At 39.8% G+C, this 266,903-nt stretch overlaps 11 protein-coding genes and 2 pseudogenes across 51 annotated transcripts; 10 read left to right on the plus strand and 3 right to left on the minus strand.

Moving 5' to 3' along the window:
• Nucleotides 1-7,900: 7,900 nt before the first annotated feature.
• Nucleotides 7,901-36,951, minus strand: hs3st1l2 (heparan sulfate (glucosamine) 3-O-sulfotransferase 1-like 2). The gene is made up of 3 exons (XM_040050902.1): nt 36,606-36,951; nt 9,767-10,152; nt 7,901-8,579 (listed from the first exon to the last, which is right to left on the minus strand). The coding sequence occupies exons 2-3, from the start codon at nt 10,019-10,021 to the stop codon at nt 7,914-7,916; spliced, it is 921 nt and encodes a 306-aa protein (XP_039906836.1). The 5' UTR covers nt 10,022-10,152; nt 36,606-36,951; the 3' UTR covers nt 7,901-7,913.
• A 45,162-nt stretch (nt 36,952-82,113) lies between these two features.
• Nucleotides 82,114-84,862, plus strand: LOC120745483 (nuclear factor 7, brain-like). The gene has a single exon (XM_040050385.1). The coding sequence runs from the start codon at nt 82,947-82,949 to the stop codon at nt 84,360-84,362; it is 1,416 nt and encodes a 471-aa protein (XP_039906319.1). The 5' UTR covers nt 82,114-82,946; the 3' UTR covers nt 84,363-84,862.
• A 16,212-nt stretch (nt 84,863-101,074) lies between these two features.
• Nucleotides 101,075-109,102, plus strand: LOC120745480 (E3 ubiquitin-protein ligase TRIM35-like). Of its 2 annotated transcripts, XM_040050381.1 has the most exons (3): nt 101,075-102,558; nt 107,696-107,703; nt 109,045-109,102. In XM_040050381.1, exons 1-2 carry the CDS (start codon nt 101,385-101,387, stop codon nt 107,698-107,700), a joined length of 1,179 nt encoding a protein of 392 aa, XP_039906315.1. In that variant the 5' UTR covers nt 101,075-101,384; the 3' UTR covers nt 107,701-107,703; nt 109,045-109,102. The 2 variants fall into 2 exon arrangements, with proteins under 2 accessions (XP_039906315.1, XP_039906314.1); XM_040050380.1 differs by lacking the exons at nt 107,696-107,703; nt 109,045-109,102 and having other exon boundaries at nt 101,075-103,313.
• Nucleotides 107,703-109,856, plus strand: LOC120745481 (nuclear factor 7, brain-like). The gene has a single exon (XM_040050383.1). It carries the CDS (start codon nt 107,863-107,865, stop codon nt 109,279-109,281), a length of 1,419 nt encoding a protein of 472 aa, XP_039906317.1. The 5' UTR covers nt 107,703-107,862; the 3' UTR covers nt 109,282-109,856.
• Nucleotides 109,857-120,105: 10,249 nt separating this feature from the next.
• On the plus strand, nt 120,106-122,724 carry LOC120745482 (E3 ubiquitin-protein ligase TRIM35-like). The gene has a single exon (XM_040050384.1). It carries the CDS (start codon nt 120,256-120,258, stop codon nt 121,672-121,674), a length of 1,419 nt encoding a protein of 472 aa, XP_039906318.1. The 5' UTR covers nt 120,106-120,255; the 3' UTR covers nt 121,675-122,724.
• A 5,245-nt stretch (nt 122,725-127,969) lies between these two features.
• LOC120745889 (E3 ubiquitin-protein ligase TRIM35-like) lies at nt 127,970-129,373 on the plus strand. The gene is made up of 2 exons (XM_040051099.1): nt 127,970-129,227; nt 129,278-129,373. The coding sequence occupies exons 1-2, from the start codon at nt 128,163-128,165 to the stop codon at nt 129,371-129,373; spliced, it is 1,161 nt and encodes a 386-aa protein (XP_039907033.1). The 5' UTR covers nt 127,970-128,162.
• Nucleotides 129,374-130,711: 1,338 nt separating this feature from the next.
• Nucleotides 130,712-134,619, plus strand: LOC120745890 (annotated as a pseudogene).
• A 1,811-nt stretch (nt 134,620-136,430) lies between these two features.
• Nucleotides 136,431-137,977, plus strand: LOC120745479 (annotated as a pseudogene).
• A 544-nt stretch (nt 137,978-138,521) lies between these two features.
• Nucleotides 138,522-148,239, plus strand: LOC120745477. Of its 4 annotated transcripts, none has more exons than XM_040050375.1 (13): nt 138,522-138,633; nt 139,243-139,932; nt 140,490-140,557; nt 140,797-140,877; nt 141,387-141,476; nt 141,586-141,675; nt 141,946-143,818; nt 144,135-144,215; nt 144,915-145,187; nt 145,695-145,865; nt 146,251-146,526; nt 146,693-146,842; nt 147,587-148,239. In XM_040050375.1, the coding sequence occupies exons 2-13, from the start codon at nt 139,290-139,292 to the stop codon at nt 147,883-147,885; spliced, it is 4,095 nt and encodes a 1,364-aa protein (XP_039906309.1). In that variant the 5' UTR covers nt 138,522-138,633; nt 139,243-139,289; the 3' UTR covers nt 147,886-148,239. The 4 variants fall into 4 exon arrangements, with proteins under 4 accessions (XP_039906309.1, XP_039906307.1, XP_039906311.1 ...); XM_040050373.1 differs by lacking the exon at nt 138,522-138,633 and adding an exon at nt 138,657-138,906; XM_040050377.1 differs by lacking the exon at nt 138,522-138,633 and adding an exon at nt 138,658-138,906 and having other exon boundaries at nt 145,695-145,847.
• Nucleotides 148,240-148,768: 529 nt separating this feature from the next.
• On the plus strand, nt 148,769-160,474 carry si:dkey-13n15.2 (protein transport protein Sec24C). 2 transcript variants are annotated; one of them, XM_040050378.1, is made up of 21 exons: nt 148,769-149,058; nt 149,374-150,069; nt 150,164-150,222; nt 150,508-150,561; nt 150,857-150,968; nt 151,111-151,238; nt 151,372-151,507; nt 151,986-152,095; nt 152,204-152,316; nt 152,397-152,585; nt 153,458-153,554; nt 153,673-153,771; nt 153,901-154,068; nt 154,589-154,685; nt 154,765-154,913; nt 155,090-155,228; nt 155,985-156,106; nt 156,227-156,406; nt 157,130-157,382; nt 159,344-159,433; nt 159,939-160,474. In XM_040050378.1, the coding sequence occupies exons 2-21, from the start codon at nt 149,421-149,423 to the stop codon at nt 160,202-160,204; spliced, it is 3,210 nt and encodes a 1,069-aa protein (XP_039906312.1). In that variant the 5' UTR covers nt 148,769-149,058; nt 149,374-149,420; the 3' UTR covers nt 160,205-160,474. The 2 variants fall into 2 exon arrangements, with proteins under 2 accessions (XP_039906312.1, XP_039906313.1); XM_040050379.1 differs by having other exon boundaries at nt 148,820-149,058; nt 157,130-157,327; nt 159,939-160,205.
• A 4,386-nt stretch (nt 160,475-164,860) lies between these two features.
• On the plus strand, nt 164,861-241,707 carry camk2b1 (calcium/calmodulin-dependent protein kinase (CaM kinase) II beta 1). Of its 35 annotated transcripts, none has more exons than XM_040050845.1 (25): nt 164,861-165,155; nt 172,478-172,572; nt 181,328-181,387; nt 181,888-181,942; nt 182,400-182,465; nt 190,668-190,740; nt 200,356-200,458; nt 200,870-200,953; nt 201,120-201,214; nt 203,452-203,574; nt 203,782-203,865; nt 206,086-206,128; nt 208,958-209,053; nt 215,850-215,887; nt 218,113-218,145; nt 221,850-221,918; nt 226,748-226,792; nt 228,899-228,947; nt 232,606-232,695; nt 233,341-233,484; nt 234,271-234,447; nt 235,051-235,126; nt 235,216-235,310; nt 235,598-235,831; nt 236,994-241,707. In XM_040050845.1, exons 1-24 carry the CDS (start codon nt 165,094-165,096, stop codon nt 235,828-235,830), a joined length of 2,088 nt encoding a protein of 695 aa, XP_039906779.1. In that variant the 5' UTR covers nt 164,861-165,093; the 3' UTR covers nt 235,831; nt 236,994-241,707. The 35 variants fall into 35 exon arrangements, with proteins under 35 accessions (XP_039906779.1, XP_039906778.1, XP_039906780.1 ...); XM_040050844.1 differs by lacking the exon at nt 190,668-190,740 and adding an exon at nt 197,224-197,296; XM_040050846.1 differs by lacking the exon at nt 208,958-209,053.
• Nucleotides 241,708-243,075: 1,368 nt separating this feature from the next.
• Nucleotides 243,076-245,705, minus strand: LOC120745751 (nuclear factor 7, brain-like). Its single transcript, XM_040050884.1, has one exon. It carries the CDS (start codon nt 245,550-245,552, stop codon nt 244,107-244,109), a length of 1,446 nt encoding a protein of 481 aa, XP_039906818.1. The 5' UTR covers nt 245,553-245,705; the 3' UTR covers nt 243,076-244,106.
• A 2,598-nt stretch (nt 245,706-248,303) lies between these two features.
• On the minus strand, nt 248,304-253,526 carry LOC120745750 (nuclear factor 7, brain-like). Of its 2 annotated transcripts, XM_040050882.1 has the most exons (2): nt 251,252-253,526; nt 248,304-248,465 (listed from the first exon to the last, which is right to left on the minus strand). In XM_040050882.1, exons 1-2 carry the CDS (start codon nt 252,530-252,532, stop codon nt 248,313-248,315), a joined length of 1,434 nt encoding a protein of 477 aa, XP_039906816.1. In that variant the 5' UTR covers nt 252,533-253,526; the 3' UTR covers nt 248,304-248,312. The 2 variants fall into 2 exon arrangements, with proteins under 2 accessions (XP_039906816.1, XP_039906815.1); XM_040050881.1 differs by lacking the exon at nt 248,304-248,465 and having other exon boundaries at nt 250,025-253,525.
• Nucleotides 253,527-266,903: the final 13,377 nt, after the last annotated feature.

Below are 266,903 nucleotides of genomic sequence, written 5' to 3' on the forward strand. Positions count from 1 at the left end.
AGTTGTTATACACCCACACACTACTTTCACACTACTGCTTCACCAATCAAAACTGGATATTATCATATTTGTAATATTTTGATTACTCTCTTTTTGTCTCTACAATAAAAGATATAAGGTTATTTAAGTGAGCACACATAAACAAATCAGGCTGATGTAGAATATAATTGCAAATGAACTATTTATTCTCAAGAACAATACTATATTAGATAACATCCCGCTTCCTTATATCATTTAACTGTAATGGTCTCAGTTTGGCTCATGATGTGATCAGCTTTCTACAAAGTTTGCAGTTACTTGCAAATTTGTAAATGCAAGTTCTGTATAAGTTGTCTTTGGTGATATCTCCTATTTATTTATTTCAAGTTACTCTGCTTCTTAGTTCTAACTAGTTTAGTTTAGTTCTACTAAAGTGGAATTTCTGAATAAAAATAAAAATGTAGTCATGTATTAATTACAGAAGAAGTGAGAGTTTTAAAAAGGATCCAGTTGTTAAGTAAACCTCATACAGTGATTGGCAGTTTTCAGCTCAGCTGGGGAGAGCACACACCTCTCATGAGAGCAAAAACTTTCCTAGAGGATATAAAAAGAAAATATCTAATATTTTTTGTGACACAAGGTCAACTATGGCATCTTTTTGGTCTTTTGCTTACAAACCCATCAGTTACTCTAATCCGCCTCGCTCCTGCTTCCTGTCATACCCCATTCATCCACTAGATGTCCTCAGACTTCTGTTCCAAGTCCTCTCTCCACCATAAACCATCTTACCTTTCCCTAATTTTCCCAATCACTGTCTAAATATTTGCCATTTTTCTTTCTCCCATACTAGAGTATTAGTTGAGTTCTCAGTCACTACTCTGATTCCTGATCAAACCTATATTTTGTGACAATCTGAGGGCAAACCTCTATCTAAGAATACAGAATAGAATAGAACTGAATAGCCCTTTGTTGTCATTGTACATCTACAAAAAATTATGGGTGCTCAACAATTAAGAGGGATACATGCAAAATAGGAGAAATATATTCCGAAATAAGAAAAAGGCACACAATAGAGAACAAGATGTACAGTGCTTAGAAGTAGTGAAAGAAAAAAAACTTGGTCTGAGGTGTTACTCATGAGTCTGAAGGTTTGGGACCTGATTGGCCTAAGCTTGAGTTATGCATTTTTTGCATGTTCCTCATTGCATGTGGGGTTCATGTCAATACCGGGGAACGCCTCCCTGCACAAACCATGACAAATACACTACCAGTTTTGAAATCATTCAAAACTCTGGAGAACATGCTTTTTGTTTTCTTGGTGAGAGTTGGACTGGCAAACTGGAAATACTCGACCATTCTGACTGATGACTGTGACCATAACCCCGTCGTTTTTCATAGGGCTGCTTAAGGATAGCTGTTTCCATATACTTAGATGAACTTAACCCAGCTTAGGTCTCAATGGGAAGCCTTGAGTTATCGCTGTCTTGATGTCATCCTGGTGTGTTTATGCCAGACATGAAGATCAAGGGGTGGATCTAACTGCACAATCATATGATTTTATGCTACTTTATTCTTCTTTTTGACAATAATAGGTACCATAATGTACAAATAAACAATATGCATTACACTCTGAAGTAATGCCTATTGTCCATTTTTTTAATGTCTATTCTAGCCTTATGTTTCCAAATAAACAGAGAAAGCTAAGTATTTACCCAGTCATTAAAAACCTCATTTTTTTGCAGTGCTTTTTTATTTTTCTATAATCCCGTATGACAAGCTAGTTTTATGTTTTGTATCACCACAACACCTCATTGTCGTGCTCATCTCATTATTTTGCAGTTCCCACAGGCTGAAGCGTCAGATAATATCTTTTGAACTGCAAATTACATGGAAGAGACGAGTGATGAGACGGCAGAAGATCAATCACCTCTCTGCGTGACAGGAACAGAAGGCCAGTTTATAAAAAAAAAAAAAAAAAAATCACAGATACTTCTGAACTTTTGTTTACTTATGTCTGACTCAGAGGTGTAATGACTCTGAAATGATGAAACGCGTTGCTTCGGATGTGTGGTGGCTCACAGGATCTTATTACATTGCTAACAGGGCTGACCTTTGCGGACAGTTCTCGAATACACCGAGACACTTTTTCTTTTCTCTGTACACGACAAACCTAAACTGAGTCACGGCGTTTCATTATTTTTTTGCCCATTATCAGGTCCAAATGAAAGTGGAACAAAACATCTTTCAAAACAGTGTCAGGCAGTGGATGCTTCTCAAAATACATGCGTTACCCTTTTTTTTAACCAAAAGACTGAAGGCAGATGCTCTGAAAAGGTTACAGATTTTAATGAGGAAATTGCAAACAGAACAAGTGAGAATGATGCAAAAACAAACTCTCGGGGGTCTGGCTCAATCTCTTCCACAGGATGAATCTGCAAGGATCCACACTCAGATTATTCATTTAGAAGTAAAAGAATCAAATCACTCGAGAAGCGAGATCCCCAAAGTAGTTCAGCCAGACCTTCAAATCAGACTCTGCTCCTCTCCCAGGTTAATTAGCCTGGAGCTCAACACAAAAGTCCAAATCTCCATAAAACTTGACTCTTAGGTTCAATGCTAAATATCTCCCCAGGCTCCACTCTCCAACTTTTCCCACTATTCACCAATAGTTCTTGTAGATGGGCTTAGAGCCAGCCTTCTCCCCAAGCAATCAGCTGGCCCTCCAGGAATAAATCTAAGCTACAAGCAAAGGTAAGTAAGACTGGAAATGGGAGCCCAAGTGATACTACCAACAGCATAGTATAACAAATTGGGAGCGAAGGACTAAGAGAGCCTGGTTTAAATACTGCAGCTGATAGTGATGAGAGACAGCTGGAGTTCAGGTGGCCACACCTACTCCTGGGAGGAGATAAGCAGGTTTTTCTGCCCATACGCGCCCACGTGGAGTTGTAGCAGGGAGACGGAGAGAAAGGCAGATCAGCACCTTGAGCACAAGAGGGGTCGTAATGTCCTGTGGTGCTGTATTTAGGTACAGTCATGAATTTCCAGAATTTCTTTATATTTTCCACAACATTCTATCGACTTCCATTTTCACTTTTTTCAGAGCGTGATACCTAGATCATTAAAATCTACATCCACATTATCCCTGCATTTTTGAAAAGGTCTCCAATGAACAAATATCCTTCTGAATCTTTTGGATCCTATTTTATTTGTTGATTTCATATCGCATATAAAAGTGCAAATTTGTTCTTCTTTTGGCCTGATGCTCATTGCTGTCTGATTTCATCATTGTTCAAGCTTCTTCCTCTAACCTCGCCTTCACAGTGTTTTATTTCTTGGTATAATGTTCGTTGTCTTTTAATAATTTCTCTGTATTAATGTTGGCTCTGAACTGAGCTGAATAATAACAAATTAAACTTAACATTTTTGACACATTTTGTAACACTTTTTCCCCAGCAAGGACAGGCATGAAAAGTCTGTAAATAAATGTAAATAAAAGTCTTCTTTCTAAGTAATGTCACTACTTTCCTGAAGTGGAAACAAAATGTTCTGGACGAAACAAGCCAGTGATAATCAACCGTCTCTAAGACCTGGTATCATTAGTCACATATTGAGTGATTGAGCTCATGGGTGGGTTAATTTAACACTAATATCTTTATTAGGTGAGAATGATCAGAAAGCCCATGAAACCTGAGAAATATGTTTTTTATTGTGTTTTTTTTTTTTCTTTCTTTGTTTTGTTTTTTGCAGTGCATTTGTAGCTTTGTAGCAACTTCACACAATTCTTCTTCTTATTGTGTGAAGTTGTAGTTCCCAAATGGTGCAGAGGCACACTGTTGTACCTAGAGATTTTGTGTCAGTCTTAAGTCCTGCAAGTGCACAACAAGTAATGAATTACATTTGAATTTGCCATATTTGTACACATCAAAGGGTGTGACTGATAGCAAGGAGGATCACACCATGTGCGCGGGTGTGAAATGCATCACTTTCATGTGCACAGTGAGCCACAGTTTACTCGAAATTCTCAGTGTTATGAAAGGTTCCAGCACTGCAAATATGCTATCAAAGGTGCCTTTATCTAACATTATAATCAGAACAAGAACTGATTATATTTCAGAGGACAAAGTATATATTTTTTTGCAAAACTGAAGACAGCTGTGACTTGAAATGTCACACACTTTCTTATTTTAGAGATACCCAGAAGCTCAGCCTCTGGGTCTAGATTTGGTCATACCCATTGCTGACCCATTGCTATGGCCTTACCAGGAGAAAAGTGGTGGACTAATGAAAATGTTCATCCTTACAGCTAATCATGTGGCCACAAAGAGCAGCATTATTGTAAAATATCTGCAAAGGAACTCTTTGATTACCATCAAATATGATGGCAGATTACTCCTTCACCTTGTCCATCAAATCCTCTAAAATAAACCTGATGTTCAGACTTTCAGGTAAAAAAAAAAAGTTGGTTATGAAGCAGCTGCAAACTCAGGAACTCCAGCACATGAAGTAAAGATTTCTGTGATTGAGAGTGACATCAGATGTATTGTCCACATGAATGTGGGCCTCTGTGGGAACACATGAAAGCCAGCGCTGCCTCGCATCTTCAAAGAGTAAGAATCATTTGTTTATTCTTACATCTCCCTTTGTCTCCTTCTTTACAGTTTTCTCCCGAGGATGGTGGGAGTGTGACAGCCAGAGGTCAGCCTTCAGCTCCCATTATATTCTGCACTGCCTGAAATGCACCACACAAAACGGGGACAGCTTACATGGTAAGAATTCAGAAATTCTTTTTCAACTTGTTTCTATAGTTTTCAAACCTGTAAATTCCTGAAGTTATTCAATGTAAAAAAACTTCACGCATTCTAACAAAGCGTGAAGGATTCCACATTACTTTTTCCTTGAAGAAAGTAAAATACGGTCTAGACTGTTAGTATCTGGGGGAAACAAAAAGCAGCTCCTGAAGATATTTTCAAGTAAAAAGATTGTCACAGTATGTGTTGTTATGTGATTGTGTGCAGAAGGTGCAGTATCAAGAGAAGAGAGAGACACAATACTGGAAAAAAAAGGAAATGCAGGGATGGTTGATTTAAAGCTACACTAAGCTACAGTGTAAATTAACCAGGCACTAAATAAGATGCTTTAAACTCCTCTTGGAATTTTTTCTTGGTGTTTTGAAATAAATAGTAGCCTCTTTCAGCTCATGTTTTGGTTCAGAAGAATGCGTTCAGTGTCACTCACAATGTGTTGAGCTACAGAAAGCAGCCGTTTATGGTGTAAAACAACAGCTAAGAAATCATTTTTTTCATGTGGTGACTAGTTTATCTGAATTAGCTTTTTCCATGTTTTGACTGTATTATTCAATTCATTAACCTCCTAGGACCTAGCGTCCACATATGTGGACATCACATTTTGGGATGTCTTGACCAAAATACAAAATTTTACTCTACAAGGGCCTGATAACCACTTACGAGGACATTATACTGCAAATGTTTGATTGAAATGTAAAACAAATGTCCTCGTATGTCAATCTTATTTTTGTCAGAGATAAAATCAGGTATAAAAAAAACCTGGAAATTCTTTGTTTTTATATTCATCAGGTCCCAAACAGCCCAAATAGCAAAGAGAATTTAAAAATGCATGCCATGAAAGAGTTTGGGTCTTAGGGGGTTAAGCACACACAACCATTCATCTGGTACAGTTAGCAGAGGGGCCGTCTCAGCTCACAGTGGAGAAAGGATATTTTCAGTATACCCAGGAGTGTACAGTGCAGTCAGCCAAACACAGTGAGTCCTAAAATATTCACACAGTCCCTTTCTAGAAACTATTTAATAAAATATTTAAATAAAAAATAAATATAAATATAAATAAATATTTAATAGCAGAATAATTATCATATTTAATTTAAATGAGGTATTAAATCTGCATGTGCCCAGTTGTTAGGATATGCTATACTGGATATATATAGCATATCCTATTGTCCTGACAAAATATCTGAAGAGACCCTTGTCACCTTTACACTCTCAAAAGATAAGGTAAGCTCACCAAAACACTGACCTCTAAGGTACCCTTTACACAGGGAATTTATCTGTATCACACTAACCCTCTTAGAGAAGCATATTACTGCCAAATTATGATCAGCGACTCACATAACTTACATTGCACCCTAATATTGCAAACATACGTGTATCTTTTTGGCACTCAAAATTAGGATATTCTGATGCTGGCCGACACCCCAAACACTGCCCGTTTATCTATAATGTACCTACCTTCCCTACTATCTTTGTACTTGTTTCTGTGTCCCATCCTTCCTTCTTCTTTCTCTGTTTGTCATCCTCTCTCCAGGGGGTACCAGAGAGATCTTCCATTTATGGGAGCTGCGATTGATCCACAGTCAGGGCTCTAAGAAACCACAGCCTCCAGTCTACTTCTTTGCTTTTCTGTCTTTTTTCTGCCATCTTCATTATTAGTAAACCTTTCAGTACCTGCTTTTGAGGGTACAAATAGCTACCTTGAAGGCCAGTAATTAGCTCTAGGAGGAGCTTTTGTGTAAACTGGAACTGTAGAGACAGGTACAATGGAATACTGCTTTGATCTGAAATGCTGTGCAGCTACTACACAGTTGTTATTAGTTGTTATCCAATGAAACACTTACAGATTTATACCTTTTACTTCTAAATTATTGAACAATTTAACTAAATTAAATTAAATTATATTTAATTTTGCCTTGTGGAATGTACGTTGAAAGTGCATCAAACTAACATCAAACTAAAGACATGTCTGGGTTAAAAGCACCCTGGATATCCTTTAATCACAAGGCTTTTATTTTATGTACTGATGCTATGACTTGTCAGCCTTTTTAAGCCCTTCCAGATGAACTGGATTAAGGTAAGAAAACCATTTGAATACTGTCAGGAACTGAACAGCCCTTCTGGTGACCTACAGGTGTCGTTCGTTGCGGTGTGGTGGTGGTGAAACTGAAGGTAACACCTACACAGGAATAACTTAATAATGAAAAGAGACGTACGCTTGCTTTGATCTTTGATGTAAAGAACATGTTCAATAGACACTGACAGGGAACATCTTCATCCACTTCGAGGGAGAGGTGTTTCCAGAGAGGCCTGTCAGTGAGCCTATATCACCGTGTCTTTATGTTTGACATTTTAAATCCCTTTAAACCTCGTAGCTGGAGTTCAGGGAACAGACTTTACCACTGAAGACATTTATTAGAAGGACATCTTAAAAAATAACACAAACTAGCAATAGCACTATGCTGGCCTTGAGCGTAAAAAAAAGCAAAAAGCAGGTTTTCAGTGAGCCTCTTCCAAAAGAACTCGTGAGCATCTATTCAGTAAAATAGCCCAAAATAGCCATGAGGAAAAAATTAAAATGTTTTGCTAACACAAAAAGTTTTACAGTTGTTCAGAAAAATCAAAGCAAGGACTTGTTTTCTCTTTAAAATCGTTTGCATTGAACCTTGATTGACTTTTTATGCAACTGGAGTTCATAGTGCAACAATAACGCGACCATCTTTTGACCATTCATCTATTTCTACATCACATCAAAGTCGTCACATATTCTTTTAACGGCCCACACACGAGAACTAACAGGGAGTTAGTTGTACTTTCAGTTTCAGACTTGTGTATGGCACGGCTGTTGTAGCTTCAGCAAGTGAGGTTTTCCCTGGAGACACCAACATGGTGTTGGTAAAGGTTTATGTTGGCTACGGGTTCAACATCAGCAGTTTGTTTTCTTCACATGTGCTGCACATGTTGGCCACATTCATACCTGAGTAGGTATCAACAAAAAGAGATTTTTTTTAAATGTTCCCACTCATCTAGCTAGAAAAACACCGTTTTATCTCTCCCTCTGCGTCCCTGAATGTGTCGGCACTGTTCAGGAGGCGTTTCATCGTCACTGTTGCTCTGCTCAGTGGATCAGCACCAGGCAAATGACCTCCCCACCATTTCAAAGAATAACTTGTTTGGCTTTCTGAAGTACCGACAAAGCTTCTTCAAGGCTTGGGTACTCAGTGGAGCATGTGGCCTGCCTTTAGACTCGTCCAGGCACTTGTCGTGTCCAGCCGACAGGAGGCAGTAGAAGCCCTTGGTGGTGTTGTAGTAGAAATTGCTTGGGTTGATCCTGGGCGGCAGGTCCAGAAACCTCTCTGCCTTCCTCAGCTCAGGGAAGGGATCCCGAATAAGCGCATCTCCGTCCACCACGTGGATCTGCTCCCTGGGGAAGACCTCCAACCAGCGGGCAAGGTGCTGGTGATAGAGGCTCCTGTGCAGTGCCTTGTATCCAGGATCAATATGGCCTTTGTGGAGTAGGAGCTCCTCTAGGGGCTTGTAGGGCTTGTGTCGTGTTAGGCGGTTGTGCAGAACCTGGGTGTAGTCAGAGATCAGCCTCTCAGCTGGGTCCCGGACAATGAGTAGCAAGCGGACAGCAGGGTTCATGTCCGAAACTCGTGCAGGAACCTGAGGAGCTGCGAAGTAACCTGGGGTCTTTTCCACTGTCAGTTGACCTGGGACTGTGAAGGGCATCTGGGCTCGGTACCAGGCCAGACCTCTGCGGTAGTGCTCCTCCACATTGAAATAATGCACCTGTCAGAGGATGCAGAAGGTATTTAGTGATGTAGATGGGGGAAAAAAGCAGGTCTTCATTCATTTTTATACCACTTGTTGACACTGTTGTTTTGAAATTTTTGTTTAAAAGGAAATTTTGGGGACATCTAATAATTTCTAAACCTTTTTACCATCTAAAACACTTTCAGCTTTTTTCTTCATTTAGTCCCAATCTTGTCTAAACCAATCTATTCTTTGGCACCAGCTTTCTAACTTCATAGTCCTCATTTTAAACTATCCTGATTAGGATTTCTCTCAGTGCAGCTTTTCAGGACAGGCCCGTCACCATTCATCATACTTACAAATGTACATGACAAACTACACAGAAACTCAACTCTCTTTGCTCTGGTTTCTTTACTGCACTGAAGAAGATGCAGTACGTGTTTGGCCTGAACTAAACTTTCAGAAAATCCTCACGCATTTGATAATTAGACCGCCTCTGTGCCCTCTTGGTCTTGCCTGAGTTGCACCTCCAACTTTCCGAGTGCAGAGTTTTACACTTTTACAGTATATATTTGCACCTGGGGCATTTTGTTAGCTCCATTACCTTGAGATTGAATTTTTTGCTTCAGTGCAGCTCTATATTGTTAGAGCTGAGTCTGTTAATACATATTTTCAGACACAGAAGGTCTATCCACAGTTAGAATCATTATTACTTACTGAATTTTCAACTAATTTTCAAGTACTATGTTATTTTCTTTGCTTGGAGTTTTCAGATTTTTCATGGCCAACCAATGTCTGGTTCTTGGCCTGGAGTTTTGCCACTCTAAATACAAAATCCTGCGAGCTTCTCGAGGTTGACCTTGCTATTCTTTGAATACCATCAGGTGGTTTTGAGGCACACTGATGAAATTTGTACAATTCAATAAAAGCAGATTTTTTTTTAAAGGATATACAAGTGAAAAGAAAAAAAATGTTGATGTGAGATTTCACATAAGGGTTTCAACAAAAACTACAAATGAATTTTTGACACGTATAAAAATAGATTTTGACGTCCATCATATATTTAAGAAGAAAACAGACATTTTTCTGAATGGGAACATTTTATCCCAGTTTGACGTTAGAGTAGAGAAGATGAAACTACCTAACAACGCTTAAGTGCTTAAGTGCAAACTGAGTAATTATTGTCCGCAGCTGGTGATAGTGAAAAGTGTTTTGTTTATCACCTCAGCCTTTGCCACTTCCACATCTGGGTGCAGATTGAGCATCTCGAGCAGGGCTCTGGTGCCTCCTTTCCGCACGCCAATGATAATAGCTCCGGGCAGCCGCTGCTGGGTAGCATTGTAAAAGGAGGAAGAAGATGATGGAGGGGAGTAGACGGAAGAACTGGAACCCCCAGAGCGCAATTCCCTTAAGCACACAGACAGCTGAGTCTGCAGCAGCAGAAGCACCAGCAGCGCTAGTAGCACTGTCCACAGCATGGTGCCACACGCACACACACAGAGGTGGAGTGATGGTTATGAGCACACTCTCATGAAGCTCCCGGACCAGTACGTTGTGCTTGTTATGAGTCAGCGGGGGGTCTCGGGAGGGAGCCCTTCAATTGGACAACCTATGAAGCAGGAAAAAAATAAAGGTTATCATCCACTTTTACTGTCTCACTCTGCCACTTTCTTCTTTAATAGCACCAGTGTAGCAGAAAGGTCGCAAAGTGATACACTTGTCAAGAAAGTTGATGATAAATAAGCAAAAATTAATTCCGTCTGAATATAAATTACTGTGAGCAATCGTTATTAAAATTCAACAGCATGAAAACTGAAGGCTGAACTAAGACCTTTAATGTTTTGTTTTTTTTATCACTTTTATTGCAACCTCATAACACATTTTAGGCTGTTATTTACTGTAACTCAAGGAAGCTGCAGTCAGATCAAAACAAGGAAAAAATGTTTTAGCCTCAAGCATGAAAAAAACATTTTGAAAAATCGAATGTATTATTAATAAGTGGTTTATAAGAGTTTAAATAGAACAATAGGTGCAATGAGGCAACTATTTTTGATCATATGTAGGTTAACTTTAAATGTGGTACATTTTTCTGTCTGCTGCATGTACTGCACATATAACTGTATGCTTTAGGAATTCCAAGTTAGCTTGAAGATGGACACGTTTGAATGTGTGTGTGTGTTGAATCTGCACCAAAAGAATAAAAATCTTTAAGAAAGGATGTCGAGTCGGCAACACTCAGATTATGACCTCAGTCACAGTGCAGTTTCTTTTCATCCCACATAGCTAAAGCTCATTGCTACATGGTGCTTGCTCGACTGTTTCGTGATCCCATACAGTATGTCTGAGACAGCTCTGCACACTAATGTGTCAAGTCCAGGCCAAAGTAGTGCAGGTTTGGAGCCTCAGATATAGGGCTGCAATATGAATGTAGACAGAAAATATTAAAATATTAATCTATATCTAAAGCAGATGGAGGAAATGCATTGGAAATTTATGCTGTTATGGGGTTTACAGTCTCCCTAAGGAGCGCTTACACCCATCTGAGTTCAGTGGAACCATTTTTACAGTGGAGGAGACGAGCCGCAGAGATCCTGAAATCCCAAATGTGGAATTTTGTCTCATTGGGTTGTTTGAGTTTAATCTGGTGGTGAGGTTTTAAATTAGCATAAAATTTTGAATGCTCGTGTTAAAAACAGACAAGGTTTCAAATGATGAGTTCAGAGTCTGTACGAGGAGTCCCCGTCGGGGGAGAGATCAGACCTCAGACGACCTTAAACACTCAGGTTCAGGTTTTTCAACTCTTGACTCTTTATGCTGACAAAGAGAGCAGATATACCTCATATAGTCATGTAAAACAAAGCCAGATAAAAATCAGATTTTGTGCTACTAGAGTCCAAGAATAAAAATATGGAGTTGCTAAACTTGCAATGAACATTTTAGGTCCCCTCTAACTGTAAGAAAACGTTTTTTCCACTACTGTATCTAAAGGAGTCCAGAGATCTTCCATCCAAAAAAATATCTTTGCAGGTGCCCCCCCCCCCCTTTTTTTTCTTTACATAAATAAATAATATGTATCCAGGCACAGTATACAGGAAAACTCTTCTTAAAGAAAAGACAAAGGAGAAACTAAAGAGCAGTTTAACTTCAGTTCTTTGTGGTGAATTTGTTTTGAAGATGTGAGTTTAATAGTTACTGTTTCAGATTCACAGCAGGATTTTTACAGAACTTCTGAGTCCTGACCACAGTGATCAATAACCTATGAAGGGTGCCAAACAAATACATGAATAAAACATACTCAGATGGAGGAATAATGATCGTTTTGTTCGAAGCATGCTTATGGGCTTTAGTTTTAAAATAAAATGATTGAAATATCTCTCATATTACTGGGGTAAGAATAAAGTGAGGAAGTGAAAAAAAAATTAAACGTAAAAACAATAATGCAAGGTCTGTAGAGCTTAAAAAAAAGAGGCAACTCTACTTCTTTAAGTCTTTGAAGATTTCAGCTTTCATCTAAGAATATCTTCAGTTTAAAACCAAGCGGTGGAAAGTCCCAGGTATTTATACCCGAGTGAGGGTTGTTCCCTTGGGCACGAACCTGAAGGTCACTGACCCACTACTGATAATATGAGTCATCACGTGGTCACGTGAATAAAAAGGTGCAGGCCATTCCCATCACTGCGGGTTAAAGGTGAAGCCACTGCGAAACCTTACCCCACAGTCTGCTGTCGGCTGTGAAAGACCGTCATTGAACAAAAGTGGAAGCTTACAACAGCAGCTATCAGCCACTTGCAGTGAAGTCTTCAGATCCCTTCCCAGGAGCTTCAACACTAACACCTTTGTCCAGGTGAACTCAATAGGTCACATGATAGTGTGAGGCAAGGTCTCACAGGGGTTTCACTCTGAACCCTGGTGAAGAAAATGACCCACGCTATTTTTTCACACCTTGGCTATTGATCGGTTAGTCAATGACCCTCAGGACAGTATCCGAGGGATAACTCCCATCAGCTTTTAAACAACTTTTTGTTCATTGCCCTTTTCAAGCTCCCTAAGATGATTGAAAACCTACACAGAGAACAAACTGCAAGATCTGAAAATTAGTATTATACATGTAGCTGTAGAGGTTGGACACCAATGTTCAATTCCAGATTTAATCTTCCACTTTATCACAGTCATTAAGCTGAAAAGGTCATTCCACACCTCCCAGTTTGATGTGACAAATGAGTGCAGATTACCTGCATATATGGCATTTAAGGAGACTTATGTGAGAAATTCATGTTTAACTGGTTTCTGTTTTATTTTTTCATAAATGTTATAGTGTTGTTTTTTACTTGTTGCTGGATGTTGTGTGGACATGTATGCAAATAAGAATCCAGAGAACTCAAATGCTGTGAATAGCATTTCTGTGCACAAACTTTCCTTCAGTTTTTATCTGTTTTGACTTCAGAAATTTGATTTCAGGAGCTTTTTCCCAGTAAACGTGTTGCTTTCTGCTCGTCAAACCAGCACGATCTCAACACAAAAACATCAGATGTTTAACAACTCAAGCCAACGGCCTCTTGCGGTTTAATAAATGCAAGTAAATTCACTACTGTTGATGCTACAATCAGTCCATTTGATAATTCCAAAGACGTTTGTTGCACATGAGAAAAGACTCCCATCGGCGCTTTGTTCCACAACAACATGTAGTGAACACTGTGAAAGAGTCTTGTTTTGTGAATAAACAAAATAAAGTAGTTTAGATGCTTTAACCTAACAAAACAGCAAGTGAACATGAAGACAGAAAAATATAAAAACAGCGAACAAAGGGTAAAAACAGCGTTCCCACATACTAAGCTTCTTTGTTTGGCAAAATGATCACAAACTTCTGGAAAAGGAGACTATATATCGTTGTATCTCCAAGCAATTTATCATTATAATTTGAGCAGTGATACTGATCCAATCACCCTGATTATACTCCACTGGGTGGTCCAAAGTGCTGGTAAATTTGCACCAGTATGCTTTGACATGTCAACTCCAACTGTAGAGTGAAATATTCCAGTCAGGAGAAGGTAAGAATTTTATTGAAGCCATGTCAAAGCTCTCACACTGTAGTTAAAAGCACCCGCACATTTGATTTGCAGTGCCCAATTACATTATTATTATATCATCATATAGTCTACAAATTTTAAAAGATTTTTATTTGTATGGTACCAAATTCTGTGCATGTGAGACTGTGACAGTTGTTTTACAAACTGAAATAATTGGTCCATTTACATAAAATGATTGCTTACTTATACATAATAAGTTATATCATAAGATTATAAATAATATTTATAATTTATCTGATTTTTGCTGAAAATGATTTGACTTTGACACGTAATATTTAAATTTTGATGCCTCGCTCTTGGCACAAGGCGGCTGTGTAATTTTTTAACACTTCCACAAGATTTTTTCCCACATTCAGCACTTTCATGCTTGACGCTTTGACCACATTTTGTCGATTCAGCTTTTATTTATGTGATATTTTGAATGCAGCTCTTGCTGCAGAGTGCTTTTACACTGAAATATTAATCCTTCTACTAATGTAAAAGAAGGCCAACAACAAAAACTAGCAATGTTTTTTTCTTTAAAGAAAATCCAGTAAAGAAAAACAGCTTCATCACTTATAAAGAACTTTGTTTCTTGCTTTGGCAAAACTGTGTTGATATATGTAGACTCAGGCATTACATGACATGACCACAGTCATATGGCGGGTGGATTGCATTATGGCGGTTTAACCAGAGACACTCACTTTTATTTTTCGGCGTTTGTGGGAAGCTAAATTAAAGGTCAGGTTGTGTTTGTGTAGGAAACTTTTAGCGATCACTTGTTTTAATTAAAACACAGCTTCTTCCTGTTCCTGCTCTTGTTGTTGTTGTCGTTGTTGAGCTGAAGTTGCAGTGACGCGACTGAGTTATTAATTAGTGTAACAATGTTCTGGTTCAGAGGAGGAACCCTGTCTAGCATTGTTCCTGTAGCGACTCACTAATTGCACCTTCAGGGAGCGTAACTGCACCCCGACCTTCTGTGCTATCCTCTGGCTTAGTGACGCTGGCGTCACACGTCCCTTGCTGGCTGTGGATGGGACTCCCAATGTACATCAGCAACGTGTGGACGTTGTCGGCTGAAGTAGGTGTTGTGGGTGACGTCATCGCTCATTATTATGTTTCAGAAGTGAGAGTAAACAGGTTACTTTTAGAAAATGTTCAAAGGAACATTTCTGCAGTTTTAGATGACTTTTTTGTAAAGAATCACTGGGATTGGATAAAATTAAGTACAGTCATGTAAATTTAAATAAAAAAGAAACATCTTAGACTTGTGCAAAAAATGCATATTCAATGTACATTTTCATGACGGTTATGTCAGCACTGACATAGAAAGAAAGCTGAATCAATCTGCCCACTTTGTCAAAAAAGTCCAAATTCTACTCATTCAACTTTAGTCAAACTACAGCTAACAAACCACATTTATTAGCCCTAAGCTACTCATTTGATTCCAAACTATTTGTAGATAATGCCACAATGATCTCTCTGTTATCACTCATTATTATATGCAGCTCTGAGCTGAATGAATGTTGTTTTGTTGTTTTATCGCAAATTCTGACCGGTTCCAGCTTTTGACTGAAAAATATATTCTCCGTTTTTGCAAGCTCAGATAGATGAACAAGATTTTCAAGAATTACACAGGGATTAAAAAGTTGCATCTGCAGTGATTATTATTATTCCTGTGGTGTCTTATCGCTTTGTACAAAACCAGAACATTCGAGTCGACTATTACCTCCAGCCTCACACTGTTCAGTGATTACAGCCCCTTAATAATTCAGCCAATAGCAACTAAAATCCCCGGCTCCTATACATTAGCTGCTTTAAGCAAGTAGCAAGATTTCCTGATTCAGATTCCCTACAGTCATGATTTTGATGTAAAGTGGCAAACTGCGTGCTGACGCCAATCAATCACAGTGTAGGGCATGTGCAATTTATGTGAGTATGTGAGCAACCGAGACAAAGAAAGTAATCCTCAGTGAGGTTTATGTGTGTGCGCGCTGCACAGAGACACGCATGCCTTGCATTAAGTGGTTGCACGAGTCCCTTGTGACTTCTCTGTAAGCTGGAATATTCCCCTGCTGTCAAGTCGCTTCGCTTCCACTTCACCTCGTGACCTTCCTCTCCCTCTTCCACCTCCTTATTACCCTCCTTCTCACCTACACTCATCATCTTTCACCCTCACCTCTGCTCTTTGTTTCCTCAGCCTGTTCCTGACTCTGTCTTCCTGAGTTGTTTGAATCCTTGCGTGTTTATGTGGATCAGCAGCACATGCAGCACCATGCTAATGGGGATGCCCTGCAGCAGCCTCTTAGCGGCTCATAAATAAAACACAAACGCACCTTTCCGCCCAGAAATATTTTTGAGTCAATGAACTTTTAATCTTGATGAACAAAAAATGACACAGGATTGCAGTTGGAAATGGGAAATAGTTCCACGGATGTAAAAACCCGGCACTGATTAAAAGTTATTTCAAGGTTTAAATAAGGTTATTGCTGTTTGGCTCAATGTCGTGATGGAGCACACTTTGAAAAGTAAACCAAAGAAAACACTGTAAAAGTACAAAAAGGGCAAAACAGCAATCCATTTTTCATATTGCTCATGTATTTCTTGGTTCTAAATTATTTGTTTGAGTCTTTTACTTGCAGACAGATTTGCAAACTTGCAATCGGAGTTCCTTTAAAAGACAGAAATCTTTGGGATAAATGGTATGTCTGCTGAGTTTTACTGAGAAAAGTTTTTGCTTCCACATAAACCTTCAGGGAGATAAACATCAAACACACAATAGCTCAACGTGGCTGCAAAGTCAAGCTCAGCCACAGTCCCAGCCAATCAGCTGATTTCAGTGACAGCCCACATCGGCTGATACCTTCTACACTCATAGTAAGTTCTTTCAGCCAGTCTACAGTTGCAGCACATCTGCAAGCCACTTTGAAACCCACCTCCCCTCTAGCTCCATCATTTATGCAGTTCTGACTTTCAGCATTATGTAATATTACTGATTCTTGCTTTATTGAGACGGGGTCTTGCTGATGTGCTTTGGCTTTTCATCTCTGGTGGGGATTTCCCAGAATGGACCTACACCAAATGTAAAAATGAATGCAGATAGAACTCACAATTTTCTATTTATTTTTTGACTACAGTGGTTCTGATTGAAATTACTTTTTTCAGTTTGCACTTTGCTGAAAATTGACTAAAACCTAACATGGACGTTCTCTTCATTCAGTGCTTATTAAAATGTCCCTGTCCCCTGTTAATGATAAAAATAAGCAAATGATTTTAGGATTAAAAAAACTGAGAGATTTCTGTTTAGCAACTGGCTGGACTGTTTTCTTTTTTTATTGGCACCATATGAGCAGCCTCTCAGCTCTGCTCAATGAGCCTCACATGAATCATTGCAAGTCCTTGTCTTTCCCTGCTCATCGCTTCTTGTGATTCACATTAGCCAGCATGCAAAGGGAGAACAAACAACAACAACAACAATGCCAAGATTGCCAATGACGCATGAATTCTCCATACTGACAAACACACGTTATCTAGCCAAGCTGCAGACGATAGAGATGGAGGGGAAAGGAGAGAAAAGGGGGAAGGGTGGAGTGTAATTATCTGTGAAAGGCAGATGCTTCCATCTGCATTTGGGGAGAGTACCAGTGTCTTATAAGTTCTGGTGTGAGTGTGTTTGTGTGTGTCTTGTGTCATCTGCATGTGTGCAGAGCCTTAGCCTTTTGTGCAGACACCCAGCATGTGACTGCTAGTGATCCAGGCCCCTGGAAATATCTTTTTACAGAGCGATGGTATTTGGGGGTGGGGGAGGGATTATCCTGTACAGAGAGTCAGAGGGTGGCAGGGAGGGAGGAGATGGGTGGTAGGGGGGAAGGATGAGACTGAGGTACAGTTGTTGTGTGTGTGAGGCAGCAGGAAGATTGTCTCTGGTAGGGGGTGGCATGGTGAAACGCTTTGGATTGCCAAGCCTGTCATATCACCAAGGCTGTGAAAGTCTGATAAAACTCTCTCTGTCCTCCTTCCTTTTCTTTCTTCTTTCATTTGCCCCCCTCCCCATCCATCTCTTTTTCAGACTCTACTCACCATCCTTTCCTTTTTTCACCTTGGGTTTCACCTTCATTTACCCCAAACTTCCCACACATTTTCTTAGTTTTCTATCTCTTTATATACCTTCTTTAATCCAGCTCCTGCTCAGCCAATCACGCTTGCTGATTACAGCGAACATACGCCGAGCTGATTGCCTTTCAGAACAACAAAGGAAATGCAACAAGGCTGTTCCTATTCCCCATCCCTTTCCCATTACCCGCCTGGAGAGGAGATGGCCAACACTCAGAGGGGGGTCTGTAATCAAAATAGATGGAGCTGAGACTGCAATCGGTCATACTTCCAGATCACGCCGACCGCCAGTTTTCCTCGAAGCCTCAGACAATAAACAGTAAGACTGAATGCTTCATGTCCATCTTTTTGCTTTTCCCAAAAATCCTTTTAACCCCATAGAAGCTGATCTGCTGCCAGATCTTTCAAAGTTTATGCATAAGATGAAAGAAACATCAGATGTGAACAAAAAAGTGAAAAGTCCTCTTCCGTATCTATTGAAGTTCAGGAGTTTCACCTCTTTCAGGCATTCTGTTTTTCTGCGTGAGTAGTTTGAGGCACCTTGCACCAGGTACTCAGCCAGAGGAAAAAATGCTGAACTCAGAAGATTTGATCTATTTCTGAGAGAACATGGAAAGATGAAGCAGAGGGTGAAAAAGAAGTGTCTGAGAGGTTCTTGACAGGATCCTTTTTCTCCCTTGTTATCTCTTCCTCGTGGGTCTGTTTCTGCTGTAAAACTTCATATGAGAGTTATTTAAAATATCCAGAGATGATATAATCTCCAAATTCATCACATATGATCACGACTATTTTGCTTTACATTTGCGTGCAGCAGATATCCTTTAGCATGACTTTTGAACAAGGTTACTGTTGTGTTACTGTTGTTTGTTTTTTTAGCTCAAACTATAATCTAAACCCCAAGAAGCAGACAGTTGCCTAAACTTAACTAATGCGTGCATTGTACAGAACAATTGTTTTGCTCAACCAGTGCATATCAACTTAAAACTAACTAAATAAAATAAAGTAAAATAAAGCTCCACAGTCAAATGAGTGTGGAAGTAAGTCCTGAGTTCGACTCCACCACCTGGTTGGAGCCTTTCTGTGTGGTGTCTGCATTTTCTCCCCATGCCTGCATGGGTTCCGGCTTCTTCCCACAATGTGAGTGAATGGCGACCTGTCTAGGGTGTACTTTGTCTCTCACCCTATAGGTGATAGGGATAGCCCCTGTGCTACCCTGACAAGCAGAATAGGAGCTACATGTGCTTTACAGTATGAGCGTGCCCAGGAGATTTAGTAAGAAGTTCATGCCTTGGTTTGCACTCACTTAAGAGCTATTATGTTTCTTATTTTCTATCCCCTGCATATATACTGTTACTGTGGTAGATGCTCATTTAAACGTGGCCCAAAATAATGAGCAGCTTATGTACAAGTAATCCCTGTGAGCCAAAAGATCAGGATTTATACTGCTCTAAATTATGTCAGTGAGAGTGAAAATCCTTAACATGCCCATACACAGAACTAGCTGTGAGAGCAGAAGCCCCTCCCACCTTGTGTTGTTTGCAAAAGGCAGCCAATCAGAGAAAAGTTCTGCCTGACAGTGGGTGATGAGAGAAGCTGCATGAATATCCAGTTTAAGATAAACAATGGTTATTTATGAATCATGCAAAGTAGTTGGAAATAGGGGAAAACTTAAAAAGGAATTATGCACAGAATTAAGTTTACTACATGCCACCAAACTGGTGCTTAACAAATGGGTATAATAAGGGGAACCAGTGCTTTCTGTAGGAAATAAATTTCATCGAATATAAGTGTTTACTTCAATTACACAACAGAAACGACACAATTATGAACACAATGTGTCAAAAAGTGTCAAATGTGGTCTAATAGTAGCCTGGACAGCAAACAAACATAAATTAGACTTTATTTATTAATACAGTGTGACTTCACAACCCAGATGTTTTCAGAACACACAATAAAGTGTGTCATGCAGGCTGACCTTCGCTGATGTCTGTCCATCTTTTACTCATCAACCCCCAGCTGCTTTTCAAATTAGACTAAAAAAAGGTTCCCGGCAGCCGGCAGTCACTTACCTTTCACCCGCTTATCATCTTATTCATTCACACATGCACTACACCCATGTAAGCCCCCTCCTCTACCAACCCCACCCCCTCCTCCTTTATCCTCCCTCCTCCTCACATCCTTAGCCATGCACGCGCCAAAATCTGGGTCAGCCATATCAAACACTAAAGTGTGCGTCTCTGATGTGTGTTTACTGTGTGTGTGGATGTGTATGCGTGGCGTATGAATATTGAGTATTAATATTGAGTCTGGAGGGGAAGAATTTGGGATTCTACTGTTGTTATTTTATCAGGCGCTGCACTGGGGGGAATGTGATTAGGAAATGCAGTTTTATCAAAGGGATCTTTGTGTGTGTGCATGCATAAAAAAAGCAAGATGTTTCTGTAATAATGTGTGTGGTGTGTGTTTTAGAGAGAGAGGCAAACTGAAAAGCAAAGCTTGGAGGGGCTGTGTAAATTTGCTCTAATTAAAAGGTTTTTTGGCCGGAGCGTCTGGGCATTGCCACTGGCATACATTCAACACTCATGTTTGTGTGTCTGTGTGTGTGTGTTTTGGGCCACTTGGCACAAAGCCTGGTACAAGCCATTTGGATTTAGAGATGAGAGAGAGAAGGAGAGCTGGTGTTTTCCTGACCCAGGTACAGTTGGGGTCTGAAGTTTACACACAGTCATCATGGGCATGAATGTCGTGGTAATTTGGGGTATTTAATGATTTCCTTGAATCATTCTTTTAAAATGGTGGAATGATTATAAGATACACATCTTTAACAAGTTTGAATTTATTGTTGAATATTGGATTTTCCCTAATCTGTACTGTCAAAGTCAAAGTACACATCCAGGTTCAAACATATACATAGACCCTCACTAATACTTTAATATTTGGTTAAATGTCCCTGAGCACGTTTCACCTCAATCTGACACTTTTGGTTGACATCAATAAGCTTCTGGTAGAGAGTTCATTGAAATTGGTTAGTTTCCTGGCACTTATATTGGTTTAAAGCAAAGTCTACAAATTTTTAGTTCGGATGAGGCTTTTGGTTTTGGAAAAGTCATTCCAGAAGTCTAATACAATAAAGCTAGCCTGCTTTATCCATTCCAAAACAATTTTTGATGCATGATTGGGATCTTTTTCCTGTTGGAACACCCAATCCTGTCTAAGTTCCAACCATCTAGCTGCTGATTTGAGGTGACATTGAGGGATTTGGAGGTAGCTCTTCATTATTCCAGTTGCTTGTGCAATGTACTGCTACCAATTACTCCAAAACAACACAAAACCATGATGCTGCCACCACCATGCTTAACAGCTATTACACTGTTGAAAGATTCACCTTTACTCCTTCAAACATGTAAAACTTCATGCTGGTGTTCCAGCAGTTTTAAGTTGCTTTTCTGGAAAATCCCAATAAATTTACTCTCAACTTGGTAAAAGTTTGGATCTTCATCCAGATCTTGGAAAAGTGGTGACATAATCGAAAAACTTGTATTCAGTACAGTTGTTTGAGCTGATGATCTTGGAATTCGGACTTGTTTTGAGTTCCTTGGACTTTCCCTTTGTTCTCAATAGTGGTCAGTCGAATGAGTGATGTCAAAAAAACAAAACGCTTTTTATGCTGGGGAAGAGATGATGACTAAAAAAATGTTAGTAAGCCTTTTAAAGTTAAAATACATCACTTAAAAGATAGACCATGTGCAGAAAATCCAAAATTAAAACGTACGCATCCAATTACTGTTTATTTTTTAAAGTATTCAAATTTCTGCTGTATATGCTGATTTATGCTGTATAATCATTCCACCAAAGAAATCATTAAAAGCCCCAAATTACGATGACATTCATGCGCGATGCATGCAAACTTCTGACCACAGCTGTACATGATAAAAGATATGTTACCCTTCCTGTTTCACTCTCTTGCACGCAGGTCTTCTAAAGTGGACTTACTGCTTGTCTTTTGTCATATTATGCTGGCAGTATCATGCACACTCAATGTGACTCTAAAGGGGTACGTGATGGAAATTTTATGAGAAAAGAGTCCTGACGGATCTGCAACAAGAATGTTTTTGTTGCAAATATTAAAAATTAAAAATAAAAAAACCCTTCAGATAGGAAGGATGGCAGAAAGTCCTGCATCAAAACCTTTGACTGTTATGTCTCAGCAAAAATGCCTAACAGATTGCCTCATAATGTAATTTAAGTTGAAATGAAATTAAGGTATTCGTAACAAACATAAACACAGAAAATTAACAAATGAAAAACAGCAGAGCCACAGCAGATATTTCACTTATGGCTATTTGAGGTAAATTGGATTAAAATGGTGGTTGAGCTCGCTGACCACACACATCCTCCTTAATTCACACCCCTGTCCCCACCCTGCTGCCAGGATCCTTGTTTACACACTGATACGCCCACATTATCAGACATAACATATGTGGGCTTTCTCACAGGCAGCTTGGTCTGACAGTAAGAGGAGTCTGACCTGTCAGAGTGGATTTAACCCAACTGTCACTGAAGGAAAGCGGGACAGTCGCGGGGTGCAGGATGTGTAAAATAGCAGGGTGATGGGAGGATTATGGGTGTGTCCCCCCTTCACAAGGTCAGAAGCTCCAGGGCAACAAATAAATCAAATAGTTTTCTGGGTGAATTCAGTGTCATTTGCTGTACATGTGAGTGTTAAACTTGTGTACATAAGGGCGTCTGGAACAAGGGCAAGCTGACAGATGGGGCGAGCAAGTTGTGTCTGGTCAATATCATCATGGTCCAATGAGCCCAAATATTAACTGGGTCCTGAACTGTGGTTTTTCTGGGTTACAAACTGTACAGAAAAAAAAAACCAGATGGTGTTTTTGTAAATGAAGAGGATTTAATGGATGGAGGTAGGGGAGAGGAAAGTGAGTGACTGATAAAAAGGGATACCATAGGAGAAAAAATGATTTTCCAGCATCGTCAGGTGTGTTTGGGCTCCTGCTGGCAGTTTACCACAGCAATGATTGTTAAGTCTGATGTCACCTGGGCAGTAGACCCCAGGGATGCCAGTTTGTTAAAGCGCAGAGGTGAGGGAGGAGGGGGAGATAAAATGAGAGGCTGTGGAGGTGCGGAGGGGAATCAGGGGATGGAGACAGGGTGGTGGTGGGTACAGATGATGCCACAGTTGGTGTGGTGTTGCAGCCAAACGGTGCCCTACGGCGACAGTAATAAACCATCCCGGCTGTTGGTGGCTTTGTTGTCCAAAATGGACGATTAGTCTGATTTGTGTCTAAAGTGTTAAACCCTAAAGACAACACGGAGAGAAGGATACCCAGTTTAGCAGCACAAATCACAAAGTCCCTTACTTCATAAAAGAATCTCCGCTTTTCTTTTAGTTTGAATTCAACAGACAGTAATTCACCTGTGAGACAAACAGAAATGAGTAAGATGTGTCAGAGCAGCGAGGGTGCTCAGCTTGTCGCCTCCAAGCAGCAACCTCTGGGGCTGAAAAATGAAGCCAGTGTGGGAGTGCCAAAAAATGCACTTGATGCAGACCGCGCGAGGCTTCAAAAGTAATTCAGGCCCTCATATTAAAATGCCCAACTTCAGAGAGTAAACAAAAAGGTACGGACACGACTTTGGGATCTGTAGTTAATTTTCTCTCTTTGTACAGGTGGTCGGGTTTTTTTAAATGCTTCACTTGACTAAACACTTCAAGGCTGAAAGCTTGCGTGATAGGTAGATGCCAACACAGATGTGACTAACCACTAGCTGCCTGCTAAGCTTTACCTCAGCTAATCTGAGACACATGGATATCTCTCTCTGTGCTTGTTCTGTTGGTGCCTTTTGAAGCAATTTAATACAAAAATTTGGCAAATAATGTCTTTTTTTTTTTTTTACTGTTAACACTACAACCTTTGGTAAGTGGAATTCTCGTATTTAATTTCTATGCTACTTAGCGCTAACTAGCATGTATCTTCACCTATACAATCAATGCCATCTGCTAACCAGACTGCAGCTAAAAGCATAGTACTCACCCAGCTCCTCTATATGGTTGCTTCAGTATGCAAGTCCACAAATCTTGTATATACAGTCTGTGTTTAAAATATAATGACCAGGCAAGTGAAGAGTCTGCAGTAACTCAGTTCAAGCTGCAGTTTATGTGGAACTTGTCAATTAATAATGAGCTTCCTGGTAGGTACTTGCACCTGCATTAATCAATATTTTACTCTGTTTAATGTGCTAGTATTGTTGACAGAGTTTTCTAGTCTCTTTCGGCAGTTCTTCTTTGTTACCTCTATCGAGTATCACGACTTTCAGGTAGCTGTATTTCAGTAATGTTGAAAAACAAGCAGCCAGAGTTATTGTTCCCAGCCTATCCAGTGTGAAGCTGCAGATAGAGAAATTGAATGCGTGAACACAATAGAGCTCTGGAGTGATGCACTCTTTATCCTGTTAGATTTAGAAACAACACAAATGTTGCACAAATGCTGGTTGCGCACAATGTGATGATGCAGTGTTCTTGTTCAGCCATTTGATCATATTCCCATCTCTTTTTTTAATAATTGGCATGTTTCCTGTTCCTCTGTGGGTTTTGTTTCTGCACATTTGTGCTTGGCAAAACAGACGTATTTACAAATGACACCATTAAAGTGAGCTAATGAGTCAACAAACCAGGGAAGAAAAGTTTCTGGCTCACAGGGTATTGTCTGAGCTGGATAAAACTGTAGAATTGTCTCTGTCTTGTGGAAGAATCCAAATCAGTCTGTAAAACAATTTGGCAATTTAAGCAGTAAAAAAAAAGAGTATCTGCAAGCAGAACAAGAAATACATAATGGACATGGAGTCCTGCAGAGGCTTCAAATTGGGCTGAAAATCTGGCTGAGGCATAGAAATAGGTGCAAATGCATGCACATGTATTTGCACGCACAAACACGCAAACACATTGTGATGTATCCAGACAAATTGCACTCTAATCACTGCATCTGCTGTGTTGCTATTTTCACACAAATCCAATGGTGATGCATCCTTTCTTTTTGCCTGCCTTTCTTTCTCTCTTTGAGCACAGCATCCCACTGCCTCTCCAGACTGGCTCGTTCACCCCTTTGGCGCACACACACAAAGACACACATTAAAAAATATAAGCACACATGGATGCACAGGCTCATTTCCCCAGATACACAGAAACCCATCAGTGCATTTTGTAACTCCTCTTCTTACATCCACACACACATACATATCCACACACACACAGTACCATATTTACACATACATGCACATACACAAAATCAGAGGCAGACATGAGGTGCCTAGCAGGGGGTGGTTTTGATTGACCAAGCACTTTATGACTCTTAAATGGCTTTATTGCCTTCCTACTTAACCCACACACCCCCTCCTCCTTCCTCTCTGTCACAGCACAACAGCACAGATACACACACATGCACGCACCATCCTCAGGGGGTCTCTGCGACTGGAAATTAATGAGAGCCATCACTAACTGCGCGCACACACGTGTGGTGCCACCCAGATTGCAAACTCCCTCCTACTGTCTGGAATCTATCAAGGTCACTCCACAAAACTAAAGCATGGTTCCTCCCTCTGGATTCTTTATCTCTGCCCCCTATGACCTTGCTTTGGTACTTTTTCTTTAAATTTTGGGAGAGAGCCAGGATTCAATCCTAACGACTTTGTTACTATACATAGCAGGTCGATGCATGGGAGATTGGGTTGATTGATTATAACTGGCAGGACACCAGGAGGCGTGGGGGGGGGGGACGCTGGAGTCCTGTCAGTACAATGGAATGAGAACTTCCCTGCTGGGATATTTTGAAGGCTCCTGCTGATCATGTTGTTATCGTTTGACCTCTGTCATGAGTAGCATGACGAATATTAGAAATATTTTGTTTCAGTGATAATTCACCATCTTTTTGTCATTTCCAGGGTCAAATATGGCTATTTTTAAAGCCAAAGTATGCACGACACGTTGTGTTGTGTCTGTGTTTGATCCACAAGGTTTAGGCAACAGTAAGAGACTGCAGGATTACTTGTGGTTCCTAATGTATTTAAAAGTAGAATGGGAGGCAGAGTCTTCAGTTTTCAGGCCCCTCTTCTGTGGAACCAGCTTCCAGTTTGGATTCCAGAGACTGACACTGTCCCTACTTTTAAGATTAAGCTTAAAACCTTCTTCTTGCTAAAAAATGTAGTTAGGGCTGGATCAGGTGACTCCGAATCCTCCCTTAGTTACACTGCAGTAGGTGTAGGCTGCTGAGGGATTCCCATGATGCACCTTTTCCACTCACTATGTGTTGATACACCTCTCTTCCACAGCATGTCTTTTGTCCTGTCTTCCTCACCTTAACTGGTCATGGCAGATGACCCTGGTTCTGCTGGAGGTTTCTTCCTATTAAAAGGGAGTTTTTCCTTCCCACTTTTGGGGTTTCTGTCTGTTGTAGTATTGTAGGGTCTACCTCAAAATATAAAGCACCTTGAGGCGACTGTAATAGTGATTTGGCGCTGTTTAAATAAAATTGAATTGAATTGTTTTTAAACCTGGTCTGTGTAGTGCGTTCTAGTAGTTCAGTCTTTACTGCTATTTAAGTGAGACATCAGCAGCTCCCAGATTACAGAGAGCGAGGTGCAGCAACAGCTTGAAAAGAAAGAAACCTTTGAAACTGGGGAAACTCTGCAATATCTTTACTGTAAAACATCTGATTTACTGTACAGACATCAATCCAGCCTCCTAATATGGACTTTGAAGCTCTTTAAAAGAGGACAGATGGCTCGTGCAAGGTGTCAAGACACTTGCTCCAAAAGACACAAAGTGTTTGACACTTTGGGGTGAGAGCACATCTGATTCGTATACCACGCAACTGTTCATATTGGCTCAAACACGCAGAGTTAAACACTGCATCATGTCATAAGTAGACAACACTTTACACTTGATTGCTGTAACTATTTGCGGGAAAACTTTCTGAGATTTTCTAGTACACTAATCGCATCAGTATTCCTCTCAGGGAAAGTGAAGAAAGATGTTCCTGTTATGGTGAGTGGGAAGATCATCTTTCAGCCTGAAAACTTTGGCTCGAGCCCAGTGTGTTGACAGACATCTCATCCTGCTGATGTGCCCTTTAGCTACTCACTGAAAACTTGCCAGCCAGAATGACTGCTCTGTAGCTGACCTCCCAGTTCTGTGAGCAGAAGGCCAAGTGAAAGGAAAAAATCCCTCCAGTGATCAATGCAGTATTAATTAACAGAGCTGAAATACAGTGTGTGGGCCAGAGTATGAGAATATGTAGCCCTGGAATCTGTTCGAAACTTTGGCTGTTTAATTAATAAACACAGCCTTGTTTACAGTTTAATTCAGCGCAGTAGCTGTTCCTGAATGTATCACACAGTCATCGTCAGGAAATAGAGCTGGTGACCAGTCGTGGTATAAGAGCTAAACTACTACAGTAACTTTACCAAGGTCTTTTTTTGCCACAAAATTTCAGTTCTTTCATTTCGATTTTTTGCAACTCTAAAACATTTCTTACTGATAGGAACGTCGAGTCCATAAGTCATAACAAAGAGGAGTTTTCATTTCAGCCATTAGCTTTGAAGTAAGATCGTGTATCACGTCAGTGTCTGCAGGACGGTAAACTCTGCGTGGCCCTTTTATTACTCATGTTGCCGGGATGCGACTCTGTTTGCAGACATAGTTTTGTGACCTGTTTTGTTTCCAGGGACAAAATGCAAGCGCCCGTAACATAATCATTAAAGTTTAAAGGGACAGTTCACCCTAAAATCTAATATGGATGATTTTAAAAAAAAAATCCTCTAGTACCAATATAACATTTCTCAGTTTTGAACGTATCAACTGTAGACATGTCACTCACCTGATGGTTCTTAATATATATTTGGAAACTCAGCCGCAATGTCTCTTTTCAGAAATCAGGACTCACTGACTTAAAATTAATCTAAAAACTTGGTGTAAGCAGTTTCATACAGGAACTATTTTCCTTCCGCTGAACAACATCCCGGCACTGTGAAGTAAGAAGCACGCACTGACCCATGTAAACATGCACATGCTAGTGACTGTGACAGGATATGAACAATATTTTTAAAAACATTTCCAACATGGACCTGATGACACAGACAAAGAGAATATGAATATATTTCTGGCAGAGTGACCTCTACATTTCAAAATATTTAAGAGAACAATTGTTTCTATGGGAGATATCTCAAAAACTGTGCAAATCTGACTAAAACAATCTAGTTCGTGCCTGGGCTGCTATGGAGGGCTGCACCAATAAGCTGAACTGGACTGTGCTCACTATTAATGCTATCTTTTTATAAGCTTATTGGTGCGACCCTCCACAACAGTCCCAGTTTCTCATGGTGCGACCCTCCACAACAGTCCCAGTTTCTCATGGTGCGACTCTCAACAGCAGTCCCATCTCATGCCCTTTGGGAAAATTATTTGCCCATCCCTGGTCTAGTTGGATAAATATCACTGCAGGCCAGATAAAAAAAAACAACAACTTGACTTTCTAGACTAGACTTTCAGGTAAACTTTCCCTTTAAGGTGAAGGAATGTATTAACCTTATTTTAGGGTGCGCTAATGCTAGAGTAGTATTAAATATATGAGCTTAAGTAGCACTACAGATATCTCTGTTGGTTCACTCAGAAGTCAATTGCTTTTAGTTGTTGTCAAGTTTCTCTTAGATGAACATGATTAAATAAATTGCACTTCATTCATAAACCCTTCAGCTAGATTCTAGTTTAGGGATTGAGGTGGGAACTTTACTTTACTCTTATACTTCAGCATAGCAATGCATGTCAATAATATATTAATTCAGGAGGAAAGAGTGTTCCAGATGGCACAGGGGGAAACAGAAAAGAGTGTATCTGTGTCCATCTGCCTGCCACCAGGAGTTCTTGTCACCTCAGAGGCGCTCAGAGGTGTAACAACCACTTTTTGTGTGTATTTTCCTGCTCAGCTAGAGTCGCTGTGAACCTTCACCCTGACAGAGCGGCCGGCTGCCAGGCTGATGACCTCCTACCCCAAGGTTTTGCAAATACAGTTAACACTGACCCCCTAGGTGCATGGCCTCCCTCCTGCTGCAGCTCTTTAACCCTCTCAAGGCAGGCGTTGCAGATTTGCAACAGTTAAAAGCTAACAACCTGATTACCCCACATACATATTTTATGAGTTTTTTTTACTCAGAAGTACCACTGCAGGTATTCTTTTGTGCATTAGCAACAAAAACTTAATTTGAGCCTGAGAGGGTTAAAAACCACTCACCACATCCCGAAATAAGGCAGCCAATAAAGACATTAAAGGAACACAGTGGTTTGTATGCTTTTAGCTAATTAACAACATGTTTCTAGCTAACCGCTTCAGTTTAGAAGGTGCATTAAGAAAATTATCCTGCATATAATATTCGATTAAATAAATAAAATACAGAATAACTGTAGCAGTTACAATAATGAATGGTTATAATGCAATAAAACTTAAAGGGCTCATTCTTGTTGTTGCTGTGTGACCAATGCAATAAAAAATGTAACACCAGTCAAGATGAAAGAGACATATTAGCCTCCATGCTTCCAGCTGTCTTTATAATCTAAAATATCAAAATGGACTACAGAGAAATCATATTCTCAAGGCCGTATTGCTTTATTATGATGACTGAAGGACAGTTATTCAAATAATGTTCAACATTTAGCTTTTTTTAAACTGCTGAACTACCTCTTTCCATCCTATTAAAGCAATTGTTAGATTAGCCTTTTTGTATTTAAGATTCAAGAATTCTAACTTTTTAAAACATCAGTAGTGACTAAATCCAAAATATGCTTTTCATGTCAGTGTTTCATCATGCTTATTTAACTTGGAGGGCTGATTTCACAATATTGTATGTATACTTCCTGTTGAAATCATAAACTTCTCTGATTCAGCAACAAATAAAATTTTGGCTTCTCTTTCCTTCAAGGTCGTCTCCTTGGGCACCTCTGGACTGTTTCCAGTGCTGCTGCTCTATTTATCTCCCTGGAGGTCCTGTTCTGAACACTTGCTGTAATGCATTTGTGATGTGCACTGGATCTCCTTCAGCGTGTCCAAACGCCAACCTTTCTTTTCTTTCTTTCTTTTTGGTGAACAGTGTGCAGGGTGATTAGCTAGACTGCATACATCACAGTTCAGGTGGTTTTACCAAATGTTCTTCCTCAGCACCTCGGGACATAACAGTAAGAACTTGGCATTGACGGTTTTGCCCTGCAGGATGAATTTCATGATGCATAACCCACTGAATGTCCAAAAAAACCCAAAAAAGAGATGAATACCCACAATAAGCATGCAACTCATACTCTGCCTTCAGGCATACGGCGTCTTCTATTGAAGACTTGTTTGTAAAATGTGATTATGAATATGTATTTCGGGTCATTTTGACATAGAAGTTGTTGTTCGATATCCATACTGGTTTGATTTATGATAAAATCAAAAAGCACACATGCAAGTGGCCAGAAGGAGATTTAAAAGTAGCAGTTTCTCTGTAGGATGTCCAGATGTGCACAAAGATGGCTTGAAATTGAAATTTTAAACCTGGTTATGTTTTTCTTTTCTTTTTTAGTGGGTAGAGTTCTGAAATTTATGACAAACCTCCTATTACCAAGAAAAAGCTTTTCAAAGTCCATCTGTTCATGATTATTCCAGTTCATTATTCTCTTCACTAACTACATGATGTAAAATTCATTGCAGTGGATTACCTAGTTACAGAAAATGGGTTATTTGTTATATGTTATTGTGGATAATTGCCTACAACTAATGAAGCTTGACCTTGATAATATGGGTTTAATTATGTCAACAACAAAAAAAACATTATCCAATCCACCCCCAATAAACCATAGATCACCAATTTGATATGAACACACTCATGCTGAGCTCATATGACTGTGTTCCCTGCAGTCATATCTGAGATTTGTCAAGTCATATCTCGTCTCCGGAATAGAATTAGTATGTGAGAGAGGAGGAAATTCACTTGAAGAGATAAAACTCTGAGAAGAGGCGATCATGAAAATGTCACTTAAAAGTTTTGATTATGAGTGTGTAAGTTTGTAAATGTGTCTGAGGGAGTGTGTGAGCTATAAATGGGCTCATTGGCTTCCCTATTACTCCTAAGGATTGTTCAGTGGAGTGCACTGATTGTTTGATGTCACCTTTTTGTGTCGACCTGCACAAATGTCGCCACGAAACTTGTACACGCACACACACACAGATGTATCACCTTTTTGTTCAAGCACTCAAAATCACATAATTTTGCAAATTGTTTTTCCATATAGGCACATTACTCATGCTGACAGTACATAAATCCATTTTTATATTGTGGGGAGAGACTCACTGTGACAAAATAATTAAATATCACGGCTTGGTTAGGATAAGGTTAGGTTTTGGATAAAGAGAAGGCTTGCCTGGTATCAGTTACGATTAGCTTCATGTTAAGTCTCTAGAAAATTAATGAAAGCCAAAGCAATGTCCTCTGAAGTGACAGAAGCATGACTGCATGTGTGTAGCCTGGTTTAGGGTGCTTCAGAGGACGTTTGCACTCTGCTCATAAATAAAAGCCATGTATTATTCAGGGCTGCTCCTCCAGTTAATGCCCCTTAATGTGCCCAAACAGCCATAATGTACTCTGCTAGCAAAGGTGGCATAGACCCCCTCACTCACACAAACACACCAGCATGAGCAATCTACCCTTTAATATCACACAACGTCTTTGTCAGTGTTACTCTCGACCTCTTATCTCACTCTCAAAAAAATCCTAATTTTCTAAAAGATCCATTTTACTTTTCAAACAAATTGCTCCTGCTCACACAGTCTCGCCATGTTTCCATCAAACTTTTCTTGATTCATCCCTAATTCTCTCCCCTCCTCCCCTCCTAGCTACCCCTCGCTGTTTCTTTCTGTCTGTCTCTTTGTTTTATAAAAGCACAAATACAGAATACAGTTATGAAAACTCTACCTCTCTTCACAGTTGGGAGGTGCCAGCTTTCCGCCAAATTTTGTCTAAGCAAACTGAGAAGCTCCAGCAGTGAAGCTTCCTAAGTACATAATCTTAATCAGATTTTAGAGGAAATTACACCAGTGTAATTTCCTCCAAACTGTTCCCTGTTTACACAGAGGTAAACAGAAAACAGTGTGAAGTAAAATTAAAAAAGCCGAAAAATCCATAAAATCAGTTTAAGGTGCAGAATTTATCGCTGCTGCTTTGCTCGTCCGCATTTTTATGGACAGTGTTTTATGTTCTAATCACTCTGTAATTGATTTGCCTCTTTACCATCTGTGCTTTTAATTGTTTCGGCGGTTTGTGATCCCGTTTTGTTTTGGTCTCTCTGAAGCACTGTGTGTAAAATCACTTGGGCTTTAAATTTGTCATTTGTTATTATTACTTTTTAAATTTTCTGTCCCTTTTCGGGGGAGCTGTCTTGAATTCTGTGACTTTCATGTTGATATTGCACTGTTTCCTGAGCAGTTCTGAACAGAATCAGTGGTTTTGTTTGGTCAAAGTGTTGCATGACGTTCACTTTGAGCAGCAGAAAGTTAACGTGGTAGTCCTTGACGTTGTTTTTTTTATTCATTAATTGCTGTCGTTTGTCATGTACGTTAAAGCTTCTCTAAGCCATGCAGCTGTATTGACAAACCCACAGAGAACCTATAGCCTCCTTCAGGTCTGATGAGCTTTGTAGCAACTTTACTTCACTGCTGTTGCTTTCTGGCCCAAAACTTTGCTGTTTTGATTCATTCTTGCTGTTCTCAAAACAGTGTTATCATTCACAGCAGGCAGCTGTTTTAAATAGAAACACTCCAAGCACCAAACAGTAGGCAAAATTGGTTTCAAGCAACTAGTTTGAGAAAAAAATGGAAGACTTGAAATAAATGACAGTGCTACTTTGTAACTGTTTAGGAGCGAGGCTGTGATTCCCTCAGGTGAGGATCAGTGGTTTGTTTTAAATATTAAATATTAAAGCAGTTTCTATTTGTTTTAGACATCCGGGGGATGATTAATGGCTTAGCGAGCTATGTCAAGCTTAAAGTCTGAGTTTTTTCTGTGTCATGAAAGTAGCACTCGTGTTACCGAGCTAAATGATCATGCTAACTTATGCTAAACATATAACCTGAATGGGAGCAGGTTATGTTTGAGGTTTTGTTTTAAAATTGGCTGACAGCGCCGTGTTTTCACTGGTTCTTTCATTCACAGCATGTTTGAAGTTCATTATACATTCTCTGCTGGGAAATACTTTAGTTGGTGAGCCATACCTTAAATATCGCTATAGTTGAATTTAATGTGCTGCTAAGTTTATTTTAGTCTGCTGGAAATGCTGCTACTATAACACAGAACACACATTAAGAATACTTTACAGGTCATTATAATTATTTCACTTTGAACTGCCAACAAACTGATGCGATGCTGGGATATGTGCACTTTTTGATGTTTGGATGTTATATATATTATTTTGGATAAACTGTAAACTAAGCTAGCGTATTAGGCTTCAGACTACAATGGTTTTTCTATTTTTAAAAATCTTCTTCAGCACCATGTTGTACCATGGCTGTGAAGGCACAATGCTTATATATTTAGCCAGTTTCATTTAGCCTGTTTTGGAAAAAGAGAAGCTGCTCATTTTGTGTGTGAAATAAAACCCTTCCTACAAAAACATTATATGGCTCTCCTTCAGTAAAAGTACAACAGTGGCTTCTTCTCTGGGCCCTGCAACAGCTAGTGCACTTGTTTGTTTACACAGGAAGTAATCCGCTTGTTGCACATCGCTTTATTGCTCATAGCTGGTGCTACCGAATATACCAAGCGCTGGTCGCCTAGGTAACCTTCTAATGTATTTGACACACAGTGATATGTTACTCAAAGGTATCCTTAGTGGTTATTTTGCCAGGCTTGAAGTTGCTGACTGTCACTGACTTTCTGTGGTCTCTGGTTGCCACACTTCCTTTGTCGATGCCCCTTAAAGAGGACAGAAGTTAGAAGAACAACACAGCTAAACTCATAGAACAACAGTATAGATACTTAATAGTTATAGATTTATAGATTATGAAGCAGCTTTTTATTTTGGTGGTGGGTCAACAGGTGGAAAAGATATTGAGATGTCTGCAGTGTGCGCATCAATGCAGGAGATTTGTTTTGAGAATATAAAATGATGCTGTTAAGTTGATCTATAGTTTGTTTTGTTTTTTACGTCTACATCAGCAGCAGCAGAAGTTTGGGTTCTGTTTAACATCTTAGTGATAAGTGTGTTCCATATTTATCCTTACGCTACTTGTTTATTTGTACTTTGGAATCATTTGTCACAGATTTCTAGGTTTCTGTTAGTCTGACCTTTAATGTTGGCTAAAGTTCAGTCGGTGCTCAGACAATCCAGTGCATAAAATCACTCTGACTATGAACAGATGAAGTCCAGAAGTCTTTGTTTACAGTGTTCAACACTGTTACCAAATGTTACCAGAGCAGCCTTTGCTAATGTGAATGTTTCTGCGAATATTGTTATTGTTACCGAGTCGTTTAATGCGATTTCTTTGATTACAAGACGGGACACATTTTGGTGTAACATTAACCTCTCACATGTCACCGATTGCTCAGTTTGTTTTGTGACGTGCAAAACACACCCCCTGACTAAGCACACACACACACACACACACACATAGAAACACACACACGGACACACTAGACAATGGGTTCATTCATTCATTTTCCCACTTTGTTCCTTCTTTCTTTCTCTTTTTTTGTCTTATCTTCTTATAAACACAGTGAAGCTCAACAAACCAACACACACACACACACACACACACACACTAACTCAATCTTTTCACAGACTCTTGTGACCTGGATTCACTCCAGTTTGTCTTTTTACAGACTGTTTGACTGTTCAGATGTACCAGAGCAGGAACTATCTTTCCTGGTACCACTTAAACAAATTATTTGGGAGTGGCATGCTCCTGAACAAAAATGACTCCCTTGTTTTAGGAAGTCATGTGTTCACAGTATTCTACAGACATGCAAATAAAATGTGTTAATTGAGCACAGAAAAACACCACTAAGTGGAGGACAAAGGATATTGCACATGTCAATAAAGGTGGCTATTACTAATCAAGTGTTTCATTTTATACGCCATAAATAAAAAGGTTTTCACATTACATTAAGCACGGTACTACAGGAGTTAGCTGTGGCTAAAACTGTCTTATATTTGGCTACAGTTTGGTTGGAGAGCACCACAGATTAAAAGCTCACATGCAGTCATTTTTTTTCTTCAGCCTTTGTCTTTGATGTGAAATAACAATAGTATAAGGAGAAGAAGCTGTTAACTACATACAAGCCAGGAGGTGGCTTAAGGGCTGACGAATGAAGCTATCGCGGCCTTTACCAAATCCTTCACTTCCTTAAATGCTCAGCTACTGTGAAAGCGAATTAAACCTGCATTCTTTCAGGTGGCCAGCAGGGGGCACCTACTGTAACTACAAAAAGAAATCTGAGTGCAAAAAAGTGTATGAGAAAACAACCCTTCAGCTCACTCCACTATTTAAACATAATATACAATTTGTGAAAGATAGTAACCAATAATGGTAAACCAGGGTATAATTGGGGGTGGGCCTATCTTGTGGTTGATAAATAATTGTCGCTGTTAGCTTTCAGGGATTTGAGTGAGGATCACCCAGCATTTTGTCAGTCTGATCCACCAATCCCTCAAAATATTCAAGTTAAAAACATTAAGATGCAGACAGTCATCAATATAAGACTTCAAGATGAGATTTTTACATTTATCATTTGCTAATGATAGTGCTGAAAATTGCCAGTTCACAGGTGGTGCAAAAGTGATTTTGGCCTCATTTATTTGACTCATCAATTTAAATTCGATTAAAGCTGAAATATTCCTTTCCCTTTTGTTATTACAGGCATGGCTACTCCTGACTGACAGACACCAACACATGCCACTATTTCTTAGGCATCTGTTTGGGTAACTCAATGGACATCATGGTCATGTTTGTGATGTTGGTGGCTTTCTGGAGCATTTTAAAGGAATTATCTGATAAATAACTTGGTCTGAACTTTGATTATTTGTACTAACAGCCTGCCCTAGAAGTATGTATTCTGGTACTGGTGAGTGAAATTCAAAAATATATCATTTGTACCACATTTTGCACAAATTAGGGAACAACTCTGTAACCATGCTTGCTGCTGTTAGCTGATAAACAGGGGCGGGGGTTTAAGTGTTAAATATGGTCTAAAAAGAGGCTTCAAAACTGGACTGCACAAACTTTTAACTTCTTTAACTTAAAGATATGACACTGTGTCCTGGCACTGCAGAACTTAAGATACTTGAGGCTAGTTTCCGTGTTAATCTGTAACCTTAGTAAGCGCAAGTTATAAAGAGACGTTCTTCTCTGAGACACACTCTATGGAAAGGATCTTTGAGATACTGTTTTATTAGATTTTTACTTCCTCTGAAGTTTATTCTTACTCTAAATTAGTACAGAAAACATGTTTCAAACACACAAAATTATACCCTTGAGATCATTTATGCAGCTGTTTTTCTATAAATGCACAACATAAAAGTTCACTGCAGTTTAATTCTGCAGTTTTACCGCCCTTTCCTGCAGGTAAAGAACAAATAAAAAGTCTTTCATAAAAAGATCATAAACTTAAAAGCGAGACATGAGGTCACGTGAGCCTGCTGGTACAGAGTCAGGTGCACAGTGTGTGTTTTTATTCACACTATGTGCATGTTACACTCAACATTTTCTGTGCTGTGTATGTGAGTCGGTTTTTCAGTTTCAATATGAAAACTAGTTCTACGTAAAAAGGGAAAGATAAAAAAAAGTGGTCTTACCTGAGTGAAGTTTTATCTAAATTTGTTCCTGTGTTTCTCTCAGGATATTTTCTCTTCTTCTTTTACTTCTTGTCTTCCTTTCTCTGGTGTTGTTTTCTTCCTTCCTTCCTTTCCTTTTTCCTTCAGCTCCGCGGCCGTCACTGAGAAGGTGTGCGTGGAGGCGTCTGAGCTTGTGTGTGCGTGCCGCGGCAAAGTGTGTCGGTGTGTGTGTTTCTGGAGGCTGGTAAGAGAGCGACTCTGCTTTGTGCTGCCGATCTCGGTGAGTGTGTTGCTGCAACTGACTGAGTGACTGCGAGAGTGAGAGAGAGAGGGAGGGAGTGTGTGTCTGTGAGTGTGTGTGAGAGAGAGAGATAGAGGGAGAGAGGGAGATTAGTTCATACACAAGCACATCTCCGCCTTTAGGGAAACACCCCTCTCCTTCTCTTTCTTGCTTCTCTTTTCTTCTTTTCTTTATTGCTTTCACATCAGGTCTGCTCTTTCATCTGATTACGCTGAAGGGCTCATGATGGAGCAAAACATTTCCAGTCCTCCTCTTCCATCTCCCTCCTTTCAGCACCCATTCGACCGGAGCAGATCCTCCTGCTTGATTCTGGATTTTTAACCTTCTCTTTTGTTGTCCTCCCTCCTCATATCCCCCCCTTTCAGTTTGCCGTTGCAAGTCCCCCGAATCATAAATAAGTTACAGAGCAGACACGAAACAGCACAAAAGCAACAAAACAACTCAAATATCTCTGACTGGCTTCTCTTTGTGAGCTTCTGTATTTTGTTTGACTTCATATCAGTGAAAATATTTAATGGTTTAGCATTTGCCATCTATTTTCTGCCTTTGAATATGCAAAGACATTTAATTGAATAGCGAAGCAGTGGGTGGAAAGAGAAAGGAAGCTTTTCGCTTTTCAAATCATTTCAGGGACATGCTGCTTATTAGAGAGCCACTAACAGAGCAAATCTAAAGTTTTTTGGTTAATGTTGTGATGTTGAGTCAGAGAATCAGCCGTTAAACAATAACACAGTTGCAAACAGTTAAATATTAATACAAAAAATAATTCCTTTTAAACCTTATTTCCATAAAACAAGTGCAAAAATCCATTATTGTATTAAAATATGTCTGGCTGCTATCAAAAGGAAATAACTTGTTTTTGTATCCTTTTGTTTGGAGAAGATAATGTTCAGCTTTGTTCCTTTAAAAAATAACTCAATTACAGAGAAAATGGACTTCATGAAAAGTAGATTTTCTTTAAACATGTTGTCCAAATCAATACCTGAACGAACATGTTGCAATAACACAGAGGAAATGTCTGAATGAACACTGACAGGTAATTGAAAGGGACAGGCATCACTTTAACCTTGAGAAGACCCCCACTCAGTTTTGCCTAAGCCCATCACAGCGATTACAGAATTTAGTTCTAGCCTCCTAATCTGCAGATCCACATTAAACTGCTCCTCAGGAGGCTGAACAGAGGGGGGTGTTTTTGTAGCTGAGTATTAATACAAAGCTCTATCGCCTGAGTTTTCCGAGTTGGCTCATTTCAACACTTTTATTTTGGTTAGAATTAAACAATGATCATAAGGTGAAGACGTGGATTTTTCGATTTAATTTGAGGGCGTTCACATTTGCTTATTGGGAATGTAACCGGTTTTGTGCACTAAAGATACAAACAGCCGTGAGCCTTACTGTTCACGAAATATGGATGTAAACAAAGTCAAATATGCTGAAAGCTAAAAAACAAAGGGTACTTTAAATCTTTTTCAAGATTTTAAAGTACTCTGTGCCCTAATGAATTATTCCATGTGGTATAAGCAATTGCCAACACATTCATTCTCAGCCCAGGCTGCCAAAGCTGCTGTTCATTCATATCATACTGGCATCTCAGAGATACGGACAGGGTGCCCTTCAGCGTTGCTGCCTTGAGGGTGCTGCATTATTGGACAAGGAGAAACACCAGTCTTCTGTTGAGGAGAGAGACACGGACAACATGAGGAGGTTGATTGAGTGCTGAAGGAATAATTCTTTGTTCACACCAAATATGTAGCAAAGTTTTAGCACAGAGTGATTACATGCAAGGTTTTTGAAAAAAGACAATATAACAGGGGCAAATCTGCAGCCGTGCATGTTAAACACACTTCAGCATAAGTGAACCAACCTGAGATTCTCCCGGAGACTAGACTATCCTGATGCTACTGACAGAAATTCATCAGAAACAGATGATGAACTTATTGATAAGGGCAGCTAGAGCTGTTAGTTCAACTTCACTGTTAAAGACAGAAAAGCAAAAAAAGAGGTGTACTTGAAGAAAAATGGGCAAAAACATTGAGCACTATTCTAAAAAAATGTAGGTACACTTTTGAATCAAAGTATTCCAGGATACGGGCAGTTTCTTTAGGAGAGCCGGATAATGCTGCAGGAGGTCTTCAACCCATCAGCAGTGCTGGTATCTGCTTCTTTGTGCAAGCAGGAAAAGGATGAGCACTGCCAGAGCCCTACAAAATGACCTACAGCAGGCCACTGGTGTGAATGTGTCTGACCAAACAATTAGAAACAGACTTCATGAAAATACCCTGAAGACCCAGTGTCCTGTAGTTGGCCCTGTGCTCACTTTGCAGCACTACGAAGCCCGACTGGCATTAAACATATAATACCAGTATTGGCAGGTCCACCAAGTTGACCCTGAGAACATGTTACAGACATGAAAGTGTCTGCAGAAGCCATGAAGGACGTTGTGCTGCCTTTAACATCATTCAGCACGACCGGTTTGTTGGTGGGTTAGTGATGGTTTGGTGATGCATATCTATGGAGGGACACACAGATGCTGACTGCCACTGGGTATCAGGATGAAATCCTTGGACCCACTGTGAGACCTCACACTGGTGCAGTGGGTCCTGAGTTCCTCCTGTGCTTGACAATGTCCAGAGTCATGTGGTGAGATTAATCAAGGAGTTCCTGGAGGATTGACTGCCCCCCACACTTGCCTGACTTAAATCCAATAGAACACATCTGGGACATTGTGTTTTTGTCCAGCTGCAAGGTTGCACCTCAGGCTGTCCAGGAGCTCAGTGATGGCCTGATCCTGATCTAGGAGACCCCCGTGGACACAACTCGTTGTCTCATTAGGAGCATGTTGTCTGCATACATACAAGCACTCGGGAGCCAAACAAACCACCGAACACCACGCTGAATTGCTGCAGTGAAATTTTGATTAAATATCCTGCTGTGTCATTTTTCCTTTTGATTCTCTTTTGAAAGCTTTGTCTCTTTGCTTTGTTTCTTTTTTTGTTTACTTGTTGATTTGCTTTTTTGTTCAGTTTTTAGCTCATCTGACCAACGTTCTGATGAGCTCGTGAGATTCACTCCTTTTAAAGCAATGATCAGCTTTGAGTAAAACCCTGACACAGTAATAACTTAAGAAGTCTTCACCCAAACTGTGCTCAAGGTCAAGGTCACTTTTCCATTTTAACACCACAACCTGCAGAGGTTTTGCAAATTTACATGCAAAAACTAATAAAGAAGGTGCAAAAAAAAAGCGATCCCCCTTTCTGTACTTTACATGCACATCAAACAATTAATTGTGACAGACCAAGAGCCAGATGAGCAACTGATTTGATTTAAGCACCCAAAGGAAATAATTTTCACTTGAGTTAAAATACGCCAGTTCATAAAATCAAAATTATGCTCACACATCAGCTTTAATCGTGACACCGGAGAGTGTTTTTCAGTCTCCTATATGTGACGAGTCCAGATTGACATACCTGTCTCACTTGGCAAATTGTTGAGAGACGCCCGCAGCTAAGCAGTTATAGCAAAACAACAGAATGTGAACTGGGAATGGAACACGATTAATGCTCATACTACATTTTTTTTACATCAACATAACAAAGAAACATTCATATCAGACAAATCTGTTACTGTGTGATCCCACAATATCTGCTTTAGATTCTAAAGAATTCTTAACTTTTAAATGGTTAAGTGTGTTGTGATTATCTATATGTTTTTCTTCAGTCTTCCAATCCATTATTCAATTCTTCAAGACTTCCTAACTGTGTTTATGGCGCTTAGTCCCAACCCCCTTGGTTCCAATAAATATTTAAAAAATAGGTCACAAATACGGAGTTGTCTTTTCTTCCAACAGGCTAAATAATTCCCTGTACTTTTCTATCAAAAGCTTTTCAAAGAAGAAGAAATGATACATTTTAAAGGAATGTTTTCAGCAGTTGATCTATGTGTAAAATGAAGGAAAAAGTTAAATAAAAAAAATGTGTGTATCTTTTATGATGAAGGAGAGTGTCACCAGTACAACAGGCTAGTTCACTGAGAAATATGAAGATATATGAACCTTTTTGTATTTATTCTAAATAACAACATATAGTATTGTGCAAATATCTTGAGACCCTGTTATTTCTTTAAATTTTGCCAGGAAATTGGCAAACAGGTGTGGCAATATAATAAAACATGTGTACACATGCATGGAAATACAGTATATGAGGCAAACAGAATTTGTACATTTCGAACAATAGTTGGTGTGACCACCTTTCTTCAACACAGCCCAAACTTTCTTAGTGTTATATTGTCTTTAAATAGTCTTCAGGGACAGTTCTCCAGTCTTCATGAAGAACATTAGAAGTTCTTGTTTGGATGTTGGCTGCCTTTTGTCCATTCTCTGTCAAAATGATCCAAGACTCCTTCAATAATGTTGAGCTCTGTGGAGGCCAATCCATGACTAATAGCTTCCCATTGTATTTTTTTTGTATCCAGCTATGCTTTTACTAGCAGTGTGTTTGAGATCATTGTTACACTGAAAATGAAGCTGTTGCCAATCAGATGCTTTCCAGATGGTGTTTCATGGTGGATCGAAATCAAATGGTACTTTTTTCTGTGTTCATAATTGCATCAATTTTAACAAATCTCCTACCCAACCCAAAACACGACAGAGCCTCTACCATAACTTACAGATGGCTGTAGACATTCACACTTGACCTTATCTATACATAATGACAATGATTTGAACCAAAATTTAAAATTTTAGAGCAGGGGTGTCGAACTCCAGGCCTCAAGGGCCGGTGTCCTGCAGGTTTACATCTCACCCTGGGTCAATACACCTGAATCAAATGATTAGTTCATTACCAGGCCTCTGGAGAACTTCAAGATATATTGAGGAGGTAATTTATCCATTTGTGTTGGATCAAGAACACATCTAAAACCATGACACCGGCCTGGAGTTGAACACCCCTGCCATAAGACCTATTACCACTGATTTTCAGTCTGGTTCTTGTCTAATTTGGCGTACTTTAACCTTTTCTCCACATTTTTCTTACTGAAGAATGGCTTCTTGACAGGCATCCTTTCACAGAGCCCAGTGAAAGGTTGGCGTATTTTAAATGTATATCAAACATAACACAGTAATGTGTTATGATTTAACTTTTTAATAGATTCAACTAAAGAAATGGGGGTAAAAATTTAAATTGTCCCTATAAAGATACATTTTCAAAATAGTTCTTTGCAAAGCCATCTGGTATGTACAATCACAACACTGGTTGATTGCCTTTTTTATGCTTGACGGATTCATAGGTCAGTGGCCAAAACAAACAAACAAACAAACAAAAAGAACCCACCAATCATCTGAAAATGGTTAGGTACAAAAACTGGGCAGAAAATGAATGAAAAATTGGACAACGTCTGAAGGAAAACTTTGAAAGACGTTCAGAAAGCCAAGACAACAAAAAATATTGGGAAATAATTCAGGGTGACTCAAGACCTTTGCACAGAACTGTACCATTTCCGGATTTATCTATGAAGAATGCAATCTGTTTAAACAGATGTTTTAAACATCGCAGTGTGAACCGAGGTAAGAGATACGAAATGTTCCTTTTCAATATTTAACCAATACCGTGATCTTTTCCTGATCTTAGCCAAGATTTTTCTCTAAAGTTGTCCCAAATGTCAGGTCTCTTTCTTTCTGCAGTGTAACAAGGTCACTCTATGACTTATTTAGCAAAGCAAATATAGAAATGTGTTTTGTTGCTCTTGCAGATACTTTTGGCAGAGTTAGAAACATTTGCTCCAAATTTAAAGCAAATACTTACCTAGAGGACGGTTTTAAAAATGCATTTCTCGTGCGTTTCTAAACCACTGATGTTATTTGTTATTTGTTCATAGTGTGTTTGAGTTTGAAAATTTCAGAAACTCTTCGGGAAACTTGATGGAAATTGTAATGCCGCCTCCTTTCTCCGCTCCCACTCCGTGCTTTACCTCGACTCATGCCAAGAGAAAGGTGCATATTCCTCACTGTCGTCCAATCAATGTTAAATGAACTGAGAACCTCTGTTTAAGATAAAGTAAGCAAATCGATATTTATCGATAGAACATTCACTAAGTGCATTAAAGCGAATACACAGTATGCAAAATGAGAGTTAAAGGCAAAAGAGTAAAAGGAAGAAAGTGAAATTAAAACTAAAAATAATCTCCATGAAAAATATTTAAATTTGTAACATTTTTGTGCAGTTTTTGTGCATAAATCTTTATCTTTAGAGAGAATAAATTTTCTGACTCTTTGAAGAAGAAGTGAGTGTTAGAGGGGTGAATGGTATCAGGTAAAAGGGGGATTAACTGTAGGTGACAACAGTCACTGGGCACAAAAGCAAAATGGTGCTTTGCCCCCTCCTGAAAAATGGAAGAGGGTGTTTGTCTACAGTGAACATCTGCATAGGATCCTAAATGATAAACCAAACGCAGTAGAGGAGGTTTCCTGTTTGTGTGCATGTGGGTGTGGTCGACCTGAATACATTTTGGTGGTCCCTCTTTCACACTTTCCTCCTCGAGCGCAACAGAAACGCAGCATTCATGTCGATAAGTTTGCAGTCCTCTCCGTCCTTTCACATCAACCTGCCATCTCACGTGACTTTATTTTCCATTTCAGTCTCGTGCTTCACAAACTACATCATGATTTATTCAACAAATCTGTTACCTTCTCATGTTTTCCCTTTATGAAACTTTTCAAACTCAGGTATAAGGTTTCAAATCAGACGTCTTGGGGTACAGATCCAAAACAATGGCAAGCATGTCACCAGTACTTACAAGCTGTGTATTTACGTGTGTGTCAATGTGTGTACAATAGGTTGGCAGCATGTGGGGGTGGGAGATGACTGAATTAGAAGGAGCCTCTCGGAACAAAGCTGCTTCGCCAGCTGAAATGTGGAGCGTATGGGCGTCTCTTATCACCACGTTACTGTCGAGGGCGTTGAAGAGGGTTTTCTTTTTCTCCACTAAACAAAAAGCTGACCCCCTGTTGAGCTTCTCTGCGGGCGAGCACTTGCCGAGCCATCTTCCTCTCCCTCCGAGACCCATGGGAGACACTCAACCAGCCCTCCTCCCGCTTTGCCTCCTCCCTTGTTAGTTCCATCACCCCCACCCTCTCCCCAATCTCTCCTCATATTTCCCTCCCTCCAAGGCTTGATTTAACTATCGCTCTGATCGTTTTCTTCTACACTATTTCCCCGTCTTTTATGTCTTCCCTTTGTGCTCACTTCTTCGTTTCTTTCCAGTCCCTTGTTGTCGCTCGACCTCCCCGCCGACCCCAACCTGTAATCTCCCTCCACTTATCTGTCGCCACAAATGTCTTCTTTTTACAACTTCTCGGAAAACGCTACCTTTTCTTTCCAATTTTCCCCTTTTTTATTCCATCTTTTTTTCCTCTCCTACCAAGCAGCAAAGTGATTTGGCACTCACTCCGGCCTGTGAGAAGACCCAGGGGGTTTGTTGCTCTATGAGGCGACATCTCTGAATAAATAAGCATGGGTAATTTGCACCAAACCTGCAGCCCCTTATTTTTTTTTTTTACTCCTTCTTTTCACCCTACTAGTTTAGAGCGAGGAGATAAAGACACAATAAAATAGTGGGAGATACTCACAGAGACTCATTATATGGTTGTCAGCAAAGTTTTCTCACAGGGCTTTGTGACGCCCCACTCTGCTCCGTCTGTTTCTTTTCAGGTCAAATTATCTATATTACATTCCAATTTCCAAAGGCTGAGTATTTGGATAAAACCGTTCTCATTTAAGGAAGTAATGAACTGCCAGTTTTAGCTGAACTGAGGCAGATTATCAAGAAGAAATAGCAAATATTGTCTTACAGAACTAACTGCTATTAGCGCTGTACCACCTCAAACACTCAGCCAATGAGACACTGATGAGGATTAAGGAGTTTATGAGCAATTTGCCTCCGAGAAGCGAGGCTTTATGCAATTAATGGTTATAATGTGTCAGTCCTGGAGCTTGTAGCACTAATCTATTTTCACTCTGCAACACACACACCCAAACACACACACGCACGCTTGAATTCACAGCTCGGTGAACGAAGTATGTAAGGGGCAGGTCAACTGTGAACATCAGGTATTAATAATGCAGGACAGGAAGCTGCCCCTCCAACAACAAAGCTATGCACTCTGACTCTGCGTCTCTGCTCCCCATCCCACCCCTGCCAGCTACATAACCCAACACAGACAGAAAGGCAGGAGAGAAAGATCTGCCAAATGGTGAAACTATGAAAAACTGTTTGGCAGATTTTTGGCTCATCTGCTCTCACGGCGTTTGGAGCCTTTCAGTGAAATTTATGGCAACTTTTGGAAAGTGTGTAACAAATTACACATTTTCTATCTTAAAAGCTCAACTCTTAAGATCTCTAGAATGTCTTGTTTGTGAGAATTTAATCGCAGCCAGAACTACAATAACTTTTCCCTCAATTAAAGCATAACAAAATAAGATCAAAGCCTCTTTTTAAACCCATTCATTTCTTGGTTTTGGTTTTCTGGTCGTCAGCTTTGCAGTTTCGTGTCACTCTCACTGCATTCCTTGTGTTGTTTTTGGCTGCATACTTTAGTGTTCAGCAGGCGGATCAACAAACCAGGATAAACAAAGGAAGCCTCAGAAATATTTCACAGTTCAAGGAACTGTTGGACATAGTACGCCCTTTTGTCTTTGTCTGAGCTTGAGGAATGGTAGATCTTTATGTTTTGTAGGGGTGTTTTTTGGCTTCCACTATGGACTACTTGTGGTGCTTGACAGGTTTTGTAATAAACTATTTCAAAATGTAAAAAATTATTTTTAGTTATTTATTTATTTATTTAAATAATGAAAAAAACGAAACAACAGCGAATTCCGGGCTTTACTGAATTAACCCCTCTGCTACATGATGTAATACAGTACTTTCGAGGCATCAGTGTCAAATATGAAACTTTGCAGTAAGTCATCAACTTGCTCATAGACACCACATCATGCAGAAAAAGAGGTTTGTACAGGATTGCTAAAGTCATGTGTAAACATTAGTACATCCCATGATTCAGTAGCTATTCACTTTCTGACTTCATCAGTTTCTCCCGTTGCTGTGGAGCCCAACTTACAAGTTAGGTGCAGTTCATTTGTTTATGCGCACAGTATTTCAATTGAGTTTCAATGAGGCTGAAGCCTGGATTTTCTTTTTTTTTTTAAAGACCGCTGCTCTGCCTTGATTGGTTCCTTCTTCAGCCTTTTTGTTGTAGATTTGCTGCTACTGCACTTGGGATAATTGTCCTAATGCATCACCCAATTACAGCTAAAATTTAGATGAATTCATGTTTCACTTAACTTTTTATACATGTGTTGATGATTGACTCAATGACTTTGGGTCAAGTGCAAAACATTTTCTGTATTTTCTTTATTTCTGTATGGCATGGTCTGACTTAAAATTTGGTCTGACTTAAATTTGGTGGGACATCCACTCCTGGGAAGAATGTGGCATTTTGTTAACCCTCATTTAAATGTTCCAGATGGGAAACTTCTGCTTTTACAGGTGTTTGTACTCGCTGACTACCAATTAATCAGGTACATTTGAATAGCATTACCTGGCTACTACTTTTCCCCATAACTGTAGAACTATAGAGGGAAGACTGCATTAGCATCCAATAACCAGCTTTTAAATCGCCTCAGAATTTCTTAAATATTCAAGTGGAAATCTACTGATGCTGGATTTGAAACTTTCTTCTAAAACTTAAGCAGCCAAAAAACTCTGATGACTTATATTTGAATTGGGTGAGAAACTAGATGGTTAACTTTAGCAAATTAGAAGTGGTTGAAATTTGGAAACTTTTGGCATAAAAAGTTTGTGCAGAGTAACACATAGCCTGAGGGCTTGTACTGCTTGACCAGGCAAGTTACAGGGAAGCAAGTATTCCCAGTGCAGAATGACAAATTTATTTTTGGAGAATAAGTCTTTATTTTTATTTTACTTTGGCTCAAGAATTAGTTCTGGAGTACGATAATAAATTACACTCGAAAAAGGTGAAATTGGATGTTAACTTGTAATTGGAACAGAATAATTTTATGTTCCTGTGGTGAATGTAATTAAATCATATGCGATTAAAATTCAACAAGTTAACACTTCATGTTAAATTTATTTTTGTTGAGGTGATGTGAAGCAATCTAGCAAGAGTCACAAGATTACACAAGACTTCAAACCACAGGACAATCACTGGGCTATAAGAGGCAGGAAAGCATACACACACCACATGTATGTTATTTATTAACCCGTCAAGGACAAAAATGTGGAGAAAATTTATTATCAAGGTTTGTAATCATGGCTTTCCTACTTTTTTTGTTTAAGCATGTTGTGACAGCTCGGTGGTGTGGTGATTTGCACTGTTGCCTCAGAGCAAGAAGATCCGGAGTTCAAATCCACCAACTCAACTTTCTGTGTGTAGTTTGCAGGTTTTGTTGTGTTGGTTCTTTCTGAGTACTCTGGCTTCCTTCCACAGTCCGAAGACTGGTTAGTGGGGTTAAATGGTGATTCTAAACTCCCCATAAGTGGGAATGGTTGTCTGTTAGCCTTGCAATAGACCGGTGACCTGTCCAGTGCTTCCCCTGCCCCATGACAGCTGCGTAGGCTATAGCAACCCTGAAATTGAAATGAGCTGTATGTTCATGAAAGGATGGCTGGAGTGACAGTTATATGAAGTTTATTATAAATCCACTAATTTGGAATAATAAAAGATGCACATCACAACTTTTATGTTAACTAGACTCTACAGCAGCCAGACTTACACTCAAAAAATAACTTTTTAAATGAACAGAAATTAATCTTGTAAAGGATTTCCACACTAATGAAAGACTTTCTATTAGCATAAGCATTAATTCATTTTGTTGGACTAAAGTAATTTGCATGGGTTGAATTAAATTAAGTTGAACTAAACTGCAGTAAATAAGTTGATTCATTGTTAGTTAGTCAAGTTGCTCCAACTCAAGTACATTAAGTTTTTATTGCCTTTATTTTCTACAGTTTAAATTTTTAATGCTTCCACTCTGCCACCCCATATATTAAAGCAAAGCCATGAATGATAGTGTTTTTAAAAGAAATATAGAGTTTGTTTAAAACAAATAAAAACATAGAGTTCAGCACTTCTTAGAATTTTATCCCTGGTCTTTTTATCGGTGGCTCCAGGTTTCCAAAGATTGTGTATGTTGGATTGCTGAAAAGAGACTCCAGTCGATTACAGTAACAGTGTTTAGAAATAAATCCATATTTCTATGTTAATTGAATTTAAATGTCTTTGTTCTGCTGTGCAAACACAGCCTTTCTTTATTGTGCTTATTTACAAATATTGATTTGGCAGTTTTACTCTACAGCATTTCTTTCTTTCTTTTGTCATTTGATAAGAAAACACAAGTCTTACTCCTCTGCTCACTGATTGAACAAAGTGCTGAAACAGATTTTTAAATAAATGCCAAGGCTTGCAAGGACAACAGAAATTACTACAGTCATATCATCACATTTACCAGCCTGGTATCTTAAAATGGTCGACAAACAAAGTGGTAAGTCATTACATATGTTGTTTAACGCTGTGCAATGACACAAAAGAGCTTGAAATACATTAAGCTGACAGTGTGTCTAAAGTGGCATGCTATTTATACAAGAGTTCCACTTTAAATACTTATTAATTCCAACTTTGTGCTTAATTCTCCATGTGCTCAGGACAGACCTTGGGTAAAATATCATCTTAAGCAGAAGAAGCTGTTGGAGCTGGCAGCAGATAACAGATGTTTCTCAACTAAGTTTCATTTTTCACTCTTATCTTTTTTATTTTATTATGAGCAAAAATTCAATTCAGTGTTAGAACTGTTTTGGATTCCTGGGTGCCCTCTGCCAGTTTTCCCATCTGTTCTTATACCCATATGTCAGCTGTTGACTCATATTTTAAAATAAATTGACCTTTTGTGATGAACTAAAGCACCTGCTGAATGGAGAAAAATACAAAGCACTGCTAAACACATTTTATGCACTGAAAAGATCTGGAAAATAAACTAAAAGGGTTCTTTAGCCTTCTGAAAGGTCCTTCTTACTTCTCTGCTACATTAGAAGTGCCCAAAAAATAAATAGGCTGCTCTTCATCCATTGCTCAGCCATAATAAAGGCGTGTTTCAGGCATCAGTTTTAATCAATAGGAGCTCTTATGATTTAAAACCAAAGCCTATTTTTACACCTTAAAAATTTGTCCTTTTTTACTGCCTGGATTCTGTTTTGGGTTTTGAGTCACCTGAACACCTGAACCAGCCTAGAGTCTGTCAGAGACCATCAGCTGCTGCTGCTGCTCGACTCCCTTAGCTAAACAGCTGGTATAGGAAAAGTGCAGGCCCAACGCCAGGCTTTCTCTCACAGTTGTTGCGCTGTCTTGAGAAATATATATATAAGATGCCCATTGAATGCCTCTTGAAAAGTAACAATCATAAAACAGTTGATTGTACTGAATGTATTTTACCTAGATCAAGAGCCAACCACCAGGACTGAAAAATAAAGGCTGCAAAGAACTGCCAGCAACAGCAGTTGGCTTGGATCACCATTTGAGGCTGGAAATAAAAGTGAAGCAGTCCCTAGAGACTCCCGTGTTAAGATGCCCAACCTACCAGGACCAAACAAACAAATAAAAAAATGAACAAAGTATTTAGCTACAGCTTGGCGCACTAGTTCTCTCATCCTAAAACTGAACGTATTATATTTTTTTTGTTTTTACACCTCTCTGCAATTAATTATCTCTGGCTGTCTTCCACAGTGTGTCTTTGTCCCTTCTTCCTCCTGTAACCTAAACTTGCTCTGCTCGAGGTTTCTTCCTTTTAAAAGATTGTTTTTTCTTCCCACTGTCACCAAAATGCTTGCTAATAGAGGGTCATGTGATTGTAAGGGCTCTCTCTGTTTTCTTTGTATTATTGTGAGGTCTTTACTTTACAATATCAAGCATCTTGAGCCAAGTGTTGTTGTGATTTCATGCTATATAAATAAAAATATATTGAATTGACTGATGTTGGTTTTTTTTAGCTTGTTCATTTAGATCTCCAAAGGTTGATTCTGTTTATCTGGACGAAGCGTTTTCAGTGGGAGAAACGTTTCGTCACTCATCCAAGTGACCTGCAGTCAGCTGAGACTGAATAAGTCACTTGGATGAGTGACGAAACGTTTCGTCCAGATAAACAGAATCAACCTTTGGAGATTTACTTACCTGGATGATTGAGAATGCATCAAGACATTGTTCATTTAGATGATATATTATTTAGATTATATTGCATTATTAGAGGAATCGCTGCTATTCACTGTATGACAGGTGAATGCTGGCAAAACCGCTATTAGCTGTGTGCTGGATTCACCTAATTCATCTTATTAACCTGGATTTGTGGTGTTGGAGCATTTATAGAGTGCAATATTCTAAAATTATGGTCTAATGTGAATGTACAGCTAGTTAACTTTCTTAGACTTTCCAGCAACAGAAAGTTTGTGTTCAAGAATTTTTCATGACAAATTTTATTTCATGACCAATGTTTTATTTAGTTCATGCCAAAAGGAACTAAATAAAACACAAAATATTTTCAACAGAGAGAAGAGTGAGAACATCAACAAAGGCTTACGGTGCAAGTCGCTACTCAAACTCTGGACCTCCAAATCTGGGGCCACATCCTTATTTCACTGAGCCACCTGACTTGAATCACAGGTTTATAATGCTGATTGATGGCAGCACGAATATGGCAGGTGTCCTGCTACTATAGATTAAACAGGAAGCTAGCTGGCATGTAATTATATGTAACCTCAGCTTCTCGGTGAGACACCTGTCACCTTGTAGTCTCATGATACATCACTACCTAATTAACCCTTTCTTTTTCTGACCTTCACCAACTTTTTAAAAAAGGCTAACCTACCGTTTCAGCTAATATCTTTCTGTTGTTTTCCAAGAGGGCAAAACTTACCTCAGTGAGATGCAAGAACTAGATTAAAGAACTGAACTGACTGAGTGTTTATAGCGATTTGAAAACGAAAATTATGAACACAATGCAAACGTTGATATGAAACATTACTGAGTAAAAGGAAGTTTCACAGAGTAATCTACGAGCTGTTAACAGGAACCGAGCACGGCTGAGTCACGTGATGTTAAATTAATTTGTATCAACATGATTTACATTTCAGACACATCTTTTTGTGGAACCGAGATAAACAGCTGTTAGAAAACCCACTCTGTGAACAGTTGGTCTCTGCTGGATTCACTGCAGTCTCCTTCTGGTGCCCACCATGACTCTCAGCTCGCTTTAGAAGCTGCTGAACAACAAACTGTGTTCATTAAGCGCTGATGAGGCGTATAGCTGCAACAAACCAAACTGCAGGCTAATTGGCTGCCATTTGCCAGCGTGGACATCAAGCCACTGTGCTCTTGATGTGTGCAGTCTTTGTGTGGGTTAAGAAAGTAGGAGAGAAATAACTGTAGAAAAAAAACATCCCCAGAACCATCAAATTCAGATTTTCTAAATATTCAAGAAGGTTAAGATAAATTTGGTGCTAAGGCTTTTTGCTTTTATGTTGCATATTTCTTCTGACAGTCAGGTTTGCCACCAAACTGGGCCCTCAGTGCACCATCACTTTACGTGAATAACTGCAAAGCTGCGCAGAGGATGGGAATACATGCACTGTTTTGAGTTGCCGCCTCTGTTCCAGTGAAAAATGATCACTATGTGTGTGTAAAAATAATATACTGGCACAGCTGTTTATGAAAGTTAAATTTATATCGGATCCAAACCAGTCAGTGGTTGTTGTTTTTTTGGTTTACTGCTATTTCCTTATTGTTTATGTAGTGTTTGAACAAACGCACACTCACCTTCCCATAAGGGAGCAACACAAGGGAAGAAATGACTCGAACCAATGCAGTTTCAATAAGCAGCCGCCATAATATTATATAACATATTCGTGAAGCCAGTCAGGTATTGTGATTGGTTCTGCACAAGCAGAAGTGTAAATAGCAGTTGGGTGTCCTTTAGCTGAGATAACTGTGTTAATCCCATCTTACAGAGTCAAGAATTGGAAAAAGCTGTGTGAAGCTGAGCGTTTACTCATAGAGATTACTTTAACTTGACTTATTTAATTTGTAACTTATGGAAGAAACCTGTCTGGTGATCCAATGTCAGGAGAATTTGCACCTGCAGAAGTATTAATGAATCATTGGTTTCTATAGTCTGCAAACAGTGACGCAATCTATTTCTACTGTTTGCTAAACTTGAGCTGTTCTATAAATATTAGAAGTGTGTGGGTGGAAATGTGATATCTGAGTTGTCTGTAATGCATTCAAGCCCATTGATTGTCCAACTATCCAAGTGCACAGCTGATATATTATATATAATATGCATAGACCCCAAGGTAACCCCTAGTTGTTGTTATTATAAGCAGTATTGTGGTTGTTGAACTCATCTTATTTATCACAGTCTGATAGTTTCAGCCTTTTTGTGTCGCGTATTTATTTATTTTAAATCTTGTCCGATAACTGATTTATATTTTTTTGCATTTTAGCCACTTTTTATCGACACATTCTTGTTTTGGACAAACATTCATCCAGGTATATTTAACATCTCTGTAAACTTAAAGACATGCAGTAAATCTAAACTTTATCTCATTATTTTGGTATCTCTTAAAGATGATGCTGGAAGCTTGCTGATGAAGGATACTTGGACCTTGTGCAGTACAACTGCATTAAGCCGCATTAAAGAGAAACGTTGTGATTTGTGACCAGACCTTCAGGAAAATATTTTTTAAATCAGCCATTTCTCCACTTAGTCTCTGTGGCTTCAAGTGCCTGTGATTTCTAACCACCCTGCTGACGTGATGCATTTTAAATAAAACCTCAGCAGCGGGGTGACTGCAAGTGTGTCAGCGCACATGTACTGAAGTCTCAGAGTCTCAGACTAATTACCTGCCATGTGAGCTGCATGTAAGCGGCTCCTCTGGAGAGTAAAACAGACATTTTTGGCAGAAAAAGAGTTCTCACATGTTCAGCTCAGGTGTGTTCAAGTGGCCTGGGACACCGGACCAGTTCACACAGCCAGCCGCTCCCACTGTCACTCGACACAGGCGAGAGCAAAATTACTGCATCAGGAAAGTGTTCGTACTCTTCATGTAAAGATCTGGAAAGCAAGAGTTTACATGCACGTGTTGTCTGGGACTGTGCTTTTGCCAATGTGGATCTGGATTTTATAAAAGGCATGACTTCAGTAAAAACTGTGAAATAAATTTTGTTCCTTGCTATAAATATGTAGAAAAACAAGCAGGCTAGATACAAACGCAGTCGTGGCATTTTTTTTTTTTACCAACTGTGCACATGCAAGTGTTGTGTTGACATTGCTGTCAGTGCATGTTAGTGGGGGATATGTGCCAGATCCTAGAATAGATATGACCTGTCATACCCCCCACAACAAAAGAAGAACAGAAAAAATAACAGAAACAAGCAGCAATTTAAAAGTAAGCACGACGGCCTGCATTGTGAAATACTTGCAGACACACACACACACACACTAATAATATATATATATGAATATATTCTTGTAGAAACACATCACAGGCCAGGTTTTGGAGGCCTGTCAGTGAGTGTGAGTATAAGGTAGGAGGACCAAAATAATGGCAAGAGAGATAAAAAGGATAGCGCACTTCGCGGGGAAAAAACCTCACAATAAAATAGAAAGTTGATAATAATTCATAATGCAACCCATGACTTGGATTAGATTTACCAACACATTGCGTAAACACATTTCCGACTTGCAACTTATTCAGGAACCACATAAAGTGGGAACGCTGAGACTTTTGCCACTGACCTTGCAGTATATGCATTTATGGAATTTCTTAAGATGCAAAAGATCAGGAGGTGAATATTTAAATCAGACGCATTAACTGATTTACCAGTGTTTGCAACACACACTTTACTGCTAATTGTGTTAATATTTAATGCCGAAAAAGCATTTCTTTGTGCTATTTGGGATTCCACCTCATGTGATATTTTGTCACACTTTGTAAATCTGGCTGATTGTTTTTTATACCCACATTTACCAGAGTTCGAAAATTAAGATTTAATATATAGAAGTGAGCTTCGCTTTTACACTCAGCTCCCCTCTTCACCAATATCTCAATTTACCGGTCGATCTACGTCCCTACCCTCACCTATGGCCACGAGCTTTGGGTAGTGACCCAAAGAACGAGATCGCAGATACAAGCGGCAGAAATGAGCTTCCTCTGAAGGGTGGCTGGCCTCTCCCTTAGAGATAGGGTGAGAAGTTCGGCCATCCGGGAGGGGCTCAGAGTTGAGCCGCTGCTCCTCCACATCGAAAGGAGCCAGCTGAGGTGGTTCGGGCATCTGACAAGGATGCCTCCTGAGCGCCTCCTGGGTGAGGTGTTCCGGGCATGTCCCACCGGGAGGAGGACCAGACCCAGGACACGCTGGAGAGATTATATCTCTCGGCTGGCCTGGGAACGCCTTGGTGTTCCCCCGGATAAGCTGGAGGAGGTGGCTGGGGAGAGGGAGGTTTGGGCTTCTCTGCTTAGGCTGCTGCCCCCGCGACCCGGCCAACCAGATGTGGGCCAGGTCTGGCAATGATGGCACTATTTATGTTCCTATTTTCCTATTTTAGTTAGAAGATCCACATACCATGTTGCAATACTTTACTGCTATGGTAGCCAATGTGTCAAATGCAGGTTTGACAGGTTTGTGATGACAGGTTACACTTTATCTAAAACCTAGTGGGGGTTTACTCATCGTTACCACTGGGTGGCTGTAGCTCAGGAAGTAGAGCAGGTCATCTATTGATATTGGAAGGTTAGTGGTTCGATCCTTGGCTCCTCCAGTCTACATGCCAAGAGTGTGAATGTGTATGAAATTAGGAAGCACTCAGTTTAGAGAAAGTGTGTGATTGGGTGAATGTAGCATGTTGTATAGAGCACTCTGGAAAGTGCTCTATACAAAGTGCTATAAAAGAATCAGTCCATTCACTGTTTGAACAGAGTTACGTCATGTTACTTCTGCACTATTATGTTCCAACACATGTTGTAATTACATGGCTTGATTAAAGTACACATTAGGCTGACATCTGGGGCCAGAGCTGAAACTGTTCTGGGCCAACACAGGGCCAGCAGTGTGTCTGCAACTGGCTATGTGCTGGCCCATGTGTGGGCCACCTCTGGCAAACCTTATCTGGGCCACCGAATCGCCACCATTCTTTGCGGGTATGTGGGCCAGATCTGGCCCATACCAATTAGCTATGCGGGTGGGAGGCGATCAAAAGTGTTCACCCAGAAGTTGAAGGTGTTGCTTGGTAAACCTCTAGGCAACCGGTTGGTCACCACACTAACCTGCTATCTGTCACCAAAAGAAATTCAATCCAATCACCGGGCAACCACCGACTTTTTTTTTCTAGTCAAAAGGAGGTTGGCACCAAACTTTAACTCCAGTGTGACTGAGTGGTTACAGCTTATACCAGTGAGAGAGAACCAATCACAGTTAATACCGTCCACATACAGCATGTAATCCAGTGCAGGTTTAGATGACAAAATAATTTTAAATCATTTCAGTGTACTGGTTCTGTATTCTATTTTAAAAACTTCTTTACAATTTTTCTTTAGTTGTATTTTTATAATGGCAACATTAAGCTAATGAGCTAAAAGTCCCCAATCCTTAGGCCCCATGGGGGCAAATTAAGGTTTTTCATACACTGGCAAAACTCTTGCTGGTTCTTAATGACACTTAAAAAGTAGAAAAAGGAAGTATAATTGGCAGTTTTAAAGGAGAGGATATACAAAGTATGTTTAAACAAGAACAACTGACTTCAGTAATTTAGAGGCTGTATTATGATCTTCTTCCTGCTCCTGTGTGAGCTGATAATATTTTGCATCTTATTATATCCTGAATAATGTTATCTGGACTCATTGTCCTCACCTGTTTGTTTCCCCCTCTATTCATCTGTTTCCCATTATTAATAGTTTATAAAAAAGACTCCTCAGCATGTGCTTGACCTTTGCCCTGTTTGGATTTTTTTTTAAGTACCATCTTTATGCACACTCTTCAGTTTAAAAGGAAAAAAAAAGTGTAATTATGCGATCTTTCCACACAGGGCGTTTGCAGATGGTTAGGATGAAAATGATGCTACCATTAACGCTTGATAACATTTAGGTTAAGCACTTGTGATGCCACATGCTCCATTCAGAACCTGACTGCATTAAAAAGTAAGCTAATTATGACAGAATAAAAGCATGGTTGCTGTAACACTGCGCTGCACTGGTGAATCCAGATGGGGAGGTTTGTGCCTGACTCCCCCCTCTCAGTTACCAACAGCTGATAACAATAAAAATCTGCAGTCAGGAACCATAAATACATTTATTAAAATTTAGAATATGAGAACAAACGCAGCTATAAAATGCCAGCATGTATGAGAATATCTTAGTTTAAAAGGGACAGTACACTGATATTTCGTTAGCTTCATAGCATAAGTGCCTAAGTCATTTTTTTGTGTTTTCGGAAAACAAGAAAAAACTAATTTTCTAAATTTTAGAAAATTAGTTTTTTCTTGTTTTCCGAAAACACAAAAAAATGACTTAGGCACTTATGCTATGAAGCTAACGATTTGAATGTTAAATTATTAACTTAAAAATCTCTAAAAAATTTTTTACCAGAAAATGTTTTTGCCTTCTTTGTTTTTGCTTTTTCCAAGTCTCAATCCCAAGAGTTTTATGTTGAAGAGAAAAATAAGTTATTGAACATCAACAATATGCAAAGTGACTATTTAAAGATCACTAAAACAAATCTTCCACTTACCGAGTAATGTTGCCCATTAGTACTGCACCACAGGGGGTTTTACTTTTTTACTCTGACATTTCAAATCTTGTGCTTTTCGCATGAAGGATCAGTTTTTTGACACTGTCCTGCCACCTGGGGGCATAAAATAAATGCTTTAGTCCGTAATTAAAAAGCTAGTTGAAAAGTCAACTTAAACCCACATTGTGTGTTTTTTTTCTTTCCTGTCTAATTTTGTTATGTTTCAGAAATATTACAGAGCAGAAAAGGCCATTTACACTCTGGCACACATACAACTGTTAAACCAGAAAACATTTCATAAAAGTTTAATTATTTTCCTTTGTGCTTTATTTATTGATTGTGTGCTGTTGTCATGGTCACTCTGACCTCCTGTGCCGATCCGCCAGTTCCTGTATTTCTCTCTCTCCCTGGCTGCTCCTTTCCTCTCACCTTGCCTTGTGTTTCAGGGCCGGGCTCATGTCGGGACCCACCTTGTGCTCCATATATCAGCACAATCAACTCACCTGTTCCTCATCAACTTGTCCTGAGTTGAACTAATAAAAGTTAGTTGTTCCTAGCTCATTGTTGGCTCTTTGTTGGTGCTGTGTTTTCCTGTGTTTCCTTTGCCGATGAAATCTTCCAAAGGTTGAGAGAAACAATCGTTGAATTAATTTTCTACATTACATAACACCCTAATACAGAAGCTGTTGCACTTAAATTTGCCAGAGCCGTCCTGAGTGTACATCCATACTATTGCTCTTTTGTTTTAAACCTGTCAGTTTAGTTAAGTTTCCATAACAGCTACATTACAGCCCCAGTGTAGGACGTCTAAAACGCAGACCTTTGGAGAAGCTCTTCTGAACATGTTCAGCTGGAAATCAGCAGGGTGTCTGACAAAAACAAATATGATGTATATCTGCATTTACCGTGACAGCACCAGCAGCAGTACTTAAACCTAACACTGGTCAGTATGTGGCTGCCATCTATAACAATGCATAATACTTTCCATCAGCAGATGCTGAACGAAGATATCTCTCCAGACTTCACAAAGCCTGGAGAAACTACATAATCAATTTTCTGGTCCGATAGAAAAAACAAAAACAAAAAAAGTCACGTGTTGGATACCAAGATTACAGATACAGATGATCCTCTTTGTTCCCAGTGTGAGAAATACTTTTACACAGATTTAATTATGTCTAGATGATTGCCTATATTTTGATATCAGATTAAAGAATAATTTGGCTTTTTAACAGTGTTTAAATGATGATGTGGGATTACAAATGCTGGACAAAACAAGGCTACTTACAAAGGCATATCTTAACCCATTCATACTGTAATTTCAGACAATTTCAGTAGCATGAAGGTAAAATTTTGCATGATTTCATTGGACTTGATGAGGAAAGATGTGACAAATCTCAGGATGTCAGGTACAAGGAACTTGCAGGTTTTCATTGCCAAAAACACCTCATAGTTATATGTTAGCTTCCAATCAAAATCTGTGACTCTATTGTTTTTCTTATTTCTGTTCATCCTTTGTACACCAGCAAAGGATGTCTTGTAAGTGTTCCGTGTTATACTTATTTAAAGCAGGTTAGTATAGAAGGAGAGTGTTTCTGAAATGCGGTGCAGAATGTTTATTGAGCACCATCAAAGCAGCCAAACGAAATGTTTTCTTTGGAGATTCAACTGTTTTCCTGCTGTGTCAGGAGGCCAATTAGCTTTAGGCTCCATTCAGAGAAATTCATTGTTGCAGAAATCCTCAGAAGCAGCATTGCTCTCCGCATGGAAGCATGACTTGAACACAACCACCTCAAGTTCAAAATAACACAGCGGAGCAGCAAATTCTCAATTTTTACTTTGACAATCATTTAAAAGTTTCACAAAGAAAAAACAGCAACACATACAACTGAACAATTTCACTTTTACACTTTAGGTGAACCTTTCACCCCAAAAATCCAAACACTTCAAGGCTCACCACAACAGAAGAGTGACAAATATGCCAGACAGACATGGCGGTTACAGCAAACACATGCTTTGTATCAGATGTGGTCCCATTTGTTCTTTTCAGATCTTTTATGTGATGAGATTGGTTCAGTTTTATAATCAGCGATAAATGGTTTTAAATTACAAACCTGCCTTTCATAGTGAAAAACAGGAAGCAACATCTGGGTGACAGCAAAAAGGAAGCCACAGCAAGATTTGGAACAAAGAGCCGCATGTAAGAGGCTGACTGAAAACACCAAGGGCTGCTTGCTTCTTGGTGAACACATGGGTTCAGCCACACATATTTTGCACACAGGAAATTATTTATAAGGGACTGTGTGTGAAGCTTTCCCATGAAAGTGAAAATTCTCATTGAATGCAACGTCCAATGTCTTTCAGGGCCTTCTCTCTGATTTTTACAATTAAAGGTTTGGACTTGAAAGAGAACATTTTTTTTTCCTTTGTGAGGGATTTGTACAAGTGCAAAAGTCCAGAGAGAATATTTAGGGTAGTAAGGGTTTTCCAAAGATTAGGCGTCACAGGTTCAAACCTTGGATGCACCTCGATTTAAAGCAAGTGTGGAACAGCCCAGATCAAAAGGACACATCAACTGTGGTGAAAATATCTGTGCACATTTGGAGGGGGGAGGTATCCAGATCTTTGAATGTAATTAATAGAAGGATTTAACATGAATCCTGAAAATCAAGGAAGCCAATGAAGGGAACCACAAACAGGGATGATGAGTGAGCAACTGTAAGTTTTTGTTGGAGCAAAAGCTGCTGCATTCTGAATCAATTTAGAGTTGGCTGAGGAAGAATGAAAAGTGAGTAACAGTCTCAAGTTACAGTCTAGAGAGGAGAATATAAACATGTGTGTGGTATTAAAAGTCAAAAGAGTTGTTCACTGACCACAGAGAGTTTTTGTTCTTGTATTGGTTTGTTTCGCTCAAGTTTCAAATTTCGAAAACTTTGTTTCCGCCGAGGCAAACATGTCCAAAAAAGCAGTTTTGTTTCTTAAATCTTTTTTTGATTCCACTAAAATTTTCTTAGTACAGAGACATCTAAACAACATTCATGTGACTTTTTGTAGGGAAGGTGCTGCAGGTGTAGCCGTCAACATCCTGAAATTTCAAATCAAATCTGTCTCAGTGAATCAGTTCACACCCATAAGCAGCCACTGCTCCACAAATAACCACATGAAAAGGTTCTCTTTCTCCTCGTCCTCGTCCTCGTATACGAGGTACCATCTGGGCATAAATTTGTGCTCGTGTCTGCTGAACCTTTGACAAAACGTTGTCTGTATCTTTTGAAGTGTTTTTCAGTTGTGCCAAAACTGTTTTGACAAACAGATTGTGTGTGTCTGTTTTTCACCTGACAAACAGCAGCCAAATAACACATCAAGACCAACACAGCCATTCGGCACTGACGGTCACTTTTTTTTTTTTTTGTCAGCTGAATAAAAAACAAGGACAGCCAGCTTGCTAAAACATCTTTGGTACAAATGAAACATTAAAATTCATGTAGAAGTTTTTTCACATATTGGAAATGACACAGACAGTAATCACACACATCATCTGCTCAAAAATTCACCGATTTCCATTTTCACATTAGTCTATAGATAAAATAATGAACGCTGAGCTCTACATCCTGACGCTCAGCAGGATGTAGTGATCTATTGAACATTATATACAAAGCCAATAGAAACCACACATGTAAACATTGCCCAGATTATTTTCATGGCTGAAAAATGTCAAATGCTTTGCCAAAAATAGCAACAAGGCGATGATAAGATCTCTCCAACAGCTTTGTGACAGAGCACATTCTTTGGCCTCAGGAACAAGCGTGCACTGAGCGCATGCTGTAAAAAACACTATAAGAATAAAACCGGTGGTACAGTTTTCATTTTTATGTCAACAAGAAGCAGGAGCAACGACCAGTTTGTTGTCCAAAACAAACATTACCATTTCAGTTGCATCACCAGTAAGTGCGAACTGCTGCATCTGCCATGTGAAGAAACAGGATATGACTGGATACTGATATGTAAATCACAGAATAAATGCTCACTCTCATAGTTTTGCTTTCAGGAAATATGCAACATGGTGGTGAAGCCTGCGAGATGTGGTTAAAAGCACAAAGTGCATGCAACAACTCGTGTTTAACACGAACCACAAACAAATGAGGTCAAAAAGTGTTTGCATGTGAGCACCACAGAGCGTGTTGGAAACGAGCTGCACAGAGATCTTCAGCTTTTAAAGTCTCGCTCTAATTTTAGCTGAGAGTAAACTTCACTTTGTGCATACAATATCCTGCATTTTCAGCACTGACGTGTTTTAATATCCCACCGCAATGAATTTTTTTTTTAAACTAGAGATATTGAAGTTAAAGTTTTTGTTTCTGTGTGTGCATTCCTGCAATATTTTCTTTGAAGTAAGCTCAGAAGACCCAAGGATTCTTTTTCATGAACAAAAACCCTCCAAGCTCTCTGCACGTGTACTCTTTAAACAAGCCCCTTTTCTGTATTGGCTTCTCCCACGAGGGAATGCAGCCTCTCCACAAGCCAAACTTGACTGAAAGATGAGCCTCAGATTCGCATCCACCACAGATGTTCGGTATTTTGAAAGAAAACAGTTAAGTTCAATCGATACTTGTGAACAAGATTCAGTCAGTCCTCAAGCTCGAGATGAGGCAGATGAGAGGATGCTCTGTGACATCCTTGAGGGATAAAATCTGGAGCTGATCCACTGGCAGTCAACCAGATTGGCTAAGTTTAAGGACTGAACAGCTGTTTGCAGCTTCTTTTTCACAGCAAGGCTCCTCTTTACCTGCATATAATCAATACTGCAGGCCTGTGTGACTGCACTAAAGAGGTTAATGAGCAAACTGCTTCTTCCAGCCCTATTTTTTTTCTTCTGATGCATGTATCTGAATTTTATTTTGATTAGATTTGATTTCATTAGAAGTTAACACTGAAGAAATGCAGGAAAGATCCAAAGTCAGATACTTTTCTGTTAATGATCAGCATCCAAAACTACCCAAAACGAATTTTTACATTTGCATTTTTCTAATTTTCATATCATAAGCGCAGAAAAAGAAGTTCCTACATATAATTAAATGTCTGAACTTTTTATTTACATATGAATTTACCAATTAAAAACATTCCAGTTTGTTAGTTTGCAGAGTTTTTATGACTTTCTTTGCAAACTTTGTGCATCTTTATCACAGATTGCAGTGAAATGATGGATGTAGCCACATTAAGTCGTCCATTACTTTGTTTGCCATCATTTTGAAACCCCTCGGCTTTTTGGCAAGCACCATCTTTGTCTTGGAAGTGATTATAATTAGTCAAGAGGATCATGCTAATCAGCTAATTTAGCTCTAGCTACTTAGCAGGACTTGCCAAACCAAGGGGTGACATCACTGCGGCTGTGAGCTCTTACACGCAGTGCATGCATGGTTACTGACACTGGCAATAGCTACAATGTTATTTTAGGCTGGATAAATATCCAGCGTTCAAACAATTGAATGCTCAGCAAATGAGGACATCTTAAAATCTGAGTTTTACTTTAAATCAAGTAATAATTGACAAAATAAAGCCTGAAAGTAATACTAAGGTAAATTAAGCAGTTGGGACAGTTTCCCAAAAATACACCTCAACATTTCCTTAACTTTCTAAATCACAAGGCTTCATATATCTTTTTAGCCTTTATAGTCTATCCTGTATGAGACACACTTTTAGCCACTATATGTAAAAGAAATCCAACATTTCTGACTTCAGTGCCTTCAATTACTTGCATTAAAAAAATCTTCCTACAAAATATTTATATTTACTGTAATTTACAGACATGGGATTTAAATGTGTCACTTTAGTCAAATCTTTTTTCAAGTAGAGCTCTTGGAAACAACCACAGCTCCTCTTAGAGAATACACGAGGAAACTCTGTGATGTGTTCTGCGCTTATTAATGTTGTTCAATGTTAATTCTCCTTATCTGACTCGTTCTCTCTGTCCCAGCAGAGAGCATTGGGTGTGTTGTGTCTGGAGCCCTGAGCTTGGAGATGCTCCACAATGACGCTCCTCTGAGCCTTTGGTGGCTGAGTGAGAAGGGTGGAAAAAGGAAAGGAAAAAGGGAGAGGAAGGAGGAAATGGGGACAGAAGAGAGGAAATGAAAAGACTGGAAAGGATTTTAGGAGAAGAGGGAGAAGGAAATTACATATGAGGATAGGTAAAATTATAAAGATCAGCATAAATAGCTAAAGAAAAGAAATGAAATATACACAGAGGAGGAAACTAAAGCAGAAGATAAGGCAAGAAAGGGAAATCAAGGACATAAGACAAGTGAAGAAGCAATTAAGAGAGGAAATAAAGAGTGGACAGAAAAATAAAATGCAACAAAAAGAGGATAGAAGTGAAAATGAAGCATGGGGCGGAGATGAGACTTTTTATTATGACCTGACATCATCTGTGAATTTAAATGAGTCACACTGGAACAGATACAGCACCTTAGCCTTGGCTTTGAGTGCGTGAGCCACAAATCGACTGTCAACTTGTTGCTCCAAGCAGAATAAATTGTTCAAGTTATTTATTGAGCCTACACCCAGGTGAAGGCTGCAGCTGGAGAGGCCATTTGGAAACATCGCTCCACGGTCACAGATAAGGCGGGTTTCACAGAGGTGAGATAGTCCAGCTGGTTTGGGACTTCTGTGGATTTGTTTTTCCTGTCATCACAGGATGAACCCCAGACATTTTGAGTGTTTTGCTTGATATGTGCATCTGATAATTCAGCATTAATGAAATAAAGACAAAGTGTTAAGTATTTCCATAAGACTTAGAGTGAAATTGACATTTGATATTGTTACAAGGCCGTGATCTTCACCGAGGCTTTAAAATATGCAAATCCAGAGGAGTACAGTGATGCTGTATGTATAGTTCCCTATGGGCACATGCCAAGAATCATTGGTTTATGCACGTCAAAGCATGGTAAACACTCATTAGCAACTTTGACTTTTAAACAAGTCTGAAGTGTTCATAATAGTTCCCAACTCTTACTAAATGTTATTTAGGAACCACCAATTAGTAAAGGTTCAGTTGCGTGTCAGATAATGTTTTTCAAATGTGGTTAGATATGTGAAGAACAACGTTAGTGTGCTGACTCCCTCATGTTGCTTGATGCTGCATCTCCTGCAGCACCTTGGCTCCTACCTCAGCCCGCGATTCCCATGCGCCTCCTGCCATCTCTGGAGCGGAGCGGCTGTTGCCTACACCCAAGGTCTTCTTTGGTGAGTTGGACAAATGTGGAGGTTTTTTAACTCAGTGTCTGCTTTTTTTTTCTTTTTTTTTTTTCACCTGTGCTTCAGATGCTTCTAAAATCATTTTTATGCTGGCGCTACTGTGCACCTGACACACCCCTTGTTTTAGGGCAGCTTGAGTAAACACAATCCACACATTGACTGGACCCAGAATACCATTGCAGGATGGAGCCTCTCCTCCCATCAGGACTGCCTATGATCAGCTTCGCCAATGGGGCCAGTCCTTCACCAGATCACCCATCTGTCCTCCATGCCATCCATCTATCATGACCTAGCCAACATTTTCCATAAGAGTCTTGATCCTTCTCCCTCCTCACTGTGCATAGACTTTAAAGTTTGTCCAAGCCAGAACAGGAGGTCATGGAGAAGTACATCACAGACTCCTTGGCCCTTGGTATCTTTTGCCCATTCTCATCTCTGCTTTGTGCAGTGCAATCCTGAGGACACTCTTTCAGTCAGCACTTGTCTGTTAAACCAGTCACTGTAGATGCTCACCTCTGTCCTGGAGTCTGCCCTGTTTTCCTTAAGGAGGATTTATGCATGTGAATTGGAGAGGGAAGTCTCTTTTACTGCAGAGTCTAAAGACAGAGTGAAATCTATTGGACCACTGGTTTGGATACTAAACATAGAGAGTGTGGATGTTTTCATTTTCCCTTTTTGAAATACACTGTAAATAGTTTTTTCACATCACTGTAAATTCATTGAACTGCATTCTGTGTCTGTGTTTGAGTCCTTCCTGCTCTTGGAGTACGATAGTACTATACTGTACCTCTGTCTCTGTGCCTTTTTGAGGTTACTCACTCATCTAAAATAAAAACCAATGCCTAAAATGAGATTATAAGGTTTATAAAGCTTTGGGGAAAATTATTGTTAAATGAGTGAAGGCTTTAAAATAGAATAGAACAGAGCAATCTTTTTAGCATTTAGATTTTAGCATTTAGTAAACACTAAAATATGTGCACAAATGGGAGATGTTTCAACCCCTCAAACATCTACTTTCCTGTTTGCTGGAGTTTTGGGTTCTTTGGATTCCTCCCACACTACAAAGTCGTGCTTTTTAGGTTAACTAGTGATTCTAAAATAGCGCTGGTTAGCATCGCTCAGGGCCTCATGACCCTGGATAAGTGGTTAATTAATGAATGGATAGATACCCACATTGTCTTTGTAGAATGTAACAGATAATTTCTCTGCACCCACTTTGAGGTCAACTTCCAGTGAATCTATTTGAACTCACAGGTCTTAAGTTGCTTTGAGCTGTTTTCACACATTATTACAGTTGCCCTTTCTCAAATGTGGCAATCAGCTGGATTTTCACATGCTTCAGACGCATTGTCACTACTGGAAACTCTGTTTGGTTTAGGCGTGGGAGCTGCTTGGGAAGGACGTGCAGGATGCATGACTCCCACTGACTGTCTGTGGATTCATTGAACCTGCAATATTCCCACATCACATAAACTTTGTACTTGAAAGTAAAAACTTGGCGGATTAAAGATCATTTAGTATATAATCCAGTTGCACTGCACATTTGTGTTGTTCCATGTAATGAAAACTTCAGTGTTGCAGTGCACACCGTGGGCTAACAGCTTTAAAGTCTCCTAAGTCTCACTTGTGTTTGTAAGTAAATACTTGCAGACATGCATTTGCCCCATAAGTGTTTTTATTCAGTCTGAGCCCAAAGAGGATTTGGTAGCCAGCAAGTATATCCCCCTATGTCAATTAGCTAACATGTTGATGTCAGCATGGTCAGTATAATCCCCCTCTTAATGTACTATAATGACACCCCCCCCCCCCCCCTCCTTTCCCAGCTCCCCTTTAGTGAGATACTCAGCACACACACAACAATTTCTAAGGGACAACAACATGACAGGATGCTGCATTAGCTCAGTGGTCATAACAACATTAACAGGGGCTCAATGAAACCCTCCAGGGCTTTGACAGAGACAACTTTCTGACCCTGCATACAGCTCTGACATGCAAGCGTTAAATTTAAAGTTCATCTTGATCTCTCTCATACCGCATTCATACTATGCTTCCTCTTAGCGTTGCATTTTAATTTGATTTAACTTTATGAGCAGGATCAGATGCTGGGATCCATAAACTTTTAGTTTTTCTTTTTTCTTCAGGAAAATTATCACCATTCAGGAAAATCTAAAGTTGCATGAAATCTAATAAAAGAGCAAAGGGAGGCTTTCTAAAACGATCTAATAGAATCAAATTCTACAGTCAGGCTTGTGGCTTGGAAATTGAACAAAGCTGATGCGAGCTGAAGGCTAGCGTGCAAATATTCATCAGGTATAATGTTTGCCATTGTAACGCACACCATGTTTGCTGAAATATATGAAAGTGGTGACTGATGTGGCTTATGTTCATCATCCTTTGAAGCAAATAAAATATACCCCTATCAGGTTTCAGTTTCTCTAACATCTGCAATCAGGCTAATACGCAGCCACATGACAGTGTATATGCACAAATAAGCAATCGCGTGCCACTTTATTAGGTAAAGCCTGCTAGTACCAGGTTGGACACATTTTTTCTTCACAGGTAACTTAATTCTTAGTGGCAATAAGATTTAACAAGATCCAGGAAAAAAATCCTGTTTAAATGATGCTTAACTGGTACAAAGGGACTCAAAGTGAGCCAAGAAAATATTCCCTACACCATGACAGCAGCACCTAAAGCCATGACCCGTCAACATAAGGCCAGCTATTTGCATCTGGCAGAATGAGAACTCCCGCTCACTGGATATTTTCTCTTTTTTGGATAATTCTTCATAAACTCTAGATTGTTGTGTTGGGAAATTCCAGGAGATCAGCAGTTTCTTATATACTCAGACCAGCCTGTCTGTACCAGCAACCATGCCAGGCATATTAGTATCATTAACCAGTCATTAAGGCATGTGTAGGTCTGATTATAATGGCACCTATGTACTAAATTAAGTTAATGACTTGCAAGGTGTATTATTATGGTATTTAAGACAGTTTGAACCCTTTGGTTTCAGCTACAAAGTGGGCCCACTTGTAGGTCTCCAGTAAAAAAGGAAAAAAGAATTTGTGTTTGAGAATGTCCAGCAGGACAAAATGAAACAGGATTAAAATTTGCTGTGCTGATAATCTGTATCTCACTGAGGTTCATCAGGGAAAACGGAGGATTTAGATGGCCTCTAAAAACGAGTATTTTAGTATCTACACAAGTCCATCAGATCTTCAAGAAATGGGGAGGAATTGTCCAAGGAATTAACTGGTCACCTTCTATGGCATGATGGTGATAAATGAAATTTTTGGTGATTACGCTGTCCCTTAAATTTGTATTTTTTTTTATGTATGTATGCATTTATTTATTTATTTAATGACACAAAATGCATCATTGTTCAGTGAAATGAGGAGTTTAGAGAAGGGTTTTACTTTTGAGCTGAGGGTAGAGCTATCCTTTCTGGACAAAGTGCCAGCTACTGCTAAGACTAATGCCTTTTTAAACATTAAATTTAAATATGTATACTAAAAAAGGGGACTTTTTTTGGTTCATTGTTAAAGAGAATCATGGTAAAGCAGTGCGTCTCAATTGTTGTCCTGTTATCAGGCAGTTGCAACTCATAATACCCTGTTGGTCATTTGAATTGAGTGGGTTAGAGCAGGGATTGGGATCAGCTATTGAGAGCATTGAGTGATGGTATGTGTAAGCAACCTGCAATGTGAAAGCAATGTGTAACCATGCACTAATATTAATTTGCAGGAAATGAGCATGAGGGCTTTTCATGGGAGGAAAGAATGTGATTGGACAGTTAGGGTCATAGTGTCACTCCACTGGTGAGGGCAGTGAACTTGACGAGAGTGACAGGGGTAAGAGCTGACCCCAGAATCAGGTCAGAGGAAGCGTCAGGAGATCAGGGGTCACTTAAGCAATAGTGTGAGCATGTAAATAGGGATGTGTGTACACACAATGCAGAGTAGATCATCTCAGACACATACAGACACACACAAACACACACAGTCACACATACAGTGTAACCCATGCATGCATGAACACAGACAGAAACACACACACTTATTTGTTATTTGTTACTTGGGGGTGGCTGTGGTTCAGGAGGTCAAATCATCAACTGATTGTAAGGTTGGTGGTTTGATTCATGGCTGCTCCAGCAATGATCCTGAACCTCAAGTTGCTCCCGCTGTGTTCACTGGAGTTTGAAAGCGTGTGCGATACAATTACTATGAGTATATACAGAAACCTATGATATTTTGGTACCCTACAGCACATTGTTGCTCAGTGAACGAACCAGTAGAGAGGTTTTATGTGTTTATCACTTATCTTGGAGTGTGACAGGTCATTAGCAGGTGTCACCATGGCAATATACCCTAGTAACATGTGAACCACTATCAACCATCCAGTGCAGACTTCAGTTCTGCTTCTGTTTATTCCAAACTACCAGTCGTCTTGAACTTCAAACACAGTGAAAGACTTTGTTTGCTTATTGTGTTTACTGATAAACATTCATCAGGTTTGTAGGATTACTGTATTTCATTTCATTTTGACCTTCACAGCTAAACCAACAATAATGATGTCCAGCAACACAACCACAATGAAACGTTATCCCCTCACGTCAACATTAATTGGCCTCCTTCTCGCTCTACAGGACTCAGCAAGCGTCTGGGCCAAGATGGCGGCTAATGATGCCTAGCTTGCCAAGGGACTCAGACAAGGCTGCCATTTCAGCCAGGGTAACGGTCCAGTCAGAGTAGCACACGCATCCAAGACAGCTGGTCGCACAAACCCAGCTGTCCAGAGGATCTGATAGTCCAGACATCCCGCTGGACAATCAGCAATGACAGTCAAGGCTGGTCCTGGAGGTTAATGTGTGGCTATGTTTACCATTAATGTCAAACTCGTTTTTGTTTATGAGCCACATATTTGATCTCATGTGACTCAGATCAGTAAAACTAATCCATAGTAAGCTCTAAAACATACTGTCTCTAAATGTTTCCATTCCTTTTCAGTCTAAAGAAGAAAAAGCACACTCTGAAAATGTTCACATTTAATGACGATCACGTATAAACAGATAAAGATCAGCCTGCAATAGTTTTAACAACAATAAGTGCAGTAAGCAACAATATGTCTCTTCTTCCACATTCACTCTCCTGTCAAGAAAAGAAATGCTACAGCCATAAATCAAAGAAGGAAAGCAAGAAGTCGACATGGCTCATTAGCTTAACCACCTAAGTTCTATACTATTGCAGGAATAATGTCTTTGCCAGTTAGGAGGCAGTAATGATTAACACATTTAATAATAAATAACTAGTGGTGCAAAATACAGCATAAAGCCATCCTTCTGTACAAGATATCATTATCTATAGCGACGGTTTCATTTCAGAAGTTATTAGGGAGTCCTGCTATGCTTACTTTTTGCCAAGCACTTTTTTCTGGCTTTATATAAAAAGAAGCTTGAAGGGCGTACGGTAAATGTTCTTATATAGCACTTATACAACATGCCTCATTCACCTATATATTCATACAAGCTCTATTTATTTAATTTTCACTCTGATTAAAGCACCGGAGAGCAATGTGGTATTCAGTACCTTGCACAAAGATACTTTGGGATACAGACAGGAATCAAACCCCCAACCTTTCTATTACTAGATGCCTTGCTCTACCTCCTCAGCTACATCCACCCTGGTTTTTCGTGGGAGAATCTCAGCAGATATTCTTTCACAGCCCATTATTGCAAATAATTTGGGTAATATTTACAACTTGCACAGATGTTTGTTTACTATGGTATTTGCATCTGTGTGCATCTTTGCTGCAGTCATGTTTGCCTCATATGATTCTCCAACGAGCAGAGAGACAGTGTGGGTTTGTGAAATCTGAGCTATCAGCTCATACAGTGAAGGGGTCGTGTGTATGCATGACAAAAAAAGGTGGGCAGTTGGTGACTTTGAAGTAGGCTATAGGTTGCCTAGTGTACGATGTAATGCAAGCATATTCTGTCTTTTAGTTTTTACATTTGCTGAACTCTTTTTTTTTTTCTTTACTTTTTACTGCATGAACAAGACACATGTTTGGGCGGGCTCAGACCACGCCTGCTCACAGCTATCTCCGGCCCGGGTCTCCAGTGAGCTGCATGGTGAGGGCAGGATATGAATATTAACATCAAGCCCTGAGGAGGCTTTCCATGCGTGTGCAAGTAGGAGAATGCAAGTTGTGCAAAACGGTGCCCAATACACAGCACGTATTAGCTGACGGTTGGTACTGTAAGTGATTAATAAAGCAAAAACTTCAAGCAAACAACAGGATGAATTAAGTGTCTCACCTGGCCTCAATGACAATCATGTGTATGTGTGTGTGTGTAAGGCAGGTTGCTTTGTTTCATACACATGAGAGTCCTCCAGGGGTTGAAGTATCTTTTCCACCTCATGTCTCCATGGTGAAACAAATTAGCTTTCTTCCCTGAGAGATCATTGAGGAGCTGTGTGTGTGTGTGTGTGTGTGTGTGTGTGTGTGTGTGTGTGTGTGTGTGTGTGTGTGTGAGAGAGAGAGAGAGAGAGAGAGAGAGAGAGAGAGAGAGGTGGTTCCAGGTGTCTTTTGCAGATCGCAGTGGTCGGGTAGCGACGCCCGTCTCATCCCTGCTGTCTGAACGCACACTTGTTTGTTATTACACATCTGTCTGCTGAGCTGCACGCCTGCTGCAACTGAATAATGATCATAAACATACACACACACACAAACAGACACACGCACACAAATTATCTTTAATTGGGAGAACAAACTCGGCTCATTTGTTCAGATGAAAGTATGCATTTTGTTATTAGATGTTGTTCTTAGATACTCCTCAGGGTGGTCTGTTTGATAAGCCTAGTATGTTTATGTGATCCTTCTCCTGGCTTATTTGTGTGCCAGTGTGTGTGTGTGTGTGTGTGTGTGTGTGTGTGTGTGTGTGTGTGTGTGTGTGTGTGTGTGTGTGTGTGTGTGTGTGTGTGTGTGTGTGTGTGTATGTGTGTGTAGGCATTGTTTGCATGAGTGTGTTTTTGTCTGTACTAACTAAACTAAACCTGTGAGAGTTTCACTTGTGGCCTTGATTTACGTCTCCCAGCGCTACTCTGAGAAAGAGAAAAAAACTGTTGAATAATTCAGCTGTGTTTAAAAAGAATAAACCGCGATCCTCCATGAATATGACCTGCTACTCCCTAAAGATGCCTCGCCTTTCTCGTTCTCTAGTTTTATTTTCATCTTCTCTTTTCCTTGACTTCAGCCCACTCCACTGTCAGTGATTGAAAGCTCTTCTCTTGGCTCTTTTCTCAGTCACCACCGATGTTTTCACTTAAAAAAAAAAAGAACAAAATCAGGTCATTTGCTGGTTTAAACCTTTTTCTTACATGATTTCTCAACATTATAATAAATATACTATCCTGTAGTGAATGATTATTTTTTAGTTAGCAATGCATCTATAATTTTAAATACGTTCTGTTTGTACTCACCCATATCCACCACCATGTGACTTATTAGCAACTGAAGTCTGATGATGAAGCCTAAACGGGACTATTTTGGCAAGCTCTAAGGTATGATCCACTTTAATGTCCTTTTTGATTCTAATAGAGACCTGATTTAAAAACCCAACATCATCTCGTGTCAAATAAGAATTCAAAATAGAGACTGAGACCATAAACATGTCAGGAAAGTGTTTACTGATGTCATAATTTAAGTGAGAAGCAGGGTTTTTTCTCTCATAGGCTTCTGTGTAAGCAGACTTTGTTTTAATATCAGAGGAGTCGCCCCCTGCTGGGCATTGGAAAGTTAATATCCTGTTTCTATGCTGGCTTCACTCGTTTTGTTTTTCTCTGGTGCATCAATAACATGTCTTATCTACAACATATTTTACTTTTCTATGTAAAAGTGATTCATAGCAGAGAACATTTTCACTTTTGATTTCAGGCAACAGTGAAAGGTATTTTCACATAATTCAATTCAAAAGTAAAAGTGAAATGAGTCTTAATGTGAGTAGTGTTTTCAGATAACATGGTCACTGTTGGTCTTTACCCATGATTAATGAGAGCTTTTAGCTTATTTCTGCCTCAGAGAGTTTGCAACCCTCAGACTGAGCCTTCGCTCTATGTCTACTCATTAAAGAGACATTAAGAGAGGAATACGTTGAACTTAAAATTGCAAGAATGCATCATTAGAGAAATCATACTTACTCCAAAGAAAAATATCAGCTAAAGCCTATAAACTATCACGTCACGTCCAAGGTGCAGATAGGATGTCGAGTGGTTAAGTGGAAACAAATTTTCTCTGAATAGTTATTGTCATTATTATTGTTTTTATGAGCACAGGCACAAACTTCTCTGCTCAGTGCTGATGACAGAGGAGTCGCTTCCTGCAGGTCAGCAGGTGTGACAGAAATGTGACCTCCAACTCACAACACAGCCATCAACAACTGCACTCAACACATACGTCAATAGTAAAATGAATTAACTCCTCTTTAAACGTTTGACCCCTGCTGATGAGCTCTGTGAAGGCCTTTACATCAAACATTAATGCTGATGGTAAGATGATTTATACCTTGATATCATTTATGCAGCAGAGCCTTAATATAACAGAGTGGAATGAAATGTAATGCAAAGCTGTACAAGGCTGAGCAGCAGGATATTGTGCAGCAGCAGAGAAATAAAAGGCTTCCCCCTGCTGGCAGTTCGCTTCAATCACAAGTAAATGGAAAAAGTCTGCAGTTCAACTCAGAATTAATGTGTGATCTTCAAGTCAAACTTTGCTGCTTAACTTTGCTGAATAGTGACAATTATAGGACAATGATAGTGTCCTGAGGCAACTGTTGTTGTGATTTGGTGTTATATAAACAAAACTGAATTAAACTGAATAGAAATAATAGAATTTAAAGAAAAGATTGAACAGTTTTTAAAGTGTCACTTAGTCTAGACAAACTGCTGTATTACAGATGAAGCTACTGAGAAATATATAAGTAATTAAAATAATTAATATCTGCAAAATTAAAGAGATATACAGCTGAAAAAAAAATCTATAATTGTGTTCAAATAATATGAAGTGAAAAGTGGTATTCATATCAGATTTTTGTTAGTACTTGTGCATCACAGTGTTTCAAATAAAAAAAAACATGTTTTCCACACTCATCATCCTCTGCAGTAACAAATCTCTAAAGTCTTGTTGTTAATTGTTACTTTTCATTGGTAATCATATGATCTGATTTACTACTCCTACATTATATCTTTTCTTGCTCTAAAATACGAGTGCAAATGATTTTGTACCTCCTCAAAAGACAAAGAGCACGAAGACAATATCATGGATTTTTGGATTAAAGACTTTTAAATTGTGTGTTTTTCCAGGTGTGGGCAGAAGAATCAGTGTTCAAGGTTTTCAGTTACCTCTAGATGGTAATGAGACCTGGTGGGATCACAGTGGTGGTAATAAATCACGAACACTGGAGCTGAAAGACGAGCCTTCCTTGGTTTTCACTTCCATTTCACTCCAGTAACAGGCAGTACTCATTCTGATATCATCGTCCCCTCTCACTCTACATGAACAAACACTTGCTGTAACTATCACTGTCATGGTCCCGGGGTTTGGTACTTTTGTGCTTTGGGGTTTTGTGGATTGATTTAGAATTTTTTTTATCATTTATTTTTTTTATTATTGTCATGCTTTTAGTTTTGCGGTTCACAGTCTTCACCAGTGTTTCCTTTTCTGTAAAGTTGCTGTGTTGTGTCTTCCAACTCTGTATATTTGTTACTTCCTGTTTTAATTTGACACAAATTTTTTTGGTCTGGTGTCTAGATCTACTGCTCTCTCCTATGATTAGGTTAATTGTCTTCAGCCGCGCTTTCACCTGTTCCACATTTCCCTCATTATCTGGTGTTTATACTGTCTGAGTCTTCCTCTGCTCATTGTTACATCATTGCTGTAGGCTGTGTGCACCCTTGTTCAGTGTTCTAGTTTTGGCTGTCTTGCGCCGACTCTCCTTTTTTCTTTGTATTATTTAAAGGTATTCAGTGATACCTATCAAAATAACATCAAGCTTTCTGAGTTTAAGAACTGGGTCCATAACCTGTCTGCCACACAGCCAAACCATCCAAACCACAATGACAAAAGGCATATGAGGTGCTTTTTTTTTTTTTTTTCCAGCATCAGATTTTTTTTAATTGCTGTAAATTACAGATTTTAGCCACTGCACAGAAATCTAACATTTTCAGAGTTTTTCTGATGACTCTGTGCTGGTTGGATGCATCATCGTGGGTGATGAGACAGAGTACCTGGCTGTGGTGGACTCCTTTGAGTCTGTGAGCAGAATCATCTGCAGCTCAACGTGACAAAGACCAAGAAAATGAATGTGGACTTTAATAGGACCAGGAAATCTGACTCCTGTATCAATCCAGGGTCGACAAGCCATCATCGTGGATTCCGTTACTTGTTTACTTCTCCAGGCTTTTTGTCGTGACAGGTTCTTCTGCAGTCGGGGCCCCCAGGGAACGTTCTGGCTCCGTTCCTCTTCACCATCTACACTGCAGACTTCTCCCACAATTCCACCCAGTGCTTCCTGCAGAAGTTCTCTGATGACTCTGCAATAGTCGGCCTCATCACTGATGGGGACGACAAGGAGTACAGAGGTCTGACCCAAGACTTTGTGGACTGGTGCCAGCTGAACTACCTCCAGATCAACGCCAGTAAAACCAAGGAACTGGTGGTAGACTTCCGCAGGCACAAGCATTCTCCACTGCAACCACTGAACATCCAAGGTATGGACATTGAGGCTGTGGACAGCTACAGGTACCTTGGTGTTCATCTGAACAATAGACTGGACTGGACTCATAACTCAGACGCCCTCTACAGGAAAGGGCAGAGCAGGCTGTACCTGCTGCGGAGACTCAGGTCGTTTGGAGTGGAGGGCCCACTCCTGAAGACCTTCTATGACTCTGTTGTGGCTTCTGCTATCTTTTATGGCGTGGTCTGCTGGGGCGGCAGCATCTCTGCTGGGGACAGGAAGAGACTGAACAGGGTGATCCGAAGGGCCAGCTCTGTTCTAGGATGCCCTCTGGACCCAGTGGAGGTGGTGAGTGACAGGAGAACGGCGGCTAAGCTGTCATCCCTGTTGGACAACATCTCCCACCCCATGCAGCAGACTGTGACAGCACTGAGCAGCTCCTTCAGTGGGAGACTGCGGCACGGTGTGGGACGGAGAGATGTACAATAATCCTTTCTGTCATCGTTGTATTTTTACTCAGTTGTATATAGTATTTGTATTTGTATTCTATTTTTATCTTATTGTATATTTATTCTATTTTATTCTACTGTATATAGTATTTTATTCTATTCTATTCTGTACAGTTGTGTACTGTATTTATTCTTATTGTATTCTAATTTTTGCCTCATAACTTTTGCACTGTCCACTCCTGCTGTGACAAAACAAATTTCCCACGTGTGGGACTAATAAAGGTTATCTTATCTTATCTTATATCATGGCTTACCTTGGTGTGGTTTGCAGAGTGCTTCAGAAAGATGAGGAAATCTTTCTTGCACCCATCCTGATTTATTTCCACTACCAATACTTCCTACTGGTCCATCTCTGACACAGCACAGTGGTCTGCATAATGTATGTGTGGGAACACAAACAGTGAGGAATTGTGTTGCCAATGGCATTAACCACAAATGCGACCAGTGACCTCTCTCTTGCTGATGTCGTTGCGCCAACTTGTTTTAATATAAGTTAAAGTAATAGTGTGGTAAGTTGTAACATCTGCATTATTGTTACAACTAACCCAGACTGTTTGCGGTTACAACTGACCCAGACTCCTATAGCCATGAACTAGCTAACATTACAGCCAACAGCTAAAACACTAGCTCTAAAGACTCTACACAGAATATATCCCCAGAGACATACAAATAACATAATTTAAGTTTGACGAGTTTAAAACTGCAAAGCAGATAATGCTATTACAAATTGAAATAAAGTAGAAAAACATAACTTTTTGGCATATAAATTACTTTTTTTCGTGTAAATTGTCTGTGTTTGACAAAATGTGCTGATTTTTCACATTGATAGCAGAACTGAATTGGGCATTGCACAGGATAGTCACATCATTTGAAACTTAGCCCTGATTGGAGAAATTGGAAGTGTTACAACTGACCCACGTTACAACTATCCCCGGTCTCCCCTACCACACGGTGTGTGTGGACTTCCCCTGTGCAGAAGGCGACTACAAATGTTGTGGGTGCTAAATAAACAGAAAAAATTGATCCCTGTTGTCTTTGCTTACTGATTGTTTTCAGTGGTGATAATCCACATTGCTGGCATTGCATCTTTCAACATGTTTGTGGGTAGATTTGGATGTACCCGGGGTAAGTGCAGCCACTCAGCCTCTACTCACTGTGATCATAGCAGCAGGTGCAGATGTGTCACAAGTTAATCTAGTAGTAGGCTATGGTAGTAGTGGACTGACCTCCATTTGAAACTGCTCCAGCTGCTGTGTGATAGTGGATCTGCTACAAATTGAAGATCATATGGAAGTTTTGGAAATTAACCCTTGTATTATGTTGAAGAACAAACAATTGACATTGATTTTGTTGCGGGTCATTTTGACCCATACTGTGTAAATCCACTCAGAATTATCCAAAAACTGCAATAAAACAATAGCAACTTTATTTCCCATCAGATAAACATGTATAACACAGACATACAACAGTTAGACTTTCCATAACTATTTTAGGAACAATTTGGTTTTTCGTTCTTATAAACACGTATTTTGAACTTGCCCAACTTTCTCAGTTTTTCAATGCTCAACATTTTCGATTTTGTCCACATGATGGACAGAATGTAACTGTGTGCTTTCTGCAGATGTACTTCTTGCATTTCTCACAAAAAGTGCTTGTTTTCAAACAGGAACCTCCTAACTAAGATTTGAAACAAAAGATTTCTACGTCTCCTCCAGTCTCACAAACAGATGACAAACCAAGCGACACACCTGAGTCACTGACTTTCTTAAATCCACTCACTCTCACTGGCTGTTTATTACTAATCACTGTGTAACTGCTGTGAATTCACAGTAACTGCCGTCTCCTTACAAATGTTCATTACATTAACCACACTTATACAGACTGTATATAACTACCAACTCTCCAGCCATGTTGATGGATTGCCTATATTGGCTGGAAATATTCATTTCCAGGGAAAAGACACAGACAAACGATGCTTACAGGATGTGATGTGACAACACTAATGAAATATTGATGTGTCATATTTGTCCAAGGCGTATTTCATTGTTATGGGAAAAGAGAATATTAAAATCATGATGACCAATTGGAGTGGTGATTTCTATGACTTTGTGTATATAATTTGGAATTTTGTACAAATGTAGGCCAATAAGGAATATATGATATCATTTCATTCATTTCAAAGGTTTATTTGCATGACGCACAAACAGACACAATTGAAAGGTACAAATGTGCATGACACGAATTCAAACGTGCTGCAGATGTGTGTCACCAGTTGATCTGGCTGTAGGCTGTGGCACTTGGCCAGAGGTGGCGCTGGTTGACTCGACTCCATGTTAGTGCACAAAGTAAACTGCTCGCTGTAGTTGTGAAGCAAAAAACGCTGAAACCGGAGAAATAAACCGTGCGAGGGGAACGATAACGACGACAAGAGTCTCCCGATCGTTTACTCTTGCTGTCCCGTGAACAACATCGGCGTGGTGTTAATTGTTTGCTGTTTTCGCGATCGCGTCGCGCATGAGGATATCACCAGGTAAACTCGCCACATTTTTATACATTTTGTTGTTCAACAGCATCAAGACTGACGGAGTGTGTTTGAGACAACCTCACAAGTGTCACAGATGACACATTTGGCGTTTTTTTTGCTGGTTTGTCGGTAGGAGCTACTGAAACGCAAGACTGCCACACATCTGTTCGACCAACGCCAGTTGATCTAAACGCCAGTAGATCTGGAACACCGGCGGCACATGCTTCGAGTCACGAGATGAACAAATGCGGTGCTACAATGCGGTAGAATGTAACTAAAGCCGCGGCCAACATCAGAATCGGAAAATAAACATATTTAAGGAAACTTACTTCCAGTCATGAACTTAACACTCGGAGTATCACCGTGAAGGATGGCAACCAGGAACACAGCTTACGAGGTAAACAGAACTAACACTGAAAAAAATCTCCCTTTCTCGAGTAGCATCGCGATACCCCCAACTTCTGCCTACGTCATTTCCTACGACTCCACCCCACACAATATTGCAGAACACAGACATAAAATCCCAGAGCCTTTTCTACAAGATGTGTAAAGCGCTTTGGGGTCCTTAGGGACTAGTAAAGCGCTATACAAATACAGGCCATTTTACCATTTTTACCATTTGAAGTGTTGGAGTGTGGACGTTTCAACATTGTTTGAAAAACTGCCAGCTATTTACGTCTCTCACCGGTAGGCGAAGTGATTTTTAGCCAATTACAAGTTGAATCATGTAGTTGGGGTTGTTAGCTAAGATACTGTCATTAAGAAGTGGCACAACTAACATGTCTACTCGAGCTAATTTGCGATGTGCACCGCTGGCCTGGCCGTAGATATTTATTTTTAATGCACGTTTTCAGATTAAGTCATTGCGTGTCGTGCCATCAGGGCCAGCTGTGGTTAGAGTGCCCAGGGTTGCCAAGCCCTGATCTATTGCTTTCCTCACATCAAGAAGCTGTCAATCAAAATCAATACAGCTCTTCCTGCATCTGGAGCTTGTGAAAGACTGTGTGAGACTCCTGTTCACTGCTGAACAGTTACAGCTTCACAGCAAGAACCTTGAGAGCAAACTGCTCCTGAAGCTCAACCATGACCTTCCTGTGTGAAATAGAGTGAAGAAATAGTGCATTTTTGATAAATATGCAGAAATTGATGCACACCCACACAACTTATGATAAAGTGAGCTACCTTGTATGTACATATGTTGAAGTTGCCTCGTTCTAATGTTTTTTTCTGAGGCTGCTGTGCCATTTGGAGTAAAAGTGAATATAATGTATACAGCACATCTTGTCACTGGAAATGGTTTGCACTGTTCATATATTTATATTATTTATTGTAGTTATTGGTTAAAAAGCTTTATGTTGTGGAAAACTGAAATCTGGAAATTCTGGATCCTGTGCCTTATTTTGTTAAAGATTTTACATATTCTATTTGAAAATACTAAAATTTGTATATTCATTTATTTATTTATTTATTTATTTTTGTTTGTTTGTATGATAGCATTTTTTTAAGGTGAAAAATAAATCAGACATTACAACCAGTTACTCAGTACTTGATTAGTCTTTTCACCAACTACTTTACTCTTGCTTGATTAATTATTTGGACGACTACTTTTCACTTTTACTTCTCTGTAGACTGGTGCGTAATAAACAAGCAAATAATGCAGAAAACAGATTTTTCATGGGAAACTGGTCTCTGAGTTACTGAGAGAGAGAATTCAGTTCAATTCATATTTTATATAGTGTCAAATCACAAAAACGGTCACCTCAAGGAAGTTTTTGGGAGTCCCTACAACTCTAACCAAGTATAACACCATAGTTATTGTCTTAATTCACATGTCATGGTCTGAATAAAGTCCGTGTTTTGTGTGGATAGTTATGCTACAATCATGGCCAATAATCGGTATACCATCCTCACGTTGCTCCACGTTACGTAAAATATTTTATTTGGTGAAAGTAACGAGGTTAGGATTGTAAAAAAAAACAACAAAAACTGAATATTTCATTAATTCGGTTTATACAACCTGATTGGATCCCTCCATCCTGATGACTGCTGCTGTGGATAATGGACCCAGACCATCCTCTGCATCTCCTACTGGACCTGCAGATAAACATTTCCTTCAACAACTGTTTCAGCTTCACTGACACAAAGATACAGAAAATCTACACCTCACACCACAATCCCTGTACTCAGTTTAGACATAAGCAGTGGCGTGTCCAGTGGGGTGGCCTGGGGGGGCACAGGCCACCCCCCCAACCAGACAGGCCACCTCATGTCCCACCCCGAAGCTAAAACAATAAAATTCAATCATATATCAAATGTGCGATTATGTTTTCACGGTGAAGCTCAGATATAAGATAAGATAAGATAAGATAAGATAACCTTTATTAGTCCCACACGTGGAAAATTTGTTTTGTCACAGCAGGAAGTGGACAGTGCAAAAGTTATGAGGCAAAAATTAGAATACAATAAGAATAAATACAGTACACAACTGTACAGAATAGAATAAAATAAAATACTATATACAGTAGAATAAAATAAAATAAATATACAATAAGATAAAAATAGAATACAAATACAAATACTATATACAACTGAGTAAAAATACAACGATGACAGAAAGGATTATTGCACTTAGTATTATTGCATATGTATGGATGTGTGTGCTTGATCAGTTAAAGTCTTTATTATGGAGTCTGACAGCAGTGGGGAGGAAAGACCTGCGAAATCTCTCCGTCCCACACCGTGGGTGCCGCAGTCTCCCACTGAAGGAGCTGCTCAGTGCTGTCACAGTCTGCTGCATGGGGTGGGAGATGTTGTCCAACAGGGATGACAGCTTAGCCGCCGTTCTCCTGTCACTCACCACCTCCACTGGGTCCAGAGGGCATCCTAGAACAGAGCTGGCCCTTCGGATCACCCTGTTCAGTCTCTTCCTGTCCCCAGCAGAGATGCTGCCGCCCCAGCAGACCACGCCATAAAAGATAGCAGAAGCCACAACAGAGTCATAGAAGGTCTTCAGGAGTGGGCCCTCCACTCCAAACGACCTGAGTCTCCGCAGCAGGTACAGCCTGCTCTGCCCTTTCCTGTAGAGGGCGTCTGAGTTATGAGTCCAGTCCAGTCTATTGTTCAGATGAACACCAAGGTACCTGTAGCTGTCCACAGCCTCAATGTCCATACCTTGGATGTTCAGTGGTATGCGAGTGTAAGTGAATGCAGCATCGGCTTCTGCACTATGTGCATCATGTTAGCAAAGGTAGGAGAGCCAAGCACAAAAGACGGCACCGCAGGAAACAATTTTTCGGTGAAAGAAAATGAGGACAGAATAAATGTCCCGGTAAGTAATATTAAGTTTGTTGAGTTTAGTAAACTTCTGTGAAATTAGAATACCAAGGAAAAAATAACACTTAAAGAATTATTGCAGCCGTGGAATATTTCTGACAGTAGGTTACTGAGGGCAGCTAACATAAGAGTTATGAGTTATAAGATATAATCCAAGTCGTAACATTGCTGTATGGAGCTGCAGATTTCGTTGCAGGTTAACATAGCTGGACTGGCCATCGGGCATACCGGGCATGTGCCCGGTGACTTATTTATTTATTTTCTTTGTAACGGCATGAACAATGAGAGGTGGTGGATTGGCCAGATGCAGGTCGATATGTAAAAATAACTTAGTTGTTTGGTGGTGGCTATGGCGGGGCTTCCACAGAGGCCAGCAGGTGGATGAGGGAAGGGGAGGCAGGAGGAGAGCCCCAAGGCAGCCGCCAGTCCAAGTGTCAGGTGAACTGACACAAAGATACAGAAAATCTACACCTCACACCACAATCCCTGTACTCAGTTTAGACATAAGATCCTTATTGTGTCATATTATGTATTGATTTATTGAACACTTCACTCTTTGTATTTTTTCTTTCATTGGCTTCATTTAATGCATTTATAAGAGCTCTACAATGTTTTTTTTGTCTTTTTAATTATTTTTCAAGAAAGTGGACGTGATTGACACCTTCGAGGCAGTAATACCTTAAACATGACTTTGACCAGAATCTGATTTGTGACATGTGACTGTAAATTCTTCTGTGTTGTCATAGTTCAGTGTCATATTATGTCATATCAACAGTTTATATCAGTTTTATTTTTTTATTATTAGCATTTCTGGTCTGTTCACTGTGATTTTTCTCTTTATCTTTCATTATTATTTCGGTGACATCTCTCACACTGGTCAGCTCATCACATTTCAGTTCATGACAAACTTGAAAGTTGGAGTCTAAAGGTTTAAAATCTTGTGCAGGTTTGAGGCCACAGCCCAGGTAGTAAAAGCAGATATTGTGTTTGGTGGTTATTAATTAACTAGAACAGGTGAGCTTTCTAAAACAACTTTGCTTTCTTGAAGGACTGTAAGGTACAAGCTGTAAAGATGTGACATTTGATGAGTGTAGAAACTTTCCTGAACTGTAACGTGTTCAGAGACATTCAGAGATCCTGTGTCCCTGAACTCGAACTACTTACAGGATGTAGTCAGTTTACAGTAATACAGTCATCTTTGATTGAATCTGGTCAAAGGAAATTAACTTCACTGGTATACATTTAGTTTATAACAAGCATATTTTAATGATGTATTATTTGAAAAAAATTAACTTTTGATTTTATGTATTTCAGCTGCATTTTACTCAGAATTATTGCTTCATGTTCATGAGGGTCAAGAATTTTTCTTTGTTTTGAGTGTGAGAGCAGAGGTCTGGCAGGTTGACAATCTAAACCCTGTGATGAATCCAAATTTATGTCTTTGGCTGCAACGAAAACTTTAGTTCAAACTGCAGATAAAAACTCTGAGAACATTCTGACTTTTCCTACTTGAACTTCTGAAACACCACAGCTTCACCTTCTTTGTGTCATGTTTATGTTCTATTTAGGTTTCGTTTTTTAAAAAGGAGAAGTCAAGATTTTCTACATTTTTCACTTTGGTGTCGTTTTAAGGAGCACAAACTGAAAACTATCTGAATGACACAGACAGCGCCCTCTGATGGACACAAGTGTTATGTGCGTGTTTCAGTTTAACACGTGATTCATGAAAATGAAAGTAAATTCCGACACTTTTGAACTGAGCTGAGACGCCATTACAGGGAGTCAGATCTCTGCTGAAAAACACACGTTTGGAGGATTTTAATCAGAAAGTTCGAGAGACACTAATTTGGTGAGTTAAAAATACTTAAAGATCAAATGGCTGAGAAAGTCAGACTTTTTGAAAATTACCTGAGCTGCCATGTGTGTTCAGAGACTTTCAGAGATCCTGTGTCTCTGAGCTGCAACCACAACTTCTGTTCAAGCTGCCTGCAGAAATTCTGGGAACAAACTAAAAACAAAAACTGTCCCATTTGTAAAAGAAAATCTTCAAAGGATTATCCTCATGTCAACTTTGCGCTGAAAGAACTTGCTGATTCATTTGCTGGGAGACAGAAATCTGGATCATCTGAGACAGAAAAGAGAGAGAAGAAATTAACAGTGGTGTGCAGTAAACATGAGGAAGAGCCAAAACTGTTCTGTGTGGACGAGCAGAGAGCTGTGTGTCCTGTGTGTGACTTTCCTCTCCACCAGAGTCACAAAGTGGTTCCTGTAGAAGAAGCAGTCAGTGTCCTGAAGGAGCAGCTGAAATCTGACTTAAAGTCTCTGCAGGACAAGAGGAACAAATACAAACAAGTGGAGAAAACATACAATGAAGTGATTCAACACTCCAAGAAGCAGCTGTTGTCCACAGAGAGGCAGATCAGAGCAGAGTTCAAGAAGCTCCAGCAGTTCCTGAAAGAGGAAGAGGAGTCCAGACTGGCAGCTCTGAGGGAGGAAGAGGAGCAGAAGGGGAGGACTATCAGCAGAGAGATGAAGATGATTGAGGAGCAGATCTCCTCTCTGTCAGACAGCATCTCTGCTGTTGAAGAAGAGCTGCAGAAACACAGCGTGCCATTCCTCAGCAGTTATAAAGACACTCAGAGCAGAGCCCAGAGCTCAGTGTCAGATCCACAGCTGGTCTCAGGAGCACTGATAGATGTGGCCAAACACCTGGGCAACCTGTCCTTCAGAGTGTGGGAGAAGATGAAGGAGAAGGTCCACTTCAGTCCTGTCATTCTGGACCCAAACACTGCAAACCCCCGTCTCTGTCTGTCTGATGATCTGACCAGTGTGAGGAATGGAGACACAGATCAGCAGCTTCCTGATAATCCAGAGAGAAACATTAAGTATGCCACTGTTTTTGGCTCTGAGGGCTTCAGCTCAGGGAAACACAGCTGGGAGGTGGAGGTGGGAGACCATCCTGTCTGGAATGTGGGTTTAGCTAAAGAGTCAGTTGACAGGAAGGGAAAGCTTTTTCCTTTACCAAAATATGGAATCTGGTGTTTATGGCATAAAAGTGGAAAATACATTAATGGTGTTGGTCAGACTGTGACAGTGAAGAAGAGTCTCCAGAGGATCAGAGTCCAGCTGGACTATGACAGGGGGGAGGTGTCCTTCTATGACCCTGAAGACATGACTCACATCTACACTCACAGAGACACTTTCACTGAGAAACTCTTCCCATATTTCAGTGTTGGAGAGGCAGGAGACGCCAAAACCTCTGATATCAAAATCTGTCAGACTGAGATTTGATTGTAAAGTGATTCTTTATTTTAACTGTTTTTTCAGTACAGCAACAGGGTTAATTTTAGGGAAATTATTAATCACACTGTCTAACTTCATTATCAGGTTTTATTTCATTTTGTTGTTCTAGTGGAACTATTAGCAATTCAAGGAAACCAAAGCAACTTTTTCATGTGAAAATCTTGTGACCGACTCGAGTTTCTGTAAGAAACTTTTACATTTTTTTTCTTGTTTCTTTTAAATTAATATTTTCAGAATATTTCTCATGTTGTTCATGTAAATATTTTTGATAGTTTTAAAATCTGAATGATGATTTCTTTGCTTTTCAAAGTTGTTGAGTGTGAACAGCAAACTGTGACACTTCTTAAAAGAAGGATTCATGATTAAACATCAGCAAGAGTCAACTTTACAACTACAAGATTTAAATTTCCTGATTATCAGCATCTTGTTTTTAGTTAAATAACATTTGAAAGTAACACGTCTTATTTAAAGTTTTCCAAATTCAAAGAAATGACCTCTAAGTTGTGACGCTGTCTCATCAGTGTAACTAGGCAAGGCAAGTTTATTTGTATAGCACAATTCAACAACAAGGTGATTCAAAGTGCTTTACAGAGACATTAGAAACAAAAACAAATAAAAAGCATGATTTAAAATTGATTAAAACAAGCAAACAAAACAGTATATAAAATCAAAACAGATAAAATCAGAACAGTAGATAAAATCAGTAGTTAAATGTAAGTTTTGAAATTTAAGCTTAAAAGTGTGGGTTTGGTGCTTTATTCAAATGCAGCTGAAAATAGGTGAGTCTTCAACCTGGATTTAAATAAACTGAGTTTTTCAGCTGATCTGAGGCTTTCTGGGAGTTTGGTCCAGATATAAGGAGCATAAAAGCTGAATGCAGCTTCTCCGTGTCTGGTTCTGACTCTGGGAACTGATAAAAGACCAGATCCAGATGACCTGAGGGATCTGGAAGGTTCATACTGGGTCAGGAGGTCATTGATGTATTTTGGTCCTAAACCATTCAGAGCTTTATAGACCAGCATCAGAACTTTAAAGTCTATCCTCTGACAGACAGGCAGCCAGTGTAAAGACCTCAGAGCTGGACTGATGTGGTCCACTTTTTTGGTCTTAGTGAGGACTCGAGCAGCAGAGTTCTGAATGAGCTGTAGTTGTCTGACTGATTTTTTAGGTAGACCTGTAAAGATGCTGTTACAGTAATCAAGCCTACTAAAGATGAATGCATGGACTAGTTTTTCCAGATGCTGTTGAGACATCAGATCTTTTATCCTTGAAATATTCTTGAGGTGATAGTAAGCTGACTTTGTTATTGTCTTAATGTGTTTTTCTAAGTTTAGGTCTGCATCCATCACTACACCCAAACTTCTCGCTTGGTTTGTGGTTTTTAGGTGTATAGATATAAGTTCTCTGGTGACCTGTAATCGTTTTTCTTTGGCACCAAAGACTATTACCTCAGTTTTGTTTTTGTTTAGCTGGAGAAAATTGTGGCACAACCAGTCATTAATTTCCTCAATGCATTTACCAAGAGCCTGTACAGGGCCTTGGTCTACTGGTGACATTGTGATATATATTTGTGTGTCATCTGCATAGCTGTGGTAGTTTATTTTATTGTTCTTTATCATCTGTGCCAGTGGGAGCATGTAAATGTTAAACAGAAGGGGTCCCAAGATGGAACCTTGGGGAACTCAAGTCAAGTCAAGTCAAGTCAACTTTATTTGTCAATTCTGCCACATGTACAGGACATACAGAGAATAGAAATTTCGTTACTCTCAAACCCTAGATGAAATAGGAAATGAACATTTAAATATAAGAGAGTGATTAAAAAATGCAAATAAAATAATTAAAAAGTAAAAATTTAAGTAAATACAATTTTACGTATAACAAGAAAGCTATGCAATATACAATATACAATATTCAAGTAAGGGTAAATGACATTGAGTGTAAACCAGGCAGAGTAGTGCAAATAAGCAAATAGTGCAAATGGAGATTTAGTAATATACGGTAAGAGATAGTGTAACAACAAAGTCTTATGAGGTAATGGCAGTCCAATGCTCCACAAAGTGACTGGTAACTGGTGCAGGCCAGTGAGTGAGTCAGAGAGTGTGTGTGTGTGTGTGTGACAGAGTTCAGTGAGACCGTGGAGGAGAGAGGGGAGAGGGGGCAGAATCGGGAGGGAGTTAACCTTCCTGACAGCCTGATGGATGAAGCTGTCCTTCAGTCTGCTGGTCCTGGCCTGGAGACTCCACAGTCTCCTCCCTGACGGCAGCAGCTTGAAGAAGCTTTGCATTGGGTGCGTGGGATCAGCCGCTATGCAAAGGGCTTTTTTAGTGAGACGGGTGCTGTAAATGTCCTGGAGGGAAGGGAGAGAGACACCAATGATCCTCTCTGCAGCCCTCACTATGCGTTGGAGGGTTCTATGACAGGACGCATTGCAGGCTCCAAACCACACAGTGATGCAGCTCGACAGGATGCTCTCGATGGTGCCTCTGTAGAAAGTGTACATGATGGGGGCTGGTGCTCCTGCTCCTCTTAGTTTGCGGAGAAAGAAGAGACGCTGCTGTGATTTCTTGGCCAGTGCTGTGGTGTTGTACGTCCAGGAGAGATCCTCTGTGATGTGCACACCCAAGAACTTGGTGCTGCTCACTCTCTCCACAGACGCTCCGTCAATGGTCAGAGGAGCATGTTGGGTGTGCATTCTCCTGAAGTCCACGACAATCTCCTTCGTCTTCTCCACATTCAGAGAGAGATTGTTGTCAACACACCACGTGGCCAGGCGTCTCACCTCACTTCTGTAGTCGGTCTCATCCCTGTTGCTAATGAGACCCACCACCGTTGTGTCGTCCGCAAACTCCGCATGTGATACTTGTCTGCTCAGATGTGAAGTTACCTATTGATACAAAGTATTTCCTGTTTTCTAAGTATGTTTTGAACCAGTTTAGTACAGTTCCTGAAAGACCTGTCCAGTTCTCCAGTCGTTTGAGTAATATGTTGTGGTCAACTGTATCAAATGCTGCACTGAGATCCAGTAAAACTAAGACTGACATTTTTCCACTGTCTGTATTCAGACATATGTCATTGAACTCTTTGGTCAGAGCAGTTTCAGTGCTGTGGTTCTGTCTAAAACCTGACTGGAAGGCATCATAGCAGTTATTCTGTTTTAAGAAGCAATATAATGGTAAAATGGCCTGTATTTATATAGCGCTTTACTAGTCCCTAAGGACCCCAAAGCACTTTACACATCCAGTCACCCACCCATTCACACACTGGTGATGGCAAGCTACATTGTAGCCACAGCCACCCTGGGGCGCACTGACAGAGGCGAGGCTGCCGGACACTGGCGCCACCGGGCCCTCTGACCACCACCAGTAGGCAACGGGTGAAGTGTCTTGCCCAAGGGCACAACAATCGAGACTGTCCAAGCCGGGGCTCGAACCGGCAACCTTCCGATTACAAGGCGAACTCCCAACTCTTGAGCCACGATCACCCCCCTAGGGTGAATTGAGCTGTTGAGAAACTGCTTTTTCAATGATCTTACTTAAAAATGGGAGATTTGAGATCGGCCTGTAGTTGTTCATTTGTGTCTTGTCAAGATTGTCCTTTTTCAGTATAGGTTTGATTACAGCAGTTTTTAGTGATTCTGGAAACACACCTGACATTAAAGAAAAGTTGACGATCTGTAACAGGTCTGACTCCAAAGTCTTTGAGACCTTTTTGAAAAAACGTGTTGGCAGGACATCTAAACAGCAGGAGGAGGAGTTCAGTTGACCTAAGATGTCCTCCAGGTCTTTGCTGTTAATAGGGTGAAACTGTTTCATGGTGATTAAACAGTTTTTCAGTGGACACAGTACATATTCTGGATCTACTGTTGATGTACCAACTGCTTGTCTAATCTTTTGGATTTTGTCTGTGAAGAATTTGGCAAAGTCATTGCAGGCCATGGTCGAATGAAGTTCAGCTGCCACTGACACAGGAGGGTTTGTTAGCTTATCAACTGTAGAAAATAAGACCCGAGCATTATGGCTGTTTTTAGTGATGATGTCAAAGAAGTAGGTCCTTCTTGCACTCCTCAGTTGTAAATTATAATTGTGAAGTTTCTCTTTATAGATGTCATAGTGAACCTGGAGGTTTGTTTTTCTCCATCTGCGCTCAGCTTTCCTACACTCTCTTTTTTCATTTTTCACTAGTGTGGAGTTTCTCCATGGAGACTTTTTCCTTCCAGAGATAACCTTCACCTTAATGGGAGCAATAGTGTCCATTACATTTAACATGTTAGCATTGAAGCTATTGACGAGCTCATTGACTGACCCTCTGGACAGGTCAGGTGTTAATGGGAAGACCTGGTTAAAAATCGCACTACTTTGTTCAGTTATACACCGTTTTGTGATCACTGCTGTTGATATATTTATGTGGGCTGAGATTTTACTTTCAAAGAAAACACAGTAATGATCAGACAGGCCCACATCAGACACAGTAACCTTTGAAATGCTCAGGCCCTTGGAGATCAGTAGGTCAAGAGTGTGTCCTCTATTATGTGTGGCCTCTGTTACATGCTGAGTCAGCCCAAAGTTGCTCAGAGTGTTACTCAGGTCTTTAGTCCCTTTGTCCCTTTAACATGGATGTTAAAATCCCCAACAATAATTACACAGTCAAAATCAACACAGATCACAGACAGCAGTTCACTGAGATCATTAAAAAAGTCTGTGCAGTATTTGGGAGGCCTGTAAACATTAAGAAACACAACTTTGGATGGGGCCTTCAGCTGTAAAGCCACGTATTCAAAAGACTGAAAACTTCCAGGAGATAGCTGCTTACATTGAAATGATTCATTAAATAAGACAGCAACCCCTCCTCTTCTGCTCACCCTGGCCTCACTGATAAAACTGTAGTTAGGAGGGGTCATCTCGATGAGAACAGCTCCACTGTTACTTTGGTCCAACCAAGTTTCAGTTAAAAACATAAAATCAAGGTTGTGCTCAGTGATTAAATCATTAATTAAAAATGTTTTCCCAGCTAAAGATCTAACGTTTAATAAAGCCAACTTAAGTGTTTTAGAGGTATTACTTCCTGTCTGACAGACGCCAAGTGGTCAGACTGGGCAGCATCACCTCATCCCCCATCACACTGAACACTGGTGCTCCACAGGGGTGTGTACTGAGCCCTCTCCTATACTCACTCTACACCTACGACTGCACAGCCACTAACAACTCCTCCATACCTGCTTCATACCCTGGAGGACGGGGCTGTGGCTCCCCACACTCCCTAGCAGATCGTTACATGGAGAAACCTTTGGAATGCAAGCATGCTGATCCACACAGGTATGCACACAGGTGTACACACGGGTATTCACAGACGCGGACTACAGCTTTCTTGGCTGCTGCCTCAAAGCACATTGTGCGCTGTCTATCTTGCGTGCTGCACAATATCGTTTATTATTTGGTATCTACTGATATCTACTGCTAGCTAGTTTATTGTGATGGTGCCGTTTTTTTTATTATGTTGCTCTTTGTTGTTTGCTTTCTCTTCTGTTTTTTTTCTCCATACAGGTGACCCAGGTGTTTTTTTTTTTTGTTGTTTGGTTTTTTTTTTCTTTCTTCCCCCCCTTCTCACCGTCTCTTCTCCCCTTTGGTTTTCTTTCTCTCCCTCTCTTTCTTTCATTCGTTCTCCCTGTCCTATCCCCCAGTCATGTCTGTCCCGTTTGTAGGAACTGAAAATAAAATAAATTCACAATTATAATAAAGGTCAATCAAATGGACCAATATGGCAAGGCCATGATGATCCACTCGGTAAAATAAATCCGCTTGGCATCTTTCTTGGCCTTAAGACAACAATTCTGATGGCTATAGATCCAAACGGGACACAAAAAAAAAAAAAAAAAAAAAAAAAAAACAACTCCAACATCATTGTGAAGTTTGCGGACGACACTACAGTGGTAGGTCTTATCACCAATGGTGATGAGACGGCTTACAGGGAGGAGGTCAGCGCCCTGACCCACTGGTGTCAAGACAATCATCTCACCCTCAACGTCGCAAAGACAAAGGAGTTGATAGTGGACTTCCGGAGGTGCAGAGAAGTACACACCCCCATCACCATCAACGGCGCTGCTGTGGAGAGAGTGAGCAGCTTCCGGTTCCTTGGTGTACATCTGGCTGAGGATCTTACGTGGTCAGTACACACAAACAAAACAGTGAAGAAGGCGCAGCAGCGCCTCTTCTTTCTCAGGAGACTGAAAAGATTCGGCATGAGCCCCCGCATCCTCAGGACCTTCTATCACTGTGCCATTGAGAGCATCCTCACTGGATGCATCACCACCTGGTATGGCAACAGCACCGCCTACAACTGCAAAGCTCTCCAGCGAGTAGTGCGGTGCTCTGAACGGATAATTGGAGGTGAGCTTCCCTCCCTCCAAGACATCTACAGGAAGCGGTGCCTGAGGAAAGCGGGGAGGATCATCAAGGACTCCAGTCACCCCAGCCATAAACTGTTCAGACTGCTTCCATCAGGAAGGAGGTTCTGCAGCATCCGGTCCCGTACCAGCAGACTGAGAGACAGCTTTTTCCATCAGGCCATCAGACTGCTGAACACGTCATAGACACCTCAGCTTCACTACTGGAACTTCAACATTATGCACTCCATACTGTACAGTAATGCCACTGTTTTGCACATGTCTCAACTCTGTATATTTTTATATATTTTATTTATTGTTTACTCTATTTAAATTGTAAAATATGTGTACACACACACACACACACACACACACACGTAGAAAAATATTAGTATACACATCCAGAAATGCATATACTATTATATATTGTACATATATTTATTAGTTTCAGATGTAGCCATTCTTGTATTTTGCTTGTTTACATTATTGTATTTTGCACAACTCTGTTGCTTGTGAAGCTCGCACACAAGAATTTCACTCACATGTACTGTACCAATGTACCTGCACATGTGATGTGACAATAAAAGTGATTTGATTTGATTTGATTTGACTTGTCCCCTCATGTTTGGGAGCAGTCTTTGGCACACAAGGTATGTTTACTATATTTAAAGATCTTTTAGAGTGCAGCTCTCTGTGTTTTGACCAGGCCACATGTCTCCTTCTGTCACCTAAAAGTACAGAAATTTTAAAACCTTCTAGTAAACAGGGTCCCAGCTTCTCCTGGGAAAAGTCACCGCTGCCATAATCCTCGAAGCCCAGACCCTTCACACATCACACATCGGACTATCAAACTACACTTGATTGATTTCATTAAAATGTTATTTCTTGTGTTGTTTTTAACCTTAATCAGAAGCTGACATCTCTCACAGTTTGAAAGATTTCTGGATCTTCTCATGTTTCATAATTAGGTTTTAATTTGATTTTCAAACTTCACTCTCAGTCTCAGTGTTTCAATGAATCACCTACCTTTGATTTGTACTTCAATGTTATTCTTTAACTGCTCTCTTTGATTATTGAGTTTCTGTGAAGTGAAACAAATCAATTCAGTGATTCTGTTGTTGTTGTGTTTGACAGTAAATCAGCTTTTCAGACACAGTCATTAGTTCAGATTCATTTAACTTGGAAACTCACTTTGATTGTTGTGTTTACATTTAACTGACTCCTTAGAATAAAAGATTATTTGCTTCTATTAGTTTGTAAATATTCTTGTTGTGCTGAAGCTGTTTTATTGAAACAATCAGCAGATTTTATAAAATCAAGAATTTATTTTAAGCAGCTACATTTTAAATCTTTTTTTCAGACCAACATTCACATTTAACCCCAGACAGAAATCAAATGTGATCATTGATAAACTTTACATTCTCACAGCTAATCTGTATGTGTCACGGTCTGGCTGGCAGACCGTGGGGATGTGAGAAATGAGGACCCAAAATGCAGGACTTGGCGCTGAAGGCAGTGCGTTTATTTACAGTGGTGACAATCCAAACAACAATAAATTCCCCGTGCTATCCCAACTCCCGTTCCGTGTCTTCTCCTTTATCCCGTGCTCCGTGCTGTCTCCGTTCCCTGTGTACTGTCCGTGTGCTGCCTCCTGGTCGCCACAATTCCTCCTGAGGAAACACGCATACAAAAGGCAGCCGTGAGTACAAAACCTAACGGCAGACTTGCACTAACCTTGCACAATAAACTAAGACTGACGGGAAGTCACTCAACGATCCAGCGTCGAGGAGCTCTCAGCCACACTGTTTTGAAGCTCCTCTGACGAGGCTTGATCGGCGCCAGGTGTGTGTGGATTCCTGGGTGGGACCGGTCAGCTGGCAGGGTCACACCCACCAGGCCTAAAAGTGCCTGCCACGACCGCACCCTCACATACACAAGCACACACCCATAAACACCTGACAGTACACCAACACGGAAAAACATGACAGCAGACACAACCATAATAATGATAATAATAATAATAATAATAATAATAATAATAATAACTACAATAGTAGTCCACACTGCTCACGGACCCCGAATCCCTGGAACTGGGTCCGTGACAGTATGTTTACAAACTCAGAAAATAGTTTGAATGAACAAAGCTGCAGAGATTTCAGATGAAGGTGCAGCTTTATAATAGTGGTGTTTTATTTGTATATTATATTTACGCACAAGATGGAGACAAAGTTCAGATTTTCTTCTCTAGTAAAATGTTTACACTGTAAACATTTACACTTATCCCATTTTTAAATGTAAATCATTAAATGTTAGAAATGACTTCACTTAACAGATAAACAGAACACTAAGACTGAGCCAAGTTCATCTGTAAATATTTTAAATAAACAAATAAAATGTCTAATCACACTTTCACCTCAGGTCAGTGTCAGTCTGATCAGCTCAAATCCAGAATCCTGCTGCGATAAAGCAAATTGTCTCTTTAGGATCAAATCAAACTGCTGCTGCTGATGTGGTCGCTGTAGTGTCTGTAAGTTTGAGTCTTGTGTGTCATCTGCAACACCACACATTCAGAGGGGGAGAGAGGGCAGCACAGGCCTCGACCAACACCCACAAAGCTCTCCTGCGGGGAAAGAATCTGGCCAAAACTCCACTGGTTAAAATGTCTCTGCTCTCTGGTGTCACTGTAGTGCAGAGGCTTCAGAACTAGAATCCTCTGGTTTAAAGATTTCTTCAACATTAAATAATCCAGTGACAGTTGTCTGTATTTCCACCGCTGCACGCAAACAATAACTGTTAACAATGAATTCAGCAAACTTTATTTTTCAAATTGTAAACAAATACAGTTTAAAACAGCATTTCTGTCGCTGCCACAGTGTAACTCACATTAGGACCCCGTCCTCGTTTGGGCTGTTAAAAGTCAATTTACTCGCTTGAGCAGGATTTCTCTCCGAGAGCAGGAAGCTGCCCGCCAGAGCGTGAAACTGTCACAGCGCGTGTAAAGGAGACACTGCTCTGGTCTGTGATCTCTGGTCTCCCACTCAGAGACACAGGTTCCTGAGTGTCTAGCATTCCTACAGCTATGGGAGGCGCTGAGAACACTCTTCGTGTGAGAGAAAATCTCCTCACGCAAATATGTAGAGCCAAATACTGTCAATGATGCAATGTTCTTAAGACTTGTCAGGTAGTCGAGCTTTTTAGTTCAATCAGCTGCATTTCGATGTCTTCTGTGTCCAGCCAGTTAAAGAGAGACACATCCAGCTGCTCATTAAAGCTTTCTGACTTGATCAGAAAAGAAAACATTGGTCCATACACCCGAAAGTCCTGAACATGCATAGTGATTTCTGTCTTGAGTCTTCAGATGTATCCGTGTATTTCCGTGGTGCTGATGCTGCGCTGAGTGGGCAGCACCTGAAGCATGAAGCGCCTCTGTCAGTGCGCCCCAGGGTGGCTGTGGCTACAATGTAGCTGCCATCACCAGTGTGTGAATGTGTGTGTGAATGGGTGGATGACTGGATGTGTAAAGCGCTTTGGGGTCCTTAGGGACTAGTAAAGCGCTATACAAATACAGGCCATTTTACTATTTTTACCATTTGAAGTGTTGGAGTGTGGACGTTTCAACATTGCTTGAAAAACTGCCAGCTAGTAACGTCTCTCACCGTTAGGCGAAGTGATTTTTAGCCAATTACAAGTTGAATCTGGTAGTTGGGGTTGTTAGCTAAGATACTGTCATTAAGAAGCGCCACAACTAACATGTCTACTCGAGCTAATTTGCGATGTGCACCGCTGGCCTGGCCGTAGATATTTATTTTTAATGCACGTTTTCAGATTAATTCATTGCGTGTCGTGCCATCAGTGCCAGCTGTGGTTAGAGTGCCCAGGGTTGCCAACCCCTGATCTATTGATTTCCTCACATCAAGAAGCTGTCGATCAAAATCAATACAGCTCTTCCTGCATCTGGAGCTTGTGAAAGACTGTGTGAGACTCCTGTTCACTGCTGAACAGTTACAGCTTCACAGCAAGAACCTTGAGAGCAAACTGCTCCTGAAGCTCAACCATGACCTTCCTGTGTGAAATAGAGTGAAGAAATAGTGCATTTTTGATAAATATGCAGAAATTGATGCACACCCACACAACTTATGGTAAAGTGAGCTACCTTGTATGTACATATGTTGAAGTTGCCTCGTTCTAATGTTTTTTTCTGAGGCTGCTGTGCCATTTGGAGTAAAAGTGAATATAATGTATACAGCACATCTTGTCCCTGTAAATGGTTTGCACTGTTCATATATTTATATTATTTATTGTAGTTATTGGTTAAAAAGCTTTATGTTGGGAAAAACTGAAATCTGGAAATTCTAGATCTTGTGCCTTATTTTGTTAATGTTTTTACATATTCTATTTGAAAATACTAAAATTTGTATATTTATTTATTTATTTTTGTTTGTATGTGTTAGGGAAAATATTCTAAAACACTTCTTCAGTAAAGACTCAGAGAAAAGAAACACAGAGTTCTTGCTAGCAAGGGCAGCTCTCTACTGAGAGACTCCAGAGAGGAACCGCCCCTGTCTTTATTTTTATACTCCATTGAACGTATGTGTGTGTATGTGTGTGTGTATGTGTGTGTGTGTGTGTGTGTGTGTGTGTGTGTGTGTGTGTGTCCTGCTGGTCAAAGGGTCATAAAAGGTACATCCTTGGTCAGGAGAAGGGTGAGGAAGTCCAGCAGTTAAAGCACTTAGTCTAAAACAAACGTAACTACGTTAATCCTACCATAAAACAATAAAACAAGGTACGACCTTTTCCCATGCCCCCAGGATGTAGGTGTGGAATACACACCAAGCCTTTGTAGCCTGTTAAAGATCACACAGCCTCACTACACAATTGATTATACACCTCTAAAAATATATGGTTAAATATTTCCTAATACAAATAACTACATGCAGTATTCTACCATATGCAAACTTATATCACTAAAAGATTATACTGACTACTAAATACAATTTTCCATTGACAGTATGTATGATAGCAATTTTTTAAGGTGAAAAATAAATCAGACATTACAACCAGTTACTCAGTACTTGATTAGTCTTTTCACCAACTACTTTACTCTTGCTTGATTAATTATTTGGACGACTACTTTTCACTTTTACTTCTCTGTAGACTGGTGCGTAATAAACAAGCGAATAATGCAGAAGACAGATTTTTCATGGGAAACTGGTCTCTGAGTTACTGAAAGAGAGAATTCAGTTCAATTCATTTTTTATATAGTGTCAAATCACAAAAGCGGTCACCTCAAGGAAGTTTTTGGGAGTCCCAACAACTCTAACCAAGTATAACACCATAGTTATTGTCTTAATTCACATGTCATGGTCTGAATAAAGCCCGTGTTTTGTGTGGAATAGTTATGCTACAATCATGGCCAATAATCGGTATACCATACACACGTTGCTCCAGGTTATGTAAAATATTTTATTTGGTGAAAGTAATGAGGTTAGGATTGTAAAAAAAAAAAAAAAAAACAACTGAATATTTCATTAATTTGGTTTATACAACCTGATTGGATCCCTCCATCCTGATGACTGCTGCTGTGGATAATGGACCCAAACCATCCTCTGCATCTCCTACTGGACCTGCAGATAAACATTTCCTTCAACAACTGTTTCAGCTTCACTGACACAAAGATACAGAAAATCTACACCTCACACCACAATCCCTGTACTCAGTTTAGACATAAGCAGTGGCGTGTCCAGTGGGGTGGCCTGGGGGGGCACAGGCCACCCCCCCCCCCCCCCCCCCCAACCAGACAGGCCACCCCAGGTGCCACCCCGAAGCTAAAACAATAAAATTCAATCATATATCAAATGTGCGATTATGTTTTCACGGTGAAGCTCAGATATCCGAGTGTAAGTGAATGCAGCACCGGTTTCAATCTCATGGAGATTGAAAACTGTGCAGCGCAACTCCACTGAGGAGATGAAGAAATCAAAGTCAGCTTTTCAAGATAGCCCCAAGACTCTTTGCAACTTGTGTTCAAATGCGAGACAGTTGTCAGGTGATGAATGCAAGGAAGCTATGTAACTGATGAGGCATTCAACTGACATGAAACTTGTCAAAGAGAAAATGAAGGTGACATTTGAACATAGGCAAAAAGTGATTCAAGATCCAGCCACAGCTTCTTCTGTCCTGGACCTTTTCCCGAGATTTCTGGATACACAGGCTTGGTAAGGCATGAAATGATTTACTGACAGCTTTGTGGTTCGTTTGATTGTTTGCTTGTTAATGCGTTCTTTCTATTGTTACATTTTGTGTTTAAGATTGACCAAGACTTCACAATGCCATTTGGAAGTGTCTGGTAAATTCCTTGCGAAGTGGCCAACATTCTTCAAGCCAAGAATCATCAAAGATTGTAAAAATCTGTCTCAGAGTACAGAATTGGATGAGCTGCTCATTTCTTCACATGGTGACTCTTATGAGGGTGGTAAGTGTAAATTGGAGATGGTAGATTTCACATGCCTTTACAGCATTTTCGCAATTCCCACAGCACAGTATATTAGTGGACCATACCATTAAACCTAAACATGTTTTGGCACCTTTACAACAGCTGTTAATTTTATAAATCACATTTCAGTATGGTGTGAAAATGAATTTACAAACATGGTAAACCTGAAACTTTAATGGCATTTAAAGTTTGACAAAAAAAATTACATAATGTTACTATTGTTATGACTCAATATATACATCACTTGGTGGCCCGAAGATTTGAAATCTCTGGAAATGAATTTTCATACCATACTGAAGACAATGGAAAACTGCTGTTTTTTTTGTTTTTTTTTAAATTATCAGTTATCTAAAATGTCATCATGGCATTGAATAACATTGAAAAAAAATGACTGCTGTGGACCTTTAAATGACAGTCATTGTGATTATCTTAATTCTTATTCTGTAGTATGGGACTGCGAGTTGGCTGCCATTCTTCTTTTGCTGCTTCACTTGTTACCTCCAACATCTAAAGGAAGGAAGTCTTTAAAGATTAGCACATCAGATGCTGCTCACGACCTAATGAAATTCATAAAGGTATGATTTTTAGAAATGTGTTAAAGTAGCTTTTTCTTTTGATGAGAACAGATGCAGATGTTTTAAGAGGGCAAGGGGCTCCACCGTGCAGCAGATGTATCTATGCCAGACAGGCTTGGTGTTGCAGCACCGGCATGTCATTGTTTCCATTAAAACTAAATGTACAAATTGGAACAAAAATAATTGTGCGCCCGTAGTAAAACATTTTAATATTGTCTTAATTTTAGGCAGCAATGCTGCCACTCAACATCAGATTACCAATTTTGTTTAATGTGAATCATTTGGTTTCTTTCACTCCCTCAGGTGGGAGGTAGCATGGAGACTTTTCTTAAGGCTGGCACCACTCAGCCATTCCTCCTGTGTGTTGGAGAAAGAAAGAACATCATCCAGAGTTTCTACATTGTCCTAGATCAAGAGGTCATTCCCTGTGTGACGCAGACAGGAGTTGCAGCGTTTGATGAGCTTTTCAAATGTTAAATGGCCTGCATTTGTATAGCGCTTTTCTAGTCCCTAAGGACCCCAAAGCGCTTCACACTACATTCAGTCATTCACCCATTCACACACAGGCGATGGCAAGCTACGTTGTAGCCACAGCTGCCCTGGGGTGCACTGACAGAGGCGAGGCTGCCGGACACTGGCGCCACCGGGCCCTCTGACCACCACCAGTAGGCAAACATGGGGTTAGTATCTTGCCCAAGGATATTTGGCATGCAGCCAGGAGGCAGCCTGGGATCGAACCACCGACCTGATTAGTGGCTGACCTGCTCTGCCACCTGAGCTACAGCCACCCACAAGGCACATTTTGTATTTGCTGTGTCCTATGACAAGGCATTGCACAACTTCTACACATTCATCCAGACCACCGTGTATGGCATTGATGTTGGCAGCGTGAAGGAGAGTCCTCGGGTCAGGGAAATCAGAGCAAGAATTCTTCACAGTACAGTCTAAAGACATCGACTATGACCGAAAAGGACCGGAAATGTTCATCTGTTACTTTTGCAAGATACACCACACAAGTTGCTCAGTGTTATTTAGACATGTCAAGTTCCAGCATGGTTTGTACGCAGGGAAGTTTTTACGTTTGACCTGTGGAGAGCCTAGATGTTCATCTCTTTGACAAGCAGCACCTCTCCCAAGCTCAGGGAGACTTTGTTGACTCAGAGGTCATCAGTAATTTTTATTTTGAGCCTGCACCTTATGATGGAACCTCTGTTTCACAGCCTGTAATTGTAGCTAATCTCAAGACAGGCAAATACTAGACATGTACAGGCCTGTTACTTCTCAACTACAATCCTCAAAAGTTCTGAAAGTAGCGTTTAGTTGGTTCATTGGAGGAAAGGGTTAATGACATACAAGCACATGCAAAACAATCTGTTGTTGAATGTTTGTCATCAAGAGAAACCTCGGATAAAGTTGAATGTTTTGATCAGCTTGAAAATCCATCGTCATATCTTAACAGAATCTAAAGGATGAGACATTTTGAGCAAAAATGGAAAATAGTTGAACCTGTAGAGCATGTTTTCTTGTGTGTTTTGATGTATTTAAAGCCGCTTGTGCATGATCTAAATAATTTAGACTGAAGAAATGATCAATGGTCACTTAAATGCATTTGTTATTGAGGATAAACTGGATGCTGTTGCACTGATCCATGTAGATAATGTTGTGTGTTATACCTTACAATGGGCAATTTTCTAATAACAACATGTAGATTGTCCAATATTGTAGTTTTGTATATTGTTATGCACGGTTTATTTGTGGTGTATCTGCTGTTTGAATACAGAGTATTTTTGAACACTCTTGTTTTGTTTTTGGGTTTTTTTTTGTTTGTTTTTTTTAATGGGTAGAGTGTCTGTAGCTGTGAATACATTCTAATTAATTGTAGCAGTAGAGATATCAGAGATTATTTATTGTAATCTGGGAGTATTGATGATTTGACTGACACTAGTGTTTGTGTTAGAAAATCAACACTATTCAGTGTTAAATTTTTAAACACCAGGGCTAGTGTAAAGTACTACCTATTTGGTGTTAATTTTTTAACACTTAACACCAGTGTAGAATATTGTTGACACTGGTCAGTGTTAATCTTTAACTCTGTACAGTGTTAAAATAACACTAGGGCATTGTTAAAAATATAACACTTTGAAAAGTGTTAATTTAACACTCACAGTGTCAATTTGACACAGGCGATTTTGCTGTGCACCAGAATATGACTCATGACATGTGACAGTAAATTCTTCTGTGTTGTCAGTTTCAAGTATTTGTATTGCATTTTCATTCAGTAGAAAGTCCTGACCCTCTACTTGATAACCTACAGAAGATGAACGTTTCACAAACATGACTACAAAGGCACAGTCACACACAAACACTGAAACAAATAATAATTTAGTAATAATATCTTTGTTATTTAACTGTCTTCATCATCCATCACTGAACATTCAAATACAGCAGAAACACACAACGATCATTAATGTCATGACATATTAAGTTATATCAACAAAGTTTATATAAATTTATTTTTTCATCAGTATTACTAGTTTCTCATTGTCCACTGTCATGTTTTTAGTTTTTATTTTTTTATTTATTGGTATTTCTCACACTGGTCAGTTCATCACATTTCAGTTCATGACAGACTTGAAAGTTGGAGTCTAAAGGTCTAAAGTTTTATTCAGGTTTGAGGCCACAGCCCAGGTAGTAAAAGCAGATATTGTGTTTGGTGATTATTAATTAACTAGAACACCATTACAACAGGTGAGAGACTGTAAGGTACAAACTGTAAAGACGTTACATTTGTTGAATGTAGAAACTTTTTTGAACTGTAATGTCTTCAGAGACATTCAGGGATCCTGTGTCCTTGAGCTCAAACTACTTACAGCATGTAGTCAGTTTACAGTAATACAATTGTCACTTTAATGAAATCTGATCAAATGAAAAGTTCTTGATTTGTATACATTTGGTTTATAACAAGGATATTTTCCTTAATGATTTATTCTATTTTTGTATACATAAGCATTTGATTTGATATGTTTCAGTTGCATTTTAATAAAACATATTATCTTTTTTTAGGGGAGGAGATGAGAGCAGGGGTCTGGCAGGTTGTCAATCTCAATGTTCAATCCAGATTTATGACCTTGGCTACAACCACAACTTCTTTTCAAGCTGCAAACAAAAGTTCTGAAAATAAGCTGACTTGTGATAATTGAACTTGTGAAACACCACAGCTTCATTTTCTTTGTGTCATTTTTATGTTCTGTTTAGCATAAAAAGCTCAAAAGGTAAACATTTTTTACATTTTGGCTTTTATGTTTTTCTATGAAGCACAAACTGCAAAACTATCTGAATGACACTAACAGCGTCCTCTGGTGGACACAAATATTATGTGCGCCTTTCAGTTTAACAGGTGACTGTGATCCATGAAAATGAAAGTAAAGTTCCGACACTTTTGAACTGAGCTGAGACGCCATTACAGGGAATCAGATCTCTGCTGAAAAACACGCATTTGGGGGATATTAATCAGAAAATTGAAGAGACGCAAATTTGGTGAGTTAAAAAAACTTGAAGATCAAATGGCTGAGAGAGCTCTTCTTGAAAATTTCCTGAGCTGCCATGTGTGTTCAGAGATTTTCAGAGATCCTGTGTCTCTGAGCTGCAACCACAGCTTCTGTTCAAGCTGCCTGCAGAAATTCTGGGAACAAACTAAAAACAAAAACTGTCCCATTTGTAAAAGAAAATCTTCAAAAGATCTTCCTATTGTCAACTTTGGACTGAAAGAACTTGCTGATTCCTTTGCTGGGAGACAGAAATCTGGATCATCTGAGACAGAAAAGAGAGAGAAGAAATTAACAGTGGTGTGCAGTAAACATGAGGAAGAGCCTAAACTGTTCTGTGTGGACGAGCAGAGAGCTGTGTGTCCTGTGTGTGAGTTTTCTCTCCACCAGAGTCACAAAGTGGTTCCTGTAGAAGAAGCAGTCAGTGACCTGAAGGAGCAGCTGAAATCTGACTTAAAGTCTCTGCAGGACAAGAGGAACAAATACAAACAAGTGGAGGAAACATACAATGAAGTGATTCAACACTCCAAGAAGCAGCTGTTGTCCACAGAGAGGCAGATCAGAGCAGAGTTCAACAAGCTCCAGCAGTTCCTGAAAGAGGAAGAGGAGTCCAGACTGGCAGCTCTGAGAGAGGAAGAGGAGCAGAAGGGGAGGACTATCAGCAGAGAGATGAAGATGATTGAGGAGCAGATCTCCTCTCTGTCAGACAGCATCTCTGCTGTTGAAGAAGAGCTGCAGAAACACAGCGCGCCATTCCTCAGCAGTTATAAAGACACTCAGAGCAGAGCCAGAGCCCAGAGCTCAGTGTCAGATCCACAGCTGGTCTCAGGAGCACTGATAGATGTGGCCAAACACCTGGGCAACCTGTCCTTCAGAGTGTGGGAGAAGACGAAGGAGAAGGTCCACTTCAGTCCTGTCATTCTGGACCCAAACACTGCAAACAACTATCTCTATCTGTCTGATGATCTGACCAGTGTGAGGAATGGAGACACAAAGCAGCAGCTTCCTGATAATCCAGAGAGAAACACTAATTATACCACTGTTTTTGGCTCTGAGGGCTTCAGCTCAGGGAAACACAGCTGGGAGGTGGAGGTGGGAGACCATCCTGACTGGAATCTGGGTTTAGTTAAAGAGTCAGTTGACAGGAAGGGAGAGTGTTTTGCTTCACCAAAATATGGAATCTGGTGTTTAAGTCATAAAAGTGGAAAATACACTAATGGTGATGGTCAGACTGTGACAGTGAAGAAGAGTCTCCAGAGGATCAGAGTCCAGCTGGACTATGACAGGGGGGAGGTGTCCTTCTATGACCCTGAAGACATGACTCACATCTACACTCACAGAGACACTTTCACTGAGAAACTCTTCCCATATTTCAGTATTGGAAAGGCAGAAGACGCCAAAACCTCTGAAATCAAAATCTGTGAGATTGAGATTTGATTGTAAAGTGATTCTTTTTTTTTTAACTGTTTTGATTTTTTTTTTCAGTCCAGCAGCTTAATTTTAGGGACATTATTCATCAAACTGTCTAACTTAATTATCAGGTTTTATTTATTTTTTGTTGATTTAGTGGAACTATTAGCAGTTCAATTAACCGAAAGCAACTTTTTTTATGTGAAAATCTTGTGACCCACTCGAGTTTGTGTAAGAAAATTTTACTTTTTATATTTCTTTTAAATTCATGTTTTCAATATTATTCATATTGTTCATGTGAATATTTTCGATAATTTTTAAATCTGAATGATGATGATATATTTCCTTTTCAAAGTTGTTGAGTGTGAACAGTAAACTGTGAGACTTCTTAAAAGAAAAAAGGATTAATCATTAAACTTGTGTCACATCAGCAAGAGTCAACTTTAAAACTACTGGATCCTAATTATCCTGATTATCACCATCTTGTTTTCAGTTAAACAACCATTTTAAAGTAACACGTCTACTTAAAAAAAAAAATCAAAGAATTGACTTCTAAGTTCAAAAACTGTCTCATCAGTGTAACTACACTTGATTGGATTAAAAATGTTCTTTCTTGTGTTATTTTTAACTTCAATCAGCAGGAGACGTCTCTCACAGTTTGAAAGATTTCTGAATCTTCTGATCCTCTTTTATAATCAGTTTTTTGATTTTTAAACTTCGCTCTCAGTCTCAGTGTTTCAGTGAATGAAAATAGGTCCTACCTTTGATTTATTATTTTAAAGTTATTCTTTAACTGGTTTCTTTGATCACTGAGAATCACAAAATGTCTCTGTGACATGAAATAAATCAAATTAGCTGATTCTGTTGTTGTTGTGTTTGACTGAAAATCAGCTTTTCACACACATTCAGTCGTTAGTTCAGATTTATTTAGCATGAAAACTCACTTTCATTGTTCTTTTTACTTTTTAACTGAGTCCTTAGAACAAAAGATTATTTGCTTCTGTTGGTTTGTAAATATTCTTGTTGTGCTGAAGCTGTTTTATTAAAACAATCATAATCAGATTTTGTTTTCAGACCAACATTCACATTTAACCTCAGCTCTCATAAACTGAATATCAGAGACGACTTGTACAGTTTGCTCAGATGGAGTCACTGATTTTCACTTTGGTCTGATCCTCAGTGTGAAACATTAGCAGGCAGAAATCAAACGTAATCATGGATAAAGTTTACACCCTCACACCTGATCTGCATCTTTATAAACTCTAACTTAAGTTGCTTAACAGTACATGTAATATTCACATTGACAGAGCAGAGCTGGAAATAGTTTGTATGAACAAAGCTGCAGAGATGTCAGATGAAGGTCCAACTTTATAATATTGGTGTTTTATTTGTATATTATATTTACTCCCAAAATGGAGACAAAGTTCATATTATCAAAGGTTTTTTAAACTTTTTATTTCCAGTTTCTCAAATTTTTAAATGTAAATCATTAAATGTTAGAAATGAATTCACTTAACAGGTAAAACAGAACATTAAGACTGAGCCGAGTTCATCTGTAGTTCAATGCGAGTTTAAACACATTCATCACAGAAATTTCTAGCTTTATTGTTGTTTTTACATTTAATTGATTCCTTAAAATAAAAGAACATTTGCTTCTGGTGCTTTTTAAATTTCCTGTTGTGCTGAAACTGTTTTCTTGAAGCATTTGTAGCACTGACGTCACTGTAAACAGATATATAAGATACTGGACTAGTTCTAGGTTCACAAGAGTGATGGAGCAAAGCACAGTGAAGAGACCCAGAAACCTTGAAATGAAAAGCCGCCATCTTTAATAAAACACAAACACAATCAGTTGATGTGTAGTACATCACACTAATCCTTCCATCTGTTCCAAATCCAACACCTCGGTTGTTTCTTTAACCTCCTAAGACATGAACTCTTCCACAGCATGCATTTTTAATTTCTCTTTGATATTTGGGCATATTGGGGCCTGATGAATGTAAAAACAAAGAATTACCAGATTTTTTTTTTCCTGATTTTTTTTTAAGAAAAATAAGAGCCACATATGAGGATATTCGTTTAAAATTCTGATAGAACAGTAGCAGTATAATGTCCTCGTAAGTGGATATCAGGCCCTTGAGTATTTTGGTCTAAATAACCCAAAATGTGATGTCCACATATGTGGACGCCAGGTCCTAGGAGGTTAAACTGTAGTTTTTGATATAAGAATCAGAAACCTTCAGTCTCAGAATTTACTTCTTTAAAAGACTTTAAGAGAATTCTGTTCTGTGAAAAACAAATAAAGCCAATTTAGTGTTATGAGCTCATTTAACTTGTGCTCATTATTAGTCACTCTGACTAGTTTCTGTCTTGCATGAGCATTCAAATGTGATCAAAACCCATTTTTGGTGTGTTGAGCCTTTAATGCAGAGTTTCTGTAGAGAAATAAAAATAAATTTACTCGCATGAGTAGGATTTCTCTCCGAGCACAGAGAGCTACCTGCGAGAGCGTGAAACTGTCACAGCGCGTGTAAAGCAGACACTGCTCTACAAAAAGGTCAAAACCACACAAAAGTGGCATCAACACATAACCCAGTGTTTTTAACAATTGTAGCTCTGGTGTCCAGCCGGCCACCACAAACACTCTGTTCACACCACGGCAGGGTATCGATTTCTATTTCTATAACTGATTCGATGCCGATTCACGAGGTCAACCGTCAGAAATATTATAATTATGATCATTTATCAGTACATTTATCCATATTTTTATATCTGTGTATTAAAACAAAGCTGACACTTGCGAGACTTTATCAAAGGTGTAACTGAGGATAAAACACAGAAAAATATGAAGGAGATTTTCCTGGCCTGGCTTTCTACAGCACACAACACTCTTGAAATATTCTGCAGTAGAACAAAAACACAAGAACACCAGGAATCAAAATATGAACATTACCTGATGTTGCTGAAGTGAAGCAGAGCAAAGTTACAGAGGTTTTATTAGAGACACAGCTAAGATTTTTGTAATTTGGCATAATTTGTAAGAGTTTATATTTCTTCAGTATTGAACAGCAGAAATGAAACTTTCTTGTCAGAGGCCAATTTTGAAAAAGCAAAAGCACTGAACACAACTGTAGACTGGTGCGTAATAAACAAGCGAATAATGCAGAAAACAGATTTTTCATGGGAAACTGGTCTCTGAGTTACTGAGAGAGAGAATTCAGTTCAATTCATTTTTTTATATAGTGTCAAATCACAAAAACGGTCACCTCAAGGAAGTTTTTGGGAGTCCCTACAACTCTAACCAAGTATAACACCATAGTTATTGTCTTAATTCACATGTCATGGTCTGAATAAAGCTCGTGTTTTGTGTGGATAGTTATGCTACAATCATGGCCAATAATCGGTATACCATCCTCACATTGCTCCACGTTACGTAAAATATTTTATTTGGTGAAAGTAACGAGGTTAGGATTGTTAAAAAAAAACCCAACGAAAACTGAATATTTCATTAATTTGGTTTATACAGCCTGATTGGATCCCTCCATCCTGATGACTGTTGCTGTGGATAATGGACCCAAACCATCCTCTGCATCTCCTACTGGACCTGCAGATAAACACTTCCTTCAACAACTGTTTCAGCTTCACTGACACAAAGATACAGAAAATCTACACCTCACACCACAATCCCTGTACTCAGTTTAGACATAAGATCCTTATTGTGTCATATTATGTATTGATTTATTGAACACTTCACTCTTTGTATTTTTTTTCTTTCATTGGCTTCATTTAATGCATTTATAAGAGCTCTACAATTTTTTTTCTTTTTTTGTCTTTTTAATTATTTTTCAAGACAGTGGATGTGATTAACAACTTCGAGGCAGTAGTACCTTAAACATGACTTTGACCAGAATCTGATTTGTGACATGTGAAAGTAAATTCTTCTGTGTTGTCACAGTTCAGTGTCATATTATGTCATATCAACAGTTTATATCAGTTTGTTTATTTTTTGATTATTAGCATTTCTGGTCTGTTCGCTGTGATTTTTCTCTTTATTTTTCATTATTATTTCGGTGACATCTCTAACACTGGTCAGCTCATCACATTTCAGTTCATGACAAACTTGAAAGTTGGAGTCTAAAGGTTTAAACTCTTGTGCAGGTTTGAGGCCACAGCCCAGGTAGTAAAAGCAGATATTGTGTTTGGTGATTAATAATTATCTAGAACACCATTACAACAGGTGAGCTCTCTAAAACAACTTTGCTTTCTTGAAGGACTGTAAGGTACAAGCTGTAAAGATGTGACATTTGATGAGAAACTTTCCTGAACTGTAACATGTTCAGAGACATTTAGAGATCCTGTGTCCCTGAACTCGAACTACTTATAGGATGTAGTCAGTTTACAGTAATACAGTAATCTTTAATTGAATCTGGTCCAAGGAAATTAACTTCACTGGTATATATTTAGTTTATAACAAGCATATTTTAATGATGTATTATTTGAAAAAAAAAATAAACTTTTGATTTCATGTATTTCAGCTGCATTTTACTCAGAATTATTGCTTCATGTTGACGAGGGTCAAGAATTTTTCTTTGTTTTGAGTGTGAGAGCAGAGGTCTGGCAGATTGACAATCTAAACCCTGTGATGAACCCAAATGTATGTTTTTGGCTGCAACGAAAACTTTAGTTCAAACTGCAGATAAAAAATCTGAGAACAAGCTGACTTGTGCTACTTGAACTTCTGAAACACCACAGCTTCACCTCCTTTGTGTCATTTTTATGTTCTGTTTAGGTTTCGTTTTTTAAGAGGTCAAAGTTTTTTACATTTTCTCTTTTGTGTCTTAAGGAGCACAAACTGAAAACTATCTGAATGACACAGACAGCGCCCTCTGATGGACACAAGTGTTATGTGCGTGTTTCAGTTTAACACGTGATTCATGAAAATGAAAGTAAATTCCGACACTTCTGAACTGAGCTGAGACGCCATTACAGGGAGTCAGATCTCTGCTGAAAAACACACGTTTGGAGGATTTTAATCAGAAAGTTCAAGAGACACTAATTTGGTGAGTTAAAAATACTTAAAGATCAAATGTCTGACAAACTCGGACTTGTTGAAAATTTCCTGAGCTGCCATGTGTGTTCAGAGACTTTCAGAGATCCTGTGTCTCTGAGCTGCAGCCACAGCTTCTGTTCAAGCTGCCTGCAGAAATTCTGGGAACAAACTAAAAACAAAAACTGTCCCATTTGTAAGAGAAAATCTTCAAAGGATCGTCCTGGTGTGAACTTTACACTGAAGGAACTTGCTGATTCATTTTCTGGGAGAAAGAAATCTGGATCATCTGAGACAGAAAAAGGAGAGACGAAATTAACAGTGGTGTGCAGTAAACATGAGGAAGAGCCTAAACTGTTCTGTGTGGACGAGCAGAGAGCTGTGTGTCCTGTGTGTGAGTTTTCTCTCCACCAGAGTCACAAAGTGGTTCCTGTAGAAGAAGCAGTCAGTGACCTGAAGGAGCAGCTGAAATCTGACTTAAAGTCTCTGCAGGACAAGAGGAACAAATACAAACAAGTGGAGGAAACATACAATGAAATGATTCAACACTCCAAGAAGCAGCTGTTGTCCACAGAGAGGCAGATCAGAGCAGAGTTCAACAAGCTCCAGCAGTTCCTGAAAGAGGAAGAGGAGTCCAGACTGGCAGCTCTGAGGGAGGAAGAGGAGCAGAAGGGGAGGACTATCAGCAGAGAGATGAAGATGATTGAGGAGCAGATCTCCTCTCTGTCAGACAGCATCTCTGCTGTTGAAGAAGAGCTGCAGAAACACAGCGTGCCATTCCTCAGCAGTTATAAAGACACTCAGAGCAGAGCCAGAGCCCAGAGCTCAGTGTCAGATCCACAGCTGGTCTCAGGAGCACTGATAGATGTGGCCAAACACCTGGGCAACCTGTCCTTCAGAGTGTGGGAGAAGATGAAGGAGAAGGTCCACTTCAGTCCTGTCATTCTGGACCCAAACACTGCAAACTGCTGTCTCTATCTGTCTGATGATCTGACCAGTGTGAAATATGGAGTCACAGAGCAGCAGCTTCCTAATAATCCAGAGAGAAACACTAATTATAAAGATGTTTTTGGCTCTGAGGGCTTCAGCTCAGGGAAACACAGCTGGGAGGTGGAGGTGGGAGACCATCCTAGCTATTTTGTAGGTTTAGCTAAAGAGTCACTTGACAAGAATGGATCTTCTATATCACCAGAATGTGGAATCTGGTGTTTAAATTATGAGAGTGGAAAATACTCTAATGGTGTTGGTCAGACTGTGACAGTGAAGAAGAGTCTCCAGAGGATCAGAGTCCAGCTGGACTATGACAGGGGGGAGGTGTCCTTCTATGACCCTGAAGACATGACTCTGATCTGCACCCACAGAGACACTTTCACTGAGAAACTCTTCCCATATTTCAGTGTTGGAGAGGCAGGAGACGCCAAAACCTCTGATATCAAAATCTGTCAGACTGAGATTTGATTGTAAAGTGATTCTTTATTTTAACTGTTTTTTCAGTACAGCAGCAGGGTTAATTTTAGGGAAATTATTCATCACACTGTCTAACTTCATTATCAGGTTTTATTTCATTTTGTTGTTCTAGTGGAACTATTAGCAGTTCAATGAAACCAAAGAAACTTTTTCATGTGAAAATCTTGTGACCCACTCGAGTTTCTGTAAGAAACTTTTACATTTTTTTCTTGTTTCTTTTAAATTAATATTTTCAGAATATTTCTCATGTTGTTCATGTAAATATTTTTGATAGTTTTAAAATCTGAATGATGATTTGTTTACTTTTCAACGTTGTTGAGTGTGAACAGCAAACTGTGACACTTCATTAAAGAAGGATTCACGATTAAACATCAGCAAGAGTCAACTTTACAACTACAAGATTTAAATGTCCTGATTATCAGCATCTTGTTTTCAGTTAAATAACATTTGAAAGTAACACGTCTTCTTTAAAGTTTTCCAAATTCAAAGAAATGACTTCTAAGTTCTGACGCTGTCTCATCAGTGTAACTACACTTGATTGAATTCATTAAAAATGTTCTTTCTTGTGTTGTTTTTAACCTCAATCAGAAGCTGACATCTCTCACAGTTTGAAAGATTTCTGGATCTTCTCATGTTTCATAATTAGGTTTTAATTTGATTTTCAAACTTCACTCTCAGTCTCAGTGTTTCAATGAATCACCTACCTTTGATTTGTACTTCAATGTTATTCTTTAACTGCTCTCTTTGATTATTGAGATCACAAAATGTTTCTGTGAAGTGAAATAAATCAATTCAGTGATTCTGTTGTTGTTGTGTTTGACAGTAATTCAGCTTTTCAGACACAGTCATTAGTTCAGATTCATTTAACATGGAAACTCACTTTGATTGTTGTGTTTACATTTAACTGACTCCTTAGAATAAAATATTATTTGCTTCTATTAGTTTGTAAATATTCTTGTTGTGCTGAAGCTGTTTTATTCAAACAATCAGCAGATTTTATAAAATCAAGAATTTATTTTAAGCAGCTACATTTTAAATCTTTTTTTCAGACCAACATTCACATTTAACCCCAGACAGAAATCAAATGTGATCATTGATAAACTTTACATTCTCACAGCTAATCTGTATGTTTACAAACTCAGAAAATAGTTTGAATGAACAAAGCTGCAGAGATTTCAGATGAAGGTGCAGCTTTATAATAGTGATGTTTTATTTGTATATTATATTTACACACAAGATGGAGACAAAGTTCATATTTTGTTCTCTAGTAAAAATGTTTACACTGTAAACATTTACACTTATCCCATTTTTAAATGTAATTCATTAAATGTTAGAAATGACTTCACTTAACAGATAAACAGAACACTAAGACTGAGCCAAGTTCATCTGTAAACATTTTAAATAAACAAATAAAATGTCTAATCACACTTTCACCTCAGGTCAGTGTCAGTCTGATCAGCTCAAATCCAGAATCCTGCTGCGATAAAGCAAATTGTCTCTTTAGGATCAAGTCAAACTGCTGCTGCTGATGTGGTCGCTGTAGTGTCTGTAAGTTTGAGTCTTGTGTGTCATCTGCAACCACCACACATTCAGAGGGGGAGAGAGGGCAGTACAGACCTCGACCAACACCCACAAAGCTCTCCTGCGGGGAAAGAATCTGGCCAAAACTCCACTGGTTAAAATGTCTCTGCTCTCTGGTGTCACTGTAGTGCAGAGGCTTCAGAACTAGAATCCTCTGGTTTAAAGATTTCTTCAACATTAAATAATCCAGTGACAGTTGTCTGTATTTCCACAGCTGCACGCAAACAATAACTGTTAACAATGAATTCAGCAAACTTTATTTTTCAAATTGTAAACAAATACAGTTTAAAACAGCATTTCTGTCGCTGCCACAGTGTAACTCACATTAGGGCCCCGTCCTCGTTTGGGCTCGCTCACTTAAAAGTCAATTTACTGGCGTGAGCAGGATTTCTATCCGAGAGCAGGGAGCTGCCCGCCAGCGCGTGAAACTGTCACAGCGCGTGTAAAGGAGACACTGCTCTGGTCTGTGATCTCTGGTCTCCCACTCAGAGACACAGGTTCCTGAGTGTCTAGCGTTCCTACAGCTATGGGAGGCGCTGAGAACACTCTTCGTGTGAGAGAAAATCTCCTCACGCAAATATGTAGAGCCAAATACTGTCAATAATGCAATGTTCTTAAGGCTTGTCAGGTAGTCGAGCTTTTTAGTTCAATCAGCTGCATTTCAATGTCTTCTGTGTCCAGCCAGTTAAAGAGAGACACATCCAGCTGCTCATTAAAGCTTTCTGACTTGATCAGAAAAGAAAACATTGGTCCATAAACCCGAAAGTCCTGAACATGCACAGTGATTTCTGTCTTGAGTCTTCGGATGTATCCGTGCATTTCCGTGGTGTTGATGCTGCGCTGAGTGGGCAGCACCTGAAGCATGAAGCGCCTCTGTCAGTGCGCCCCAGGGCGGCTGTGGCTACAATGTAGCTGCCATCACCAGTGTGTGAATATGTGTGTGAATGGGTGGATGACTGGATGTGTAAAGCGCTTTGGGGTCCTTAGGAACTAGTAAAGCGCTATAGAAATACAGGCCATTTTACTATTTTTACCATTTGAAGTGTTGGAGTGTGGACGTTTCAACATTGCTTGAAAAAACTGCCAGCTAGTAACGTCTCTCACCGGTAGGCGAAGTGATTTTTAGCCAATTACAAGTTGAATCATGTAGTTGGGGTTGTTAGCTAAGATACTGTCATTAAGAAGCGGCACAACTAATATGTCTACTCGAGCTAATTTGCGATGTGCACCGCTGGCCTGGCCGTAGATATTTGTTTTTAATGCACATTTTCAGATTAATTCATTGCGTGTGGTTGGATTTGAAGAAGGTGGGGGGGCCAACTTCACTCACATCTGATCAAAGGGTCATAAAAGCACACAAGCAAACATCCTTGGTCAGGAAGAGGGTAGACCCCCCCTCATCCTAGAGAACACCGTGAGGAAGTCCAGCAGTTCATTTATACACAAAAAGCACTTAGACTAGAACAGACGTAACTACGTTAATCCTACCATAAAACAATTAAACAAGGTACGAACTTTCCCATGCTCCCAGGATGTAGGTGTGCATTCTAGTGTGGAATACACACCAAGCCTCTGTAGCCTATTAAAGATCACCCAACTTATCACTACACAATTAATTATACACCTCTAAGCATCCATGGTTAAATATTTGTAAGCATAAATGACAATCAACAATACAAACTCTAACACCATCAGTGCCAGCTGTGGTTAGAGTGCCCAGCATTGCCAAGCCCTGATCTATCGCTTTCCACACATCAATAAGCTGTCAATCAAAATCAATACAGCTCTTCCTGCATCTGGAGCTTGTGAAAGACTGTGTGAGACTCCTGTTCACTGCTGAACAGTTACAGCTTCACAGCAAGAACCTTGAGAGCAAACTGCTCCTGAAGCTCAACCATGACCTTCCTGTGTGAAATAGAGTGAAGAAATAGTGCATTTTTGATAAATATGCAGAAATTGATGCACACCCATATAACTTATGGTAAAGTGAGCTACCTTGTTTGTACATATGTTGAAGTTGCCTCGTTCTAACGTTTTTTTCTGAGACTGCTGTGCCATTTGGAGTAAAAGTGAATATAATGTATACAGCACATCTTGTCACTGGAAATGGTTTGCACTGTTCATATATTTATATTATTTATTGTAGTTATTGGTTAAAAAGCTTTATGTTGGGAAAAACTGAAATCTGGAAATTCTGGATCTTGTGCCTTATTTTGTTAATGTTTTTACGTATTCTATTTGAAAATACTTAAATTTGTATATTTATTTATTTATTTATTTTTGTATGATAGCATTTTTTAAGGTGAAAAATAAATCAGACATTACAACCATTACTCAGTACTTGATTAGTCTTATCACCAACTACTTTACTCTTACTTGAGTAAGTTTTTGGACGACTACTTTTCACTTTTACTTGAGTAACAATATTGTAAAGTAATGCTACTCTTACTTGAGTACAATTTTTGGATACTCGACCCACCTAAAATATTGTCATTGGCCTTATAAGCTATTAAGCTATAGCTTAATATGCTGGTTTAATATGTAAGATGACCTGATAAAAATATTATTACTGTTCAAAAATGGGTCAGCTGTTCAAGAATCTGATGGCAGTGGGGAAGAAGGAGTTGTTGAGTCTGGATGTTCTGGATTTCACACTTCTGAACCTCCGCCCCGAGGACAGAAGTGTGAACAGTCCATGTCAGGGCTGTGTGGGGTCTTTGAGGATGGAGGCAGCTCTCCTCTGGACTCTGCGATGGTAGATGCTCTACAGAGAGGGCAGCGGAGCTCTGATGATCTTCTCCACATCTGCAGGTGTTTGTGGTCCATGGCAGTAGTGCTGCCGTACCATGCAGTGATGCAGCTGGTCAGTGAGCTCTCCACAATGCAGCTGTAGAACCTGCTGAGGATTTTGGCTGACATACCAAATTTCCTCAGCCTCCTCAAGAAATACAGCCGCTGCTGAGCCTTCTTGACCAGCTGTGTGGTGCTCAGTGTCCAGGTGAGGTCCTCAGAGATGTAGACACTCGTCAATGTCCTCGCAGTGAGGCTTGCAGAGTTCCGGCCAATCTGCGCATTCAAAACAGTCTCTCAGGCCCTCACTGTATTCCTCAGACCACACCCTTATCACCTTCTTCGTAGTAAAAGCAGATAGTGTGTTTGGTGATTAAATAAAACACCATAACAACAGGTGAGCTCTTTAAAAGAACTTTCTTGAAGGACTGTAAGGTACAAGCTGTAAAGACGTTACATTTGTTGAGTGTAGAAACTTTCCTGAACTGTAATGTGTTCAGAGACATTCAGAGATCCTGTGTGCCTGAGTTCTAACTACTTACAGGATGTAGTGAGTTTACAGTAAGATTATAGTCAATCTGGTGAAATGAAATGTACTTGACTGGTATACATTCAGTTGATAAAAAGGATATTTCCCTTAACATTTTATTTGTATAAATAAACCTTTGATTTTATATTTTTCAGCTGCATTTTAATCAAAACTATTATCTTTTTTTAGGGGAGGGAATGAGAGCAGGGGTCTGGCAGGTCGGCAATCACAATGTTGAATCCAAATATATGACCTTGGCAGCAAACACAACTTCGTTAAAGCTGCCTAGAAAAAATCTGAAAACAAGCTGACTTGTGCAACTTGAACTTGTGAAACACCACAGCTTCATCTTCTGTTTTATATTCTGTTTAGCATAAAAACTGGAGAGCTGAACATTTTTTACGTTTTGGCTTTTTATGTTTTCGAATGAAGTACAAACTGTAAAACTATCTGAACACTAACAGCGTCCTCTGGTGGACACAAATAATATGTTCGTCTTTCAGCTCAACACGTGACTCCAACTTTATAATATTGGTGTTTTATTCGGATATTATTTTTACTCACAACATGGACACAAAGTTTGTATTTTCATTTATGGAAACATGTTTTTTAAACATTTTATTTCCACTTTCTCACATTTTTAAATGAAAATTGTTAAATGTTAGGAATGGCTTACCAGGTAAAACAGAGCGTTAAGACTGAGTCAAGTTCATCTGTAAATATTTTTAAATAGACAAATAAAACATCTTTTTCTTGTATTTCCATAAACAGTGGGTCTAAATAAATAATTTGTCAGGAGTTATTAAGAAATGTTGAGTTACTATAATTGTCAGAGAAAGATGATGAGTGATTAACTAAAAGTCAGTAAAACTTCATTTATTCATTTTGCCAATTGAATCTTTTTTTACCCTGCAGACATGCAAAAACCTGTGATATCAAGTCAGACTGAGATTTCATTATAAGGTGAACATTTTCTTATGGGGGAAAAGTTGCAGTGGCAAAGCTTTATTGTAAACATTTGGTTGTTTTTTTAACTTTCTTCTTATTAGCAAACATATTGTCTATGGTTGATTAATATTTTACTCATCAGCACCTGCAGTGATTTTATTGTTTGTTTGTTTGTTTTTCCTGAAAATCCTCCTTCAGACATTTAACCAAGCATGTAGTTTTATTTAATTCAAACTAGTGATGTCAAATGATTAAAATTTGTAATCAGATTAATCACAGGATTGCTGTGGATTAATTTTGATTAATCACGATTAAATATCATTCATTTTTTGTCATGGTCCTTGTGGCTGCCTGGCCAGCCCAGCGCGGCCGCAAGTATTTTTGTTTTATTTTTGTCTCTCTCTCTTCTCTCCTGCTCTCCCGCCCTTGGCCGACGCACCTGCAGCTGATTACCGATGATTCCTCACAACTGTTTGCTGACTCTTCCTAAGGCAGGGGCGCTGAGCTACTCCTCGCTGGAATATTGAGTAACTCTAGTTAGTATTGACTGGCTCTGTAGAAAGCAATCATTTCTTGTGCGTACCTACGAGTAACTTTCGTGTTTGTGTGTAGATTTCCCGGACCTGTGACCCAGGACCTCTGAGTGCGAGTGGAGCTGTTCAGCGTGGAGTTGTGTGTGCGAGGAGCGTGAAGAGTGGAGCGTGTGTGAGGACCTTGTGTTTCCCTACCCTGTGGATCCTTTTCCCCCCCGCGTGTATATAGAGCACCCGGTGTGGTTAATAAAGCTCAGTTAAACTGTGTTTCTCAGTCTGGGCCCGAGTCCGTTCCATTCATCCTGACATTTTTAGTCGGTATAAATCGCATTTCATTTTGTATGAGCAAACAGACTCAAGAAAAAAGGGAATGTTGCCTGCAACTGAGAACAGTCTACAGTTGGGATTTTTCCCTCAGTTTCCCACTCATGTGCCACTGTTAACAAATGTTCAGCACATGCCTCTGAGAAGTGACGCTCCTCTGTCTTCATTATTCTCAATGCAAACGACTTTAATTCCTATGCAGCAGTAAGTAGATGTGCAGTAACACCAAGATAGTTACTGTTACTCACAGAAGTCCAGTAGTCACCTGTCAGGGCGACATGTTTGGCTACAGCTAAGCCCTCGTGCTTTTTTTTCTTTTCAGTTTCATAGAGCCCATGAATCTTTGACATTATTGTTGGAGCCTTGTTCAAAGCAACTTGCAAAACCTTTGTAAAGCCCGTGTCCTCAACGATATTAATAGGTCTGCGATTTGTTGCAATCCACTTGGCAATTGTGTCAGTCAATTTGTCCAAGGTAGGTTCACTGAGTCCCGATGCTTCGTGAGTGGTTTGTTGCAAGCTGGGCGACAAAGTGCTAGCAGCATCCCCGACTAACGTATGCTTCGTGTTAATCTGATATTTTGAGCTTGAAGTGCTTTGGTGAAAACAAAATTCTTTTCCTGCACAAAGCGCATAATACTTTATGTCGCTCGACTGTTCCGTCTTGTTGTTTTTATACTCAGATTTCCCATTGAGAGGGCCAATGTGCTGTTTGTCATCTTGCATATTGAGTTGGTTGGTTCAGCTGCCCGTCACCAGATCAACTGCTCATTTGATTCTAGTTGGACAAACTGCCCGAAATGTGTTGACAGAGACATTCCAAGGATTTTGAGTCATTCTGCTCTTCAGATGGGTTAACTGCGTTAAAAATGTTAATCAGATTAATCATGATGATGGATTAATCTGCATTAATGAGTTAATTTAGACAGCCCTAGTTCAAATGCATTCATCACAGAAGTTTCTACTTTTATTGTTGTTTTTACATTTAATTGATTCCTTAGAAGAAAAGAACATTTGATTCTGATGGTTTTTAAATACTCCTGTTTGGCTGACACTGTTTTCTTGAACCAGTTGTAGCACTGATGTCGCTGTAAAATAGATATATAAGCTGCTGGACTAGTTCATGGTTCAGAGGAGTGATGGAGCAAAGCACAGTGAAGAGACCAGAGCCAGAAACGTTTCAAATGAAAAGCAGCCATCTTTAATAAAAACAGAAAAACATCAACATGATCAGTTGATGTTAAGTAGCTCACACTTATCCTTACATTTGTTCCAAATCCCACAGCTAGGTTGTTTCTTTAAGATTTAGTTTTTTATTTAAGAATCAGAAATCTTCAGTTTCATAATTTACTTCTTTAAGAGACTTTAAAAGAATTCAAGATCAGTCTGTTCTGTGCAGGACTAATAAAGCTAATTTAGTGTTATAAGCTCATTTAACTTGTGCTCATTATTAATCACCTTGATTAGTTTCTGTCTTGCATGAGCAATCAAATCTTATCAAAACCCTTTTTGGTGCATTGACCCTTTAACACAAAGTTCCTGTAGAGAAATAAAAATAAATTTACACGCGTGAGCAGGATTTCTCTCCGAGCACAGAGAGCTACCTGCGAGAGCGTGAAACTGTCACAGCGTGTGTAAAGCAGACACTGCTCTACAAAAAGGTCAAAACCACACAAAAGTGACATCAACACATAACCCAGTGTTTTTAACAATTGTAGCTCTGTTGTCCAGCCTGCCACCACAAACACTCTGTTCACACTAGGGCAGGGTATCGATTTCTGTTTCTATAACTGATTCGATTCCAATTTACAAGGTCCCAATTCGAGTCGATTCAAGCTCGACTCAAGCTCAATTCAATTTTGACTCCAACCGTCAGAAATATTATAATTATGATCATTTATCAGTACATTTATCCATATTTTTATATCTGTGTATTAAAACAAAGCTGACACTTGCGAGACTTTATCAAAGGTGTAACTGAGGATAAAACACAGAAAAATATGAAGGAGATTTTCCTGGCCTGGCTTTCTACAGCACACAACACTCTTGAAATATTCTGCAGTAGAACAAAAACACAAGAACACCAGGAATCAAAATATGAACATTACCTGATGTTGCTGAAGTGAAGCAGAGCAAAGTTACAGAGGTTTTATCAGAGACACAGCTAAGATTTTTGTAATTTGGCATAATTTGTAAGAGTTTATATTTCTTCAGTATTGAACAGCAGAAATGAAACTTTCTTGTCAGAGGCCAATTTTGAAAAAACAAAAGCACCGAACACAACTGTAGACTGGTGCGTAATAAACAAGCGAATAATGCAGAAAACAGATTTTTCATGGGAAACTGGTCTCTGAGTTACTGAGAGAGAGAATTCAGTTCAATTCATTTTTTTATATAGTGTCAAATCACAAAAACGGTCACCTCAAGGAAGTTTTTGGGAGTCCCTACAACTCTAACCAAGTATCACACCATAGTTATTGTCTTAATTCACATGTCATGGTCTGAATAAAGACCGTGTTTTGTGTGGATAGTTATGCTACAATCATGGCCAATAATCGGTATACCATACACACGTTGCTCCACGTTACGTAAAATATTTTATTTGGTGAAAATAACGAGGTTAGGATTGTTTAAAAAAAAACCCAACGAAAACTGAATATTTCATTAATTCGGTTTATACAACCTGATTGGATCCCTCCATCCTGATGACTGCTGCTGTGGATAATGGACCCAAACCATCCTCTGCATCTCCTACTGGACCTGCAGATAAACACTTCCTTCAACAACTGTTTCAGCGTCACTGACACAAAGATACAGAAAATCTACACCTCACACCACAATCCCTGTACTCAGTTTAGACATAAGATCCTTATTGTGTCATATTATGTATTGATTTATTGAACACTTCACTCTTTGTATTTTTTTTCTTTCATTGGCTTCATTTAATGCATTTATAAGAGCTCTACAATTTTTTTTCTTTTTTTGTCTTTTTAATTTTTTTTTCAAGAAAGTGGACGTGATTAACAACTTCGAGGCAGTAGTACCTTAAACATGACTTTGACCAGAATCTGATTTGTGACATGTGACAGTAAATTCTTCTGTGTTGTCACAGTTCAGTGTCATATTATGTCATATCAACAGTTTATATCAGTTTGTTTATTTTCATTTATTATTAGCATTTCTGGTTTCTCATTGTTCGCTGTGATTTTTCTCTTTGTTTTTCATTATTATTTCGGTGACATCTCTAACACTGGTCAGTTCATCACATTTCAGTTCATGACAAACTTGAAAGTTGGAGTCTAAAGGTCTAAACTCTTATGCAGGTTTGAGGCCACAGCCCAGGTAGTAAAAGCAGATATTGTGTTTGGTGGTTATTAATTATCTAGAACACCATGACAACAGGTGAGCTCTCTAAAACAACTTTGCTTTCTTGAAGGACTGTAAGGTACAAGCTGTAAAGATGTGACATTTGATGAGAAACTTTCCTGAACTGTAACATGTTCAGAGACATTTAGAGATCCTGTGTCCCTGAACTCGAACTACTTACAGGATGTAGTCAGTTTACAGTAATGCAGTAATCTTTAATTGAATCTGGTCCAAGGAAATTAACTTCACTGGTATACATTTAGTTTATAACAAGCATATTTTAATGATGTATTATTTGAAAAAAAAAATAAACTTTTGATTTTATGTATTTCAGCTGCATTTTACTCAGAATTATTGCTTCATGTTCATGAGGGTCAAGAATTTTTCTTTGTTTTGAGTGTGAGAGCAGAGGTCTGGCAGGTTGACAATCTAAACCCTGTGATGAACCCAAATGTATGTTTTTGGCTGCAACGAAAACTTTAGTTCAAACTGCAGATAAAAACTCTTAGAACGAGCTGACTTTTCCTACTTGAACTTCTGAAACACCACAGCTTCACCTTCTTTGTGTCATTTTTATGTTCTATTTAGGTTTCGTTTTTTAAAAAGGAGAAGTCAAGATTTTCTACATTTTTCACTTTGGTGTCGTTTTAAGGAGCACAAACTGAAAACTATCTGAATGACACAGACAGCGCCCTCTGACTGACACAAGTGTTATATGCGTGTTTCAGTTTAACACGTGATTCATGAAAATGAAAGTAAATTCCGACACTTCTGAACTGAGCTGAGACGCCATTACAGGGAGTCAGATCTCTGCTGAAAAACACACGTTTGGAGGATTTTTATCAGAAAGTTCGAGAGACACTAATTTGGTGAGTTAAAAATACTCAAAGATCAAATGGCTGAGAAACTTATACTTTTTGAAAATTACCTGAGCTGCCATGTGTGTTCAGAGACTTTCAGAGATCCTGTGTCTCTGAGCTGCAGCCACAGCTTCTGTTCAAGCTGCCTGCAGAAATTCTGGGAACAAACTAAAAACAAAAACTGTCCCATTTGTAAGAGAAAATCTTCAAAGGATCGTTCATTTGTGAACTTTACACTGAAAGAACTTGCTGATTCATTTTCTGGAAGAAAGAAATCTGGATCATCTGAAACAGAAAAAGGAGAGAAGAAATTAACAGTGGTGTGCAGTAAACATGAGGAAGAGCCCAAACTTTTCTGTGTGGACGAGCAGAGAGCTGTGTGTCCTGTGTGTGAGTTTTCTCTCCACCAGAGTCACAAAGTGGTTCCTGTAGAAGAAGCAGTCAGTGACCTGAAGGAGCAGCTGAAATCTGACTTAAAGTCTCTGCAGGACAAGAGGAACAAATACAAACAAGTGGAGGAAACATACAATGAAATGATTCAACACTCCAAGAAGCAGCTGTTGTCCACAGAGAGGCAGATCAGAGCAGAGTTCAACAAGCTCCAGCAGTTCCTGAAAGAGGAAGAGGAGTCCAGACTGGCAGCTCTGAGGGAGGAAGAGGAGCAGAAGGGGAGGACTATCAGCAGAGAGATGAAGATGATTGAGGAGCAGATCTCCTCTCTGTCAGACAGCATCTCTGCTGTTGAAGAAGAGCTGCAGAAACACAGCGTGCCATTCCTCAGCAGTTATAAAGACACTCAGAGCAGAGCCAGAGCCCAGAGCTCAGTGTCAGATCCACAGCTGGTCTCAGGAGCACTGATAGATGTGGCCAAACACCTGGGCAACCTGTCCTTCAGAGTGTGGGAGAAGATGAAGGAGAAGGTCCACTTCAGTCCTGTCATTCTGGACCCAAACACTGCAAGTGGCTGTCTCTATCTGTCTGATGATCTGACCAGTGTGAGACAAGGAGACACAGAGCAGCAGCTTCCTGATAATCCAGAGAGAAACACTAAGTATCACACTGTTTTTGGATCTGAGGGCTTCAGCTCAGGGAAACACAGCTGGGAGGTGGAGGTGGGAGACCATCCTGTGTGGCTTGTGGGTTTAGTTAAAGAGTCAGCTGACAAAAATGAGTCATTTGTTTCACCAAAATATGGAATCTGGTGTTTATTGCATCGCAGTGGAAAATACAATAATGGTGATGGTCAGACTGTGACAGTGAAGAAGAGTCTCCAGAGGATCAGAGTCCAGCTGGACTATGACAGGGGGGAGGTGTCCTTCTATGACCCTGAAGACATGACTCACATCTGCACTCACAGAGACACTTTCACTGTGAAACTCTTCCCATATTTTAATATTGGAGAGGCAGGAGATGCCAAAACCTCTGATATCAAAATCTGTCAGACTGAGATTTGATTGTAAAGTGATTCTTTATTTTAACTGGGGTTTTTTTTTTTGTCTTGTTTTGTTTTTGGGGTTGTTTTCTTTCAGTCCAGCAGCTTAATTTTAGTGAAATTATTAATCAAACTGTCTAACTTCATTATGAGTTTATTTTATTTTATTGATTCAATGAAACCAAAGGAACTTTTTCTTGTGAAATTCTGACCCACTCGAGGTTCTGTAAGAAATTTTTGCTTTTAATATTTTTCTTTCTTTTAAATTAATATTTTCACAATATTTCTCATGTTGTTCATGTAAATATTTTATTAATTTTAAAATCTAAATGATGATGATTTCTTTGCTTTTCAAAGTTGTTGAGTGTGAACAGCAAACTGTGACACTTCTTTAAAGAAGGATTAATGATTAAACTTGTGTCACATCAGCAAGAGTCAACTTTACAACTACAAGATCTAAATTATCCTGAATATCAGCATCTTGTTTTCAGTTAAATAACATTTTATAGTAACACGTCTACTTTACAGTTTTCCAAATTCAGAGAAATGACTTCTAAGTTCTGAAACTGTCTCATCAGCAGGTTAAAAATGTTTAAACAGATAAAATTACAATATGTTTACTTCAGCAGCATCTTCATTTCAGTTGATTATTGAAAAACACAAAATGTCTCTGTGAAGTGAAATCAATCAAATTCAGTGATTCTGTTGTTGTTGTGTTTGACTGTAAATCAGCTTTCAGACACATTCAGTCATTGGTTCAGATTTATTTAACATGAAACTTCACTTTGATTGTTGTGTAAACATTTACTGACTCCTTAGAATAAATGATCATTTACTTCTGTTGGTTTGTAAATACAAACATTCACATGTAACCTCAGCTCTCTTAAACTGCATATCAGAGAAGACTTGTGCAGTTTGCTTTGATGGAGTCACTGATTCTCACTTTGTTCTGATCCTCACAGAAATCAAATGCAAATGTTGATAAAGTTTACATTCTCACACCTGTATGTTTATAAACTCTAACATATGTTGTTTAAGAGTAAAAATAAAATTCAGACGTATCCTACAGAAATATTTACACACCGACAGAGCTGAAAATAGTTTGTATGAACAAAACTGCAGAGATGTGAGCTGAAGGTCAGATTTTATAATATTTCTTTAAAAACATTTAACGCCTAAACAGGACTGCAAAACTAATTTTCCTGACATGCTGCCATGTATGTTGTTGTGAGACTTTCGGAGATCCTGTGTCTCTGAGATGCCATCATAGCTTCTGTTTAAGCTGCCTGCCAAGATTCAGGGAACAAGCTAAAAACAAAGTCTGCCCCACTAGCAGCAGGCAGCCATCTCTGATAGTTTGATCTTCTGATGATTTATAATAAGGCTTTAATTTTATTTTTTACACTTCACTCTGAGTTTCAGTGTTTCAGTGAATCAAAAGTTATTATAACTCTCATTTCTATTTTATTTTTAGCTGAGATGTTAGAATATTGATCACAAAACTGTTCAGCAAGTTGCTGAGGCAACAGTCAGAACAATCAGCAAGTTTATTAAAAACATTACTAAAACTGTATGAAAAATGGGAAAAACATGAGAAGACATATCTGACAACTGCAGGAAGCCAACCAAACCCACTAAACAAACATGTAAACAAATTCTATCACCAGAAAAAGTGAGTGAATTCCCAGCATGCCAATAGAATCAAAACATTTCAGAGAATAAAACTATGAATCACTAAGTAAAACAATATATCAGTACAGAAACAATAAAACATTACAATATCTAAAACAACTAATAATAAGTCCAACATTTTGTTGGTCCCTTCAAACTACATGAGTACGGTGGCCCCTAGAGACAAAGCACGTACAAACTCCAAAACACTTGCAAACTCCAAAACACATGCAAACTCCAAAACACATGCAAACTCCAAAACACTTGCAAACTAAAAAGCACATGGAAACTCCAAAACACGTACAAACTCCAAAACACTTGCAAAATCCAAAACACTTGCAAACTAAAAAACACGTACAAACTCCAAAACACTTGCAAAATCCAAAACACTTGCAAACTCCAAAACACTTGCAAACTAAAAAACACGTACAAACTCCAAAACACTTGCAAAATCCAAAACACTTGCAAACTCCAAAACACATGCAAATTCCAAAACACAACGGAAGTGCTCCAGGACGCTAGGGGCAGTGTTGAGCTCGATTTGCAAAATAAACGGCAAGTTTGTCTGTATGGGACGGTCTAGTCTCCGTCGCGCTTCCCAGGTTGCCTAGCAACCATGATACTAACCGCTGGAAACGTGTCATACAACTTGGTTTGACAGAAATGAGGGAGAACATATTTTGTTCATTTGTTTGTTTCTACAAGAGTTCTGTGTGATTTGATAAGTATCTGAGGCTGAGACCACAGGACAGAAAAACATGATTTTTGGGCTTCATTTCTGTACTGAACAGTCATTTAAGATTAGCTAGTAAATAAGAATTAGCTGATGTTGTTCATGAGACTAAAGTCATTATCACTTTGGTAATGTAAATATAATATGGCCAATATTATAGTTATTATATTAATCATTATTAGCTATTACAGCAGTGAACATGAACTCTGTGTCAAATACTGAGCTTCAGTACAGATTCAAGTTGCAGTTATTTATATGTCTTATCACCTTAAATCTTCACTCAAAGACAAGTATCTTTGACAGTGCATATATAGGTGTATCATATATAAGAGACAAATGTTGTTCCTTCAGTATGTTGGCATTACTAAATTTGGCTCATTGCTTACATATATTTATAAAAAGAAAATGTACAAGCTGTGATAACTGTTTCTGATAAAATGAAGAGTAGACTGACATATTAAATATTCCTTTATTGGGTGAGAAAATCAGACCATGTCATAACTGCTTTAAGCCATACAGAATAGATATCAGAGCCTTAAACAGGCTGGCTTCTGCTAAATGGGTCAAACTGGGCAGAAAGTATACAAACACATAACATCCTTATAGAATATGATGTAACACTATAGATCAACTTACCTCAGAATATATAAAGCATATAAACAATTACAGCAATATGATGCAACAAACACAGCAGTGCTACTAATCCAAAATACTCAAAGTTTCATAGAACTGAAACAAACATTTATTTTTAGGTCCATTCTGCTGCTGATACATACTTTAGGTTTCTGAATATTACACTTGTTGCTGCCTTTCATAGTGTGTAACTTGAAGGCCCTGAGTACTTTCTCCCACACTGAAAACACTGGAATGATAAAATGATTTGAACATTACCTAATAAGACTGATTCAGGACAGACAATTAGTTATTTTAAACTTTTCTAGCAGTCCTTCACAAACAGGGAACAGTCTGTCTATTCTCTCCATCTGTCAGCTGCTGCTGGCTCTTCCTCCTCCTCTTCCTCACACACTGTTGAGTTTGTCCTGGTGGATCATCAGGGGTGCAAAGCCTCACAGATGATGTGCAGCAGTGTGTCCCTCAGTCTGTCCTCACTCTGGACACTTGCAGTTGTCACACATGGAAATCAAATGTGTGATAAGCTGCAGGATTCAAACACAAGTGTGACTTATAAACACATGTTCATACTTTTATTACACAATCAGAGAGAAAGAAACAGAGAGCGAGTGCAGGACAGACAGACAGGTGAAAGTCTCAGGTGTATACACTGCTACAAAACAGCACAAAAGAAGGAGGATTTAGTGTTTGTGTTATTACGAAACAAGAAGAGTTCCCAGATGGTACAGTGAACACATGTGTGACTCCTGTGATTAAAGCATCTTTCTTTCAGCTTAATGAGTGAACCGTCAGCTCGTTCAAACACACGTTAAAGTCCGTTTGGCTCGACACCACCGAACAGAGGCAGCAATATAACATAGCTAACATTAACAGTGCAGTGGATCCTGCTTGTGCCGTGATATTCAGGACTGCAAACCGAGCAGCATCACTGACTTTCAGCTTGTTGTGTTTGTGGATATATGACTGACTTTAATTATCCACAAAATCATCACAATCTCTGTAAGATTAAGGTCGACTATATATATACTTTTTAAAGTAAAGGCTTTAAAACCAAGTTAATTCTGAAAGTACAGACATCGCTAATGTCACATAACTTTCCCGACATGTGGCCAACAATAATGGTTTAATGTTCTTCATTAAAAAAATATTTGCGCATAAATAAGTGACATAATATTCAGTACTTACTTCTGAAAGTTTACTCTTCCTCCGCTCCGCTTCCACCGTTTTTTTCGGCAAAATTATCCACACCACCACCGCACTATGAAGTCTGGGATATGTTGGGCCATGAAGGCTACACCGACCCATCCTTAAAATTCAGGGAAATTAAGGACGCATTTGAGGGCCGCATGTAGAGCAGCCTTTGAATTGGGACAGCCTTCTCTTGTCGCTGTGACGTAATCGGCCTTAAAATGCAGCCTTTAAGGCTGCAAACCCCAAATCCGGTCATTGGTACTTCCTGGCTTGTGTAGTTACTAGGTAACAAAAGCTCAACACTGCCCCTAGCGTCCTGGAGCACTTCCGTTGTGTTTTGGAATTTGCATGCGTTTTGGAGTTGGCAAGTGTTATTGAGTTTGCAAGTGTTTTGGATTTTGCAAGTGTTTTGGAGTTTGTACGTGTTTTGGAGTTTGCAAGTGTTTTTGAGTTTGCAAGTGTTTTGGAATTTGCATGTGTTTTAGAGTTTGCAAGTGTTTTGGAGTTTGTACGTGCTTTGTCTCTAGGGGCCACCGTATAACACCAATCTAAATCTTATATACAGAAAATATCAACCCGTTCTCACTCCCAAAGCGTAACATTTTACGCTAGGTGACAAATCGTCACCATATTACGTTTTCGGCTACCCACCACGTTCCCAAATGACGACCTCGGAAAAAAGAGGAAATATGAGAACCGTCTGGAATGAATCTACACATGCTCGCTCTTTTTCTTCAAATCGCTTACAAACACGCTATTTAACATCATTAAAGTCCTGGTTAAGGTCAGGAATAAGGTTATGGTCAGGGCTAGGGATAAGGTTAGGTTTAGGGCTGGAATACAGGGCTGGAACGTCCATTACCGCGGGAGCGTCATTGCACTGGATTCCAGCCATAACCCGCCGCGTACCATAAGAACGCCGAAGGTCTCCTTTCGCGTTCCTCAGGAACGCCGCGGGACGTGACAAAACGTCGACATGTTACGCCTCGGGAGTGAGAACGCTCTGAAAATATACAGGATTGCAGAAATGAAATGAAAGCCACAGAATGTACATAAGGTGCAGTTGCAGTCTAGCAGTGTGAAGCAATGTGAGACTTAGGAGGGAGATGGTGAGGGGAAAGAACATGTTCCTGTGTCGGGTGGTCCTGGTCTGCAGGCTTCTATACCGTCTGTCAGAGGGCAGCAGGTCAAAAAGTCTGTGTCCAGGGTGTGAGGGGTCTGTGATGATTTTCCCTGCGTGTTTCCTGGTTCTTGAGAGGTGCAGGTCCTGGGTGGAGGGCAGGGGGGCGCCGATGATCTTTTCAGCTGCCCGTACAGTCCGCTGCAGTCTGCTCCTGTCCTGTTTAGTGGCTGCACCATACCAGACTGTGATGGAAGAGCACAGGACAGACTCAATGACTGCAGTGTAGAACTGGATCAGCAGCTCATGTGGAAGACTGTACTTCCCCACTTGTCTCAGCAAGTACATCCTTTGCTGGGTCTTTTTAAGATCTTGGTCTCCCACTTCATGTCCTGGGAGATGGTGGTACCCAGGAACTTGAAAAACAGTCTTATAATACAATTTATTTTCACTCTGTGACACTTTTTAATATGTAATGTTATTTGCTTCTAATAGATTAATCTCTGAAAATATTGCAGATACATTCATTAAAACCCGGTACTGTGTCTGAATATGGTAGCGTGGTGGCAAGAAGCAAGAAAGTCCTGAGTTTAAATCCACAAAACTGGCTTTCTGTTTTCCTGGGTTTCCACCAACTACTCCCACAGTTACCTGATGATTTCAAATTGCCCGTGGGTGTGAATGTGGGTGAAAACGGTCGTCTGTCTCCTTGTGTTGGCCCTGGGGCAGACTAGACTGTCTCGATATGACAGCTGGAATAGGCATTTTGTAACAATGTGTCTGTTTCTGACTTTTGTATCATCTTGATTAAAACATGACTGCTCTTTTTTTAGCATTTTACACTTTCTCTTTTGGTTCAGTCTTGATTTGGATTTGATCAAAAAAAAAAATAATATAATATTATTATAATTATTAATACAATATAATTTTCTTCTTTCATTTTCTTTCTGTATGGAAACAAAACTGCCAAGATCTTCTAAGATTGTATTACGACAACACCATCGCCTGGTTGACTTGTTTTTAACAGTCATGAATGAAAACATTTCCGCACTGTCAAACAGACTTTAAATTCCACTGCAAGGTGTGAGATCTCCTGCTGAAAAATACGACTACGAAGAACAGAAAATTCAACAGGAATCTGGTGACTAAGAAGGAAGATCAAATGGATGAAAAAGTTCTTGAAAATTCGCTGAGCTGCCATGTGTGTTCAGAGACTTTCAGAGATCCTGTGTCTCTGAGCTGCAACCACAGCTTCTGTTCAAGCTGCCTGCAGAAATTCTGGGAACAAACTAAAAACAAAAACTGTCCCATTTGTAAAAGAAAATCTTCAAAGGAATTTCCTCATTTGAACTATACACTCAAAGAACTTGCTGATTCATTTACTGACACAAAGAAATCTGGATCATCTGGGGCAGAAAAGGAAAAGAAAAAAACAACAGTGGTGTGCAGTAAACATGAGGAAGAGCCTATACTGTTCTGTGTGGATGAGCACAGAGCTGTGTGTCCTGTGTGTGAGTTTTCTCTCCACCGGAGTCACAAAGTGGTTCCTGTAGAAGAAGCAGTCAGTGACCTGAAGGAGCAGCTGAAATCTGACTTAAAGTCTCTGCAGGACAAGAGGAACAAATACAAACAAGTGGAGAAAACATACAATGAAATGATTCAACACTCCAAGAAGCAGCTGTTGTCCACAGAGAGGCAGATCAGAGCAGAGTTCAACAAGCTCCAGCAGTTCCTGAAAGAGGAAGAGGAGTCCAGACTGGCAGCTCTGAGGGAGGAAGAGGAGCAGAAGGGGAGGACTATCAGCAGAGAGATGAAGATGATTGAGGAGCAGATCTCCTCTCTGTCAGACAGCATCTCTGCTGTTGAAGAAGAGCTGCAGAAACACAGCGTGCCATTCCTCAGCAGTTATAAAGACACTCAGAGCAGAGCCAGAGCCCAGAGCTCAGTGTCAGATCCACAGCTGGTCTCAGGAGCACTGATAGATGTGGCCAAACACCTGGGCAACCTGTCCTTCAGAGTGTGGGAGAAGATGAAGGAGAAGGTCCACTTCAGTCCTGTCATTCTGGACCCAAACACTGCACACTGCTGTCTCTATCTGTCTGATGATCTGACCAGTGTGAGACATGGAGACACAGAGCAGCAGCTTCCTAATAATCCAGAGAGAAACACTAAGTATCACACTGTTTTTGGCTCTGAGGGTTTTCAGCTCAGGGGACAAGGCTGCCATGTATGTTTTGTGAGACTTTCGAGATCCTGTGTCTCTGAGATGCCACATAGCTTCTGTTTAAGCTGCCTGCGAAGATCAGGGAACAGCTAAAAACAAATTCTGCCCCACTACAGCAGGCAGCCATCTCTGATAGTTTGATCTTCTGATGTTTTATATAAGGCTTTAATTTTATTTTTACACTCACTCTGAGTTTCAGTGTTTCAGTGAATCAAAAGTATAAACTCTCATTCTATTTTATTTTTAGCTGACCTGTTAGAATATGATCACAAAACTGTTAGCAAGTTGCCTCTGTAACGTGAAACAAAAATCAATTTAGGTGATTTTTTTGTTGTGTGGTCCACACTGCACAGAGACAAGCATGAAACACGATAGTTTATGGAACACTTTAGTATTTGACAGGAGAGTTCACCATTCCTGCCTACTGCACACAGTACAGACAAACAAACTTATTAGAGCAACAGAGGTTTCTGTTGCTCTCCGGTGGCACACCGAAAGAATCCACGAGCAACACATGAAAGGAAGAAAAATAGGATAAATAAATAAAAACAGTAAGACCGGGTAAATGACACAGAGGCTTCAATAAGAAGCCAAAACAGTAAGTGCAGATTAAGTGCGTAACTGCGATTATTAAAAACATACTAAACTGTATGAAAAATGGGAAAAAAAGAGAAGACATATCTGACAACTGCAGGAAGCCAACCAACCCCACTAAACAAACATGTAAACAAATTCTATCAGCAGAACAAAGTGAGTGAATTCCCAGCATGCCAAAGAATCAAAACATTTCAGAGAATAAAACTAGAATCACTAAGTAAAACAATAACAGTACGAAACAATAAAACATTACAATACAAACAACAAAAATAAGTCCAACATTTTGTTGTTCACTTCAAACTACATGAGGAACCCAGCACACGTCAAAGGAAAGGCTACAGGTAGTTTTCACCTATTATCCACTTGTGCTCTACTTGGTTATTCTTCTGTCTGGAGTGGCTTTGCTACAACTGGCCCATGACGTCCCAGGCACTATAACACTGGGAGGGACATGACTTGATTTATGCAGGGGACAGTGGATCTGAAGTGGTGATTTTCTGTTTTCCTTTAATAACATTGTCTACCCTGCTAGGCCTTTCCCAGCATGTTGTGAGGTGATTCCAAAATTCCAAAAATGAAAAAAAAATGAAAAAACAAAAATCTGAAACTGAGATTTCTTTAATCTCAGAAAAAAAATTGTTCTTATAATTATCTCATCCTGCCAATGGACAGCACAACCTTCATGCACACTACTTTATAATTACCACACTGACTCCTGAGTACTGCAATGAAACCTGATCATGTGGACGCAACTGTGAACAGTTTTGTTCCTGCAAAAACCACAAGATGGAGACAAAGTTGATATTTTCTCAACAGAATCAGAACTAGAATTGTTTTTTATTGGCCAAGCATATGCTCAAACACATACAAGGAATTTGGTTCCCGTAGAAATGGTGTCTCTCAAGCACAGTAATGTAAATCACAACAATATGTAAATGACACAATACACAAAGGTGTGTAAACCAACCATATAACACCAATCTAAATCTTATATAAGAAAAGATTCTGAGCTGCAGCCACAGCTTCTGTTCAAGCTGCCTGCAGAAATTCTGGGAACAAACTAAAAACAAAAACGTCCCATTTGTAAAGAAAATCTTCAAAGGAGTATCCTGGTGTGACTTTACACTGAAAACTTGCTGATTCTTTGCTGGGAGACAGAAATCGGGATCATCTGAGACAGAAAAAGGAGAGAAGAAATTAACAGTGGTGTGCAGTAAACATGAAGAAGTGCCTAAACTGTTCTGTGTGGACGAGCAGAGAGCTGTGTGTCCTGTGTGTGAGTTTCTCTCCACCAGAGTCACAAAGTGGTTCCTGTAGAAGAAGCAGTCAGTGACCTGAAGGAGCAGCTGAAATCTGACTTAAAGTCTCTGCAGGACAAGAGGAACAAATACAAACAAGTGGAGGAAACATACAATGAAATGAGGGAACACATGAAGAAGCAGCTGTTGTCCACAGAGAGGCAGATCAGAGCAGAGTTCAAGAAGCTCCAGCAGTTCCTGAAAGAGGAAGAGGAGTCCAGACTGGCAGCTTTGAGGGAGGAAGAGGAGCAGAAGGGGAGGACTATCAGCAGAGAGATGAAGATGATTGAGGAGCAGATCTCCTCTCTGTCAGACAGCATCTCTGCTGTTGAAGAAGAGCTGCAGAAACACAGCGTGCCATTCCTCAGCAGTTATAAAGACACTCAGAGCAGAGCCAAAGCCCAGAGCTCAGTGTCAGATCCACAGCTGGTCTCAGGAGCACTGATAGATGTGGCCAAACACCTGGGCAACCTGTCCTTCAGAGTGTGGGAGAAGATGAAGGAGAAGGTCCACTTCAGTCCTGTCATTCTGGACCCAAACACTGCACACCCAGTTCTCTATCTGTCTGATGATCTGACCAGTGTGAGACAGTGGAGACACAAAGCAGCAGCTTCCTGATAATCCAGAGAGAAACACTAAGTATGCCAATGTTTTTGGCTCCGAGGGTTTCAGCTCAGGGAAACACAGCTGGGAGGTGGAGGTGGGAGACCATCCTGAATGGAATGTCGGTTTAGTTAAAGAGTCAGTTGACAGGAAGGGAGAGCTTTTTGTTTCACCAAAATATGGATTCTGGTGTTTAGCGCATCGCAGTGGAAAATACACTAATGGTGTTGGTCAGACTGTGACAGTGAAGAAGAGTCTCCAGAGGATCAGAGTCCAGCTGGACTATGACAGGGGGGAGGTGTCCTTCTATGACCCTGAAGACATGACTCACATCTACACTCACAGAGACACTTTCACTGAGAAACTCTTCCCATATTTTAATGTTGGAAAGGCAGGAGACGCCAAAACCTCTGATATCAAAATCTGCCAGACTGAGATTTGATTGTAAAGTGATTCTTTATTTTAACTGTTTGGTTTTTTTTCTTTTTGTCTTGTTTTGTTTTTGGGTTTGTTGGTTTTTTCTTTCAGTCCAGCAGCTTAATTTTAGTGAAATTATTAATCAAACTGTCTAACTTCATTATGAGTTTATTTTATTTTATTAATTGTTGATTCAATGGAACCAAAGGAACTTTTTCTTGTGAAAATCTGACCCACTCGAGTTTCTGTAAGAAATTTTTGCTTTTCGTATTCTTGTTTCTTTGACATTAATATTTTCACAATATTTCTCATGTTGTTCATGTAAATATTTTATTAATTTTAAAATCTAAATGATGATGATTTCTTTGCTTTTCAAAGTTGTTGAGTGTGAACAGTAAACTGTGACACTTCTTTAAAGAAGGATTAATGATTAAACTTGTGTCACATCAGCAAGAGTCAACTTTACAACTACAAGATCTAAATTATCCTGAATATCAGCATCTTGTTTTCAGTTAAATAACATTTTATAGTAACACGTCTACTTTACAGTTTTCCAAATTCAGAGAAATGACTTCTAAGTTCTGAAACTGTCTCATCAGCAGGTTAAAAATATTTAAACAGATAAAATTACAATATGTTTACTTCAGCAGCATCTTCATTTCAGCCATTTCAGTTGATTATTGAAAAACACTAAATGTCTCTGTGAAGTGAAATCAATCAAATTCAGTGATTCTGTTGTTGTTGTGTTTGACTGTAAATCAACTTTCACACACATTCAGTCATTGGTTCAGATTTATTTAACATGAAACTTCACTTTGATTGTTGTGTAAACATTTACTGACTCCTTAGAATAAATGATCATTTACTTCTGTTGGTTTGTAAATACAAACATTCACATGTAACCTCAGCTCTCTTAAACTGCATGTCATAGAAGACTTGTGCAGTTTGCTTTGATGGAGTCACTGATTCTCACTTTGGTCTGATCCTCACAGACATCAAATGCAAATGTTGATAAAGTTGACATTCTCACACCTGTATGTTTATAAACTCTAACATATGTTGTTTAAGAGTAAAAATAAAATTCAGACGTATCCTACAGAAATATTTACAAACCGACAGCTGAAAATAGTTTGTATGAACAAAACTGCAGAGATGTCAGCTGAAGGTCAGATTTTATAATATTTCTTTAAAAACTTTTAACGCCTAAACAGGACTGCAAAACAAATTTTCCTGACATGCTGCCATGTATGTTGTTGTGAGACTTTCGGAGATCCTGTGTCTCTGAGATGCCATCATAGCTTCTGTTTAAGCTGCCTGCCAAGATTCAGGGAAGGAGCTAAAAACAAATTCTGCCCCACTAGCAGCAGGCAGCCATCTCTGATAGTTTGATCTTCTGATGTTTTATAATAAGGCTTTAATTTTATTTTTTACACTTCACTCTGAGTTTCAGTGTTTCAGTGAATCAAAAGTTATTATAACTCTCATTTCTATTTTATTTTTAGCTGACATGTTAGAATATTGATCACAAAACTGTTCAGCAAGTTGCCTCTGTAACGTGAAACAAAAATCAATTTAGGTGATTTTTTGTTGTTGTGGTCCACACTGCACAGAGACAAGCATGAAACACGAGTAGTTTATGGAACAACTTTAGTATTTGACAGGAGAAGTTCACCTTTTGTTCCACCATTCCTGCCTACTGCACACAGTACATGACAAACAAAACTTATTAGAGCAACTTAGAGGTTTCTGTTTGCCTCATCTGGGGTCACAGAGATCCACTAGCAGACACATTTGAAAGGAATAGAAAAATAGGATAAATAAATAAAAACAGTAAGACCAGGGTAAATGACACAGAGGCTTCAATAAGAAGCCAAAACAGTAAGTACAGATTAAGTGCTGTAACTGGCTATTTATTAAAAACATTACTAAAACTGCATGAAAAATGGGAAAAACATGAGAAGACATATCTGACAACTACAGGAAGCCAACCAACCCCACTAAACAAACATGTAAACAAATTCTATCAGCAGACAAAGTGAGTGAATTCCCAGCATGCCAATAGAATCAAAACATTTCAGAGAATAAAACTATGAATCACTAAGTAAAACAATATATCAGTACAGAAACAATAAAACATTACAATATCTAAAACAACTAATAATAAGTCCAACATTTTGTTGGTCACTTCAAACTACATGAGGAACCCAGCACAGTCAAAGGAAATGGCTACAGGTAGTTTTCACCTATTTATCCACTTGTGCTCTACTTGGTTATTCTCCTGTCTGGAGTGGCTTTGCTACAATCTGGCCCATGACGTCCCAGGCACTATGAACCACTGGGAGGGAATGTGACTTGATTTATGCAGGGGACACTGGATCTGAAGTGGTGATTTTCTGTTTTCCTTTAATAACTTTGTCTACCCTGCTAGGCCTTTCCCAGCATGTTGTGAGGTGATTCCAAAATTCCAGAAATTAAAAAATAAATTAAAAAATATAAATCTGAAACTGAGATTTCTCTTTAATCTTCAGAAAAAAGAAATGTTGTTGCTTAATAATTATCTCATCCTGCTAATGGACAGCACAACCTTCATGCACACTACTTATAATTTCACCAAACACTGACTCCTGATGTACTGCAATAAAACCTGATCATGTGGACGCAACTGTGAACAGTTTTGTTCCTGCAAAAACCACAAGATGGAGACAAAGTTGATATTTTCTCAACAGAATCAGAATCAAAATTGCTTTTATTGGCCAAGCATATGCTCAAACACATACAAGGAATTTGTTTCCGGTAGATGGTGTCTCTACCAGATCACAACAATATGTAAATGACTCAATACACACACACACACATCTATTGCAGTCTAGCAGTGTGAAGCAATGTGAGACTTAGGAGGGAGATGGTGAGGGGAAAGAATATGTTCCTGTGTCGGGTGGTCCTGGTCTGCAGGCTTCTATACCGTCTACCAGAGGGCAGCAGGTCAAAAGGTCTGTGTCCAGGGTGTGAGGGGTCTGTGATGATTTTCCCTGCGTGTTTCCTGGTTCTTGAGAGGTGCAGGTCCTGGGTGGAGGGCAGGGGGCGCCGATGATCTTTTCAGCTGCCCGTACAGTCCGCTGCAGTCTGCTCCTGTCCTGTTTAGTGGCTGCACCATACCAGACTGTGATGGAAGAGCACAGGACAGACTCAATGACTGCAGTGTAGAACTGGATCGGCAGCTCCTGTAGAAGACTGTACTTCCCCAGTTGTCTCAGGAAGTACATCCTTTGCTGGGTCTTTTTAAGATCTTGGTCTCCCACTTCACCTCCTGGGAGATGGTGGTACCCAGGAACTTGAAAAACAGTATTATAACACAATTTAGTTTCACTCTATGACACTTTTTCATATGTAATATGATTTGCTTCAGTAACCTTAGTTCACAAGTAAAACAAAAAATCAAGACTAGTTTCTGAAAATATTGCAGATACATTCATTAAAACCTTGTACTGTGTCTGAATATGGTAGCGTGGTGGCAAGAAGCAAGAAAGTCCTGAGTTTCAAATCCACAAACTGGCTTTCTGTTTTCCTGGGTTTCCACCAACTACTCCCACAGTTACCTGATGATCTCAAATTGCCCGTGGGTGTGAATGTGGGTGAAAACGGTCGTCTGTCTCCTTGTGTTGGCCCTGGGGCAGACTAGACTGTCTCGATATGACAGCTGGGATAGGCATTTTGTAACAATGTGTCTGTTTCTGACTTTTGTATCATCTTGATTAAAACGTGACTGCCCTTCTTTTTTTTTTTTTTTTTTTTAGCATTTTGCACTTTCTCTTTTGGTTCCGTCTTGATTTGGATTTGATAAAAAACGTAAAAAGATTTCTTTATTCTCTATCCATGTTGATGTTGTTGTTAAGGTCATGCTGGGAAAGTGTTTCCTGTGGCAGTTGCTGAAAAACAAAAATGTTGTAAAACAGGTTTAGTATCTGTCAGTTGAAATCCTCCTCAGCAGACTAAAACAACTCAGATTTCTTCATCTTTCTGTCATTTTTATACTTTATTTAAGTAAAAGCAAATCCTGAGAGCTCAACATATAATTTTCTTCTTTCATTTTCTTTCTGTATGGAAACAAAACTGCCATGATCTTCTAAGATTATATTACGACAACACCATCGCCTGGTTGACTTGCTTTTAACAGTCATGAATGAAAACATTTCCACACTGTCAAACAGACTTTAAATTCCACTGCAAGGTGTGAGATCTCCTGCTGAAAAATACAACTACGAAAAACAGACAATTCAACAAGAATTTGGTGAAGAAGGAAGATCAAATGGCTGAAAAAGTTCTTGAAAATTACCTGAGCTGTCATGTGTGTTCAGAGACTTTCAGAGATCCTGTGTCTCTGAGCTGCAGCCACAGCTTCTGTTCAAGCTGCCTGCAGAAATTCTGGGAACAACCTAAAAACAAAAACTGTCCAGTTTGTAAAAGAAAATCTTCAAAAGATGTTCTATTTGTCAACTTTGCACTGAAACAACTTGCTGACTCCTTTGCAGGGAGACAGAAATCTGAATCATATCTGACAGAAAAAGAAAACGAAGTGGCGGTGGTTTGCAACATACATCAAGAAGGACCGAAACTGTTCTGTGTGGACGAGCAGAGAGCTGTGTGTCCTGTGTGTGAGTTTTCTCTCCACCAGAGTCACAAAGTGGTTCCTGTAGAAGAAGCAGTCAGTGACCTGAAGGAGCAGCTGAAATCTGACTTAAAGTCTCTGCAGGACAAGAGGAACAAATACAAACAAGTGGAGGAAACATACAATGAAATGAGGGAACACATGAAGAAGCAGCTGTTGTCCACAGAGAGGCAGATCAGAGCAGAGTTCAACAAGCTCCAGCAGATCCTGAAAGAGGAAGAGGAGTCCAGACTGGCAGCTCTGAGGGAGGAAGAGGAGCAGAAGGGGAGGACTATCAGCAGAGAGATGAAGATGATTGAGGAGCAGATCTCCTCTCTGTCAGACAGCATCTCTGCTGTTGAAGAAGAGCTGCAGAAACACAGCGTGCCATTCCTCAGCAGTTATAAAGACACTCAGAGCAGAGCCAGAGCCCAGAGCTCAGTGTCAGATCCACAGCTGGTCTCAGGAGCACTGATAGATGTGGCCAAACACCTGGGCAACCTGTCCTTCAGAGTGTGGGAGAAGATGAAGGAGAAGGTCCACTTCAGTCCTGTCATTCTGGACCCAAACACTGCAAACTGCTGTCTCTATCTGTCTGATGATCTGACCAGTGTGAGATGTGGAGACACAAAGCAGCAGCTTCCCAACAATCCAGAGAGAAACACTCAGTATTTTAAAGTTTTTTGGCTCTGAGGGCTTCAGCTCAGGGAAACATGGCTGGGAGGTGGAGGTGGGAGACCATCCTCGCTGGAATATTGGTTTGACTAAAGAGTCATCTAACAGGAAGGGAGAGCATTCTGCTTCACCTGAATTTGGAGTCTGGTGCTTGCTATATGGCAGTGGAAAATGCTGTAATGGTTTTGGTCAAGCTATGACAGTGAAGAAGAGTCTCCAAAGGATAAGAATCCAGCTGGACTATGACACAGGAGAGGTGTCCTTCTATGATGTTGATGGCATGGCCCACATATACACCTACAAAGACACTATCACTGAGAAACTCTTTCCATATTTGCATATTGGAGAGCCTGGTAGCATAAAAGTCTGTCAGACTGATATTTCCCCCATAGTGAGAAAGATTTTTGTAGTATAGTCAGTGTATCATGCTTCTGTGTACTGTATGCACTCATGACAAGTGTACTTAACTGTATGTTTATACACTACATGGACTGCATTAAACACAATTAAGATGACTGTATGGAGATGACTTACATTTGTGACTTTTTTATATTGAAAATAGTCTGTGACTGATTAGATTTTCTTTCATCCCACAAAAGAAATGATTCGTTGCTTGAGAAATTAGATATATTTTTGTTTTTTAAAAAAATATGTTAATGACGATGATAATAACTGTAAACAAAAGGAATCTTTCTTTTTTTGAAATGTACTGAATGTATTTTGATGAGATTTATCACCAGTAGGGGGCTGTCTATGGGGAAATGGTCAGCCAACAAACTGATCTTAGGTTGATAAGTTGGAACAGCACATATCAGATGCTACATGGCTACATGATGAGAAAGAACCAGTCTGGGTATCTCTTGCTTCTCTTCCAACAGATTTAACGTCACTTACGGCTGATGAATGTGACATCGTAAGGAAGGATGCAGTAACATTAATTTAAAAAATGACCTTTGTTTGCTCGTTATTGAGCTTTTACAGCGTGGCAGGAATTATTTTTAAATAAATACAATTTCTTCCACCTTTGGCTCATTAAATTTTTTTTAAGTGAAAGTCCAATTTATTTTATAATTGTAGAACTGTATCTTATTTTGGAAAAAAATAGACGGAAGTTTTACTTTCTCAGTGATGCTGTGATGTAAACAACGACCACTACTTCCGGTTATGGCCGCAGGTATGGTTTTTCCTGATTTCTAAAGCGGTTTGCGGGAAATTAAATAGATTTTTTTGCACACTCTGTTTATTTCATATCACTAATTTTAGAACTAGTATCAGTTTTACGGATATTTTTATGGTTTTTGGTGCTGAGCGCGCTAACAGCTAACAACTAGTTAAAAAAACTGACTTGATAGCACATTGTTAAGCTAGTTACGTTTTTCTCGTTTCGACCGCATTTGCAGCAGTTTAAACGCAACTGTCCATTTCTCGCTGTAAACATCAATGCCCAGTAAGTATTCCTTTTTTAAAAATATCCTGCAGAGACTGATATGTTATTTGGTGCGGTGCAGCTTCAAGGGTCGGTGACCCACTCAGCTAAAACACATTTTGGTGATAAGCTGACCTGTTTTTCGTAAAGCGAAAAGCTGATTTCAGTTACTACATTTTCCCTTCTTCCATGTTCTTACGTTTGCGTTTTCCAAAATGTTTTGGTATTGATTCGTTATTTTATGATTTTTCTATTGTCTTCTGCCCGTTTTCAGCTTTGAAAACCTGAATTAAAAATTCAAAACACACCACAGAAAAGTAATGAAATTTTGGTATTATAATGTTCTATTTCTGTTAGGACCTCTACTCAAGGAAGTAAAGGAGACTTTCAAGGAGTGAACTTTGATGGTGATGGATAACCCGACAGCAAATAAGAGCCACATTCCCTGTCCGTCTTGGATGGCCCAGAATGGCTGGTCAGCAGCTTCATCTCAGAACCCGCTCGTCAGCCTTCTCCCCACCTCCTATGAGCACATGCAGGCACCCAATCAGAGTTGTACTAACAACTTGAACACTGTATCTTCCAGAAACAACCCTCATGCTGACATGTATAAAACCTCTCATATTGGCAGCATTCCATCATCCAGCTCGCTGTTTGCCACAGATATCCCAAATCTCTCTCAAGGTATTTCTTTTAATCAGCAAAGCTCTAACCTTTCATCGATCATGGTATCAGCGAACCAAGGAAAAAATGTTACCCCACCAGCTCTTCGACAGTCAAACCAAGGACTTCAGCTTTGTGGGCCCCAGGATTTATCTGTTCTCTCATCCCACAATGCCTTCAAAACATTTCAAAATCCAATATCCAGTCAGGGTTTGTCAAGTGGGATTCAAGGTCTACCCCCCCGCCTGCCGTCATGCAGACAACATCAAGCTGCTTTTGACGGAGAAAATGTGGAGTCTGCTCATGGGGCAGGAAACACTCAAAGCTATACCTCATCCACCTCTCAGGAGCAGCCTGAGTGGTTACCTTCATCACATTGCAGAGGTAAGCTGTAGCTTTATTACATGCATGTTACAATGTATTTTTTCACATCATATTAATGTAGGTACGCATGCAAGGTTGGATTTAAACTCGGTCCAAAGCAGTGTTTAGTATTTTAGTTGGTGCATTAGTTAAGCGGCTTACATAAATGCAAATAGTTGATTAAGTGTTAGGGTTTTGAGGGGTGTTGAATCATATTCTTGCTATCACAGGACAAGAGAACAACACTGTATGACAAAGCTAACAAATTAAATTCTTGAATATCTTATATTTAAGGAAAGCACTTGTTTTACTTGTTTTTTTTGTTTCTGTTTTGTTTTTGTTTTTTTGGAAGTGTAAATGTTTTTAAAGTCTTTTAGCTCTTCCTCACACAGTCTTTAAAAATGCTAGCCAAAATTTAAATTTAGTTACGTTAGACTGATCTAATTTGTCTGTTGTGGATTGTCATACTTTAAAAAAATTTAAACTAAAAAGTTGACCTTGTTTCGCCTGTCTAAACAAGTGTTTGCAGAACTGTTTAACACTTTGTGTGTTTGTTTTTAACTTTACTGTCTTCTCTGCAGGAGCTGTGAATGACCCCGTCCCAAAAGCAGCTGTTCAAAACAAAAACACAAATAGATCTACTACGGTGAGGAAAATAACAGCAAATGTTGTTTGATGGATGATTTGAAGATATTTGCATTTTTCCACACCTTTTTGCTTTTACAGAGGTTTACATTTTAAGTCCCTTTTAACTGTAGCACTGCAATAAAGGCAAAATCTTCCCTTTTAACCGACATCATGTTAAAGAGCCTTGGAGATTTTAGATGATTACTACTATAACTATTATATTTTGTCCTGTAAAGGTTTTATTATGTCTGCTTTCAGGCCAGCAGTGAAAAGCGGCGTTCAGATGTTTTACAGCAGCGTGCTGAGCTGCTTAAACAACTGGCAGAGATGGATAAACTTGTAAGTGGGTTATGGCTTTTTTTAAATAAAATAAAGAAGGTAATTGATGCTTTTAAATAGTTCCCAACAAACATAGTTGAAACCCTGATAGCACATCTCTGGTCAAAATTGTGCGCAGTACAACAACAAAAACAGAACTGTGAAGTGGTGGACACACCGATTAATTTGTTAACTAAGTAGTCGTGAACAGATGGGGACACGTTTTCTCCATGTACAATAAGTAGAATTACGAGAGTCTGTTATTGTTATTTGCGTTAACATACATCGATTTTGTCTCATATGTTGCAATATGAACTTAAGTTAGTTCCCCCTGCCCATAATGTCGACGTCTCCCAGACTGAAAGACGTGGTGTTTAATTTTCTTTCTTGCTAGAAAGTGTAATGATGAAGTTGATGTTTTCTCAAAGTCAAAATGTTTGCTGGGTTGTTATCTAGTATTAATACTTTAAAATTATTAAAGAAAATTCTACACAGTTGCTCCCTGCTTACTTCACTTTCCTCCTGTTAAGCTGAAAGCATTGCCATCAGATAACAGCAGCGATGGGCAGTCGTCAGATGATGAGCCACCTCAGTGTGAACAGACTGCTGCAAATTCAAAGGTAACTGCACAATAAATTATTGCCTGAACATTCTTTGGGCTTTTCATATGCTGTGTGATTGTCAAGGTTGTTATCACATCATATCACCTTTTAATTATTTCGATTACAGTCACGTAATTCAGCAAATGGTTCTTCACCTTCATACTATGACGAGGAAAATGATGCTTGTGATACGCCAGAGTCACCCGCAGAATCGCTGGTATTTACCTGCATTTTTCACTTTGTTTATGATATTAAATTTTGCATGCTGATTACAGCATGTTGGATTTTTATTATTGTATTACATTAGAAATTGTAAATTATCATTAATAATAAAAAGTGACCATAACCCCGTGTTTTGGGGAAACCGAAAAGGACTTTTTTGAAGGGGAAAATGTTTGAGATTTTTAATTTGTTTATATATGTTTTTTGTTGTTGTTTTTGTTTAATCTTAAGTCAAGGAAAAAAAGATTTATTTTATTTCTTTCAGAAAAAGGAAGTTGTTTCAGACATGTCAGGGGAGGACGATGATCAGGATTACTCACCAGGGAGTGATGAAGAGTTCAAAGAAGGTTCTTCAGATGAATCTAGTCATAGCGATCCAGAGTCCCCCGTGAGTGAAGAACCGCACCAAGAAGAGCAGAACTCAAAATCAGAAAATTCTTCAGGAAAGGATAAAGGAGTCACTCCTGTAAAGAGGAAACCTGTGATTAGTCAGGCAGAAGCGTCACAAACGCCAGTGTTGCCAGCTGTAAAACGACCAAATTCAAAATCTCGATTTTATGACAAGAAGAATTACTGCTTGTTTTGCTCCAAGCCGGTGTTAAAACTGTCACGGCATTTTGAGTCAATTCATAGTGACAAACCAGAGGTTGCAGCTGCATTTCAGTATCCCAAACACTCCAAAGAAAGACAAAATATATGGAAAAAATTAACAAATGAAGGAAACTTTGCACATAATAAAAATGTTTTGAAAACAGGAGAGGGAACTCTTGTCGTACGACAAAGACCGAAAGTGCTTGGACAGGCCCGTGACTTTCTTCCTTGTCTTCACTGTCATGGTCTTTTTGTGAAGAGAAACCTGTTCAAACACATGAGGACGTGCCCAGCGAAAAGCAAGATTGAAAAGGATTCAGGTATTGGAAAAAAGCGCATCGCATCAATGTGTGTGCTGGCAACTGTGGACTGTGAAGACCGTGGCATAAGTGATGTCGCTAGGAGCATTCTGAATGAAATGATATACGATGATGTGACGCGAGCTGTCATGGATGACAGGATTCTCTTGCAGTTCGGGGAATACATGTACAATCATTATGGCCGTGATGCGAAAAAGCACCCATATATAAGACAAAACCTTCGTCAGATAGCAAGACTTGTGCTTGAGGCTCAAAAAACGACCCCAATGAAGAAGCTGGAGGACTTCTTTCACCCTTCAAACTTCCAGCGTGTGGTGTCTGCAGTGAACGTCCTGGCAGGCTATGATTCAGAAACCAAAATTTACGCCGCTCCTTCCGTTGCAATCAAGCTTGGCCACAGCCTGCAGAAGACCTGCAGTATTGTTAAGGAGAACGCGGTAAAGTCTGGTGATACAAAACAGGCAGAGGCTGCTAAAAACTTCCTCTCTGTGTACCAAAAGAAGTGGACTAAGCTTGTTTCTTCGGCCGCATTAAGAAGTCTCAGAGAAATTAAATCAAAACGAGCAAAGCAGATACCACTTGTTCAAGATATGAAGCGCTTGCATTTCCACTTGGAGAAGGTTCATACTACAGCTGAGAAGAATCTACGAGACAGTCTTTCTACAGAAAATTTTGTCGCTCTGGCCAGAGTCATGCTTTCCCGGATAATCCTCTTCAACAAGAGAAAACCTCGAGAGGTTGCAACGATTCAGCTGACGGAATTCATGTCACGAACAAAGTCAGATCCGCCTGATGACTTGGACCCGTCTGTCACAGAGTTGGAAAAAACCATGTGTAGGTTCTTCACCAGAGTTGATGTACGTGGGGACTGCGGGAGAAAAGTCCCTGTTTTACTGAAGCCCTCATTTGAGTCGGCTCTGGAGCTTCTAGTGGATTCTCGTGAGGCATGTGGGATCACCAGTAAGAATCCCTTCGTCTTTGCCCGACCAAATGCTCTGTCTAACTACAGGGGGACAGATTGTCTTCAAGGATTTATCAAAGAATGTGGAGCTCAAAACTCTGAAGGTCTGACATCAAAAAATGTCCGCAAGCATTTTGCAAAAATGCTACAACTGATGAACCTGGATGAAAATGAAGCCAACCAAATTTTTGGGCCTAATAACAAAATCCAGATCCTGCGGCAGTGCAATGACTCCACATTGGATGATATTGAAATGGATTCTGAAGGTAATAAGGCTTATAAAAAGTAGGCCTACACTACTTTAGACTAATTGGCACTGATTCCTGACTCCCATCAGTAGCTATAAATATAAGAAAAAAGTAAGAAAGTTGGATATTTTTAACTGGTTAAAAAAAACGTACGCCATGAGCTACTCAGTTGTGATTGTTTGCAGAAGGCAACATGCTGAGTGAATTTATAAAGCTGGAGTCACTCAGTTAAGTTAAAAAAACAAGTGTGTGTAAATCCTGCAATTTATTTGAAGAAATGTGTGTATACGTGCGGGGATTGCTGAGAGAAAACATCTTTTTGTCTTTAATTCAGCTGACTCGTGGGATCATAGTGAAGGCAGACCGGCATCTCAACAAAAACATGGAGGAAAAAGTGCCAACAAATCTATCAGAGGTAATCATGGGGAACTTTAGAAGGCTTTCTCTTCTTTCTTTTTCATTTTTAGCCAAAAAAAACAGGACAGAAGAAAAGTAATAAATGGCAGTTAAGTCATTAAAAAAATAGCAGGTCATGAAACAGTAAAAGAAGCAAAAGATTTGTTAAGCTGTTGTGTTCAAAATGTTCCAAAAGAGGTGCGCTCATGGGCTTTTTTGCTGTTGAAAAACCTGAACGTAAAAAACATTCTCACTGTCATCAACTGTCAGATGATTCTGTCCTCGATTATGCTCTCTGCATCCGTGAGTGCGCTTGGGTCCAAGTGACTTAATATTCATGATAAATTAAAAGGGTCTGTGCAGACGTCCATGTGCGTTGTGTTTTGTGACTGTGTTGATTCTTTCTATGCATTTACTGCTTAATATCTAAGCATGTTTGTAAATATGTAAATGTGTGCAAATTGCTCCAATATGAGATTTGACATCGACTGTATCAATAAATAAGTGAGAACTGAGTGATGGTGGAGGTGTAGCAGGAGAGGATGGGATTCAGAGAATCTGTGGAAGAAAACCTGCCACCAAGCAGGTTGATTTCAGTCTGTTACCCCAGTAACTGTCAGAGAGTTTAACTTGGTTCTGTTTCTGGAACAGAAACTCCAGACATTTCCTCTTCTCAGGATTAATGTGAGTTCTCTTTTTTTTTTTTTTATTCTGTCAGGCTCCAAATGTACACCCAAACACGTATGGGGGGATGCTGAGGTTCGTGCTGTAGAAACACACATGATGCGCTTCATTCAGGAGCACAAAGTGCCCCAGAAGGACGACTGCGTCAAGTGTCTTGAAGCTGAGGCAAAAGCACTGAGGAACCGCACGTGGAAAGGTCTAAAGAACTACGTCCGAAACAGGATCACAACTCTGAAAAGACAAAATGACTCTTCGCAGGATTCTCCGACCAGCTGCAAAAGGCCCAGAGAAGCAGAACCACAGCAAAGTACTGCACATTACCTACAGCTATAGATGTGATATGTTGCTGAAGGCCAAACCTGTTTTTTTTTTTTTTGTTTGTTTTTTTGTAAATGTCTTCAACAACCCTTTTTCCTTATTCTTTGCTATTCTTCCTTTGCTTATTCTTTACCTCCTTCTCTCACTCTTCGATCTCTCTGTTCAGCTTTTTTTTTTGGTATCTGTCTCTTTCACAAAGTCATGAGTGTCTTCCTCTATTAGAATGGCCAACAAAAGCTAATAATTGCCCACCACTTTAACAATACCAGTCTGTTCGTTTTATGAGCACAGCAGTTTTCATCGTGGTGTTGTTTCAAATAATCCAGCTGATTTTTTTTGAATACTCACAGTTTTATGCTGTACCCTTAAATGCTGTTTTAGGATACAGATTAGAATCACAGTTGTAGTAAATGTTGTATTTGCATGTCTGTGTATATGTGCTGGGATTTCTAAGGTGAACATAGACTTACTTACTTATTTACTTATTTATTTATAGCGAGACAGCCTTCGAGTGGACGACAAGCTGACTCACAGGATCACGATGAAGGCTCTACTACAGACAGTGGAGAGGCACCTTTTAATCATCAAAAAGCACATGGAGAAACAAGAAGCTCCAGCAAGACTACACGTCCCAAATCTGTCAAATCAGGTGGACAAGCTAATAATGGTAGTCTTTAAGACTGACACGGTATTTTTAGGTAATATCATGTCATGCTAGCTACTACCTGCTGCAGAGATGTTTTCATTACCAGACTGTCAGACTTAATTTTACTTACAGTATTTTACGTATTTTACGTACATTAGTAGAATTCAGTTGATCTTTTAGACCTCCATGGCTCTTACTCTGTCATTGCGTGGCTAGCATTTTAGCCTAGGTTTTAGGGATACCTGCTTTTTATCAATGCAAATTAAATAATTAGATTTTATTTTTGGTTCTGGGCTTGCACACAGATCACAAAGAAGTTCTCAGAAAAATATTCCTATACTCCAACTCTGCCCAAGATGCATTTTAATGTCAGGATCATTGATTTCTTTTTTTTTCTTCCTGACAGGTTCCCTTCATAAAACTAAACACACGTGGGAGGAGGCAGAGGTCCACGCTGTAGAAAGACACATGATGAGTTTCATTCAAGGCCACAAGGTGCCTCAGAAAGACGACTGCATCAGGTGTCTTGATGCTGAGCCAAGAGCGCTGAGAAACCGCACGTGGAAAGGTGTAAAGGACTACGTCAGAAACAGGATCACAACTCTACAAAGACAAAGCGGCTTTTCCATGGATTCACCGAAAAGCAGGAAAAGGCCCAGAAAATCAGCAGAGCCACAGCAGAGTACTGCACATTACTAACCGCTGTAGATTTGATATGATGTTGTTTTCTTCAACATTCCCTCTTAATTGACTTATCTCTCCCCCTACTCTCCCCATTAAGATTCCCAGTAAAAAGTAATAAAGTAATAATTTTCCTTATATGTATATATGTTTTGTCTTCAATACAGTGAGACAGTCTGCAGGTGGAGAACAAGTCAGTTCATGGGATCACAATGACTCCTATGCAGGTGGTGGAACAGAAATGTTTTGTCAACAAGAAGATGAAGAAACAACAAGCTCCAGCAAAACGAGCAGATCTGTCAAATCCAGTGAGAAAGGTAATAATGGTCACCTTTAATATACTTCCTGTCTATTCATTTCTGTTTGCCTTTGGTTTAGATTGCCTTCATCACAATAATGGGACCGTCACACAAACTTATAATAAATTAATAAAAATACAAGAGTCAAATTAGTAGGCCTACCACCTTTTATGTGTTGCTGAAGGTTCAGGACACCTTACATCTTTCTTCATCTGCCTCGTTCATCTTTGCAAATTTTTGGAATGTTAGCTTTTTACCACGATGAATGAAATAATTACATATTTTCTCAAACAATATTCAAGCTATTTCACAAGTAAACCCACCAGCCTCTAGCAGCACAGTATATTAACACAATCTAGACATGGCGGTCCTACGTGCAGCATTTTAGGTGAAAAGAGCTCATGGAAAATAAACAAATGTAAGCAAATAGTATCCAAAATGGAACACAGTCTGTGTGTGGAGCATTTTACTTATAGCCCTTCCAGTTCAATATTATATATTTCATAAAAAGTAAAGTAGTCATTTATATTTAACATCTAAAAATAAACGGAATAGGTGTGCCCACTTCTTTGTTGAGCATGATGGAGGCACTTTCTCAACAGGCAGTCATTAGCATCCGAATGAAACAGTAATCTGGTATTATCTATAAAAACAAGGTGGGCAGAAATACAGCAAATAATACATTCAGTTGCATGATAGAAGCATCTACAGATGGCCCCTGACAAAATCATATATTGTTATGTTTTTTTTTCATCCTCATAGGTTCCCTTCATAAAACTAAACACACGTGGGAGGAGGCAGAGGTCCACGCTGTAGAAAGACACATGATGAGTTTCATTCAAGGCCACAAGGTGCCTCAGAAAGACGACTGCATCAGGTGTCTTGATGCTGAGCCAAGAGCGCTGAGAAACCGCACGTGGAAAGGTGTAAAGGACTACGTCAGAAACAGGATCACAACCCTGCAAAGACAAAGTGATTGTTTCCAAGATTCACCAAAAAGCAGGAAAAGGCCCAGAAAATCAGCGGGACAGCAGAGTACTCCACATTACCAACAGCTGTAGATTTGATATGATGTTAATATTCAAACCTGCAACATTTCACATCCTTCAGCTGACTTATTGTTCTTTAATCTTTCTGTCCATTTGTATATCAGATGTGAGAATATCTTTCCATTATAGTTCTCAGTTTTTGTTTTCATGTTTTTTTACGTTTTATTTTATCAAGTTTGTTTAACAGAGACTGTTCATGAATACTGAAAAATTACTGTTTTATTTACATTTAGATAAAAGGTTTTTTTTATGGTGTTCCTCGGTACTGTGACCAATTTTGAATACAGTATCTGGTTACATTGGTTGGTATACTGGCACATGATGCTTTGTTAAAATAAATGTTCAACAGTAAAGTCTCAAAAATAATATTGTAGCTTTTTCTTTTTTTGGTCAGGGAGGCAAAACCTTGTGTCTTGATGACACATTATTGTACACCGAGAGTGTACAGGAGTGGTAGGAAAATTAGTCATTCAGAATGTTTGAATTTGATCAAATATAAATATAAAATGTTCATCAAAACAGTATCTTAATTTCTCAAAAAGAAAGTACTTGGTGACAGAACTGCACTGTTCATTCTTAACAGTAACAGAGAGATCCATGGTCAGTCTGACACTCAGCACTCTGATATTAATATTATATTGCAACATTTAAAAAAGTAATGAAGCATTTAAGCACGTGTTTAGTATTGTAGCTTCTTGTTGGCTGACCTTATTTCATTTACCATATATGTATTTAGTTAGTTTTCAGGTTTTCTGGGCATCTTCAGCTGGAAAGAATTAGCAGCTACTTTTAAATTATTTAAATAAATGTGCAATAATCTGAATTTCCGCACAGATGATATAGTATATAAAACATTTTCATCTAGTCCCATTGTATAACTCCAAATTAGTAACCGAATTAAATATGTACGTTTTGGAGGCTTTTACTGTGAAAGGACATACGGAAACGTTAGACTTTCCAGCGTGATGACGCTTCCATTGCAGTGAGGCTCAGGTGTATAACGGGAACCGGGGATGCTGGAGCTACTAACAAACGCTTACAAAACTACTATTATCGCATTCGTGCATTTTTCTACATTTTAATATAACGTAAAGCATTTCGCTTCCGGTGTAGGGGAGGCGAAAATGAGGACGCAAATGTTCAAGTGCTGCATGCGGAGCCCGCCGTTTCCTTTGATGTCCGAGGGTATTAAGTCTTTTATAACCGAATATGAATTTGTTTCTTGAGTCATTGGTGTTTTATCTCATCATGTTTTCTTATGTGTACTGTTACTGATCTGTTTCATGATCATTTAGATCCGGTGCTATCCGAAGGACAGCTAGCGGTTATGTAGACTCGACAGTTTCTGCAAAAATTTGCTTAAAAATCATAGAAACTGAACTCATAGCGAAAAATATGTGTTTTTGAAAATGCAACGTATTCCAAAATATAACCTGTGTCAGTGGAGAGCGCAGGATCACATTACAACCCTCCTGATATATTTTTCTGTTTTCTCTTTAGGTAACGCCTCCAAAGAGAAATACACCTATCAGTGATGGTTATGGGGCATGATGGACGTCCCCTCAGCCAATCAGAGCCAGACACCCTGCCAGCCGTGGGCGGGTCAGAAGGACTGGTCCACAGCTTCACCTCCAAGACACCTCTTTGACCCTCTGCCCAGCTTTCAGCATCTCAACCTGAGTTCTCCTTCTGATTACACTCCCTGCTACAACCACCTCCAGATGTCCAGCTCCAGCTTCCAGAGAGACTTCACTGTATTTTCACACAATAACAACAATCCTCATAACAGCTTGTTACATGTTAATAACACTGACCACAGTGTGCAGCCAGTCATTCCTGATGTTTCAGCCACGATTCCAGCTGCAAGCCGAGGAAGTAACATGAATGAAGACATTCATCCTTGTGACACCCAATGGACATCACTTCATTCCCCTCACAACCCTTACCAAGCTGTAGCTCAACATTTCCAGCATCCCTACACACAGCAGGATTTAGTAAATGGACCTCAGTCACCACATCAAAATCATTTGCCCATTAGGCCTCCATTATATGGAAACGAGAGTCCACAGTGTATACCTCAGCCTGGATTTGAGGGAGCAAATGCCAGATCATCTGCAGTATTTACTCACAATCATGCCTCGCCCACCTCTCCCATCCAACAGCAGCCTCAGTGGACACTTCCAGCACACTCTGGAGGTGAGTTCATTTATTATTAATCAGATGTCATGTGCTGTAGTGTGAATAAAAATAGACCACTTATTACTATTCTGGATCTCCCCTTTCTCCCCAGAAAACATAAACCAGTTTGTTCCCACTGCAGCTGCACAGGTCAAAAGCTTCACACCTCAGGTGAGGAAACATCTAATATTAAATATGCAAATATATAATTCTAATAATTTATAGCGAAATAATTTCTTAGTCTTTAGAACCCCATAAATTTAAGGAAGTTGTTTATAAGTTTCTAACATTATAAGCTAACTTCTTCATGTGTGTTTACTCTGCTGTAAAACTGAGGAACCTTTATTCAACCTTTCAGAATCAGAAAATAGGTTGAACATCAGCTCGTGTTGACTCTGTTATCACCCGTGTGTCATCTTAGCTCTGAGAATGAGCTTTTACCTTTCCTCTCTGCAGTCTCTTAACTCTGAATCTCGTTATGGTCTGGACCCAGAGCTCCTGCCTAGCGCTGTAAGTTCTTTTATCCTCTTACCTTTCTGTCTTTTCCTAACTAACTCCTGTCTGCTCCTTTAAAGTGAAGAACAATTTTCTCTTCAACTTCTCACAGGCTTTTAGTCTGAAGGACGATGCATGTTCTCTCTAATATGTCTAATGTCCATTAATGTAAAGTGTCGTTAACTATTTCTGCTTGTTTCCTTTGCAGCTTAGTATTTATCCTTAATTCCATGCATTTACACGTATATGTCTTTCCTCTGAAATGTTAACATATTCTTGCTTCCACCTCTTGTTTCTCTCTTGGCCTTAGGTGAAGGTGATGACGGAAGACAAGGCTGAGTGGGAGGGGAAGGTTTTTACCTCTGAGCCTTTTTCCAGTCTTCCTCCATTGGCAACTACTTCCTGTATCGTAGAGGACAGAGGTGAACACACACAAAACTGTCTGTATTCCTAAATTTATTTTATCCAGCACTCTGGTTGCAGATGGCATATTCACCAGTGCATCACCATTACTTAAAACCTGCATCCCATCTGTGATCCTCTGTGTGCTTATATCTGTTGTAGGTAATGCAAGTCCTTTTGCCATCCGCTCCACTTCGTACTGTGTGCCCTGTGAGGGTCAGGCCGCTCTGCTTAGCCGTCTGCCACTGGGCGCTCTGATCACCCCTCTGGTAAAACAAAGTGCTGAAGAGGTTAGTTTCTCGCTGCTCAGTTTGCTTCATATTCTGTTAAAAATGGAGATGAAGCTACAATACTGTTGCTACAATTAACTAATATGGCATTTAGATATTAGATGCATTAAATGTGTTTGTTTGTTGCCTCTAGAAGCCTCTCCCACTGTGCAAAGAGACAGAGTGTGTTGTGGGCTGTGGGGGGTGTGGAGCTTCCATGTGTCCAGCGATGGGCTGGCAGGATTGTGGTCAAAGGTTTTACTGCCCCTTCTGTGGCAAACTCAGTGAAGGTAAGATTTAACAGAGAGAAGGTAAACTCACAAATACCAAAAATACAAAAAAAAACTATATTTGATTAAATTCAAATACAGTAAACTTCATCTATGCAGTAGTTATGTGGTCTGTACAAACACTGAGGTCAGTCGTGTATTCCAGGGGTCGAGCTCGATAATAAACTCCTTGCTTTCACTTTAAATTAAATTAAATTTGTGCTGTCTTTTGTTTCCTTCAATAGTTTGTTTTTTTAGCAACTTTTTCTACACTGTACTGTTTATTAACAGAAAAATATTTTGTGTCTTTTTGACCTGAAGACTTTATGGATTTATGGAACGTACTTGTTTGAGTAAAAATACTTAAAATATTGGTGGAATGAAGACAAGTAAGAAGTTTAAAAGCCATTTCAGTGTATTGAACTGCTCTGGACAAACTGAGTGTAGTTTTGTTGCTTTTTGTGTAGCTGCAGTTTGTCTGTCTTCTCTTGTGTTTCAGTACCATGGCAGCACTACCAGCCCACCAATGGTGTGAACGGGGTTCGGGTCGATAAGGAGAAGAGGCCTGAACTCAGCACGGGGTCATATGAAATCCTCAATTCTCAGAAGGTTACCCATTTACAGTTTTGTTTGCACGTTGATGATCATTAGCTGCTCTTGAAAACAGGCTTTGTGAAATTTAAGTACAACTGTGACACGCTTGTCATATTGTTTCAGGGGGAAGCTGCTGCACTCCTTCTAGCCATAGATGTGTCTGTCTCAGCACTGAGAGGAGGACACTTGGAATTTGTAACACAACAAATACAAATGCTGCTTAACTCTATGAACAGGTAAAACAGTGTTCAGTAGTATTCCTGTGCAATTTTGATAAATCCTGGTTTGTCTTTAAGGTTTCATCCTGTGTGTTTAGGGAGGATGGTGATGCTTTAGATGTCCGTGTTGGTTTGATGACGTATGACAGCAGGATCCACCTCTACGACCTCAGTCCTGAACTGTCCCGCCCACACATGCTGGTCATCACAGAGACAGAAGACCTGCAGCTTCCTGTGAGGGAGGGACTTCTGGTGCCCCTCAAAGACTGTATCAGCAGCATCGACAGGTAACAGAGATGCTAACAGTTTTTTCAGATGTATTTTGCCGAGTCTGTATGACGAACTGATGCAGTGGTGCTACTTTGTTCATGTCAGTGTTTCTTGTATCACTCTTTCAAGTAATATTTTATCTTTTATTGGTAGCAAAGCAGGGAATCAGCACAGGCAACCACAACGTTTGAGGTCCATGTTGGTAAAAAGCTGTGGAATTTGGCACATTTGTCATGATCTCATTCTCATTCAGTGGCCTTGACCACTGTGGTGCCACAAATGCTGCAGTCACTATAGTGAAAACGCTGGCTGGAGACTATAGAACAGGCAAAATAATTGCAAATGTATGCAATAAACCTGCAATCGTGTTGCCTTTGAAATGATTGCTTCAAACACAGGTACCAGGTCTGCGACCATGTGGGGTCAAGCTGGCATTTACATGCAGGCTGTTTCTGATAATGCAGCAATTAACTTGACCCATCACAAACAGGCGAACTCTGTCTTATTGCCATTTTATGTCTCACCTTTCCTCGTTTACAAAAATTAAACTCATGAGCCGCTTTTATGGCTTAATAAGGTAGATAATAGCCCTATTACCCTAATAACCCTAACCCATGGTAGACATGTTTTTAGGAAAACAATGCTAGTATGCTAATTACCACAAAACCCTGGCAGGCAGGCGGTTAGGTGTCATTTACATTCAAGTTTGTTAATGCACTTACTTAGGAAGTCACCCAGGAATTTCAAATTGATACCATAAGTGCATCTACTAGGAGGCTGATTGGTAGCACTTGCAGGTGCCACTGTTTTTAAACTCTGATGTAAGTATAGTCTTGTCTTGATGTCTTTCATGAGTTTCACAATCTGTTTGTCTCTGTTCTTCATGCAGCGTGTTACAACTCGTTCCTCAGTTCAACACAGAAGGAACTGACTCCGGTGGAGTTCCCATGGAGCTGCCTGTCAAAGCAGGACTTGCTGTACTACAGGTTTGGCATAACTGCACTAAACTTCATCAGGCTAAATGTCACAATTAAAGGTTTTTCTTTGTGCGATGTGGCTGCATTAAATATTGATAAAATCATAATTGACTGTATTACAAACTAGGGTCTGGGTTGTCCTGGCAAGCTGCTGATCTTCCATACTACCTCTCTGATAGAGACTGGACACACAAGCTCAGGCTTCTTTGGCACCAACAAACCAAAGGTAGACTATCTCAATGCCATAAGGTGTAAACACCTGTGGGTACTAGGGTCGCAATGTAACCGTTGAACTCATCCTTTGGCGAATGACCCCTCTCCATATGTAAATTTCTTTCTCCTCCTCCTCCCACAGTCCATCTTTCAGCCATCAGAACAGACCGTGTCAGTGGTCAAGGAGTGCGTCCATCAGGGATGTGGTGTTCATCTGTTTGTCCTCTCTCACCAAGATGTGGGTGGGGCTTGGCCAGGCGACATTCCATATTTGACAGGTGGAGCTCTGCACACTTACAGCCACCTCCAGGTAAATCAGCGGCTTTTCCTACTGTTTCACTGAGAATTCCACAAATTAAATGGTTAAAATCCTGGATGTTGAATAATACTGAATTAAGTGATGGTTGTAAACACCGCAACATCAAACATGGCATATTTATAACCATGAAGGTTGCCACATGGGAGACACAGTAACTAAAAATGACACTACACTAAAGTCCAGCTCAATTTAAAGCCTGCAGCCTGCAGTTAGTTATCCTAATGGGGTGACAAATTACGTTCTGCTTCACTCTTACAAATCCTGTTTAAAATGTGTGTAAATACATGTGACAAATGGTGCTTTTTAAACCAAGAATAAAAACGAGGTCTAGTTTCTTACATCAGCAGACAAGCAGATGGAACTAGAAAAAAGCCATCTGGAGAAAATTAAAGAGGCCATCAGATTTATCAGTACTGCAGGAGGTCTTTTATCTGTATCTGTATAATGACGATTTGGAAAATGTTTTGTGAGGTCTGGTTGTAAACTGGTATTTTTTTTATATGCTCCACAGGGAGAATTGGACAGAGAGCGTTTCAGCACTGATCTAAAGAGGACTGTAGAGACGCACACAGGCTACAAGGCTGAGCTCAGGATATTTGTCAGCAAAGGTGAGATTTATTTCTTAGTTAAGATTTTGCAGGGAGTGCTCTGCAGAAATGCTTCCATTACATGTACGCGTCTCACTAGATTTACGCGTGTCCGGCTGTTACGGGCTGTTTGTTCCTGGTTCTAACCCTGGACGTGTCACCTTGGCCACCCTCGACACGTGGACCACACTGGCTGTGGAGCTCGCACACACCAGAGCTCTGGATGAGACGAGGGGCGTAGCCATACAGGTGGGTCTGTCATTTAAATCCATTATGGTGACAATTTTAAAGCTTTTTTGCTGATGTAGTTTACAAATAAGGTGATATCGATGTATCGATGAAACGGTAACTGCACATACTGGGAACCAGTTTACATGTTAGCTGTACACTAAACCTGTTTCTTTTCCTTTTGTCCTGTGTGTCAGGTTGTTTTATCTTACACCCTCCAGACAGGAGACCGGAGGACCAGGGTTCACACTCTGACCCTGCGGTGCTCACGTCAGCTACAGGACACCTTTCGTCACTACCAGGCCCAAACACTACTCACCTTCTACTGCAAGAAGAGTAAGGAGTTTGCACTGTTCACGGGTAGACTATTAGAGCTGTCTTTGATCTTTTCTAACTTTATAACAATATGAATTATATTGTGTGACAAAATCTACCTACACACAAGTTAAAGGAAGGAGTCCTGCTGGGATTTCAGCTCTACTTTCATGTAATATGAAGACTCAGAGAGCTGCAGCCTTCTGTCACTCGATAAACAGAACAGGACCGGAGCAGAGAGCAACACCAAGGAAACGAAAGTCAGATTAAACAGCTTTCTGCTTTTTAAGACGAATAAATAACTAAATCCTTAAAGTGAACAAATATTCAAATACTAAAATATTTAGGTGAGTCAATCCTAAACATAATGAAAATTGCATGAAAACCTGAAATGAATCAATATACAATTATCCTTAATATTATTATTATTAATAAAAATATGACGTCATTAAAACCACCTATCTCGTGCTATTAATCATCTGTTTGCCAGTTTTATTTGGGGGTTTTTTGTAAGTCTGTGCAATAGTAAGTTTATCTCTTTAAAAGCTTATTGGTGCAGCTTTACAGTCTCTCATGTGGCATCTTGGTAAAATTATTGACTCGCCCCTTTAAAGTGACGGCATTTACACTGAGGTCTGAATGAAGCTTGATGTAAAGATTCTGAGGTATTGATGTTGTCTTCTCTTCTTTTAAATAAAGGCACCAACATCCCCATAAATATTGACATCTGAAGCTACCAAATGATATTCAAATGATGCCTTCGTTCTGTCTGGTCAGTGTACTGTGCAGTACAGGAGCGCCCCCTGCAGGAGCTGAGGGAGGAGCTGCAGACGGAGGTTACGGAAGCGCTGGCGTCCTATCGAAAACACTGCTGCTCTGCTTCAGTGTCCGCGGGGCAGGTGAGAACATTGCGCACACATGTACGTCAATGCCGCTGTTTGTGGTTTTATTATATTGCACATAGTTGAATTGTTTTGAGTCTCGCTGACCATACGTACTGCACTGTGTGCGTCCTGTAGCTGGTTCTTCCTCAGTATCTGCGAGCTCTTCCTGTTTACATCAACAGCCTGAGGAAGAGTGAAGTGCTGCTGCCAGGCTTGAGGAGCTCCATCCATCAGCGCCTGCAGCAGCGCTGCCAGGTGCTGCGCATGGACACCTGCAGCACTGCCACACACTTCTACCCTCTGCTGCTGCCTCTGGTCAGTGCCATCAACACATGGGAGTTTGTCTTACATGTCTTTATTCTGTTAAATAAGGGTGTTCTTGATCAGAGTGACACTAATATGTCAGGATAAAGTTGCGATGAAGTAACTTCAAAATAGTGTCAGATGCTCATTCGGATGAAGCAGAGAGAAATGGTTAGAATTTATGCTCACATGTCGTGATGAGATATTCTAAAAGCAAGAAGAATTTATTCTTATGGTACAATAAGCGTCACTAGCTGTATTAAAAATTATTTATTTTTAATTGTACCATTACTGTGATTTTTAAATTTAAATATATATTTAAATGCAGGGAGGTTTCAGCAGAAAAACTGGCCGCACAGTTTAGTTTCTCATTCATAAAACGAAAGGAGAAAGAGAAAGGATTGATTTCCTGTTTCATGTAGCAAACTATTGTCTATTTTAAGAACAGAGTGCAGTTACAGCCCGGCAGCACAGGCCACGGTGCTGATGAGTCATTGACAAACTAGTATTTCTCCAGCCCTGCATTAGTGCTGAACTGTGACCTCTTTTTCCATTGAACAAGTCAGCATAGAGATTGCGCTTAAAATAGCAACGCTATGTATTTAGTAAGTGATTGCTCCCTTTAAATAGTCACCATTAGCTTAGCCTTTGCACCATTGGACAGTTCCGCTTGTGCCATTTTGAGCTTTGAAGACTTTTACTAAATTCGGCTTTTCACTCCTCCGTCACCTGCAGCCTTTATCAACTGATGGCTCCAACCCTCCGAAACCAGAGGAGGCACTGCGCTGCTCTGCAGCTAGCCTGGAGCCCAGAGGTCTTTATTTGGTTCATACACCCCTCACGCTGCTGCTATGGGTGGGCACCCAAGTCCCAGCATGCACACTGGTTGAGCTCTTCAACACCAGCTGTTTTTCATCCCTGCCCTCTGGAGAGGTGAGGATTGAGGAAAGATATGGATGCATAGAAGAGATCATGTCAGATTTTAGTGGTATTTAAATTTTCTTTCTTTATGATGATAAATATATTTATTACTTTATTGTAAATAAAATGTGATCACTGTAATAACTGATTTACAGAGCAGAGCTTTGTTATTTTGATGGAAAGGGTCACAGAGGTCTACCATAATGTAATTTCTGCTCTCATTTTTGATGTACTCATTAAAATGAGTCATATTTAATAACATTACATTTTCAAAAACAACTTCATTACAATAACATATACACAGAAAACACTATGCATTTATGAGGGCATGGAGATAAAAGATAAGAGACACACCGTACGGTCGCTTCCCACGTCAACACCACATGAATCGGATGAATGATTTATTTTCTGCAGTTACAGCAGAGACTAAAGCGCTGCAGTCGTCGTGCATAAACAGGCAAACATGAACTAAAGGGACTGAAGCTGGCTGCTTATTTGAGTGAAATTAAATGTATCAAGGGAGGTTGCTGCAGAGGCAATGCTTTTTTCAGTTTTACATCTTCACTGTTTTATTTCTTTCTGACCGCTGAACCCTCGCTCTGCTGCCCCCCTGGACACTAAAATTGCCGTCAACATTTCAGCTAGTTTTATAGTCGGGCAATATTTCTCCCATGGAGGTGATCACAAGTCAAAAACCTCTGAGCGTGCAGCTTTCTAATCCTGCAAACACCTCACAGAGAGCGAAGAATGGGGTATCTGTTATAAGAGTGCAGAGAAGATGAATAGAGATGCACACCGTGTGGTCACTTCCCGGTGGAGCAGCACATAAAGCAGAGATTTTCTAGCCCATTGTGACCATGGAGGCCATTAAAGCAAAGCAGCCACCGTGTTAAAAAATAAACTAAATGCACTTAAACTGGAAGCTCGTCTGATCATCAGAGATTACTCCAGAAACAAATGCCATTCAGTGTAACATGAATGCTTGTCTAACCAGAGCTCACAGCATAATCATCTGGGTTGGGATGCACGCTCAATAATCCGAGTAAAACCCAGGAAAGTTGATTCTGTTCATCTGCAGCGCTTTCACTCATCCGAGTGACTTCTTCAGTCTCAGCTGACTGCAGGTTTCACAGCCTTTTGAACAGTACAGCTGCATAACAACCGAGACTATCACCTCTGACTAACAATGAGCCATGAGCTCAGTCTCTTTAAACGTATACTTTCCCATCAATTCAGAGTTATCGAATCACATGACAGAGAAAACAAGTCGAAAAACTCCACAGAGAAGGGCCCAGCTGTAACTTTAAATGTATGATTTAGTGTCTTTTCTGATAATTGAACTTGTCTGGACTCCACCAAAGAACCACCTAAGTTTCCTGATCCTGCGAGCTCGTTTCTTCTGGAGGAAATCCTGAAGCATGAGCGTCGTCCACACCAGGGTGCAGCTGCTTCACTCTGTAAAACTTAGTGGCCACAGATGCACTCCAGGACCTTGAGGGAGGATTCAGCAGTGTCATGTTGGATGTTAGGAGTAAGATAGACCACTGATGCTGCGAGCACTGTTTCTGACAGTCCTGCTTGTTTATTTAAAGGTGCACTAGCTCACCATCAGTGTTAGTGAGCCTTTTGGTCATATTTCAACATTCAGCCAGTTTGCATGACTGAATTAACAAACAGTAAGGCCATCATTCTGTAATCATTTTAATATGTGTGTGTGGGGGAGGGAGTTTAACTGTCCTACTCTGTTGAGTCAGTAGATGTTAGTCAAAAGTGGCCAGAGTAAAAAAACAAAAACACAAAAGCCCATAAAACTGTTAAATCTCAGCTCTTTTAGTAAAAAAAAAGAAGGTAAAAAAAAAGATGTTAAGTACATAAAGTGATGATTGCTTTTGTTTGTAACAAAGTGCTATAAAAACACACCTATGAAAATTTCATCCACAAAGCAGTTTATGTGGAATGAGAAGTTCTTTTTAAAAAAAATCTTTTTCAGGTGTTTCTTTTTAATTTTTGTTCCGTTTTTTCCTCCAGACCAAGCTGCCAGTTCTGGAAAACCATCTGTCCATCGGTATCCGATCCCTGATCAACACACTGAACTCAGGGGCATCGTGCACCCGCAAGGTGAGCGGCTGTGTCAACTGCAGCTGAAGGCTGAGTTTATTTGTTCAGACAGCATCACCCCAGTATGATGACCTTATGTTACACATCTGCTGTCATCTCAGCGAGTTCAGTCCACATCTGTTCCCAGCTCTCATTTGAGCTATAAACCTGCACGCTGAGATACACTGCTTCTTTCAGGAATGGTGATGCCGTTTTGTACAGAATCAGTCAGGCAACAGTTTTGTAGGGGCTTATTTATTATCTGGAACATAAACTCCTCTGGAGAAGGTGAGTTATGTATCAGCTGCAAGCTGAAATCTTGCAAGAGAGTTTCCCTGCAGAGCCCGATGCCTTCTTCACGGCAGCACCCTGTGATTTCAGGTCATAGACACAGACGGGGTTAGCTGCAGAAACTCGTGTTTTGAGTCTTGGTGTGTATATGTAATGCAGCTGTGTACAGATTAGCACGACTTAAGACCGGAGACGCTTTCGAAAGCGTAACCTCCTGCGTATCATTCTTTTTCAGCTGTGGGTGGTAAAGCAGGGCGACAGTTGCGAGGAGGCCCTGCAGCGCCACCTTGTGGAAGACAAGAGCCCCAATGGAGGCGCGTCCTACGCAGACTTCCTCTACCATCTCCACGTCAACTCTGTCCGCCTGCTGCAGTGACACACACACATATATTTTCAGATGTGGATACAATGTCTTTAACACAAGACGAAACCACAGAGTATCCACCTCAAACAACAACCACAGGAGCAACAAAGCTCTCATACAGTAATGTAATCGAGTAATGAGGAAAGTCTATAGTCAGATATATAAGGAATGCATGGAGACATTTCAAATGATGCAATATTTGATCTGTTCAAGGACTGCTGTGATATTATTTATGTTTGTGTGACTTCTTTTGTTTTGAGTGGACTGTTCATTTATTCCTCTATCGTGGAAAGTCTCTAATCTTTGCCTGAGATTTTTGTGTACGTGTGTCTCAGTGTGTGTGCGATGCCCAGAATGTGTTTCTGTGTGAGAAATATGTCCAATAAATAAATGAACTCAGTCAAGAAGGGAAGTTTCAGGTGTCATCTTGCAGCAGCAGATTCATTTGTGACTCAGGAAGCCAAAGGGGCAACTGTCTAATGAGTCCACGTGGCTGATAACATTAATTCACAGCAATTATGTTGCTACAAGCAACACTCAAGCATGTTGCTGAAGCATGGGCGAGGGGCTGCGGGGGGCACGTGTAGTTTGACACACTCTGTGAGGTTGTAGTTAAGCCCTGGGTGCTTTGAGCTACATGCCAACAATTGCTCATTGGCTGTCAACAGAAAATATGTAAAAAAAAAATGTTTCAGGTTTCTTTCATAAAGTGCATTGGACCAACAAACCATGGTGGTGCTACTGCAAAGAATACGAGAACAACGGAGTTTTCTCAAAAAACAGCAAATATAAACCTTGTGATTTGGGTGAAACTACACAGTGTCATAGAATTACTGAAGGTATTGTCTTCATTCTTTGAAATATCTGAGATTACTTATTTCAGACCAACACCTCTTGTGATCTCTTCTTGTGAGGAAAGGTTTTATTGACAGAAGTGCTTAAGTAGAAAGAGGTGCTTATTTTTAAATAACCTATGAAGATTTGATCTCATAACGACAGAGTTTAAAAGGTCAGTGCTGTAATATTATTTCTCCTGCAGCGAATGGTTTCTTTCAGAGGTAATCTGATTACCAGCAGCCATCTGGGCCTGCATCAAACTCTGTCTCATTCTTAGTCCTCGTGTCTCTGATCTCACAGCTTTTATTTTTAGATCTTGTTACCTTCTTATCCTCCCAGATTCTCACGATTAATCACAGTTACTTTTTTGTGTGCATTTCTCTGAAGAGTATTTGTTTCTGTTCTAGCCCATTTCAGGCTTTGCCGGCCAATTTCACAATGTCCTCTGTCCAGGTCTTGAGTCCAGCTCATTAAGAAAAGACGCAGATAGAACATTCAACATTCATTATTAGTCAGCGTGTCCTTCCAAGAAATCTGCTAACTGCTGAGTTGATGTCTGTAGTTTTTATTGGCAGTGTGTAGGCTTTTCACGCATTTTGGGTAGAGCTCAGATCAGTGAAACCATTTTCACTAAAGAGGATGTGGACCTCAAGAGTAGAGGTTAAACTGCAACCAGTCATTGTCCAACACTATCTGAAAGGAAACTTGACTTCTTGGGAGAGTCCAGACGGTGATGAGGGACAAAAGCTGTGGATAATCTGAATCCTCACAAATAAGTAAAATAAACAAAATTTAAAATAAAAACAAGGTGGTAAAGAAGGTATTCAGATCCTTTACCTAAGTTAAAGTGCCAAAACTGCGCTTTAGAAATAAGCTATGAAATATATACTGAGGTAGAACACTTTAGTAAAAGTACTTTTACATACGCTTAACATTAAAGTAACCAGTACTAAATACAGTTTTGCACTTTTTCATACTTAATGAGAGTTTTTTATTGTATTTCCTGCACAGCTGTGTCCATTACTTGACACATATTTGTTGTTTTGAGGAAGTCACGAAGATGCTGATGTAACTCTTTCTCAAACTTGAAGAGAAAACTTCTATTTACTGCACACATAGCGGCACGTTTTGACAGCAGAAACAAGCTCTCTCATATTTGCCCCTATTTGGAAATAAGCACCAAGCCCGCGGGAGGTGTGTTCGATTACGTTGTCGCGCTTGCCGTTGGACTGTTTGTCCACCAGAGAGCGACAAAGAGTCGAAGCTCCGCTGCCGCTCAGGAAGCCGCGAACCAACTCAAGCTGACTCCGTCAATTTAGCCGAGCTGATCAGCACCAGACCGGAAATTCATTATTGCTGTTTTCATAATAGAATCCAACATCGTTTCTTAGACGAAAATAAAGACGGAGGCACTCATTTGGATGAGATAGGTGAACTATGACATTTAATTACTAATCTTCACAAAGGTGCATGAATAAAATTATTAGATTTAAGGATAAATTATATGCTACCCAGCTCTGTTTTCTGTCAACTTGCATGCAGCTAAAAAATAGTCCTGATGTGGTGGCATGACCAAAGCGATGGTGAGAGGAGTGGTTTATTTTCTCTTATTTTCTCACTATAATGCACGTTTTTTCAAAAAGCTTCAAAATTATTTTTTGTAAGTAATGAATTTCTGATCAGTTCTTCCTGCTGGAAAAGGGTCCATCTGGTTATATAGCCTAGCCCTTAGCCAGGCTTATCCCACTTTTCGGGTGAGCTTTAATATTTTAGGTGAACCAGTCAATAGTCAGTAGCAATGTTTAAAAATCAAATAACTCTGGGCACTCTTCTTTTTCAAATAGCTAAAATGCTTTTATTCTCATAAGACTGTAAAATAACATGAAAAAAAATAATTTCAGCATACAATCCATTTCATGGAAACAATGGCTGTTTGCTAGTGATATTTTCCATTTGTGCTTTTCCACCGACTGGAATCTTCCACTTGTGGTAATATACCAATAGGAATCATCAGCTTGGAAAATGTGTAGGAATCAAAAAATATGTTAACTTCTAAAAAGCTTTTAGCTGATTGAAAATGCTGCTGAAAGAGTGCTAACAAACACTGGAAAGAGAAGTCATGTTTCTCCCATTTTAGCTTCTCTTCATTTTCTCCCTTTTAAATCCTTCTTTTCACATCGTGCCAATTTATCCTAACAGTGCTCTTTGCTCTTGCACTGCAGACTTACATGTGGCTCCTAGAGTTTCCAAAAATAGAACAGAAGACAGAGCCTTCACCTCTCCTCTGGATCCAGCTCCCAGTTTGGGCTCGGGAAAAAGACAGACCCTCTCTACTTTTAAGATTAGACCTTTTTTTTTCTATATAAGCTTATTAGAGGTGAACCAGGTTAGTGTAAAACATCCTTTAATTTTTCTTTCCTGTCTCTTTGCTATTCTACTTTATATTCTTTCTCCCCTCGCCCTCAGCTGGTTACATATATGGGTGCTGAACACGGTTCTCTGTTGGCATTATATTGACAGGCAGCTAAGGATAGTTTGATCGCCTGCAGAGAGCATTTGTTGCCAGATGCAGGCTGTGTCCAAAGTATATGGTACAACTGGTCTTGCTGTCTCTCTTGTTCTGTTGTTGGTCCATCAGCCACAGAAACTGATTGTTAAAACAATGGATTACTGTATTTTTTTTTGTCTATCTTTGATGTTTTTTCATGTTTCTTCCAATCACGGAGGACTCTGGAATGGGGGAAAGCCTGATTCCTCTCCCTGCTCTGGTTCCACCTTTCAACAAATAAGTATTCAGACTACAAACAGCACTACACACTGTTGTGTTTTCAGAGAACTGCATGGGAGTATGTTCGAAAAATACCTACTCAAACAGACACAACCACAAAACGATACCCCTTCCTGACTCTTCGGTCCATCCGAAGGAGTCTTCCTGTTAAAAGGGAGTTCTTCCTGCACACCAGGAAGAACTATAGTATTTTAGGGTCTTCATAAATAACATTATGAACAGCATTAACATAGACAGTTTAATTGTTTCTGTGGTACTGGTGACATAACCACCTGAGCCCTATGGTCCTGTTTGGGATGCATGGGATGCAACAGGTCTATGCAGAGCAGAATGATGAGGTAAATAAGGTGCAGAAAACCCAAATGTAATGTTCTCCTCTGAGGGTGAAGGGACACAAGAAGTAGCAGTAGAGCATTTTTTCCCTTTATAGACAGGTTAGCAGTGAAGACTAGACAGGGAACCGAGTGCAGGGGAAGAGACACAGCAAAGAACTGGGGTCAAACTTCAACCTTGTTTTAACTATAGGACATATGAGTACCTGCTCAACCAGTGAGCTAAACTGGTGCCCAAATATGGGACATTTAAAATCTCTGCCAGACTGCTTCCAAACAGCAGCAGAGACAAAAAAAAACCCCAAAACAAAACATTGTGACACTGTAGCCAAAGTGCTTGCTCACAGGGGGTCATATGATTGTTGGGTTTTTCTCTGTATGTATTATTGTAGGGTCTACCTTACAATATAAAGCTCCTTGAGGCTATTGTTGTTGTGATTTGGCGCTGTATGAATAAAACTGATTTGAACTGAATTGAATCCTGGAAACATTCTTTCTCAAATAATTTTTAATGGAAATATAGCTGAGTATAATATCATTTAACTCATGCAAATACTCCAGTCAGTTTGTTCTTACCATTGCATGAACTGGCATCTTGTTTAAAAAATGTATATAAAACCAACTTTATGCACTTAGTTGGCTGGTCAGGGGAAAATGCTAAAGCAGTGCTTAGGCTAAATAAATGGCCGTTTAATAGAAAACCAAAAGTTGCAACTTTTTCTTTTTTGAACGTAGACAATGTCAAAGCTTTTATTGTGAAAATCGCAAAAGGAAGTGGCTTGTCGTAGCTCAGCTGGCTTGTTTATAGGAGCGCAGAGCGCGGTAGCTGTCAGATAGTGCAGAGAGAGGGAGGGAGAGAGAAAGAGAGATAGAGTGAACACCCACCCAGGCTTCCTCGGCTCTTTATATCAAACCTCCGTCACTCGGCGCCTCCTAAAAGGCACTTCTCCGCTCCACCGGCCGTCTCGCTGTTGGGCGGACCTGCACTTTTTTTACGCACATTCAGCCCGAACTAACCGCGAATCTTCGGAGTTCATTAACAAGAAGAAGCGAGAGACAGGGGAGAGACATGGCCACGACAACCTGTACGCGATTCACAGATGAATATCAGCTGTACGAGGAGCTGGGGAAGTGAGTATCTGTCGCTGTTTCTCTGTCAAAATTGACGTATTTATTATTTTAGTTGTGCATGTTTGCGGTACAGCTGTCTGCTAGAAAGTGTAGTGTAGTTGAAATGTAGGAGGGGGGCAGGTTTCCAGGCAGTGCAGAGCTGAGCGAGTCTGCAGGCCAGCAGTGCTGAGCGTGTGCGCGCGCTCTGATGGTGCGCGTGTGTGTGCGCCTTTTCGGGGATGACAGCTCTCAAAGTACACCCCCCCCCCCCCCACGCCTCTGTTTAAGCTCACCAAGTGTTTTGTTTGTTTCCTGATCATCACGAGAAACGGACGTCAGAGGCAACAATATTTGCAAAAACGTTGCCGATGTTTTTGACGAGTTCGCTCGTTTCACGGTGAAACACGGAGAAACGTGGGGTGTCAGCAGAGTCCTGTGGTGTAACCATTTGAACCACAGATGAAAAGAAGACATCTGCGGTTTATGGAAAGTGCAGTTGCACGCTTTTTTTTTTCTTTTTTGAAGACGGAGAGTCAAAGTTTACAGAGAAAAACTAAGGGTTTCACATATGACAGTTGCGGGTATGACCAAATATCAAATTCCTGTCTTCTGCAAAGCTATGCAATAAATATCCGATCAAAAAACCCTTTAAGACTGCATCTCGATTGACCATTTTGTCCTGTTTTATTGCATTGGTTTGAAGTGTGTGTGCTTTACTAACCTTTATATGAACAAACAGCCTTTTTTCCCTAGAAGACATTTTTTTGCAGCACTATGGTGGCAGATTACACCAGATAAGATATTCTGCAGTGCAGCAGCAAGCAAAAAAAAAAAAAATCCATCCGATAAAAGCCGATCTGTCAAAACCATAGGAATCATACGTTATCATACTGTAGGAAAAAACAATCATATGGCAGTGCATATGCAAAATATATTCTAGGTACTATTGTTGTTGTGGAAAGTTTTGATACCATAGGGAATTAAAAGTACTAAATACGGAAACTGAACTCATATTGTTTTATTATTTGTGTAACTAAATACTTCTGTGTATAATAACAGATGGAGGGAAGGGAATAGGTATGTAATATGTCTGAACCTAATCTTTGAACATGACACACGGTGTGTAGTGTGTAGCCCTTAAAAGGGCTGGGCAGTTCATTAAATGTTATTTTAAGTTATGGTTGTGGTGTCCCGTAATTATAAAAAACAAATTATTCGTGATTTAAAAAAAAAAATACAAATTAATTGTTTTGCATCGATGTTCTCATTTTCTAGTCATTTAATGACCCAACACACACTTTCCTGTCCAGCAGTGGCTGTTGCTTCTTCCCAGAAGCATGTTTAGTTTATTTGTTATGTATAAATTTTGTTATATTTTCGTATTTAATTGGAATTCTACACACCAGCCACTTTGTTAGGTACACTTGTTCACCTGCTTGTTAACCCAAATGTTTAATCAGCCAATCACATGGCAGCTACTTGAATTACGCTTGAAGTTGAAACTGGGCAAAGTCACCTCTAGGGTTTACAGAAGATGGTCCGAATAAGAGAAAATATCTAGTGAACGGGATTCCTCTGGATGAAAATGCTTTGTTGATGCCTGAGGGCAGAAGAGAATGAACAAGTGCCTTTGAGTTGACAGAAAGGCTACAGCAACTCAAATGACCGCTTGTTACAACCTCTGAACCTTGGAACGCACAACATGTTGGACTCGAAGTAGATGGGCAGACACAGAGTTCCAGTCTTACCAGCTAAGACGAGGAAACTGAGGCTACAGTTCACAACCTCACCAAAATTGGCCAACAGAAGACTGGAAAACTTCTGGCTGGTCTGATGAGTCTCAGTTTCTCTTGCAACATTCAGATGTTAGGTTTAGAATTTGGTGTAAACAACATGGAAGCATGTATCCATCCCGACTCATATTAACAGTTCAGTAATTGTGTAATGGAGCAGGGGCATATTTTCTTGGCATACTCTGGGCACCTTAGTACCATCTGAGCATCCTTTAAATGCCACAGGCTATCTGAGTATTGTTGCTGACCACTTCCACCACTCTGGGACCACAGTGTACCCATCTTCTGACAGCTGCTTCCAGCAGGATGGTGCATCATGTCAGTGCAGCTCAGATAATTTCAAACTGCTTTCTTGAATGTGACGATGAGCTGAGTGTGGTCAAATGGCCTCCACAGCCACCAGATCAGAATCCAAGATAGCTCCATTGGGATGTGGTGGAGCGGGGGATTTGCATCATTGATGTCCAACTGTGATGCCACCGTGACCAAAATCTCTGAGGACTGTTTCCACCACCTTGTCTAATCTATGCCACCAAGAATTAAGGCAGTTCTGAAGGCTGAAGGGATTCAATTTGGTTAATCAGTACTCATTTGAAATAATCACAATTTAATCACGATGATTATGAGAGATAAAAAAAAATTAATATAGAGGCAAACAAAACTTTTGGTGATTTCATTACAGTAGGTGATCTACACTTGGCACGGGGCAAAGGAGTAAAGGGGACAATTTCAAATCATCCTTCTGTGTCTATTGTTTACTTTGTTGCTGCAGCCCGTCATGCATCTTGTACTGGCATTATTTGATTATCATTTATATCACTCGTTATGTACTGCTAGCTTGATTTGCCTAATGCTGTTTATTCAGCCACCACAGTGATGACAACTTCAATGAGAACACAGAAACAGCCAAGTTATCTGGAGTGAAGTGCAGTTAATGTTGTGTTAGCTTTGTGGCTCTGACAGAATAGAGACTGAACTATGCTGTCATTGAGGAACACTGGAAAAGACCCTAGTGCAGGGCTGTCAAACATAAGGCCTGGGGACCAGAATTGGTCGGACAAAGACTTTAATTTTTTTTTTTGTTTTTTTTTTTACAATAGATCCACAGTTAAAAAACCAAAAAAAAAACTGCATTTCTTTCATTTAAGTGGTGCTGACAGATTTATTTAATTTACTACAGCAGCATTTCTTTATGATGTTGAAAAATTGAGATGTGCTGTTGAAATTGCACTTCGTTTTCTTATGTTAAGATCTCTCAGTGAATAAATGTTTAGTTAATCTTCTTTACACAGACAGAAAGGGGAGTTTCACTGGTCTGGCCCACTTACGATCAAAGTGGGCTGTATGTGGCCCTCGATGTAAAATGAGTTTGACGTCCCTGCTCTAATGTAATCCACCTCCGTGTTCCAAAGATTATATAATGAAAGATATTTTTCTTTAAGTTTTATTAGCTGTTGCATGATGATGTATAAACATGGAAATCGTGTTTTTCTTGGACTTTGTTGGCTTGAATCTTTAATCTATTTAAAAACAATGGGAAAATGAGCCATGTTAAAGTATTCTTTTAATCTATTAAGTGTTGTCCTAGATTTATATTATTTACAGGCCTGTGGAAAGATAGCAGGATTATTCATAGGTGCGGAGAGACTTTTTAAACATGACGGCATAGTACTATTTTGTACATTTGGAGTGTTAACAGGTGTTTGTGACAGCTCATTTGATATCTCTCTTCAAAGGCTGGTAAAATACGCACCTAATATGCAAATATGTCAAGAAAAAGTCAAGATTCATTGAAGGATTAATAAAAGGAACTGAAAAGATGCGTCACTAGAAGCCTTTGATTTTGAATATTTACATTCACTCCTTGCTAACTTAACTGCCATCTTTTTGAGCCAGTTTTATCTGTGATTGATAATGAGAAACAGAAAGTTAGATAAAAAGCATATCTGGTGTTTAACCATATCGTGGTGATGATGGGTTTTACAAAGCACACTTAATGCTGGGACTTGTAGCAGAGAGGTAAATTAGTGATTAGTTTATATGAATATTTTTAAGTCATGAATTTAGGTCGCCATTTCAATTTCATGCACTGCAACTGCTGTGAAGCTAATCTAGCCACGGCTGCCATCCATAGTGAAGTGCAATCTATGAATTCTTCAGAGTCTTCACTTACAGGAGGGGAGTGTATATACTCAAGTCCTGTTTCCTTGGTGGGTTATTGTTATTGAGCGAGCATAAATAGACAGAGTCATCGTCTATGTGACTGACTGCTGTAGAAGACACGGGGCTCAGACTAATTTACAACACTGCATCCCTCCCATTCTCTTTTCATCCCATAAGTAATAAATACTGTTCGCAGGGATCATTATGCCAGCGTAGCTCCAATGCCTCCTGAACCCTATGAGATTTCATTCTATGGTGCCGGCTGTTGATTTGGAAAAAAAAAAAGACATTATAAAGACTGTAACTTATCAAATGCATTTGCTTTTCTGTGTTGAGATAAATCTCAACTTCTACCAGAAACTATCGGCTTTGAAGCTCTGGGTGCATGAGGGACTAAGCTGCACCCCTCATGCAAAAAGCTTTTTCTGTAGGCCCATCTTATTATTCACCCAGGCACATAAAGCTTGGAGGAAAGAGTGCAGGTGTGAGTGGCTTGGCATCCTTACGGTAACACTCTCTGGAACTTTGTAATACTAATCCAACATCTGAGGAGAGCTAATGATTGTGTGCTCGCTCTCTGCTGGTGTCACTTTCTTAGCAGGACTTGTGACATTTAAGCTCGCTCCTTTTGCTTTAGTGTGCTTAGCCCGTTTGTTACAAATATTGCCCGGCTTGTTTTAATAGAAACACCACAGCACCGATTGAGGTGTGCTGAACACTGGCTCCTGGTTAGATAATGCTTCTGTGTTTGTTCTTGCACAGAAGTAATGCACATCATTGCTTAAATTGGTCAAATTGATCTCAATTAGAACACCGATAACAAGCTAAACAGCTTGAAGAACAATACCGTGAACAATCGCAGAGGCTTGAGTGTAGCTTGTGTTTGTCCTTCTGCTGCACAGCTGCTAAAAAGAAGTCTGTAACAGCACAAAGGCTTTTGAAAGACTTTTGAAGACTTTTTAAACACATTTTTTTGTTGTTTGTCTCAGTTAGGCTTGAAACCTAAGAGTATAGATTTACACACCACACAGTATTTAATTCTTCCACATCAGAGGGAGACTGTAACAGCATACCAGAAGCTCAAACTTATCCAGTTACAAAACCCTTCACTTCTGCAGGCACCAGTGTTTTTCCCTCAAAAATAGTTTTAGGCATGTTTAAATCTCTCCATGTCAACTTTCTGGATGTCAGACCACAGTCGTGATTCATGACCTGTTACCCCATTTAACCCTCTATGTGTGTTAAAGCATATTTAGTCCAGACGTTAGATACTTACCTCATGGAGTATGAACTTTCCAAGCACAGCTGTGGAGTTTGGTATCAGTAGCATATGTGTTTGTTTGTGTGTGTGACTAGTGAGTTTTTTGCTTCAGGCGAGTTGATTCTTTATCAGAACTCTGATTGGACAGTAATGATCTTGACGTTGGGGCATTAAATGCACTTCAGCTTGTTGTTGAAAAAGTGATGAAATGCCCTTTGTATTCTACAGAGTTTGTGCCTTTTATATAGAAGTTTACCCCAGTGTCAGGTCAGCTGGCCTTCACCTTTGGCACTGACCTTGTTGGCTGTCTGTAACTATCCCAGTGTGAAGGCAGACTAGTGGCACCATTCAACATCAGACTGTTTCACACCCAACTAAATCAAAACCAAGGCTGGACAGGACTATGTAGTCTTGTCCAGCCTTGGTTTGTATAAGTATATTCAAACATTTGTTTTTGGTTGAGCGTTTATTGAAATTAATGTTTATATTTTGCAGAAATGCATAGATGTAATAGCAAAATTTGGCTTTGGACACTAAAGTCAAAGTCAAAGTCAAAGTCAACTTTATTGTCAATTCTGCCACATGTACAGGACATACAGAGAATAGAAACTACGTTACTCTCAATCCCTAGATAAAAAAGCGAATGAACATTTAAATATAAGAGTGATTAAAAATGCAGGTAAAATAATTAAAAAGTAAAAATTTAAATAAATAAATACAATACAATTTTACATAAACGAAAGCTATACAATATACAATATAATGGGTAAAGACATTGGGTGTAAACCAGGCAGAGTAGTGCAAATAGACAAATAGTGCAAATGGAGATTTAGTAATGTACGGTAAGAGATAGTGTAACAACAAAGTCTTATGAGGTAATGGCAGTCCAATGCTCCACAACGAAGGTTTAGATGAGTTGGCAGTAATTCAGTTTTCATTCAGTTTAATTTGATTTATATAATGCCAAATCACAACAACAGTTGTCTAAAGGCACTTTATATTATAAGGTAAAGACCCTTCAACAACACAATACAGTACGGTGTTATGATTTGATTTTGTGTTTGACTAAACGTGCCTAAACAATACTGAACTTTTGAATCTGGTATGTCAAATATATTGTGTGTTAAGTTATACTGGTGGATCTAAAGGGAAAAAAACAAATTCTAAACATCTGTGACGGCGCAGTGAAAAACATTCAGGTATTGGGGCGACATATGCTGTCCTACAGATGGTCGTTCTCTTTTTCGCTCTCTCTCATTTTTAAAATGTATTATCATTAGTTTTGGGGGGAATATTCTGCTTATTTACTTTTTGCTATTTATTTATTTATTTTGGATTAAAGTAAGACCGACAGTATTTGAAGGTACAAAACATAAGGTGCAAAGACATCATGCTCAAATGTCACAATAGGAGACCTGCCCATAGTCCAGACCTGACACCCACTGAAAACATTTGGTAAATTACAAAACAAAGAAATAAAACGTATAACGCAGGAATAAGAACACAAACTACACCAGCAGGTCTCTATGGGTTCCAGGTACAAGACACGGTTGTAAGTGAAACAAATTCTAAGCTTTATGTCCTGACAAAAAGAAAATCATATTCACACATATCAAACAACATAATATTGATATTGATATATCCGTGATGGGCTAGTGTTGGCTGATAATATGGGCTGTGTGACTCTACATCTAATGTGTTTGAGAGACCAGTTTAGCTCTTACATTTTACCAATTTACCTTTCGACATCCCACATGTGTTCGCATTACTTGTATCCTGACTGGAGATCTCATGGGATCTTATTAACTAAGCAGCAAAGTGTTTAATGTGTCCACGGTGAACATGAAAAGTGTTATCAGTTCTGTTATGTTCTGAGTCTGAAAAATGCTCGTTCTGCAAAGTTGTGTGCAAATTTGTTCACTCAGCAAAACCTTCACCATGCTCATTATTACCCAAGGTCCATAACCACTCAAGAATTTGCAAGAGAACAATGGTCCCAACTTGTTAATTTATGATAAAGAAATGAAGTGTTGTTTCAGCTGTTAGTTATTTTTTCCTGATAGAGTTGTCCTATGATAACCATGCATGAAATGTTAGTCAATGGGGTTTTTTTCTGTGTTTTCCAGGGGAGCATTTTCAGTGGTGCGCAGATGTGTTAAGCTGTGCACAGGACAGGAGTATGCTGCTAAAATAATCAACACCAAAAAGTTATCTGCAAGAGGTAAGCACAACTTATTTCAGTGTTATATCACATATGCATCCAGTTCGATTGAATCACAGCTTCCATGGGAGCCAAAGTGTGATCTCAAACAACACCACTGTTGCTATATTTAACTGTTAATTCATGAGCTAAAAGTACAATTTGCAACCATTCAAAAATGACTAAGTTGTTCATAGCTTCTCTGTCCCAGTGGTCACCACCCCCACCTGTAGTGTAGACAGTTATATAAGCAAAATGTAGCAGCAAAATTTGGTTTCCTTCTCAGATGCCACTTCATAGGACAAACTTTTAATTTCTTATAAATCATGTCTGTTTATAAGAAATGGAGGAAGCTGGAAAAGCCCTAGCAGCAGTAGAAACGGCACTGGTATGGGGATGTGACAGTCATACAGTAGGTTTGCTCAACACTGGTTCACCTTTTACTCTACCCTGTTTCTGAGTTGTGTTGAGGAACCCCTGGAGAACAAATTGTAGGGTATTGTTCGTGTGCCCTATATACGACTGCAGGAAAGATCGTAGCAGTAATTGTCTTTAAATCAAGTCCAAAGAGTTCAACGTAAATCAGTCAGGACCATTAAAGTCGAAGCTATTTTCAGCTGCAGTAATTTCTATTTAGCTGTATGCGCTATTCTGGGATCTTCCTGCCCTTCTACATGCATACATGCAAATGTGAAAAGCAAAGGGGGGCAGAAGAGAAGTAAAACTCAGCACAGCAGAACAGAGCAGGCATCACTGATAACCAACCCTATACACACTACTTATCTTGAAACCATCTTGTTTAGTTGTTTAGCTGCAATTCATATTCTGCTGCATGTGTTGCAGGATAATATGGGCGTATCAATAAATCAGTCAGTCTTCAAATACTGGCTTGTATAACAATGTAAAGTGAAAAGGTTTTTCTATCTATTGGGATTTTGTTTCTTCTGAATAACATAGACTCTGTAACCACCGTAATTAGTGTCACATGCTACTCAGCCAGTAATGACTTAAGCCAAAGCCAAGGCTAAATGCCTTTGCCACCAAAGCCAGTCGAGCACCACTGTGGTCGCCGTGGCAATTTACACCACCACTTGCCCAGTGTAAATCTCCTGCTGCCCTTGCAGCCTCGTAACTGGAGAACCACTGCCGTGGCCCTGCCAGGTGGCACCACACTGTCACTTGACTGTTACCCTGCCTTGACATACGCTCACCAACGGATTGTGTGTTAAAATGTTGAGTGTGGTAGAAAAGGCATTTTAACAGGCATGAAGCAGAGGGCTTGATCCTGAAATGTCTGTCCTTATCTGCCTTCTCTCCCAAGTGTTACCCTCAGTTCGGCTTGTCAGTTTGTAGATATTAATTTTCTTACCAAACCATTGTTAAAGTATCAGTGCCGTATGCAGACAATTTAAAAAAAATTATGCTTTGTGTGTTCACGATTATGTGAGCTTCTTAAAGGTCAGGCTCCTGGGTGTAAAATTCAATAATAATGTTTGAAAATATTAGACTTGAATGTTTATATAGTCAGGTTATGTGTGTCCATCTCCTTTACTAGGCAGACACTTGGAAACAGTGCAGTGTAATAAATAAATGAGATGATGTTGTGATGCACTTTTAGCATTGTATTTCAGCATACTATTTCCAGCTCCAGCAGGCATCAGACACAAATGAGCATTGCTACTGTCACTCATAACTCATAACATTTTGTGCAGTGAAATTACAAATGTGTTTCTGATTTCAAACATTACGAGGGTGGTAGAGGGTATATGATCTGAGCGTCTGTATTTATCTTTCTTGCTAAGCCGTAACGAAAATATAGTCTAATATTAAACTTTGCAGACAAGCTTTTTATAAAAATTTAAATTTCTATAAAAAATAGAAGAAGTCGACTGCAACAAACATTGTTCTAATTGTGGTGTCACATTATTCTTGGCAGTAATTGTATCTCATTTTTTGCCTGCATTTTATTGCATTGTGCAGCGTTTAATGAGATTAAACCCATCCTAGATTATCCGGCCTCTATTAACTGCAAGAGGCTAGCAGTTAATTCTAGAGATTGGTTTAATGAGACTTAAAGTTACACATACACAGACACACAGAGTATAAATACACTTCCTATAGATTATGCTATCATTGGACTTCTGCATAATTTCACTCCAGCTGCTTTATCGGGCAGTGCAGCTGCTTTCCACCATTTTTCGGAGGCACAGTGTAACCTCTCTGCTTCAACATTTGATAGGGCGACTGATCTGACCTGACTGAGCGGTGCGCGAGGCCCGTGCTGCGCTCCTTACTAATGGATGAGCCATGTTCTGTGAAATAGCAGGGCTATGCTAGAGCCAACAGAGCTGCTGCATACTACTTCTACTCAGTCCTTTTTATAGCTCCATGACCTTTGTGACATGGGCTGCTGCTGCATTCACGCTTTATGGCAGCCCTGATGGCTTGCTGCTCTACTTTATAAGTGGGATTTGGTTTAGGCCTTTTATGATGTTGTAATATTTCTCAGGCAGCAGGTAGGGTCGGTGAGTTTACAGCCCTGGTTTCACCAACTTAAGAGGAGCGTTTGTTTAGGATCAGCAGATGGAGATGGTAGCTGAGGGGAGGGTGGGGTCATCAGAGCAAAGGCACCCCAGGCATTTGGCAGCTGAGGGCCATGCGCCTGTACGCCTACATGCCTTTAGCACGGGATACTCATCTGACTCTCCCTCTCTTTCTCCCAGACACACACGGGCAGATATTCAGACAGCCACAGCAGAGAAGCAGTGTCTGTGATGCAGGCAGTCAACTGGACAGTGAACTCTATCAAGAAACTATTAGTTACAACCAAAAAGTGTCACAATTCGTTGGTTGTTGTAGTCATAACACTTGGTTCACATACTGAACATTCAAATTTATGAATAGAGTAGTAGTCGGGCTTCTCATTACATCTTCCCACCACCCCACCCTGCCGTTCCCTTTTCCAGCCGACAAACGGTTAATGCCAATCCAACACATGTCAACAGGAAATATAGGGCAGGTCTGCTGGGCAAGGCTTCCAGCCAATCATAGGACTTGTTTATTGGCAATGATCTCTGGACAGTGGATGCCAGAGGTTCCTGTATGGCCATGTAATTATATCATGATAGAGTAGAGCTTGTGTGTCTGTGTGTGTGTGTGGGGGGGGGGGGTTGATGTTCACCTGCAATGCAGTAGAAGTGATCTGACCTGGTTTTGGCCAGTGAGCTTTGTGTCAATGTCACATAACCAGGGCAGATATAGTCAACTAAAGTGATGAGACTTAAACCCGAGTGTGAAATTAAATTACTGTAGCTGCAATTACAAATGTAAATAATTCAAGATGTGTTGGTACTTTTTCTGTCAATTCACACTCTGTTTATATGGAAGTATTTCACCCATTATGTAATTATGTAATGTCATGTAATGAGATTACAAGTTCAGGTGTTTCACTGGAAAAATGATGCTTTCTTAATCATATTACTCTCAGGAATCCACTTAGATTTCTATATACATGCAGCCCCTCTGCACCACCACTGTCATGCTTCACCTTAAACTCAGAGGCTGCTTTTTGATGCTGTGCTTCTGTAGGATCTATAGGATATAGGAAACTTTTCAATCCGCACTCCACATTTCCCTGCTGGTAGGGCTCACGCTGTTACGAGTCAAGTGTTCCGAACAGTGGTTATATCTGGCTGTCTTTGTGGCTGTCTTTTTACATCTCCTCCCTCTCTAGAGACTTAAGTCCTCACTGGTGATGATTAACCCAAATATATTCCTCTCCTCTGCTCTCTTCTCCTTCAGCATGAAGATTCCCACTGATTTCACTGAATGTTGTCCTTGGGTTATCCTACTCTGTGCATGTGTTCTTGTCCTTGCCTTTCTTCCTTACCCCACTCCCTGGTCTCATTTCTTATTTACCCTGCTGCTTCTGACTGACCGGCACTTTGAAAGACTCATTAAATGAATATTTTAAGCAGCCTGCACTAAAAGAGCAGCACGGCCACAGTTGCTGACAGTCAAGTAATTACAGTGAGAACCACACAAGGAAGTTCTCATTTGATCTTGTTTGTGTGTCATGTTTTTACAAAAGAGTACTTTTTTTTTTTTTAAACCCCAGAGCGAATGCATTTTGGACCAGCTTTTACGTTTTCAGCATATAACTGTAAACTGCAATAATTAATTAAAGTCCAGAAACAAGTGTAATGTTGGACACGTTTCAAGATACGTGTTTAGGGTTTTTCTGACTAGAAATGGGCCTTTGGGAGTGAAAGGGTGGGGGTTGGAGCGCCTTACTTAACAGAAATCAGTGCATTTTACATTAGGTGGAGGGCCAAAAAGGCCTTTTTTTTTCTTTTCTCTGTGGAATAAAAATTCTTGGTGTTTTAAATGAGTGCCGTTATGCTCACGTCCTGCTCCGTGTTTTTATTCTGACTCTACTGGAGTAGCTATACACAACTCAGATTTCACAGTAATCTTCATTTATCTTATAATTGGTTGTTTCTTTATCTGAAACGAGTTGTCTCAAATCTTTCGTCCGTTCCTTTTGGTTAACTTTCTTTGAAAACTCGCCACACGTATTTACATCACCAACAGCCTAAAGCCTGTTAATAAAAGGCAGCATTGTTCTGTTCTTTTATCTTATTTATGCCATATTATGATCCTATTATCTAAATGACAGAGCAGGGCTAGTCTGAAGGCCAGGCAACGTTTTTCCAATATTTTATTGTTTAGTTTTGGCCATCCAATCGAACTGTAGCATCAGTGTCCTATTCTTAGCAGACAGGAGTGGTGTCTAATGTGGATTTCTGCTGCTGTAGGCTTTATGCTTCTGTTATAACTTGTTGTGCATTCAGAGAAACCCTACAGGTGGTATTGCGGGAAAAATCCCAGAAGATCATCAGATTCTGAAATGAGACCAGTCTGTTTGGTACCATTTGAACAATGACATGTTCAAAGTCACTTAAATCACCTTTCTTACCCATTTTAATGCTCGGTTTGGTCTTCTTCACCAAGCTTGTCTGAGTGCGCTGAGTTTCCGCCATGTGATTGGCTCATTTGCATTAATGAGCAGTTGAGCAAAAGATGAAATTAAGAGTGAGAATATATTAAAATTGTAACTAGATAACAAAAATGCACATGATAATCTTCTTATATGATCTGCCACTACATCAGCTGTCCCTACTTAGAATAGTTTCTACCTAGCTAAATACGTAAACACAACTATGAAAACAAATGGAGCTCTCGGCCTTACAGTAAATCTATTTAAGTAAATGTTTAGTGTTGCAGTAGCTCTGGCAAATCTCCCACCATTTATACATGAGAGAAGGTACCTTTTATAAACCGGGTTTTTAACTGTCAGTTACATATCAGTTTTATTCTGATACACTACATGCAATACGTAAATAAAATTACATTAATCTCCATAGTTCTTGTTAAACTACGCTGACCCCTCATATGCAGTACTAAAAATACTGTCGTACAGTTGAACCTGATAGCTGACTTCTTCCTTGGTACACACACACACACACACACACACACCACAAGGTTATCACACACACTGCAGACTGTATAGACAGTTATCGGTTGTGTCCTCTTTTATGCAGGGCAGTTGAGAAGAGCATCTGTTATGAGTGTTCTGCCATGGGAAGGTCATCTGTCATACACAATTTTTTGCTGTAGTGTTATCTGCCGGTCTGATAAAGCTCTGATAAAAGACCTGATAAAAGACCATGTTCATTTCAGGGGAGGTCGTGTATCTCATCCTCAGTTATCCTCCATCTGTAAATCATATGATGAGTTTTTTTTTAATTACCTCACCTCACAATGCCAAATGAGTTTTAAGTAGAAGCAAGGCAAGAAAAAAAGCCCAGTAATGACATATGTGTTATATTTCAATAGATCTTTCAATACTTGATATCACAATATTAATAATAAAACTGTCCCACGTAGATGATGGATTGATAACAAAGGCACAGATGGTAGACGATAGATGATGCACCACAGCAGCTACTGTGAGCCAATTCTGTACTTGCAGAGTAATATTAGCAGATGCCACTGATAGAATGAAATGTGATGCGAGTGCCCATGGCAAGTTTTCCAACACTTGACATTAGTATGACAGATAACATCTGGGAGTGCTAAACACAAGCTGAGAGTTGGTAGTTTTTAAGAGTCAGTCAGATACAGTTCAACTGCAGTGAAAGCTTGCACGATCGCGCAGGAATGATAGCCTTATTTAAAGTGCTAATTTGCAATAGGTCTCTCCCAGTAAATCACAAACATTGTAATCGGTGTGTTTCTGAGTAGGTCAGATGTGAATCCATGTTTTGAAAAGATGAAATTCAGTCCCATTAAAATGCAGTTTGTTACACATGGACAAACAAATAAATGGGGAAAAAAATATTCAGTGAGTTCATAGCCTCAAACAAAAACCAAATGTGAAGAATAAATGACTAGAGTTAAAAAGAAAAAAAAAAGTAGCAGGCAGTGATTAGCGGTGTCTTATTGTTTCAACAGAAAGACAGCAACCAGGCTTTGTGCATATTAAACGTCCTTGTATTTTTTCTCTCCTTCCTTTTTCCTCCTCCTCTCCTGTCCCCCTTCAACACTCCTCCACTCCTTTCTCCGCCTCACTCCTCTCATCTTCTGAGACTATAATCACCACGCTTACACTTCACTGTCACTCCACAGTGCCAGTGTGAATGTGTGCACTTGAGTTTTGCCAGTCTGTGTTCTCTTAAACTCGTACAGATTGTACGCGTGTGGGTGCAACCTATGCATATGTACGTTTGTGCTGACAGTCACGCTTTGTGGATCCGGTGATCCACCCCCTGTGTGTATGTGTGTCTGTATGTGTGTGTGCTTTATATGCCTGCTGTGACTTGCACGATAACCCTGTAATGCATGTTGGCTAGCATCAGTAATCTGTTATGTAAAGGGACATGCTGATGTAAATATTTTAGCTGCATACATACATAGTGTGTCTTGAAGTATATATGCTCATATATTTGTACTTCCACTCACAGTAAATTACACCCACCGATCACTTCGTTAGTTGCACCTTGCTATGATCCTCTTTTGTCTTCAGAACTGGCTTAGAGTCAGAGATTTTGGTCTGTGTTGACATGTCAGCATCACACATTTCCAGCAGATATTTTCATCTGAGCATCCACGATTGAACTCTGCTGTTCCACCCATCGACGTAACTTTGTACTGAACATAGGGGGGGTCAAGATCTCTGTCTAAATAAATAAATACATCTGGGTAAATTCCCAGATGATTAAACATGCAACTATTTTGCTGGTAGTACCTGAAAAGAGTAAAGAAAATCAAGAGCCTATTTATGCAAGATCATTCACAATTTTATTGGGGGGGGTTATATTGGTTGGGTCTGATTATTGGGGGGGTCATAACCCTCTAACCCCCCTGGAAATTACGCCCCTGGTTCCACCACAACCCAAAGATGCACTATTAGATTGATTCAGGTCAGGTGAAGGAAACCACCAGACATGATTTCAGCTTTGTGACACTGTATTTTATCCTTAAAGTAGCCATCAGAAGATGTGTAGATAGCGGTCATAAAAGAATAAACATGGTCAGCAGCAGTAGTTGGTATGCTCTGGTGTCAAAATGCTGCTCAGCTAGTACTGAAGCCCAGAAAATATCCCTATAAAATAATTCCCACATCATTTCTTTATTGATATAACACATCCACTGTGGAACCACTGTTTCATGTTGTTTGCACCAAATGTTGCACAGACACACCAGGCAACAAATTTTAGTCTCAAAGTAGTTTTCTTTGCAAACAGGAACGGCAGGCAGTGTGGTCTTCTGCTCCTTCCTGCATTCAGAGATGCTCTTCTGCATATCTTGGTTGTAATAAGTGGTTATTTGAATTACTATTCTCTTCCTTCTGGGTGGAAGAATTATGGCTATGCTCCTTTGAAGTCTGGGAGTAACAAGGTATCTTCTCCTAGTGAACCGCTGCTCATTTTCTCTTTACGGGACCAGTCTTTGTAAACCCCAGAGTTGGTTGTGTGGGAAAATCCCAGTAGATCACGAGTTTCTGAAATATTCAAAGTTCAAAGCCACTTAAACATAATATATTAAATTTATGTTGCATTATGGAGAAAAATGTAACACACACACAAAAATTCAGCAACATTATTTAAATTCAGTTTGGTGTTTTATAATTTGAACAACTTGTATTTTTGCTAAATATTCATGCTCAGTTTTTACATAGACTCTTGAATTCATGGACACGAAAAATGCTTTGTATGGATGGATATTTATTTGATCTTTTTGACCTTTTTTTTTCATTACGTCTTCATTTTTATTTATTTATTTTTAGTGCAGTTTTATGTTTAAGGAAATGCTGCTCTGACTAGATAAGTTATGTTGCCAGTCACCAATACAGAAACTTGCTGAATCTTGTGGGCCTTAGTGAAGATCACCCATTAAACTATGGAGTAAATCAAGAATGTGTTTGTTTTTTTTAATTTATCGTATGTAGCACTGGAATCCACCTCGAGCCTTCTTAGTTTAAAACTTGGAAGAACAACACGCCTTATTATGTTTCACTTTTTCCATATTTTACACCCACTGGGTTCCTTTGCGTTCTCTTCGTCCTTTGTGACATGAAACCATTTTCTAAACTGTTTTTGACACATTTGACTTTATTGTCCTAAAAAGCCGTCTACAATATAGATATAACATATTTATAACCCAAGTTTAACAATAACTCTGACATACCTCTCTCTCTTTTGTTGCGCCTCAGATCACCAGAAGCTGGAGCGAGAGGCTCGTATTTGTCGTCTGTTGAAACACCCCAACATCGGTGAGGACATGCTTTTCTTATTTTCAACCCACTGAAAATAATTTATTTTAAATGAGTTTGAATCCATTTAAAAGTAAAGACCAGTTTAGATTTGATTAACAGTCTTTTATTCCTGATACAGAACAATTTCTTTTTTTTTGCCAAAACACACACTTAACATTTTTTATTAAAAGATCCAATAGAAGTATATAGTTTTATTCATTTGTTGTTTAAACCGAGCCCTGTATTGCCAGAAGCTCCTACCCTATTGTAAACACATATGATGTAAGACTCAATTATTTCGACTCCCTGTGGTTTCTACCCCACGCGCACTCTCACTATCTCTTTATCTCACCTTTTTCCTTTTTTAAAAAAACAACCAAAAACTTAAAATGCAGCAGTCATCCCCAGTGTTTTTCAGAAACTCTTTGAATAACCATCATAGCTTGAATGCTCCAGCTACACAGAGCCCAGGTATCACTTTATCTCTCTCAATCTCTCTTTTTTTTTTTTTCTCGCAGTTCGTCTTCATGACAGTATATCAGAGGAGGGCTTCCACTACCTCCTGTTTGACTTGTAAGTCATCGTCATCGTCGTCATCCTCTCCTCTCTGCTCCTCCTCATCCCTTTTCATCTTCTGCCCCCCTTTTCTTTTAGCTGCTGCCTCTCAGTTTTCCCAGCTCTTCCATATACATATACAATTGCATAACTCTCTCTTATATTTGCCCCACCACCACCACCACTGCCACTATCACCACCCACGCTATCCACATCTATCTCTCAGCAATTCCCTCTAGTTTCCATGGTAACGGTGTGGGAAGGGGGTATGAAGTGAAGGAGGATTGGGGGGGAAGGGGGGAGCTGTAGAAAATAAGAACTGAAGTAGGAATCCTTGATTTGAAGCATTTATAACCACACACCACCATCACTACCTCCTCCTTCCACTCCAACCAGTCCAGCTTTCCTAAATAAACGTGTGTGTGTGTGTGTGTGTGTCTGTGTGTGTGTGTGTGTGTGTTGTCTGCTTTTACAGGGTGACCGGAGGTGAACTATTTGAGGACATCGTAGCCAGAGAGTATTACAGTGAGGCCGATGCCAGGTAGGAGCGCAGCCTTCACTCCTGTATGTGGGGCTTCTCTTTGCCCTTAAATGGTCTTTGTCCTCTGTTGTCTTCTTGTCTGTTTTTTTTTTTTTTCTTTGATTGTACATGTTCTTCCTCTTCTTTTGTGACTCTGCTCTACTCTTCCTTCCCCTCTTCGTCTCACTGTCCTCTCCTCTTACTACTTGCTCTGTGTTGTCTTATCTTGTCCCCTGTTTTCTGCCCCTTACATCCTTTGTCTGCATGTGTTGCTGTTCACTTCTGTTCTTTCTCTGCATTTTACTGTCTTCTTTTGTGTCTTCTTGCCTTTTCTATTCTGTTAGTGGTCTTCCTTCTACTTCCTGTTTTCATTGCTATACTACTACCACTGCCACTTTCTTTGTTCTTTTCATCTTTATCCCCCCTTTGTTTGTTATATTTCTCCTCTGTCCTTTGCCTCTTCCTTTACATCAGAGCACTTCACCCCTCACACTGACACAGGACTACCTTTAAGGTTTGACCACTATAGGTTTTCAGTACCAAATCACAGTAAATTGTGGTGACTAAGATACTTGTATTTTTGTAACCTGTGGTTAGGGTCGAAGTTGCAAACACATACATAACACAAGATATGTGTTAAGATGTTTATATAGCTACAAAATATCTGAGCAATAACAATAACTGTTGTTGCATTGATATGACATCCTTAAAAACACAGTTTACCAAGTTTTTGATGAAAAAGCAAAACATTCTTTTGTTTTCTTTTGCTTCTTTCTTCTGTGAACTTGTTATTATGGAGCTGATTTTTCTGCTAAGTGGTTTAAAGTCGGACCCAGGCGTGCTCAGCAAAATCCTAAATCAGTACTGAAGCATACAGAGAGCAGGTGGACACAAACCAGCTATGGGTTTAGACACTTGCCACAGGACGGAGTTCTGTCTCTGTTTAGTTACAGCTGTTTGTTACAGCCATACATTAAACTCCAGCTGACAACACAGCCATCAAACATGACATGATGCAAGTTTGACATCAAAGTTTAGAAAAACATTTCATTTGCCTTTTAAAGGTGATCAGTCGGCACAGAATAAAGAAGTGGCTTAATTTGGGACTCACTCGAAGTCATCTTTAACCTATTCAGGTCTATACAAACAAAATCTAGGCAGTTTTTTTTTATTACATTTCATATTATTTTAACATAAATGTATAAATCTTAATGTCTTTCAAAACATTTTCTTAAATTAAATCAAAAGCCGTCTGTGTGAGTAACCTCTCAAAATGCATCATCGAGTCTTATAAGGAAAACAGGAAAAAAACATGAAGCCAGAAAAAAGTGGTGTTTGTTGTAAACCTACAAATGGGCTGCAAAGCGTAAAACGTGTCACAGCAAGAAGCTCTCGGCACAAGTGTTTTGATGAATACGTCGTTCGATTTTTTTGTTCTCAAAAAGAAAATAAATAATTTCACTTGAAGTGCAGCGTGTGGTGCTAAAATAGCCTCAAAAGCAGTAATTATTTTCTGGCACAGGAAAATCGAAACCCCAAGATAATGACAGCCTTTGCTACAAAGAACATAAAACTGCATTGTATCTCTCACATAATAGGTTGCTGGTGTTTGTAACTATGTGTAGAACTCTAATTGGTCAAACCTCAGGTATGTTTCTTTCAATGATTCAAATAGCTTAGCTGGTGTGGATGTTCAGGGTACACCTTTACACTCTTATGTTGCTCATTCATGTTCCTCACATGCTTTTCCTTTAAACACTGAGAAATATGAAAACAAGAATATAAGCGTGACCCTGTCCACCTCGTGCGTGTGCGCGTCCTACCTACTTTCTTGCTTTTCTCTTTCTTTCTCTTTTGCTTCCGTCCCCCACTTTACTTTCTTTTTCACCCCCCCCTCTCCCCCTTCCCCCACAGCCACCCATGCCGTTTTATATCTCACACCCACCACTCATGCTGACTCATCGACACACATACACACAGTTTGCTTTTTAACCAATGGCGGAAGAGGAAATGGAGTGGGGGGGTGGACAGACAATAGGCTGAGAGAAGAGTGAGAGAGATGCTTGAAACTGACAGTTGTGATGTGGGTGTTAGTCCATTCAGCAACATTAAAAGCAGAACTGAATAGTCTGCTGTTGTAGAAAATCACACCAGTTTGGCACAGTAAATGGCCAATTTCAGCACAAGTCTCCACTCGGAGTTTGACTTAGTTTGTTTAAAGTGCTTTTACTCTTTAGCATCGACTGTGTAACTGATGGAAAAGGCTAACTTTTATTTTCTGAGGTTTCTTCGAGTTAACGAGGATGGTGAGGGTTCAGGTAATCATGAAACTTTGTTTCTTTGATATCCTTGGGTAAAACATCCCTGACCAGTGAGCTGTTTACACACTTTACTGTCATTGTTTGATTTTTAAGTCAGGAATCATCATCATCAAGTTCAGTAACTCTTGTTAATATTTTCCATTAAAGTAAGATGCACTGTTCTTCCCTGACACCATATATCTCAACCTATATGTCAGTTAAACCACAGTAATCGTGTTATTTTTAATCACGCTATGCTCCATCAACAGGTAAATCAACCCTGATATGGCCTGGTCCTTACGGTCATTCATTTTAGCACTGGGTCCAAGATTAGCTCATAAGATGGACTGGATATGCATTGTCGTCTTTGTGGGTGAATTGTTTTGTTTTTCAGGAAAACATTCATATAGATGTCAGCTGCTAATGTCAGCAGTTACAACAGGTGGCTAAGAGGCACTTATATCACTCACAGCAGAAAGGTCATAACCCACAGTGCTCTGTAATTTGTTCACTTTAATGCAAATGTACCCACTCACAAGTCTAAAATATAAGAGATTTTTTTAAAATCTTTATCTCAAGAAACGATTTATGCTTCCAACAAACGTAAATGTGGTTTCGCTGTTTCAAATGCATCTAAGATTCTCTGCTTTTCAGAAACTTACAGTACGATAGAAATTGTATGAAAAGGCAAACACCTTACTTACTGTCATTACGATGGTCATATATATATAAAGCAATACAGATATCCTATAAATATCCATGCAGGCACTTCCTGACTTTTTTGTTGGTGCTTATCAAATAAAATTGATGAAGGGGATGGAAACAGTATTTGCAGTGAAATAGAAGGAACACACAAGACGGCAAATCCAAGAACTAATTTGTTAAGATGGCATATTGAATTATTATCAGATAATAACGATAACATACATACTCATGCGGATTACAAGTGAATTAAAAGTATACATGATTACTGCCTCCTGCCTTTTTAGTGTTTTTCTTTACTCAGTTACACAGAATTTGTGATGAATATCTTGTCTCATCACAGAATCATTTTATATCGCGATACCACTCAAACTGTAATAGTATCATCTTGTGAGATTTTCTGATTCTCACGCATACTATAATTTATGTAATGAGGGTGACAGCATATCCGAGACATCCAGAGAGAGATCTGCTATATATAAATCTGACTTTCATTCACTAAATTACCATTTTGATGGTGTCAGAGAAAAGAATGATGAAATACCAGATGTAGCTCTGTCGTGATGGTGCTTCTAAATTCAACAGGGGTGATTTTTCTTTTTTTCATTCTGGATTAAATGTTGTCTTTCTACTGGGCATTTTCCATCAGAGGCTACTGTCTCATTTATTGCATACTGGCATCTCACTGCGTGTGTGATGCTTTTAAACTAATAAAACAAAATGCACTTTATTTATTTTAGTGGCCAAGTAAAGGCAGCTGAACTATACTTCCATAACAGGATATAAAGAAATGTTCTTGTATATGTTTTGGAATTTGTAATCTGTTTTGACAGCAGCGATGCAGTGGTTTACTCTTTATGTGTAGGCCGCCAGGCACCTGCTTTATCCTACAGTACACATAAACCCTACAGCATTTGCCACCCACCTTGCAACCCTTGAAATGTTCATTCCTTGTTCATGCACACATACACACACGGACTCACTTTCCTTTCCCCTCCTTTCTGAATGTCACTCATTCAGGCCAGTACCCCCCCTCCCCACCTCCCCCCTCCACCTACCACCCCCACCCCAGTCCTCCCCCCTCGCTCCCTTGGAGACCAGCAAGAAGTGGGACTTTAATTAGCTACGATAATTAGTCTCACTCGCACACAGACCCCAAACTGTGCAGCATAACACCTTGTCGCCCCCCGTCAGAATCGAGTTTCTCTTAAGCAGCGTTTGATTGGATCGAGGCCATCGTGCTTTATTTGATTACAAATAAAGCTGCATTCAGGAATATTTAGGGAGCAGGAGCTGTGGCACACAAACATTGTTGATTTATTTAGTTGTTTTACGTTTAAGGTTTGCAAACCATTTTCCCCACACACTTTCTGAAACATCTTAAAAGTAAAAAATACATAAGGTGTGGGTCATGGATTAATATATTTCCAGATGACAATGCCAGGATTCTTTGGTCTTAGGTTGTGAGAGTGGTTTACAGAGCATGAGGCATCATTTTTATACATGGATTGGCCACCAAAGAGCCCAGACCTTAACTTCTATTGAGAATCTTCTGGATGTGCTGAAGTAGATTTTAGGGGCTTAGTAAAAAAAAATAACACAACTCTGCATGGAAATCAATATTAAAAAAGCTTAAAAGTAGTGCAGTGAAATGTATTTTTTTTTCTTTTGACCAGGCAGATTATGTGAGCTTTTTATACCAGCCAGCAGTTTAGTGAAACTCTCCGTGGAGTGAAATCTGATGCACATGCTCAGACTGTGCAGCCTGAGATTAAGAGATTCAGTTTAGTGTTTAATCTAGATTTGTTCTTGTCATAAGAAGGTAAGTTTAGTCCTGATTTGTAGATCAGCGTTGGACTACGCATCCTCACACCACCCCGCAGCATTAGACATTAAATATATTGTGAACTTTGATTCTGTCTTGTGTGTTTAATATGCAAAACATTGCTCTGAGAATTTACTTTCTGCTTGGCTACAGTGATGCACTGCCACGAATGGTTTGCGCTTTAGTTTCCATGGTGAAGCATTTTGAAAGGTTGTTTTGTTTGTTCTTACTTGTTTTGTTTTTTTTTCATCCTCATCTTTATGTAGCACAAAAAACATGGCAGCCAATCTATTTTTTTCTATGATCCTCTTTTAAAAAAACCTTTTTAACCATGCTCACAAGAGAAAGCACGGTGTAGTTTGAAAGCATCTCAGGCATATGAGAGGTACAGAAGGTGCCCCACGCTTGACACATTCACTGATGCTGTATTTGATTTTCCTCCGAGTGTCACTTCAGTTTCCTGCAGAGAACAGTGGGACGTTATAGCTGAAAGTGCTGAGCAAGTCACATTTTTTTAGCCAGTAAGATGAGCGTTGCACTTTTCCCCCCCTCTTTGCCCCGCCAGGAGTCCATAAACAATCACTCGGAATGACAAAATGGTTTTGGACAGTGAGATATTAGAGGCATGCACAAATGGATAAACAAAGGAGCAGCATGGAGACGCTCCCCTATTTCTAAATGCCATACTCAGTGGGTTTCTGTCAGGCCAAACACTGTGTCCACGCAGGCATGCAGTAAACTTTCAAATCACTGTCACTTTATATTAACTGACAGTCCAAACAGCAGCATCAGGAAGTGTGAAAAAGCAAATATAGAGCAGGTTATATTGAAGAGAAGAAGCCAGACGGTGTGGTGTTCTGTGCAGGTCTTCACCTCTTATCTGAGTAAGTCACAGGCATGTCCTTCCTGAAACAGTCAAACACAAATAGTTATCATAACCACTTAATGATAACTGTTAACTTTGTGACTCATAAAACATCTTTATCTGTGCTGTACACCCACCTATGCTTTTCTGCGGTGCTGCTGTTAAGTCCTTACTCTAGGGTGGATTTACTACATGTAGCGCCCTTTTGTTGTTTCGTCAACCATTCAACTATCATGTATAGAATCTGGAAAACCTTTAAAACATTTTTTTAACATTACATGAAAAACCAATACATGCTTTTAATAGATTATAATTATAAAAATATAATATTTTAATTTTTTTTTTAATTCCCTTTGAGTGTAATTTTAATGACAATCAAACTGCTACTGCAAAGTAACTTTCCTTGATTGTTATGAATAAATATTATATGTTTACTTTGTTTACTTTTACTATCTGACTCTTTGTCAGATGGATTGTTCACAAGTTAAAGTACACTAACAAAAATATAACCGATTATTATTCAACAGACTCTGGCTGAATTATGCTCACTATATTATATATTTTCAGCTGTATATATCTGATTATCCCTCCAAACAAGACCAAAAACCACCTATTAGTGACGTGTCAACATCTTTTTGTCTTATCTAATTGGAGATTAAGTATCAGAATTTCAGGAGTGGGACCACACCTCCAAACACGCACCTTCTGGTTCTTATCTATATAGGTTCCCCCAGTTCTAAAAGCTGTTCATTCTCGTGTATGTGCCCCACCCTCCCTGACCTTTTCAATTCTTTAACTTCTTCACTTCTATTTAGTACATGGGGACCGGCCAGGCCTGGGAGCTGCTGCCACTCCCCTTCGAGGCCTTCCCCAAACTGCGGCTCAATTAATGTCCAAACCATTCACCTTTACCTACTAAAATGCTGTCAAACCTAAAATGAGGACGTGGGCCCAGCTAGTGAAATGCCTATAAAATGTTTTTATTTTACTGATTTTATTTTTAAGGAAAATACATTTTAAGTAAATATTAATGTGTAAATCTGCAGGGTACCATCTAGCTTTTCTGTATTTAATATATCATAACATCTAACTCTTGATGTTGGGTGGCTCCAGGTGCCACACGAACGGAGTTTGGAAACCACTGAGCTCCCGTTTAGTATGCTGCGGGTTAGAAATCATTTAACACAAGAGCTCAGGGCAGGAACTTGTGACTAGGGTTAAATTTTAAACAGTGCTGCACCGATCTTTGATGCTGATGATGGTCAGTTGGTTCATTTTGAAGTTCACTGCAGCAACGGTGCAATGCTGAGCCTGCAGCTTTTTTTTTTAAGTTACTCTTTAAGATTAGAAAAAAGCATTATATTACATCTTCTAAATGCCTTTTACTTTACATACTCAGGTTTCTTTTTTGAAACGCATTAAATGTAATGGTAGGATTACCATGTGGCTGCAGATTGCTTCCAGGATCAGGAAATTAGTGCAGTCAGTAGGATTTACTATAACAGAAATATGCCTTTTGGTGTTGACGAGTATAAAATCATAAGCTAGCCATGTTTTGTTTTTTGATTTTTTTCCCTTTTTGTGTCTGTGTGTGTGTGTGTCTGTGTGTGTGTGTGTCTGTGTGTGTGTGTCTGTGTGTGTGTGTGTGTGTGTGTGTGTGTGTGTGAGCGAGCATGCACATACGTACTGTATATCTCTCTGATTCTCTCTCTCTCAGGCCTCCCACTCATTAGACACTGTGTGGGTGTGGATCCTGCAGGCTGCCTGTCTCCTTGCGCCTGCTATTAGTCACATATTCTGCACATTAAACTCTCTCATTGCACTAAGCCTACATGCACACACATTAAAATACAAACGCACACACATTATAGCGAGTTAGTTTCATGTGTCTCTCTGCAGTGCACACGCATGGTGATGTGTTTTCCTTTTAGTGATGGAAAAATAGCCTGACAACAGCCCACCAGTCTTCTATGATTCAGTTTCATCCTATACATAAGTGTTCCATTTCTCTTATGTATTATTATCATTTTCTTTCTCCTCTGCAGAACATTTTTATCTTCACTTTCAAAACCTGTCATCTTTTTTTCGTTTCCTCCTCTCCTCTCCTTTCCTCTCCTCTGTCAGTGTTTGATGTGTTTTTTGTCTGCCAGGTTGTTCTGCTGTGGCTGCCCCTGTCTCTCATCATGTTTAAAGAAGCAAAACGAAACGTTTTTGTCTCCTCCACCTGCATTCACTCACCCATCCCTCTCCTTCCACCTCTGTCTGCATCAATCTCTCTTGCCTTCTCCTTTCTCCCTCCCACCTCTTACATGACCTCTCTTCCTCCTCCTAACCTGCCCTGTTCTCATCTTTCATTTTGTCTTTTCTCTGTCACTCATTTGGCATCCCTCTTTCTTCTCCTCCACTCCTTCTCTATCATTTCTCCACCTTCACCCCTCTCTATACATTCCTACGGTCCATCCATCTCCATCCATCCTTTCACTCCCCTCTCCACTCCCACCGTCCCTCCTCTCTCTGTTTTGTCTTCACAGTCACTGTATCCATCAGATTCTAGAAAGTGTCCATCACATTCACCAACATGACATAGTGCACAGGGACCTGAAGGTTAGTAAAAGTAGAGAAGCATCTGCATCCCTCACCCTCCTAACGTCCCCTTCCCCCCATCCTTTTGCTTGCTTCCTTCGTTTCTTTTCTCCTTCCTTCCTCCTCAATCTCGTCAGTTCGTGGTGTCGTTCCTGTCAGTTACTGGTCTGATGTCCGCCTGTCCGACTTGTCTCTTGGTATGCTGTTTACGTTTTGCTGTCTTATTGTGTCGTGTTTTAAATTTTAATTGGAGGACCCTGGCCTACCTCACTCACCCTCCCTGATCCATCAGCCCTCCCCTTTCTTTTCAACCTTTTTTTTTTTTTTTTCTTTTTACAGCGCCCACATAACAAAAGCTCCTGTTGCACTGACTGACAGCCAGATCTATTAATGAATGCACTTCAACAAATGTGCACACAGTCACCTGCAGCAAGCACACAACTTTCTGCAGGTGCAATGAATATCCAGGCCATGAAACCATCAATTTCTCCCACCAGGCTCGTTAGGAAAAATCTACAGCTATATTTACTGTTTTCTTCATTGATTTTTTTTTTTCTCTTTTTCTTCCTTCTTTATCTTCTCTTCCTTTAAAATGCCAACTTCTCTTGTATTGATCCCTGAATTTTCAGGACAGCCTCATTTAACCCCTTTATAGAGGTGTTACGGGATCTTAGGCTCGAAGACAGACACAGCAAAATAGGAGCCGAGATTATAAAACAAAGAATATTTTCCTTAATATTTTTGATTTACTTATTATATATTCAATCTGTCTCTTCCTAACGTCACCGTAGTCAGACTCAAAGTAGCTCTAATATAATAAAACGAAACCTTAGGATGCTGCTATAATATTACTCATATGATAATATTAAAACATCAGAGATATCACAAATTAAACCCACTTAAGCAAACTCATTTTAAACACAATTTCATTCCGATATGAAGTCTTAAAGGTGATTTCATAAACAAGTGTAGTGCCTTAAAAAAAGCTTTTATTCTAGACCTTCAGCCGTACAGTACGATGCAGGAGTTATTATTATTAATATTACCGCTCATTCAATCTCAGGTAATAGATATCAGTGCAGTATACTATGATATTTAGTCTAACAAGACATACATCGCTGTAGAATGAAACACTGAATTCATTGTATTTTAAAATGAGGATTTATGGTTATGCATCCGTGTCCATTTGCATAGTTCTCAGGCTATGCTGAGAGAAGGATTATGGGAATTCAAGAGTGTAAAGGCTCTGGAGACAGACTTGTATGGTCCTTCAGTAAGCCAACAGTGTGCCAAAGGTGTGCAATTCACTGCGTGGGTTGAATGGTGATTATTTGAAAATCTAAAGGAGGAATACTGAAGAGCTGACAAAGGCACGGTATGAACAAGAATAGTCCCATTACACTGCCTCTAAGTGGCTGTGAAAAATCTACAACTTGTAGATGTTGATCTATGAATCTCTGCAGGAAAAGACCAACAATCAGTGCAACAGTGCAGTGAGATCTCCACACGGTTGAGTCTACCTGTGGATATAAAAACGAAAAAGGAAGAAAAGATGTTGTTTTCTTTGCTCTTTCCCTTGGACACCTGTTAGAGTCGCTGTCAAACATTGCCTTTTTAGGGAGAGTTAGAGATTAGACTTTAAAAATTTAAACACTGCAACATTGAATGTTGGTGTTAAATGATAATATGTTAAGGAATTTATTAGCATTAGTGATGTTAAAGTAGTAGTGGCAATGGCAATGTGTATTGCTGCCTATAGACTGGAGCATTTAGGGTATCTGATTGCTGTTTTGAGCTCATGTTTCTCAGGTTTAGACAACAGAAAGCATTCTTCTGTATACTGCACCTTTAACTCAAGGCACAGAAGCAAAAATAATTCTGACCAGCTTATAATTTATCAAACGCCTGCTTGTAAATGTACAATTTAAACCACAAGTGAAACATTGTTTTTGTTGTCACATACTGTCATAGTAATGTTTTCTATCTAGAACTACAACACAAAAAAACAAGCACAAATTATTCCTGTCCTGTGGTGCATCTGCTGCTGTGATCTGTCGACCTAATTATTCACTTCCTCTTTGAAGAATATTGTAAATTGGACTAACTTGTTAGTTTGCAGCAGAACTACAAGCAAATGTGGCTTGTTAGAGCAGATTGTATTGCTTATCCACAAAGTGTACAGAAAGCCATATGTGTTGTCTTACAGTTAAACAAAGTTTGGCTGTGTTTGTTTCTGAATCCAGGATAATACTATATGCAAAAACTCCAACTTATATTGATGTTAAATACAAATGCGCACACATATATTCTGTTTGATGCACAAGGATGGCTTGACGAAAGAAGATCTGTTCTCAATTCCAAGTTGTAACATACTAACACTTGCTCAGGACCTGTAGGTATCATATAGCATGCTGGTTACTCGCGTACAGTCATTTTACAAAGTGCAGGGCAGTGCTATTGAGCCAGTAGTCTGTAGTGCTCTGCTTCTGTTGTCACTGCGAGTAACATAAAAACAAAAGAAATGCAAATGGGAGAAGTTTGCTTTAAAACACGTACTTAACACTATGAAAGGGTGTATTTTTACCCAGTAAAATACCCAATAAACACTTGTGATTTGTACCATCTGGCACACCACCTACCTCTCAAAGCGAACTTTTGTAGTTTTCATTGTTGCTTCACTCTAAAAATTACGCTAAAGGGGTTTCCCTTGTAGTAGGAGTCTGTATATGATGTTTCAATGACCTGAAATAAATGCTGCAGAATGCCTGCAAAAATTGGGCATGACTTGCATGACATGACCACTCCTAACAATACCCAATTTTTGCTTACTGGACGCTCAAACACACATACAGACAAGTAAGAGAGCTCAACAGCTGACAAAAGTGTCGGAGGAAGCTTGAAATGTGCATATGCACACAGTCTCTCATTTTGAATTGCTTACATACCAACATATTTATCCATGAACATGAATACAAAAGAGCACAGACACATTTCATGGAGAGAAGTTGTTTTAGCCTTGACCGCACGTTTACAGCCACATGCTGGTGTGACCTGCCTAGTATTTATTCACTGGGAGACCTTTAGAAACAAGACACAGGATTCTAATTTATAGCCCTGAACTTTACAGTCTTGCCAGTCCATCGCTCTCTCTTTCTCTCTCTGTTTCTGTCTCTCCCTGTCTCTTATTTCTCTCATGTTATAATATTTCACAGACTGGCCCGACTCGTGCTTTATTGCACTCTATGGCTGTAATTCAGCCTTCGAGGTTTAACATGACTGCAGTATCAAAACATCTCCCTCATTACAGCTCAGTTTCTGATAGTTGAAATCTTCAGCTGCTGCTATACTGATTTTTTTTCTTTCATTGTTTATTGGCAAGAACATACTGAAAATTTAATTTGCCTACCTGTGCAAGTACGCTTTCACACTGTTGCACTGTTTACAGCATCTGGGATTGAATAAAACATCAGATAGCATTTTAAAAAATACTTGACTTGGTTCCGACTTCTCTTGCACATATCCGGTTTCCAGGATTTTAACCGTATAAATAATGGAGACTTAAAGGCTGCACGCAAGAAATAATCCATCCGGCTGTGGTTACTAAAGGAGTTTGTGTAACGGAAAATCCCACAAACACGATAATGATGATGCTTGTGGTCTTCAGTTCAGTTTTTTTTTTTTTTTATGCAACTAACTTCAAAATAAATGCCATCTGTAAGCTATTTTTTAAATGTTTGGTACATCTCGCACCAGTCAAAATTAATTCTTGAGGATGACCTTGAGAGCAGTGGAGAGAAAAATCCAGGATGTGTGACAAATTATTTGTTGATTAATTGCCAAGCCATTAGAACATACTGTCCTCAAACTAACGAAATAAAAAATGTTTAGAAAGAAAAATGAGGCCAGCTAATTTCTGTCTGACTTTTCAACAAACATCATTTCTTAACCCTTGGCAAGTAAATTCCCTTTGTGAAGCTTTGAGCTTCTCTGTGCTGAGAAATTAATAATTCATGCTTTTTCCGACTTTTGAATGCTTTGAAATATAGGAAAGGTATTTTCTTCTCATAATGTATTTATTACTCTGTATTATCGACAAGGATCAAGTGGTTTTTTTTCCAATGAAGGGAGTTCATTTTCACCTTCTGACTGGCTGCGCAGTGGTAAAAAAAAGGTGCAAAAGCATTTTCATAGTCGCTTTAACGATGCCACAGAAAATATGCTTTAGTTTCATTTCCCAAGTATTAGTGGTGAGAACAAGTGAGCCCAACTTTTCAATATTTCCACTGCCTTCACACTGAAAACAAGCCTGGTTTCAAATGTAAGCAGCTGCTTAGTAGGACGTGACACAGGTGAGGTGGTGAAATATAACTCAGGGTTAAATGAATCAGTGACGTTGAAATGCCGTACTGCTTTGGAAAGATATCTCTGTCTTACTTGTTTTTCTTTTTTCTCATTTTGCAAGAACTGTCAGACAATAGAAATGAAACTTTCTTATTAGAAAATAATCCCCCCGCTAGTTTTAATGCTTTTCAATAATGACTCAATTTTTTTCATTTTGAATGAGAAATCAGGGTTGTTAGTAGAGACAAAAGCCCTTTCCCTTTGCACCCTCAAATACTGGTAACTGAATCTAGTAGATGTTGCATTACATTTCTAATAATACCATTTTTTTTTTTTAATAGTAAACCTGGAATTTTGTTTCTCTCCTCAAAAGAATTTCTGTTTAAAAATAAATAAACAAAAGAAAGGTGGAAAAACGTTGTCAGTGCACAGGAAGCATATATGCACGGTCACAGCAAAACATTTCCAACAGTACATTTGTGAGTGTGTATTACTGCGGCTCTGCATTAATTCACACCTCACCCTGCTGAGGAATATCATCTAATTTCTGCATACACTCACACCTCGATCGCCCCTCAGCGTCCCTTGTACAGTTTTTGGCTTTATTTTTAGTGTCTGGAGGCTTGCTGACATCAGAATGACTACTCTTGTCAGCATAGGCCAGCTAGACTGGCAGTAGACATGGCATTGATCCCAGACACATCTTGTTATTAATTGCACAATGACTCACTCCTTCCCTTACCTCCTTCATCAACGCTTTCTGTAGCCCCCCCTTGGCCAGCCATTTCCTCACACCCCTCTTTCATCACTCAAAGCCTGCTGGCTAGTTCATGGAGGGAGATGGGGTATTGAGAATCCGCCCTTAGCCAACAGTAAATGTGTTTCTTAGATTGGGTTGTCATCTACCAAGAATAGACCACCTAAGACAAAGATCATAGGCTGTATCCATTGGTTATTTGCAGATTAAACTGACTCAAAGGAGTCTTCTGTTGCATACCTCTGACCTTGCAGTCCACAGAGTCAAACTCATGGCTACAGCCAGCCCCCAAAAACTTCACTAATGAAGGTCAATGATGACGTCTGATATGCTGGAAGGTGTTTGTTTCACAGCCACAGTTGCCACCTAAAACTTAGGTCACCTTTTAACTGAGAAGCTCACCATAGATGAGCAAGCCTGAGCAATCCATTTTTTAGTCTTGCAGTCTAAGAAATTAATGTTATAGTAGGTATTATGCCGGGTTCAGCCTATATGATATCAGCCTAGTTATGGCCACAGCACAGGGGCGTCAGTTTGGGTAAAGCGTGAAAAGGGTTGATTATTCAGCAAGACCTGACTGATAGTCAGTCATTTTGTCTTGTGTAGTGTGTCATAATGGACAAAAAACATTCTTGCATCTGGACACTAGGTTGGTATATGTGTTATGATTGGACATGATGTGATCATGTGACCAGCAACATGTAATTTAAGATGCTGTTATTGTCTGATGAAGAGCAGGAGTGGTAGATATCATCAGACATTAAAAAAGACTAAATTGGAGTCTTGTAGCATGCATGCTGTTTTTATGGACACTTCATGATGTCCGCTTTTAACTTCTGTGATGTTGACCAAAAGTAGCACAGAGAGGTCCACCAGCCATTAAACCATTTATTTATTTTTTTTCCCAGCTGTGTGTACACCTGTAAACATCACAAAATGAAAGAGGAAGTGGAATAATGCCAGCTGGCCACTATCACATACACTTTGGCAGTGGTTGCCATTGTCTGTTTACATTCTTTACTTGGAAATAGCCAGCTCCTCCTTCCTGATGACATCATGCGCAATTTGTAAGAGAGCCAGCATGATCGATAGTGGAGCAGTCTACGGTGTCTCTCAGTCAAACAGATGCAAGACTTTATGACTCTATAATCACCTCGAGCAATCACAAATATTGTGTAGTCTGAGCTCGGCATCACATTTGGATCCAGTGGAAATTTGCAAAACTGAACCCTGATTGGCCAGTAAAAGGTCAAAGCAACAGAAGAGCCCTTGCTACCTCTTTTCTAACCCTCTTACCTTCCATAACACCCCCACTCCTCACCTCACACCCTACTCCCTTGGCCTGTGCACGCGAGTGAAGCGCTGCTGAGACTAACATGAGCCCCCTCCTTGGTGTTTGCATGCAGTCATTGCATCCAGCAGATCCTGGAGGCGGTGCTTCACTGCCATCAAATGGGCGTGGTGCACCGGGACCTGAAGGTGAGTAATTAGGATCACCTTGCTGTCCCTTGAGAGTTATATATTCATGTCGGGGGGGGTTGTGGGTGTGTTATTTGTCTGGTCTGGTTTGTCTGATTTGTTATTGACAGACTGTCTGTATTATTTGTTGATGTAATGTCGCTCGCAAAGCCTCCTGCCTTCTGATCTAACTGTAAAACATATAGTATTTACTCAGATTTAGGTAAAAGCTTTTGCCCCCAGTCAGCGCTCTAACAGCCCCTTTAGGCTTTGTGGTGATGACTGAGGGACTGTTAAATGCTTTTTCCAGCTTTTGTCTGGCTCTCTTCTGTCGTACGCAGCCTCCAGCTCTCTGCAGTCACCTTCTTGTTGTATAAACATGACTTTCCCTGGTGTAAGAGGATTTTAGACATGCACGCAGGTCACTCCACCTGACCTGCGCCTTCTCTCTGTAACCTTTTTGGAGCAGGAATTTGTCATTTACACAGCTGTCCCATTTTTATCGATGGATCCATCTAAGTTCTACCAAGAGGATACTTAATCTGATCTCTGGTTCATTTACCAGATAGAGATAGATGTGAACTATTGATTATCAGGCACCCTGTGAGGTTTAGATTGACTTAAACGTGACAGCTCATTTTTTGTAAAGGCCCGTTAATTAACTTGTAGTGTTCTGAAGTTTGCCTGTGTTAGCTGACTGCCAGCTAGTTCAGTCCATTTTAGAGCTGGAAACAGTTAATGCATTTTCACATTGTTCTCACTGCTCTCAGGGATTTTTTTTTTTCTTTTCTCAAGATGCCTTTTAGTTTTCCAAAGCAACACCTTAAATATAAACCATGTGTGAATAAGCATCAGAATAGAAACAAGTCTTTTACCTGTTTGTGTTTTGCATTTGCATGCCTTTATGTTGCATCTTGTTTTACGTGATGCACCTCTGCTGTCCAGTAGACCTTTATGCAAATGTCAGGCATTCCAGTAAAGGCGTGTTGTGTTTATCAGAACTGTTGTGGCTCATGTCTTTATTTAGCTGACACGCCTATCTGGTTTCACACCCGAGCGTTGGAGAGTGTTTCATGCAGTAGGTCATAGTGTGATGGCTGAGGACAGTCTGAGTCACAAGAACCCTCAAATTGGGAAAATGGGATACAGAAAATGTCGGCAACACACTGTGCACTTTCACGTGTGTGCCCCAAAAACCCATATCTATGTACAGACTGTAAAGCAGATGCTATATAGTGTTTTTGACATCTCAGAAATTAAATGTGTACTGATCCCAAGGCTATATGTCTATGTTGCTGGAAACCTCAGCAACAAAAGTAATGAAGGTAACAGGTCTTATAAGATGCATTAATTAAACTGTATCAAACTTAATTACTTGGGTATATAAGACATAACCTTGTTATTTTACTCTTGGATGACTGTTTTTTATGCTGCTAGTTTTTAAACCATCTATAAGATAAAAATCTGTACACATTAATCTCTTTAAGCATTTATGTCACTGTAAAATGAAATAGGAGCAATTTTCCTTCCACACCAGAGCAACATATTTGAAATGGTGTGCTTTCTTATTAGAGGTCTACATCCGTGCTGCTTTATCTAATGGCAGGAATGCCACAGCATCTCCAGATTCTCTACAGGCAAAGAAATAAAAGGGAGAAGAGAAAGCCTGGAATCATACCATTTAAAACACCCACTCATGACCTGCTCTTCAATACAGATTTTTCTGTCAGCTGTATTCTGTCCTTTTCTGCCCTCCTCAACCAAACCAGTTGCTAGTCATCTGTGTGCTGAGCTGTGTGTAGATGTCCAAGTGTATGTGTGCGCTGAAGAGATGGAAAAGGAAGCTGTGCCTCTGCCAAATGCTGATGGTGATTGCTGCTGTTATGTCTGAACGTTTGGCCTGCTTGTTTTGCATCACATTTATGCACCTTTTTGATGGAAGCGGATGCTTCATCGTGAATTCCGCCCACATCCGTTTTCACGGATTATCTTAGTGCTGCAGTGTTGGCAAGTTCTAACTCCCCATTTACAAAAGAGTAAAGCCTAACGAAGTGGTAGAGCCGGGAGAATGTGATGACACAAGGTAGGCTCAGGGCCTTCGGATTACTGCTTCACTCACTCAGTCGCTCTCTTTTACTTATGGCCTCAAAGACTGTGAAAGAACACTTTCAACAATCTGTGCTTCAAATACACAGTATGCCTCTAAACATATTAGGAGAGGGAACAGATAGAGGAAGGCAGAGGATGCGAAAACGCATGCTGCTGCATTGCAGGGGAGTCAGTGACAGAAATGCAGTCTAAATATATTGTCCTCATTCTCATAAAGTTTAGATTAGTGTTGCTGTCTACTATTTAAGGAAACAACTACAGCGACTAATTGGACGAGCAGAGTAACTTAACGGGTGGAGTTAAACGAACAGAGGGAAGGACTTAACTGTTTCTGTCTCAGATTCAGTGTACAGGTTGGTGCGCAAAGCCTAGTATTATCAAGCCTCTGGTTATCGGCTGAAATAACACAGTATGTCTATGGACGTCAATGGAAAAGTTACTGTATTTCCCACCAGAGTGCTTTATTTGACATTCAAGATTGTCAATTGCTTTTACGTAGGCACTGATTAAGTGAGATTGAGAAAGATGTAGTGAGTGAAAGTGAAAAAGAACAGGGACCAGTGGGGATTGCAGCCCATTATTAGAGCCCTCCTCTGACAGAGAATAATGAGGCTGACTGTATTATCTGGGCCACAGAGATGGAGACTACAGGGCCACAGCTCATCACATGAGCCTGGGACTAAAAAACACTGAAAACCAACAGAGTCTCTGCAGAAATGCGGACTAACCTTTATTGTATAATTTCCATGCATGTTGTTGAAATAACATCTGTTTCTGTGTGTGCGTGTGTGTGTGGGCGTGCACGCACTGGAAAAAAGTGAGAAACTGTCCAAACTTTTGCATGCATGCCTAGCTATGTGCCTGCAACTCTTTCTCCTTACTAGGACAGTTTATTTGTTTTGTACCCAATCCTCCATTTCAAAATCTTAATGCCAGTGTTGTTGTTTTTTTTGTCCTCTTTCCCTCTTCAGCCAGAGAACCTGCTCCTGGCAAGCAAGTGTAAGAATGCTGCAGTGAAACTGGCCGACTTTGGCCTCGCCATTGAGGTGCAGGGGGATCAGCAGGCCTGGTTCGGTGGGTACAGTCACATCTGCATTTTAACCCATAAGCTATTGATGGGCTCACAGTGACCGCAGTGATAGAAACGTAGACTGGTAATGAAAGATAAATTTAGCTTCCAGTTCTGAAAAAGCCACTGAACAGAGGCATTTGCACGAGTCAGTCTGGCAATATCAAGATTAGTAGTGCTGATACACCCGTACTGATCAGTGAGTGTGTCTGTGGCATTTCTCAAGGAAGAGATTAGCCAGTGCTTCACAATCAACTCATCTTAAATCCTCAAGATTTCAGTCCTGTTTGGACCAATAGGTCATATCTTACTGAAGATTATGTTGCTTCCTATATAAGCTGATCCACAGATAGCACCAACACAGTCTATTGCCTTGAGCATGTCAATCAATTGTTTGGGTTTTTTTTTTTCTGCAGGATTTGCTGGCACACCGGGGTATCTGTCCCCTGAGGTTTTGAGGAAGGAGGCATATGGCAAACCTGTGGACATCTGGGCCTGTGGTGAGTTGTTCAGAGAAATATACACAAGGCACATATGGTATTTCCTAGATGATAAAAACTGAGAAACAAACTGTCTGAAATCCAGTTTCTAACAAAATGTGCATTTTGTGTGTTTGTGTGTGTGTCTGTGTACTTGTTTGTCCATGTGTTTTTGTGTGTGTCTCAGGGGTGATCCTCTACATCCTGCTGGTGGGCTACCCTCCTTTCTGGGACGAGGACCAGCACAAGCTGTACCAGCAGATCAAGGCTGGGGCTTATGATGTGAGTCTCCTCTCCCGCTCTCTCATTTCTCCCTTCCTGCTGTAATGCCCTCCCCTCCCCTCCCACTGCCCTCTTTCCTTTTTGGCTGCTATTACATAACTCAGTCACCTCATTCATATTTCAGGGGGTGCAAGGGAATGAGCCTCACCTTAGAACACATGGCATGGAGATCAGATTGAGCTCCATGTCAGACAGAGATAGTGAGAGAGAGAGAGAGAGAGAGAGAGAGTCTTCCTGAGTCTGGCAGTGATTCTGGGCTCATAGGACACAGTGTTTATGCCTAAACACAACGGGACCTGATGGGTTGAGAATTTCTTAACAAATTGCTTGGGGCTGTGTTGGACTGGCCTTTTGGTATCGTTAAACAACACATCCGCAGGGAGCCTGAGTGGCTGTAATGTTGGATGGACATCTACTGGCAACATCCTGAGGTCATGTGTGGTCAGGGAGCTGGGTTGTTTGTTAGTCCCTCTGTGTTTCTCTGCTCTGCAGATTTCCAACAAAGGCATGTAAGCTCTAAGTAAAGCTGCTATTTTAACACATCGGGGTGTGTTACATACAAAGTTGCATTTCAGAATTGTAATATATTCTAGATGCACTGCAAGGAGGGCAAGCCACAGAAGTTTCATTGCTGAACAGTCTGGATGTTCACAGTGCTGTGTTGAAGCATTTTAGTGGAAGGTTGACTGGAACAGAAAAGTTTGGATAGGAAAAGGTGCACAAGGATGACCGTAGCCTTGAGGATTTTCACGTAAAGTCAATTCAACAACTTGGGAGAACTTCACAAAGAGGCTGATGATCATCAAGAGCCACCACACACACGTCCTCGAAAAAAGAGCTACAGCGGTCACATTTCTTATATCAAGTCTCTTCTGAACCAGAAGTATCTTACCTGGGTTAAAGAGAAGAAGAACCGGGCTGTTGCTCAGTCGTCTAAAGTCCTAATTTCAGATAAAAGTAAATTTAGTATTTTGTTTGAAAATCTTCCATCTGCTGACAAGCTTCATGGAGATGCTGGTTTTCTTATTCAGCAGGACCTGGCACCCCCCCGCAGTCCCAAAAGTATTAACTTGACCAAGTTGTTACTGTGTTCAACTGGCCAGCCAACTGGTCTGACCTGAACCCCACAGAGAATCTCTGAAGATGAGGTGAAGGCTGCGATCAAAGCAGCCTTAGTAGTGCCACAGCCTGATTGCTTACATGCCTCACCGCTTTTATTTATGGTAAAGGAGCTTGAACAAAGTTTTGAGTATATCAGTTAACTAATTAAATTGGACATTTTTTATTTTATTTTTTTTTTTTATCTTAATGAAATGTTTACTGTGTTTTATTTTTTTTTATATATTTTTATTTATTTACTTTTACTTATTTGTTTGTTTTACTGGTTTTCTGTTATTCACGACCTATAAACTGTAACCATCAGAATGGAAACAAAGAAGGGTTGAAATATTTCACTTTTTTATTGAGTGTCGTATTTATGGAAATGATGTTTTTTTTATTTAATAATGAAGAAACTGCACTTTTTCAGTATATTCAAATTTTTGAGCTACACATCTAAGCAGTACAGCAAACACACGTTCACTCTGTCAAACGAGAGAACGAATGTTGGTTCATCTACATGCATTAAATTTTGTAGTCACACTGTAAAAAAGCATGCCTGAAAATTAGAAGATTTGTACAGGTGAAATACTTACAGAGACATAACATCAAAGAAAATAACTACATAAAGTCATGATAAAAGGCCAAGGCATAGTTAGATTTGCTATTTAAAATCTACTGACTGCAGCATAGATTTAGGAAGGATGTAAGATTGCCATAAACAGCTGGAAATGAGAAGGTAGTCAGAACCACTAAATGTTTAAAGAAGATGAGCCTGAGCTGAGGAGAGCAGCAGAAAGACAGCATAGAACAGAGCAGGCATCAGTAACGGCGCTTATTAAGACAGAAAGGGGAAGAAAAGAAGGAGCTGGGGTAGAGGTGGGTTGCAAAGCAGCCTACGTTGCTAAGGATATGGTAACTTAGAGAGCCAATTGGATAAATAGAGATAAACACAGATGTGTGTTAATTTTTTGAGATGGTGATTATGAAGGATAATTTTGCTCCCCTTATGTGAGGTGTTTAGATGAAGATAGGCAGCAGGTGTAATATGAAAATATGTTTTAATCCATTTAAAGACTATCTAAGGACATTCTATATCCTCTCTGTGAATGTGAGATTTATGTTTTCTCTGCCTCTAGTTCCCATCCCCAGAGTGGGACACAGTCACCCCAGAGGCCAAAAACCTGATCAACCAGATGCTGACGATCAACCCAGCCAAGAGGATCACTGCTCAAGAGGCCCTCAAGCACCCATGGGTCTGCGTAAGTGTCCTCTGCTTGATAGACAAGCAGACAAAAGTTATTTGTACACATCTGGAGTACACTACTGGGTGCCTTAAATGCAAATCTAAAGAAGGCAGACAATGTTCTTTTTATCTTTTTCTTCTCCCTAAATATAATTCTGTATTTGTCACCCTCTTCCTCTACCCACCCCACTCCTTTTCTTCCGTCTCTTCTTCCTTTTCTCAGCAACGATCCACAGTGGCATCTATGATGCACAGACAGGAGACCGTGGAGTGCCTGAAGAAATTCAATGCCAGGAGGAAACTCAAGGTCTGTTCGCATACTCACCCTATTACACTTCTTCCCCTTCTGCTCTAATAAGCTCTCAGTCCTTCTGCTGCTGTCCTCACTCACTTTTATTACCTCATTACTTTAGGGTTCGCCAAAGTGATTCAAGAAAACATAAGTGGGTTTAATTGGCCTGCAGTATAAAATATAGCATTTGCTTCATCTATATGATATTTACATATGCAAAGTCATTTCAAATTTAGATTCAGTGTTATGCATGGTTTCCCTTTTACACTGATTTATTGCTTAGATTTTGTGTGGACGTAACAGCTTAGCCATTGGAGCATGACACTGTTACCCTGCTGCTTTTGGCCACTCTTGGCATGGCTTAAATACCAGCACATGGCAAGCTGAAGTGCAGGTGGCTGCAGGCAAATGTTGCACCATTCAACTAACATGTCAACAGCGTCAAACAATTGTCTCAGGCTTTTCACATTTAAAGTCAAGTGGCAAGGTTAGATGTTTTGCTACATAGTGAACAGAAACTGCAAAACACAACAAAAAATATAAGAAAATCAAAGCATGCACAGTATGAAAAGAGGACAAAATGTACAGACAATCAATCTGTGATTTAGTGCATTTAAATAAAAACGAACACAATAACAAATTTTAATTGAATAAATCCAATTCCAGGTTTATGCTAAAATTTAGCATACTATGATTAACTTATGGTCTTCTGGATACTTCCTAAAGCAGGGACATGTTTTATGTGTTAGTGGTCAATAGAAAAAAATCTACAATAACCTTTCTGCACACTTAATTTTTGCCGTCTCAAATCAAACCAATCTACTGTTTTTAGATTTTAGAAACTCTAGTCCATGACAGGAGGCCAATCGCAAAGAGTTGATATCCAGATTTAACAAGTCCACACAGGAAATAAGAAGGGAGGCCCAAAGCTGATGCATTTCAAGCTGAGAGAGTGGGTTTTAAATTGTGTGTCGAGCCAAAATTCAAAATTGACTTCTTTGTAGTGTGCATTGTCTGGTGAGAGGCTAAAAAACTGAGAGTGAGAGAGTGGAGAGCATCAAGAGGAGGGCTGTTTATTTTCAAGCTTTTTTGTGTGTACTTTGTTTTTTTTAAGTCTTTTTTTTCTTGATTTTACTCCAGTGTAGCTTTAATTTTTTGTAATATGTTGCATAAAATCATTTAGAGATGCAAAAATCTCCTAGACATTTACTGCCTGTTCTTTTCTCTTTAATTCTGAATTTGAGCTGGATGTTTCAGATGTGGACTTCATATCTATTTCTGACCTTTTAGACATTTGTTACTGCCACTCTATTCGCTCTGATTACAGGGAGCGAGAGATGTGTCATGTGTTATCTAATCTGATATTAGGCATATCATCATCCCATCGTCTGTTTGAAATTCCAAACCATTTTTGAAAAGTTTTCGCCTCCAGTTTGAGATGATTTCTCCAGAGAAAAAAAAGTGCTAAGACGAGCTGCTTTCCTCATTGTTCTTTGTTTTTTCTCTCTTCTGTTTTTTTGCTTGTCCTTTGTCTCCTGTCTTTGTATCTCACACATTTTTGTTTGACTAGGACAATACTGCAGAACATTTTCGTGTGCCAGGCTATTATACGGACTCACTTTGCAGTCGTGCTGCATTTTATCAAGTAGTTTTTTTGCTGTTGATTTTCATAGCCTGGCCTTGTTGTCAGCGCTTTAGATGTGAGTAGGTCTGAGTGGGTTACATGTGCAGCTTGGTATTCTTTGTTATTGTGGAGGAAAGTTTTTTTTTTTTCTCTCTCTCTATATAATTTGAATCTTAATTTGGGGTTATATCTTTATTGGTGATAAATTACTGTGTGTATTTTACACTCCACATTTAAGAAATCATTTATAAATCAAACACGAATAGTGGCATCTTTCAATTGACTTTTACCCCTCAGCTGTAAAAGACTAATGGGGTATTATTGTCACCCGTGCTGGGCGGGTGGTGTAGACACCTAATTTTGAGAGACAGGAGGCTGAGGGGTAGCACTGGAAGCTTCCAGTGTGACTTTCACCTGCTACAAATCAGGATTGTTCCAAATGAAGACAGTTTTATTGATTCAAGTGGCAAATATAACACTTTAATCACCTGAATGTTGGTTAAATGATGGCTGTGACAAATCAATTGCTAGCAGAAGAGGGGAAAAATGGGTTTTAATTTCCATAAAAATACCAAAATCATTAAGTTTATGTCCTTTTGTTTTCTTCTCAGGGGGCCATTCTTACTACCATGCTGGTTTCTCGAAATTTCTCCGGTAAGTGCTTCTTGAATCCTCCATTTTTGTAAACCTACCATTCATATCTGTGAACCAACACCTGCCAGTATTAAAATTTCTAGAAGCATTTTTAAATGCAAACTTGTTACAGTCTGTTTGGGACATGCCACTATGTTGGAGGACTCATTCTTTAAAAAATACTCCACCTAAGAACTTGACTTATCCTGTGTATTCACTATTGATCTCTGGTGCCTTCCACCACACATCTTTTCAGCCACAAACAAATTACTGTGTTTCCCACAGAATTACATTCTGTCTGTGAAAAAGCTCCACCTTAAACTGTATTTGGCGAGCGTAGCTGTAGTTTTGCTCTGCAGCACTGACGAACTGCAATGTAGTGGCACGTGAACTACTCTACTCACTTTGGGTTCTGGTTAGAGTGACCCTACATTAACAGCAGATCCCTGGAGTGGATATATGTCGGTGGAGTTGGAGTCTGTTTCCAGGAGAAAAACCTCTGAAGAGGTAGCTTAACAATATCAAGGGCTGCCACATCAGTGACCTGGTGAGGCTGCCGGTATGGAAATATGAAACAGGCTAAAGCCATTAGTATCTGGTTAGCAATGACAAACTTTTAAACTATGAAAGGAAGTGTGAAAAGATTGTCCACTAGTAAATTGGCAGCTGGTGTCATTCTCCCAGACAGGTGAAAAAGAAAACACTTGCTAGTTGTTATTTTATGTCAGTGCAGCCCACTCGAATAAGGTATTTCTGTGGGAAACTCAGTTTTTATTTCTTACAGTGAGAAAACCAAAGCAGGTAAAATGAGGCTGTTGATGTTTAAATAAATGGTGGCATGCACCTGGTAAGCACAGGTAAATGTAAATATTTAATGACAGACTCATTTGTCTCTTTTTCAAGAGTTATATTTTACATAAAGATTAAAGAGCATGCTTTCAGATTCACATTTCCATTTCATTTCGATGCAGCTTCAGTGTTTCCCTTGGTTTTCTTGTGTATGTAGCTGTTAACATGTAATGCAGGATGTTTTTATGAAAAGAGCTGTTTTTATGTGATATTTTTCCAATAATTTCACATTTTAAAACCACATTTAGTCTAATAAAAACAGCTGCACATTGTTTCTTCGCTGCTCTCACGTCCCGATGTCCTGAGAATATTTTCACACTCTGTAAATATGAGGTACAACACCTAAGACCATTTCAACCTGACATTACATTAACATTTAATGACAGTTTTTCAGCTACAGGAAGTGAATCACCCACAGCAGAATCTTAAAGTACAGCAACAATAGTTGGAAAATGATTCAGTCATTCTGTGTGTGTCTTTTGCACCACGCTGAACTGGAACAACAAAATGTGGGGAAACACTGAATTGATCCGCAAGCTGTTGATGTCTGTGTACTTGTCTTTGTATTTGTTTATATCTCTGTAATAATAACTTTATTGAAGTTTTACATGATCTTGAATCTGTGCTTTAATTCAAGCAACATGGTGTACTTTAGCACTCCCTCTTCCCCTCCCAAACTTTGGGATATTAATTTTTTTAAACTGAGAATTTTTTTTTTTTTTACCTATGATGTATTAAATGCAGTAGATGGTTAAATAGGAACTTACTAGGTTGATTTTTATTGGCACTGTTGTGGTCTATGAAACGGGAGCTCATCTACTGTACAATGACAAAATATTTTGTCATTTACTGTGTATGGAAGAACGTTATAGTGCTTTTATGCATTCAGGGTAATCGCTTTGGAAGAATTATACCCTACTGAGTCTTCATTCTTGTACAAATGTGTATTTTGCATATATAAATGTGTGTATACGTCTGTCTATAAGCATGCTGCTTTAGTAAACATGACTCACAGCAGCTGATTTAACACTGCAAGCATCGGCATGGGAAGCAGTCTGAATATCCACTAAACAATCAATCAATTCTTAAATCCCCCCACACATACACACATTGACCCAGGTGTGTGGCCTGCCTGTGCGACCGCTCTCAGAGACCTTTTTTCCTACCATTTTTCCTCTTGTGAGAAAGCAGTACTCAAATATAAGAGTAGGTCAGCAGGTGAATGAGTCAGAGAGAAAATGAGACAGAGTTAAAAAAGTAAAAAGTGAGAGATAGGCTTTCAGAGAAAGATAGCTGTGGCACATTACATCAAGGCAGGATCCAACGTCAGTGCTTTATGCAATGGCTTGCTGTATTTTCAGCATATATTATGAATCATGTGTTACACAAATCAGTTTCAGTGTCTGTGCTGGTACAGAGGTGGTTCTATTTCTCATCACATTTCAATGTGTAACGTACCAAATAAAGATGCTGTCAGGAAAAGATGATGTTTTTTAGTTTAGTTTTAAAAGCACAGACGCTACAAATCTAACACATACTAACTGCGGCTTGATTCTGCATCATCATTGCCATCATCATCCTAACATTAACACTCTTCTCAGGTATTCTTTGAGACAAATGGCAAGATTTAAAGTGTCCCACATGGAAGTAAAGATTTGTGTCACTGCCTGATGTTTTTCTGTGGATTCTTCTGTCAAAGCAGCGACTCCATTTATAAAAATGCTTTCAGTGGTCTGTGTATATAAATTAATCCCCCTTCTAAACTAATGAGCCCCCGTGTGTCTCCGCCCCTTTTGTTCCTCACCTGTTATTTCCTTCCCCCACCCTACCTGCCTACCTCCTGTTGTATCCGACTCCTCGTCAATCACCTTCTTACTAAATATCACTCCACCCTTTCTCCATCTTGACCCCTTGTTCCTCTTTCACCCTTTTCTCACATCCCTTTCCTCCTGGCTTTGTAACTCTTTCTTCACGTGTGACTGGGTATTTGACTCTTAACAGTGGGCAGCAGGCAGACCACCGCTCCAGCCTCTGTCACTGCAGCTGCAGCAGCTGTGGCTGCAGCCGCCGGCACCACAGCGGGGCTGGTGGAACAAGGTATCACGGTGGCTCACCCAGGGCATGCCACCCCTCCCACCCTGCCCCTTGTCTGCACCTGTCTTTGACTCTTTGAACTTCTTCTTCTTCTGTTTTCCCTTTACTCAATCTTCTCTGCTACCCCTCCCTCCTTTCCGAGCATGGGAGTTCAGAGCATGATGGCTGACAACATTGCTAACTACACCTCCCCTCATCTCAACAGCTGCAGTATTAGCTATGCTTCCAGCTAACTATTACCGTGTTTTACATACGACAAATGAAAGAAATTTAAGCTTTTTCCTTTTCACATCTATTTTGTTAATAATTTTTAATGTGAAAGAGTTTTGCTTCTAAAACATGTGTTTAAAATACTCATTTAGTTTCTTTTTGATATCCTGTTATCTGACATTTATACAAATTAGTGACTATTTAATAGATTTTTAATTACAGATACAATATTTGCATATTCTGTTTTCAAAAGATTGCAGTACATTTAAAAAAACCCTGTCACTTTAAAAATAAGCTGAAGAAGCTGTATAGCAATAGTGATATATTTTTACACATAACAATATATTCTTATAAAAATGACTGGAATTTTACAAACTTTAGTAGCACTGACAACACCAAATGTTTCCATATGACACCAAATGTGACATCTTTAAAACCAATTTACAGTCAATGTGCACTATATGCTTTTTTTCCCCCAATGTAAAAGAAAGATACCCAACTTTTAATTTAAGCTAAATTAATTAATAAAACAAGGATTTTTACTTACATACAATGTTAAGATTTTTAGTTATAAAAGTTTAATTGGCGAACCCTTTTGATGCCCCATATCCTTTTCTAGAGGATCCTGAAACACATAACATAGAATCATATTAATACATATTTTAAAAAATCATTAAAAATGCACTGACACAAGAACAACTAGCAGAGTAATATTAAAACAAACACATACGTTCTCTCCCACTATAAAAACTCACACCTTCTGCGTCTGCTGGTAGTGAAAACACGTAAGAAATAAAATAAATAGCCCAACATTATGACTAACTCTGTCTACTCCAAGTATGTTAAAAAGCTTAAAAAGAATGAATATAAGGCCTATTTAATGTTTTAATGTAAGTTTCTTTTAATGTAACTGGGAAGTATTAATGGTGATCTGATCTATTGGTTTATACATATGTCTCTTCTTCATGTTAAAAACACCACTAACTTTAAATTTAATTTGGTAAGGAAGACTGAAAACATTTTTGTTTAATGAGAAAACCAGAAATTAATTTCCGCAAGATGACTAAATATTACAGCTTCCGTCTTTTTCAATCTATGTTTAGGCTGTTAAATTTGAAAAGGACCTAAAGAGTGGAAGCCCAGCTACTGCTGTCATTTACTATGTCAGCACATCTCTCATCTCCTGTCTGGGATTTGATAGTTGCTTCAGAGCCCATCACTGCTCTGTCATTACCACACACCCCTGTTCATCGTATTATCTTCATCTCTGCACAGAGTCACCGAGCATGGCCCAAACGCACTGCTGTCCTGTCTCTCAGTTTCTCTTTTTTTCTCCACTCTTTTCCTGCCATCTCAGTTGTGCCATCTCTGTCATCACTCGTTTTTACCCCATTCCCTTTTTCTGTATTCTGGCATTTTTACTTCTCTGGACATTGTTGATTTTTGAGTCATCCAATACTTTTCCACAACTTCACCAGTTTCACTCCCACTTTCCCTGTTTCCTCAAATGTCACATCTTACCTTTCCCCTCACTCCTCACTCTTCTTTCCCTTTCTCTTCTTTTCTCTGTCTGACAATGACACTGGAAAGTTCACCCCTGTAACTTTAAGGATGGAACTGCCTGAGAGCTGTCGGTGAATGCTGCATGGGGCACTGGACTGGTGCATGCGCTGCAACACAAGGGGACTCTGGTGCATGATGAACACTGTAAATGATGCAAGGCTGGGCTTGTTTTCATGAAGTCGAAGCCTTTTAAAGTTGTTGTTGTTTTTTTTAAGATAAGTCCCGTATTAGTACTTATTCAGTAATTGTGTTGTGAACTGAGCTGTAGGTTTTACAGTCCAGTTTCGTATGTAGCTGTATTGCTGTAACATGTAGTCATTGGTCGTTGGACCAATGTTTTAATTGTAAATGTTGGAGCCTTGTTGTTTTACTTTTCAGACTGAATGTAAGGCTTTGTTTTAGACAACCAGATCTAATTAAAGTCTGTTAACTTCAGCTTAATTTTTCAGTGGTGAAACTGAAAAGTGCTTTCCAAAAAAAATGTCTATTTGTAGTCCTGTAAACTAACCAATCACATTTGAGCAATATTTAGTTGCCTGTACATAACAGTCCACGTTGAGAGCAAGAAGTATTTTCCAGAATCCAAAAACAAGAAATCTTGAACAATCTACATCTGCCCTATCCAGGTATCCTGACTAAGAAAAACTCCAAAAACTTTACAAGGCTAAGTTCACGGGTTCCCAGATTGCAGTTGGCACATGCATTTCTGGATAGTTTAGACCAGATAGCAGTAATTGTTTGGCCTAACCTTGGCACATGCTTGCATGATGCTTTGGTCTACATGTGGCCTTGACTCAGGCATTAACTTGTGGCTCCTTTAACTCAGTCACAACTCAACCACATATTGGTTTGTTCTCAGGTGTGCTGTGGTATTTTTTCCCCCACATCAGACCACAGAAGACTCACCATAACCTATTTCAAGCCCACTATGTGGTGAATCAACACAGTGGTCATGTTTTAAGAAGTTATGCAAGGCAAGACAAAAAAAGACTTCATCGTCTGTCTAAACATATTAAGACAAAAAAATGATAAAACTCTGCAATGGCTGTATCAAGTGGTTCAGGTTGACCTAGCTGCCAAACAGCTGCACATCCAGCTGACGCACAACAGCCTAAGCAACTCCTATGAGCTTTATATCTTCCCTCCTGACAAATGTAACTTAGCTTGTAGCTTCAGCAACCACTTCAAGAAAAATGTCTATCTTACTTCCTCTTTTATTTAAAAGATGTGTTAAGTCTGTTAAATTGAAATGTAAGCTTAAAAGCCTCCCTTCACAGACCACAGATCACCTAAATTTTTTACCGTATCGTTCCTTGATGCCATTGTGCATCGGGGAATGCTCATAAGCTTCTTATCACTGTACATTTGCTTAGTAGGGTGCCCGTTTATGAACAGCAAAGAACTTCATGTGACAATCTAGCATTGAGCTAAGGAGACAGAAACAGTGGCTGTGTCCTTGTTTCTATAATCTACTGGGACACCACCGTCCTCTCTGTGTCCCTCAGCCTCCACGAGACTCCGATCAAATATTTATAGTGGACTGCCTCTCCATATCAGCCTCACTTTGCCTCACTGGATTACTAGAGGCCTTGTTCTTTTACACGTATTCATACATTAAAAGTACAAGTAAAATCTACTCAAACTCACTCCAACATCCTGCAGGACAGCAGCGGACAGTCTTTTAATCTGTCCTGGACTGTGTTATATGAAGAAGATATTGAGGGGCTCTTCATTATAGGCATATCTCTCCATTAGCTTATTCCGTTATGTGGGACTTCATGTGAATCAATGCCCATCCCTGCTTTGTTCTTGCAGTGGTCCATCTTGCATGATTTTAATAGAAATTTATTAGTGATGCCTTTGATTTAATCTCTTCCTCCTCTCTCTTCTTGCTTCATGTGTAATTTGTGGCAAGGTAAGGAGCACCCCTTGCTTCTAAACCTTTGGGTTGAACTAAGCTAATGTTGGCTCTTTTCAGATTTCCACAGCTATGCCTGGAACTTAAAGACATTTTTGGAAGATCCAGTTTGACTGAAAAATGTCACTTTGGAAAGCACATTTGAATACCTTCATCACTTCCACTCATGTTCTCCTTACTCTTCCTCTCTGCTCTCATATCCTCTCATTCTCTGCTAAGCCATCAGAGAATACGAGAGAATGAACTTGACACTATTTCTGACCCCATTTCTTCTCCTCAGTAACAACCGGCCTTTGGAAGGAGACTGAGGAAGAACAGCACAACAATTAAACATGCACATTCATGCCATCCTCACATCCCTCCAGATTACAAAGTGCTTATTTATCACTTCCTATTGCTCCCTTTTTGGCTGCTGAATATGCAAACCTCACTTCAAGCACAATATACTGAATCACTGAGGCAGAAAAGAAAAAAAAAAAGATGTAGTGTGCACACCCTATCTTCCATGTATTTTTCTCTCTTGATCTTTATCTTAATGGCTATTTCAAATGTGCTCTTATAAGGATACAGTTTAAATTTGGCATGGCCTGCAGTGGTCTTTGAAGTGACCGCTCTCTGTTTGGACTTCTGCTCCCCCAAAGAAATCAGCACACAGTCCGAATTCTCATCGACTTGAAGCTTCTGATCACTCAGTGTAGCTGCTTTGGTACATGTTTTGAAATGGAAGTGGGGAAATCAAACAGGAGGTTGATGTTCGGAGAAAGAGGAATGAGGGAGAGAGGGAAGGAAAGAGGGGAAAAAGCAAAAAGAAAAGAAAAAACAGCCAGACTGCCATAAATAGTGTTTTATGTAACATGGCTGGATACTGATGTGATTGCATCTGATTAGACTTGAAGCTGCACTCAGGCTCTTAGCAAAAAGTCACAGCAAGCATCTATGGAAGTAACACTGAGAGGAATCTGGCTTTTTAACTCCCAGGTGATCACAGCTAGATTATTTACTATAAGATAGGCACACTATGGCAGTGATAATGTAAACATCTTTGTACAAGGTAACCTGTATGAGATCTATGTATAGCACTGACATCTATACTAAAGCAAAACAATATTTTTGAGAATCTTTTTTTTCAAAAACAACCCAATTTAAGCATGTTTAAATATATTTTATTTGCCCTTTTGAGAAGGTAGATTTGTGCCTTCTGTATCATGCTCTAGCTATTGTCTTCAGGAGTAATTGAGTAATTAAATTAACTGAGTTAAGTGTTCACTTTGGTAAATTAAGACACCACAGACAGAAAATAATGTTCCTATTGTAAAATAATAATGATGATCAAAATAGGAACTCTAGAAGTCATAACTATGCTCTCCTGAAGTCATTTTTCTATCCTTGTGTTGGTGTTTACAGCTGTAAAATACCAACAAGCAAGAAAGTGCATTTTGGTACCAACTTTAAAGCTGTAGAATTGCACTAATTTGCACGTCCAATCTCATCATCTGGTGTCGTGTTAGTGTTAATCCTCTGTCCACATCCCCACAGATGCAGCCACAGGCTCCACTGACCAGCAAGCCAGAGTCTGGCTCTTACTTTGGAGCCCTCTGGGTGAACATGTAGCTATCTAATGCAATCAGACCACCTTACTTTCTGGGCATTAGCAGTGCAGTCACAGTAAATGCCCTGCGGACTGTCTTCTGTTGACTACACGCACTTTCCACTGTTGTAAAGGATTATGGGTATTATGCTCATCAGTGGACTTTTTCTATAGTATCGTTCTTTCTTTCCTGCTTTCCTCCCTCACCCTCTCGTTCATTACCCCTCATTAGAGAGCAGACTGAACACTAATCCTCCTTTGGGCCTCTGTGGAGTTCTTTAAGGCAGGGCTTATTGTTGGGTTTATGGCTGCCGTGTGAGGCAGCCATCTTTACTTTGACTTCCTCATGGCTTCAGGGAGACTTTAGCCTGAGAATTCATGTGAAACCATGCAAATGGAGAGTATTTTTATTTCACTGACAACAGCGTCTTTGTGCCAACTATTCTTAAGACAAACTGATGTGAAAATTCCATATTCGGAAAATTTCTAGTCTGTCTGCTTGTAGCCTGTTTGAGTGGCTCGGGGACTACAGCGGGCTGGCTTATAATTGAAAGGTTGGTAGTTCAATTCCCTGGCTCCTCCGCTTCATATGCCAACTTCTCTTTGGGAGCAATACTGTTCCCAAGGAGACAGTGAGATTTGTGTGGCTGTTTAAAAGCATAGAACTACAGCTACAGCCGCCTGGTTCAACTCAGCTGTTCATCGAAGCGGTCACACCCCAACCCTGAAGCCTTAACAAATGAATGAGTAAAAACAAAACCCAAAAACCTCCCATCAAACAGTTGCTGTCAAGGGGGGAAACTATACATAAAGCCCCAAACTGTTTTTTACCAGGCTGTAAGCACATTGTTGACTAATATAATGGTGGGCATTTAACATAAGAGTCAGTGGGGATTGACTGGTATTTAAAGCCAGCCTCAATGACCATCTTTAAGTACTGGTTTTTCTGCACTGGCTTAACTTTTCACCCTGCCACTTTGCAGTTTGACTACCTTGACATTAGTATTAAACATCTTTGAGTTGTTGTGCATTTGTAGTTCTATGTAAGCCTTATTAAGAAAGGTTGGTTTTAACTTTACTTTTCAGGCAGTCAAAGAATTCAGTTTTACAGGTACATGCTGTTATGAAATTGGGGGGGGGAAAAAGATCAAGGCGAGTTGTTTGACTAATAGATGAATCAATATACTCATACTGTATCCATCTGTAGACTCTAGTAAATTCAGGAGGTTGTAGTTGTTTAGCTTTGAGTCATTTTGTAAAAACACTTTTTTTTTAAGTTCAGTGTGCAAAAGGTTCCCTTTCTCTTTCAGCCTCAGGCAACCTTTTACTTATCATTACTCAAAATAGACTATTACTACTAAGGTCAGTAAAGAACATTATTTCAGTCAAATCCAGATTATCTCTGAATGCTTCAATGTAGGTTAAGGTTGTAGCTCATACCAAGACTCGCTGAGAAACATGGAGTTGCTATTGCTCAGCTACACCTTTAACTGGTTGTTTTTCCCTGTTTGTCATTGCAGCAGCCAAGACTTTGCTCAACAAAAAGGCAGATGTCAAGGTAAGGGGCACACTCTTACTTCTCTACCTATCTCCTTCCTTGACTTTTCCTCCTTCCTTACATTTTCTGGGCTAGAAACTCTGCTTCTTCTTCCTCTTCCCCATTTTTTTTCTGCTCGATTGTTCATTTCTTCTTAATCTTGCTAGTCTCACTTTTGCCTACAATGTCTTTCTTGTCATGTATGTTCTGTCATTGGATGTTTGTCTAGTGTTACATGTAAAAGTTGTGTTTTTTGGCTTGAGGTGTTGTGTATCAGAATGAGAGCTGCTGGATTTTTAAGTTATTATCTAATTATTTTATTAAAGTGAGTGGTCCATTCTGAATACACATCTGTACACACATCTGGATGTGTGTCTACATGTATGCGAGTCTGTGTGTGCTATGCGTATCAGCCTTCATGCCACTTGCCAGTGCACAAGCCTCGAGTAGCGCATCCTCCTGAAAGGACCTCTTATTTTGATTTAGCATTATTTAGCTCAGTGCCACCTCTCCATCTCCATTATTAAATCTAACCATCTGTCAGCCCTTCACATTTTGTTTTTTCATCACTTCCTCTCTCTCATCCCTCCATTTCTGCCTTTTGCTCCTCTTTCAATGCTTCTTTTTCCTCCTCACCCCATCTGGTCTTTAACCCCACATTCCTGTTCATCCATTTAATGAAGATCTCTCACATCCCACGCTCTCACATGCACACGCTGCAGTAGCACATCCCACACACAGCTATCATGAATGTGTCTGTGTGCGCCACGTACATGCAACGTGCTATTCATGCTTCTCAGCATTATACATTATATTAGGCAAAGGTTTGGGCACATGCACGTGGACATGGAGGTATGTGTGTGTTTGTAAGACTGTGTGTGTGTGTGTGTGTGTGTGTGTGTGTGTGTGAAAACATCCCATTTGTTTATCAGCTTGAAAAGAGACTGAACGTGCAAACGGGGCTGTGAGCATGCCTGCACACAAGTGTGCGTAAGCGTGGGTGTCCATGCGTGTGTTACACTCATGTGCAGCATCGAGTGTCCATGCGTGTGTGTATGTATGGATTTAGTGTGAGTGTGTGTGCGTGAATGTGTCCCCCCCCCTCCCGTTCCTCCCTGCGCAGTCGGTTCAGCAGGGAATGTGACTCCGGTTCCAGGAATAGCTGCCAGTCTGGACCCTGGAAACTCAGACGACAGAAATAGACGCTTACTTCCACTGCGGCGCACTCATTGCCTAGCAACAGGCTCCCCACACACTCGCCCCAAACCATTTCTAAAGGCGTCTTCTTCATTTGCTGCCGTCCCTGCTTGCCTCCTTTTTCTCCCTCTTCTCTTGTTTCTTCTTATAATCTCCAAATGTCCTTTTGTTCCTTTTGAAACTCTGAGCTCCTCTCATGGTCTTCTCCTCTTCCTGCTTTTTCTCCCGCTGGCTCATTAATGCCTAATGACACCTGACGCTTTTCAGTTGTAGCACCTGTCCAGTGCAAGCAAGCGGTCTCTCTCTGGCACTGGTTGCCCACCACCTTTCACCTCCTTCGACGCCAGCTACTGCTCAGAGGAACCAACATATTCTGCATTTTAAACAGTGTAGTTATATGACACACTGTTTATCCTTATTAAGTTTACACTAGTTATTATATACACAATGTGCAGATTTCTTTAGATTAAAAGCTGCAAAACAGTTTTAGATGAATGTAAAATAACAACATTGAGAACATTTATTTTGGTCTCCGATAAATTATTGATGCATTAATGCAACATGTAACAACAAAATTCAAGCCAGTTGTGATTTTAAATTTAAGATGAAGTCTGGGAAAACGCTTACATAATAAATCTTGCAGTTCCTTGTCATGCTATTTTCTTACCGTGCCATCTTCCCTTTCACTGTCCCCGAAGCAATAGGTTGAATTTTTGCCTTCTGACTCTTCCATGAGCTGACTCCTCTTCTAATTTTCTCTCTCTGATGGCCTTCGCTTCAACCACTGCTCCTTTCACTTCTTTGAAGGAGCTGCTCCTCCTTCTGCCTTTTCTAAGCTGTATAGGAACTTCTCTTCACTTGCCATCAAAGTGTACAGCTTTTGGTTTATGCTGACAAGTTCTATTTTGCTCTTTGTTTTTTAATTTCATTTTTTTTGACAGTGCACTCACTTGTTGTTTTTTTGGTTACTTTATTTTCCTCCCCATCCCTCCTCCTTCTACCATCTGCTCATCCATCAATAAACCCATCCATCAATTGCCTGAGGACAGAAACGCAAGTCCAGCTCTACTGTCCAGTATATGGTGAGCATCCTATTTATGCATTTTGCCATGTCACTTCTTTTTTTGTTCCATCCCTTATGGTCTCCTTTCTTCCTTCTGTGTAATAGATTTGAGACTCCCTTCCTTCACTAACTTATTATTCTGTGGCACAGTGGGTGCCGATTCATAAATCATTTTTATTCAACAGCAGTCAGATGTCATGTAGGCACTTCTTGTTAAAAATGCTCTGGTGTACACGAGGTAATGCATTTTACATGACGGCAACAGCAGCACCTTGTTAGGAACTACAGAGGCTGAGTAGCTTCTGAGCGGCAACAGCTGCCATGTCACATAAAGAAAATGACAGCGTATACAGAAAGTTATATTTCATTGACAGAAAAAACCAGGCACAAGTCACAGCAATGGTCTCACTCGCTTGATTGACAGGCCGGGATGATCCTTGCAAAGTACGGCGTCACGAGAATACTCTGAAAACGTAATGGAAGCAGGGTGTTTTAGTTCCATCAGAGTTACTCCAGGGATGTTGCTCCAGATCTGTCAGGCACACACTTTTAGAACGGAGCCAGTACTTGTAGTTTTGAGACAGAGCCCTTGAGTTTAACAAGGTGCATACTTCAAACAAGAGTAAAAGTATAATTATTTAATCCTCCACCTCTAAGAACGCTATAGTTTTCACCTACTACGCTGAATCTGTAACCTATGCTGACCATTCACAGAGCAGATGCTGCAGCAGCTGGGCAGCATATGAAATTCCATAAAAAAACATGTTGAATATTAAATATTGTTTAATAAGGGTTTCATCCAGTGTGTTACAAGCCCAGCAGCCCACCTGGCCTAAGGTGACTCCCCACGAGGCTCTGGAGTTAAGTTAGCTCAGGACTCCTATTAACCTACTGTTCCTGTTAGCTATACTTCATCTATTCAAAAACAACTTAGGGAAAAAAACTATAATAGGATTACAAATGAATAAAGAACCAGGCAAATATCAGAACCTAATACTGTTCAGCTGATATTCATGCACTAATGTCCAGTAATTACTGATTACAGTAGGCTAGGTCATTGATTGCTGTGGCTCGGTTCTCTCTCGCTGTTACAGGCTGTAAAGGGGAAATCAACTCCTCACTTGACTCGTTACCCACGGTGTTTGCAGAGGCCAACATGCATGTGCATCAGAATTGGCCATTACAGCGGATCAGCATACTTTACTGTAGATAAACATTAGTGTGCAATTTTTCCAGTGTACTACTCACAGTGTATCAATGTATTTATTGCCACATTAACCTGTGAATATTGCTGTATGAGGTTTAAGAGCAGAATATACAGTATGTGGTTCACATATGCCACTGAGTTCTCCTCTGCAAATGTAAAAATAGACCAGTCTTTTACTTTTAAGCAAGGCGCGCATGTTCCTTTTACACAGAAATGGGTCAAAAAGTGTTCCAGTTTTTAAATTAAGCTTCTGGTATACTGGAAATGACTCCAGCGTGTGCACTTATTTTGTCAGTACCAGCTTGACTTTAGACAGTCTTAGGTAGCGTTTAGATGTTTACTTATTTGTTTTAAACAAACTTGGGAGAAAAAAGCAGGTTTATAGCACAGTACTGCATCCAAACGCTGAAGACACGATCACAAAACAACAGCCTGGCTTTGCCTGACTAAACACAACATGCAGTACATGCAGTACAAAAGTCTGATCTAGGGCACATACACTCTGTGAATGGTCCATGTACCCTACATGTTCAGTGTCATACTTGGAGGATTTAAAATGAAACAGGAATTTGCATAAGAATATTAAACCACACAGAATTACTAGTTTCAGTTCACTTATTTCTGACCCCTAACTTCTTGCCCTGCCGTTACGCAGAAGGAACCTTTTTTTCCTCTCCGATCTTCTGATCTGGCTCATCCTTTACCACACTTGTCATCTCTTCTGCACCTTTCCCTCCTTTGTTCTTCCTGTACCCATCCTGGAAACCTCGTGTGGATACTTTAACCCCCTTTTAACCCCCATCCATGGTTATAATTGTCTGTGATCACTCCTGATGTCCGGTGTTCTGTTTCATAATTTAGAAATGATCTAATGGACATTTTGCTTTCAAGATGACAATGATTGGCAGTCGTCTCCACAACTGGCGAGCCGTAGCACTGCTGTCATCATTCCTTCTTTTTTTTTCTTTCAATGCCTCCCTGAAGTGTTAGCAGTTTTCTCTCCACAAACACACATGACGTAAATGCTAAGGCCCCGAGTTGATACTGCAAACACGCTCTGACTAAGACGGCTCACGATGGTATCGTTGCTTTGAGGAATGCATTTCATCGTCACAAAGGCAGCGGAGTGACAGCCACTTTGTTTGGTGTAATTTGTGTGTGAGTGTGGAGATTTGTTTGGGAGTGGCTGTGTGTGGGTTACTGTATGGGTGCTTAAAATTTCTATATGTCAGCTTATAGTCAGCTAACACCAGCTTTTACTTGCTGTTTAGTGCGTGCTTGCATTATGTGGTGTTTTCGCACCATATGTGTGCTGGCATCCTCTCCTCTTCTCTCTCCTCTCCTCTCCTCTCGTCTCCTCTGAGTAAGCCCAGTGGCTTAAAAAATTCATATTATGGTAAACATATACACCCACAACCACACACACATCAGTCTTCATCTTTCCATCTTGAAAGTCAGTGTTAAAGAGTCACCATTACAGTCACTCTGATTCAGCACTGCTGCAGCACCAAGATTACCAAACATTTTGTTTTATTGAATCTTCTGGGCTTGTTTAAAATGTGCACTTTTAAATTCTCATATATTGTGCTTATCTAATTAATGTTAGGTGGAATCATTCACTAGCTTGGCAGCACACCAACATCATGCCATATCTTAGCCAAGTCTTAATAGGGGATTAGGTAATCCTCCTGATTACTTAAGACCTCTTGAAATTTCACTTACAAGCAAGATTGCTTGCATTTTACTGTATCAACTCACATAATTACCATTGACGTAATTGTAGCTTATTCACTGTCACACCCAGGGCTTGATCCTTTGTAGGGTTTAAACTGGATATTTCCCCCCCAGCAGGATTACAAATGTAATGTAGATTCAATGCAAAAATAATTTGGATCAATCTACGCTCCAAAGAGCCGGCCGCTCTTTGATGTTTGATCTTCAAAAGAGCATTTCATCCAGGCTTCTAAAGGTGATTCACTACGGCCAAACGGCACAATTGAATCGTCTTGATGTGGAATCCCAAGCAGGGGAAGTCACTTGTGACATCACGATGATGTCAGAGTACCCCTCAGCCCGTGGTGTCACCTGAGAATTACAGATCAGTCTTGAGAGTGAACGTTTTAGGATAATCCCTTCACAGTTGCTGCGTCTGCCTGCCACCTTCAGGCCTCACTGGGATGCACACCTACATGTATCCTACTACTTTGCTCTGATCCGCACGGTACAAATTAAATAAATGAAACACAGAACAGCAGATAAATTCTGAACGATGATTATCAAAATGTTGCATTGAGTTTTTACTGAATGAAAAGACAAATCCTAACTCTTTACCTTACATGAGAGCCACTAAGGTGAGACCCTCAAAGTTGATTCTGTCAAAGAGACATATATGTGCTAATTCCAAAAACACACGAGCACAAGCATGGACACACACTCACAAGCCCACCTCTTGCTGTTGTTAACACTCTTGTTGTGTCTCCTCCTTTTCCTTACCTTTCCTTTCCTTTCCTGCACAGCCCCAGACAAACAGCACCAAAAACAGCATAGTCACCAGCCCCAAAGGAAACATCCCTTCACCCGCTCTGGTATTTATCTCCTAACCCGCCCTTCACCTGTGTGTTTGTGTGTGCCCGACTTCCCGCCGCCCTTATGTCCTTTAAGACCCTTACCTTCACCCTATCCCACACCTTTTCCTTCACCTTTGTGTGTTTTTCTTTTCTGTCCATTCTTGTTGGTTTTGTTTGGTCTTTATCGAGCCACTGAGATGGCCAAAGCAGTCGGGTAGGTCGTAAACCAGCAGTCGTGTCAGGAAGCATTTTCCCACGGCAGTTGGGAATGCTTTGTGACTTGGACTCGGGTTGATAGTCTACCGCCATGTTGTTTTCTCTGTCAGTGTAAGTTTGCCAAAGACAAATAGACAACCAGTGCCTGCAGGGACTGTCACTGCGATTTACCCCCTTCCTCCTGTATTGAAGCTGTCCCCCACCGTGTCAGTCCAAAGGTCTGCAGATTGTCCTTCCAGCGAAAAAAATTCCACCCGTGGATTTTAGAGAATTCCTCTGTAAAATTGGCTGATGTTTTGGAATAAAAACCTGTAAGCTAAAAAGGCCCACAGTACACAGTCTTGTTTGTCAGCTTGTTAGAAAAAACATGTTTGAACTAAATCCAGCTACTCTCTCTTGCCTATGGATTTGTCTTTTATGTCAAAAAATGATGTTAAGTCCATTGTCAAATAGTTGGGAAAATTCAGCGATATTGCGAGTGAGGTTTTCTTATGGAACAGAAATGGGGAGTTCTAGTTTCCCTTTGGGACTCTTTATTGTTCTGATTACTATATATACACAGGGCAGCAGTTTGGCTTTATGTTCTAGAGGGCACTCTAGTAATCTCACCAAAGTAGATACAGTAGGATGCAAAGGTTTGGGCAACCTTGTTAATAGACATTATTTTCCTGTATAAATTGTTGGTTGTTACAATAAAAGATGTCAGTTAAATATATCATATAGGAGACACACACAGTGATATTTGAGAAGTGAAATGAAGTTTATTGGATTTACAGAAAGTGTGCAATAATTGTTTAAACAAAATCAGGCAGGTGCATAAATTTGGGCACCACAAAAAAAGAAATGAAATCGATATTTAGTAGATCCGCCATTGGCAGAAATTACAGCCTCTAAACGCTTCCTGTAGCTTCCAATGAGAGTCTGGATTGTGGTTGAAGGTATTTTGGACCATTCCTCTTTACAAAACATCTCTAGTTCATTCAGGTTTGATGGCTTCCGAGCATGGACAGCTCTCTTTAACTCACACCACAGATTTTCAATAATATTCAGGTCTGTGGACTGAGATGGCCTTGTTCTTCTGCATGAATGCCTTAGTGGATCGAGAGCAGTTTTTCGGGTCGTTGTCTTGTTGAAAGATCCAGCCCCGGCGCAGCTTCAGCTTTGTCACTGACTCCTGGACATTGGTCTCCAGAATCTGCTGATACTGAGTGGAATCCATGTGTCCCTCAACTTTGACAAGATTCCCAGTCCCTGCACTGGCCACACAGCCCCACAGCATGATGGAGCCACCACCATATTTCACTGTAGATGTTTTTCTTGGAATGCTGTGTTCTTTTTCCTTCATGCATAACACCCCTTGTTATGCCCAAATAACTCTATTTTAGTTTCATCAGTCCACAGCACCTTATTCCAGAATGAAGAGTTGTTTTGAGACCCCCTTGTTGCTACTCTTCAGAGAAAATTAAAAGAGGAGGGAAACTTACAATTGTCCCCCTTAAATACTCTTTCTCATTATTGGATTCACCTGTGTATGTAGGTCAGGGGTCACTGAGCTTACCAAGCCAATTTTAGGTCCAATAATTAGTTCTAAAGGTTTTAGAATCAATAAAATGACAACAGTGCCAAAATTTTGTTTAAACAATTATTGCACACTTTCTGTAAATCCAATAAACTTCATTTCACTTCTCAAATATCACTGTGTGTGTTTCTCCTATATGATATATTTAACTGACATTTTTTATTGTAACAACCAACGATTTATACAGGAAAATAATGTCTATTAACAAGGTTGCCCAAACTTTTGTATCCCACTGTATATAACACAGCAGTAAGTGAGCCAGTTCCATTTAGCATCATGTGTAGCTATATGAGCTTTTTTTTTTTTTTTCCACAACAGAACGTTTTTCTTTTTGCCAATGTGTGTGTTTCTGTTTGACTACATGTGATGCTAACTTTAGCACTCTGCTTGGCACATGTACAATGACTCACATTCAGGGTTTGAATGGAAGTTCACGTTTACGTGTTTCAAAGTCTTTGTGGTAGTGTGGGTTCAAGCATGGAGGACAGGTGTTTATTGCTGATCCTTGAAGGGAATAGAAAGTAGGAGGGCAGCTGCAATAATCGCACTGTTACCAGGGACTTCATCTAGTTTGTGTTCAGCCATTTGGTGCATTATCTCCTTAATTACAGCAGGGGACTGACATTCTTCCCACCTGGAAGCAGTAGGCAGGTGGTGGTAAATCCACATGAATATATGTTTATATATATATGAATACATTAGTGCTTCGTTTAAATGAATTCCTTCTAGAGTGAAAAAGGGGAAATCATTTAATTAGCTGCACAGCAAAAGCATCCCTAGTAAAGCATCAGTGTTAATGTAGGGTCAACAGGGACGTGTCACCATCGAACCCTTCCCCCATCTGATGATGCCATCAGCACGTGTCCCCCCCCCCCCCCCCTAATCTGCAAACCCCAGGTACTTTGTTCTCACTCATCGTCTTGTCCCACGTTGCCACCGGTGTCTGTTGCCCTAGGAGATGGTTGCCTTGACAACACCACCATCATCACCAGGGAGACAGCTGATGATTGGTCATCACAGAGGTGTCACTTCCTGGCGGGGGGGCTACACAGGATATTCTACATCGAGTGACAGCTCCTAGTAGAGGGAGAAAATATCTCTGTCTCCAGTCTGAGTCATCAGCAATCAGTGGCTACTGTGTGAACTTGAGAGGAGGCAAGCCTTTGAGGGTTTCAAGACAAAGGTCAAGTACTGGTGTAAATGTGGTAAAACTATAACTGTTATAGCAGAAAGTGGCAAAGAAAGAGTACAGCTTTGTACCTCATGTGGTGATTTGCAAGCTGCAATACAAGTGCTAAAGGAGATATTTCTGCAGTATCGAGGTGGTACGTGGACAGAATTGCACAGTGAATATGAAAAACAAAACAAAATTGCAGTGTAATTTAGGGTTTTTTGTTTTTTGGTGGATTTGAACAGCTTTTATCAGAAGATAGCATTGATAAACAGCAGAAAGTGAGACTCTAGATAAAAGCACTTTCATGGATTCAAATAAAGTAATTGCGAATTTTATTAATTACCAGATGAAATAATAGAAAATAGTCCAGATAAATTACTGAAATTGCAAATTAGAAAATGGAAAAATATATAGTAATGAATGATTGTTTATAAGGAAACTGTATGGCAAGCAGTTAAACTTAATTCTATATAGAGTATGTAGAAATATACTGAAGTAGTTCGCTGAAATGATTGATAAAAAGTTGCAATTCATTAGCTAGACGTAACTACAAGCAAAATGGTTAAAATAGCCAAAAGTATAAATTAATGAGGTGAGAGTGGTTTGGGTCTGCCTGACGGGGGTTTGGGGGTATGTCAGATAAAAGATAAAACTTGGGAACCACTACCTTGCTGTACTTTAAGACACAGCTTAGTTTCAGCATGAAGTTTAGTGCTGGTAGCAGCAAAATTAGCATGACAAATTGTTATATGGCTAATCCTGTTGAGTGATTGAGCCATTTCTTTGCACATAGTCCTGAACAACAATAGCTGTTTCTGATTAAATTCCATTTCAAAAAGGACCCTGAAATGATGCCAGCGTCTGCCCGGCAGTGATCGCAGTTTCTGTTGAGACGAGTGTGAAAGAACAGAATGACCCGTTTTTCATCTTGTGGGGCATCTGAGTCTTTCTGCTGGGTATGCCAATGTTTTGCAAGATGTTGAGGCCATTTTCTTTTAATCTGTCACATTATATTTTATGCATATTGTATGAGCTGGCTGATTTTTGTCATTATGCCTTTGTCCCTTTCGATTTGCTATTTCTGTGTTTTGGCATGCATTTCCATCTTTTCAGGCATAGAAAGCAGTTTGAAATTATGCATGCACAGCAGGGTGGTGCAGAAATAAGGAGTACCCATGTAAACAAAAGCCTAGATAAGTTAAAGTTCAAAAAGATGTCACAGCTTTGAGTGCAACTTCATGCCATCTCTTCCCTTAGGCTGTGTACTTACTCTGTGTATGTGTGTATTTGCACTTGTATTACTTATGTTGTGGGGACATATGTAGAGCTGTTTATATTACGGGGACTCGCCTCCGTTTTGAGATTTTAAAAAACAGGTCATTAGATTTTAGTGTAAGGATGTAGGATAAAATGATGGTCGCAGTAGTTGGGGCGCAGTTTGGGTCAAGTCTTCAGGAAAAGAAGAAAAGTCAATGTAATGTCCTCTGAAGTGATGCAAAAAAACACTGTGTGTGTGTGAAATTGCGTGAGCACTGATGTGCCCATTGCAGATTAATTTGTGTGTGTGCGTGTGTGTGTGCGTGTGTGTGTGTGTGTGTGTGTGTGTGTGTACAGGCAACAGAACTGACTCCAAATTACAGTTTTCAGTTCATCCACCCACTCTATGACCTCTCTTTTCTGCCATCCTTAACAAGCACTTTCTCTTCATACAACATTCATGTCACTCTTTCTGGTACACTTGGTTCATTTATATTTACGTTTATGTCAAATTCTGCTCTCTTCCTTTCCCTCCCTCTCTTTCTCTTCCACTTTTTCTTTACTTGCTCTCTTTTATTTCATCTTCCTTCATCTCCCCTCCTCATTTTCCTCTTCCTCCAGGAACCTCAGACAACTGTCATCCATAATCCGGTGGACAGGACAAAGGTATACGTCATTCCCCAGTCCAGACCTCTTCTTTCTCCTGCTCTGTCATTCTCCTCCTCTTCCTTATCTTCTCCTCTCCTTTGATATTTCTTTTCATGCTGCATCTGTGCGAGTGCAACATGGCTTTGTGCACTTGTCTATGTGTGTAACTAAATATTAATCTCAGATAAAAGTCTGTCTGAAGGGAACAGGTGCTAGGTAGCGAATGTTGTTTACCCCAACAACCAAACTTGTGTTAGTCTGCCACCAAGGGGGACCTCAACACACGCATGTATTAGGATTAAGGGAATTCTAACTATACTTAATGTCTATTCAAGTGAGAATAGTGGCAGTCCTTATAAGCTTAGATGTCATGTTTGAGCTCAGATGTTATATTTTAGCCAATGAATGGAACCTGAGACTGGTGTCTTTGGATCTTTAAGACTGTTATATTCAGCATTCAGCATTGTAATTTATATATATATATATATATATATATATGATATAGGTAAAACTTTTTATTTGCATTATACTGACTGATGGTGTCTTGTTGTACCCTCTCTTACTGTCATATAATCTCTTAAAAGTTGCTGGTGTAACCAGTGTGAATGTGTATGTGTTTATAGCTTGTGCATGAACATGCATGCCTTTGCAGTAAGATCACTTCCTCATAGGCATGACTGAGGTGTTTTTCCCGAGTTGTTATACCCAAAGTGAGAAGTAGCAGAACTTTTGTTTTTTAATAAAGCGCAGTGATCTTTTGATTGTGGGTCAGTTATATGTGTGAAATACAGTACATGACTTTGAATTCTCACTCTCCAAGCTCAAACAGAGGCTATGCAGGAAGGCGATGAAAGTATGTGGAAGATTAGTCTTCAGTGCAGTTTATGTTTTCACACCCGCCTGGTTTAAAGAAGCACACTTGACCTCTTTAGCACTTACTCACTCAGCTCTGTCCATCTGGTAAGTTAAGTTTGATAGATTCTGGACTTTGTGAGGCAACAATAAAGAGGAGTCGAGATCAAGTAAATGCGAGGCTTCAATATGTGACCCGAGAAATGAATGTCGCATAAAAGAACAAAGAAAATAAATTCACCATATTTACACAATGAATAGTTTTCAAAGGAGGGTCAAACAAAACGAATAAGATGCAGAATGTCGCAGGAAACATCTCAATGATTCAAACCAAAGAAAACAAACTGTAGGCGTAATCACACTTTTAATTATATTTCAAATAGTTGACAATCCTTTCCACACTTCTTTCCTTCGCATTCACATGAAAACAGTTTTTCTTTTCGCTCTTCCTCTCCGGTCAGGCCACCAGCTGCTCTTTAAAAGGCTATGTATGAAACCACTTTGGTGCTTTGTGCTCGTGAGGCTGTTAGCACACGTGCATGCTTCTAATGAGGTCACAGAGTCTCTCAACTCTTCATGCAGGGGAATTTAGGCCCATTTAATCTTCTAATTGGAAATGAGAAACTCCTCCTCTGGCAAAAGCCTAAGAAGAGGGAGACAGCCAGCCAGGCAGGCAAGCAGGCAGGCAGACGGGTAGATGATTAGATTTGAGGGATGCAGCCCCTGATTAAGATGACAACATATCGCCCTGTGAGAATCTGTTCTGTCTACTAGCGTTATTGAAATGGAAAGCAGTTTCTGTCAGTTTTAGCATGATATAAGTGCTCCCACTGAAGCAAAGGCATCATTTGTCCACTTGGTGCAGTACACAGATAGGACGAAGCTGCATGAGTAGAAGAAAAGAGGTTTGAGTGTAAAAAGGTTAAATATAGACTGACACTTTTAAGTTTTTGAATTGTTAATGCAAAAATAAGTAAACAAATAATAGTTACAAAGGCTGGATGATAGTAACTAACGTATTTGCAGTTCGATTTTGTGTTTTGCTTATGAACTAAATCCACAGTAAGTAACTGGTCTTGGTGTATTTTACGCTGTTTTGGGTTTGTAAAGACATGACATGACAACATAGGGTGCCCCCTGCTGGCCAGTCTTGTGTCTGTGTAAATCAAGTCTCATTGCCCTTCTTGTGACGTCCCTCTTCATGTGCATTCAGCGCGAATGTGTGCCCTGTCATGGCCGAACCTTAGCTAACTGTTTATCTCTGATCTCCAGGAATCGTCGGACAGCAGCAACACCACTGTGGAGGACGAAGATGTGAAAGGTAAGACTGCAGATAAAAGGAGAAGCTGTTTGCTCCGAATGAAAAGTCACAACACTCCAGGGGTCTTGACCAGTTTTGGATCATCACTTGACATTTCCAGGCTTTTGTTTGTCACTGCAGTCAGTCAGTGAACAACTTGTGTGACAGCTGAACTTAACGTGCATCTAGTAATCAAAAATTTCAGGAGCCAGAAAAGTAATTTTTTAAACAACAGAAACACTAAAACTGTTCATTACAAGTCGATGACAACCGTGTGACAGCGCACTTTAATGGAATATGTTGGAGATTTGGCTGATTGCCTTTCAGTTATTAAGTTCTCAGCTTCATAATGGTGGATTTTGACAGGCTCTGTTATTGCTCTTTAGTTGCTGGGAAAATGGATTCTCCTTGCGGTGAAAGCTGCTCTTTGTTACTGACATAATTGTACCTGAATGAATGCCTCTTTATGAAATTGCTACAATTTTTAAAAGCTTGAAAATTACAGTCAAATGTACTGAGGGTCTAGGGAGGCTCTTAATACTTACATGCTCTGCTTTGCATGAGCTTCTCTTGTTTATTAGACTGTGTTATCACGAGCCTTGGGGCAGAAATGTTTTTTTGATGCCAACTGCTGACAAACTCTCATGCGACCGGCTTTGTCTTCATAGTGGCTTCGAGTGGACTGAAGAGCGTAATGACTGGATTTATTTAAAATTCTGTTGCTTTGCAGAAGGCTGAGCAGCACATGCTATATGTACTAAAAGGGTTATTGTTTAAAAAGAGTCCTACATGCACATCATGTGTGGTGCACATGCAGTAGATGAGCTCTAATTTAGTCATCTGGCTCACGTCTAACCTCTTACTGATTCCTCACGGAGCTCTATAATGAAGACATGTATGGTTATGATTTTGTGTGTTTGAGATGTGAGACGAGGGCTGTGAAATGTAAGAGGCCTTGTAATGCTGTTGTGGTTTGGCTCAAAAGTGTTTGGCTGAAATCTTAATACTGAGGAGCACACACCCCTTAAATACCAACATGCCTGTGTGGGGTGTCAGCTTTTGGAGCTGTGTAGTTGTGGCTGTGTGTGCGTGTGTCACTTGGCTGGTGTTGCGAGAGAGGAAAAAAAACACTCTTTCAAAGGCGTATCACACATATCAGCAAATAACTCCACAAAGTGTTTTTGTGTCTAGCCTTTTGTGTCCACTCGGTGTGTGTTTTTCTCTTGTGTTACTGTGAAAGCATAATTTCAGCTTATCTATACCAACACACTCAAACACCCCTGTTCTCCACATCTCAGCTGAGTACAATGCATCTAAATCGGGTCATGAATGTCTCATTTTGGTGCCAAGCATACAGAACAGGATGTGCGCTTCCATCTCCTCCTCCTCATCGTCCTCCTCCTCCTCCCTATAGAGGTTTTGCTGCTATGTCACAAATTCCCTAGCAACCGCAGAAGAGCCATCATGTAGGTCTCGTAGAAAAAAAAATGTTGGAAACAGTACTCCAAATGCTTTTATTATAGTTGCTTATTACCTCTGCCAAGGAAGCGATGTGATCAGGGCGTTTGCCAGCACAAAACTTGCTCCAACTTGCTGGATTTGAATTAAAATTTTAGCACCAAGTTGGGAGTGATTAGTGTTTCGAGTTAATGCATCCTAAAAGTTTTTCAAAAGAAGATTTAACCTTTTCTTCATATATTCAAAAAGACCTATTAAGTTGAAATAAGAAAAGTTGGGAGACATTGTCTCGATGTTCTCGAGGAAATATCAAAAATTGATCCTGATCCAGATATCCTCCTGGAGTCAGGAGATCGGTTCATACAGAGGTGTGCAGTTTAGGATTCATGTTACTGTGATGGCTCTGAAGTCAATTAATGTGTTGTACTAAATGATACATGAAACTAATTTATTATTGAGACCATAAAATCAGTAGAAATGTGTTTATTGAAGTCATAAATCAAGCGAGAAGTAATTTTATCGTACATTTCTCCAGTCACTCTTTTTATAAACAGAGGTGTAGCACCCTGCTGGCTGTCAAGAAGGGTGCAGGTTTAGTCTTTTTAATCTATCAGTTTAAAAAAAAAAAAAAAATTGATGCAGTTCCAGTAAATTTGGTCTTTTGGCGCTTTGATTAATTTGTCTGAAATCTTTCAGCGAACTGATTGGAAGTGTTTCTGTACTGCACCTTAGTCAAATTGTCATCCAATGTCAAATGATGTGCCTAAACGTTGGCATTAAAACAAACGTTATGAAGGTAGGGCATCTTGACAGAACATTGTATCGCCTGGAAAAACTTTATGCACAAAGGAAGTACTGTATACTACTGTACTTTTCCTGCATCATCCCCCTACTCTAAATTGGAGCGCCACCACCCCACCCCTCTGGCAGAAGTGGAGGGGGCTAGGACACCTTTGGATGGAAGTCTGGGCTAAAGGGAGAGGTGTCTAAACTTAGCACCAGTGGCAGGAAACCGAGACGGAGCTCCCGGAGAGGTGTTAAAGACAAACCGCTCGGCTAGCGCCACCCTTGGATAGCAATAGTTTGAGGGCTCTTAGGGAGCTAACACTCAGATTGCTCAGAGAAAACTACAAGAACCAGGTGAGTGTGGCGTGTTTGGTTGGAGTAGTTTGTCTCTCGCTTGGCTTTATAGGATCTTCTTGTGAGGTCAGTGCTCGACAGCTGGCTTGTAACCCAACACCTGCACTGGCCTTCAGAGCATCTGAGTACATATCTGTTTTGTTAGCCTCAATAAGTCTGTAGAAGCGAATATGTTGCATGCAGCTTTCTGAGGGCTGATTGCTGTTTTCAGTCATTAATTTACATGTTTTTGTGTTAGAATTTGAAGGGTTATTGGGTGTTAATTTAATAATCCCAGTATTCTTCTTATTTGACATCTGTTGAATTAACTGTCCATCGCTGGAATATTTATGCTCTGCACTTCCGAGATATCGCTTGTCAGTCACCTACTGTTGGTTGCACACTGACAGATTTTTCTTGGTTTCCCCTCATTATACTTGGTTTCTGTACTTAGCACAACTAATTTTAGTGATAACAGAAAAATGTCAAAATTACTGTTGCAGAAGGTGTGGATTGTTTAATAGTTGGTCTGTGAATTTCATGTAATTGTGTTTGAGTGGGTGTACTTCCAGTGGCAGCAAATTCCTTGTTTCCCTGCAGGGGCCTTTTCTTTCCCTCTATTTGTCAATGAGTTGTTCGCGTGCCAGCTGATTAAACAGACAAGCGATAATGAGTAACATCCAACTCTCTCTCATTATCATCATGGCCATCACTGTTGTCATCATCCGTCCTCTGCTTACTGGCAAGACTCCCATTAAAGTCTCAGTAAAACCTCTCATGCAGCGGCAGCCGCAGTTGTAAATCCTGCCAAAATGGAGTCATTAACTGAGATAACGAGAAAAAAGCTTCTTTTTTTTTCCCTCTTGCTCAATCTATTGACAGACTGCTGTGCCAAATAGTAGCAGTAATTTTTCTGAAAAAGTAAAGACAGACTGCGCTCATCACATTCATCTGCCCCCTTCATGCCATCTCATATGTAGTTCCAACCGTTCCTCACTGGGACATTTCTGTTTTTGTGTGCAAAGTATGAATATGGCTCTCATCTCTCTTGTGATTGGTGTCACTCTATAGATATATATATATATGTGTGTGTGTGTGTTAGGGAAGAGCTTAGACAACAGCTCGCTTAAGGCGCAGTCCAGCACAAGCTCCCAACCTGATAGCTCTCAGAGCTCCTCAGCTGCTGTGCACTGTAAGTCAGCATGGCCGCCAAATGCCTATAACGCATTCAAAAAGTTGACTAAATCACTTTCTGCGTGTTTTGCTTGTATTAAAAACAGTCCTCGCTTATATTAAAAGCATGCATCTGCTGCTGTGTAGAGCCACTAAATCCCTGCAACGCCTTGACTTAGAAAGCCTTGTCTCTATTTCTGCATCAGTCTGAAATTAACAACTTCAATACAGAAAAGGGAAAAGTTCTATAAACCACCAGAGTGCTCTGTAGCATATCGCTCCTCTACCGTCCCTTCCTCCCACCTTGTGCCACCTACACCACATAGGATTAGGACAACTCTTTGTCTCCCTCAATTGGATGTTCATGGAATAACAACACAATGCGACTGCTTTCCAGTTCTTGGCATGAACCCTGTCTTATGTTTCTTTCACTGTCTTTGTTTGAGTTTAACTTTGTCTTGAAGAGCTCTGATAATGTAGTCAGCACCTTAGCGCTACATCAAATGATGTGTCATTTGATATATTCATGTAAATAAATATAGATCCTTTTTTTTTTCACATTAGTCTGAGAGGACTGCTTGTCTTAGTGCTCTCCTAGACAAACTTTCATTCATGCGGTTACATTTAAGTGTCATTCCTCATGTTCCTCCGTTCCTAAATTCAGCTGCCGCAAAGTTCGCTGACCTGCTGGGCTCAGTGCGTAGGGGATCAGGGCCCGTAGCTGACGGAGAAGGGAGAGCCAACACTCCACCTCCCTCTGCCCTCTCTGCCCCCTCCCCTCCACACACCCCGGTAGTCCCCATGCAGAGTAAGTAGAAAAGAGCGACAACAGACAGAGAAAACTAAATGAGAAATATGTGTATAAGTTAGCATCTTCCTCTTGCTCTCATTTATTGCCAAGATGATGCATGAAAAGATGCACTGATACTGATCTGATTTTCATGTGCTATTTTGGGAAAGATGAGGAGGAATTAAAACTGCTGTTTTTTTCACAGCTGTTTTCTGGATATTTCTGTAGTCCCTTTAACAGTTTTAAAAATAACCTTTATAGTTGCAGGAGAGATATAAATAAAGCTTATCCCGTCTAAAGCGACCTCAAAATGCAGTCTCAAAATATATGTAGTGCAAATGGGGTTTTTAAATTTAAAAATGTCAATATTTATTGCATAATCATCACATAGTATTACTTTTGTATCCTGACATGTTTTTAGTTCAGTGTTACATTGTTTTAAACTTGAGCTTTTCTTACATTTCACACATTTAATTAATTATTTAAATAAATGTGCACTTTGATTTATCATCAGTCTGACATGTTATTCTTAAGACTTTATATGTAATCTTGCCGTACAAAGGCAGCTAAACCTTGCAGATCTATGATGGTCTATGATTACCTGTAAAATTACTCTGCATAATTTAAGTTCACTGTACTGTTATAGTGAACTATAGTTCCTGAAGGGATTTCCTTGTGTATTCATTCCTCTCTTCTCCTTGTCTCTACCACCTTCTGACAATGTTTTTAATCTGTTTCTATGCGTTCCTCCATCACCCATCCACCCATCCACCCATCCATCCATCTTGCCTGGACTGCACTCAGTGTCTCGGCTCACAGACCTGGTAAGCAGCGTTCGCAGGGCGCCGGCGGCCCCTGCGCCCGAAGTCGATGCTGCGCCGGCGCCGGTACCTAGTGCCAGGCCTACCCCTCCACATGCACACACCACTTCCCCACCTCCCCCTCACTCCCCCTCCAGCCCTCCCCTGTCTTCCTCCCAGAGTGAGTACTGAGTGAGCCAAACCCCAACCCTGCGCATGGTATCCAGTCAGGAGCCCTTATCAAATGACGTGTTAGGATTTCACAGGGCGCCTGTTTGGTAGTTTGTGTTCTGATTGTGCGAACAGGTGTATATGGAGTGAAGTACTTTGTGTTTAATGTGATGCACTTTACTTCTGAGCCTTGTTAACCTCCTGTGTGCTGCGCCACAGAGAGCACCGCTAACAGCACAGGGAATCTGTGTGTGCTGACTCACTGTTATGCCCTTAAATATATAGGTGACACGGTTTGTGGTGATATAAAGAGAAGCCTGGTGTGTGCTCATGTTAAGGTGTGTTTGACAGTGTCCAGGATCACATGATCACCCGGCCTCTTGTATGCGTCTCTGTGGCGTGTATGAATTAACCTGCTGCTGCTACACTTTGCTCATTGATTTATTTTCTCAGTTTTTCTAGCGTAGCTGGTGCGCTAACTGCCTTTGCCTGAGCATCTGTTTGGTGTAAATGAGTTAAAACTGTGTTTAAATGACCTGAAGTTAAATGAGCTAACATTGATGGCTCTTGTGTTTGCCTCTGAATAACTTTTGCTCGTACATGTTCACTGCAGCACGCAAGCAAGAAATTATCAAGATAACCGAACAGCTGATAGAGGCCATCAACAACGGAGACTTTGAGGCATACGCGTGAGTCTCTTTTTGTATGTACTATGTCGTTTCTGTGGTTTAAAGTTAGTGTTTGGCATCTTTAAAATGCGCTCATGTGTGCTCTTCAGTAAGATCTGCGACCCTGGACTGACTTCATTTGAGCCGGAGGCCCTGGGCAACCTGGTAGAGGGAATGGATTTCCACAGATTCTACTTTGAGAACCGTAAGATTAATAGATGCATTTGATGAAAAGCATATTTGCCTAAACCACAAACCGAGATTAATACAGACGAATGCTCCACGGCAGCGCTTACATTTACACTTGGATAAGTGTGTACTGGTAACACAATATGTGCTTTTGTATGTTTACCTACTTTTTTCCTGCTTCCTGGTATTGTGAATTAATTTCCATTGATATAGCTAAATTGAATCATCAGTAGTAACACTGGTCCTGTCATTATTGTAGTTGTGCCATCGTATTTGATGACGTTGTCCTCATCATCCTTTCAGTTTTGGCTAAGAACAGCAAGCCGATCCACACCACCATCCTGAACCCCCATGTGCACCTGATCGGCGAGGATGCAGCCTGCATCGCCTACATCCGCCTGACTCAGTTCGTTGACGGCCAGGGTCGGCCGCGGTCCAGCCAGTCAGAGGAGACTCGTGTCTGGCATCGCAGAGACAGCAAGTGGCAGAACATCCACTTCCACTGCTCAGGCGCACCAGCTGCGCCACTCCAGTAAGGTATGGACTGAGTAAGCTGAAAGCAGAAGGATTTGTTCCAGTTCCATGTGTATTTTCTTGGACCTTACCAGTGTACCTTTACATGATTGATAGTTTAAGTTAAAAAAGGATTTTTTTTAAAACTGCATCTTGGTGCACCTCCTGGGCTCTGAATCAAGCTGTTTCTCTTACTGTAAGCCAAATTCCTTGTGATTGGCTGCGCCTCATAAACGTAAAGTTTAAACAGTAGATGCTCACAGCTCTCATTGACACTCTCTTTGAAATAATGCAGAGCCAAGAGCAGAAGAAAAGTATTGAGTACTCAAAGCATTCCTGAGCTTTTTGCTCACCTGTTATATGCTGAACCTGTTATGCCAAAGTGAATTGATATCAGCACCCACCTCTGTATATTTTCAACTGGAAATAAAGAAAAAGACCCTTAATCAGTTTGCTATGAACAGCTCTTTATATAACCAGATTGATTTTTTTTAATCCTTGGGTGCATTTTGGTTTGTTCTCTTTGATTGTTTATACTGTTTAATAGTAGAAAGGGTAAGCATGTGAGAATCCACATCATATCAGATTTACCGATGTGCAAACTAAGTGCAGTGGCGTGATGTGTGCTGCTTTCTGCACGCTCTGTCCAGGCAGCTCCCCCTCTGGAGTATTTTCATTAGTGTGAACACATCCGAAGCAGGCTATTTCCTGCTGTGGGCTACACATTATGTGAGAAAGGACAAAATATTCCAACCTGATTCTCCTAAAATTTATAAACATTCTTGTGTCGAAACTGCAAGATGTGCATGCTTGTTAGTCGCCTTTCAATCGCACAGCTTCCTGGAACAAAGTGTGATGTTCGATTGGATCAATGTGGCAATAGTAGTAACAGGCTGGTGCATTCACTAATAACACGTGGGCATCGTGTGTGCTGCCTCCTGCGTGCTATATCCATATATTATTCAGGGCAGATGCATCAGAAGTGGCTATTTCCTGTTGTGTGCTACATGTGAGAAACAGCTGAGGAAAATATTCCAGCTCGATTCGACTAACAGTTGTTATGAATCCACTAAATCCATTTACCAGTGTTTTAAAGCCATTTTTTAAATTATGTATGTGTGTGACACTTTGATTTGTGTAATTATTTAATGTTCAGGGTGTTTTTGTTGTTGTTTTTCCTTCTCAGGGTTAAGTGCTGTAGTTTCATCTGTCAGGAGTGCTCTGCTGGAGAGAGGAGGAGGCAGAGGAGGAGGATGAGGAAGGGGTGAAAGAACACGTCCAGCAGTGGTCTGGGAGCTCTTTGTCCTCCAACAACAAACTGGACGCCCGGCCTCAACCCCCTCCCAGCATGCGTCTCTTCTTTTACTACTACTGCCCCCTGTTTGTCACCTGTCCTACCGCACCTTCTGACAACCGTCGAACAGCAGCAGCGTCCTTCATCCCTCACGACTTCCTCTTCTTCCCTCCGGCACGCTGGGTGTTTGATGGGGGTGGGGGTGTTTTTCAGCACTGGGTGTGATTCCTTCCTGTGGTCTTTTGTGACACCAACCCTCTTGTCCTCCTGTGAATCCACACTTGTGTGACATAAACACTGCACTGGAAATACAGTATGTAAAGTTTTAAGTAAAATCTATTATCATTACTCTATTATTATGATTATTATTATAATTATTATTACACATTTGCAATTGTATATGTAATTTGTATAATTCAGAATTCTTGATGCCAGTGGTTTTTAGAGTTAAAGAAAATCGTTTTTTTCTCTATCTTTTTAAGGAAGCATGTCCCCCTGCCCCATATTTACAGTGGCTGTTTTTTATTGTGGCTATTAAGTGGAAATGATATTGGCAGTTTTTGTAATTTGCTTCTTGTATGTTAGCTATAACAGTGTGCCCAAACTCATGGTTAACATGTTTTTGATCGTGCGTTTGCAGTTTTATTTTTTAATGTTATTTTAATTGTATTTTCTTTTTTGTTCTTTTTTTTTTTTTTTTTTTTTTGTGGAAGGGGTGCGTCTGATGGGCGTCCATGTAGAGATCGAGCCCTGAAGTGTGTGTATGGGTGTGCTGAGTAAGTGCATGTTAGTCCAGTCACGATAAGTCGGTACAGTTGGAGGAACTTGTCGTTTCTCCCTTGCTGCAAAGTAAAAGACAGGAGAACAAGTTTGCTTAACTGGGCTTCAAATCAAAGCAAACAGCATGCAGCAGGAGTGCTACTTTCCAACACCGGTGACGCCCTGATCTCGGACTGTCTGAGCTGATGGGTGTAAAACGAAGCAGTAACAAGAACATGGACATGAAGAGGTTTGTCTCTGTGACCAGGATGCTTGATTCTAGAGTGATGTATCAAGCTGTTGTAAGAAAAATGTGTCACGGTGAAACCTCTGCTCCAATGAAGGCTATTCATTGCTGGCATTTGAAAAAACACAGATGATTAGGAATGGTTATAAAGTAACTGAAGCTGAGTACATCATAGTGCCTGTTGCCTCTTAGGTTGTTATAAATAATTTCTTTTGATGGGATAATTTGGCTTCTTTCAGGTGAATTATATGAGGCATTTATTCACATTCAGTATATTACTTACACTAGATCGAGGTCAGCAGGCGGCTAGCTTGGTGAAGCAGGGAGGAGTACTTTTATAGAGGCTGTATTGTACTGGGCTCGATTAACAGCAAAACCCAGTTAAAAGAAATTAAAGTTTGCATTATAATTTAGAATATTTCCCAAAAGCTCAAAAATCAAAAAAAAAATTAATTTGCTGCACGACAAATAAGAATAATGTTCCTGCGACTGAAACTTTACAGTGTTGAAGAAACGCTTGTAGAGTTTCAGGAGAATAACTCACGCCAAGAAACTCAATGTGAATTGGAGCAAAGTGCTGTACTAACTTAAATTATTTATGGATTTTCAAGACTTTCAAACAGGTTAGAAAGGACCACAATTTATTAAACGATATCAGATATATGTATTTCATCTTATAGTGACCATCTTGTGAAGGTGAATGTGTTTTGTTATAACCAATAATGAATCAGATATGCTGAATATTATTATAGCGTACAGATAATTTGTTCTGAAATAGTCTGGTCAGGGTTGCTTTGACGTGCTGTTTCCTAAACCTTGCCTCTCTCACGAATCTCTGTGAATGCTGGTTCAGCCTTCACCCCACCTGGAGATGGTTTTATTTTCTGGTCAGTGGTGCAGAAAAGGTGTTTGGCGGAGAGATGGGATGTTGGGCGAGTCCTGCTGTTTGCTAGGCGACAGCTGAATATCAGAGCTCTGTGGTCTTTCCTGAACGTGTGAGGTATTTTTAAGTTCCAAAAATCTCTGTGAAAAACAGCAGGTCCTTTTTCCCCCCACTCAAAATGACAGAAGCAGTCAGAAGAAAGGATCCCGGTAGATGTTTGAGCTTTCTCACTTCCAGAGCCACAGCACAGCACGCTGGTGCTGCAGCTTCGTCTAAACGAAGCACACGCAGATCAGCGTAACGCCCATATCAGCGATGAAGAATGAAGGCTGCGTTTGGCTGGGCGTGTGCATTTTGCTAGTCTTTTGCCACAGGTGCAATATTTATGTGAGTGTGTCTGCACGCATGTACATTGGTTGCTTTCAGTGTGTATTCTTTACAAGCCTGGGAGGATATTTTGGAAGTGTGTGCCGTGTGGATGATGAAATGAGAAGGCTTTTTTTTTTCGGAGGACACATCAGTCCCCTGCCTTCAGCCCAGGACTGTTTTCATCTGCTTTCTTTCATGTGTGTTTTTTTTTCTTTTTTTCATGCTTTTACTCTGTTATTTTGGTTTGTTTGTGTTACAGTAAAGTGTTATCAGCTTTTTATGATATAAAGTGCTTGTGCCAGAGGTGGCAGGACTGAACGGATGGACTTTGCAGCACTGAAAACTGATTTTGTGGAGGTTTGACTTTTCATCAGCTCCACTTTACTTTGCTCATCCACCATTGGCTGCCTTCACATTTGTCTCGCCCCTATTGGTCAGACCAAGATAGAAAAAGACCGCTCAGTCGTCTTGGTGAACAGTCCTCAGGTTTTAATTTATTTTGAATATTTATTTATTTATTGTAGTCGACATTTTTACTGTGCTTTTTTTTTTCTTTTCCTATTGTACAAATCATGCACTTGTGCAAGTGCTGTCTGCAGTTGTTTAAAGAGACGATGCTTCATGTATAAACATGACTGCTTTTAAATGGATAGTACACCCAATCTGCATTCTGCATGTGTTTTTGTGTAACGACCAACATGGTGGAAATGACTTTTGCTTTTTCTGCTGTTTTTCTTCTGCAGATTTACATTTTTTGCTGTTTTACGTTGTCCATTTTTTCCTTCTACTTAATGTCATTACCACTTTTACAGAGTGGGATACATGTTTGCTTTGAAATTCATATGATACAGGACTGTATTTTGTGTGAACTGTCCCACCCAACACTTCGCCTTTTTGATAAGATGGTGAAGATTTTGTCAGATTAACGTTTTGTTTTTTTTCTTGCAGTAAACAACAGAGATGTTGTATCATACTTGTGTCTCATCTAGTAATGATGTTCATGTCTAGTTCAGCCTGTTCTAATACTCAAAGGTCAAAGGTTACCTTTGACCACACATATGTGCGTGACCGTGCTAACATGACCCCCTCCCTCCAGAAAAAGAAGAAAAAGCAGCATGTACAGTACAAAGGTGTCGTTCTTCTGTTCTTCTTTGTGTGTTTCTAACCTTTAAAATCATGATGAGATTCACATATTTAAAATGAGTTCACAGTATTACACAACTGCAACTAACAAGCAGAGTAGCTGGCCTTTTTTTCTTTGCATGACAGTCAACAGGACACTTGTTTTTACTTGTTTTTACTTGCTTTTTGGTGTTTTTCTTTTTATTTGGGTTCATTTTCTACTGAATGCTGGTATACTCGACCTTTCTCTCTCTATTTTCTCAGCTTTTTAAGTGCATATAACTATTTTTGTCTCCAGATGATATAATGAAGATGATTATAATGATAAGGAATATTATATATAGATTATAGAACTGAGGATGACTATGAGGAAGTTGACAGTTATGATGATGATGTGATGATGATTATTTGGCATGCTTCTCTATGGGGCTCTGTGTTGCCAGTGCAGACTGGCTGCCTTTTGTACATAGCTGAGTGACCGTCAGCACCAAGAGTCACTGCTGCTTCAAAGAGTAAAGATGCTCCAGCAGGGGGCGCTGTCACACAAAATAAAGCACAAACGCACACTGAGGCAGCTTGATGCTTCTAATGTAGCTGCAGAATAACTTTAGATCAAACAGACAATCCAGTCAGAGACATCAGCAGTTCATCAGTGTAGAAGAAGAACCAGCTTCCATTCAGATTATTGATCAGGGCTGCACAGTTAGGACTGAAATGACACTGATGCCTCTAATAAATCATCATCTGTAAGAATCATCAAAGGTGAAATAAGGAACAGTGATTCATTGTGCAGCCCTGCATATAAACTACATGAAGTGTCCTCCTCTTGAGGCCACTGTGAGCTCTGCTGCCTTCCTGTTATTTAGTCAGATGAAGCATCACTGAGATGAGCTGGAGCCACTCTGAACTTCTGCCATCTTCTTTTTACAGTCGCTGACTGAGCTGCACTGACAACACTGAGCCGGCTTCTCTTCATAGGGTGTCTTTCACTCTTTCCCCACTCTCTCTGTTTCCAACCTTGTTCCATCATTTCTCTGCAGTTGGCTCTTTCTACTTTCCCTTTGTCTCTTTTTGTCACTTTGGGTTTCTTCTGTATAATAATATTAATCCTCTAGTTCTCGGATTCTTCTGATTATTGCTCTGTTCTCTTACGTGCTTCACGTGTTTCTCTAACTTCAATAAAATGTGTTAAGGTGTTATCAATAAAATGACAGTTTAAATAGAAAGTTCAGCGTCCTTCTGTGTTTACAGACACATCAGACAGGCTTTGATATATTTTACTGACAGAAAAAAAAGCAGGAGATTAATGAACTTGTTTTTCTGATATTTTCACAATATTTGTTCATCAGGAGAAAAACTTGAACTCCACAGTTAATAAGACTAATTAGTATCAAATACAAATACAGAGGAAATGTTCTCAGCTTCAGTATTTGTATCAAGACTTGCCTGATGAGGTTTTCAGTGAGACTCAAAATGTTCAGTGTTTTCATTATAACATCTTCAGTGAGTTTTGTAAATCCTCCATGCAACAATAATAATTAAAAAGACTCGAATTGCTTTCAAATACAGCAGGTGTCCAAAAAAGGAGAAAAAAACGTTATTTTTAGTGTTTCAGCCACTGAAACAACCAAAAGATGAACTAGTCAAATTGTTATTTAAAGGGTTTTTGATCACTTTTAGTCGCTCCAAATCACAGTGACTAACAGAAAAGTTTCAGATCAGGCTTCTCAGATTTCTGCCTGCAGGCCTGTAGTGACGGCTCTTGACCTTAAATGACAAGAAATGAACACATGACTGTTCTGTGTTTCAGTCATCAGCAGTTCATGTTGTACATTTCATTTACTCCAAGAGATATTTTAGTGTTTTCTCACATAGAAAGAAATTGATGGAATTGATTAAAGATTGAAAGATGAAACAAATACATTCACAATAATTTACACAAAAATTTAAAATGAACCAAAGGAAAGAAATTCACTGAGATCTCACTGAACTACAATGAAAAACTCTAAAAGTCTAAAACATGTTATTATCAGTTGTTTTGGCGTCTCCTGCTTTTCCAATATTACACGTATCTCAGTGAAAGTGTCTCTGTGAGTGCAGATGTGAGTCATGTCTTCAGGGTCATAGAAGGACACCTCCCCCCTGTCATAGTCCAGCTGGATTCTGATCCTCTGGAGACTCTTCTTCACTGTCACAGTCTGACCAACAACATCAGGGCTGCACAGTGGGGACTAAAATGGCACTGATGCCTCTAATAAATCATCATTCTGTTTGAATTATCAACGATTAAATAATAAACAGGTTTTTTTGTGCAGCCCTGCACACAAACTACATGAAGTTTCCTCCTCTTACTTTTCCCTTTTATGTCTTATTGCCACTTTGGATTTCTTCTGTATAAAAATATTAATCCTTAAATTCTCTGATTCTTCAGATTATTGCTTTATTCTCTTAGGTGATGCACGTGTTTCTCTAACTTCAACAAGATGTGTTAATGTGTTACCAATAAAAGGACCGTTTGAATACAGTAAGAATTAAACAATAAAAATTAAGAGATCAAATTTTCTTTGATGTTTATACACAAATCAAAACGCAGCCAGACTTCAATATATTTATTCATGGAAAATAATCCAGGAAATCAGGGAACTCATGTTTCCAACATTTTCATCACATTTGCTCTGGAGGTGAAAAACAGGAAATCCACAGTTAACAAGACCAAATGCTGAATGTGCTGATGTGATCTGGAATATGAAGTGAGAGTTCACAGAAACACACTGGAACAAACAGCAGCTCCAACTGTACAAATGTTCAACAATTATGAAATAAATGTTTCGGGTCAGTCAGTAGCAAAGAAAACAGTGTCTGTATCTGACAAAGCAATTTACACAGAACTTAGGAACAATCTAAAAAGAAAGAATGAACTTTAGTTTGTATGAATACAACTGAATAAATGTCAGACAGTCAACATTATTCTGCAATGACACATTTTAAAGACAAACATGGCTGAATTATTATGACAACCTACACAGTTTGGTTTATTTTGCAACATAATGGAGAACATGCTATAAGAAACACATTTAAATGAAGCAAATCACTTAAATGAATCACTGACAGTTAAGTATTAAAAGAAGACATTAGGATTATTTATGAGTCAAGTCTATTTATCATTTTGAAACCATTAAAACACAAATTTTCTAAATAACTGATGAAGGAAAGGAAAGTGACATTTATTAGTGCTTGTTCATCAATGTCTGACACATGGAAGTTTGTTCAACTTCGCACTGTTTAAATGTTTAAAAACTGTTTGATGAACACCCAATGACTTGAAATTGCTATTTTTTTGTCAAAAAAGGCAAAAAAATCAACCAAAAAAAGAGCAAATAAATATAAAGTTTTAAGGACCTTCAAACTGAATTTGCAAGAAAACAAAGCAAAAATTACTTTTATCATTTAATTTTACTGTGTTTTGAAAATGATTTTTATCACATTGTATAAAATGCTTCAGATACAAATCTTACTTTCTGTAATTTCTTACATAAAAAAAGTAAAAACAGGAGTTGCCTAAATTGAAAAACAAACAACCACAAAACAAGCTGTAACTAAAAGGATGAGACAAGAGAAGAAAAGTTCACAGAGACCTCATTGCAGTTTTCAGAGAAATCTCAGTCTCACAGATTTTGATATCAGAGGTTTTGGCGTCTCCTGCCTTTACGACACTGAAATATGGGAAGAGTTTCTCAGTGAAAGTGTCTCTGTGGGTGCAGATGTGAGTCATGTCTTCAGGGTGATAGAAGGACACCTCCCCCCTGTCATAGTCCAGCTGGACTCTGATTCTCTGGAGACTCTTCTTCACTGTCACAGACTGACCATCACCTTTAGTGTATTCTCCACTGTGATAAACTAAACACCAGATTCCATATTTTGGTGAAGCAAAACGCTCTCCCTTCCTCTCAACTGACTCTTTAACTAAACCCACAACCCAGACAGGATGGTCTCCCACCTCCACCTCCCAGCTGTGTTTCCCTGAACTGAAGCCCTCAGAGCCAAAGATACAGGCATACTTAGTGTTTCTTTCTGGATTATCAGGAAGCTGCTGCTTTGTGTCTCGACGCCTCACACTGGTCAGATCATCAGACAGATAGAGCCAGGGGTTTGCAGTGTTTGGGTCCAGAATGACAGGACTGAAGTGGACCTTCTCCTTCATCTTCTCCCACACTCTGAAGGACAGGTTGCCCAGGTGTTTGGCCACATCTATCAGTGCTCCTGAGACCAGCTGTGGATCTGACACTGAGCTCTGGGCTCTGCTCTGAGTGTCTTTATAACTGCTGAGGAATGGCACGCTGTGTTTCTGCAGCTCTTCTTCAACAGCACAGATGCTGTCTGACAGAGAGGAGATCTGCTCCTTAATCATCTTCATCTCTCTGCTGATAGTCCTCCCCTTCTGCTCCTCTTCCTCCCTCAGAGCTGCCAGTCTGGACTCCTCTTCCTCTTTCAGGAACTGCTGGAGCTTGTTGAACTCTGCTCTGATCTGCCTCTCTGTGGACAACAGCTGCTTCTTCATGTGTTCCCTCACTTCATTGTATGTTTCCTCCACTTGTTTGTATTTGTTCCTCTTGTCCTGCAGAGACTTTAAGTCAGATTTCAGCTGCTCCTTCAGGTCACTGACTGCTTCTTCTACAGGAACAACTTTGTGACTCTGGTGGAGAGAAAACTCACACACAGGACACACAGCTCTGTCTTCATCCTCACAGTACCAGTAAGGGACGTCTGGATGTTTATCACACACCACCTCCTCCTTCTCTTCCTCCTTTTCTTTTTCTGTCTCAGGTGAGCTCTCACTCTGCCTCTTAGCAAAGGAGTCAGCAAGTTCTTTGAGAGAAACGTTTATAGATGCTTCATCTCTTGAAAATTTTCTCTTACAAATGGGACAGTTTTTGTTTTTAGTTTGTTCCCAGAATTTCTGCAGGCAGCTTGAACAGAAGCTGTGGTTGCAGCTCAGAGACACAGGATCTCTGAAAGTCTCTGAACACACATGGCAGCTCAAATAACCTTCTAAAAGCAATTTCTCAGCCATCCCTGATAATTTACAGATTACTTAAAGGAAAAGACTCACCAAAATACAGTCCCTTTGACTTTTGAACTAAATTGAATTCGTCAGTACAGATCCCAACCTTTACTGTAATGCGTTCCCGGGTGATCGTGAAAGTGAGTCTTTAGGTTTCATTTACTCTCTTATGTAGTGATGGGTCGTTCGTGAACGAAATGGCTCTTAGAGCCGGCTCTTTGGCGTGAACGACGCGAGCCGGCTCCTTATCGCGAGCCGTCACGTGGTTTTTTTTTTTCTTTCTTTCTCTCACCCTCTCTCTCGCACTTTTTTTCCGCTTCACTCTGCACGGGAGCCTTGTGCTTTACGCTGGGCAGAGGGGGGAGGGGCGGTAGTTACACTCAGTAGCACAGGAACAGAGCCAGAGGGAGAGAGAGAGAAAGAGAACCAGGGACAACAACGTCACATTAGAAAGGTATAGTAATCATCCTCAACTATTTTCGGTTGCAGATGATAAAGGATTCAGAAAGTTTATTCATGCAGGCCCATATGACAGAGAATATGCATGTTATTTTTGTTTTCATATTATAATTTATATTTAATTGTGTTGTGGTTTGCAGTGTTTTGTGTTGTTTCAATTTAAATTTGTAAAAGGAAAAAGCTGAAAATTTAAATAGTTAAAAGTTGAAATGTGAATAGTTGATTTTTGTATTATATGATTTATTTATTACATTTTATGTGGAGTGAATGAATAAAAGTATATTTACGGTGGCCCCTAGAGACAAAGCACATACAAACTTCAAATCACATACGAACTCTGAAGCATGTACAAACTCCAAAACACATAAAAACACGTACAAACTCCAAAACACGTAAAAACACGTACAAACTCCAAAACACGTAAAAACACGTACAAACTCAGAAGCACATAAAAACTCAGAAGCACATAAAAACTCAAAACACGTACAAAAGACAACAGAAGTGCTCCAGGATGCTGGGCGCAATGTTGAGCTTTTGTTATCTTGTGGCTACACAAGCCAGCAAGTACCAACGACCGGATTTGGTGTGTGGTAGTAACAGGTAAATGAACTTTTTTTTTTTAATTATTTGAATATATATGAGTGCCTGTGTATAAATACACAAACAATACACACATGCTTTCAATTGTGTGATTTAAGTGATCTAGTAGCTCTGCTTTGGAAGTTCAGTTCATGCTAGAAATGTGTTTTGGAGTTTGTACGTGTTTTGTCTCTAGGGGCCACCGCATATATTTATATATAAACATATATAAATAAAACCACTTTTTTTTACGTTAGTAATTCCTTTTGTGCATAATTTTATATTATTGTTAATAATAAATTAATTAAAGCAACAAAACAACCTGAAGAGCCGGTTCGGAGCCGAAAGAGCCGGCTCTTTTTAGTGAGCCGAACCGAAAGAGCCGGATCTCTAAAAAGAGCCGGAAATCCCATCACTACTATTATGGGTGGAGCTGATATCAATGACCCCGCCATTTCACTCTGTCACCACTAGATGGCGCAGTTTTCCAGAGTGTTAAAGAAACACTGCATCAGACATGCTCATGCCTGTCTGTGTCTGTGAACTTGTGCAGAAATACTGTTCAGTTGTGCTGCTGTTTTAAAGGCAGGTTAGACACTGAGCAGGTCAACAATCTGTGGCAGGGTTAAAAAAGTAGAGACAGACAGACAATTTTGGATCATCAGTTAACCTAACCTGCATGTGTTTGAACTGTGGGAGGAAGCCAGATTACTCAGACTGAACCCACAGAGACAGAGGAACAGCATCTAAACTCTGCAGAGAAAACCCCCACCCTGAATTTGAACCCAGGAACATGTTGTTGTGAGGTGACAGGACTCACCACTGCATCACTCTTCACTAGGATTAATCTGAAAATGTTCTAAACAACATGCAGTGGTAGGTAAACTCTAAAGAGTGCCGTGACATTATTATTATTATTATTATTTTTTATTTTTTTGCCAAACCAGCATTTTATCCAAATAAAGGTTTAAAGACCGATAATTTATTATTTGGGAAAGATGCATCACTTCAAAGTATTCAATTCAATTCAAAGTAATATCTTTAAACTGGACTTACTGTCCAGTACAACCTTCAGGTAACATGAAAATATTATGTTTAAATTTTCTGTCAAAGACATTTATCTATACAATATAGAATAGAAGGTCCCGTGATGACGTAACTGCCTTCATCACCTGGATATCTGGGAAGATGAACCAGTCCTTTCACTTGTGACACCACCATGAAACTGCAGTTTCTCTTTACATGTCTAATCCTTGTAGCCAATTTAGATACCAACAAGTCAGATGAGGCATCACTGAGATGAGCTGGAGACACTGTAAACATCTGCCATCTTCTTTCTCCAGCCAGTGACAACACTGAGTCAGCTTCTCTTCTTAGGGTGTCTTTCACTCTTTCCCCCACTGCCTCTGTTTCCAACCTTAGTGCATAATTTCTCTGCAGTTGGCTCTTTCTACTTTTGTTATGTCTCTTTTTTTCCATTGTGGCAGGGCCTGATCTGCAGTGCCGCTGCAGGTGAGGCGGACACATCAAAGCGGCATCCACAATCACGCCTCTCCGGCATAAAACAATGAACTGAGTCCAGAGTGAATGTTGTTGTTGTGTATGTGTGGCTGGCAGCAGGGAAGCTGCAGCTGCGGGGTGTTGTGACAGCAACCGTGCAATAAAAGTGGTTAAAGATGCTGAAAAGCATAAGTGTGTCATCGGGTCTGTCGTGGGTTGTTTACTTCCACCTCATTTTTGAAGAAATCTCATCGGACACATTTTGATATCAGAGTTTTTGGTGTCTCCTGCTTCTCCAATACCAAAACATGGGAAGAGTTTCTCAGTGAAAGTGTCTCTGTGAGTGTAGATCAGAGTCATGTCTTCAGGGTCATAGAAGGACACCTCCCCCCTGTCATAGTCTTTCCCTTTGTCTCTTTTTGTCATGTTGGATTTCTTCTGTATAATAATATTAATCCTCTAGTTCTCTGATTCTTCTGATTATTGCTCTGTTCTCTTACATGCTTCACGTGTTTCTCTAACTTCAATAAAATGTGTTAAGGTGTTATCAATAAAATGACAGTTTAAATAGAAAGTTCAGCGTCCTTCTGTGTTTACAGACACATCAGACAGGCTTTGATATATTTAACTCACAAAAAAAAAAACAGGAGATTAATGAACTTGTTTTGCTGATATTTTCACAATATTTGTTCATCAGGAGAAAAACTTGAACTCCACAGTTAATAAGACTAATTAGTATCAAATACAAATACAGAGGAAATGTTCTCAGCTTCAGTATTTGTATCAAGACTTGCCTGATGAGGTTTTCAAATGTTCAGTGTTTTCATTATAACATCTTCAGTGAGTTTTGTAAATCCTCCATGCAACAATAATAATTAAAAACACTCAAATTGCTTTCAAATACAGCAGGTGTCCAAAAAACAAGAAAAAACCGTTATTTTTAGTGTTTCAGCCACTGAAACAACCAAAAGATGAACTAGTCAAATTGTTATTTCAAGGGTTTTTGATCACTTTTAGTCGCTTCAAATCACAGTGACTAACAGAAAAGTTTCAGATCAGGCTTCTCAGATTTCTGCCTGCAGGCCTGTAGTGACGGCTCTTGACCTTAAATGACAAGAAATGAACACATGACTGTTCTGTGTTTCAGTCATCAGCAGTTCATGTTGTACATTTCATTTACTCCAAGAGATATTTTAGTGTTTTCTCACATAGAAAGAAAGTGATGGAATTGATTAAAGATTGAAAGATGAAACAAATACATTCACAATAATTTACACAAAAATTTAAAATAAACGGAAAACGGAAAAATAAAAGGAAAGAAATTCACTGAGATCTCACTGAACTACAATGAAAAGCTCTAAAAGTCTAAAACAGGTTATTATCAGTTGTTTTGGCATATCCTGCTTTTCCAATAATACACGAATCTCAGTGAAAGTGTCTCTGTGAGTGCAGATGTGAGTCATGTCTTCAGGGTCATAGAAGGACACCTCTGCCCTGTCATAGTCCAGCTGCACTCTGATCCTCTGGAGACTCTTCTTCACTGTCACAGTCTGACCAACAACATCAGGGCTGCACAGTGGGGACTAAAATGGCACTGATGCCTCTAATAAATCATCATTCTGTTTGAATTATCAACGATTAAATAATAAACACAGGTTTTTTGTGCAGCCCTACACATAAACTACATGAAGTTTCCTCCTCTTACTTTTCCTTTTGTCTCTTATTGCTACTTTAGATTTTTTCTGTGTAATAATATTAATCCTTAAATTCTCTGATTCTTCAGATTATTGCTTTATTCTCTTAGGTGATGCACGTGTTTCTCTAACTTCAAGATGTGTTAATGTGTTACCAATAAAAGGACAGTTTGAATACAGTAAGAATTAAACAATAAAAATTAAGAGATCAAATTTTCTTCGATGTTTATACACAAATCAAAACGCAGCCAGACTTTGATATTTTTATTGACAGAAAATAATCCAGGAAATCAGTGAACTCATGTTTCTGACATTTTCATCATATTTGCTCTGGAGGTGAAAAACAGGAAATCCACAGTTAACAAGACCAAATGCTGAATGTGCTGATGTGATCTGGAATGTGAAGTGAGAGTTCACAGAAACACACTGGAACAAACAGCAGCTCCAACTGTACAAATGTTCAACAATTATGAAATAAATGTTTCGGGTCAGTCAGTAGCAAAGAAAACAGTGTCTGTATCTGACAAAGCAATTTACACAGAACTTAGGAACAATCTAAAATCAAAGAATGAGCTTTAGTTTGTATGAATACAACTGAATAAATGTCAGACAGTCAACATTATTCTGCAATGACACATTTTGAAGAAAAACATGGCTGAATTATTATGACAACCTACACAGTTTGGCTTATTTTGCAACGTAATGGAGAACATGCTATAAGAAGCACATTTAAATGAAGCAAATCACTTAAATGAATCACTGACAGTTAAGTATCAAAAGAAGACATTAGGATTATTTATGAGTCAAGTCTATTTATCATTTTGAAACCATTAAAACACAAATTGTCACAATGCTGTTATGAGCTGATATGGATCTAAATAACTGATAAAGGTAAAGAAAGTGACATTTATTAGTGCTTGTTCATCAATGTCTGACACATGGAAGTATGTTCAACTACACACTGTTTAAATGTTTAAAAACTGTTTCATGAACACCCAATGACTTGAAACTGCTATATATTTGTGAAAAAAGGCAAAAAATCAACCAAAAAGAGAACAAATAAATATAAAGTTTTGAGGACCTTCAAACTGAATTTGCAAGAAAACAAAGCAAAAATTACGTTTATCCTTTAATTTTACTGTGTTTTGAAAATAATTTTTATCTCATTATATAAATTGCTTCAGATACTAATCTTTCTTTCTGAAATTTCTTACATAAAAAATAACAACAGGAGTAGCCGAAACTGAAAAACACACAACCACAAAACAAGCTGTAACTAAACGGATGAGACAAGAGAAAAAAAGTTCACAGAGACGTCGTTGCAGTTTTCAGAGAAATCTCAGTCTGACAGATTTTGATATCAGAGGTTTTGGCGTCTCCTGCCTCTCCAATGTTAAAATATGGAAACAGTTTCTCAGTGAAAGTGTCTCTGTGAGTGCAGATCTGAGTCATGTCTTCAGGGTCATAGAAGGACACCTCCCCGCTGTCATAGTCCAGCTGGACTCTGATCCTCTGGAGACTCTTCTTCACTTTCACAGTCTGACCATCACCATTATTGTATTCTCCACTGTGATGCTTTAAACACCAGATTCCACATTTTGGTGAAACAAAACGCTCTCCCTTCCTGTCAACTGACTCTTTACCTAAACCCACAATCCACTCAGGATGGTCTCCCACCTCCACCTCCCAGCTGTGTTTCCCTGAGCTGAAGCCCTCAGAGCCAAAAACAGTGGCATACTTAGTGTTTCTCTCTGGATTATCAGGAAGCTGCTGCTTTGTGTCTCCATGTCTCACACTGGTCAGATCATCAGACAGATAGAGCCAGCAGTTTGCAGTGTTTGGGTCCAGAATGACAGGACTGAAGTGGACCTTCTCCTTCATCTTCTCCCACACTCTGAAGGACAGGTTGCCCAGGTGTTTGGCCACATCTATCAGTGCTCCTGAGACCAGCTGTGGATCTGACACTGAGCTCTGGGCTCTGGCTCTGCTCTGAGTGTCTTTATAACTGCTGAGGAATGGCACGCTGTGTTTCTGCAGCTCTTCTTCAACAGCAGAGATGCTGTCTGACAGAGAGGAGATCTGCTCCTCAATCATCTTCATCTCTCTGCTGATAGTCCTCCCCTTCTGCTCCTCTTCCTCCCTCAGAGCTGCCAGTCTGGACTCCTCTTCCTCTTTCAGGAACTGCTGGAGCTTGTTGAACTCTGCTCTGATCTGCCTCTCTGTGGACAACAGCTGCTTCTTCATGTGTTCCCTCACTTCATTGTATGTTTCCTCCACTTGTTTGTATTTGTTCCTCTTGTCCTGCAGAGACTTTAAGTCAGATTTCAGCTGCTCCTTCAGGTCACTGACTGCTTCTTCTACAGGAACCACTTTGTGACTCTGGTGGAGAGAAAACTCACACACAGGACACACAGCTCTGTCTTCATCCTCACAGTACCAGTAAGGGACGTCTGGATGTTTATCACACACCACCTCCTCCTTCTCTTCCTCCTTCTCGTTTTCCTTCTCAGGTGAGCTCTCACTGTGTCTCTTAGCAAAGGAGTCAGCAAGTTCTTTGAGAGAAACGTTTATAGATGCTTCATCCTTTGAAGATTTTCTTTTACAAATGGGACAGTTTTTGTTTTTAGTTTGTTCCCAGAATTTCTGCAGGCAGCTTGAACAGAAGTTGTGGCCGCAGCTCAGAGACACAGGATCTCTGAAAGTCTCTGAACACACATGGCAGCTCAGGAAATTTTCAAAAAGAGCTCTTTCAGCCATCCGTGATAATATCAGATAACTTAAAGGACAAGACTCACCGAAATACAGTTCCTTTGACTTTTGAGCTAATTTGTATTCTTCAGTACAGATCCTAAGCTTTAGTGTAATGGCGTTCCCGTCAGATCGACAAAGTGAATCTTTAAGTTTGATTTACTCTGTTGTGGGTGGAGCTGATATCGATCATCCTCACATTTGACTCTGTCACCACTAGATGGTGCAGTTTCTCACGGTGTTAAAGAAATTCTGCATCAGACATGCTGTGTCAGTGAAGTTGTGCAGAAATACTGATCATTCACGCTGCTGTTTTAAAGGCAGGGTATACACTGAGCAGGTCAACAATCTGTGGCAGGGCTAACATATAGAGACAATTAGCTAATTTAGGATAATCAGCTAACCTAACTTGCGTGTGTTTGAACTGTGGGAGGAAGATTGATTCCTCAGATTGAACCCGCAGAGACACAGGAAGAACATCTAACCTCTGCAGAGAAAATCCCCACCCTGAATTTAAACCCAGGATCATCTTGCTGTGAGGTGTGTCATGTTCAGAATTGTCAGAAACACCTGTCGTTTAAAAGATTTAATTTTCTTTGGCAGTTAAAATTACAAGTTACTGCGCTGGACCGTGGTGTGAAACAACAGTCTGCCTCACACTAAGGTTATCCCTGAAACGGGCTGTGCAGCTTTTATACTTTGACAATAACAAATGATTATTATCTTCTCCCAGCACCCCTCTTGATGGCTCCCTTCCAATCCACTCCTTTCAGTCCAACCTTGCCTTGTATCTGCTCCTCCTGGAATCAGAAAGACAGAGAAGAAAGAGAAAGACAGAAGAAAAACAACCCTACGTAGCCTTGATTATCTAATATTGTCTAATATTGTCCCTCAGCTGATTTTAAGCTGATTTTAAGACCCAGTTCAGGACATCTTGTTTGGACTGTTTGGACTTCCTGACCCAGAGAGACTTATTGTAACCATATTGTAACCATTATCAGCAAAAAAAGGAACCTCAAGCGCTCTACGTCCACTTTTCAATATTTCAGCACAGCCATGTCATGGTCCTGGGTCGTGTGACCCAGTGTGTTATGCTTAACCTATTTTGATGTTTATTGTTTGCTTAGGTTCTTTAAGGTAGTCCAGTCCTTTTTGTAATTATGTTACCCTTGCATTACGTCTCCCTTGCCCTTCGTGTGTTATGTCTGTGTGTCTTGTACTGTCAAGTTCATGCTGTCAGTTATGTCACCTCCCCCTGTACTACATCTCCCCGGTTCATGTCTCATGTTTCCTGTTTTACTTTGAAGGCCTGCATTCACTGTCTGTGTATTCAGCTCACTCCTCCTGTCCTGTCGTTAAGTTCATGTGTGTCAGCTGCGTTCCCATGTGTGGCCACTTCCCCTGATCATTCCTCATGTGTATTTAGTCTCTGTGTTTCTTACAGTCTGTGTCGCGTCGTCTGTGTTCCCACCCTCCGTGTTTCCATACCTGGTCTGTTGTCTTCCAAGCCATAGCCTCACCATAGTTTGTTCCCAGTTTAGGTTTTTGTTTAGCCACGCCATCCCTGCTGTATTTGCACACCTTGTTTTCAGCCATATTAAAGGCTCGCCTTCTGTTAAAGCTCACTCCCGTCTGTTCACTTGTGTACGCACCTGGGTCCATTACACGCATTCTCCCCTCGGTCCGTCACAGCGGACCGTGACAAGGCATAGTGCTGGACAAAGCTTATGGCCCTCAAAACACAGAGAGCCAACTAATTCATGAGCACATTTGCATTGTGTATAAATAGAATAATTAAAACAGCTTTATCAAATAATTTAAATAAATAATCAAGGATTTACAACCCTAACAGGTGACAGGACTCACCACTGCATCACTCTTCACTAGGATTAATCTGAAAATGTTCTAAACAACATGCAGTGGTAGGTAAACTGGTAAAGTGTGAGGTGGCATGATTTTTTTTTTCCAAACCAGCACTTTATCCAAACAAAGGTGAAAGATGCACCAGTTACCAGTTTAATATCTTATTCTCTGTTCTGAGGATATATCAAACAACCAAGACTGAAACTGATCAGATAATTTTTAGAGACTTTATTCCTAAACGCCTAAACGCTTTTTCTCAGTTTATAGTGTGTTTGGTTTCCCTGTTCATTAGAAATCATTAATAAGAAAAGAACATTTGTTACCTTATAGCTCTTAGTATGTACTTTGTGTCATCCGCTTCATTAAGGTGGCAGTTACTTTTTTCAGGGTGAGCAGCTTTGTTGTATCGCACTCATGTTTCATTCCATAAAAATGTTTGTCTAGTTCAGCCTGTTCTAATACTGCACGGTAAAAGGTTACCTGAAGGCATTTCTGCATGCTAATGCTAAACAAACATGACCTGAACTGAATGTTGTAAAGTGCATGTAATTATTTTTAACACAGCATGAAATAATACAGATAATGATAGGGATGTTTTTGTTAATATATATATTACTTTGGTAACTACTGTTGACAGTAATAACAATGATGATGTGATAAATATTATTTCTCATCCTTTTTCTACATATCTGAGTAAAGTAAGAGTGCACCAACTGTACTACTTCATCCACCATCTTTGATGTTGCAAAAGTCTCAGAGAAATGTAAAACTAGAACTGTTTCAGTACCATCTCTTCTTGTCATGACGTCTCTCCTGCTGCCCAGGACCTGATGTATCAGTCTTTAGGGATGCCCCAGTCTACCCTGCAACAGTACAAATCACATCATAGAATATGCGCATGTGCTGCCTACACTGCCACTGGGAAACCATGATCTTCAGCAGGCCTGGGAATCAATGACCTGGTCCATTCACTCACTCACTCACTCTTCTCTATACAATACAGAACAGAAGCTCCCATGATGACGTAACTGCCTTTGTCAGCTGGATGCCTGTGAAAAATAACCAGTCCTTTCACTTGTGACACCACCATGAAACCTCAGTTTCTCTTTACATGTCTAATCCTTGTAGCCGATTTAGATACCAACAAGTCAGATGAGGCATCAATGAAATGAGCTGGAGACACTCTAAACTTCTGCGATCTTCTTTCTCCAGTCAGTGACAACACTGAGACGACTTCTCTTCATTCACTCTGTCCCCCACTGCCTTTGTTTCCAATCTTATTGCATCATTTCTCTGGAGTTGGCTCTTTCTACTTTTGTTATGTCTCTTTATGTCATTGTGGTGGGGCCTGATCTGCGGTGCCGCTGCAGGTGAGGCGGACGCAGCTGAGTGGCATCCACAATCACACCTCTCCAGCATAAAACAATGAATTGAGTCCGGACTGAATGTTGTTGTTGTGTTCGTGTGGCTGGCAGCAGGGAAGCTGCAGCTGAGGTGTGCTGTGACAGCAAATGTGCAATAAAAGTGGTTAAAGATGCTGAAAAGCACAAATGTGTCATCGGGTCTGTCGTAGGTCGTTTACAGTCATGTTTGGTTTCTTCTTTATGATATTATTAATGTTATACTTCTCACTCTGTGGATTTTTGCCCACATATAACTTCCAGAAAATATGTCAGTAAAATAAAATAGAAAATTCTTCTGAGTTTACAGACACATAAAAGAGCAGCCAGGCTTTGATATTTTGATTGAGAGAAAACTCAGGATTTTGTCACAGTAACTGTGATCATCCTGATCAAACATAATAATGCTCTTTATAATTTTCTAAGCTTTTGGTAAAAATAAACATTTGAAAAATCATCGACAAAAACAACAATATATATTTTAGCATTAAAATATGATTTCAGTTAAAGAGGATGTTTACTTTCATGAATGAACCATTACAGAAACATAATCTTACACAGGTGGTGATCTACTTTTCTTTTTTCTCACTTTCACCTCATTTTCAAAGAAATCTCATTGGACACATTTTGATATCAGTGGTTTTGGCATCTTCTGCAAAATGGGTCAAAAGAAGGACTTAACGGGCTCAGAAAAGTCAAAAATAGTGAGATATCTTGCAGAGGGATGCAGCAGTCTCAAAATTGCAAAGCTTCTGAAGCGTGATCATCAAACAATCAAGCGTTTCATTCAAAATAGTCAACAGGGTCGCAAGAAGCGTGTGGAAAAACCAAGGCGCAAAATAACTGCCCATGAACTGAGAAAAGTCAAGCGTGCAGCTGCTAAGATGCCACTTGCCACCAGTTTGGCCATATTTCAGAGCTGCAACATCACTGGAGTGCCCAAAAGCACAAGGTGTGCAATACTCAGAGACATGGCCAAGGTAAGAAAGGCTGAAAGACGACCACCACTGAACAAGGCACACAAGCTGAAACGTCAAGACTGGGCCAAGAAATATCTCAAGACTGGTTTTTCTAAGGTTTTATGGACTGATGAAATGAGAGTGAGTCTTGATGGGCCAGATGGATGGGCCCGTGGCTGGATTGGTAAAGGGCAGAGAGCTCCAGTCCGACTCAGACGCCAGCAAGGTGGAGGTGGAGTACTGGTTTGGGCTGGTATCATCAAAGATGAGCTTGTGGAGCCTTTTCGGGTTGAGGATGGAGTCAAGCTCAACTCCCAGTCCTACTGCCAGTTTCTGGAAGACACCTTCTTCCTCTCTGAACAGTGTCTGAGAGGCTGTGGTTGCTGCTGCACGCAATGTTGATGGTGAACAGATCAAAACACTGACAGAATCCATGGATGGCAGGCTTTTGAGTGTCCTTGCAAAGAAAGGTGGCTATATTGGTCGCTGATTTGTTTTTGTTTTGTTTTTGAATGTCAGAAATGTATATTTGTGAATGTGGAGATGTTATATTGGTTTCACTGGTAAAAATAAATAATTGAAATGGGTATATGTTTGTTTTTTGTTAAGTTGCCTAATAATTATGCACAGTAATAGTCACCTGCACACACAGATATCCCCCTAAAATAGCTAAAACTAAAAACAAACTTAAAACTACTTCCAAAAACATTCAGCTTTGATATTAATGAGTTTTTTGGGTTCATTGAGAACATGGTTGTTGTTCAATAATAAGATTATTCCTCAAAAATACAACTTGCCTAATAATTCCGCACTCCCTGTAGTAAATCACAGCATTCACCACTTCTTTGACAGATTTGTGACATCGGAGGTTTTCACATCACTAACCTGAGTTCTTTTACTCTTTTTTTCAGCTTCAGATGGTCACCGTCTGTAAGACCTACTTTATCAGAGGCACTTCAATGAGTGAATGAGCTTCAGCAAGGGTGCTACTCAAAGGGATGGTGAGTCTTTGTGTCAGTGAGTCATCTGCTAATTAGAGAGTCAGCAGTTCAATCCTGTCTCCTCCTCCTGCAAGATACTGAACCCTGATTTTACCCTGATGACTGTGTGAGTGTGTGTGCATGTTAGGATTAAAGTGCACAGGATAGAGTGTGAATGGGTAAGTGAGGCTTCTAGTAAAATGTACTTAAAATTTGAAAATATAATACAAAAGTACCATGTAAGTACCAGTCCATTTACAAAATAAAGCACAATCACACACTGGTGGCAGATTGATGGTACTAATGTAACTACACAATAACTTAAGTGTCAAATCAAACAGACAATCCAGTCAGAGACATCAGCAGTTCATCAGTGTAAAGAAGAACCAGTTTCCATTCAAATTATTGATCAGGTCTGCACAGTTAGGACTGAAATGGCACTGATGTCATTTAACATAATAGATCAGGAATCGACATGATTGATTGTGCTGCCCTTCATTAGTGTAGCGGTATGTATATATAGGAAACAATCATCTGCAACCATGCAGCTGCACTGCTTTTTAAAGTTGAGCTGCATGTGAGGATAGAAAGAACAGACACAGAAACCACATCCTGAAGAATGACCAATAAATGGACCTTCCCATAGAGATTCATAAAATTCTATTCTATTCTATTCTATTCTACATCAGTGACCTGCATGTAAAAGAAAGATGTGTCCGGGAGAGAAGCCAGCACCACTGAGTCAGATCAAAAATGATCACAATCAAATTATCCCCCCTGTGCCTTAAACTTATGTCCTGTTTCTACACGGACTGATCTGCTGCTCAGTGTCCATCGCTCCCTCCTTTTAAATCCTGTTTATCAGTTTGAATTCAGATGTGTCAGTGAACACAATCTAAATAAATCTAAATAAAACCAGGTTGAAGGCTTTTTACTAAAATTTCAAATAATTAATTGTTGTCTGAAAGTAATATTGAAGGGTATATGGATTCCCAAGAGCTGGAGTGAGGAACCTTTTTTTCTTTTTCAAGGTCTTTAATCTTGAAAACTGCATGACACACTGGCAGACAGAAAAGACCATTTGGTGAAAATATCAATTCTGGGGATCTGGAACACAGAAAGTAGAATATCTAAACAAATGGAACCAGCTAACCTCAAACACCGGTTATTCTTTGCGTATCTTCTGTGTTTTTCACCACTGGTTTGTACACACGTACAGAAAGACATTACTATGACATCCACTTCAAATTGGCCTACACAATGATGCTATGATACATGATATTGAGACACACAATTCTAATCTGATATGACATTCTTAGCAAATTTAAAGCAAACAGAACAAAGCACAAATGTATTCAATTTGATCTTTTTTATTATTAATTTTTATTTCCTTTTGTCTAGTGGTTTGGTGCTGTTTCTCAACTCAAAATGTCCTGTTGTAATTGGACATTTTGAGTTAAGAAACAGCACCAAACCCCAACAACACTTCCCTCATGGTGCTTTATATTGTAAGGTCAAGACCCTACAATAATGCACAAAAACTCCAACCCCCTAGAGCAAGCACTTTGGCGACAGTGGGAAGGAAAAACTCACTTTTAAAAGAGAGAAACCTCCGGCAGAACCAGGCTCTGGGATGGGGTGGCCATCTGCCTCGGCCAGTTGGTGATGAGGGAAGGAAGTTGGGAAGAGAAGAGTACGGTGGTTATTTTTTAACCACTCTGGTTTTAAAATTAAATTTAGATTGCCCAATGTAAATGCACATTTTAAGCCAGTTTCAGAGCTTTGTCACGTAATCACATGCGCGTTTCAGTTCAATTTTAGCGTGCACATGAGAAAGCCCTAAGGATGACATTTTGGCTCCTCAGTTTGGCATGTGTTTTGAAGGTTTTGACGATTGCTTCGTCAGCCATTGGGTTGTTTGACTTCATTAAGAAGACTAGAGAAGGCCACCTGTCATGGAGTTCGTTGTACACCGTCAGGCTGAGCTGTTCAATGTTCTCTAAGGACATTTTGTAGGTTTTGGACAAGATTTTGTCCCAGACCTTATGGGAAAGCCTCTGTATAATGAAATCTGATGTTCCTGGATGCTATGTCGCTGTCTCATTTTCTTGGCTCATGGCGTGCATTACCAGATCTTTAGTGAAATTTTTCACCACTTCTTTGTACTCTTCCCTGTTTTTAGAGACACTGAGTACTCGTCTTGGTAAAGCCAAAAGGTGTTTGGTGAAGGTTGGGACTGTGATATTATCAAGTTGTTCCCTCAGATAAAAAATCAGATACTTTTCCTTGCAGTTGTGTGTTTGGCACAGATCCTTGAGAATGGCCTTGTCTATCTTTTTCAGCCATTTTGTGGATATGTCCAAATGTTTCAGCCCAATTTCAGGCCAGATTCTCTCAATCAGGCGATCGCTGATGCAGTCAGGAGTCAGGCGCTCTGTGAAGAGCTTGTATTTAGAAGAGACTTTTTCTATGGCCTGTGAAACCACCAACTGAATAACTCTGTGGAGACACAACTTCTCCCCCATGTTCTGTGTTTTCGTGTTGACTCCGCCCTTCTCAGCGCTTTGATTCACCTCCTGTATTTCTAATGAGGAGGACTCTGGGGTTGCCGTGTTTTCTATCTCCGTCTTAGCCTCCGCTAATTCTTTTCTCTGCGTGTCCAGTTTGTTCTGCATTTCTTTTGTGTCCTTCACCAGTTTCTGATCTTCCAGGACTTTCTCTTTTTCTTCCTCCAGATTTTCTGTCTGTGTTTTCTGATTCCACTGAGTTTCTTTCAGAGGGGCCTCGTGTTTCTGAAGCTTTGCGAACAACCTCAAGTGCTTTTTTTAGTATATGCAGAACTTATTGTGAAATCAGTACCAATATTGTTTACATTAAAGACTTTTTTGTGAAATTCATTTTGTGGATCTTTTACAAATTTTCTTTTACAAATGGGACAATTTTTGTTTTAGTTTGTTCCCAGAGAGAGCTTTAACGTCCAACAAGAAGAATAGGAGTGAAACAAAAACATTTTTTCAGCATGCCTTTATAGAAAACAACGCTTAAACTGAAACAGGCTGTTTTACAGCTGATCTGAAGTTTGGACAACACTTCCAAAAAAAAACCCTGTAAACCCCCAAAACAGAAATCAAAGTTTCAAACATGAACTCAGTAATGAGTAGCTCCACCATTATTGTTGATCACTTCAAAAATTCTTTGAGGGTGCTTGATTCAAGTGGTTCCATGAGGTTAGTGGGAACATTTCTCCAAGTGGTAAACACAATTTTAAATATTTTCAATGTGAGTTTAAGTGACAATTTCTGATCTATAATGGTGCCTATACTCATTGGTGTGACCATTTCAGTTTTAGAGAAGAAAAGGAAGATCCCGCTTGTCAGGACCTGCCAGATTTATTAAGATCTACTGGTTTAGAAAAGCAAATCTGTGATCACTGAAATTGGTCTTCTGACAGGGAAAAAGTCTGCAGGTTACCTGTGGCTAGAAGTCCTATGCACCTGCATCGGTTGCGTCTTTTGTTTAATTGCAATATTAATGTATGCAATTCCTGTTGTAAAAAATAAATTAAATACAAAATATAAGTCAGTAAAGAAGTGGAGAATATCAGATTTTTCAGCTACAGTGAGTTGGCGCGTGTCATCACCTCCCATATGAAGATTTATTTACTTTCCAAAGCTTCTTAGAATCATTGGTGTTTAGTCCTTTTTGAAGGTAGAACTCAGATTTGGCTTTTACTTTTGAACGGCGTCTGAGCTGTTTAAATCTCGGTCAGCATCAGATTTTGTTTTCTTGACCTGGCCCAGGCAACAATTTTCCATTGAGGAGACTGGAGAGCTAAAGGACAAAACCGTTGTGTTGGCATTTACCTCATAATTTGCACAAGGGGCAGCATGTTAATCTGTAATTTAAATAACACTCATAAAAGTATTTCCATATTGCATGAAATCAGGTAGATCTTATTACCGTCCAAGTCAGGTCAATCATAAAGGAAAATTTGCCAACAAATCTTGATGTTTGCCTAAGACCATTTGTGATCAGGATGTTGGAAGCTTAGACAGTTTCACTGTATCTTGCACTGACATTTTTGTGAAAAAAGACCAATATCTGAATATTTACAGGGAGTATTAGTCAAAAATGATCAAGAAGCGAGGATCTCTGAGACTTTAGATTTTGACTAGTTGGGCCTAATTATCCATCCATCCATTTGCTTCTGCCATCCTTTTCAGGGTCCCGGGGGGCGCTGGAGCTTACCCAGCTGTCATAGGGCAAGAGGCGAGGTATCTTATGCTATGTTATACCCTAATTAAAGTTGTGAAATTATTATGCAGTTTTAGTTTGCAGTATTCTCCTGAATTAGGAGAAGGTGATAACTATTCAGTTATTAAACTGATTTTTATTACATTAGCGGCTGATTCAGTGTGAATGATGATATCGTTTATGATGCATTTACTGCTGAGTTATAAGAAATACTGTTTTTGGAGAAGTCAGGACTTTGCTTTTTCTGATAGTAGAGGAGACAGAGAGCACATTCCACGGGGCTTGACCCCCCCCGTTGTTGAAGCACGACCAATGGAGCCAAGGCCATGTCAGGCTCGCTAGGAGTTAGAACGAATGCGCATGATTGGTTTTACGATTAGTGGGGGCCACTAGGGCTATAGAGTTTGAGTACCCCCACAAGTCTGAGTTAGCTGTGTCCTTCTGCATGCATGTCTCCCCATCGGATGGTTTGTGCTCTTAAGTGTTGATTCTATGGATAAGGTTGTTGATTGAGCATTTATTTTAACAACACCGGGCAGGTCACCCAGTCTGTCACAGGGCTAACACACAGAGACAGACAATCATTCGCACTTACATTCCCACCTATGGGCAATTTAGACTAATCAATTAACCTATCCCCACAAACTGCATGTCTTTGGATGGTGGGAGGACGCCAGAGTACCCGGAGGGAAACCATGCAAACACCGGAGAACACTGCAAACCCACACAGAAAAGTCCCGGCTTTATGGTGGAATTGAACTCAGGACCTTCTTTGCTGTGTGGCAGCAGTGCTACCATCGTGCAACCCGTGCTTTTGGGCTTAATTAGTTGTGCAATATTACCGGCATGCTATAGATTTAAAATGTGAGAGACCCAAATATTTCATACAACAGACGTTCCAGTTAAAATCTACACCAGGGAATTTATGAAAAACTATATAACTGATATTAAAGTGATGTTAAAGCCTTGCTGCTTTCTTAGGTGGAGCTACCTCAACAAGAGATACTGATGGACTGCATACATGATTTTTTTTTCTTTTTTTTACAGCTACAAAACAAAAAGAAAGAAATCCATTTTACATATTTTGCCCATATTTTCAATAAAGTAGAAAGTAAATGTCTGATTTTTATGTGAATAATAAGCACTTATCTAGCTTAAAATCAGGGAGTTCTCAGACATTTACCATCTGGGCCAGGCTTAAGTTCACATTTACAGTTAACAGAGGTAAAAGATCACATTCACTCCTGTTTCTCTGGACTTGGAATAGAAGGAAACAACCAGTCATATTCAACAAATCAATAACTAAATTGGCAAAACCCTGATATATGTGATCTAGTTAGAATTCCTAAATGATTTAAAATTCAAGTTTCACCTTTTGAAGAATACAAAAATATGACACCTGTTCATGTATCTCAGACTGAAACAGGAGCCGTCAGAAGAAGAGACACCATCTGATGTGCGCATGTCCCGACACGACTTATTAATTATAATATTAATAAAGTTAAATCTTATTCACTTCTACATGAGTGCAAATAGAAATTCAGACCACACTGGTCTGCGGAACCTGAGTCTTAGAGATTTTGATTCAGAGGTTTTGGCATCTCCCATGTTTCCAATATAAAAATATGGGAAGAGTTTCTCAGTGAAAGTGTCTCTGTGAGTGCAGATGTGAGTCATGTCTTCAGGGTCATAGAAGGACACCTCCCCCCTGTCATAGTCCGCTGGACTCTGATCCTCTGGGACTCTTCTTCACTTGTAGAGGCTGATTACCCTTGTTATATGTTCCACTGCGTGCAGGTAAACACCAGACTCCATCTTTTGGTGAACAGACTGTTGTTCTTGTTAACTGATCTTTAATTACACTAAAACCCGCAAGTGGTCTCCCACCTCCACCTCCCAGCTATGTTCCCTGAGCTGAAGCCCTCAGGCCAAAACATTCAGGATCATTAGGTATCTCTCTGGATTTCAGGAAGCTGGCTGCTTTGTGTTCTCCACATCTCACACTGGTCAGATCATCAGACAGATAGAGCGGGGGTTTGCAGTGTTTTGGTGCCAGAATGACAGGACTGAAGTGGACCTTCTCCTTCATCTTCTCCCACACTCTGAAGGACAGGTTGCCCAGGTGTTTGGCCACATCTATCAGTGCTCCTGAGACCAGCTGTGGATCTCGACACTGAGCTCTGGGCTCTGGCTCTGCTCTGGTGTCTTTATACTGCTGAGGAATGGCACGCTGTGTTTCTGCCGCTCTTCTTCAACAGCAGAGATGCTGTCTGACAGAGAGGAGATCTGCTTCTCAATCATCTTCATCTCTCTGCTGATATCCTCCCCTTCTGCTCTCTTCCTCCCTCAGAGCTGCCAGTCTGGACTCCTCTTCCTCTCTCAGGAACTGCTGGAGCTTGTTGACTCTGCTCTGATCTGCCTCTCTGTGGACAACAGCTGCTTCTTCCTGTGTTCCCTCATTTCATTGTATGTTTCCTCCACTTGTTTGTATTTGTTCCTCTTGTCCTGCAGAGACTTTAAGTCAGATTTCAGCTGCTCCTTCAGGTCACTGACTGCTTCTTCTACAGGAACCACTTTGTGACTCTGGTGGAGAGAAAACTCCACACGGTGCACACAGCTCTTGCTCGTCCACACATAACAGTTTAGGCACTTCCTCATGTTTACTCAACTCATTTCCATACCTTCTTTCTTTTCGTGTATCAGATCTCAACTTTCTGTCTCCCAGCAAAGAGTCAGCAAGTTCTTTGAGAGCAAAGTTTACATCTTGATGATCCTTTGAGAATTTTCTTTTACAAATGGGACAGTTTTGTTTTTAGTTTGTTCCCAGAATTTTGCAGGCAGCTTGAACAAAAGCTGTGGCTGCAGCTCAGGACACGGATCTCTGAAAGTCTCTGAACACACATGGCAGCTCAGGAAATTTCAAAAAAGTACAAGTTTTTCAGCCATTTGATCTGTTTTCAGATTTGCTTTTTTTCCCCAAATAACAAAACTCACAATAAATACAGATCCCAGCCTTCATGTAAATGGCGTCTCTGCTCTGATCAATGTTATAACTCTTTCGTTTTCATTTACTCTTTTGTGGGTGGAGCTGATAGTAACAAACCTGCCATTTGACTCTGTCCACAATGATGGAGCTCTTTCTGTGTTAAAGAATACTCCACCCATCTGTCAAATTCAAGTAGTTGTGTAAAGAAATTTTGCTGCAATAACTTTCATATGCATCACTGCAATTCTGGTATGATTCAAGGCTGACCTTAGCTGCAATTCTAAATCCAAAGGATTGAAATTCATAAGTTTTGAGCTTCCTCTTAAGCCAGCAGTTGCAGAGATAAGATAAGATAAAACTTTATTAATCCCTCGGGGGGTTCCTCTGGGGGAAATTCGGTTTCCAAAAGCACACGCACGACAGAAGTTACAGAGTTACAGAATATATATACACACACACACACACACACACACACACACATTATTAAATACAGAGACAAATTAATAAAATTACGAAGGGGATAATAGAATAAATAGGAATAAAAATAAAAATACAAGTGAATTGCACTTTCAAGTATTGAGGTCTATTGCACCATTGACTATTAACAAAGTATTGCACAAAAAGGTAATTGCCCAGTGAAGTGAAGGCACTACCAGCTGTTGTTCCCCCTCCTTTGTCCTCCTGTTTCCCCTCCCTCTCCCCTCCAGAGGGGTTAACAGTTTGATGGCGTGTGGGCGAAGGAGTTTATAAGTCTGTTAGTTCTTGTCTTGGGGAGAAGCAACCTGTCACTGAACAGACTCTTCTGGTTGTTATGGCCGTGTGCAGAGGTGCCCAGCATTGTCCATAATGTCCAGCAGTTTTTTTGTGTCCTTTTCTCTGCCCCTGTCACCAGAGTGTCCAGCTTCATGCGCCCACAGAGCTAGCCTTCCTGATCAGTTTCTCCAGCCTGGATGAGTCCTTCTTCTTGTTGGTACTCACAGGTCCAGCTTTCTATGGATGAACATTTCCTAAAATCCTAATAATCCCAGCAGTCACCACTGGCGACAATCATGGGGATTGAGTCCATTATTGCAAAAAAATTTAAAAAAGAGCAAAAAAAATGCTTAATAAATAATAATTTTTTTAAACTTAAGCTTTGTAATTGTAGCAGATTTTTTATGTCTGTATTTTTTATTTAGCCCCCACAGTAGTAAAAGCCATAAATGGGAGTTAGATTTATTACTAGTATTTTACACAGCATTCAGCTATAGTAACATGTTTTGCATTTTCCTACTTCACCGAACAGCTGCACTTCTTCTTAATAAATTAATAACCAAACATTTCTCCTAACCAATAATAGATGGAACAGCACAGTATCTAGAGAGAGATCAGACAGTGTTTGAGCTAAAGAGCTGTGTGCTTCTTTGGGGGCTTTTTGCAACTGATCCACCACTGTTTTCCTATAGTACAACGCATATCTGGTAACATTACCGTAAACGTGACCAGTAGGGTCAGGTTCAGATCAGAAAACCGTTTCAGCTGCAGGCATCTACTGCTGTAATTTAAACAATCACCTCATACGCCTCATGTTTTACACCCCTATAAGGTGAGCTTGCTATACTGCACTGATATTACGTTGACATGGCATGACTAGTCATGTTCAAACATTTAAGATATGTTCAGTCATTTTGTTTACTGGGTAAGTTACGTGAGTGGAATCCAGTAAAGCCAAAAAAAAGAATATTTTTTTTAAGATAAGATAAGATACCTTTATTAGTCCCACAAGGGGAAATTTCTGTTAATTAATTACAAATACTTATAGGAAAACCCAAGAAAAGGTTGCAAGAAGTACAGAAAAAAACTGCCGTGTACGTTACAGTATGTATTCAAAACTGTAGAGAGAGAATGGCGGAATGAAACAGAATAGAAAAGATGAACTTTATTGAGTAGAATATAGGC

Source organism: Simochromis diagramma, unplaced genomic scaffold, assembly GCF_900408965.1.
Source record: "Simochromis diagramma unplaced genomic scaffold, fSimDia1.1 OVJJ01000131.1, whole genome shotgun sequence".
Classification (NCBI taxonomy): domain Eukaryota; kingdom Metazoa; phylum Chordata; class Actinopteri; order Cichliformes; family Cichlidae; genus Simochromis; species Simochromis diagramma.

Excerpts from the sequence above, each read along its gene's own strand:
- hs3st1l2 (XM_040050902.1), bottom strand. The coding sequence starts at position 10,021 with ATGCTGTGGACAGTGCTACTAGCGCTGCTGGTGCTTCTGCTGCTGCAG. Across the intron at positions 8,580-9,766 it reads TGGAAGTGGCAAAGGCTGAG|GTGCATTATTTCAATGTGGA; the intron begins GTGATAAACAAA and ends ATCCTCTGACAG.
- LOC120745483 (XM_040050385.1), top strand. The coding sequence starts at position 82,947 with ATGGCTGAGAAAGTCAGACTTTTTGAAAATTACCTGAGCTGCCATGTG.
- LOC120745480 (XM_040050380.1), top strand. The coding sequence starts at position 101,385 with ATGGCTGAGAGAGCTCTTCTTGAAAATTTCCTGAGCTGCCATGTGTGT.
- LOC120745481 (XM_040050383.1), top strand. The coding sequence starts at position 107,863 with ATGTCTGACAAACTCGGACTTGTTGAAAATTTCCTGAGCTGCCATGTG.
- LOC120745482 (XM_040050384.1), top strand. The coding sequence starts at position 120,256 with ATGGCTGAGAAACTTATACTTTTTGAAAATTACCTGAGCTGCCATGTG.
- LOC120745889 (XM_040051099.1), top strand. The coding sequence starts at position 128,163 with ATGGATGAAAAAGTTCTTGAAAATTCGCTGAGCTGCCATGTGTGTTCA. Across the intron at positions 129,228-129,277 it reads TCAGGGGACAAGGCTGCCAT|CTTCTGTTTAAGCTGCCTGC; the intron begins GTATGTTTTGTG and ends GATGCCACATAG.
- LOC120745477 (XM_040050375.1), top strand. The coding sequence starts at position 139,290 with ATGGTGATGGATAACCCGACAGCAAATAAGAGCCACATTCCCTGTCCG. Across the intron at positions 140,558-140,796 it reads ACACAAATAGATCTACTACG|GCCAGCAGTGAAAAGCGGCG; the intron begins GTGAGGAAAATA and ends GTCTGCTTTCAG. Across the intron at positions 145,866-146,250 it reads AGGTGGACAAGCTAATAATG|GTTCCCTTCATAAAACTAAA; the intron begins GTAGTCTTTAAG and ends TCTTCCTGACAG.
- si:dkey-13n15.2 (XM_040050378.1), top strand. The coding sequence starts at position 149,421 with ATGATGGACGTCCCCTCAGCCAATCAGAGCCAGACACCCTGCCAGCCG. Across the intron at positions 151,239-151,371 it reads TAAAACAAAGTGCTGAAGAG|AAGCCTCTCCCACTGTGCAA; the intron begins GTTAGTTTCTCG and ends TGTTGCCTCTAG. Across the intron at positions 152,586-153,457 it reads TGTATCAGCAGCATCGACAG|CGTGTTACAACTCGTTCCTC; the intron begins GTAACAGAGATG and ends TTCTTCATGCAG.
- camk2b1 (XM_040050845.1), top strand. The coding sequence starts at position 165,094 with ATGGCCACGACAACCTGTACGCGATTCACAGATGAATATCAGCTGTAC. Across the intron at positions 182,466-190,667 it reads TACAGTGAGGCCGATGCCAG|TCACTGTATCCATCAGATTC; the intron begins GTAGGAGCGCAG and ends TTGTCTTCACAG. Across the intron at positions 218,146-221,849 it reads GCTCTACTGTCCAGTATATG|CCCCAGACAAACAGCACCAA; the intron begins GTGAGCATCCTA and ends TTTCCTGCACAG.
- LOC120745751 (XM_040050884.1), bottom strand. The coding sequence starts at position 245,552 with ATGGCTGAGAAATTGCTTTTAGAAGGTTATTTGAGCTGCCATGTGTGT.
- LOC120745750 (XM_040050881.1), bottom strand. The coding sequence starts at position 252,532 with ATGGCTGAAAGAGCTCTTTTTGAAAATTTCCTGAGCTGCCATGTGTGT.